The following is a 286,733-nucleotide window of genomic DNA, read 5'->3' as shown; positions in this document are numbered from 1 at the left end:
GCGCACGTTTACCAACAAGATTGGCTACTGTAGCCATGTGAGGGCACATGATAGGGCAGCCCAGCGTAGCCCTCTTATTGCGGACTAAAGGAATTTTGTCGTAGTTACCGTAGCCGAAAGCGGCTTGGGAGAGTAGTAAGTAGGTCCAAGACACAACTTTTGCTGTTCGTTTCAGTCAAGTGACGTCCACAGCTGGACAAAGTCCTCCCCTAAGGCCACTTGATCGAGTCGGTCCACCTAGTGGGAGGCCTGCCCACCCTACGTCTTCTGGCCCGTGATCGCCACTCGAGAACTTTTCTGCCCCTACGGCCATCGTCTCTACGAAATTTTATTTAGATTCCGGTGCGTATCATTTATTAGGTCATCCAAATTCCGATGCGCGTGACATTCAAGAATCGGCCCTAACTTCATCGTGATCATTTCAGCCACAGGACGTCCACTGCTGAACATACGCCTCCCCCAATGATTTCCACATCGCCCGGTTGGTAGCGACCTGCATCCAGCGCCCTCCTGCTACCTTTGTGAGGTCGTTGGTCCACCTTATGGGTGGACGTCCCACGCTACGTTTTCCGGTACGTGGCCTCCACTCCAGAACCTTGCTGCCCTAGCGGCCCTAACTTTAGGAATTTGAAATCAAAGCGAGCAAAACCGCATTGCAAGTTTAGTCTAGCCATATTTTAAGCCATCTTAAAATAAGGTTTTCCTTAGCTAATTTCAATGGTTCTTTGTTTGTTCCAGCTAAAAAATGTTGATGGATCAAGGCCTCCCCCAAGGATTTCCGCAGCGACTGGTCTTGCTCTGCCCGGTGCTTCCAGGTGCTTCCCGCATCTAGGTGCTTCCCGCATCTAGGTGCTTCCCACATCCAGGTGCTTCTCGCATCCAGGTGCTTATCGCATCTAGGTGCTTCCCACAACCAGGTGCTTCTCGTATCCAGGTGCTTCTCGTGAATTCCACCAGCCGGTCCACCAAGTGGGTCATATAAGCAACATCACCGCATCTTACGGCGCGTGTCATTCAAATTCAAATAGTTTATTCAGTACATAGGCCCCTTCCAGGGCACTTATTTATACACGTCCCTAATATAGCTTGCCCTACCACCACTTCGGGACAACATAATGGGCTGGAGCTGAGAAGAAAGTGGCGGAAGAAAGTCAGTCACCTCTATAACAAGAACTTTCTGCCCTAACTTTAGGAATCTGAAATCGTAGCGAGCAGAACCACAGCGAAAGACTATCCAGCCATATTTTAAGCCATCTTAAACAAGGTTTTCTTTAGGTAATTAGGCAAGTTTGCGTAAACGCGTTCAGGATATTGTTCTTGCAAACTCCGTGTTTCTGAAAATAACGCTGTAATTACTTACACGTTCCGTTACAAACAGAATTTAATGAGCGAAAACATGGAATATTGTAAAAGTAAATCTATTGTTCTTTGGGCTAGATTATTAAATAAGTAGCTATTTCATTGTCTATTTATCTTATTCTCGTAGATAGTAGTGAAGTCGCAAGACCACACCCAGAAATGCTCGGTTCTGTTCTTTAACCGCCTCAGTGGTCTAGTGGTAATAGACCTACTGTTTCAGGGTTCGATTTCTAGTAGAGATAACATTTTCAGCACAATAGAGTCATAGTAGAGCTTATACAAAGTCTGAGTGCAGCAATCTCAGCAATGTTAACAGAATTGTTGTGTTTTGACACTTGGAATCCCTCTATGGTTGAGGATTCTGCGTGAAGCGATCAAATACATAGTAAGACAATGTATCGTGTTACGAGTACTTAGCTACTAATAAAAAAACATGGGTGCCTGTACTGCCTGTCAGTTTCCCGTCTCATACTGAGCAGAGATTATTCTGGTGCCCTTTCTTTTTAATTAAAATTCTTCTAGCACAATATAAACCTCTTTTCTTTTTTTCTGTCTAATGTCAAGCAAAAAATTAAAATAATGGCCACTTGTAACGCAATTTTACGAGGAAAAAACCCAAATGATTTCGAAATTCGAAAAGAATTACACCACAGACAAGTTGATCGGTATTGACGGTATCTGGATGTGGGAAGTTAGACAAAATGGCGGCGTGATTGTTACTTCCTTAATGCAGGTGGTGTAGCCCAACTCTTAACATTTTGCTAACTCCAAGTTCGGGGGTGGTGTTTACACAGCACGATATAGTGACTTATTAATGATGTACTTACACAGAAGGAAGCTCAACACTCGATTTTTAAAGAGATTTTATCTAAAGCCCGGTCCGTGAGCACGTAGAATTTTGTCCAATGACCCCTAGCTACCCTAGCAGTGAGTGTGCGAGCGCGATAGCAACATAATTACGCGCGAGCGACAAGGATGGGTAGCTTGGGGTCATTGGACAAAATTCTACGTGCTCACGGACCAGGCTTTAGTTACGTTTCAAAATGTATAACAATCACAAAATACAATCTGTGAATAAAATGAGTAGAGTTTTGAACGTTGTTTTTGAAATTGGACTGTCTTGGTCATTAATTTGTTTAGTAGTGTCCCTAATTTCCTTCATTTTCTTCAAATTTTTGATGTCGTAAGTGGCATCAAATCTGCCCTCCCCGTCTTACCAGCTCTATTTACCCTGCTACCAGTTGATGATAATGAAGACTAAGTCTAAGTCTATATCTAAGAAAACCTCTACAAAAAGCAAGATAAAACTTGAACTATGATTTTTTGGAAATTATAACTAGCTTCACACGTGCATAAAAACTCCAGGCCAGGCAGTTTCTTCTATGTCCCTTTCAAGACTCAAACTTACGACCACGAACCACTACGCTAGCCGTCACTCTCCCAAGTTCCGTACCGTGTAAACACCTGAGAGAGAATTTTCCCGAAAAACTGTTGGAAAAAAGTTTCGCCCACAGCTGGGCCGCACGCATGTATAATTCGCGCTCATTTGTGGGGGAAGGGGGGTTGTTGTCCGGCAATCAGAATTACCTATACAGCTTTGGGGTTCAGTAGAACGAGATTGATTTTTAGAGCGTTTTCGACTGCGTCCGATCCGAATCCGTGAAGTAACCGGTCCGTAGTCGTAAAACTATTGTATGGTAGTTTAAATACTAGATCCGATTTCCATCATTTCTCTAAATGGGTCATTCCACAAAAATATGTCAACTCTTAGTCCGCGCCACATTTCACATGAAATATTTGTTAATATTTTATTCCAAAATTGTTAAATAACAGCTCGCAATGTGCTTTATTCATCACCCATTTATATTTTTTTAAACTAATTTTAAAACATCTTAAATTCCTTTTGAATGACCCAAAACGTCATTCCCTAGGCATGTCCGTACTCCAAAAGTTTGTGTTTTGGGACCCACATTTATAAAAACATCAACTTTATCCTTTGTTTTAATTAACGAATAATCTATTTAAATGTATATTACACAAAATTCTATTAATATTTTGCTGTTTCAATAAACAATAATTTGATTTTCTTTAGTTGAAAAAGAGTCTACAGTTTTTAGCGTCATTCCCTCGCCACGCACTGATTTTATAATTTTGCGCTTTAATATGTATTTAGAGTAAATGACATTTAGTTGAGTTTAAAGTACGATACGAAGTTATCCTCAGACCATACTGGCTTTGCAGTAGCCGTTTTTTGAATTAGTGCACACGTGCCAGTTGTTACCGAAACATGTGTTAATCCAGTCACTTCGTCAGTCCCTAGTTGAGTAGCTTTATTGATTATAATAGGAAATTGTATATACTTTAATAGTATTTACTTGTGGTTTTTTGGCTATTTTCGGCACATCGTATTAAGCATCTTATAATATAAAGTTAATCTGCATTTGTGTTAAGTTTTACTCCAAATCGTCAGTCCCTAGAGCGTCAGGCCCTAGCTTTAAACGGCACTTGGGACTAAATTACTAGTTAGGGAATGATGTTTTTTATATAGTGATAATAACAAAACAACTACATTATGTGTATTAACTTATTATCTATAAATGTCAAGGTTTTAAGTTTTATACTTTATTAGAAGTCATATAGGAGTAATGTAGTATGAAAAAATTGAAAATTACATTTTCTCCTAAAATAAAGCATAAAGTGACTGGCCCTTTTAGACATAACATAATTAATTAATAAACAATAATTTACACTAATAAAGTATTCAAAAGCATCTTAAAAAAGTTACGGACAAAATGACGTCGAAAATATACAGATTTTTATGGAATGACCCAAATAGTTTTTTTAAGTTCTTATTAAGTCGAGTATTTATTTTTAGGTCCTTTAAAGAAAAAAATTGGGACGTACACCCATAAAGTGGACCGACGACCTCATAAAAGTAGGATCAGGAAGACCCATAAGGTGGATCGACGACCGCTTAAGGCGCTGGATGCAAGCCGCTACCAACCGGGCGATGACGCGATGTGGAAATCATTGGGGGAGGCCTATGTTCGGCAGTGGACGTCCTGTGGCTGAAATAATGATGATGAAAGAAAAAATAAATGAAAGAAAATGTACCTATCACCGGATCAAAGCCCAAGCTACATGTTCATGAAACATACCATTTTATTTTCATGTTTATTTAAATCTATAAAATTTTAATATTTCATAAGTATTCAAACATTTAGTTAATAACCATAAAAAGCCATTTAAATCCAATGAGAACGTTTTCGACTTCTACGCGGACGAAGTCGCGGGCAAAAGCTAGTTTAACTAATAAGTACGGAACCCATTCGTTTCTTAGAGCCGGTCTTGGCCAGTTTAGAGTTTTTAAGTTCGTTAAAGAAGCTGGCCAATCAGCTAGCTGCCTGATTGTCGGCTCTTTGAGAGCCCAAAGGGTAAGGTGGGCATAGACCTGGTTAAAGAATAGACTTCGCTTTCTTTATTGACGTGTTGACACCACCAATCAATTGATGTACTTTTTAAAACTGTCAAAACGTAACTCTCCCATAGATTTTGTATGGCACTACAAGCAAGTGACGTCACTATTTTGTCAACTCAAACTACTTTTTTCAATAACAATGCGACCAAAAATCGTAATTTACAGGTAATTTAAAATTAGTTAAGTTTTTAAGACCAGAATAAAGTGTCTTTTTAGAAAAGTTGTGATTTCGAACTATTGGAGAATGGTGTCAAATTGTCTATTTGTTCGAAAGGGCCTATTGCCTAATTCCTCTTTGGACGAATACCTACTGTTTTTTTTGGAATCCGTTTCAGAATCTCAAATCCCATCGTGCTCTATACTCAAGCTTGATCGAAAACGCCTATTCCTACTTTAATTTCTGCGTAAAAAGTGAAGAAAAAATTAGATAATTTATTATGTTAAGTATGTAGATAAAACGGAACGCTGCCACGAAATTCTAAGACCAGCAAATCAAGCGCAAGTGGAACTGGATCGGCCACACACTCCGAAGGGACCCCGATCACATCCCCAAGCAGGCTCTGGATTGGAACCCCCAAGGAAAACGCAAACGTGGTCGCCCCGAGCAAACTTGGCAGCGCACTGTGGCAGACGAGGCGAAGAAGATCGGCAAGACTTGGAGCGAGATCAAACGCGAAGCTCGAGACCGAACGCGATGGAGGACTGTTGTGGACGCCCTCTGCCCCATCTAGGGGACATAGGACCTTAAGCCAAGTAAGTCATGTAAGTAAAACGTGTACATTAAGTAGGAAATACTCTTGAAAATTTATTTCGGTTGCTGGGGAATGCTTTACTTTGAATTTTAACCGCCTTTGTGGTCTAGTGGTAAGACCACCTGCGTCAGACGCAGAGGTCTCGGGTTTGATTCCCAGTGGGGGCAGATTTTTCTGTTTGGTTTGGTTGGTGGTAGAGCTTGTTCTAAGTCCGCCTGGCTAGCTACCACCATCTTACCTAAGTCTGTCGCCTTAACAACAATGTTAACATCATTATTGCGTTCCGGCAGTTAGAGGTAAGATAGCCAGTTCCTCCGTGGTTGAGGATTCCGGGTGAAGCTCGCTTCCACCTTCAGCCTGATCGTCACTTACCATCAGATGAGATACAGGCCAAGAGCTTCCTCGTTGTGGATAAAAAAAAGCTAAATATAGACTCTTAAAATTATTTCATATTAAATTAACCAAGTAGGTAAGTAAATTACATAGTAACAGTGAATTGTTTAATGACTACATACACGAGTCGTTAGTCGTAAATACACAAGCGCGATAAAATTAATGAATGCTAAACGAATCATGTTTATTTATAAGTATAACAAAAAATATAAGTAGGTACTTACATAACTCATTTTATTCATTCACTTGTGGAACTGAATTAATTTTACATGTCATTAAGGTTAAACACGAATTATGGTACAACAAAACTATCTATTTCGTTAAGGTAAGTAGGTAGATAACATCATTCAAAGCCACAACCCAACTTTTTAAAAATAATACTTACTTAAATACCTAGTACATACTTAATTATATGGTTTAAGATCTTTATTTCTCACAAGAATTATACGTGAGATAAAATTAAATACAATATTTTGTAACAATAGCTTTGGATATTATATACAAACTAAAAGATAACAAACTATGATATTAATATCTTTGATATCTAGATTGGTTAATAGTTAGCGAAAAAGTGACAAAAAACAAGAGCCATTTTGACAGCTCATAAAAAGTATGTCAATTGACTATTTAGTGTGTCAACTACCCTATTGGAACAGATTTTAGAACAAACATATTATGTGAAATTGGCGAAATCGTGGGTCTCAAACAAAACCAAGTCATTGCTGTGCTGAATGTAGGTGAAGATTTTTTTTCTGAATATTTTCATGGCGCGTCTTCACGTTATGGGGTCTATGACAAGACCTAACTTTTGATTCGCCATCCGCTTTTTATAACCAACAAGAAGCAATGCTAATTCCGAGTTGCTGATTATGGCGTGCAATGAAGTTACGGCTATACAAACAATGTGCTCTTTTGAAGGATTTGGTGTTATTTTAAATTGACAGTTGCGTTTATTAAATAATAAGGCTGAGTTGCACCACCTAACTTTAACGGTAACTATGACGATAACCGGTGCTTTTTGTATGGAGTTTGACAGATTTTTGACGTTTGTCAAAGTTAAAGTAAGATGGTGCAACCCAGCCTAAGTAACTTAGTAATTAAATAATGCTAGTGTTAATCAATAACTATTGGTTTATTATAATTTTCAGTTGCTTTAAGTTTGATGTTCCCTTCGGCTCTAATACCAAAGCTACTTACGAGAGAAATAATTAACTTTATACATATATTTTTTTCGTGAAAATTGCGCGTTTTTCCCCGCGCCGTGTCCACCACAGATTATACAGAACATCACTAACGAAAATACGCGCGAGCTAAACTTTGAAAAATATTAAAAATAAATACCGAATGACCGAATTTACCTACAAAACTCACCATATTTTTGGCATGTTTATTTTGCTAACAAAATATTTTATAATGAAGTACACAAACATGTCACAAACAACATGGGTTCGCTCAGTGACTCATCAAGCGAACTGATTAATGTGGATATATTCTCAAGCAATATATCAAAATTCCGTAAAGGACTAATTTTGCTGCCTTGATTGTCTTTTCTAATTTATATATTTAACGCACTATAGTATGATCATAATTTAATTTCATAAAAGTATTTTTTTTGCAAAATTATTGTAAAATTACTAATTTATTGTTATTTAACTTATTTCAATTTAAAATTTAGGTACTAATGTTCTGTGCTACGTTAATTCAATTTCTTTTGTGTAACGCCTATAATTAGCACTTAACCTATTATATAAGCATGTATAATATTGTCTAAAATGGTGTATGTCTTGTTATATAAATAAATAAATAAATAAATTATTTGATGGAATTCATATTTTTATTAATTATTACGTAAAAACTTTTGCTGGATATTAAAAAAATACTTTCAGTACAGCTGAATAAGGTTTGATACCTTTAATTAGACAAAAGTACTTATTTGTAATCCACTTTTTCTCTTTGATTAATTTTGTATTGAAAATACCACAGTAACTAGTTTTGGAGCGCACAGTTTATTAACAAAGCCGTCCTGAGTTTGACAAATAAAAAGCCTTACTTTGGGGGGAAAACCAATTAATACTGTCGCGAATGCACAGAGGAACTGAATTCGGGACAGATATAGAAAAAAAGGCGAAAGAAGGCGCGACAAATAAATACGGGAGAATAAAGCAATTTGTCTTAGCTCGGTTCACTGCGCGTGGGCACTGATGCTGTGGACTTAGGACGATTTTCAGTTAAAAAACGGGTTACTAAATTAATTGTATTGTTCAATAAAATTCAAGAAAACGAACGACAATTTTCAGGTTATTATAAAATTGAAACTTTTGTCCGCAGCTTCGCTTCGCACGCTTGATCTTTGAGCTTCAATTTTTTTTAGCACATTTCGGATCGATGGGGACTTTTCACGTTTCATTCATAATGGTGCTCCGAACAGTCATACCAATTTTCGGCTTGCGAATTATTGCAATCTTACCCCTGTTTTTGTGCCAATTTGACCGGACTAGTTATAATTAAAGATTTCATAGCGCTCGTGTCTCATCCCAAAACCCGGAATAAAAAGTATCCAGTGTTTTTCACACTGTTTCTACACATAATATTATTAACCATCTAAATCGGATCAATGGTGTAAGCGGGAAAGAAACAAATATCCATCAATTTTCAGAAACTTTCACATTTTTATGGGATAATAAGAAATTTTGTATACTTAAACAGAAATACCTACCCAAAGACTAAACATTTACAGAAACCAGTTTTCTTGAGCCGATCATGAATCAAAAAATCATGAAGTATTGTCTAGGCCTAGGCTGATAGTGGTAGTAGAACCCATAGCAGATTTTATAAAAAAAACATAAATTTACCATCGTTGCGCAAGTCCAAAGCTTTCGTAGCACCCACTACACTCGTAACAAATGATTCAAGGAGCATTGTGAAAATATTAATTAATTCCATAGCGAAAATAAGAGAAATCAACTCGCTGAGCCTCTGCTAACTCCAAAACTCCGTAATTAATATTCGACATACGGTACGGTCGCTGGCAGAATCGTTATAAAATATCTCACCATTCTAAAACTAGGTATTTTTTAGGAATGGGAGAACATGCAAAGTTTTGTCTCTATTTAAAAAAACAACTCTAGTTACAGTTGTGTGTGACTGTGGCCTAATATTGAGGCAGTTTCTCGAGATAGATTTTCTCTCTCAGCACTCTGATTTAATACGGAGATCCGCAGGAAAATCAAAGTGACCGACATAGCCAGCAGAATTGCTTAAAATCAAGTGGCAGTGGGCGGGGCACATAGCTCGTAGAGCTGATGGCCGTTGGTACAGAAAGGTTCTCGAGTGACAACCATGGGTGAAAAACATACTGTGGGCAAGCCACTAGGTAGACCGATACGAACTGGTGAGGGTCGCGGGAAGAACCTGAATGCGGGCAGCGCAGGACCGGTCATTATGCGAATCCTTGGGGAGGCCTTTGTCCAGCAGTGGACGTCATTTGGCTGAAACGTAAAATAAAATAGACATTGTGTCACTCTGTTTAAGTAATTAGTGACTTACTATCATAGAAAATTGAACTAATTAATTCACAAGCCTCGATCTATCTAAGTACCTATGCATAAAATGAGCCTCGTACTTATATAATTTAACTGACTTAATCCAAGATAATAAATAATAATCACCTAATAACTTGTCATTAAGTATGTTATTTTTAAATAATCAAAGGTACCTACACATAATTAATAAGTACCTCTTTAAAAGGTTTTGTATTTATTAATTAGCGGTGACGTAATTTTAGATAAGCATAATACCTACTTAGTATTCGTTCGTTCGTTCGTTTCAGCCGAAAGACGTCCACTGCTGGACAAAGGCCACCCCCAAGGATTTCCACAAAGACCGGTCCTGCGCCGCTTGCATCCAGGTACCTCCCGCGACCTTCACCAGATCGTCGGTCCACCTAGTGGGAGGCCTGCCCACGCTACGTCTTCCAGCTCGTGGTCGCCACTCAAGAACTTTCCTGCCCCAGCGGCCATCAGCTCAGCCTACTTAGTATAATTACTTATATTTATGTTTAAAGTTTTCTGAAAAAGTTTTTTTCAAAACCTGTGAAGTTGCAACCAAAATGGAATAATCTGCGATAGTATTATGATTTGAATAGTATAAAATGCTGAATTGCCAAAAGCCTACCTATCTATCTGCGAAATAAGAGCTACATCATTACACCCAAAGTGCAGGTCATCCGAATCACAGCTTTGCGGCGCGGCCTCGTTAGTGCAAGCGCTAAATGCACATTCGTACAAGTGCTCTACTGTGCTAAGTGCGACACTTGTGTTTAGCCACGTAAAACAGTATTAATAGGTCAGCCGATGGACATGGATTGCCGTCTAATATTCAAGTTTAACTGTGGTTTAGCACTCTTACTAAAAAGTTACACGCTTGTTGAACACTGTTTTAAAATGTCATTTCCATAAATACCTATTAAATGACAAATTAAACAGTGTTCAACGGGTGTGTAACTTTTTGTAATAGAGTTTGTGAATACAAAATTACAAATAATATTTTTATTTTTTAGTACCAAATAAATGTTTTTTCTTACTTTCTTTTAAATAAAATGGACATCTAGGTTAAGTATAAGAAGCCAGTTCGCCTGTGGTTGAGGAGTCTGGGTGAAGCTCATAAAATTACTTGCTCGTTACCCGCATTAGAATCGGTTCAGCCAAACACGAGATAATTGCGGACAATCATACAGGTTAAGATGGATTCCACAAATTGGACGGCCGACCTCATAAAGGCAGCAGGAAGGCGCTGGATGAAATAATTGGAAGAGGCCATGTGCAGCAATGGACGTCCTGTGGCTGAAATGATGATGATGATGATACAGGTCAAACTGAAAACCTCTTTTTTTATTAAGTCAGTTAAAAGAAACATTCAATTCAAACGATATCGCGAACTAAAAGTGTACAACGCCATCTCTTATCAAAACAGTGCAAACTCACTACTTTCGAGTGCCTATTCTGGTGGCTTGCACAATGGTTGTGGCAACCTTCCTTTCGTCTTCATTTTCTTTTCTCAAACGCTACAACTCGTTCAAATTCGGCATCGAGTGGTCGGAAGTAGGGTTGCCAGGTGTCCGGGTTTAGCCGGACATGTTTGGCTTTTTACGGACGAGTCCGGAAAATATTTTCTGGTCCGGCCTGTCCGTCTTTTGAAGTTTTTATGTGGGCGTGGCTGCTGCGTCAGTCGAAAGTCAAGCGTACAAGTAAGTCATATCGCGATTTTTCAATTATGATTTTTTTTAAAAAGCTATGATTAGGTATAAAATTTAAAAAGACGTAGTCCACTTAGAGCACCCGCCCAAAGAACACCTGCAATAGCACCTGGCCTAGTCCACGAAGAGCACCATATTTGTTCTCTCTTTTCGTTTGAATCCACGAATAGCGATGTCGATAAGTGCTCTTTTAAAGATAAGGTCTTTATAAAGGTAGGTTCGAAACCCACCGCCGCTCGACTATTGTGGTGAGCCCACTCGAAACATAAGCTTATTTAGCTAAACACGAGGGGCTTATGGGACTATTAGTAATTTGGGCACTACAAATTGCTAATAATCTTTTTTATTTTTCTTTTTAAAAAGGTATGTCCAGCTTTTAGGGTAAAATGTCCGGCCAAAGTAACCACTGAGTCCGGCTTTTGTGTTCAGACCTGGTAACCCTAGTCGGAAGGGCCTGGAAAATGTAATTATTGACTGACGGTCTAAAAGGCCACTTTCAAAGTGCGGTGCCACTCGACCGGGCCGCGATAAAATATTTATTAGTGTTAAATAGATCTTGGAGGGTTAAATCTTTTATTGGAGACTTCTTTTTGAGGCAGGAAATTGACGGTTTGGTTTTAATTTTGTCGTTTTATCTTCATTGATGACAATGAAGGAATACTTATCAAACCCTCATCATCTCAAAAACTTTCGCGTACTTAATAATTACAATGTTATTTTCATACTTACTTGTTTCTAATAATAGAATATTAAATACAACAACTATTAAGTTTTCATGAAGGAACAAAATCAAATTCAAATAAATGTGTGCCCATACCATGCCCCCATTGCCCATACTAAATGACTTATGACAATTTGTATGGAAAGGATTTTTAAATAATGTATTTGAACTTGGAGAATGTTGTTACATTTGATCAGTATAATCCATAGAGTTATTATATGGTATAATCCAATTCTTTTCCTTTGATCAAATGTGATAATAACACCCTGTATATTAATAGACTTAAGTTAAAACTGTCATTCATTTCAATAATTTATGTAATGTTGTAATATGGATCAACACGATATTAGGCAGCTTTGAATGCTTTTAGCGACTTCTTTTGATGTAGCAACATCAGAAGTACATAAACGGCCAGTTTTGTTTACAAAAATGTACTAAAAGTCAAGCTAACCATTGTTCGAAAAACATTTTTTTCTGATATTTAACCACTTGTCATTTGACATCTGTCAAATTTGACTATTGGTTATTTTAACTATGAATCAAAAAACTGGGCCTTACGGCCGAATACTGAAACACTACTCAAATCTGTCACTCAGCTGACGGGCTCCTAAATTTAAGTATCCTTCAATTTTAAATGGTATTCTCAAACGCCACTCAACGGATTTGAAGCCGTGATCAGCTAAGCAGCTCTCAAATGTTTACATAATGGCAACATTTACCAAAAAAAGTATGTTTTCATTTACACAAATGATAACTTTACGTCTTTTATCCGTTACACGCAGCATCGTTTGGTTATGTATTGTCTTTTATGAAAATATACTCAATCAACTTAACATAGAACAGTTTATTTTTAGTTTCTATTATATATAAATCTCGNCGTGCCCCCAAATATTTTAGTTTTTCCTTGATTCATACACCAAACACTACTTATATTCCAAATTTGAAGCTTCTAGGTCTGCTAGAAGTGCCTTAGAGTTTTGATGATCGGTGAGTCAGTCAGTGAGTGACAAAATTAAGTAACTTTGACCCGTTATAATTCTTAAACTACTGGTTCAAATTGAATGAAATTTTAAATATACCGTGTCTTTACAATGCCTGCATAGCTAATGAAAATTCAGCTTTCTAGTTTTATCCACAACGAAGTTACAGGCAGTCGAAAATGGCCTGAATTGCTTCGAGAAAAGGATGGTACGGCCGTGCCGCTTTTTTGCTCGACTTGGTGGGGGCACTGCCGTGCCCCCAGATTAATAGGTCACCCGATGGACATGGATTGCCGTCTAGTTTTTAAGTTTAACTGTGGTTTAACCCCCTTACTAAAAAAAAGTTACACGCTTGTTGAACACTATTTTAAAATGACGCCACTTTAAAACACTGTTCAACGAGTGTTTAATTGTTATTTGTAAGGCGTTAGATATGAATTTAAAATTACTAAAGTCGGCGTTGGATGAAATCATTGGGGGAGGCCTATGTTCAGCAATGGAAACGGACGTCCTGTGGCTGAAATGATGATGATAATGAATGATACAGGTCAATTTTTTTCTAATTTGAATTTATTTTATTTCCTCATTTTTTGAGACAGTTAAAAAGTAGAAACATACCAATCGCGAACTAAAAGCGTACAACGCCATCTCTTATCAAAACAATGTAAACTTAACTACTTTCGAGTGCTTATTCTGGTGGCTTACACAATGGTTGTGGAAACCTTCCTTTCGCCTTCATTTTCTTTTCTCAAACGCTACAACTCGTTCAAATTCGGCATCGAGTGGTCGGAAGTAGGGTTGCCAGGTGTCCGGGTTTAGCCGGACATGTTTGGCTTTTTACACACGCGTCCGGCAAATATTTTCTGGTCCGGCCTATCTGTATTTTGTTAAGAGGCTGCCGCGCCAGTCGAAAGTCAAGAGCACAAGTAAAGCCATATCACGATTTTTTTATATGAATTAATATTTTTCGGCCACAATAGCCGTACGGTGAAGGGGGCCGACTCGTGATCCGGGGAATGCGGGTTCGAATCCCGCTGCCGCACGACGACTATTGTGGTGAGCCCACTCGCGACACAAGCATTTTTAGCTTAGTACGAAGGGCTAATGGGACTATTAGTAATTTGTGCAATACAAATTACTAATAAATGTTTTTTTAACTAAAAAAAATTTAGAACACATTCATTACGACTTTTAAAAAGCATGATTTCCGGCTTTTAGGGTAAAATGTCCGGCAAAAGTAACCACTGAGTCCGGCTTTTGCGTTCAGACCTGGTAACCCTAGTCGGAAGGGCCTGGAAAATGTAATTATTGACTGACGGTCTAAAAGGCCACTTTCAAAGTGCGGTGCCACTCGACCGGGCCGCGATAAAATATTTATTAGTGTTAAATAGATCTTGGAGGGTTAAAAATCTTTTATTGGAGACTTCTTTTTGAGGCAGGAAATTGACGGTTTGGTTTTTATTTTGTCGTCTTATCTTCATTGACAATGAAGGAATAGGCACTTCTTACGATCAAACCCTCAAAAATTTTATTTATACACATACCTTATACCTACTGTTATTTATACTTGATGAAACAAAAGGGTCGATTGATTTTACTACTCAAATACAATACAACAACTAATAATTTACTTTTCACAGAAACAATATTAAATAATATAAGTCCCATACCACAAGCATACTAAATGACTGATTGCTGATGATAATACGTATGTAATTACAAACATATTTTGTATGGAAAGGTTTTTTTTATAACGTAAGTATTTGAACTTCGGGAATAATCCGTTTTCTTTGATCAAATAAAATAATAACACCCTGTATATTAATAGACTTAAGTTAAAACCGTCATTTATTTATTTACTTGATGAGATTTGTATTATGGATCAACACGATTTTAGCAGCTTTCAATGCTTTTAGTTTTAGCTTGTTGCATCAAAAGAAGTAGGTACCTACTTAAACGGTTAAGTAAACGGTTTTAACTAAAAAATGAAACACGATTGTTATATAAATCTACTTTATTTTCATAATATAATATCACTTAAATAGTTTTATTTCCTTAAAAATATTATACAACTCGTACCTAGTTTTTTATAGCGGCTTTTAGTAGAAGAGTAAAAAATACGTCAAAATTATGATAAACTTATATTCATTGCAAATAGAACATTCTAAATAGTGGTAAATAAATATAGATCGTTTCATCCACGAAGACGCGCCCCACCATTCTTCCGCTAATGTTTGAGTGTTATCGGTACACGCCAAATGATCCATGAGTGCACACGCACACTACAATAATGCCGCTCGGATTGCTCGGAGCAAACTCCCCGCACCCCGCGCGACCGAGACCAAAAATTGGTGGGGCGCGTCTTCTTGGATGAAACGATCTATAACTATTTAACCTTAAGGTAACTGTGTGAAATAATAACATGGCAACTATAATAAGAATGGGTTGCACCATCTTACTTTAACTTTAACAAACGTCAAAAACTGTCAAACATTATACAAAAAACACGAGTTTAGTCATGGTTAAAATAAGCTGTTGCAACTGACGCCCGAAATCACAAACATTACTATGAGGTCTCACAGTGCGCGTGGAAGCACAGGGTGACACACGAACCAATCACAGAGCTCTATTCAACGCTGTGCGTTCGATTTGCTGCTTCACTAAGCAAGCATCGTTTGTGAAAACGAGCGTCAGCCTAAGTCCTAGCATTCATAATCTAGTTAGAAATATTTTAAGAAAAACCTACTTTTGAACTACAAATTAATTAATTAAATTAGGCAAGGTTATTTTTTACTTTATACAGCTATTCAATTGAAACAAAGTTATTGAGAAGGTATAATTTTTTAACTATAACAAAATTGGGCTTACAGGTACAATCACTTCTTTGCTATTTAATAATAATAATTTACAAATAGAGCAGGTTTTCACATACTGGCAATGACAAATCTTACTTAATTCCAACCACCTTAACTATAAAAATTACACTAGCAATTTATGAAAATAACTTTAAAAAGATGTCACTTTCTTTACTAGCATAATATTCTAATGTACTACCCAAGTAACATTTTACTCCATTTAAGAGTTCAATAGTCGTTCACATGTACTCCACAAGCTGTGTATGTCAGCTGTATACGAGCTGTATAGCTTGCTATAATGCTTTTATAGAACCAGTTTGGGCACAAATTAGACAGNTTCAGTATAGTGAACGGTTTTAACTTTTAACTAAAAAAATGAAACACGATTGTTATCTAAATCTACTTTATTTTCATAATATAATATCACTTAAATAGTTTTATTTCCTTAAAAATATCATACAACTCGTACCTAGATTTTTATAGCGGCTTTTTGTAGAAGAGTATAAATATACGACAAAAATTAAGATGAACCTATACATTATACATTGTAAATAGAACATTGGTTAACAGGAGTAAAGAGTAAATATCTAACCATAAGGTAACTGTGTGAAATAATAAAATGGCAACTAATAAGGCTGGGTTGACTTGGCGCAGACCACCGGTTTTTAGTTGGCCGATAGTTGTGCCCGATTTTAAATTGTATGAAGAATCGGCCAAATCGAATCGGTGTAATGTGCGCACTTCCATACATGCCTATACTGCGATCAACTGATAATAACTAATAATCTTTTTTTTTTATTAATAAAAAAAATTAATAAAAAAAACTGCCCGACTAAATTATCGGCCGACGAAAAATCAATGGTCTGCGTCTAGGCTAACTTTAACAAACGTCAAAAGTTGTCAATCTCCATACAAAAGACATCGGTTATGGTTATAGTTACGGTTCAAATAAGCTGGTGCAACTCACGCCCGTATTCACAAACATTACTATGAGGTCTCACAGTGCACGTGGACGCACAGGGTGACACACGAACCAATCACAGAGCTCTATTCAACGCTGTGCGTTCGATTTGCTGCTTCACTTAAGCAAGCATCGTTTGTGAATACGGGCGTCAGCTTAAGTCCCTAGCATTCATTATCTAGTTACAAATATTTTAAGAAAAACCTACTTTTGAACTACTAATTAATTAATTAAATTAGGCAAGTAAGTTATTTTTTACTTTAAACAGCTATTCAATTAAGACAAGTTATTGAGGAGGTATAATTTTTTAACTATAATAAAATTGGGCTTACAGGTACAATAACTTCTTTACTATTTAATAATAATAATGTACAAATTAATCATCTATGTAGTTCCAAATAGAGTAGGTTTTCATTTCACATACTGGCAATAGTAATCTTACTTAATTCCAACCACCTTAACTATAAAAATTACACTAGCAATTTATGAAAATAACTTTAAAAAGATGTCACATTCTTTACTAGCATAATATTCTAATGTACTAGTTTTATAAGTGCAGTTAGAACTGCTATCATATAATTTTGAACAAAATAAGAATCTTATAATATACTAGCGGCCGCCCGCGACTTCGTACGCGTGGATCCCGTTTTACCCCCTTCATCTATCTTACGCGGTTTAGATTTTTTCATACAAATGTTTTTTCCCGCTAACTCCCGTTCCCGTGGGAATTTTGCAATATCCTGTTGTAACTAAGCTTTAAGTTAACTAAGGTACCTGCATGCCAAATTTCAAGTGTCTAACTTAAGCGGTTTAGATTTTTCGTACAAAAGTATTTTCCCGCTAATTCCCGTTGCCGTGGGAATTCCTAAGTATACTATAACCTGCCCAGAAGTATGAAGAATAATTGTACCAAGTTTCGTTAAAGTCCGTTAAGTAGTTTTTGTTTCTATAAGGAACATACAGACAGACAGACAGACAGAAAGACAGACAGACAGACAGACAGACAAAAATTTTACTGATTGCATTTTTGGCATCAGTATCGGTCACTAATCACCCCCTGATAGTTATTTTGAAAATATATTTCATGTACAGAATTGACCTCTCTACAGATTTATTATAAGTATAGATAAAATATATTATTTTTCTGTCTAGCACTAGTAACTAGACAAGTTATTGAATATTGTTGATCTTTTACAATAGAGTGTATCCTGGGTAAAAAAGCAAGAGTTTGAATAAGTCAGTCAACTTATCAAAAAACACCACACATATTTTTCACTTTTTCAAACTAATGAAAATTAAAAGAGATAAAGCGCGCCAAAGTTCTAAATAAGAGGCCCGTGACGTCAAGGAGTGCATAAAAGTGTAGAACTTTGTGACATCACGCGGAACATGTGACGCATCATAACTTCGTAATTAGTTGTTTGATTCACAAATAAAAAATTGTGTCCAATATTTTCTACACTAATATTATAAAGAGGAAAACTTTGTTTGTTTGGTTGTAATGAATAGGCTCAAAAACTACTGGACCGTTTTTAAAAATTCTTTCACCATTCGAAAGCTACATTATCCACGAGTAACATAGGCTAAATTTTATTTTGGAAAAAAATAGGGTTTCGTAAAATATGTAGATAATGTAGTCCACGCGTGCGAAGCCGCGGGCGGAAAGCTAGTTGGTTAATATAATTGACGGACTAAGAAGTTTCTTTTAGGAAACAAGCTAATTCATTAAACAAACCTTATTAATTTACCAAAACAGTAGACATCTTTCTAAAACTGCTTTCACTACAACTACTAATTACGTACAAACTACGGCATCATTTCAAGTTCGTGCGGCAACGGAATGTTCTTCATGACGGCGAATCTCTTGAGCGCGTCATACTTGCTGCGTAGTGCCTCAATCTCCTCACGGATCCTGGTGTTCTCTTCTTGCATTAGTTCCATGTCGTGCCATTCCTGGAATGTATTAAAAACCGACTTAAAAATAAACCGACTCCAAAAAAGTACACTAAAAAATATTATTGAAAAAATAAAAACTTAACTGCGTAAAAATGAACTAGAATGTCTGACACATACAGCTAGACAACTATAGCTGAAATGCACCACCTAACTTTAACGGTAACTATAACGATAACCGGTGTTTTTTGTATTGAGTTGGAGACAGATTTTTGACGATTGTCACAGTTAATGTAAGATGGTGCAACTTATTATTCTATGTCAGCATTGTAGATTTTTGCCCGTATTCACAAACATTACTATGAGGTCTCACAGTGCGCGTGGACGCACAGGGTGGCACACGAACCAATCACAGAGCTCTACAACGCTATACGTTCGATTTGCTGCTTCACTTAAGCAAACATTATTTGTGAACATGGGCCTTTATTAATCTATGTCAGCATTGTAGATTTTTATCTCATTAGATATAAAATTGATATTATGTTATAAGCTGCCACCTACAGTTTTTTATCTTTGGAATTTAAGTAAAAGTGAAATTAAACACAAGTTCAGCATATATGTAGCATTTGATAGTAAAGGTTTAGATTAAAGTTAATGGTAATTAAAGAAGTTTGAATAGTAATTACCTGACTTTTTTCCGTTTCCAGTTCATCCTTCTGCTCTATTCGTTTGATGCGGCACGAGGCAGCGTAGCCTCTGTTCTTGAGGGTTCTTCGACGTTGTTTCATTCTACAAAACATATTTGATGTTAAAACATTAATAATTAAAGTTAATTTTAACATAAAAAAAACTTGTAAGCTTATTCTTTTAAGGCCTATTCAGACCTAAGCTGTATTTGCTACCGTCTGGTATGTACCTCTACCCACAGCGGCAGCGAATATCGCTCAGGTTTTAATAGGCCTTAAGGCCTAGCCAAGGTTTTTTCCAAACTAGAATACATTTAGGATATGTCTTTTATAACGTTATGAGGAACATTATCGCAAAAACTTCAAGGCAATGTTACCTTCTTTTAAGGGATCCAAGTAAGTTAAAGATATCAATACGTAAAAACTTAAAAGACTACTGCGACACAAGCTATGCTTAGTGCAGAAGACGCTAGTTATAAGAATATTCTGTATCAAGATTTATTGGCAATAAACATTTTATTTATTTATGTTAAATTGTAGAAAATACCTGACAATCTGATCTCGAGTTAGACCTCTCATCTTGAGCTGCCGATTTAAGTCTCGTACTGAGATGGAGACCAGCTCGTCATCGCTGATCTCAGCACACGGCGTTGGCGATAAGGGAGCCTGAAATTCAAACAAGTTTTTTACCATATTTCTAAATAAATCTTTATTATAATGTATTCATTATGAGTGAAGACTCACCATAATTGCTTTCCTTACACCCAGCTCTTTCAAATCATGAGGCATAATAAGTTTTTAGGTCCCAAATAGAAACGGGGGCTCCCGTTAGATTTCCACTCACTGGTTCAGCCTTTCACTTGCACACAATGAATACTGGGAAACAGTTGATGATGTTTATTTCTGCACAGCAAATAAAGTAATTAATAATGATATTTTTAACAATAGTCGGGGAAATCAATATTCTAATAGAATTTCCAGAAAAATCACAAAAACGCAAATCCCATTGAAAACAAATACTATTTCCATAGACTACTAAACTTGACACTTGACAGTCGCTGTCAAACTAAAATTGGATCGGATTCGGATACACCACAGATATGGANAAAATTTATTACGTACGTACGTATTAAAAACCGACTTAAAATTAAACCGCCTCCAAAAAAGTACACTAAAAATAATTATTGAAAGAGTAAAAAACCCAACTGAGTAAAAATGAACTAGACAGACAAATAGACAACTGTGTTTCAAAAACCATAAGTAACATGTAACTTTATTATTCTATGTATGTCAGCATTGTAGATTTTTGCCCGTATTCACAAACATTACTATGTGGTCTGGACTCAGTGTGCGTGGACTCACAGTGTGCGTGGACGCACACGATGACACACAAATCGTCGCTTGCCTCTCTAACTGACGTAAATTTTCAGGCGATTAGACAGATCGATTCGTCTTGCAAAATTGATTAAGATGGTGTAGATAACTCAGTTTCGAAAAAAATGTCAGATAGGTCAGTTACAGAGGCAAGCGACGAAATCAATCACAGAGCTCTATTCAATGCTGTGCGTTCGAATTGCTGCTTCACTTAAGAAAACATTGTTTGTGAATATGGGCGTTTATTAGAGGCTTATCTATGTCAACATTGTAGATTTTAATAAAATTGATAATATTATGTTATAAGCTGCCACGTACAGTTTTTTTATCTTTGGAATTTAAATAAAATCAAAATTAAACAAGTTCAGCATATTAAAGAATGTAGCATTTGTCAGTAAAGGTTTAGATTAAGGTTAATGATAATTAAAGAAGTTTGAATAGTAATTACCTGACTCTTTTCCGTTTCCAGTTCATCCTTCTGCTCTATTCGTTTGATGCGGCACGAGGCAGCGTAGCCTCTGTTCTTGAGGGTTCTTCGACGTTGTTTCATTCTACAAACCATAATTGACTTTGAAACATATGAATTAAAAGTAAAAATTTATTTTAACATGAAATAAACTTGTAAGCTTTTTCTTTTAAGGCCTATTCAGACCTAAGCGGTATTCGCTACCGTCTGGTATGTACCTCTACCTGCAGCGGCAGCGAATATCGCTCAGGTTTGAATAGGCCTTAAAACCTAGGTTTTTTCCAAACTAGAATACATTTAGGATATGTCTTTTATAACGTTATGAGGAACATTATCGCAAAAACTTCAAGGCAATGATACCTTCTTTTAAGGGATCCAAGTAAGTTAAAGATATCAATACGTAAAAACTTAAAAGACTACTGCGACACAAGCTATGCTTAGTGCAGAAGACGCTAGTTATAAGAATATTCTGTATCAAGATTTATTGGCAATAAACATTTTATTTATTTGTGTTAATACTGTGTTAATATGTTGTAGAAAATACCTGACGATCTGATCTCGAGTTAGACCTCTCATCTTGAGCTGCCGATTTAAGTCTCGTACTGAGATGGAGACCAGCTCGTCATCGCTGATCTCAGCGCACGGCGTTGGCGATAAGGGAGCCTGGAATTCAAACAAGTTTTTCACCATAATTTCTAAATAAATCTTTATTTTACTGTGTTATTAATGAGTGAAGCCTCACCATAATTGCTTTCCTTACACCCAGCTCTTTCAAATCATGAGGCATAATAAGTTTTTAGGTCCCAAATAGAAACGGGGGCTCCCGTTAGATTTCCACTCACTGGTTCAGCCTTTCACTTGCACACAATGAATACTGGGAAACAGTTGATGATGTTTATTTCTGCACAGCAAATAAAGTAATTAATAATGATATTTTAACAATAGTCGGGGAAATCAATATCAATCAAAGAATTTCCAGAAAAATCACAAAAACGCAAATCCCATTGAAAACAAATACCATTTCCATAGACTACTAAACTTGACACTTGACAGTCGCTGTCAAACTGTGTCAAACTAAAATTGGATCGGATTCGGATACACATTAAATATTCGGTTTATAATCCTCTAGAACAGTGTTTCACAACCTGTGGTCCGCGGACCCCAGGGGCCAGGGGGTCCACGAGCATAATGTATGGGGGTCCGTAGCCTTATCTATGGACCATTTAACAATCATAAGTAAATTCCACCAAAAGTCTCGTTATCGATATTTATTTTGTTATACATACTACCTTTTTTATTATGGGGGTCCTTAAATAAAATTGTACTTGATTTCCTAAGGGGTCCGTGGACAAAAAAGGTGCATTAAAGCCCGTATTCACAAACGATACTTGCAAACTCAACAACAACTTGAACTTACAGCGTTTTATAATTTATTCTTAAACATTTTTATAATAGGTCAGGTCAGGAAAATCACAGCTGCGCGTGGTTTCGAAATTGGTACACGTTGATAATTTGCTTTGTTCATAGAAAAATACGTACACACAGTTAACTACAAAGCTTAATAGACATAATGGTAGGCTTATGCGAAAATAAGCCTTAGCCTTTAAAAATCAATCCTAAGGACCATAAATTATGGGCACCCGCGACCGCGAATCAGATTTTCAATTTTTTTTTTTGCGAAAAATACCAAGACTGTAAATAATAAAGATAAAGTTGTATTGTTAAATTGTTCTATAGAGCTTATTAAAAAAAAATGGATACTGATTACAAAATCATTCATTCATTGTTAAAACTTATTTTAGGTAAATAACATACATTTTAGTAAGCTACTTAAAAAACCCTTTATTTTGATACCCCACTTGATAGGATTCGAGAAAAAACATTTTTTTTAACACATTATGGTCCCGGCATTTTGATATTTTTAAATTTTAATATAGCCAGTGTCATTCTCACGATTAAGACAAATCTAACAACACCTTTCATGCTAAAATCGGTCAAGCCGTTTAGGCTGTAGGCCGTGCCAAAGAAATATACATACATACATTATGATACGAGGGTAGGTCAAAAAGTTCGCGGAATGGAGGGTAATGAGTAAAAAATTTCACTCAAAATTATTTTTACTTCTTAGTTCATTCTTTGTTTAGCATAATACAATAATTAAATTTTTCATTTATATAATTGATATCTTCGAAAAAAAATTTTCATAAACATTGTCAAAATAGACCGAAATTGCACACTTCACTTCAATCTCACTGGAAAATTCAGCCTTCTAAGCTTTTTCTTCATTTAAAAAAAATAGTCGTAATGGCTGAGGGTTTAATCTGGGCTATAGAGCAAATTTTTTTCCGAAGCCCACCCTTTGAACAACAGCCACCACAACTTGCACCTTGCGCACGGGCGGATCGTCGTGTAAAAACAGCACACTTTTGCTTTATTTTCCTCACTTTTTTACCCTGACAGCATCTCAAAACCTTTCTAAAAGTGAAGCGTAGTTATCTCCTGTTGTACTGATTTTTTTTATTTGTAATCAATCAGCAGGATTTCATCAGTATCCCTGAAGACAGCGGTTATGAATTTTTCAGCCGACGAGGACACCAGGATCTTCTTGATGGTGGTGTGCCATTTTGTGCCACTGTATGGAATCTTTTTTGAGTTTGAACTCATAATTATGAACCTCAATTTCATTATCAGTCTCAACCCGGTCTCTACAGAGAGTAAAAAACTGAGGACAACACTCAACTCACTTTGCTTCTGTTGTGGCGCAAGCATTCTCGGCACCCACCTTGTGGAACCTCTAATAGGCCAATATGGTCGTGAAGAATGCTAAAAATGGTCATAGTTGAGACTCAAGTTATTCTGCAAGCTGTTTCTTTTTTAAACAGCATTTTCCAATGTGATTTTTTCAAGTTTCATGGACGTCTTCTATCGTGGTTGCTTCGACAGGCCACCCCGGCTCCAACTGCGCCATAACCCTCCTTTTGGCGCAGTTGGGTAAAAAGATAAGAATTGGGTGACAATTTTGGAAAAAACTATTAAATAAATAAATAATAAATAAAATGTTTATTGCCTATAAATCTTAATACAAAATATTCTTATAACTAGCGGCTTCTGCACTAAGCATAGCTTGTATCGCAGTAGCCTTTTTAAGTTTTTACATGTATTGATATCTTTACTTTGAGGTCTGGGAACACAAATTCAGGCAATTTATTACTGTAGTTAAATTAGGATATAATATCGAAGATATTATCTTCGAAAATATGCGCTTGAGAACACAATATTATGTTCTTCATTTTTTACCCGACTGCGCCAGAAGGAGGGTTATGTTTTTCGAGTGTATGTATGTAACTATGTATTTCGCACGGCCTACAGCCTAAACGGCTTGACCGATTTTAGTATGAGAGGTGTCGTTAGATTCGTCTTAATCGTGAGAGTGATACTGACTATATTAAAATTGAAAAAAATCAAAATGGTGGATTTTAAGGGCCATAATGTATTAAACATTTTTTTTCTCGTAACCTATCGAGTGGGGTATCAAATTATTTTAACTTGTTTTTATCCATAATAACCCCTATTTCCCGAAATCAAAAAGAGCACGTTGTATATTTTTGAAGAGACAATGGTATTATTTAAAGTGGGTGCTGCGGCTACGCGACTTCAGAGGCGCGTAGGCGGGCGCGTACGTAACGCCCCTTTCTCTCTCTCTCTCTCTGTCGCTTTACGTACGAACGAAACGGCTAGGCCCATGGTATTTATCGCGCGAACTACTTCCCCCACCCGTGGGTCGCGTCGCCCACATGTCGGTGAGCGGGCTCGCGCAGCTCACGCTTCGTCTCAGTCTATTAGTGTACTTGCGCTATCAGTGAGGTGCGCACGCGCAGTTAGCTCTGTCGGGTTATACGTTCGGTCTAAGTTCAAGTTATTTTTATTGTTGTTGGCTAAGTTGGTGGAGTTTGCCGTAGTTTTCGTGAGCCACAACAAGCGACGTATCCGAATATTTAGAAAAAAAATATTCTGATTTGACACAAAAAAAAACTGTCGTTAGTCTATGATTAACTTCGCAGAAGAAAAGCAAGCGAACGTTTGGTGATATTTTTGTGTGGTTTAATTTACGTACATAGTTTCTAAGTGCTTCAAAATGGCTAAAAGGAAAAATAAACCCTTGATTGATTCTGATTCTAGCAGTGAATGTTCGGATTTAGACTCGGTAAGTGAATTTTCTTTAAATCCTAGGTTAGATGTCTGTTGACAGTGTGTACTACATTCTTTCGGTTATTCGTCTAAGTATTGAGGCCAAGATCAATGTTTCTCGGTTCTAAATCCGTTTAATGCGCAGTATTTTTGTAATAAAAACCATAACGAGCTAATTTAAGTATTTTAGAAGAAATTTTGGCAATGAATTAACAATCTAGAATGTTGTTTTCGATGGAAATGTAACGACTACTTTTCACGGGTTGAGCGAGCATGAGTCATGTAAAATGAATAAAAATTAACTTCGGGGCTTGTGTTTGTATCCCTATCCTGTTTTTCGACCTTTGTAGAAGTCATATTGTGTGTAAAGACAGCTGAAGTAGCAAATTACAACCATGTTTTTGTGTGAGTGCTTTTTCAGACTATGTATTACTGTTAGAGTCGCAAAAATTTCTATTATATAATCCAGGGTGTGTACTTTCTCTTCTGCCTAGGTTTCTCATTGCATCACAGATATTTCTAGAGGTGAAACTAGCTTTGTATTTATGAAAATATTTGTTTGTGGTATTTCTTATATTCAAGGTATTATTGTGTTGCTATTACAAAAAACAGGAGTATTTTTGTTCAATAATTTTTAGACTGTTGCTATGGGCTTAGAACATAGTAAACATGATAATTCTTGTGGTATTAATACCACAGTATCCAATCTATCTATCATTTTAGTGTTAATTTGTATTTAAAATGTTATCTAAAGTCTTTTGTATCAGGAAGTATGCATATTATCATTCTTTTCAATGTATTGTAGATAAAAATCATAAAATAAGTAACAAAAAATCTGAAACAAATAAGTAATCTTTTTTTTGCAACTAAATCTTTTTTACCATTATAATTTTTAACAAAAGATAGAATGACTCAAAAGATATTGTTTTGTCATTAGCTACATATCTATGTGAAAAGTGGTGTTTTTTTAATTTTCTTTTCTTCAGACTAATAATTATCTAATTGGTTAGCAAAAATGACTCATCTAGCCCTTTTTAAGGGTTGAGCTATTAACAACTCATTAGTGATTCTAATTATATAATTACAACCTGTAAAATAAGTGTGCAAGGTGATTAAGTAAAAGAGGAGGTAATTTTAAGGAGGTTTTTTATAGCTTTGTATGTTTTTGTTGCAGCAATTTTTGAATTTAGCAAAGAAGAAGAAAAAAAGTGATTCACCACCACCCTCGAAATCTAAAGGACAATCGTCAGACAGTGAATCAGATTGGGACGACAATGATAAAAAAGGATGTAAGTAACAAAACATTTTGTTTATAGTTTGTGACACCCAAAGTGGCCAAAAAGTCAACGCAATCTTATTCTGATTGTAATAAAGATGTGTCGCGAACTTTTTGGCTACTTTGGGTGTCACAAACTATTTGATGCTGACTGTACTGATGTCAGCACATTAGACAATACATTTTTGTTGTAATATCACTCTTATTACCACTACCTAAGATCTTATAGTGTACAGCTTGACGTTTAAAAAAACCAAAATCAATTCATTATTCACACTGGCTAGATAGGTTGATCATCAAAATTGCAATAATTTTGATTTAATTTGAATTATCAAGGAAAAATTTTTGACTTTTTGTGTATCTCTTGGTTACGTAGAACCTTTTACTTGAGGAGAGTCCCTTTTATCACTTGACCATGGAACATGCATTAAAAGTTTTTTTTCTCCTGCAAATTGGCTTTTTAAATGCGCTTTTACACATCCTAATTTTATTTTAAGAAGTAAACTAAGTATGTATTCTTCTATATGTAAGTGTGACAAAAGGTATAATTGCAATACTATTTATCTATTAATTGCAGCAAAATCATCATCATCGTCCGGTTCGGACTCGGACAGCGATGCAGGCAGCGACACTTCAAATAAAAAGGAACAGGGCCGTAACTCCAGAAAGGCGTCTACAGACCACTCGGACCATGACAGCAGAAAGAAGCCGGAACCGAAGAAAGTTGAAGTCAGAAAGAGCACCGACAGTAACAGTTCAGGGAAAAAGAAAGACACGTATAGCGAACCAGAAGAAGGTAAGGATTTTTTTACGTTCTGATAATGGTTCAATGATTTTACTTTATAACTTTGGTGTTGAAGGTATCAGATTTTTCATTTGAGCCTTTCTTTCTAGGTGAAGTATCATCACATTCTTCCGACAATGACTCCATTGATTCAGAAGAGGAATTCGATGATGGGTAATCATTTTATTTCATGTTTTATAGTTTTTCTTTCATAGTGAACATATTTGTGTATATTATTTTCATTTTATACTAGCTGACCCGGCGAACTTCGTACCGCCTTAGCATAGAGATTTTCTTAATATTTTTTTCCGTAAGAACCATCCTTGGACTTCCACAAACATTAAAAAAAAAGAATTATCGAAATCGGTTCAGCCGTTCACACGTGATGCCGTGACAACGCGAAACGGGTTTCATTTTTATATATATAGATAAGTATAGTCTGGTCTGTGAGCACGTAGAATTTTGTCCAATGATCCAAAGCTACCCATCTTTATCGCTCGCGCGTAATTATATTGCTGTCGCGACTGTGCGACGGGCGCCCGCAGTGAGTGTGCGAGCTTGGGGTCATTGGACAAAATTCTACGTGCTCACAGACCGGGCTTTATAAGTCTATTTTTTACTGCATCTAGTATTTACAGAAACTTGTACTCATCTATTATTTACAAATACAGCTTTGATTTTTACGAACTATGTGTTGCCTTTTTCTGTAACTAGTGGTTACAGTTAGAGTTTTCTAATAAGTAAGTGTTTTAAGTGACTTTTCTTCCATGCAGTTACGATGAAAATCTTATGGGTGATGAAGAGGACAGAGCTCGTTTGGCCGCCATGTCGGAAAAAGAGAGAGAACAGGAAATCTTCAAGAGAATCGAGAGGAGAGACCTCATGAAGACCAGGTAAGTTTAAAGTTTGCTACATTATGGGCAATAATTTCAAATTGAAGGAATTTTAAGAGATTTTAGACCACATGGACTAGTGATCCTTGTTAACGCAAAACAATAGAAAAGTAACACCATATTGCCGTACCACAAATGGTTTTTGCAAAGTTTTACTCTTTGCAATTACGACTTGTTTCTTACGCACTTATTGGAACAGTTATTGCAAATATGTACCATAACGAACTAGAATTTTAGGCTGGGTCAAACTCCATACAAAAAGCACTGGTTATTGTTATAGTTACGGTTAAAGTAAGATAGTGCACCTCAGTCTTAATTTTAAACTTTATCATGTACAGATGAAAATGACCCGTATTTTTCCACACGAGTCTAACCAGTGGCCTAATTCATGTATTTTAACAGTCAACATCTCGCTGACTTCAGAAGTCGTCCCATTGAAAAACAGTTCTAAACCCGTATTCACAAGGGTCATATTGATAGAATGATTACTCGATAGGATCGCAACTCACGCCCGTACCTATTCACAAACATTACTATGAGGTCTCACAGTGCGCGTGGACGCGCAGGATGGCGCATAAACCAACCACAAAGCTTTATTCAACGCTATGCGTTCGATTTCCTGCTTCACTTAAGCAAGCATCGTTTGTGAATACGGGTGTAAGTGTTTTGTTGTCGTTGAAGTTTTGTTACGTGAATTAGGCCCAGTTTTTTGATTCGTCGTTAAAATAACCAATAGTAAAATTTGACAGATGTCAAATGACAAGTGGTTAAATATCACAAAAAAAATGTTTTTCGCACAATGGTTAGTTTGACTTTTAGTACATTTTTTAACTATTAGTTTACATTTTGTTAATATTTAACCATTAGTAGCAAAATTTAACAATTAGTTATTTTAAAATTATCACTTCACGGGATTAATTGCAATAACATATTTTTAATAAATAATCAATAAATCCCGTGAAGTGATAATTTTATAGTAAAATTGCAACAATATTTTAAACTATGAATCAAGAAACTGGGCCTAAAGCTACAGGTTCTTTATGTAACCGCATGTTACTTGTAGATGGGAGATCGAGCGCAAGCTCCGCTTAGCCCGGCGTTCGGCGGCGGAGCGCGCGGCGTCGCCGGGGCAGGTGGCCCGCCGCCGGGAGGCGCGCCGCCGCCGCCGACAGCTCAAGCAGAGACACGAGGCTCGCCCGCCGCCTGCGGCAGGTCAGTCACCTTCGGAGAGTAGTGACGTAAAGTCTGGTCCGGGAGCACGTAGAATTTTGTCCAATGACCCCTAGCTACCCATCCTTATCGCTCGCGCGTAATTATATTGCTGTCGCGACTGTGCGACGGGTGCCCGCACTGAGTGTGCGAGCACAAAATTCTACGTGCTCACGGACCAGAGTATAGAATTGATTTGCAGGAGCCGCTAAATAGCTGGTTGGTGTAATGCAAGGCTACCTTTTGAAGAGTCGAGCCAAATGGTGGATTCAGTCGTTAACGACGGGCCACTTACATTTTTGACAGCTAACTTCAGAGAGGTCTTATTTATTTATTTATTNGGCATATTATTATTCCCATTCATGCTTCCTATCCATTCATCTGGCCACCCATCCTTCAATTCATCAATATTTATTAACTTTAACATTTATAATATTAGTAGAAAGGTGGCTTCTAGACATAAGCCAGTTCATACATTGTATGATTTGATACATTTTTAAAATGTGTGAATTATAAAATTTTGAAGATTAAACGTACATATTTTTAAAGAAATAAGTACATATTGAATTAACTACATAGATAATCCTTTTTTTAAGGATACTACAAATAGTTTTAACCATAATATTCATGATTGAAACTAAAAAATGTTACAAAATACATGCTGGGACAAAATTGACCCAGCGGCGCTTTTAGGGGGGTCGTAATCTTCGGCACTTCTAGTGTTAAGGAAGTTTTTTATAGCTTTGTATGTTTTTGTTGCAGCAATTTTTGAATTTAGCAAAGAAGAAGAAGAAAAGTGATTCACCACCACCCTCGAAATCTAAAGGACAATCGTCAGACAGTGAATCAGATTGGGACGACAATGATAAAAAAGGATGTAAGTAAAAAAACATTTTGTTTGATTGTACAGTCAGTGTCAATTAGTTCGTAACACCCAAAGTGGCCAAAAATTTGATAACGCAACCTTATTCCAATAGGGATGATGACTAGGTAATGAAATCGAAATTATGTTTAGTCCGTCAGACACATAATAAAAAAATATTGGACACATATTTTTTTTCATAATTAAATCATACCGTATTATATTGAGTTGTAATGTCGTGTGACGTCACTTTTGAGTAAAAAATCATTGAATTATGAAAGAAAACAAAAAATATGAGTCAAATATTTTCTAATTATCTGTCTGACGGACAAATAATTGCAATTTTGTCATGTAGCCTATTGTAATAAAGAAGTATTGCAAACTTTTTGGCTACTTTGGGTGTCACGATCTATTTGATGCTGACTGTACTGATGTCAGCACATTAGACAATACATTTTTATTGTAATATCACTCTTATTACCACTACATAAGATCTCACAGAATTTAGCTTGACATTTAAAAAAATCTAAATCAATTCTATATTCGTTTATGCGCAAATTGTCAAGCGGTTGCAATGTGCCAGATACTTACTTTGTCAAATTCGCAAATTGCCAAATTCGCAAATTGACACTGGCTAGATAGGTTGATGATTTTTACATGAATCATCTTCAGAATAGCAATAATTTTGATTTAATTTCAATTATCAAGAACAAACTTTGTGACTCTGTGTATCTCTTGGTTACGTAGAACCTTCTACTTCAGGAGTTTCTTTTATCACTTGGCCTAAAACATGCATTAAGCTGTAAACTATAATGTAAACTCATAAAAGTAATGTTATTTTTCTAAGTAAGCCTTTAAAAGCACTTAAACACGTCCCAGCGTTGACCCTGCCACTGCTTCAAGACAATAAATGGGCCAGTGCTGAGAAGAAGCAGCGCAAGAAACTCAGTCACTTGTCAGCCTAGTATTTTTCTTTATGTATAACTAGCTGTGCCTGCAACTTCGTACGCGTAAAAACTCGTTTTGAAAAATTGTTGCTCTGCTCCTATTACTCGTAGCATGATGGTATAATATAGCCTATAGCCTTCCTCGATAAATAGGCTTTCCAACACTGAAAGAATTTTTCAAATCGGACCAGTAGTTACTGAGATTAGCGCGTTCAAGTAAACAAACAAACAAACTCTTCAGCTTTAACAAATTCTATTTATTACAGCTAAATCGTCATCATCGTCCGGTTCGGACTCGGACAGCGATGCAGGCAGCGACACTTCAACTAAAAAGGAACAAGGCCGTAACTCCAGAAAGGCATCTACAGACCATTCGGACCATGACAGCAGAAAGAAGCCGGAACCGAAGAAAGTTGAAGTCAGAAAGAGCACCGACAGTAACAGTTCAGGGAAAAAGAAAGACACGTATAGCGAACCAGAAGAAGGTAAGGTTCAATGATTTTATTTTACCCTATAACTTTGGTGTTGAAGGTATCAGATTTTTCATTTGAGCCTTTCTTTCTAGGTGAAGTATCATCACATTCTTCCGACAATGACTCCATTGATTCAGAAGAGGAATTCGATGATGGGTAATCATTTTATTTCATGTTTTATAGTTTTTATTTCATAGTGAACATATTTGTGTACATTATTTTCACTTCATATAAGTAGAAGTCTATTTTTCACTGCATCTAGTATTCACAGCAGTGGGTACCTGGTTTTACTAAATGAAACTTGTACTGTATCTATTGGTTACAGCTTGATTTTTACGAACTATGTATTGCCTTTTTCTGTAACTAGTGGTTACAGTTAGAGTTTTCTAATAAGTAAGTGTTTTAAGTGACTTTTCTTCTGTGCAGTTACGATGAAAATCTTATGGGTGATGAAGAGGACAGAGCGCGTTTGGCCGCCATGTCGGAAAAAGAGAGAGAACAGGAAATCTTCAAGAGAATCGAGAGGAGAGACCTCATGAAGACCAGGTATGTTTTGCTACATTATTGCCTCTTTTTGAAATTGAAGGAATTTTAAGAACATTTTAGACGCGTGGTCTTGTGATTTATTTATTTAGTTTATCAGAAACTCAACAGCTATATTTTTTTTTATATTTTGATATTGATATTGTGATGTTGTTTCTTTATTGTTAATTTGTTTATGACAGTTTCAATATTAAAAATCAAATTGGAAATCACTCGAGTTTTACCAGACTTTTTACAAATCTAACACCTTAGTTGCAGAATAACAACTGTCTTTTATTTTTCAAGTTAAAAACTTTACGTTGACAGTTAGTTCACATAGTTATCAAAAGATGTCGCTAATACTACACTGGTCATCATAAAAATCGACCCTCCCGCGACAAGCACTTTCAAACGTATGCATCCCCACTTCCCACCAATATTACTATACTATATTACCATTTAAAAGCCTAGTTCTAAACTTCATTTAATTAAAGGAAAGGTTTTTACCCCAAAAATGTGTCTGTAGAAAAATCCAGAGTCACTTCTTCAAAAAATAGGTAGTTACCCTTGAGCCAACTTTTTTGTGGCTATAAAACTGTTAAGTTGGGATTAATCGCTATCCATCTGTTAAAGAGGACACGTGTGATCATTATTTGGTTTTATAACCATAAAATTTGGTCTAATTGATCCCAGAGGTGAGCCCAAAGTGAGGTCTTTTTTCAAGTCACATTTATTGTATGTCGCGTTTATGTTAATCGTTTATTAAGAAATTAAATGTGTTTTTTTAAGGATATTTTTTGATCTTTCAAATAATACCAATATTGTTGGGGCACCATGATTATGTCAGTAGAAACGAGTTTTCCTGTAAAACATAGGTGGGCCGATTTTTGTGATGACCGGTGTATATTGATATTTTTTCCAACACTGTAACCGCATGTTACTTGCAGATGGGAGATCGAGCGCAAGCTCCGTTTAGCCCGGCGTTCGGCGGCGGAGCGCGCGGCGTCGCCGGGGCAGGTGGCCCGCCGCCGGGAGGCGCGCCGCCGCCGCCGACAGCTCAAGCAGAGACACGAGGCGCGCCCGCCGCCTGCGGCAGGTCAGTCACCTTCGGAGAGTAGTGACGTAAAGTCTGGTCCGGGAGCACGTAGAATTTTGTCCAATGACCCCTAGCTACCCATCCTTATCGCTCGCGCGTAATTATATTGCTGTCGCGACTGTGCGACGGGTGCCCGCACTGAGTGTGCGAGCACAAAATTCTACGTGCTCACGGACCAGAGTATAGAATTGATTTGCAGGAGCCGCTAAATAGCTGGTTGGTGTAATGCAAGGCTACCTTTTGAAGAGTCGAGCCAAATGGTGGATTCAGTCGTTAACGACGGGCCACTTACATTTTTGACAGCTAACTTCAGAGAGGTCTTATTTATTTATTTATTTTATTTTATTTTATTTGGGATAACAAACAATTGCGCAATATTGCAAATACAACTGCTGAACATTAAATAAACTTATACTATTACGCAACCAGCACTATTATCCTCATAGTAATATTACAAACTTATTTTGGTACAAGCTAACCAAGCAAACAAACAGTGTTATATGTGCTTTAACTTAATGCAAAGAAGAGAAAAAACAAATACAATTAAGGTACATTCGTTAATACATCAAGGATGCACTTTCTGAACTTTGAGGGAGACACTACAAATAAATCGATATCAGTAAAATATTTGTTGTATGCATCCATTAATCGCCATAAAGGAGCTCTTTTGCCAGCGTTAGTTCGACATCGTTTAGGAGCAAAAAGTCTGTGAGTGTAAGCATCTCGTATACGCTGGGAGCGACTGGGGATGCGCAGGTAAATTTGATTAATTAGTTGGTTGCAATCGAAGCCACTTAACGTTTGTATGTACTGTGCGCGGCGGGATTTTTTAATTTGGTGCGCTTTTTTTTTTTAAACTACATTAGAGATGAAACGGATAGTTGTTTGGCCGGATACCGGATATCCGGCCAGCTGCTAGGCCGGATAGCCGGATATCCGGCGGCCGGATAGTTGGCCCATTGTCTCGTTGCATGTCGTGACGAGTTTAGCGCCGCACAGGAGCTTCGAACGCGATCAGTGGGTCTAGTACAGGGTTTCCCAATTTTTTTTTGCCAAGGAACCCTAATTGATTATACTTTTCCTAGCGGGACCCCCGTACTACTCCGTCCGCACGCCCTGCCCCTCCCTTGTGCGTAAACAAGTCGGTGCGAGCTAACAACGTCGGTCACGAAACGTGGTATAATATTTTTTACGGAACCCTTGCGGCCTTTTCACGGAACCCCAGGGTTCCGCGGACCACCATTCGGGAACCTCTGCTCTAGTGTAATGTAGTGATGATTTGCAGGTGTTCTAGAGCAGTGTTTTTCAACATTTTCCTTGACACGACCCCCCTAGTACGAAAAAATATTTTAAGACACCCGTTTGCTTTTTTTTTTCATGCATTTTTTTTTATACAAAGATGTTTGTAAGGACCGAATACTTCTATCCATACAACATTTATGCATTTGCATAATTCGATTTGGGATACATATCTATATAACTTTAATGTTTTTTTACTGAGGTAGTTTTTACGACCTCTCGGACAAAGCGTCGGTCCACCAACTGGACCAGCTCATATTACGTCTTCCAGCCATCAGCTCTCGAGCCCACTAGCAAGTTTGGCAATTCTGCATTTTATTTATTCTTTCATTGTGTCTTGATTTTGTCACTGATTTTCATATTTATTTCCTCTGTACAGAACCAGAACCAGAAAAGCCGATGGAAACTGAGACAGAAAAGGAACAACAAACACCACCGAGCCCCGGAGAGATACTGGACGACTCTAAAGACGCAGGTAAAATAGTCTTTGTTATTCATCATCATCATCATTTCAGCCTTAGCCATAGGACGTCCACTGCTGATCATAGCCAATCATTTCCACATGGTCCGGTTGATAGCGGTCTGCACCCAGCGCCTTCCTGATAGGTCTTTGGTACTATTTAATTATTTTTATTTATTCTATACACATTGCCACAATGTTGCCACTCGTTTCCGCGGGAATCCAGTAATTCAGGAGCCCGCAAAAATGAACTGTCGTGTGAATACTCATGTGTGTGTAGAAATTCTAATTACAAATTTCAACGAATTTGATTTTTGCAGGATATTGCAAACGGCATGTTCATGTGAACGTTAATATTAAAACATGAAATTTTTAAACGGGATCATACAAAAAATGGCATGTCTCCGTGGGAACAAGTCCTTACATGTATCATCTCATGTCTGTACCACAAAATTAACCACCAAATTGTATCCACCAGAATCGGCAGAGCGCTCCGCGTCACCTCTCTTCGGCGCCAAGACCGAAGGCCGAAAACGGAACGTCGATGATCGTCGACAGAACGCAATGGCCGCACTTCGAGCGCAGAGGGACGCCAAAGCTACCAGAGTGGAAAAAGACAAGCAGAAGAGAAGATTGGAAGAAGAAAAGAACAAGGATAAAGAAGAAGAGGATGTGAGTAGCTTGAGGTCAAGGATGACGTTATTTGGGTGTTCTTTTGTGTTTAAATATGGTATATGTTAACGAAGTTCAATGTTATGAGTTGGCGCCACTGTCGAACGCGTTTTTTTTTATGCAAAACAAGGCAGGTATTTGACCACAATGGCACCTTGCCATTGGTCAAGATCTATGTTAACGAGATTCAATATTATCAGTTGTCGAACGCGCTCTCTTGTTATTAATCAAGATGAAGTGTATGCTTTACGCTCAGCAGTTTGCGCCCCTGATGAGTGACAGGATTACTCGCCAGTGGCGTCAATTGGCGAGTGACGCCAACTAAATCGCGCTAGTATTTTTTTGGGTGTCATTTTGTCGTTAATGGTATTTTGTGTGATATCTTTAACTTAGCGCCCAGTTGGCGCCATCAGAAAGCGACAAGATCTTATTTGCACGTGGCGCCAACTCATGCTATTCGTTTATTGGGTGTTATTTATAAATAACCAATGTTTATGTGTGTTATTTTAACTTAACGCTCGCCATTTGACGCCATTAGCGAGTGACATCCTTACTCGCCAGTGGCGTTAACTGGCGCTCTTCGTTTTGTTGGGTGTTGTCATTAATCAAAGTTTATGTGTTCTATCATTGCTGCCGAGTGACGTAAACTGTGCAACTAAGATGGTATTCGTCATTTATTTATTTGAATTTGATAGACGCTATTAACATTCATAACTAACGCAATTACTGCTTCAAAGACCATGAGAGAGATAAACATACCAAGAGACAGTAAATACGCCAAAAGCCACTAGAAAAAAGGACAAATAGAAGAGAAACTGGAGGAAGAGAAGAATAAAGATTAGAAACTCATAAAAATTATAGTCTAGCTAAAGCCACTAGAGTGGAAAAGGACAAATAGAAGACGAGACTGGAGGTCAGCTCAAGCTCAATAAAGAGCAAATGATTTTTCATCGTGCTCATTAAGACATCATAACTAACTGGCTTTACATCATCAAGTTCATTAAAAAACTAATGGCTTTTAATATGTGTGGAAGAGTTCGAATGTGTGAGGATTCAGGATTAATGGGTATAATAAATACTATCGGTAAATCATAGTCATTCCCAAAGCAAACATCTCCTAATTCGCTGGCTCTCTTTCCCAAGGTGATGTCAGACACTTGCGTGTTTGTGCAGGATACAAATGGCTTCTAATATGTGAGAGCGCAGTTTAAGCATGGGAATATCAGTAAATACTTTCTTTTAACTAATGAGTACTTATGTCTCAATGTGATGTCAGATGTTCGCGTGTGTGTTCAAAACGCAAGTTACTTATAATTGAGGATCAAGAAAGCAAATAGCTTGTAATATGTAACATCAAATTCGTTAAAAATAAAATAGCTTTTAACATGCGAGGCTGAGGACGAGTTAAAATATGTGAGAGCGCAGTTTAAGCATAGGCATATTAATACTATGGGAAAATTATAAGTCATTCCCTAAGAAAACATGTTGTAACACGCTAGCTCTCAAGTGATATCAGACCGTCGCGTGTGTACGACACACATGGCTTGTAACATATAACATCAATGAAGGAAGCAAGTGGTTTTTAATGTGGGGACGAGTTTTAATATGTGAGAGCGCAGTTCAAGGATGGGTAATAGGTATATTAAAGCCCGGTCTGTTGTGAGCACGTAGAATTTTGACCAATGACCCCAAGCTACCCATCCTTATCGCTCGCGCGTAATTATATTTCTGTCGCGACTGTGCGACGCGCGCCCGCAGTGAGTGTGCGAGCGACATAATAGACATAACAGCAACATAATTACGCGCGAGCGATAAGGATGGGTAGCTTGGGGTCATTGGACAAAATTCTACGTGCTCCCAGACCAGACTATGGCTCTCTCAAGTGATATCAGACCCTCGCGTGTCACAAATGGCTTGTAACATATGACATCAATGAAGGAAGCAAGTGGTTTTTAATATGTGAGAGCGCAGTTCAAGCATGGGTGATAGGTATATTAGTAATTACCTTCTAACGTATAAGGTGTCTCCCAAGGTGATGTCAGACACTCCCGTGTGTGTGCAGGACGCTGATGAGCTCATCGGCGGCTCCGGCAAGCAGAGCGTCAAGCTGAAGGCGTCTGACATCTACTCCGACGACTCGGGCTCAGACTCGGAGGATAACAAGTCTACAGGTAACTATACTCTAACTTTAACCCTGGGTTACACACGTCAAAAGTCTGTCAAACTTCATACAAAAAAAAACATAGGCCTCCCTAAAGGTTGTCCATAATGACCGGTTGGTAGCGGCCTGCATCCAGCGCCTTCTTGCTACCTCCAGAGGTCGACAGTCCACCTTGTGGATGGACGTGGTTGATTTTATTATTATTTTTGACGTTCATAAGTACCAAAATATTGGTCTAAACTGAATAAATTATTTTAGATTTTCACTACATCTTCCAGCCAAGAACATTTCCGTCAAAGGAAAAGTAATTCTACGAGCTATGTTAATGTCAGTTAAGTTTAGCAAATACTCTCGCCACGGTGACGTAATGCATAGTCTAACAAGAGCATGATAGCGTATTCGATGACTTATGTTGTACTTGACTTAAAGGTCCTATGTCCCCTAGATGGGGCAGAGGGCGTCCACAACAGTCCTCCATCGCGTTCGGTCTTGAGCTTCGCGTTTGATCTCGCTCCAAGTCTTGCCGATTTTCTTCGTCTTGTCTGCTACAGTGCGCCGCCAAGTTTGCTTGGGGCGTCCACGTTTGCGTTTTCCTTGGAGGTTCCAATCCAGAGCCTGCTTCGGGATGTGGTCTGGTTCCCTTCAGAGAATGTGGCCAGTCCAGTTCCATTTGCGGCGCTTGATCTGCTGGCTTTTGCCCTGTTTTAACTCAAATAATGTGTCGCAGGTGGCCGTAGGAGCTCGTCCAGCTCGTCGTCGTCTAGCGGCGAGGAGGAGGAGAAGAAACGCGAGGAGGTCGAGGTCAAGTACGCAGACACCCGCGACCAGATCAACAAGCTCAGGCTTAGCAGGTCAGAACTCACTCACTGAAGAATTCACTCTCTAAAAAATTCATTCATTCACTCACTGAAAAACCCACACACTCACTGAATAACTCATTCACTCACTGAAGAACCCACTCACTCACTCACTGAAGAACTCACTCATTCACTGAACAAATCACTCACTCACTGAAGAACTCACTCATTCACTGAACAAATCACTCACTCACTGAACAAATCACTCACTCACTCACTCACTGAAGAACCCATTTACTCACTCAGTCACTGAAGAACTCATTCACTCACTCACTGAAGAAACGCGAGGAGGTCGAGGTCAAGTACGCAGACACCCGCGACCAGATCAACAAGCTCAGGCTTAGCAGGTCAGTTGTCATTCACTTACTCACTCATTCACTGAAGAACCCATTCACTCACTCTTTGAAGAACTCACTCAAAAGGTCATTTGTCACTCACTCACTCGCTAAATAACTCATTCATTCACTCACTCACTGAAGAACCCATTCACTCACTGACGAAACGCGAGGAGGTCGAGGCCAAGTACGCAGACACCCGCGACCAGATCAACAAGCTCAGGCTTAGCAGGTTTGTTGTCATTCACTTACTCACTCATTCACTGACTGAAGAACCCATTCACTCACTCTTTGAAGAACTCACTCACTCATAAGGTCGTTTGTCACTCACTCACTAAATAACTCATTCATTCACTCACTCACTGAAGAACTCATTCGCTCACTCACTGAAGAAACGCGAGGAGGTCGAGGTCAAGTACGCAGACACCCGCGACCAGATCAACAAGCTCAGGCTTAGCAGGTCAGTTTTCAGGTTGAAGAACTCACTCACTGAAGAACAAATTCACTCACTCACGGAATAACTCACTCACTCACTGGCGAATCTATTCACTCACTGAAGAACCTATTCACTTACTGAAGAACCCATTCACTCACTGAAGAACCCACTCACTGTCTCACTGAATAACTCATTCAATCTCTCACTGTAGAACCCATTGACTCACTGAAGAACCCATTCACTCATTGAAGAACTTACTCACTGAACAACTCGCTCACTGAAGAACCCATTCACTCACTCACTGAAGAACTCACTCACTTTTCATGCCCTAAGAAAGTCACTCACTCACTCATTTACTAACTTACTTGCCCACTATAGAAAGTTAAATAGGTAAATTTTAACTTAATTTTAAGTGATCAAATTACATCGTAACTAAATTTTCACTTAATTTTAAGTCTGTACGAACGTCAAGCTCTTGTTTCCTATGAAACTGCTTGTCAAAACGTGTCAAGTGACAAGCCCCGCCCACCAACTTACCCTAAAAATTAAGTTAAAATTTAGTTACCTATACTTATTACGTGTAAATCAGCCTTCAATGACAAAAGTCACTCATTAGAGCCATGTATTCAAAGCAACATTTGTTGATACGTTTACCATAAACACAGGTTTCTGAAACTTGGCCGTCCACACTTGCTCTCCACTCATAGCGGGGAGCACGGCAACATGTATCATAAACAATGTTTCATCACCTATGTTTATGGACTGTTAACAGAGATGATGAAGAAACATTATGAAACAGTTTATAAACAGTGTTTATCAACAAATGTTGCCTAATGTATATGTCGCAGTCGGATTGTATAATCCGCCGTTTTACATTACCACTAGGCATTTTACATTACAGCTCTGTTTTGTAATACGGCGGTTCAACGTTTAGGCGGATTGTCATTGCGATACGTTCTTCAATACGGCGGCCCACGTTTAGCCGCATCGTACTACTACATATTGTAGGGTGACCATACTTACAAAATAAAACAATGTTTAATGAAAATAAATTGTAATAAGACAGATTTTAAGAATTATTACCTTCGTTACTGTATACTAAATAATATATTTGGCTTCAGTATTTTTTTTTTACTTATATAAAAATCACAAGGGATAGCCATCTAAAAAAAAGTGACTCAAAACAATTAGACTTTTCTAAACATTTTAAGAATTAATTAGATACTTGGCTTTAGTCTTTTTTAGACATTAAAAATTATCAAAGGGAACAGGTAACTCAAAACTATAAAGTTTTAGTCATTTTTTCTGGGTTATTTTTCTTTAAGATAAAATTATTTTCACCGGCCACAGCCATGATTTCATATTTTTACACTAATAATATTGTGTAGGATTCCGCCGAACACCAGAATCCATAGCCACTTTGTCCGGCAGCGCCACGGTATTGAAAATAGGAACTAAAAACTGTCAAAGCGGCGGGTAATGACACGCTGTTTTATTTACATTACGGCTAGCCGTATTGAAGAACGTTTGGCGCCGAATACATTCCGGCGGATTTTCATTCAGCCGTATTCAATCCGGCTAAACGTTAATCCGCCGTATTACAAAACAGAGCTGTAATGCAAAATGCCTAGCTGTAATGTAAAACGGCGGATTATACAATCTGACTGCGACATATACATGGCTTAACTTACTCAATCACTCATTTGCTGATAAATTCACTCAAACGAACACACTTTCGCTATTTATTTACAATTGCATATTTTTCCTCAGGTTCAAACTGGAGCGTTTGGTTCACCTTCCGTTCTTCGCGCGCGTGGTGACGGGATGCTTCGTCAGGATCGGGATCGGGAACAACAACGGGAATCCCGTCTATAGGGTAAGTTGCCGGAAAATGGGGACAATATATTGTAACTTCCTAGTTTTTTATATTTTTAAACCGGCAGACAGTGGTGACTGAGTTTGTTGCGGCGCTTCTTTTCAGCACTTGCCAAATGTTTGTCTCGAAGCGCTGGTAGGGCAAAAAAAGAATGAGGCATGTATAGGCTCCTTAAGAGCATTTGACGATTTGCAAGTACTCATTTAATTAGTCTAAACAAATAAAGAAAATTTTGATTTTGAATGTTGCTAAGAAAACTAATGAGAGCTCAAGTGAGGTCTCAAATCTGGTGTCATACTTAGGTAATTGTGTGGGCACTGAACCATTTTGGAGTAGGCCAAGCCCTACTTAATCTAACTTATCTTTAAGCCACGATAGCCGAACGGTGAAGTGGTCGGACTGGCCGACTCGTGATCCGGGGAACGCGGGTTCGGTCCCCGCCGCCGCTCGACTATTGTGGCTCACTCGCGATACAAGCATATTTAGCTTAGTACGAGGGGCTAACGGGAATTTACTAATAATCTAAAATCTTATATTCTAAAAATAATAATCTGTAAAAAAATATTTTAAATTGGGCTGGGAACATAAAAGATACACGCGTTTGAAGTTTGTTCAATTTTAAAATCAACTAAACACGGCATTAGATTTCGTACTTTAGTATTTGTAAGTTTACACATCATTGAAAAAGAATTAATGATTTGATGCCAAAATAATTCACAAGGAAACTCATATGTATTGTTAAGATGTAAATTTTATAATACTTAATATCTTTGCGTGGTATTCTTAAAAAGGTAAATAGTTCGTTTGAATACCGCCAGGGGTTTGTTTTTGGTTCGTTGTTCGGTTGTTCTCGCCATGACTGTTTGATTTGTAATACGTTTTATTTTACTTGAAATATACGTGAGAAATCTTACTCAAGAGTTTATTTTAACCACACCTTAACATGTATTATTTTAAATGTAGCAACAATTTATACTTTTAAGTATTATTTTATGTAGCAACAAATGTGTTACATATTTATTATTATTTTTCCTTTAGGTAGCAGAAATCATAGACGTTTATGAGACGGCGAAGGTATACAACTTGGGCAACACGCGCACCAACAAGGGACTCAAGCTGAGACACGGGACTCAAGACCGAGTGTTCAGGCTTGAGTTCGTCAGCAATCAGGTGAGAAGACTGACTATAATATTTGAATTTGATGTATGTGTGGGGTAGCTTTATCGTATAACGTTAGTAGAATGGGGATGTTGCCTGGGTCAAAAAGCAAGAGTTTTAATTAGTCCGTCAGTTAACTTATCAAAAAATACTCTACACGTATTTTTCACTTTTTCAAACTAATGAAAATTTAAAGAGATAAAGCGCCCCAAAGTTCATAAGAAGAGGCCCGTGACGTCAACGCTTGCTTAAAAATGCCGCACGTTGTGACGTCGTGCGCAACTTCAACGCACCATAACTATGTAATTATTTGTTAGATTGACAAATAAAAATATACGTGTCCAATATTTTTTGATATTAAACATTACGGACTAAAAATCAAAAAGCAAGAGTTTTAATTAGTCCGTCAGTTAACTTATCAAAAAATACTCTACACGTATTTTTCACTTTTTCAAACTAATGAAAATTTAAAGAGATAAAGCGCCCCAAAGTTCATAAGAAGAGGCCCGTGACGTCAACGCTTGCTTAAAAATGCCGCACGTTGTGACGTCGTGCGCAACTTCAACGCACCATAACTATGTAATTATTTGTTAGATTGACAAATAAAAATATACGTGTCCAATATTTTTTGATATTAAACATTACGGACTAAAAAAATTTTTTTAGGCAACTAGCCTAATAGTCTATTGAATATACAGAAAAAGCCACCGTAAAAGTTAGACTTACGTTATACCATAAAATGTGATTTTTTATGTTTAACATTTGGGAAATAATTAGAAGTATTTTCCCCAACAGCTAGACAGTTTTGACAGTTCCTTGCCAGACAGTTTTACAAATCACTTCAAGGTATTTTGGACTCTATTCCCTTTGTGTAAGATTTGAGCTCAATTGAAAACATGTAGCAAAGTAACAAGGTGTTATAAGTTGCTGTATTGGTTGAATCCACGTAAAATCTATGATATAATCGCGATTCGACAGCTCGTAATTAAAACGTCAACTGATACAGTGTCAACTAGCTTATTTTCTAAAGACTTAAAAATCAGGACTCCTCAATCCAGTTGGCTACCGAGGAAGTGTTTCAAAATTTACTAATACTTCATTTGCCTCTAGTTTGAGATGCATCTCTTAATGCTAGAAATTAAATAACTAATGTTTCCTTGTTAATAAATCTGTGTTTATTTCCCTAGGAGTTCACCGACAGCGAATTCACCAAGTGGCACGCGGCCATCCGCGACGCGAACAAACGCGCTCCAACTATGGACTACGTTCGTTCCAAGATCGCTGAAGTCCGTGACGCGCTTATGTACGAGTTTAAGGTCAGACATCATAAAAACTCATTAAATAGGCTTTTAAAAAGCACTTTTACACGACCCAGTATTAACCCTGCCACTGCTTCGGGACAATAAATGTGCCAGTGCTGAGAAGAAGCAGAGCAAGAAACTCAGACACTATTGTCAGCCTCCTTTTCAAGGGTTTACAGTCTTTAAAATATATAAATTATAGTCATAAGTATTGATGCGAGCTAGGCAGTTAAACATTCCAAACATTTTTATCTACATTATCTATATATTTAACGGAACCCTATTTTTTTCCAAAATAAAAAACTTAGCCTATGTTAATCGTGGATAAAGTAGCTTTCGAATGGTGAAAGAATTTTTAAAAATATACCTAATATAATACAATGTTTTTTGAGACAATTAAGTATATGTATTCGTATCTATTTATCTAAATTAATCTTTTTTATATTCACAGGAAGAAGACATAGAAAAGATAGTAGCCGAGAAAGATAGATTCCGCTCGCATCCCACCAACTACGCCATGAAGAAGACGCAGCTCATGAAGGAGCGCGACGTCGCGCAACTCAGGCAAGTCCAGTCCCAGGTTCCGTTCCCAGCAGAGACACACAAACTTTGTTACGTTAAGGCCGTTATACACGAAAGTCTAGTTCCAGCTTCAGTTCCCAATTAGGGCCACGAGGTCTGGGGACTTTCAAATTCAAATTGTTTATTGCATATCAAGTCTACTTTAGTGCGAGCTTACAAACGTCTTCGCTACTGCGTAAAAAATGACATTAAATGTATTACGGATTGTACAGCGTGCCTAGCGGATACTTTCAAGAACTAAAATCTTCAAAATTTTTCTGACGCACTCGCTAACGACGACGTTCAATGCAAACTCGCACTAAGCATACTGTATGCCTGGCGATTGCTAGACATTTCTGTGCTGCCAACCGCCCGAAGCAGTCCCAACTGCTTGAGAATTATAATAATACTAGCTTTCTGCCCGCGGCTTCGCCCGCGTGGAATTTTGTCTGTAACAGAAAAACTTTATCACGCGCCACCCTGTTTCTAAAACCGCGATAGAAACTATCCTATGTCCTTTCCCGGGACTCAAACTATCTCTATGCCAAATTTCATCAAAATCAGTTCAGTGGTTTAGGCGTGTAAGCAAGACAGACATTCGCATTTATACTTAGTATAGATAATAATAATTATTGTGTATCTCCCACAGAGGCGACGACGAGCTAGTAATGGACCTGAACGCCAAGATCCAAGAATTGGAGGAGCGCGCCAGCCACCTCGACAAGACTCGCACCTCCAGTATTCAGAGCATCTCTTACATCAACAACAGGAACCGCAAGCTTAATGTGGAGACGGCTGAGAAGGCTATTATGGAGGAGGTAGGTTATTGCTATAGGACTTCCAGTGATCCAGATACGTCCAATGATCCAGGATGTCCACTGCTAGACTTCAAATGATCTAGATACGTCCAATGATCCAGGACGTCCACTGCTAAACATGGACTTCAATGATCCAGAATCGTCCAATGATCCAGGACGTCCACTGCTAAAACATGGACTTCCAATGATCTAGATACGTCCAATGATCCAGGACGTCCACTGCTAAAACATGGACTTCCAATGATCTAGATACGTCCAATGATCCAGGACGTCCACTGCTAAAACATGGACTTCCAATGATCTAGATACGTCCAATGATCCAGGACGTCCACTGCTAAACATAGACTTCCCATGAACCAGATACGTCCTAAGATCTAGGATGTCCACTGCTAAACATAGACTTCCAATGATCCAGGATGTCTACTGCTAAACATATACTCCAAATAATCCAGAATGTCCTCTGTTAAACATGGACTTGCAATGATCCATATACGTACAATGATCCAGGATGTCCACTGCTAATGACATAATTTCATGACACGCATTTGCATAAATTTGATTTCGGATAAATCTATCTTAAAACTTTATTGTTTATTTACTGAGGTAGTTTTTCGACCTCTGGTGACCGCCCTATAAAGGCTTCGCGACCCCCAGATTGAAAAACACGGGTCTATACAAATAAAGAAATTTTGACTTTGACTTTATTATAACATCTCTCTCACTTTCTCTTCTCAAACCGTCTAGCCAGGAGGGTGACACAGATAAATAATTAATATTAATTGTCACAGCTCTTATAAGTTTATTAATTCTGTCCCCAGGTGAAAGCGAACAAAGGCAAGAAAATCGACGACCCGTTCACGCGGCGACACACCAAGCCCGTCATGAATTTCAATAGCAAACACGGCAACAGAAGCCAGGTCAGTAAAAACCACAACTTTGTCTAGCTAGATGCTAGACAGTATTATTAATTTTTGCACTAAAAATTCCCGTTGTGTTTGGAGTACAGTGGTTTCAAGGTCTTAGTGGTTTAAACACAGATTAATTAAATCTTTTGATAGGTTGAATTTTAATACCAATCAAAAGACAGAATGTATAAATGAAATTGAGTTTTGAGTGTTAGTTTATTTGCTATATTATGTGTGAAGCCATTAGGTTACAATTGACCATTATCAACTATTCAGAAGTTTTCAGAGTAATTAAAATGTAAAGAGATAAAGCGCACCAAAGTTCATAAAAAAGGCCCTTAACGTCAAGGCGTACTTAAAAGTGTAGCACTTTGTGACTTCACGCAGAACTTCAACGCACCATAACTTCGTAATTGCTTGTTTGATTGACAAATAAAACAAAACATGTCCAATATTTTTTGATAATGCAATTGACGGCTTTTTTAAGTTTTTAAGTTGAAAAGTTGACCACAAAATTCCTGTTAATTGTTACCATAGGGGTCACTTAAAAAATAGGGATTGATGGTGAAAACGGGCGTTAAAGTTTCTTTTTTAGGAATCTAGCCTATTAAGTATATCTCTAGTAGCTTGGTTATGATTTGCCCAGGCTGATAATGTTTTAACATGATTTTTTAACAGGAATTACAAAGAAACGAAGAGGCCGCCGCCGAGGCGCAGAAGCAGAGAGATGAAGAAGAGAGGGAGGCTAAAGCCAGACAAGAGAAAGAAAGGCTCGTGGCGGTAAGTTACTCTTAGTTACTACAGCCACAGAATAATAATAAGTACTACGTACAGAAGTTTTACTTCGCGAAGGTATTTAAAAAAATCTATGCTCAATGTCATTAACAATAATGGTGTAATTTAGCCTGTCTCAAGAGTCAAACACCATTTTGTTGACAAACGTCAGTGATCGGCACTGCGCCGAAGCTATAGGGCTGACTTCGGTAAAATGATGTGACGTGAGGTGCCAAACTGCGGAAAATGACGGAGGAAATACATGATTTAGAATGTATTATCATGAATAATATTAACTACTTATTTACCTCTCAGTGTCTTGAGGCAACTTAAAAAAATACATTCTGTGTTTTTATTATTATTTAGGCAGTTAAATATTGCACAGTATTTATTACACCATTTTCTTTTTTTTCTTCCATCATACACAAGAATACGCGTGCGTGAGTCAATGCTCGCTCGTATGTGAGGCCTTGTCGAATAGTATCCTGTAGGTGGGCCATCGTGCGTGTTTTGTTTTCGATGTAAACTCGCGGAAATGAACAGGCCTGGTACAGCTATTAAGGCTTCTCCAAACAGAACGCGTACTTAGCGCGCGTTACAGCGTTAGGCTGACGTCGCACTATAGCTCCAAATGGAGAAGTTTCCAATTTTTTTCTATTAATATAACTTGAAAATAAATAAATATCCTTAGACATTTTAAACTGCGCTTCTAGTCCCAAACTAAGCAAAGCTTGTACTATGGGTACTAGACAACGGATATAAACATACTTAAATACTTTTTTTTTGTAAATACATACTTATTATACATAGAAAACACCCAGTCCAATACAAACATGTTCATGCACACAAATGTTTGCACTGTGCGGGAATCTTACCCGCTACCTCCTTAATAGTAGTCCGTTTCGAACCACTACACCAAACGGCCGACAATATAAGTAAAACCAATAATAATTGTGAAAGAATCATGTAAATATCTCTACAAATAAAGAAGTTACATGGCCCCAAAGTTGTGCATAACAAATATTTCGCGCCATTTGATCGGTGACGTCACGGTACTCATTCGGAGTACAAACAGTAGGTTATTTAAATAATTGATTTCTTGATGGATTTAAAAAAAACCGTCTTCACCGTCATTTTAGTTATGGTCTATGTTTTAATCCCATTCAGTATAACATAAGTTACAATTAATTACAAGTCGGCCGTTTGGTGCTGTTTTAGTGGTTTGAAACGGACTACTATTCCGGAGGTAGCGGGTTCGATTACCGCACAGTACAAACATTTGTGTGCATGAACACATTTGTTTGTATTGGACTGGATGTTTTCTATGTATAATAAGTATGTATTTACAAAAAAAAAAGTATTTAAGTATGTTTATATCCGTTGTCTAGTACCCATAGTACAAGCTTTGCTTAGTTTGGGACTAGAAGCGCAGTGTAAAATGTCCAAAGATATTTATTTATCATTTAATTATGATTCCAGCCGCAAGAGCCCGAGAAGCCTAAAGCCAAGCCGGCGGGCGACAACGCGAGCCTGTATTCGCTGCACGACTTCGAAATCAACATCGACCTCGACCTGCCTGTCGCCAGTGAGTATACTTAGTACTTAGCTTTATATTGATTATCCCTTTTCAACCGACTTCAAAAAAAGGAAGAGGTTCTCAATTCGACCCGTATGTTTTTTTTTCTATGTTTGTTACGCGATAACTCCGCCAATTATGAACCGATTTGAACAAATCTTTTTTCGGCGTGTAGGTAATACCTCAAGAGGGTCCCATTTAAATTTAATAATAAAAAAAACAACCCCCAAGGGTGGAAAATTGGGGATGAACTTTTTTATACGCAATATCTCCGCCGATTATAAACCAATTTGAACGATTATTTTTTTGTTGAATAGGTATTATTAAAACGGTAGTTGCATGCGAATTTGAAGAAAATATTTCACCCCCAAGGGTGGAAAATTGGGGATGAACTTTTTTATACGCAATATCTCCGCCGATTATGAACCAATTTGAACGATTATTTTTTTGTTGAATAGGTATTATTTGTGTTCACGCATTTGAAGTCGGTTTTTTTTTAAAGTTAATTATTGTTCACCTGGGTGAAGAAAGTGGAATTTGTAATCAAATCGAATCAAATATATTTATTCATAAAACATAGGTACAACAAAGGGTGATAATTATAATTACAGTGAGCTCTATGCTTAACCTATTCAGGTACATGAATTATTTTGTGACTTCCGTCAGAATACATTATTATCTTTAAAATTATTATTAATTGTCAGTTGAAATTAAATTATAGTTCGTTCGTTCGTTATTAGTCGGTCATTACATTACATTAAATTAAATAAAAAAGATACATAAATCAAAATTTAACGATTTAATAATTTAACGACAGCGCACATTGAGCGACAAAATGCATCTTCTAAAAGGTGACTGAATGACTGACATAGTGATCTATCAACGCACAGCCCTAACCACTGGACGGATCGGGCTGAACTTTGGCATGCAGGTAGATGTTATGACGTAGGCATCCACTAAGAAACGATTTTACGAAACTCCACCACTAAGGGGTAAAACGGGATCCACGCGTACGAAGTCACGGGCGGCCGCTAGTGACAAATAAAGGCCTGAAGAAATACCAGCATTAAGGCGATAGGTGAGGCAAAACTGCAAAATAGACCTCTCTTTGAATCCCTACTCCTCCTAAATGGATGATCCAAACAAGAAAAAAAAATATGTGTGAGATGTATAATATCTTAAACTAAAAAATTGTTGTTCGTTTTTTTTGTTACAACTATTAGTTTTGACAGAAAAAATTCTTAACTTTCTTCTAATTTCACCAAAGAAATTTCCTACTACTCCTAAACGGCTGAAGCGATNCCTACCGCCTCCGGCAGCGCAGAACCGCAATTTTTCAACGCAGAACAAAGTCCGGACGTCAAGTTTGACTTGGCGGGAATCTCCATCCAATCGAAGATACTTCCTTTCTGGCGCGATCATCCACGGCTATGGTTCGCGCAATACGAAGCACTAATAAACCCTATGAAGATCAGCGACGAGCAGAAATTCAGATACGTCCTAGGAGTACTACAAACTTCGGAGATACAGCAAATAAGTGACATCTTATTGAACCCACCTGAAAAACGAAAATATGACGCGCTGAAAGAACGCTTGCTCTCCGTGTACCAAGAATCTGAGACGAAACAATTCCAGAAACTGATTAGTGGGCTAGAACTGGGAGATCAAAAACCTACTCAGCTACTTCGACGAATGCGCGAACTTGGTGGCAGCTTAGTACCCGACGACGCACTAAAAGTCATGTGGATGAACCAACTACCTACCTACGTCAGAACCGTCTTGGCAATCAACAAAGAAGCTACACTTACTTACATTACGCATTTTGGATTACAACACCCAACAAAATTGATAACAACTGTCTACAGCATTTTTGCGCACGGGTTATGCATAGCTTATTTTTATTGCTTTATGACCTAGAAATAAGAATAACAACAAAAAATTGTTCTGAATTTGCTTTTATGTGTAAAAAAATGAAAAATTCATATCAATGAATGTATGAAACGTGAACATAGAGATGATTCAATTGGTTGCCAAATATATTTTTTTCTTTCTTTCTTTCATTCTTTCTAATTATTAAAACATTCCAAACATCCATTTAAGATTAATTCTCACAAGAGAAAATTTAAAATAGAGTCCAAATATTTATTAAAAATGAAAAGTTCTAATTTCCTGTCATGTTCCATAGAAGATTTTCGCATAAAAATCTAACCCTATCATGCTTTCAGTATACTGGCCTTAGTAACGTCGTCTCTCAAATCTCACTATATTTTGATGAAAGCGTGCCCCTTGTTCTTGCGAATAAGCCCCCATAATTATTTATAAATATATCCCAATGAGAATGGGCCGTGCATCTTTAGAGACATTCTCCTATGAAGATGTAAATATCAAATCGCTATAACTTCTTAAAAAGCAAATATTTTCGATTTGTAATCGCACTTTTTTATATAAATTTGCTTATATAATCAGAATATAATAAGTAAAATCCATGCGCAAAAAAAAAATTTTTTTTTTGTTGACCGGTGTTATCCCTGTTTGTTCACCTGGGTGAAAGTAGAATTTTTAGTTTCCTCATTACACCTCGGTACCATTTCACCTAGCTTTATTTTACAGGCGAATTCAGTTGACTAAATGGTCGCCTCCTTTATTCACTAAGGAGGTGAAATGAGGACACAAAAATTCCACTTTGTTCACCTGGGATTCCCTTTATATTGATCTAAATGTATGTAGACCAAATTAAAAAAAACCCAATGCAAAAATTTAAAAAGTTGTAGAAAAAGTTGAGATGGCGCTATAATGTCGTGTAATGTAATGGTATGTAAGTCAGACCCTTTATTCAGATTCACGGTACCCCGGTTTTTCAGAAGCTTTGAGACATGTCAAACTTATAACACCCTCTTTTTCCGTAGGAAGCTAAAAGTCATACTTTTCCAGGAAATAGTTTGTATCTCGATCAACTCAAATCGTATTATGGACACACTGACTATAAATTCACAAAACTTCAACAGAAGCAAAGTTCAACAAACAATAATCTAATCAGTACTAAACTTCGTTCACAGAAGCGGTGCACTCCCAACCGAAGCAAGTCACAACAAAAGTGAAAGAGACCGGTCCAAAACGGGCCCTCAACCTCGAGGAGTACAAGAAACGCCACGGACTTATATGAGTGTTGTGCAACATAGTGCGGATACAGTGTAGTGTAGTGTAGTGACGTCACGGCGTTGCGAAGATGTGGATACGCTGGTAATGATTTAATGTATTCTAGGTGAATGAACGATGCCTATTTAAGATGGCAGCGCTTTCAAATTAAGTATTTGTCATACTGGATGGTCTGCGTTCAGGTGAAATGAATGCAGCACTTGTCAGTTTGCGTTCCTTGCTCGTGCCTGCATTGTCAGATCGCATCAATACAAAATGTATGGACAATGTTGTTTATACATCATACAGGCTGTGGTCACTGCCACCGGACCGCATACAGTGTGGCAAATCCATTAATTAGCCTCAATTAGAGCATTCTGGTACTACATTCTATCCGAATCCGTGAAAATACGGTCTGAATTAGTCGTAAAACTATTTGTATTTACGGTGTTTGTCATCAGATTACTCTGGTTACTTTTCTAGATCCGTATTTTGAAGGACTCGGATCGGGCATAGTGCTAAATAGCTCTTATGGTAATGAATGATTAAAATATGATAATATTAGGTGAATTTTTGAGAGTATGGCCTATTCAAACGTGTCAACTCTTTGAATATGACAATCTGTCTACTGAATTCTCATGATCGGGAACAATTAAGGTTTTTATTCAATCGTAAAAAAATTTGTCTCTGAGAAAGAGAGCAGCAATTTTGGAGTGACAGTGACCTTATCTCAAAAATTCACCTTTATTTGCAAAATAATTAAACACATCGTGCTGTGACAGTACCATTTTGTAGGATGACTAAGTTCGGTCATCGTCAACAAATTGACGAATTTCCTCAATAGATCTGGAGTTTTATACCTTCAGCATAAGGTTTAAAATTGAGGGAATTTGTCACTTCATTATAGGTACTTACTGCACACTTCTTCAAGACGAAGTGTTTCGTTCGATATCGTGTCAGCTTATTCATATTAAGCTATTATTTAAATAATATTAGGTCCCGCAAACATAGTGATAACTATAGTATATTAGTAATTTAATATCTCGTACGGTCATTAGGGTCATTATACTATATTTTAAAGCTGTTATTTGTTCTATTTCACTTGTTATTGCAACTAGAAAAAATTACAAAATCACTATCGTCAAAATTTCATTTTATTAACGGACTGTATTTTTGCTAATACGTGAAATTCAGGCATGTTCATGAAATTTAGCTTGCTGTGATAATATTGTTTCATTTTTACAATAAAGCAATATTTATAAAGTCAGCATATAGCCGTTTCAGAAGAAATAACAATATTATTGTTAATTTGAATTTATTAAATTTAGACTGAAAGAAAAATTAATCAATTTTTATGATCAACACTGCATAGTTATGATCAAATCACAAGTCTCAAGAATACTAAAGCGAAAATATACAAAAAAATGTTCATAATATCAAAAATTAAAAGAGGAAACTGTAATCACAAACAACACTACATACATACATATTTATACACAATACATATTTATAAATGTTGTAACCATTTACAAACTTAGTGCCTTCATGATTCGTTCGGAAATGCCAATATTGTATGCATGTACTCATAGTTGATAATATATTTATAGTAGGATTAATATTAATATACATATTTAAAGTAGTGCAATTGACTATTATTTAGCTAAGTGTTGTTTGTGAATATAGTAACCCCAAAGTACCGCAAGAACTTTGATACCAAAATGGTTTAAGATTAAATGTCATACCAGTCCCATACGTCTAACTAAATACCTACAAGCAATTCTGCAACAAAAACCTATAGTATGATGTATTGTCTGTACTAGCTCGTGTTCAACGTGAATACGTGTAGCCCTTTAAAATGAAGCGATAACCTGTGAATATTATGTATTTTCAATTGCCACCTATGTAACGTTAGATTATATTATTACCACAACTCAATATCAACAACGAAGTGTTACATGAGTTTAAACAAAGTTGAATTTTAACAAAAACACACAGAACAGATATTCCTATGTCACCATTTTGTTGTCATGAGGTAGTGATACTTAAATATCGTTATATCCCTTTCTCATGCTTGAACGCTGGTATGAGTGAGATAGATGTATAGAATATGTCATAATCGTTGTTCGTAGTATGCATTAAGCTTTGAACTCGCTAGTAAAGGCTATAAATGATGAGTGTTGGTGACTCTGATAGTGAATGAAGTTTGATTATAATATTTTAACTGTTGACTTAATTTTCTTTACGAAAAATATGGCAAAATCAGCAAAACCAGTTTTACAACACTGTATTTGCAGCAAATATAGAAGTATTTCCCGATTTATGAATCAATAGCTATGCAAGGTTAACGAGCTAACATAATTTCGATATTTGTAATACTATATCGAATACAAAAAACATTTATCGAAGTTTTGCGGGAAAATTATCGCCTTATTTTGTATTTAAAAATAACTGTAGACAAAATATGTGACAAAACAAAACATTATTAATGATCGAAGACCAACAAATCATTACCTGATGTAAAATAATTCTTCTGTTTAATTATTTAGCTTTTTCTTTGTGTTTATTTTTAATGTTTTCTGAACAAAAAATAATGTTATTTTTTTACTTTTAAATAATCTATTTTTTATTATTCTTTGTGACCATAACACTGATGTTAAAGATCCTTAAAGTTTGAAACAAAATAATTAAAATCTCTTCAATTCAAAAACATGTTGTTATATAATAATACAAATAAAACCTATTTAAAAAAAATGTGAGTGATGGTAGTCCTATTTGAGTAACAAAAGGCAAAAAATGAAATAGGATCAAAAAATTTTGACGGACCCACACAAGTTAAACCCGCCTTTACATAACGTTCAATATTAATAAAATTGTAAAAATTACATTGTATTAGAATACTCTAAGTTCCTAGAAATAATTTAATTTTTGAATTGTATTACGTAAAAATAATAAACGAAAAAAAAAATATGTTCGAGAAAAGTTTTCAATTATTTTATTTAATTTTGTATTTTTTTGAAAACAACAAAATTATTAAAAAAATGTCAGTAGATACTAGTTTAAGGAGCCCTTTCTATGAAAATATTATTCAACTTTAATAATTTTTTTTATTTTGTAATATCATTTAACTATTTCACTTGAAGATTTATTCATTGAAAAATATTTTCATAGAATGGACTCTTTTTTATTTGGTAAATTGGTGATAAGAACTGTCACCAGTCACCAATACTCCAAAAGAATCGATGCCTAGCTTTTAAATAGCAATAAGTTATTGTAAGTTGAGTAAACGTACACAAAATTAAATGTGTATCCTCCCTCGGTATGAAAACCTTCATACAAAATATTTAATTGTTTGACAAATAGTTGTAAAAACCTGGGTATTCATTATTATTGACAGTTTTAAGTACTTATGTAATATAATATTTAATTATGAAAATGTTAATGATGCTTTTTATTTCTGTTTTTGAAACTTAGCAAATTAACTTCTAGTTAATCTTTAAACTAATTTATAAAATAGATTTTAAGCTTTACATCTATCTATTAACGGATAGCGTTGCCAGAAAGAACATACAATTAGTGATTCGTAAAAAAAACTTAAAAGCAATATTAAATTAATGCCATGTAGATTTAGAAATATTTTTACAAAGAAATAGTAAAAAAATATACATACAATTGATATCACATACAGACTGCCATTTTAAAAAAAATGTTATTTGATTATTCACGTCAAAAGTCGGAGCAATCACAGCGTTATTGCGAGCTTGGAATGCAAATGGTTGGTAAAAATCTGTATCAAAAACTACAGCTCATTCCGGTATTACATTAAAAAATTCAAAATTCTTATATTTCCTTGTAGCGAGGAGTGGTTTCGCTGTTTATTCGCTCGGAATTGCTTAAATAAACGATTGTTAAGCAATATTAATCGTTTTATTTACCCTTTTGAATTTACTGAAATAATTACGTCTAAAAAATTAATAGAAATTTCTCCAAAGCTTTCCATAAACTAAAAAATAGTCTCTAGAAGGTACAAAAAAAACACCAAAACTAATAATGGATAATCAGAAAGAAAACAAATATTTTTATTTAAATAACTAATATTTAATCAAATTTTTACAAACTTTCAAGAATAAAATCAGCCAAGGAGTACCGCAAGGTTTTATAATGCACCCCGTATCTCAAGTCCCTAACACCCGTATTCACAAACGATGCTTGCTTAAGTGAAGCAGCAAATCGAACGCACAGCGTTGAATAGAGCTCTGTGATTGGTTCGTGTGTCACCTTTTGCGTCCACCCGCACTGTGAGACCTCATAGTAATGTTTGTGAATACGGGCGTAAGTCTTCTATCACTTAGGCATGCACTTTCTCTGTAATATTGGTATCCCGTAAAAATCCAGGGTGTGATGAAATTTCCTCGTTTGTGTCTTTATTCGTTATCACCAGTTTTGGGTTGCTATAATACCTAATTTTAATCACTTCAGATGACATAACCGTCTTTCTTAATTGGCTCGCTTCTTGCAACGCTGTCACGTCATACCTCCAAAAGTGATGGCCGTTGAATTTCTTAGGGTAGTTACAAGCAACGTGACCGTTCAAATTCGCAGAATAATCTATTTCGGCAATCATCGTCACTTTTGTGGCCTGCAATGACGCTTTAATCGATTGTCCTGGTTCTACAGGTACTGTTGTATCCGAATCTGAACCTATGGTTATTTTCTTTACTTCCATCGCATCGTTGGCCCATTTAGACGAGAATTTGAAGTCCGGTCCAGTAACACTGCCAGAAATGAAATTGATATCGTAATGAATGGGTTCTTCGATCGTCAGCGCTCCTTCTTTGCTCCACGTGTTAGATACGATATTTTCCACATCCTGCTGCATGCCAGTGTTGAACGAAACTGTCGCGGTACTATTATTGTGCATTTCCTTTACACTCATGACGCTGTCTTCGCTGTCCACGCTAAGAATTTTGTGTCTGATTGGCCTTAATATTCTTCTGACTTGCCTCCAGCCGTACGTCTGGTACAAATCATTCCATGGGGTAGGGCTATGAAGGAATACGTCCTTTGGTCTACCACCAGAGTATTTTTCAGCTGCTGTCTTCAAGTTTTCGTCGGTAACTCCGAATGTGACGCGTTCTTTGGCGCTGATGATGTTTGAGTCGGTCCCTATGTAGTTGACCCTCGAAGTGGCATCGGAGTTGGAAGCGATGATGTTGACTGTAATGCTACAAGATACCAAGACTGGCAGCAGCAAAAGAATTAGTTTTTCCATCCTGAGAAGTAAATTAAAACTTAAGTTAAAGTTAATTGCTTTACAAAACAAACAGATGATTTCAGTTCGGAAAGGAAGGCATGTGAAGATGAGCCAGCCTAAGTCGCGAATGAAAAATAACATGTAACAAAGACAGCACCTTCTAAATACACAAAAAACAACGTCAGCGTAACGCACGTGCGAAGATAATTGAAGCCTTACAGTTAAATAAAGGTTTATTTTGCATAATAATGGGAAATGTATCACTCAAAGAGGTTAAGTAAGCAAGTTTGGTAAAAAAAACCCGATTATGTGTTACCACATCAAATTCAATGTCTGCATAGTATTACTCAGGAAAACAAAAATATGAAATACAATACAACAAGAACTCAATATTTTATGCTTCTATAACATAAAGGATATCGTCTATGATGGCATTAGGCTGTCCTCATTCATAACAGCACTTGCTATATTTTTGTTTTAAAGATAAATCACTTACCTGATTAAACCCCAGTCGGTCTAAAGGATAACTGTCGTCTACATATCATTTTTATAGAATCCGAAGATATAGGCGTATAATTGAGAATTAATGGACAATCCAATTAAGCAGTTTAACTGTTTTTGTGTTTTTAGGTCTTATGTGACTCGATTTTGTTAAGATTTTAAAGCTATTTATTACTATGAGAACTCACAGTGCGCGTGGAAGCACAGGTTCACACACGAACCAATCACAGAGCGTTATTCAACGCTGTGCGTTCGATTTGCTGCTTACGAATACGAGTGTAAATCAATATTCTTCTAAAATTCCGTCGTCTCCGATTTTTCCTCAATTTTGCTATTGCGCTTCGTCTATGTAATCTTTGGCTTACGAATGGTAACTACATATTCAAATTCGAATGCTCTTCAAAGTTCAAATTGCTTATTATTTGGATTTATTTACAATAGAGGTGTAGCTCCCATATTAAGATTAGACTCATCCAATAAAGAAGCTATAAAGATAACGCCAATACTTTAATAGAAATAGCAAATTAAGCGACGGAAATTGTTATTGTGGTTTAACAAAATATGGTTTTAATTCAAACTGTAATGACATATCGAATTATGTTTATCATATAAAGTAAGGATATAGATTTGTTCAAGATCATTATGAACGACTTAACAGAAAGGTAAGCAATTCGCAAATCGACACGAATTTTATAATATTTTATATAAACCGTCACTGTCAAAAGGGCGCTTTTAATTGGCGTAATAACCCCCATGTTGGTACCCGCTGAAAACCAGCTTCGTGTCTTGACGACTTGTGTCATGTCACGATTTTCGCTGAGCGGGCGCCTTTTCAGCATGGCTCAGTAATATTTAACCTCTGTACATGTATGCACATAAATGTTAATGCTGAATAAAGGTATTCTATTATATTCTATTCAATTTAGAATCTTAAATCTTGTAAATCAATGACAGCCACTATAAAAAATTTGAATACAAAGTTAATAATTTTATTACACTGTCATCCTGATACAAAAATTTGAACAATTGAATGATAATCCTCTATTCTATTAAGATTCCAAAGATGTGGTTCAAACTCTTACTCCTGGTGCCAGCTTTAGCGTCCGCCAAAATCAATGTCGACGTCGTCGCTACAAGCGACTCCGCCACATCCAAGGTAGAGTACTTTGGATCTAGCGTCGAGCTCATCACCGACGAAGACATCCGAACCTTCGGCCTCTCCGACTCCAAACTCAAAGACGCAGCCCAAATGTTTTCAGGCGGAAGACCCGGCGATGTCTACCTAAAAAGCCCCACTCCTTGGAACGACTTGTACAAGTCATTTGGCTGGTCCCAAGTCCAGAGAACTCTTCACCCCAAAAGCGCAAGGATCCTCGGCATTCGGAGCGAACCTGTTCTCCTTGTAACCAGTGAGTTCATCAATAACAGCTCTGTGACATCCACATACAACGCGGGCGTGACTCAGCAAGTTGAAGAAACCGTCTCTACCACATGGTCTGTTGGAGGGGAGATGAAAGTCGAGCAGGAAATTAACTACAAAGTTGATGTAGGTGTTGGAGAAATCGGTGGTGCAACACGCTTTTCTTTTTCTGCGTCATTTGGTAAAGACACTACCAAATCCAAGAGTGTGACTGTGGGATCCAGTCAAGGTGTTCAAGTGCAGCTGGCGCCTGGCCAAGCTGTAGTAGCTTCGCTGCAAGCGACTAGGGGATCGATGGAGATCCAGGTGGATTACTCGGCCAGTTTAGATGGAGACATAGCTTGCAACTACCCCGGCAAATTCAAGGGTCACTACTTCTGGAGATATGACTTAAACGCGGTCCAGAAGGCTAGTGGTATGAAGACGACGGTGGATTCCACGGAGATCATTAAAGTCGGGTTCTACTCCAATGCTCGGGTGGTGGTGTCTGACAAAGTGACTGCGAACACCCTGAATGTCTACTCAGCTGCTATTAAGAAAGAATAAGAGGCTTACACAGCTGCCCAGCCGAACTTGGATGCGCGTATGTATGGGCAAAATCAGTAAATTGGCGCGATAACCGCTTATCGTGGCATGCATCCTAGGCCTACAGGATTAGTAAAGTGCAGATTCGTTTTGGAATAAATATTTTGTGATAATCAATATTGAAATACACCTATACTTAATTTATTAACCAACTGGATGATACATACAATAAATAAACAAGCATTTCCTACCATATCCGTTCAAGACCCGATTTAAGTTCGCTCATCTGTTGAGAATTATAAAATAATATGTTAAGTATTTGATAAGAATTGTGAATCGATTTAATTTAAAACGCAGTTAAATTATCTGGCTTGCTATTAACTTGTTTGTCATATTCTGAACTAATGACACCGGGAAAACCCAAGTATTCTGAGATACTGGAACTGCTGACAGTTCATCACCATTCTTCAAACACAAGTCCCAGTTATACAATTAAGTTTTTGTTCCTTAGTTGATGCATAAAGAACCAATGACAGTCGACGATATCCAATTTTAGCCAATAGGAATGGCAGAAAGTCACACTTGAATTGTAATATTCGTTAACTTGAGAAATAAGTCAAGCAACTTCGTTATCATTATTTGTTTTGATACAGTCTTCATTAATAGCAATAATTATATCAAATAGTAAGAATTATTACTATGATCTTATTTCATTCACAAGATTCGCATCTCCGTGTGGCGTGGTTAGAATTATTTATTGTGATTTAGTTTTGGCTTTTGATAAGTAAAAATATAGTGGTGGTAGCGCTTAAAATGAAAATATTCAAGATATTTTTGTGTATTTTAATGTTAACACCAGTTGTCAGATGTGATGGTATGTAATTTATTACTGCAAATTAAAAAGTAGGTAATCCTCTAATATTATTTCAAAAATCCTGAGTATTGAGAAGTCAGTAAAACATCGACTTTAACAGTCATAAATAGTTTAGGTATAGTTTTATAGTTTTAGTGTGGGACAACTTGATTCTTTCTTTTATACATGAACAAAGCGCCTGTGAGATTACAACAGCAATTTCACTTTCAGAACCCATCAGCATTGTAATAAATGCAGGCGCAGCGAACGCAACTTTCGAATTCCATGGCAAAATCGAAAATGACATCTCGAATGAAGACAAGGATGCTTTTGATATAACTGACGACAACCTCAAACGAGGAGTCGAAGCTTTAATGGGAGCCTGGCCTAACTACGTTTCTTTAGGACACTGGCAAGATATTTATAAGCAACGAAAGTGGACGCCTGTTAAAATAACCCTTAAACCTATCAAAGGAAAAGTAATAAGAATATCCAGCGAGCCTGTGATCGTTTCAACACACACATTAAACAACCTTTTTTCAAACAAAGCTACGTTCAAGGCAGGAATATCAACGGAGGTCAGAAACTCCATCACCAGTTCCTGGTTTCAAAGTCTAAGTAAGACTGTTGGAGACCAAATTAGTTTCGGAATAAATTTCAAAGTGCCTGGAGCGAATGGCAGTGAATTGTCAGGTGGGATATCGAGTACTAACAGCATTTCTTTCACAAGCAACTGGGGGGTAAGGTCTTATAAAGAGACTTCTATTGCAGTCGGGTCTTCGTCAGAAGTTTTGGTAGATCTTGAACCAGGACAAGAAGCTGTAGCTGTCTTATCAGCTACTAAAGGATCTATTGAAGTACAGATCGATTATTTGACCAGCTTACAGGGAAATGTGGCCTGTGAGTTTTCGAAGACATACCGCGGCAGGTATTATTGGAGGCAGGATATAAATACGGTGCTCTCTGCTATTGATATGCCAATCCACATATTGTCGAGGCAGACTTTGAAGATCGGGTACTATTCTGAAGCTAAAGTCACGCTGACTGACAGAACGTCTAATAAGACGTTGTATGAAGGCCCAGGAGTGTTCAGAACATAAAAATAAATAGCTTGGCTGAGTTGCACCACCTAACTTTGAACGTAGCTATAACGATAACCGGTGTGTGTAGTTTGTATGGAGTTTGACGTTTGTCAAAGTTAAAGTAAGATGGTGCAACCCAGCCTTAGTAGATGGAAGTTGAGTAGTGTTTTATTTTTAATTGAGCTACACTATGCCTAAACATTCAGATGATGTGGTGATATTGAAGCCTTTGGTGCCTATGCAGCTAGCGCGTAGAGGCGCTAGTTACAGAACTAAATTAAAGACTTGAAGGTCTTGGGTTCTATTCTTACGGCCGTATTCACAAACGATGCTTGCTTAAGTGAAGCAGCAAATGCTATCTGTGGGGACCTATAAGTGGTTATCATAAATTTTGTAAAATAATTATGTAAACCCTGGTCTTCCTAATATAAATAAATAAAATAAATAATAACATAAATCGAACGCACAGCGTTGAATAGATCTCTGTGATTGGTTCGTGTGTCACCCTGTGCGTCCACACGCACTGTGAGACCTCATAGTAATGTTTGTGCTCTGATACGGGAGGCACAACTATATCTCTACCACATATGCACTTTCTGGTAATCGAACCCAGAATGTTTGAGACTCTAGCTACTACTCCCACTTTCCACTTACAAATGAGGCAAAAATGAGTAAATTTAGTAAAGAATGCACTTTATAAGAGTCGAACCCAGAATGCATGACACCCTACCTACTACTCCCACTTTCCACTTACTAGAATAAGTGAGACAAAAGTAGTGAAATCAGGAAAGAGTGCACTTTCTGGGAATCGAACCCAGAGTGTATGAGACCTACCTACTACTCCCACTTTCCACTTACTGGAATAAGTGAGACAAAATTAGTGAAATCAGGAAAGAATGCACTTTATGGGAATCGAACCCAGAATGTATCAGACCCTACGTACTACTCCCACTTTTCACTTACTGGAATAAGTGAGGAAAAAAGGAGTGAAATCAGGAAAGAGTGCACTTTATGGGAATCGAACCCAGAATGTATCAGACCCTACCTAATACTCCCACTTTTCACTTACTGTAATAAGTGAGACAAAAGTAGTGAAATCAGGAAAGAATACACTTTCTGGGAGTCGAACCCAGAATGTATCAGACTCTCCCTACTACTCCCACTTTCCACTTAATGGAATAGTGAGATCAGGAAAGGACTAGGAACGGGAATCAAAACTCAGACATAAGAAAATGTATAAAAACGTTTATTATTTACAAATCTAGCTATTAATCTATTCAGAAAGACATTTCCAAGAACTTGGTGCCGAGAGCTCTGTCGTGGACCACGACCTTGGAGTTGGAGTAGAATCCGATCTCCAGGACCTCGCGGGAGACCACGGCGTTGCTGATTCCGCCGCTGGACATCACTCCACGAACATCCAGCGCCCAGAAGTGGTGACCTTTGTAGGTCTTGGCGTAGTTCACGGCGTTAGCTCCATCCAAACTGGCCAAGTATTCAACCTCGACCTTCATGGAGCCTCTGGTGGCTTCGAGCTCAGCGACGACGCCTTGGCCTGGCTGGAGAAGGACTTCCATGCCTGATGATGCCCCGATGGTCACGCTCTGGGATTTCTCGGTGTTCCTGCCCCATGAGTTGGTGTATGAGTAGGATACGGCGCCTCCTCCGACGATGCCCTCGATGTTGATGCCGTAGCTGATCTCTTGACCAATAGTCAGCTGGCCACCAGTGCTCCAGGATGACGAGACAGTGTTCTGAACGGTCTGGGAGATGCCTACGTTGAAGGTGGCAGGTTTGGTGCTGTTGTTTTCGAAGAGCTGCCTCATGACGATCTGGGGTTGGGAGGAGATGGTCAGGACCTTAGCGCTGCGGGGGACCAGGGTCCTGGTGACTTGGGACCAGCCGTAGGTCTGGTAGAGATCTCCCCAGGGGGTGGGGGAGCGGAGGTAGGCGTCGTCTGGGCGCTGCCCGAAGTAGGATCGGACGGCGTCTTTCAGGGCGGAGTCGCCGATCTTGAAAGTGTTGCGTTCTTCGTCGCTGATGATGGCGACTTCATTGCCGGAGTAGTAGACCTGCATATTCTGGTTGTTAGGGTCGAACTTGCCGGCGACCTCGATGTCGATTCTGGCCAAAGCCAGCGCTGGCAGCGCGAGGAGGATGAACAGGAACGCCATGTTTCTGGAAACAAAGGAATTTATTAGAATCATGATTATGATCAGTGGGCGATGATGCTGGATGGATTAGGATGAAAATACATAAGGCATAAGTTTTTAATTTGACAAATTGATTACTTGAGTAGAGTCGGGGTCGAAAGCTAGTTACTAATATTTTAGCGTACTTTAAAACTACGTATTGCTATAAAAATAATGGACTTAGCGCAACAATGAAATATCTTCCAGTTAACAATTGATCTAATAATTAAATAGACAAAACCGCGAAACTATGTTATAGTTACTAATATTTTTTAAAAATGGGCAAAGTGGGGGCAAAAAGTAGTTTTAAAAGTGACACTTACCTAATCTTAGATCCGAATCGAGTACTCTGCAGGTATATCGATTAACGAATGATCTTTAATGTAATGGTGCGTTTTTATATGCAACAACCATGTAGCAGCAAAACTGGAAATTTGGTCAATTTTCATATTGGCTAAAAATCCCACACTACTTGTGAGAAACTCATGTGTCTGAGTCCATATACACAAAATTACGTGTTTGCTAATTGTAACTGCAATCGACATCACGTTTATAGCAAAACTAGCTTTTGTCCGCGTTAATTTTAGTTTGTCACAGATCGTCATAAATTATAGTCTATATTACTGTAAAGTTTCACCAAAATCCGTTCAGTATTTTTTGCGTGAAAGAGTAACAAACATCCAGACATCCATACAAACTTTCACATTTATAATAATTAGTAGGATAGTAGGTTAACATCTATTAAAATAACATAAAACATCCCAGATAACTGCCTAAACACTGCCCCGTTGACGGGATGGATCCACCGGGGTGGTTGGGATGGGACTATCCCGATTTTCAGTGGGTGCCTTTTATGCAGGGTTCAACAACAAAAAGAAGAAAAAAAAATGAAAACCATACCTATTCAATAAATTAATCAAATTATAAATAAATAATCATAGAGACCTATGCCCGTATTCACAAACGATGCTGACTGAAGTGAAGCAGCAAATCGAACGTACAGCGTCGAATAGAGCTCTGTGATTGGTTCATGTGTCATCCTGTACGTCCACGCGCGCTGTGAGGCCACATAGTAATGTTTATGAATAGGGGCGATAATCTTGTAATTAAATGCTGGCCCATAACTGGACATGACATTTACCAAGAAACACACTTCATTATTTTCTAGATAGCCATGACCCTGACGTCAAGTAACCGCTTTTAATTGTCCCATAGGAGGAGGACCGCTAGCGCTGCACGGCACCAGATGGTGTCATCCGTGGAGTGATCGTCAGGCCCCAGAAGGGGGAGAACTGCAACATAGTGACAAGGACGAAGAAAAATAACTTGTAGGGAGTCAAGAAGTGTGGCGCGGTGGAGTGCAATCTGCCCTAGGCAGCCGCAATTCCGCGCACACCTCCCGCGATTCGGCCAGTATAAACGCAAGGTTGGTATGGCCATGGGTGGTGGTGGGTTGTCCCATCAAGAAATCGAACCCGGACCTCACAGATCCACCTCACCAACTGCGCCACGACCAATAACAGATAGGCACACCCAGACTTTTATAAAATTGCCCGAATTCCCACAAAGCCCTGCCACCTAACTTTACCTTATAAACCTTACCTTTGAATTTTCTGAATAGCTGACTTTATAATAACTATCTTTACACAAAATATAATTTTCGCCGAAAGTAGGACTCAGAAATGCTAGCAAAGTTATTAATTGAACTTTGTAACTGCATGGATAAATGAAATTAATTACGAAACTTACAACAATATTTTTGTTACTAAGAACCAAGTTAATATTTTGTATCAAAATTGTAACTTTAAAATCAAAATCTACCCGTGGGGACCAAATACATGATGGTACTTTACACCTTACAAATATTTTAATAAAAACGAGTTTCTGGCTATGGCTTTGGTTGTATTTAAATACAATAATGTCTCTTTTCAAATCACTAACTTTTAATCAATGACCATAAACATCTAATAAAGAATTTTCAAATCGAAACACGATTGGATTGTTAATTCAAAATTAATTACTTGGTGAAATTTTCTAAAAAAAATTACCTATCCTTTCTATGTTTTTCTTATCTGAAATATTTCAGGATCTCCTTTCCTATGGTTAAAACTAAAACATTAACTCATTGAAATCAAAATTTCACAGCAATGCTTAAATAATACATTATTATATTAATCTTGCAGCAATTAACATTATAAGCAGCAACAAAACTAAAATAGATTTTGTAAAACTAAAAAATCGGTTGCCTAAGTTAGGCATTGAACCCACGCTCATTCGTTTGCCGACTGCGACCACTGAGCTATGGAGCCATTGAGTAAACTCGGGGATTCAATTCCTACCTAGGGTAATCGAGTTATTCAAGTTTTACTAATATTAGTCTGAGATGCATCCCATAAAAAATTAAAAATCCTACAAATCTCTCTTACCTACTTATTTATACACGTACGGATCACAGACGTAGCGTGGGCAGGCCTCCCACTAGGTGGACCGACGATCTGGTGAAGGTCGCGGGAAGAGCCTGGATGCGGACAGCGTAGGCCTGGTCGTTATGGAAATCCTTGGGAGAGGCCTTTGTCCAGCAGTGGACGTCACGTCATTTGACTGAAACGAACGAACGAACGAATCATTTTTACTCATAGGTACAATGGTATGAACATTTTTAGAAGAGGTCTACCCTCAGAGAGCACGACCCTCGTCATCCTCTCTGGCTCCTACTATGGAAACTAAACCCGAAGATTATAATTTCTTTCGTTCGTTCGTTTCAGACAAATGACGTCCACTGCTGGACAAAGCACTCCCCCAAGGATTTCCATAACGACCGAGCCGGAAGACGTGGTGTGGGCAGGCCCCCCACTAGGTGGACTGACGATCTGCTGAAGGTTGCTAACCTGGATGCGGGGAGCGCAGGAGGATTATTTATAAATAATCATTCAACTTTATACATAACGTAAATATCATTTGTTACCACTATCAGAAAATCTATTCAATTTGTCCAGTTTGTGTACCTCTGAAGAGAATCGAACCCTAGACCCCCGTCACGAGCCTAATACTACCACTAATCTATAGAGTTATTTAAACATAAAACTTAGTGTCATTTTTATCACTTGGTTAATGAAATACGTATTGCATTACAGCATTTTGGTATGCGTTGACAAAATTACGATTCAAAGGTTAATGTACCTATGTTAGCAATTAGCAAGAGCTTAGGCTAAGAGCTAGTGTCCAATGTAGGCCACAGTTTTATTTCTTTATTTTAAACTAAATATACCAAAAAAGTTTGTGTGATGGTTTTTTTTAGTTTGATATCAATAACCTTATTTTAACTATAGTACTGGCGTGGTACTGGCTGCGCGTCACTATTTACAAACTCTTTGGTTAACCAAAAAGGCTCTCACGCCCACGAGAGGGCGCTGCTCGTTTCGATACTACTAGAAGAAGCAAAAAGTACTTTCTTTTTATTTTATTTTTGGTGGTAAAATCATAAAAATGCATTGAGTTGCTGCTACCCGCCGCTACGTCCAGTCAATATCAATGACGCGCGCGTGCGGTTGAAAAACCGCAATAACAGTGTAAATACCCGCTGTGTTCACGAAATATGCTGTGAATTGTGTGTTGTGTGTGCAGCAAGACTCATTAAAACTATTGGATGTAAGCCCCGGGCAATCTCAAAACCCAGAACTTTGCAAGTAAGCATCGCCCGGCAGCGTTGGCCAAGTAAGTCCAAAACTTTCCTACCTGTAGCAGGCCAGTCAATCTCAGGTTCAATCTTTCTTCTTCTTTCTTCAACTAAAATTTTTAATTATGTAAAAAGTTTACATTCTTATTATAGTCCCGTGAAGTAATTTATCTAGTTTATGTTCATATACCTATTTATACTCTCTGTCCTTAAGTAAGTAAGTGATGTTCATCGTAATAAATGCTTCATTCCTTATTATTTATCAAAATGGACTATGCATAAAAATAAAATATCACATTTAACATCCTATCCCCAGGGAAATACTACTTATATTAAGAAAGAAAGTAGTGTTGATGTGGATAAAGGCTAACTAACGTTGACAGAATGTTGTCAGGCCCTTGGGCTATAAATAAAATTATAACACCAACTTAACTTCGCAGAAAGAGTAGCATTAAATACAATTATTATTCATGCAAATCGTTGTGCTTATAATATGGTAGATGTTTTTGCATTTATAGGGTAAATTTTACATTTTTAAAAATGGACCTGTTTTCTTAACTTCCCTTTTCTATTTCTAACTGTCTTCTCCCCGGATTGTCTGGAAGAGATCACTTCCTAGCGATAAGAAAGCGCCTAAATTGTGCCTTTTAAATTTTCGTATCACAATTTTCTATTTTTGTGACGTGATGTTTAATGGTTACCTACTTAAAAACGCAAAAGTTTGTATGGATTTTTGTTACTCATACACGCAAAAACTATGGAACGGATTTTGATGAAGCTTTACAGTTCATCATTTAGAATAATAGGCTGTAATTTATAACGATTTGTGACAAATCTGAATTTCTGACAAAATGAAGCTGTGGGCAAAAGCTAGTAAAGAATAAGGCTGAGTTCCACCACCAAACTTTGACCGTAACTATAACGATAACTGGTGTTTTTTGTATGCAGTTTGACAGATTTTAGACTTTGTTATAGTCAAATTAAGATGGTGCAACCCAGCCTAAGTACCCTTACCATACTGAATGGAGTGGAAAGTGATTATTTTGCTTTATTTGTGTCATCTAGAAAGTCTAGAAGACTGATAGACTCTGATATTTAGCCACTAAGTATTCCATATTATTCAATTCTCATAAAGGTAGCAGGAAGGCGCTGGATGCAGGCCGCCACCAACCGGCCATTGCGGAAATCATTGGGGGAGCCCTATGTTCAGCAGTGGACGTCTTATGGCTGGAAATGATGATGATTCCATATTATTTCGCGCCAATCTATTGTTAGAAATTTCATAAATAAAATTGACAGACTACTCGTATTTTAAAATGAAAAAAAAAAGTAAAGAAAAAATTAGTGACTTCAAAACTACCTAATTATTTTTAGTCAATACTATGAAAAGCTAAATATTAAAGTTTTGTATTTTAAAGTAATACAACAATTTTTTGAGGTCAGTGCCCGGTCTGTATAATGAAATCTACGTTTAACCGCCTCTGTGGTCTAGAGATATGACCACCTGCTTCAGATTCATTCAGGTCCCGGGTTTTTTTCCCAGTTGGGGCAAAACTTTCTGCTCGGTTTGGTTGGTGGTAGGGCTTGCTCTATGTCCCTATGGCCTACCTAAGTATGTCGCCTTAATAACAATGTTAACAGCATTGTTGTGTTCGGACAGTTGGAGGTAGCCAGTTCCTGTATGGTTGGGGATACCAAATAAAGCTCGCTTCCACCTTCGGCCTGATCATCACTTTCCATCAAATGAGATGCAGGCCAAGAGCTTCCTCGTTGTGAATTGAAAAAAACGTTTACAAGATTAACATAGGAGGTACATATCGTTCGTTCATTCGTTCGTTCGTTTCAGCCGAATGACGTCCAATGCTGGACAAATGAAAGGCCTCCCCCAAGGATTTCCACAAAGACCGGTCCTGCGCCGCTCGCATCCAGGCACATCCCGCGGCCTTCACCAGATCGTCGGTCTACCTAGTGGGAAGCCTGCCCACTAACATAGGTATACAAAAACTGAAATTTAGAAATTATTACAAGTAAATTGTTAACCTCCTTTTTTGAAGTCGGTTAAAAATTGCTTCTATTCGATTCAGGATTGACGTAAAAATAAGTAGAATCAGCAAATATAGCCGGACGCAAGGCAAATACTTATTTTTGCGATGCGCACCTTTGCTGCTGACGGTGACCTCAATAGATGTCATACAGGGTGTCTTGCCAATCTAGTTGTGATATAGTTGTTGCAATTCACGAAGGCGAGTGAGCTTTACATGTTGGTGGCGCTACTCTTCGTTTTTCAAAAGTTTTGATAAACATTGCACTATCGTTATATGCATGTACACGTACACACACAAGTATAGCTCACTCGCCTTCGTGAGTTACAAGAACTATACAAAAACAACCATGTTCTATTGTAGGTACTTATTTTACCAATATTAACAATCGAGACGAAAGTAGGTACCTACAGTACCTCTAGCACGAAATTCGAATCACCATCAAAAGATTTAGTACGAAAACTACAACAGCGCCCTTGTGAACGTCTCGTAAAGTGAACAGTATGAGAAATGGTTGCACGAAACTTATTTTGACAAACAAAATTGTCACGTTATCGTTTAGTTCGAAGGTAGTAGAGTACTTATCGAATTTTTTCGAATACGCAAACGATTCGAAGACGAAAGTTGTTCATGCTAGAGGACAGAGAGCCCTTCTAAACAAAGTAACATTAAAGTTTGCAATCGCTTAACGGAGCGATATGTTACTAGAAATAAAGACAGATCGAAACATTTTCGCAATTCAAACTGCCACGCAAGAAGTGTTGCTTTAATTTGTTTTTTTTTTTCATAATTAAGTTCAGTCGTTATTAAAGTTTCTTAGCGCATTGAGAAACTTTAATAACGAGTAAATTTTAAATAAACAACTTGAAAAAATATAATTAAGTTCTGTCATCGTCAATTTATTTTATTTCCATTTCATGGATTAATTATTACATTATTTTAAACTGTTTATTTTAACATGCAGTACATTTTTACGTTCAAAGTTACAATTCATTGTAACCCGGTATAGTGCAGAGTTCAGAAGGTATAAAACAATACGTTTTACTTCAAGAAAGTTAGTGTTCTGGACCGATTTACGACAAAAGTAAGTCTCTATTTTAATTATTTGATACTTAATTGTAATTATTTTCATTTTTTTTTTGTCTCCGTCACCAATAGTTGACTGGTAGATATAAAGTTAGATTTGTACTAGATTCAATGTTGATTCAATAGTAGATTTACTTAACTGGTAACTGATTCTCATGGCATTAAGTCCGCCAAATCTGTCGTTAGCTCTCATCAGTATTCGTTCAGCTCATTCCTTTCATAATTTATTGCAGCCCATTACTTATAAATTAGGTGTTATAAAAGCATACAGAGATCGATTATAGAACCTTTATTACTTATCCCAGTGCTAAACGTCTTAAAGTTCCAAGTTGTGTTCATAAAACTAATCATTTTTTCATCTTTCCAGACATGGCCTTCAAACTCGTCGCCCTCCTGGCGTTGGTGCCAGTCATCTACGGCAGCATCGAGGTCAACATCCTGGCTGCCGATAACCAGGCTGAGAGCTCCGTGGACATCTCTGGAGCCAACATAGACATCATCAGCGACACAGAAAGAAACACCTTCCAGCTCTCAGACAGCAACCTGAAGAACGCCGTCGGATCCTACTTCGGGCAGCGACCTGACGACGCATNAAACAAACAAATGATATCAGTTCGGAAAGGAAGGCATGTGAAGATGAGCCAGCGTAAGTCGCGAATGAAAAACACCATATAACAAAGACAGCACCTTCTAAATACACAAAAAATAACGTCAGCGTAACGCACGTGCGAACAAAATTAAAGCCTTACAGTTAAATAAAAGTTTATTTTGCATAATAATGGGAAATGTATCACTCAAAGAGGTTAAGTAAGCAAGTTTGCTAAAAAACCCGATTATATGTTACCACATCAAATTCAATGTCTGCCTACAGTATTACTCAGGAAAACAAAAATATGAAATACAATACAACAAGAACTGAATATTGTATGCTTCTATAACAAGGATATCGTCTATGATGGCATTTAGCCTGTCCTCATCCATTACAATTTACAACACTGTTTTTAAGATAAATCACTTACCTGATTAGAACCCAGTCGGTCTAAAGGATAACTGTCGTCTACAGATCATTTTTATAGAATCCGAAGATATAGGCGTATAATTGAGAATTAATGGACAATCCAATTAAGCAGTTTAACTGTTTTTGTGTTTTTAGGTCTTATGTGACTCGATTTTGTTAAGATTTTAAAGCTATTTATTACTATGAGATCTCACAGTGCGCGTGGAAGCACAGGTTCACACACGAACCAATCACAGAGCGCTATTCAACGCTGTGCGTTCGATTTGCTGCTTACGAATACGGGTGTAAATCAATATTCTTCTAAAATTCCGTCGTCTCCGATTTTTCCTCAATTTTGCTATTGCGCTATTGCTATTGCGCTTCGTCTATGTAATCTTTGGCTTACGAATGGTAACTACATATTCAAATTCGAATGCTCTTCAAAGTTCAAATGGCTTATTATTTGGATTTATTTACAATGGAGGTGTAACTCCCATATTAAGATTAGACTCATCCAATAAAGAAGCTATAAAGATAACGCCAATACTTTAATAGAAATAGCAAATTAAGCGACGGAAATTGTTATTGTGGTTTAACAAAATATGGTTTTAATTCAAACTGTAATGACATATCGAATTATGTTTATCATATAAAGTAAGGATATAGATTTGTTCAAGATCATTATGAACGACTTAACAGAAAGGTAAGCAATTTAGAATCTTAAATCTTATTAATGACAGCTACTATTAAAATGAACGGTCCTGCGCTGCCCGCATCCAGGCTCTTCCCGTGACTTTCACCAGATCATCGGTCCACCTAATAGGAGGCCTGCCCACGTTCATTGTGGAAAACCTTGGGGGAGTCCTTTGTTTTTGGCTGAAACGAATGAACTATTAAAATCCTGAAGACAAAGTTCTTCAATCTCAAAATTCATAATTTTATTATGCTTTCATCCTAATACAGGAATATAAACAATTGAACGATCCTCTATTCTATTCAGATTCCAAAGATGTGGTTCAAATTCCTACTCGTGCTGCCAGCCTTAGCCTCCGCCAAGATCAATGTCGACGTCGTCGCTACAAGCGATTCTGCCACATCCAAAGTGGAATACTTTGGATCTAGCATCGAGCTCATCACCGACGAAGACATCCGAACCTTCGGCCTTACCGACTCCAAACTCAAAGACGCAGCCCAAAAATTTTCAGGAGGAAGACCCGGCGATGTCTACCTAAAAAGCCCCACTCCTTGGAACGACTTGTACAAGTCATTTGGCTGGTCCCAAGTCCAGAGAACGCTTCACCCCAAAAGCGCAAGGATCCTCGGCATTCGGAGCGAGCCTGTTCTCCTCGTGACCAGTGAATTCATCAATAACAGCTCTGTGACATCCACATACAACGCAGGCGTGACTCAGCAAGTTGAAGAAACCGTCTCTACCACATGGTCTGTTGGAGGGGAGATGAAAGTCGAGCAGGAAATTAACTACAAAGTTGATATAGGTGTTGGAGAAATAGGTGGTGCAACACGCTTTTCTTTTTCCGCGTCTTTTGGCAAGGATACTACCAAATCAAAGAGTGTGACTGTGGGATCCAGTCAAGGTGTTCAAGTGCAGCTGGCGCCTGGCCAAGCTGTAGTAGCTTCGCTGCAAGCGACTAGGGGATCGATGGAGATCCAGGTGGATTACTCGGCCAGTTTAGATGGAGACATAGCTTGCAACTACCCCGGCAAATTCAAGGGTCACTACTTCTGGAGATATGACTTAATCGCGGTCCAGAGGGCTAGTGGTATGAAGACGACGGTGGATTCCACGGAGATAATTAAAGTCGGGTTCTACTTCAATGCTCGGGTGGTGGTCTCTGATAAAGTGACTGCGAACACCCTGAATATCTACTCAGCTGCTATTAAGAAAGAATAAGAGGCTTACTCCTACTAGGTGGACCGACGATCTCGTAAAGGTCGCGGGAAGACCCTGGATGCGGGCAGCGCAGGACCGTGCATTGTGGAAAACCTTGGAGGAGGCCTTTGTCCAGCAGTGGACGTCATTTGGCTGAAACGAACGAACGAAGAGGCTTACACAGCTGCCCAGCCGGGCTTGGATGCGCGCCGTGATATATTCTTATCGATGATTTTAAACGTCAAAATGCAAAATCGATAAAATGGCGCGCCCGCTAATTGTGGCGCGCATATATTTTGTGATAATCAATGTTTTATTGAATTCCCTACAATTAATTATTAACTGGATAATTCATACACAAATTATAATAAAAAAAAAATACTTTTTTAAAAACAAGCTTTATTTCGAAAGCTTGTATCGCCTACCTTGTATAATTTATACCTCTTTTTTCTGTTTGCGCTACAAGCTTTCGAAATAAAGCTTGTTTTTAAAAAAGTATTTTTTTTATTATAATTTTATTTTACACTTTTTAGTTGTATCTCAATCTCTGGGCCCTGATCATCATTTAGCACCAAAGTGCTCGGGAAGTCGAATTCAACGAACCCAAACTCGATAAGTTTCCGCTGTTTCGTTTAGGAGTTCCTATGGCCACCTCCTGACTCCATCATCAGACCAGCTCAATGGTACCATAACATTGCATTGTCATCGTAATTACATAAGTATACCAAATTTCAGCTCAATCGGTTGAGGAGAAGTGGTCTTAAATTCAGTCGCAAGATTTGTCCCACACATACTAACAAGTGAAGTCAATATAAAGCTTGTAATAAAGCTTGTAAAAAAATAAACAAGCATTTCCTACCCTATCCGTGCAAAATCCGATTTATTTTCGTTCATTTGTTGAGGAATTATCTTAAAATTATTTAATTTAGAACGCAGTTAAATAATCTGGCTTGCTATTAACTTGTTTGTCATATTCTGAACTAATGACACCGGGAAAACCCAAGTATTCTGAGATACTGGAACTGCTGACAGTTCATCACCATTCTTCAAACACATGTCCCAGTTATACAATTAAGTTTTTGTTCCTTAGTTGATGCATAAAGAACCAATGACAGTCGACGATATCCTATTTTAGCCAATAGGAATGGCAGAAAGTCACACTTGAATTGTAATATTCGTTAATTTGAGAAATAAGCATAGAAATAAGTCAAGCAACTTCCTTATCATTTGTTTTGATACAGTACTGTGTGTCTTCATTAATAGCAATAAATATTACAGTTATCAAATAGTAAGAATTATTAGTATGATCTTATTTCATTCACAAGATTCGCATCCTAGTGTGGCGTGGTTAGAATTATTTATTGTGATTTAGTTTTGGCTTTTGATAAGTAAAATATTGTGGCGGCAGCGCTTAAAATGAAAATATTCAAAATATTTTTGTGTTTATTGTTATTATCACCGACTGTCAGATCTGATGGTATGTAATTTATTACTTATACAAATTAAAAAGTAGGTAATCCTCTAATATTATTACAAAAATCCTGAGTGTTGAGAAGTCGGTAAAACATCCACTTTAACAATCATAAATAGTTTCTCATAAAAAGTAGGATATCTTGATTCTTTCTTTTATACATGAACAAAGCGCCTGTAAGATTACAACAGCAATTTCACTTTCAGAACCCATCAGCATTGTAATAAACGCAGGCGCAGCGAACGCAACTTTCGATTTCCATGGCAAAATCGAAAATGACATTTCAGATGAAGACAAAGATGCGTTTGATATAACTGACGACAACCTAAAACGAGGAGTTGAAGCCTTAATGGGAGCCTGGCCAAATTACGTTTCTTTAGGACACTGGCAAGATATTTATAAGCAAAGAAAGTGGACGCCTGTTAAAATAACCCTTAAACCTATCAAAGGAAAAGTAATAAAAATATCCAGCGAGCCTGTGATCGTTTCAACACACACATTAAACAATCTTTTTTCAAACAAAGCTACGTTCAAGGCAGGAATATCAACGGAGGTCAGAAACTCCATCACCAGTTCCTGGTTTCAAAGCCAAAGTAAGACGGTTGGAGACCAAATTAGTTTCGGAATAAATTTCAAAGTGCCTGGAGCGAATGGCAGTGAATTGTCAGGTGGGATATCAAGTACTAACAGCATTTCTTTCACAAGCAACTGGGGGGTAAGGTCTTATAAGGAGACTTCTATTGCTGTCGGGTCTTCGTCAGAAGTTTTGGTAGACCTTGAGCCAGGGCAAGAAGCTATAGCTGTATTGTCAGCTACTAAAGGATCTATTGAAGTACAGATCGATTATATGACCAGCTTACAGGGAAATGTGGCCTGTGAGTTTTCGAAGACGTACCGAGGCCGATATTATTGGCGGCAGGATATAAATACGGTGCTCTCTGCTATTGATATGCCAATCCACATATTGTCGAGGCAGACTTTGAAGATCGGGTACTATTCTGAAGCTAAAGTCACGCTGACTGACAGAACGTCTAATAAGACGTTGTATGAAGGCCCAGGAGTGTTTAGAACATAAAAATAAATAGATTTATTAGATGGAAGTTTAGTAGTGTTTTATTTTTAGCAGAGCTAAGTACACTACTTATGTGCTTAATTATTCAAATAATGTGAAGCTATTGAAGCCTTTGTTACCTATGTAGTTAGCGCCTAGAGACGCTGGTTAGAGAATTGATTAGTCTGATATGTAGTTAAGCGTACAGAGACGCTAATTAGAGAATTAAAGACTGAAGGTCTTGGGTTCTATTCTCAAATCTAACTCTGAGTGTAGGCTTTTTAGGTTAGTTGAAACTTAGGCCCGAGGAGTCCAGAGTATGTAGGCATGGGATTCGAACCCACCACCGACCATGCTCTGAGCCAGAAGACACAACTATTATCTCTACCACATAGTGCACTTTTTGGGAATCGAACCCAGAATGTATCAGACTACCTACTACTACCACTTTTCACTTACTGGAATAAGTGAGACAAAAGTAGTGAAATCAGGAAATAGTGCACTTCATGGGAATCGAACCCAGAATGTATGAGACCTACCTACTACTCCCACTTTCCACTTACTGGAATAAGTGAGACATAAGTAGTGAAATCAGGAAATAGTGCACTTTCTGGGAATCGAACCCAGAATGTATCAGACCCTACCTATTTCTCCCACTTTCCACTTACTGGAATAGTGTGACAAAAAGGAGTGAAATCAGGAAAGAGTGCACTTTATGGGAATCGAACCCAGAATGCATGAGACCCTACCTACTACTCCCACTTTCCACTTAATGGAATAGTGAGATCAGGAAAGAACTAGGAACGGGAATCAAAACTCAGACATAAGAAAATGTATAAAAACGTTTATTATTTACAAATCTAGCTATTAATCTATTCAGACAGACATTTCAAAGAACTTGGTGCCGAGGGCTCTGTCGTGGACCACGACCTTGGCGTTGGAGTAGAATCCGATCTCCAGGACCTCGCGGGAGACCACGGCGTTGCTGATCCCACCACTGGACATCACTCCACGAACATCCAGCGCCCAGAAGTGGTGACCTTTGTAGGTCTTGGCGTAGTTCACGGCGTTAGCTCCATCCAAACTGGCCAAGTATTCAACCTCGACCTTCATTGAGCCTCTCGTGGCTTCGAGCTCAGCGACGACGCCTTGGCCTGGCTGGAGAAGGACTTCCATGCCTGATGATGCACCGATGGTCACGCTCTGGGATTGCTCGGTGTTCCTGCCCCATGAATTGGTGTATGAGTAGGATACGGCGCCTCCTCCGACGATGCCCTCGATGTTGATGCCGTAGCTGATCTCTTGACCAATAGTCAGCTGGCCACCAGTGCTCCAGGACGACGAGACAGTGTTCTGAACGGTCTGGGAGATGCCTACGTTGAAGGTGGCAGGTTTGGTGCTGTTGTTTTCGAAGAGCTGCCTCATGACGATCTGGGGTTGGGAGGAGATGGTCAGGACCTTAGCGCTGCGGGGGACCAGGGTCCTGGTGACTTGGGACCAGCCGTAGGTCTGGTACAAATCTCCCCAGGGGGTAGGGGAGCGGAGGTAGGCGTCGTCTGGGCGCTGCCCGAAGTAGGATCGGACGGCGTCTTTCAGGGCGGAGTCGCCGATCTTGAACGTGTTGCGTTCTTCGTCGCTGATGATGGCGACTTCATTGCCGGAGTAGTAGACCTGCATATTCTGGTTGTTAGGGTCGAACTTGCCGGCGACCTCGATGTCGATTCTGGCCAAAGCCAGCGCTGGCAGCGCGAGGAGGATGAACAGGAACGCCATGTTTCTGGAAACAAAGGAATTGATTAGAATCATGTTTATCATCAGATCAGCGGTCGATGAGGTTTATCAGAGACAATAGGACCTAACACTCGTAAACTGCTGAACGGATTGGGATGAAATATACAATAGCTTGTAAGTTAAATTCTGATGTTTAACTTGATTACAGGGGAGTAGAGTCGGGGCTAGTAACTAGTATGTATTTTAAAATATTATAGCGTACTTAATATCATAACTTTACATATTGCTATGAAAATAACGGACTTATGCAGATTTTAAATATCTTCCAGTTAACAATTGATCAATAAATTTAAAAAAAAAATGGGCAAAGTCGGGGCAAAGTCTAGTTATTGAAAGTGACACTTACCTAATCTTAGATCCGAATCGAGTACTCTGCAGGTATATCGATTAACGAATGATATTTAATTTAATGGTGCGTTTTTATATGTAACAACCATGTAGCAGTGCAACTGGAAATTTAGTCAGTTTTCATATTGGCTAATATCTCCTCGTGATGTCATGACACTACGATATTGATTGATTACACGTTTTATCATCAACATCATCATTTCAACCACAGGCAATCCACTGCTGAACATAGTCGCGTCCCCCAATGATTTCCATGTGGACCATTTCCATGTTGTTGGCAAACCTTTATGAGGTCGTCGGTCCACGGTGTAGACCGTACAGGATATACGCGTTGAGTGAGAAAAAAATTAAAAACCAACCATAGGTTACCAAACCGGTAGGATAAATCAAAAAACTAACTCAATCTCCTAAGCTAAGCAAAATCGTAGAACATACATGGGGGTGATTTAGATACACCTTGATGTAAGTAATCTAAATTTTAGCTTTGAACGTCAACTCCCTGGCCAGCCTGTATAAAAAATAAACTTACTGTTAAGTTTCATCAAAATCCATTCAGTGTAGAACTCGCAGATAACAAGATAGCCAGTCCCTCTGCGGTCAGGGATTCCGGGTGAAGCTCGCTTCCACCTTCGGCCTGATCATCACTTTCCAAGGTGAGATGGAGGCCAAGAACTTGCTCGTTCTAAAGAGTTCTAAAGAGTTAAAAACATTCATACCATAGGGCCATAGCCAGCACACCCAGACTTTTATAAAAACGTCAGAATTCCCACATCGCACTGCCACCTAACTATACCTTATAATCCTTACCTTTGAATTTTCTAAATAGCTGACTTTATAATAACTATCTTTTACACAAAATATAATTTTCGACGAAAGTAGGACTCAGAAATGCTAGCAAAGTTATTAATTGAACTTTGTAACTGCATGGATAAATGAAATTAATTACGAAACTTAGAACAATATTTTTGGTACTAGGAACCTATGTTCTTCTGATTAATTTCGTTGCGGGTCCAATGACAGTTTAACATTCCCCCGGGACAAACTTGACCTTCACTGGTCAAGCTGTAGATCCTGGCGGATCCAGGTGGGAATAGTCCCGTAGGAACCTACGTTAATATTGTGTTTCAAAATTGTAACATCAAAATCAAAAAATACTTATGGGGGGACCAAATATTATATGATGACACCTTACAAATATTTTAATTAATATTAGTTTCTGCATGCGGCTTCTCTCGCATACCTAAATACAAACTGTTTATCAATTTTAAATTAATTTTCAGATCGAAACTCGATAATGATAGTAAACAAATAAAAATGATTGTTTCCCAAATAAAATCCCAAGAGATTTCCTTCTAGTATCTTCAAAACTAGACTAAACCAAATAGAATATTATTGTTTTAAATATCGCACCTCTACGGTGCAATAACTTCACTTATGCGATTTTTTCAAAAACATATTATATGTTACCAAATAACAACTACAACAGAACAAAAATTTTTGTAAAACTTAAAACATCAGTTGCTTCTGGTGGGAATTGAACCCACACTCTTACGCTTGCCGTGCGACTACTGCCACTGAGCTATGGAGACAATGAGCAAACTTAGGGTCTATTCCACTTTGATCACCTGGCTCAAGCTGCAAGCAAGCTCAAGTGGACTCCAAGTAGAGGTGGGCGCCGATATAAAATTGGTCGGCGGCGGCGCGCCGACTTTTTGACTTCGGCGGCGGCGGCGTCGGCGGCGTGACCTTGTTTGACCTTTATTTATTAGGTATTTTTAAAAAAATCGGCTTTTTTAGTATCTTTCGCCAAGACTAATCAGGTGGATTGCAGTTGGTTGGGGTTTGACACGATAGAGCCACTGCCGCAATAGTTTACTCTTGTAAATTAGCTCTTTTGATCATAGATACCTTGATATTTGATTAGCGGGCTTGGCTGAGATCAGGTTTTCGTGTATTTCCTTAAGGCCAGTGTACCAATGTGCCGATAAAAGTATCCTTAACATGTATTTTTGAACTCTTTGGAGGCACATAGTTAATGTTGGATTAGCTGACTGTCGGTCGAATATTATGTTCAGATCTGTTTTATTTATATAAATATGGTCTTTCCGTGTCATCCTACGGTCCAGGTTTTTAATGCAGGTTGATTGCAGTAATGTGTCGAGGTCTAGATTGGCCAGGGGATAAGTTTCACGTCTTAAATGATAACATGGTGAGACTTCGGGGCTTGATTACATACGCCACTTGCGTCAGTCAAGCATTAGTGGCATTTAGCTGACTTTGCAATAGTCTAGTCGCTTTAAGATCACAGTTACATTTGAGGAAGGCCGCAGCTTTCTGGTGTCTGGGCTACTTTACTAGTAAATGTTATCGAATACCGGACCAAGTATAGAGTCCTGGGGTACTCCAGCTCTGCAGCTAAAAGAGAAAATTTTGTCAAGGAGTTTGATTTAAAACTGTCTGTCACTGAGATAAGACTCCATCAGCAAGTAGTAGAAGTGTGCTGGAAGGTACTTTTTAATTTCATAGAGTAGTCATTTATGCTAAATCCAGCTGAAGCCGCAGCGAAAGCAGACGTACAGGATTCTTTCTTTTCCAAACACATTGTACACAGATATGTGCTTTTATCTCCGATCGATATCTCCCCTCTCCAGCTTACCCCAAGTAGCTCAAGGTGAACTGAGATGATGGGCCCTAGATGGGCACTGAAACCCCTGGACAGAGAGAGCCATAAACTGGGGTCACTGGTCGAAAGTTGGGCGACTGGCCCCGGGGAATTTGACACCACAAGGTAGGCATAGTTGTTCCGGGAGACCATGTCGCACATGTGTGACGCGGCGATGTCCAGAGTCAGGGCGTTGCCGCCACGCACAGCAGTGCACTTGTGGACCCAGGAGCTGGCTCGATTAAGAGAGGATTGTGTTGCAGCCAGGCGAGGCCGAAGGCGGCACAGAGACGAGTTACGGGACGCTCCGTTATACGAGGAGTACCAACAAGCAAAGAAAGAGCTTCAGGGTGCGATAGGGGCGGCTAAAAACGCCGTCTGGGAGGAGCTCCTCTCCACCCTGAATCAGGATCCATGGGGGAGACCCTATAAGCTGGTTATGAACAAGCTCCGTATACGGGCTCCCCCACTCACCACCAGCATGGATCCTACCCTTTTTGGCACAGTTGTCACAGCCCTCTTCCCTGAAGTCCCGTCTGATTTTACACCGCCNTTTAACAGCCTTCCCCATAGCTGTATAGAGAAGGCCTTAAAACATCATGGGGTTCCTCTGTACCTTCAGGCTATAATTCGTGCCTACCTAGCGGGAAGAGAAGTGACATTTCCAACGGCTAATGGCTGGGGTGGGAGGCCAGTGTCGTGCGCTGTCCCACAGGGTTCGGTCCTTGGGCCTCTCCTGTGGAACATCGGCTACCACTGGGCCATCCGCGATATTCGGCTACCCAGTGTCAAGGCCATTTGTTGTCGGATTATACGCTCGTGGTAGCAACAGACAAGACGTATCGTGAGGCCGCTATTCGAGTCACGGCGGGAGTGGCACAGGTTGTTGAAAGCTATGTGCCCCGCCTACTGCAACTTGATTTTACCGATTCTGCGGGCTATGTCAGTCACTTTGGTTCTGCGGGTAAGCGGAAACATGGCGGTCAACTCCTCAGATAGTCAGGTACAAAGATGTCCAGAAGCAGCAAATGAAAAGATGCAAAATGGGCCCTAGAATGGCGGGAGATTGTGAAGAGGCGAATCCGCGAGTTCAAGGAGCAGCGCACAACTAAACTCGACGCGAAACGCGATGATGTAAATCCCGCCCATCTGCCGCCATTCACTATAATTATGCTGGCGGCGTGTTCAGATACTCTCAATGTGCGAAGAGTTTGCCGCAAAGATCGGCTATGTAAGCCATCTTCGGACGCACCAGCGCCGCCAAGACAGCTAAGTCAAAGTGTCCATGACCGAAATCGGTCGGATGAATCATCATCATCAGCAGGTCTCAAAGACAGGCATAGTTGCAAGTCTCGGATCAAGTCCAATACTTGATCTTATTTTTGTATTGAACTGTGGATTTTTTGGATTATCCGTGTCGTCGTTAGGTTTAAATAAACCGGCTTGTCATCAGGGCCGTCTTTAACCTACTAGGGGCCCTGGGCATTTAAGAATCTTAAGGATTAAGGGGGGCCCTTATTATCATCTGGAAAATAGTCTTATTAGCAGATGGGGGCCACCTCGTTCGCGGGGCCCTGGGCACGTGCCCAAAGTGCCCAGTGGGAAAGAGAGGCCTGCTTGTCATATAGCGGTCTGAGATTTTTCTCGTCAGTTCGCACTCATGTGTATTACCGGAGTTAATAGGCGGATAACACTGAGGAAGGTACTTTGTTGCCTTCCAGAGGTTGTGGTTCTTATTTGTATTCCGAGACATATTTGCCAATCTCTGTGTGAGTTATTCGCTTAAAGTATAATCCAATAGTGTGGGTTGTCTGCCAGACGAAGGCGGCGATTTTTTTCTTGACAGCAAGAGGGACCGGCTCCTCTCGCGATCAATTATTTACTAGACCAAGCAGCAACTTGAATAATGTACTGGATTAACTGTTAATATAGATAGTATCAAGTTATTCAATCAATTTATTAGTATATCAACGGTATTAAGTTCGCCTTGTGTACCAATTTATATGGCATTAAAGAATAAAAATTAAAGTTAGTTCTGCGTTCGAAACACAAATCCAGAAAGTACAGTATAGGAGAGGAATAAATTGCAAATAGTTGATACAGTATCAGTATCGGCGCGCCGACAGCTGGTCGTCGGCGGCGGCGGCGTGAAAAAATTCGCGGCGGCGGCGGCGCGCCGGCGTGGCGCCCACCTCTAACTCCAAGCAACAATTTGGTGTCCTTTGATCACCCATGGATGAGATGACCTGGGTGATCAAAGTGGACTCCAGTTAAATTATTATTTTAGTTTTCTTTGATCACCTTTAAATAAATCACACCTCTGAATAGTCATTTTAGTGGAATAGACCAAACTTAGGTGTGTTCAATCGAGTTATTCTAGTTTTACAAATATTAGACCCGGTAAAAAATTTAAAATCCTACTAGAAAAAACTCTCTTACCTACTTATTTATTAGTAAAAAAAAATATTAGCTAAACCTGACCCACTTTTTAACCAATTATTTATTTGCTTTAAAAAACTGTTATTTTACCACTTCATAATTATTTTACTCATACAATCCGCAATAGTATCAAAATTCCTTAGAGAGATCTACCCTCAGAGAGCACGACACTCGTCGTCCTCTCTGGCTCCTATTATGGAAACTAAGCCCGAAGATTATAATTTCTTTCGTTCGTTCGTTTCAGACAAATGACGTTCACTGCTGGACAAAGGCCTCCCCCAAGGATTTCGATAACGACCGGCCTGGAAGACGTAGCGTGGGCAGGTCCCCCACTAGATGGACTGAGGATCTGGTGAAGGTCGCTAGGAAGAACCTGGATGCGGGGAGCGCAGGAGGATAATTTATAAACAATCATTCAACTTTATACGTAACGTAATTGTTACTACTGTCAGAAAATCAGTTCAATTTGTCCAGTTTGTGTACCTCTGTAGAGAATCGAACCCTAGACCCCCGTCACGAGCCTAATACTACCATTAATCCATAGTTATTTAAATATAAAACTTTGTTTTATGTTTTATTACTTGTTCAATGAAAAGCGTATTGCATTACAGCATTTTGGTATGCGTTGACAAAATTACGATTCAAAGGTTAATGTACCTATGTTAGCAAGAGCTTAGGCTAAGAGCTAGTGTCCAAAGTAGGCCACAGTTTTATATCTTTAAGTTAAACATACCAAAAAAGTTTGTGTGGTGGTTTTTAGTTTGATTTCATTATCCTTTTTGTACTATCACTATTGATTAATACTGGTTGCCATCTCTATTCCCCTATTCCAAACTCTTTGGCCAACCAAAAAAGCTGCCACGCCACGAGAGGGCGCTGCTCATTTCGAAACTACAAGTCGCGGGAAGCCTACATTTATTTTTATTTATTTAGGTGGTAAAAATGCATTAAGTTGCTACTACCCGTTACATCCAGTCAATCTCAATGGCGCGCGCGTGCGGTTGAAAAACCGCAATAACAGTGTAAAGACCCCCTGTGTTCACGAAATATGCTGTGAATTGTGTGTTGTTTGTGCAGCAAGACTCATTAAAACTATTGGATGTAAGCCCCGGGCAGTCTCAAAACCCAGGACTTTGCAAGTAAGCAACGCCCGGCAGCGTTGGCCAAGTAAGTCCAAAACTTTTCTACCTGTAGCAGGCCAGTCTATCTCGGTTCAATCTTTCTTCGACTGTGTATAAATATCGCCGAATTTTTAATTATGTAAAAAGATTACATTCTTATTGTAGTCCCCTGAATTAATTTATCTGGTTTATGTTCATATACCTACTTATACTTTATCAAAATGGACTTTGCATAAATAAAATAACACATTAAAACCCTATCCTCAGGGAAATACTACTTATGCTAAGAGATAAAGTAGTTTTGAACTGGATTCTGGATAAAGGCAGCAGTAACGTAGACAGAATGTTGTCAGGCCCTTGGGCTATAATTAAAATATCACACCAACTTGACTTCGCAAAAATAGTAGCATTAAATACAATTATTATTCATGCAAATCGTGCTTTTAATTTGGTAGATGTTTTTACATTTATAGGGTACCTTTCCAATTTTTGAAAATGGACCTGTTTTCTTACCGCCTTCCCTTTTCTATTTCAAACTGTCTTCTCCCCGGATTGTCTGGAAGAGATCACTTCCTAGCGATAAGACCGCCTAAATTGTGCCTTTTAAATTTTCGTATCACAATTTTCTATTTTTGTGACGTGATGTTTAATGGTTACCTACTTAAAAACGCGAAAGTTTGTATGGATTTTTGTTACTCATTCACGCAAAAACTATGGAACGGATTTTGATGAAATTTTACAGTTACATCAGAATATTATGCTGTAATTTATAACGATTTGTGACAAATCTGAATTTCTGACAAAATGAAGCTGTGGGCAAAAGCTAGTAAAGAATAAGGCTGATATACTTTGTTATATATAGTCAAATTGGTCAAATTAAGATGGTGCAACCCAGCCTAAGTTTCCTTACCATACTGAATGGAGTGGAAAGTGATTATTTTGCTTTATTTGTGCCATCTAGGATCCGAACCGAAATTCTAGAAGATTGATAGAAACTGATATTTAACCACTATTCCATATGCTGGATGGATGCAATCCGCCACCAACCGGCCATTGTAGAAATCATTGGGGGAGCCCTATGTTCAGCAATGGACGTCTTATGGCTGAAAATGATTATGATTCCATATTATTTCGCGTCGATCTATTGTTAGAAATTTCATAAATAAAATTGACAGACTACTCGTATTTTAAAATGAAAAAAAAAGTAAAGAAAAAATTAGTGACTTCAAAACTACCTAATTATTTTTAATCAATAACTATGAAAAGCGAAATAGGTATTAAAGTTTTGTATTTTGTAAACATACCAACAATTTTTAGGGTCAGTAGGGCCTGTATGAAATTTACGTTTAACCGCCTCTGTGGTCTAGAGATATGACCACCTGCTTCAGATTCATTCAGGTCCCGGGTTTTTTTTCCCAGTGGGGGCAAAACTTTCTGCTCGGTTTGGTTGGTGGTAGGGCTTGCTCTATGTCCCTATGGCCTACCTAAGTATGTCGCCTTAATAACAATGTTAACAGCATTGTTGTGTTCGGACAGTTGGAGGTATCCGGTTTCTGTATGGTTGGGGATACCAAATAAAACTCGCTTCCACCTTCGGCCTGATCATCACTTTCCATCAAATGAGATGCAGGCCAAGAGCTTCCTCGTTGTGAATTGTAAAAAACGTTTACAAGATTAACATAGGTACCCATCGTTCGTTCATTCGTTTCGTTCGTTTCAGCCGAATGACGTCCACTGCTGGACAAAGGCCTCCCCCAAGGATTTCCACAAAGACCGGTCCTGCGCCGCTTGCATCCAGGTACTTCCCGCGACCTTCACCAGATCGTCGGTCTACCTAGTGGGAAGCCTGCCCACTAACATAGGTATACAAAAACTGAAATTTAGAAATTATTACAAGTAAATTGTTAACCTCCTTTTTTGAAGTCGGTTAAAAATTGCTTCTATTCGATTCAGGATTGACGTAATCATAAGTAGAATCAGCAAATATAGCCGGACGCAAGGCAAATACTTATTTTTGCGATGCGCACCTTTGCTGCTGACGGTGACCTCAATAGATGTCATACAGGGTGTCTTGCCAATCTAGTTGTGATATAGTTGTTGCAATTCACGAAGGCGAGTGAGCTTTACATGTTGGTGGCGCTACTCTTCGTTTTTCAAAAGTTTTGATAAACATTGCACTATCGTTATATGCATGTACACGTACACACACAAGTATAGGTAGCTCACTCGCCTTCGTGAGTTGCAAGAACTATACAAAAACAACCATGTTCTATTGTAGGTACTTATTTTACCAATATTAACAATCGATATTGGCAGAAGTACTTAAACCTAGAAAGTTTTCGAGACGAAAGTAGGTACCTACAGTACCTCTAGCACGAAATTCGAATCGCCATCAAAAGATTTAGTACGAAAACTACAACAGCGCCCTTGTGAACGTCTCGTAAAGTGAACAGTATGAGAAATGGTTGCACGAAACTTATTTTGACAAACAAAATTGTCACGTTATCGTTTAGTTCGAAGGTAGTAGAGTACCTATCGAATTTTGTCGAATACGCAAACGATTCGAAGACGAAAGTTGTTCATGCTAGAGGACAGAGAGCCCTTCTAAACAAAGTAACATTAAAGTTTGCAATCGCTTAACGGAGCGAAATGATACTAGAAATACAGACAGATCGAAGCATTTTCGTAATTCAAACTGCCACGGAAGAAATGTTGCTTTTTTTATTTCAAAAAATTAACTTTTGTCATCGTCAATTATTTTATTTACTTTTCATACTCAATTACACCATTATGAAATATGTTTATGTTATTAAGCAGTGATTTTACATTGAAAGTTACAATTCATTGTAACCCGGTATAGTGCAGAGTTCAAAAGGTATAAAACAATACGTTTTACTTCAAGAGAGTTAGTGTTCTGGACCGATTTACGACAAAAGTAAGTGTCTATTCTAATTATTTCATACTTAATTGTAATTATTTTCATTTGTTTTTTTTTTGTTTTTGTCACCAATAATTGACTGGTAGATATAAAGTCAGATTTATACTAGATTCAATGTTTGATTCAATAGTAGATTTACTTAACTGGTAACTGATTCTCACGGCATTAAGTCCGCCAAATCTGTCGTTAGCTCTCATCATTATTCGTTCAGCTCATTCCTTTCATAATTTATTGCAGCCCATTACTTGTAAATTAGGTGTTATAAAAGCGTACAGAGATCGATTATAGAACCTTTATTACTTATTCCAGTGCTAAACGTCTTAAAATTCCAAGTTATTTCATAATACTAATCCTTCCTCCATCTTTTCAGACATGGCCTTCAAACTCGTCGCCCTCTTGGCCCTGGTGCCAGTCATCTACGGCAGCATCGAAGTCAACATCCTGGCTGCCGATAACCAGGCTGAGAGCTCCGTGGACATCTCTGGAGCCAACATAGACATCATCAGCGACACAGAAAGAAACACCTTCCAGCTCTCAGACAGCAACCTGAAGAACGCCGTCGGATCCTACTTCGGACAGCGACCTGACGACGCTTACGTACGCTCCCCCACCCCTTGGGGTGACCTCTACCAGACTTACGGCTGGCGCCAAGTCACCAGAATGCTTGCCCCTCAACGCGGTCGCATCCTCCAACTTTCGTCCCAACCAGCCATCGTGCTGACCCAAGTCTTCAAGAACAACAGCACCAAAACCGCCACATTTAAAGCTCAGATTCAACAGCAAGTCCAGAACACCGTATCTTCGACCTGGTCAACAGGCGGCTCGCTCACGGTCGGTCAGGAGATCAAATACGGCTTCGACATCGTCGTGGCCTCCGTCACTGGCAAGACATCCTTCTCCTACACTTCCAACTGGGGCAAGAGTGTGACCAAGACTGAATCAGTGACAGTCGGTTCTGAATCAGGAGTCACCATCACTTTGGAGCCAAACCAGAGCGTGATCGCTGAGTTGTACGCCACCAGGGGTTCAATGAAGATCCAGGTGGATTACGAGGCTTCTCTCTCCGGGAACACTGCTATAAACTACGCGAAAACTTACAAGGGCCACCACTTCTGGTCTCTGGACATCAATGCTGTGATGAGCGCTGGAAATATTGACCGTTCAGTCCAGTCGTCCGAGGTCATCACAGTGGGATACTACACAGACTCGCGAGTCGTCATCCGGGACGCCAACAGCAAGGATCTTTTGTACACTATACCAATGAAACTGTTTTGATTGTTGTAAATAAAGTAATTGTTAATAAACCAATTTAAAACTCAGTTGTGACTGTTTTTGTTTTGTACCTTGTTTGACTAAACTCCTCACACATTATATCATCATCACATGATGATTGAGACAGATAGGTCATACTATATCATCACAATGAGATACCTAGCTAGATACATAATACACATTACATCACACACACTCCAAGAACACAGCTCTTCAACTAATTAATAGGATTACTTAGATTCTTAATTCTTCTTATTTCAGTAGAAATTAGGTACACTTTTGGTTTATAACTATTTGGTTCTTAGACAGTATCAGCACGTATCAGTACGCTTTCTAAAGCACAATATCATCATCATCACCAAGTCATGATGAGTGAATGATGATGCCATAATGCACCTTATACCATTATACATATAACGAGGTGTCACAAGACACAATGATGGAATGGCGCAATTAAATTCAGGCGGGCTTATTGCTGCAGGCAATATCTTCCAGACAACGCCGTAATAACACGTTACAATATACGTTTTGTGAGTAGGTATTTAGCATAGTAAATCTGAGTTCATTTAGAATCGAACGTCCTAGCGGGAATCGAACCCAGTAAGACGAAGTTCAAAGCACGGAATCGGACAATGTGTAGGCTAGCTATGTCCTAACCAAAGTGGGAACTAATACACAAAGTAATTTCATTTGTTGTAACTGTGTTGTCCTACCTGGGAATCGAACCCGGTACCTGAGATTTGAGTCTCACTCTAGCACTGGACCACGGAGGCGTTTCACCCTCTAACTGTAGAAACAAGATTCTATAAGGCACAATGACAAATGAGAGTTCAAATTAATTAAAGGGGTCATATGGGGATACAACCCCATACTTATAGTGAAGCAGACTAATATTAGTCCATGCTAGTATGCACATCTCACCTAGGAATCGAACCTGTGAGTTTTCCATCTCCATATTCCATCTTCTTAGCACCAGCCCATAATATGTTGTCCCGAAGTGGTGGTAGGGCAAGCTATTTTTGGGTCGTGTATATTGTATGTTCCCTGGAAAGGGCCTATGTACTGAATAAACTATTTCATTTCATATGGGTTCTTACTACAGGTTTAAATAAATAAAAACAACTTTATAATTTAACAACACACTTGTTTTAAAAAATACAAATAACTTTTAAGACGAGCTGCGTGTGCCTACATTATTTATACAAAACAGCGCTGTTTCTAAACAAATTATACATTAATTAAATAAATAACTAGCTAAATTTAATGTTAATGAATACAGGGGCGTTTTTGTTATTTCAATTAAGGGTCTTCCGTAAGCTAAAACGTATCTGTTCTGTTTTAAAGAAACGTGATGTTAAACGAACGAACGAACGCTAGGTGAAAAAACCCACGTATGGACTAAGTCAAAGAGAAAAATTATTGAACTATATAATGTACCTATTTTGACCATTACATTTTGACTAATTTGTTTAATTATAATTTTAAAAAAAATATTTTTGAATTTACTTGAATTAGAATTCAATGCAATGAGATTAAATACGTTTGATATCTTACGAAAGACCCTTAATCAACTGTATGTGTGTTGTTTTAAATATAATAACACATAAATAATTATGTTGTTTATAAAACATAAAACAAACACTAATAAATAAATCTTAGAAAATTATATGAAATTTACAGGTACGAACTTAGGTAAAAAATAACAATGCGAATTTTCATTTTTTTAAAAGCAAAACAAAAACTGATGTTTTAGTTTTAAAAGTATGCATGCCTTTGCCTTTTCTTAAACAGAAAAAAAAAATCTTTTTAAATGGCTGGCTTAGATTGTGGCTGACATTTTTTTTTAATTTTTAAAATAAGTGCGTATGGTATTTATATTTTAACTGTGTTTATTTTAGGTACTATGCTATGAATAGGTAATATAAATCTTCAGTTATTTATTTATTTTTAATTGTTATTTTTTTGTTTGGAAATTAAATTACTTTATTTTAACTATTATAAGAGAGAGTGCAAATAACAGTAGTAACTAATGTGTGTATTTTAAAAATGCTTCTTTAAATATAAATTAAATTTAAAATGCATCACAATATTTTCGAAGCATTCAGTTTTGGCAGTTTTTCATATCTTAACTAAAAATAAATTGTTTTTTTTTATAAAATATATTGGTATTTTAGTTGGTAGACATTATAATATTTTTTGACATAGTTAAACCGGAAAATGCATCGTAGCCGGCAGTACTTCAACCAACCACAAAAATCAAAAAAATTATCTTATTCTAATGCACATAAAATTCTAAATCCACTGACGAGATTGCCTTATGTGGTAGGTTGACTTACCGCTTACTACTTTACATTATTTATAATTATGTAACCTATAAGATATGATAGATTTAGGAAGCATGTATTTAAATCACAAAATTCAGACTATACTAAAGTTTTAATTTTTACATTTTTATTTTAAGATTAGTGTATGATGTGAGTGGTATGCTTAATAACTTTATTCATACAAGAAAGGATGTTTTACAATTATTTCATTTGATTACTTAATTAAGAATAAACAAAACATGTTTGGAAATCAGACAAGTTACAAAAATCACGAACCGTACAAGAATAATAGTATTTTTATGATAAATGTATATTTTTCTATGTCTCGGTCAATAAAATTACAAAGTTATGATACGGACGAACAAAATTATGGAAATAAAACAAGTAGTTTCAACTAATAATGGGTTGTTAAAATTAATTTATGCAATACAAAACATTTATGTATTAACATCTAATAATAGCGATGATGATGAAGGAGTTTATGTTGACAGACTTTGGAATAATATCTTGTTCACACTGCCCAGTCAATTGACATACTTTTTTTATCGAATTATCAAGTTATTTTAGTTTTTTTCTTTATTAAAAAAAAAAGGTAGTTTTACTTATCAAATGAAATAATCTTAAAACATCCGTGTTCATTACGTTTGTACCTAATTAAATAAAATATAATAGGTAAGTATCTAGCTGATGACAACGCAGTGGTGTTTTAAATGCGGTGTGACTGTGTTAAATAATAAATTACAATTTGATACGATATTAAAAACTATTTACAGTATATTTAAACGTAGATTTCAAAAATTGTGAAACTAAACGAATATTCTGTTTCACAATTTTTGGCAAACTTTGGTTGGTGCACGTATAATGAGATGGGCATTTCGTTCGATTCCGTGGAGGGTAGTCAAACGGAAAGTATGGTCGATCTGTTTTAATGCTTTGAATTTATTATTTAACTAGCTTTCCGCCCGCGGCTTCGCCCGNATATGGGTGCTTACTACAGGTTTAAATAAATAAAAACAACTTTATAATTTAACAACACACTTGTTTTAAAAAATACAAATAACTTTTAAGACGAGCTGCGTGTGCCTACATTATTTATACAAAACAGCGCTGTTTCTAAACAAATTATACATTAATTAAATAAATAACTAGCTAAATTTAATGTTAATGAATACAGGGGCATTTTTGTTGTTTTCATTTAAGGGTCTTCCGTAAGTATCTGTTTTCAAGAAACGTGATGTTTTAAAGAACGCTAGGTGGAACAAACCCACGTTTGGACTAAGTAAAAGAGAAAATTTATTGAAGTACCTATTTTGACCATTACATTTTGACTAATTTATTGAATTATAATTAAAAAAAATGATTTGATTTGAATTAGAATTCAATATACCTAATGAGATTACTTTTAAAATCTAACGAAAGACCCTTAATTTAAAACAACTGTATGTGTGTTGTTTTAAATATAATAACACATAAATAATTATGTTGTTTATAAAACATAAAACAAACACTAAATAAATAAATCTTAGAAAATTCTATGAAATTTACAGGTACGAACTTAGGTAAAAAATAACAATGTGAATTTTCATTTTTTAAGAGCAAAACAAAAACGGAAGATTTAGTTGTACAAGTATGCCTTTGCCTTTTCTTGAACAGAAAAAAAAATTTAAATGGCTGGCTTAGATTGTGGCTGACATTTTTTTTTAAATAAGTGCGTATGGTATTTGTATTTTTAGCTGTGTGTTTATTTTAGGTACTATGCTATGAATAGGTAATATAAATCTTCAGTTACTTATTTCTTTTTAATAGAGTGATATTTTAACTGTCAAGTTTTTTTGTTTGGATATTAAATTACTTATATTTTAACTATTATAAGGGAGAGTGCAAATAACAGTAACTAATGTGTGTATTTTAAAAATGCTTCTTGAAATATAAATTAAATTTAAAATGCATCACAATATTTTCGAAGCATTTAGTTTTGGCAGTTTTTCATAATAATATCTTAACTAAAAATTAATTATGTTTTTTTTTATAACAAATATTATTGTATTTTAGTGGGTAGGTAGACATTATAATATTTTTGACATAGTTTAACCGGAAAATGCATCGTAGTCGGCAGTGCTTCAACCAACCACAAAAATCAAAAATTTTATCTTATTCTAATGCACATAAAATTCAAAATCCACTGACGAGATTGCCTTATGTGGTAGGTTGACTTACCGCTTACTATTTTACATTATTTATAATTATGTAACCTATAAGATATGATAGATTTAGGAAGCATGTATTTAAATCACAAAATTCAGACTATACTAAAGTTTTAATTTTTACATGTTTATTTTAAGATTAGTGAAGTATGATGTGAGTGGTCCTTAATAACTTTATTCATACAAGAAAGGATGTTTTATAATTATTTTATTTGATTACTTAATTAAGAATAAACAAAACATGTTTGGAAATCAGACAAGTTACAAAAATCACAAACTGTACAAGAATAATAGTATTTTTTTATGATAAATGTATATTTTTCTGTCTCGGTCAATAAAATTACAAAGTTATGATACCGACGAACAAAATTATGGAAATAAAACAAGTAGTTTCAACTATAAATGGGTTGTTAAAATTAATTTATGCAATACAAAACATTTATGTATTTAGTTTTAACATCTAATAATAGCGATGATGATGAAGAAGTTTATGTTGACAGACTTTGCAATAGGCTTGTTCACACTGCCCAGTCAATTGACATACTTTTTATGGCTTAGTTTTTTTTCTTTTTTGTTTAAAAAAAAGGTAGAGTTTTACTTATCACATTAAATAATCTTAAAACATCCTTGTCCATTAAATAATCTTAAAACATCCTAGCTGATGACAACGCAGTGGTGTTTTAAATGCGGTGTGACTGTGTTAAATAATAAATTACAATTTGATACGATATTAAAAACTATTTACAGTATATTTAAACGTAGATTTCAAAAATTGTGATACATAAACGAATGTAAATGCTTCACAATTTTTGATAAACTTTGGAGCACGTATGTTGAGATGGACAGCACATCAATCAAGCTTGACACTGGCATCTACATCTAATACTTTTGTAATATTGTTGTCCGGCAGAGGTAAGATAGCCAGTCCCTTTGCGGTCGGGGATTCCGGGTGAAGCTCGCTTCCACCTTCGGCCTGATCATCACTTTCCAAGGTATGATGCAGGCCAAGAACTTGCTCGTTCTGGTTAAAAAAAGCTATTGCAACAAAAATGAAGGGGTGAGTGGACAAAGGTCTTAACTAACAAAATGAGTTATGAGTGTTTGAAAATGTTAATCTGCTCATACCACATTTGAATCCTGAAATGTATCAATGCTTGTCAGATAACACCTTTGTTAAGGTTTGACACGTAACAAAATTGCGTGTTTTGAACTCATTACTCGATTTTATCATCACTTAAAACCTATGTTCATGCAAAAAAGTCGATTCTTCAGTTTTGTCAGATAACACCTTTGTCCACTCACCCCTTCAATCAAATGTCTTGTCATGGCGTTGTTACATTTCAACATACATGCATTCCGCCATTTTATATTACATCTACAGATAAGGATAAGGGGGTCACGAGTGGTGGTACTGTAGGTGTGCTAGGGGGTGCTCGTAGAGGGGGTACAGCGGCTGTGGGGGGTGGGGGGGCACGACGTGGGGCTGCGTGGGGTGCGTGGGCGCATCGCTGTCGTCGTCTGTTGAAGAGTCCAGCTGTTTGTCCCCGCCGCCGCCACTGGAAAGAAAGAAAGGTGATGATTAGTATATTTTAATAGATGACTATTTAGTTTTCTTTGGGATAATCATTTCATCTTCTTAATCTTAAGCCATACCTTTACAGAAGTCGAGTGATGTATTTAAAAAGGCATGTAGTAGATAAAACATGCATGATTTTATTCGATGGTGTTAAACATAAGGGGCCTATTGATTTTTTGTTAAAGTAACATTTACCTATTTCAATAAAATAAGAAATTTATAAAATTTTACAAAACCTATGATTCCCTGAACTCTCTGAACCCCTGAATTACATAAATAAATAAATAAATATCTTTTGACACATAGAACCCTCTTCTGTCTCACAAGATGAATGTATGTTTTATTTTTTTAATTAGTTGCTCCTCATGATTTGAAATTACAAATAACCACTAAGTTTAAAAACTAATCTATTAGATTTTATCTGTTTGTGATCTCGCCCCAAATTATCTAACAGACCAAAAACAATATTATTTTCAAAATGTTCCATAGACCGTAACGGCCGTGTACGTCAAAACAATATCCACTGAATCCATTCTATCCTTCTGAGAAGCCAGAGAACTTTCCTGTTTTATTTGGGGCTTAGTAGTCCTGTCCAATCAAGCCTGAGCGCAAAGTGACGAGCGCGACTCGACAGCTGTAACCTGACACGCCGCCATCTTGGATGTAGCTAGCCATAGACAAAGTTGAGACTGTCTGTCTGCAGTGTGAGACGTTGGGAAAATGAATAAATTGAGGAAAGTCCGATATTCGTGATGATAATTCATTTTGAAAGATTTTTAATGATTCCTTGTTTATATTATGTTCCCGTGCTTATAAGTACTTGGGCTACTTAACTACTTAGTTCAGAAATCTGCATTAAGGTTCTTTGTTTATTAACAAAAAAATTGAGTAGGTATTTAATTTAATTTATTACTTTAATTTCATTTTCTGAAGAAAGTTTCATTATTTTTCTGTCCTTCAAAAGGTAGCAAGGTCGCCGTATATCGCGGTGTTTAACTGAAGAAAACAATTGTTAGGTAGTAAATTTAAAAGCTACACTAAGTATTTTTAAATTTTATGTCTACCTACAATATCAACTATATAAAGTCCTGAAAAAAGGCGGAATACCACGTGAGTGTAACTTAATATTCAACACACGAGTGACATGACCCATCTCACGTGTGAAGGGCGACGCTCACATTGACCTATCAGGTGACATTTTGGCAAGAATCAAGAAAAAAATGCCACTAATACATTTTCCCAGGCAAAAGATCTAAGACCGGAAGAAATAAAGAAGCTAGAAAGTTTGAATTAACGACTGCCACTTATATATTCAAATTTTCATTAGTATGTTGGTTGGCCCTTTTCAACGCACATTAACACGTTCCATATAACTATAATAATATCTATAATTTGTTTGTGCTCATCACACTGTCATTTGTCCCCAGGGAGAATCAAATAACCGGCAGCCGCAACTGCAGTAGTAGCAGCAATCCAGTAACGTCAAATAGGTAAGTGTTGTGATTTATTATACAGACTAAGGCTGATTTGCACCATCTTACTCGTACTTGAGCTATAACAATCGGGACTATTCCCACCTCTCATTCCCACCGCTGCAACTCCTGTGTAGCCAGGATATACACCTTGAGCGCCAATAAAAACCCAACCAGTGAAGATCAAGTTTGTCCCGGGGAAAGTTAAACTGTCATTGGACCCGCAACGTAATTAATCAGAAGAACATTGGAGTTCGAAGTTAAGGTTCGACTTCCCCCCATTAGTAGTACTAAAATACTTTGAAAAAGTATCGTGACGTAACAATAGCAACAAACAAAGACACTAATTTCAGATGGCACCTGGCAAATGTCAGCATTGTCAGCTGTGCAGGTTCGATGACCGCCTTGGCGAGATTAAAGCTATTAGCACCATTAGCCATAATTAAATCTGCAAAATGCTTTCAGACTTGATTTATTTGAGACAACAATGTGCAGTGTATCAAACACAAAACGATAGTGATACCTATAGACGTTTATCTTGCATTCAATATCTTTCATTTTGTTTATAAAATATGATTACACAAATGCTATAAACAAATAAAAAAATATTCATGATTGGTTTACTACTCTGTTTATTGACAGTTAGGTACTTTTACGAAGAAATAATATGACAAAGTTGCACGCAAAAATAACATCCTGCTTGATACTAACTTATAAACAATCGTTCAATGGGCCTACTTATCTATTGCTGAAGGATATGAGTTGCTTCTAAATAAACTACTAATGATGTTCTACTGGTGAATCCAAACCAAATTAAGAGTTAAAAAACTTGTTTATAGTTCAAACAAGCTTTTTCAAATAGATGACATCTTAAAGTTCTTAACGAGGATCGGAAGCCGAAACGAAAATAGCAACATCAAAATGTAAAACCATCCTTAATTAAAACTACACGGTGCATTAAACTTTTTGAATGCGACCATAGACTTTTTTTTTCTTCGGTGGTGATCTTAGCATCATAAGCATTCAGCCGGCGTCTTCCACTTCATCGGCTTCGAACAGGATTTTGAGATTTAGACGTTTCTGCACATTGTGTCGAAAAAAAAACAAAAAGACGCTTTTTTGAGTCCACTTTGTAACGTAATACGGAGTTGTGTTTGTTCTGGTAGTATAATAGATAATTGTTGTTACATAAGTGCATTATTGTGGGAATTATTCGCAGACTGCTCAGAAGTAAAGATCCTTGATGTTTCAATGGGTGCACATTGCTTACTGAAATTGTGCTAAAAAGGGTCCAAAATTAAAACTTTTCAGTCATAATAAGTCAACAAAAGCTTAAAGCTTTTGTTTTCTAAGTTTCAGAAGTTAAAATGAATTAATTTCTGATTTGAAAACGATAGATCTGATATCAAAACGTCCGTTCCAATTTTAGGATCAACACTTTTATGAATCATAATTTTCGCTATCAAATCCATAAATCTGTGATACAATCATTACAAATCAATCCCGACCTGTAATTTGAACCGTATCCCATCATTATAGAGTCGAAAGCGCAATTACGCTCATTAAATTCTTGTTCGTCAAAATAAAACAGTACTTTAATAATAATATCGTCCCGAGTGCGTCCCTGCGCGCTTTTAGGCCACAGATGTGGGGGTATCGGGTTACGTAGCGCCGTCTCGCTCTAACGCGTGTGCGTTGTCTCGTTCGCGCGCGAATTGTGCTGGCCTCTTTTCAGCGCGCAATGAAAACTTGGTTAGATGCTCTGTGGACTGAACTTTTTGATGGCTGTCAAAAATTGGCGGGTAAATTTTTGTTCCCTTGCATGCCAGGACATAATATTACCATTACAGGACTTTTCGCCTATTTGTAGACGTAATTGATAATGAATAATATCAGAAAGATCCTGACCTAAGTACAGTTCAAGCAAAGATCATCATCATCATTTCAGCCACAGGACGTCCACTGCTGAACATAGGCCTCCCCCAATGACTTCCACATCGCACGGCAAGCAAAGATAATTGGTTCATTTTCAGTGTTAAAACAATAGTTAATTAATAAATTAACTATGATAGAGACGTTCATAGTCGTGAAAATGATTTTCTCAATTTATCGAAGTTAAAAATATGTTCAGTTTTTTGAATTTTTATCATTTTTTATTTATGTGTACTATATGAACCAATGTGAAATAGAATGAAGGAAAAATTATTTGCTAGTAAAAAACATGCTGTTCAAAAGAACAGCATGTTTTTTAGTAAAAACTAGTAAAAACTAGTAGTACAATATTCGGATGCGGTTTTCAACAAACTAAATTGTTTTAATTAACAACGAAGCGAAGCCACGGTATTAGACTAGTTAAATAAAACAGATATACTTTGTACACCACAGACAATAAAGGGGGAGTAGTACGTTTGCCTATCCATTTGCCGNAAAATGAATTGAGGAACGTCCGATATTCGTGATGATAACATTTTGAAAGATTTTTACTGATTCCTTGTTTAATTTTCCCAGCTTGGTGCTTCTACGTACTTGGGGTATTTAACTACTTAGTTCAGAAATCTGCATTATGGTTCTTTATTTACTAACAAAAAAATTGAGTATTTAATTTAATTTATTACTTTAATGTCATTTTCTGAAGAAAGTTTCATTATTTTTCTGTCCTTCAAAAGCTAGCAAGGTCGCCGTATATCGCGGTGTTTAACTGAAGAAAACAATTGTTTCGTAGTAAATTTAAAACCTACACTAAGTATTTTTATATGTCTACCTACAATATTAACATAAAGTCCTGAAAAAAGGCGGAATACCACGTGAGTGTAACTAATATTCAACACACGAGTGACATGACCCATCTCACGTGTGAAGGGCGACGCGACGTTCACATTGACCTATCAGGTGACATTTTGGCAAGTATCAAGAAAAAATGCCACTAATACAAAATGTGTCCAATCCAAAGCAAAACATCTAAGACCGGAAGAAATAAAGAAGCTAGAAAGTTTGAAATAATAACTGCCAAGTGCCACTCCTATATTCAATTTTTTATTAGTATGTTGGCCCTTTTCATCGTCTTAAATTATAACCATAGTATCCATAAATTGCTTGTGCTCATCACACTGTTATTTGTCCCTAGGGAGAATCAAACCGGCAACCGCAACTGCAGTGGCAGCAGCAATCCAATAACGTCAAATAGGTATGTTTTGTTATTTATTATACAAACTAAGGCTGATTTTTACCATCTTACTTGAGCTATAACAATCGGGTCTATTCCCACCTCTCATTCCCACCGCTGCAACTCCTGTGTAGCCAGGATATACAGCTTGAGCGCCAATAAAAACCCAACCAGTGAAGATCAAGTTTGTCCCTGGGAAAGTTAAACTGTCATTGGACCCGCAACGAAATTAATCAGAAGAACATAGAGTTCGAAGTTAAGGTTCGACTTTCCTCCATTAGTAGTAAAATACTTTGAAATACCTATTTAATATCATGACGTGACAATAGCAACAAACAAAGACGCTAATTTCAGATGGCACCTGGCAAATGTCAGCTGTGCAGGTTCGATGACCGCCTTGGCGAGATTNCTGAGATGATGATGATGATTGATAAGAAACTTTTACTTTTCATTTGCTAAAGGCATAGAGATAGAGATGGGTAGTGGGTAAAAACCCATTTCACCCGATCGGGTTAACACTGGGTGATTTGGGTAAAAACCCGGTTTTTACCCATTATCACCCATTCTGGTGGGTGAAAACAAAAATAGCGGTTTTTTTTAGGTGAGAAGTGGTATTTGTTGCTAAGGGGGCGTTCTAGTGTTACGTAATGCAATCTGGGGGGAGAGGAGGCCTTGAAAAACGTTACAATGCGTTACAGTGGCGGAATGGCGGTTCGATTTCAAGTTTTTAAGCAGAAGTACTTTGTAGTTGGTGTTGTTATTTGTAACTTTATACCGTAATGTCATCAAAGAGAGAGTTTGGTATCGTTGGCATTAACCGTAATACTTATTATTATTCTGTGGTAGTACTTATTATTATTCTGTGGTAGTACTTATTATTATTCTGTGGTTTAACCTCTTTTTGGGTAAAAACTATTGTCACGTCAGTCATTAACTGTAACTGTGTAATTTCAAATAACCCATTTGGAAATCAAACTTATCGAATTGTATTCTAATTTCTATGGCTTTGTCGTTACAGCTATAGAATACAAAGTCACCAACTTTATTGTGTCTTGGGCAATGATATTTATGAACACGTCAATACGTTATTAAAAAAATAACAGCGGCCCACCGGCGCCGCGGCGCGGGCGCAATTAAAATGGGCGTCGTGTGACAGAGACAGTGGGATTTATATTTTAGGGGTCTGTATTCAAAATTTATAGATCGCGACAATAGAAACTGACAATTTTGAAAATACTGTTGATGTTGTTGATGTGAAATGGAGGCTTATAGAAGGCTTATACAAACTTTATCATCATCATCAGATTTAGTCTAAGCTCCAACCTCTCCACTACAGGAAAAAATACCAGAGGCAATGGAAAATATTCCATTTTCTCAAATTACTCGATCGATACACATACTGATTATTAATTTATTTAGGCTTGTTAGAAAATAATTACTAATTCTTTTGACGGGTCTATAATAAGGCGATAAAAGTGGTGCGTTGAATTTTAACTAATAAGTATTTATTTGGACTAAAGATTCAATAAAAATCGTTCTTCTTATTTTCGTGTCGACAACAAACCTACACAGTGTCCGCCCAAAACTCCGCCACAAGAGTGGCGTTGTCAGTAGCATAGCACTCATCAAATCCTCCTGAGTGCAGTTGCTAATAATCGTTGAAATAATTTGGTGGTTAGTAAACATTGTAGAATAATTAAGTAATTCTTTTCCATATTAGTATAGTCAAGATAACCTAAGTAAAGATTTAAGGTAACTCTTTTTCTCCCAACTCTCGTGGCATAGAGCCCTTGTAAATTAATAACGTAATAAATGTATCTATCGTTCTATTGATGAACACAGCCACACATGACGAACAGGCTTATCTGAACGCTTGGTTTGGATCTTTCGGCAGCCATCTGTCCGACTTACAAAAAAGGGGTTCGTAAACACGTGTGAATGGACAATGTTTAATCTGGTAGAGATTGTTTAAAGATAAGGATATTAGTATTAAGTAAAATAATTGAGAATTCAGGAGATTATTTTTTAATTTAAGTGTTTTTGCAAGGGATGCTTCGTTCTTTTTGATCCATATTTATCGCAAGAAAAGCCAGGAGCATAAGGCCTAGTTTTAACTATAATATAAAGTCTCTACAAATACGTTAAATTCATGTACATTTGATAACTGAATTTTAATGGCATTTCAACTAATGAAAACATTAAAATTAAAAATCAGTGCTTTCTTTTAGTTTCATTAGTTCCTATAATTTGACTCTACATACTGATACTGTTGCTATACAGGTTGTTTTTAAAGTTACTAAAGTTGAAGAGAAAAAAAATATGTTGAATGTCCGAAATACACAAGCACCTCTCAATTCGTATAAATAAGAATATTGTAAAGCTTTAAAAAAGGAAGCTGATAAAGTATCACTGAGTTTCAATAGTTGTGAAAAGCTCTTAGGGCAAGCCCCTAGCCCGTATTATTGTCCCGAAGCAGTGGTAGAGTCAGCTCATAGATTTATTGGGACATATAAAAGCGCTTTTTAAATGTACCTAAATTAAAAAAATATTATACTTAATGGCTTCATTAATATTATGTCTTTTTTTTTAATTCTAATTACTTAGATGCTGTTTTGATTTTAGCAATACTAATTTGACATTAGAGACCAATTTTTCACCCTGTATGACTAAAATATTCGATTATTATGACATCGAATTCGCTTGTGCAAACCGAAAACAATTGCCATCGCTGAGTCGATACAAAAGAACACGGTCACAAACTCGAGCCGTGTCAGCGGTTTGACACGCTGACAGTGTCGGGTGTCACGCTGACATCGCAGTACTGTGATGTGGAGAGACTGTACACTTGGACTTTTTATGAAATGACCATGTACGAGTCAACTCGCACATTTTTATTATTAAGTAAGTTATTGTTAACTTGCATTTTATTCATGCACTTTGGCCAGCTACGCCTGACCTACATTTGGGACTTTGGTAGTTCTAACATTTTTATAATCAGTGCAATAAAGCATTCGGCAGCTAAAACACGTCTTTCAATAAATCCCATCAGCGGTTGATACGGCGTAGTTGTCTGACATCTTGACATCAGTCTTACTTCGACACCACATCTTACAGACCAAGATAACTATGATTGACTGACACTAACACTGAACACAATAAATAAACGCTAAGTTGTACCATAATTATTGCTTCAACTTTAACAAACGTCAAATCTATCAAACTCCATACAATCCTCCTCCATATACTCCGTAAAACACCAGTTATCGTTATAGTTAAAGTTAGGTGTTGCAACCCAGCCTTAGACTTTTTTGAAATCTCCAAGAATATTCAAGCACCTAGGCATTTTCTTGTGATTTATTTTGTTGCGGGTCCAATAGCTAAATCGTTTGCCTTTCCCCTGGGAAAAAGTGGTCGTCAAGCTGTAGAACCTAGCCACACAGGAGATCTAGGTACTGCCCTACCTACCTCTAAATGAAACTAATATCTACTCTGTTTTCCCCCCATCAGGATGTTACCACGGTGTAGAACAACTAAAGAACGATACAAAAGAACATCCCCCGAACTCAGAGGGCATATTTAGAGCATATTGTACAAGGTAAGACTTTCTTTAGTTTATAAAACATCTATTACTTATCAAACAATCAAATCTAAATTAACTGTTAACTGATAAAGCTAAGCTGGATATTTAATAATTCACTGAACCTTATTTTTGAGAGGATTTTTGAAACGCCTAGTAAATTGGCGTAGTATTATTGACATTGCTACTAGTCGACAACTGTCATCATAATTTAACTTATTCTTCAACTAAAAGTTAACTAAAGTTGAATTTGGCCTGTAAAATAACTAGCAGATACGGTACTTTTCAAGATTAGACCAACTTCATAAATAACTGCAACACGGACGAAGTGTTATTGCATTTTTTAATCAAAATAAAGCAATGTACTCGTACCTACTTTATAAGTAACTGTAAAATGTTTTAAAAATACGCAAACATGTAGATTTTTTTAAACTAGACGTGGCGTTTGGATTTGCCTGTCTACATAAAAATTACTTTATGAAACTAGGGTTAACGCCACAGATTTATGAACCAAAGATAAATCTGAATTTTGCTTGTCTTTTTGACAGAAAATTAACTATTAATGCTTATTTAACACTCACCTGTCTTTGTGTTCTGCTTGCCGATCCCTTTGCCGTCTGTTTTTGAACCAATTTGAAACCTGCAAATGTAAAACTTATATCAATTTGTTTGAAAAGTAACCATTACACCTGCTTCCTTTCACCTTTCACTAAGGAAAGAAGAACCATTTTTTAAAGCTATTTTGACCATTTTTCATCGTCAAGAAACCATAAGACCTAAAGCTAATATAAATTACTAGCTTTTGCCCGCGGCTTCACCCCCGTGCAATTTCGTTTGTCACAGATCGTCATAAATAATAGCCTATATGTTATTCTGGGCTATAAACAATAATACTGTAAATTTTCATCAAAATCCGTTCGGTAGTTTTTGCGTGAAAGAGTAACAAACATCCAGACATCCAAACTTTCGCATTTATAATATTAGTAGGACTCTCAAAACTCGATTTAAACTCAAATTAATTTCAAACTTTTGATTGGTTAATATTGAATCGATAGTTTGTTTCGTTCGTCCGTTTCAGCCAGTTGACGTCCACTGCTAGACAAAGGCCTCCCCCAAGGAATTCCACAACGATGCGTCCTGCACTCCCGCATCCAGTTAATTATGTTTACATAATAATTTTTAACTAGCGGCCGCCCGTGACTTCGTACGCGTGGATCCCGTTTTACCCCCTTAGGGGTGGAGTTTCGTAAAATCCTTTCTTAGCGGATGCCTACGTCATAACATCTACCTGCATGCCAAATTTCAGCCCGATCCGTCCAGCGGTTCGGGCTGTGCGTAGATTTCAATATTTGTTTAGAAGAGGACTCTATTTGACTTTTTATGTAACACCTAAGAATCTTAAGACATAAAGCATCTCTGAATCGGTCATTGTCAAGTCACAGTAAGCTATGTACTATGTACATATGTATGTCATCAGCAGTCGAGCAGATCTGCGGTGGACACCCGACACTGCTTCCCGGCCAGTGTCAGGTTGCGGCGAGAAAAAATATTTATCCATACTTAATTATCGAGATTCATTATTTGGAAGCTTTGGTAGGTTTTCACTTCCAAAATTGTGTAGAAACGATGTTTAGTTTAGTGAAATGTTTAACTCTACATAGTACATGTAGTACTTAAAGCTGTACTTCATCTGTCTCTTTGCGATTAGATATTTCAAACTACACAACTTTAATGTGGTTTTCATCACTAGATAGAGTGATTCAAGATTTGTGCTGGTTTAGATGTTGATTTGTGTAATTAATGGTTGAAATTATAACACCAAATTCAAAATCTACCTAATCATCTTCAGATTGATTGAACTACGTATTTTTAATATTACTATTTTTGATACGCATTTCAAATTATGTGGACAAAAAGGATGCAGTGGCCACAACCAGGGGTCTCTAGCTGTAACCCTATTACCCTACTGCTTTGATACAATTTTTTCTTTGCGCTATCTTCGCACCTTACAATTTTTTCTAATCCTTACCTTCTCTTAGGCTTTGGGCATTGTTGTAATTTATTAGTGTATTTGTAAGATGATTGTTTTCTTAAAATAAATAAACTCGCTTACCTGAACAGTAGTGAGTCCCGTAGTCTCGGCCAGTTCCCGTTTTTCCCGGGGTGAAGGATAGGGATTGTGGAGGTACCAATCTCGGAGCACAGACCGGGACTTTTCCTGGAAGAAGTTTAGAGTGAATACACTGGTTTTAATTGAAACTTGCAATACTCATAAGGCTCCCAAAAGAAACATTTGCTCATTACAATACACTAGCGATTCTAACACATTTCATGAAGTTTCAGACAAAAACTATATCGAAATCGGTTGATCTATTTGGAAACAACGATGCTACAGATTTACACATCAAACTTATAGGTTACCATTCTATAAAGGAAACCAAACGCGTTGAATAACACATCAGACTAATACATTTTTGTTTTTTTATCTTTTAAAACTTCATAAGGTGCCACAGTGAACTTGCTATTGCTATGCTGTCGCCAATACAGTTAGTTTAGCTAATTTTAAGGAAATGGCATTATTTGATTCCCACCCAACTGACCCAAGGCATTTTGAACCAGCAAAACTTCAAGTAGTATCCCTATGGGTAGTAAATGTTTACCTTAAAACAATAAGAGGTCTCCTCCCCGTCCCATATGGTCCGGGGCAGAGGGAACTTGCGCCGGACCCGGTACTTGCCGACCGCTCCTAGCGGCCGCCCGCGCAACCGCTCGGCTTCTAGGTAGTGTGCTGTGGACAAATATTACGGTAAGAGATGTTTGAAATGCAACCGTTACTGATTTATCCATATAAACTATCGAATGGATTGCGCTAAGAAACGCAGACAGTAAACAATCGGATATATCTACGCTAAGAAATAATTTCAAGGGTATGGATCCCATGGAAAAGTGGGATCATAGTTTGTATGTGTATCGAAAGCCAAACTGACTGAGCCATGTTTGGAAGCTGTTTCCAAAGATTATGTATTACCTACCGCTTGCAGATTTGATGACTTCCAGCCTTCTTAACAAGCTGGTTTCCGCTTGAGTTTAAAGCCAAAGGACATCTACTGACTGGAAAAAGGCCTCTCCCAAGGTTCTGCACAGCGACTGGTCTTGCGCTGCCTGCAAGGATTTCGACAAGCACCAGTCCTGCTCTGTCCGCATCCAGGTCGTTCCCATGACTTACACTACAATTTCGCTCCGCTAAGTGGGAGAATTACTCACATTGTTAGTCCGTAGTCTCCTCTCTGGAACTGTTCTGCCCCAACGACCCTCATTCTTCGAGCTGCCCCACTCACCCTTAAGCCACAGGCTCTGCAGCTTGGCGTGGTTGTGCGCGCTGAAGGTGTGGGACTCCAGCAGCCGGTACAGCTCCTTGAAGTTGCCGCGGTGGAAGGCCACCATGGCCTTGGCCTTCAGCACTGACTCGTGCGCGTGTAGCCGCTCGCACGCTGGCAGCGACCAGAGGACTGTTGTCCGCTTGCTTCTTGCTGAGGAATACAGACCTCTCTTACTAGAGACAGAGAGTCTTCTTTTACGAATCATCCCGCTGGCAGATTTGACGGCTTCAAGAAAGAGAGAGCCGCTCGCACGCTGGCAGCGATCAGAGGAAGATTGCTTCTTCAAGAAGGTGACAAAACTTTGTTCAAGAAATACTGACCTACGTCACACCGAGCATATGTTTACAAGCTGTTTTCGAGAGCCATTACGAATCATCCCGCTCAGATTTGAAGACTTCCAGCCTTCTAAATCTGAACAAGCCAGTTTCAAGGATTTCGACAAGAACCAGTCATGCGCTGCACTCATCTAGGTACTTTCCGTGGCCTTCACTAGATCGAATTGGAGGGCTGCCCACATTGCGTTTACCAGTCCGTAGATGCCACTCTTCAGTTCACTCATGAGTTCTTTGAGCTGGTCCGCCCTATTACAGAAAGTAAACGACTTGTTTAATGATTACCCTTAAGCCACAGGCTCTGCAGCTTGGCGTGGTTGTGCGCGCTGAAGGTGTGGGACTCCAGCAGCCGGTACAGCTCCTTGAAGTTGCCGCGGTGGAAGGCCACCATGGCCTTGGCCTTCAGCACCGACTCGTGCGCGTGTAGCCGCTCGCACGCCGGCAGCGACCAGAGGAACCGGCCGAGGCGCTCGATATTGCCGGCTTGTTGGAGGACCTGTAAGAGAACTTATTTAGACTGGGTTCTAGACTAAGAAAGTCTATGGGACTTACGAGGAGGACCTGCTTAAGTACAGGTAGGTTCTGGCTAGTAAGAATGAAAATACAACAATGGTACATCACAAAGCTAAGAGAGTAAATAATACCTATAGAAGAAAAAACGGAGAGAGAAGAAGTACCTAACAGTGAACTGAGTAGTGTTACCTACGTCATGATCAAAATTCAAATCACATGACTTCAATAGAAAAGATCTCTCCAAAACCAGGAGTTCCGGTTTGCCAGTTTGCCCGGTTTATGAAACTCATTGAAAATTCTTTCACTAGTAGAAATCTACTATGTAATCCTAAGTGACGAAGGCTATGAAATCGACGCCGGCGTGCCTCCTCTGGGTAAAAATATTATACTCCTGTTTAGCCAGGATATGCAGCTTGATTGTCGGAAGATTGTCCCGGCGGAAAGTTTAATATGTATCATTGATTGATCACATAGAGTTATTAGCCAAATGTGGTGTGGAACTTTATTATAACACAATATCTGTTTTAGTAAGCTTAGCAAAAAGCAGTCCCATGCTTGCGGTCTTATTAAGCCGAAATGAGGTCGCTGTTGACTCAGCGTATTGACTTAGGACACCGGACGCGCCGCAGACGGACATGTGCGAATCCTGCGCCAGCGCAGCCCACCAGGGCGATGCGTTTTTGTTTCTGCGCCCGCGAGTTTGCTACCTATTAGGTCAATAACATTAAGTTTGGTAGGTTTGAGGATTGCACCAGGCCTGTTCATCTCCGCGAGTTTACATCGAAAACAAAACACGCACGATGGCCCACCTACAGGACACTATTCGACAAGGCCTCACATACGAGCGAACATTGACTCACGCACGCGTATTCTTGGGTATGATGGAAGAAAATAAAGAAAATGGTGTACTAAATACTGTGCAGTATTTAACTGCCTAAATAATAATAAAAACACAGAATGTACTTTTTTAAGTTGCCTCAAGACACTGAGAGGTAAATTCATGCTAAATCATGTATTTCCTCCACCATTTTCCGCAGTTTGGCACCTCACGTCACATCATTTTACCGAAGTCAGCCCTATAGCTTCGGCGCAGTGCCGATCACTGACGTTTGTCAACAAAATGGTGATTGACTCTTGAGACAGGCTAAATTACACCATATTGTTAATGACATTGAGCATAATTTTTTTTAAATACCTTCGCGAAGTAAAACTTCTGTACGTAGTACTTATTTTATTCTGTGGTAGTACTTATTATTATTCTGTGATTGCACACTATGAAAAACTGAACTAATTTATCACTAAAAAAACGGTCCAGCGATGCGTTTTTGTTTCTGCGCCTGAAACTTTGCTACCTATAGGTTGATACACTGTGGAGTGGATTTGATGTTTACTTCTACACCATCATTAGCCATGATCATATTTTGAAGCCACGATAGGGGTCGGACTAGCCGACTCGGGATTCAAGGAACGCGGGATCGTAACACAAGCATATTTAGATTACCACGAGGGGCTAACGGGAGTATTAGTAATTTGTGCAAAAAACAAATTACTAAGTAATAAATCTTTAAGTAGGTACCTTGTGACGCGCCCCGCGACGCATCGACAGCCCTAGCACCCAGCACAGAGATTTTGACAACCCTACGGCTGCGCGGCCGTACGGTATGCACGGACCGAGCTAATATAAGAGACGGCGGCGACCGCGGGCGCCTAGCATTCGCTCGGGAGCCATTGCAACAGCCAGACGTTCGCGCGCGCGTCTATCGTTCCCTCGGCTGCATTGCACAGAGTCCCTAGCGAATAGCTATCCACATTGTTCCTTACTAACCCTAACTGTTCGACTCTGGCTTGATCCGATACCTCGTCATTAATCCGCGGCTTGCCATATAGCGTCGTGTCGAGACGTTCTATCGTTGATAGCCAACCGGTTCTCGTCCTTACCGAGTAGTGCATGAGATACTCATCCCGAACCTGCGGTAGCAATCCTGCTGCCACCCTTCCTGAACTTCACACCCCCTCACCTCGTAGGTCCAACGCCTTTCCCTAGTGGTCGTACTCACTATCGAGGCTTCGGTCTCTGGCTTGAGCTAACGAACCACATCCTGCCCCCCTAGTTATAAGTATCCAGACTAACACCTGTCACATTTGATGCGCGTGTACGATCCTTTAGGTCTACTGGCACCCATTGTAGTAAAAGGACGTGTCATGTTTCAAACGCTCTGGCGGAGCAATGTGGGATGGGACGAACAGTTACCTACGGATGTAATTAAAACGTGGCAAGACTGGTTCAATGAGCTGTTGTCTGTTGCGAATATACGCATCCCACGTTGTTACCTAGGCGTTGATGCGGTAGAACGTGAACTACACATTTTCGTTGATGCAAGCGAACTAGCCTACGCTTGCGTCGCATATTGGCGCTTTGTGTTGCCAGATGGCAGTTTTAGGCTAGCACTTATTGGAAGCAAGTCTCGGGTAACTCCTCTAAAGCCGGTTTCAATCCCGCGATTGGAGCTTCAAGCGGCCTTGATCGGCTCTCGATGGGCCGTCACAATTTCAGAGTGCCATAGGTTTAAACCGGTACGAGTGTTTTACTGGAGCGATTCGAGGACTGTGCTTTGTTGGCTTCGATCCGACGCGCGCACATTTAGGCCTTTTGTGGCCCACCGTGTCGGTGAAATCATTGAGAACACGAACGTTGATGATTGGCGGTGGGTCCCAACAGACTTAAACGTAGCCGACGATGCGACGAGGTTTCTCACTCTGGAATCCTCATCTAGGTGGTTCGTTGGCCCACAATTTTTATTACAACCATCGGATATGTGGCCAACCGAGCCGACGGAGGTAATCGCACCAGTTCTCACAGAGTTAAAGACTCACTATATGTGTGAATTGGTGGGATACACTAGAGAGCTTATGCCTACCGTAACGGCAGATCCAAGTCATTTTAGTGACTGGACGCGGCTCGTAAGAGCCACGGCGCGTGCCCATCAGGCTGCGGCAAAGTTTAGGACACTTTTGGACTCTCATGCTCAAAATTCTAAATTGCGTACTAATTCTTGTGATCAACCATCACCAAATCGTTCTCTTTCTGTTTCATGTCGCTTGGGGTCTAATTTGCTGGCGCTCACCTCAGAGATGATTAAAACGGCGGAGCAGCATATTCTGAGGCAGTGTCAGTTGGAGAGCTTTCAAGAGGAGATCCGGTGCATTAAAGCGTCGCAGAGCATCCCGAAGACAAGCCCCCTTTTGAAACTATCGCCGGCACTGGGCGACGACGACCTTTTGAGGCTGGCTGGTCGAATCCGTGCAGCCCCCGAAATCGACACAGACACGAAGAGTCCCATTTTACTGGATGGACGTCACCATGTCACACGCTTACTGGTCTTNCACCTAAACAGAACCGACCGTCGTAACGCCTATGCAATAAGTTCGAGATCAGAATTAAGTATAGTTTAGTTTAAAGTCTTAAATAATAAATTAAAAGTAAAAAAACTAAAACCCAACTACGACAAAAAACGACGCTGAAAAAGTATAAAACAAGATTTTCAGAATACTGAACTGAACAAACTTGCTAATGTANACTTCTAGCCAGACCTGAGGATTGACTAGTCAAACCTAGGAGTGCCAGAACTTTGAGGTTTGACTATAACATAGATAAGTAGGACGCTATATCGGACACTTATGCTATTAAAATGACCCCTGAAAGAAGTAGGTACTTAGGCTCTCCAAAAAACAAACAGCTTGATAAGTTTTCGTTTTTGGTAGGTTTCGTTCGTTCGTTTCAGCCAAATGACGTCCACTGCTGGACAAAAGCCGGGAGGATTCCACCACGACTGGTCCTGCGCTGCCCGCATCCAGGTACTTCCCGAGATCGTCGGTCCACCTAGTGGTAGTGGTGGTAGGGTACCTTAAACCATTATGATTGAGTCATGGCAGAGGCCAATGGCATCTAAGCCTTCCCTAACAGAATTGTAAACTAAGTTCGTAAAAGTTGTAAATCTAAAAACTCGTCGCCTGTATGTTTCTTGTGTTTACTTCGCTTCGTTAAGCGATTAAAACTAAAATTTTGATAAAAAACAGAAATAAACGCAGAGTAAAAAAAATTAACTGTCTCTTGAAATAGTGCAAATCTAATCTAAATAAACTTCAATAAAGTCTATGAAAATCTAAATATACAGTGTGAGTCACGTTAAAGTGTACATATGAAAATAGATGAAACTAAACCTATTTTTATCGACAAAAAAAAGGTCAAAAAAATTTTGAGATTTTTTTTTATTTTTTTATAGAATTTTATTTCTTTCAATTACTTATTGTAAAGAAAACGTAATAACTTTTAAACTAAGCGGTATATCCTGATAAAATAAAAACAGCAATAATGCTAAATAACAGGCGATACTAAAAAAATACATAAAATACACAAAAATGGCCAACAAATAATAAAAAATGATACTTTTTGAAAAAAATCTGCATTTAAATTCGTGTTTTTTTGGTTATTTTTTTAAATTCCCCAAAAAATGCCCCTATAACCGGTGAATTTTATTACTTTGTATTATTCGCTATCGTATTACTTTCGTAAAACCAAAAATCGCATGTCTCTATCCCTATCACAACGTTTGCAATGATCGTTTGAACTAAGCCTCTCCGGGCGCGCCATTCAACGCTTTGTTAACAACAAAACTGAAAATGGCTCTAGATTTTTAATTTTGATAAAGACAAATTAGATTTCAAGTAAAAACAAAAGATTTCGAAGAAAAATAAGCATTTTAGTGAAAATTAAAATTGTCTCTACCTGTAGCGGAGAATAATGTTGTGGCAGGCCTTTGTTCAAACGATCATAGCAAATGTTGTGATAGGGATAGAGACATGAGATTTTTGGTTTTACAAATATAATATGATAAAGAATAATACAAAGTAATAAAAACCACCTGTTATATGGGCATTTTTTGGAGAAATTTATCAAATAACCAAAAAAACACGTATTTAAAAGCAGATTTTTTTTTAAAGTATATTTTTTATTTATTTGTTGGCATTTTTTGTGTATTTTATGTATTTTTTTAGTATCGCCTGTTATTTAGCATTATTACTGTTTTTATTTTATCAGGATATACCGCTTAGTTTAAAAGTTATTACGTTTCCTTTACAATAAGTAATTGGAAGAAAAAAAATTCTATAAAAAATTAAAAAAAAATCTCAAAAAATTTTTGACCTCTTTTTTGTCGATAAAAATATGTCTAGTTTCATCTATTTTCATATGTACACTTTAACGTGACTCACACTGTATAAGACTTAAAGGTGACTGACTGACTGACTGACAGTGATATATCAACGCACAGTCTAAACCACTGGACGGATGGGGCTGAAATTTGGGCATGCAGGTAGATGTTATGACGTAGGCATCCGCTAAGAAATGATTTTACGAAACTCCACCCCTAAGGGGGTAAAACGGGATCCACGCGTACGAAGTCGCGGGCGGCCGCTAGTAGAGATAATAAAAGAAATACGATAGATAATTATATCTCCGTACCAAACACCCCCAACTCAAGAGTCGGTCACCACCAAAAGAAGTCAATCCTGTCAGCATCCCATAATACCCATTATTTTCACCCTGCACCAATTTGTAACCCACACCATGACGGTTGCAAATCCAATTTGGGAGGGATTAAGAACCATCCCAATTACAATAACAAATACGTTTTAAAATAAAGTTTGGTTCGTTTATTGAAATAATGCTTATTGTAGAGTTTTCATATTTGAACTAAAGTAAAAGCAGAACTAAATACTTATTACTATGTTTTTAAATTATTTTGGAGAGCTATTAGAATTGCACCTAACAAAATAAAAATGAAATGTAACGTGATTATTAAACCGGGTGCAGACGGTTGTAACGTGTAATGCAATGGAAATAGTTTGGACAGCATTTTACATGTAATGCTCCTAGTCCTGTCCACACATAGAATTCGTGTTACATGCTGTACCCGGCTTTATTGACATATTTGATTAGATAATGTTTGGTATAGAGATAATTTGAATCCTAGGGAAATACATAGGATAGTTTTTATCCTAGTATTTGAAAGTAGTCTTTTTGTGAAAGTATTACACAAGACAATATCTAGCTGATTATTTATTAAAATAAGTTAAAATATAAAATTAAAAATAAATGTTGAAAAACTTGAGTTTCTTGCGCTGCTTCTTCTCAGCACTGCTGCACTGGCCCATTTATTGTCCCGAAGCAGTGGAAGGTTAAAGTAATAGGCACATGAAAAGCCTATTTGGAGATAATAAATTACTTTTATGACAACACCGCGTATATTTATCTCACTTTCGAGTCAATGACTTTATTGGTTTCCACGTAGATATAGACTCTGTGGTGCGTAACCTTGACAACCAATACAAGTCGGTTGCCAACCGGATATCCGGTTACGGAGGGTGTGGTGGATGGGCAAACAACTTTGATGGTGTAAGGCGAACCATGAATTACGGGGATCTCCCAGGACAGAGTGTAATCGACACCTATTCCATACCTTACTTTAATTACTACTAATCTTATTATCTTCTCTCGCGTAAACCACTGAGTCCAAACTTTTGTCACCAACCCCTACTCTTCCCGCGGGTGTCGTCGTAAAAGGCGACTTAGGGACTACACATCAAACAGAGAACGGGCAGCAGCACTCTCTGAAAGACATCAATCTTTTAAACTGCGATTTCCAACCCGCCTGCCAAGCGTGGGGATTATGGCAAAACCCTCCACTATAGTGGAGGACTTGGAGGAGGCTCATAGTCCAGCAGTGGACTGTAAAGGGCTGTTGATGATGTTGATGAAACCACTGAGAAAAAGTGTTTGTCGGAACAGCATCGTTAGCGATACATACAAGCTTTCGAAACTATGATGCAGTGGAAAAAACATTCGCAACAGCGTTCGTCGCTACAGCGGCATTCGAAACTACTAAGGGGATCCATTGATATTATACCTAGTTTAACGGAGTCAGTTTGAAAAACAAAAGATAGTTTTTATCCCGGTTTTTTAAAGGAAAATGCGCTCACGTGAAATCTTTTTTCATATGTAAAGTCTGTGTCCATAAATTCTTTATACTTTTTATATTATTTCTCGTGAAAAATTGATTCGTCATTATTTATATTTATGACGAATTTAGGTACGAGTTTAAATGATACATACAAAAATATGACAGATTAACTTTGTGGCAAATTGATAAAACTCCACAGAGCTTGTTACCTCTGTTGTAGTAAGTATATTAAAATACCGTTATTTATAAACTACTTCATGAATAGGGTCCGGTTCCCTAATAAAGACACTAATAATCTTTTCAGCATTGGACCACATAATTGTCCCCGAAGCATAGAGAGAAGGATCATACCGTCTTTTACAAGACCACTTTTATTATCTCTATAAAACAGAACAGAACAAAAATACACGTGTCTTGTACCTTTGTTAGTTAATTCCTTGTATCATTTACATAATCATACAAGATTGAACAGTCTTTTGCTAGTCTACAGGCCCTACAGGGTGTCCCAGAATTTGCACGTCACACTGACACCAGAGGTAAATGAGCTTAAGACGCATCTAACAAGTATAATAAGTCCATTTTTAAAAATAACTAATATGAGTTTTCAAAACTCATCAAACTTATATGGAAATGAATAAATAAAATTGGTCATAGTTATCTTAAAACTTATGAAACTTTTCTATGGACATATTAAGCTTGTTCGATGCGTCTTAGACTCAGCTACCTCCAGTGTCTGTGTGACGTGCTAATTTTGGGACACCTTGTATATTGCTGGGCTATGTATTAGAAACATTGCAGACTACAAATTTTAGTCGGCCAATAGTTGGATCGGCTTTCAATTTGTATGAAGAATCGGCCGATACGAAAATCGGGGTACCTAATGTGCGCACTTCCATTCATGTTCATCTTGATTAACAGCCCGAACAACTATCGGCCGACTAAGTCTGTAGTCTAAAGGCTGTCTTACCTATGTTCACAATGTAGTTTTTTGGAGAAGGTTACAGGGACATAGTTCTTTTTGAATGAAGCACACGGTCGTCGGGTAAAATCTGGTATTTCATCAGTGATGGATGCATTTAGACGAAATTCTCACAGCAAAAAAGTTCGTCTTCTTTATACACTGAGCAGAAGAAGTATCCATCTCGGGCGACACAACATGCACCCGGATGAGATAGCAGATATCACGCTCCAAAGAATCTGGAAATTTATAGACTCAACGGGACTAAGCAGTGAACTCTAAAGACAAGGGCTGCCACAATAGATCAAACCTGGTCGAGCTGGCGCAATGAAGGCCCAAAAAAAAAACAATAATAAATTATACACTGAGGTAATCGTTTTAAAATTGCATAATCAACATTGTAAAAACCAAAAACCGTTAATGGATCCGGTCACCAAGACAACCGGATATGGATATTTACCCTCAACCTGGAGGGCATATCCGGTTACGGGGCGGGGCCTATTTGAGGGTGTGGTGGGGGTGTTACAATAGGTACAGAACAGCTTGTCAAGGTAACTGTGGCTTGTGTAGTTGGGATAAGCGCTATTTTTCAACAAAAAATGGGTAGTTTGATATGATTTTGGCTGAATATTACTCCACCTACATTGATAATATGAGAAACTAAACTAGTTTTTTTTTACAAATTAATTGCTTGGTCTGGGTTGCACCATCTTACTTTATCATTGACAAACGTCAAAAATCTGTTAAACTCCATACAAAAAGCACCGGTTATCCTTATAGTTACCGTTAGTTAGGTGGTGCAACTCAGCCATAAAGTTGGTTTATTTAAAAAATAAACTTGACAGCCAGGCTTGGTGGTTTGCGTAATCACCACTCTGTGCCAGAGGTTATAGATTCGATTATTATGTTCACGCCTGCAAGGCTGCAACATATCCTAATTATTTAATTTAGCTTTCACGGCTTCGGTATTCAATGGCGGTCAAGCTGTAGAGCCTGGCTACACAGGAGTTGCAGTGATAGGAATGAGAGGTGGAGACGTCCCAAATATTATTATCAAACCAAAGTGATTTTATGAGTTATTTAGATATCCCGTTTGTTGCAGGAACTGTTTTTTACAGGATCCCGTTTTCAGTGTCCCGAAAAAAACCATCCGATAGAATTTGGAATTCGAATTTAAAACAACACACACTTGTGTATTCACACGACAGTTCAGTTTTGAGAGATCCTGCATTACAGGATACCGCAAAACTGGATTGCCGTGGCAAAGGGCCCTTATTGGGAATCGATCTCATACACTTCTAATCGAGAACTCTAACACCCGTATTCACAAACGATGCTTGTTTAAGTGAAGCAGCAAATCGAACGCACAGCGTTTTATAGAGCTCTGTGATTGGTTCGTGTGTCACCCTGTGCATCCACGCGCACTGTGAGACCTCATAGTAATGTTTGTGAATACGTGCGTTACAACTAAACCTAGGACGCAATAACAAGGAATCTTTAGCCCGTTTTCACCATCAATCCCTAATTTTTAAGTGAACCCTATGAAAAAATTTCATATTATTTGTTACCATAGGGTTCACTTAAAAATTAGGGTTTGATGGTGAAAACGGGCATTAGTGAAATAAGTTACAACAATTAATTCAAACTGCTCATTCATACTTAATATATTCGTCCGGTCGTTGTTTACCTACTACTACAGCAGAATCCTACCCAAAATAGATTGCGATTCGAAGAATGTTTGTATCGGCAGCAATAACATTTAAAGTACCCATATTATGTAGTTAAGTGTGAAATAGCTGGGGATTCTATGAAATTAAATATTTCATTAACATTTCAATAGGCACCTAGGTATAATAATATTACGTAGCTATGTGAGTTAAAAGCTCTGGGGATTCTATGAAGTTAAATTTATTTTTGTGAAAAATGATAAAGACTTGTCTCTCGAAATCATGAGATGGCAATTGAAAAATCTTTTAGGGAAATATGTAACTTCTTATAGGACCTTTACTTTGCCTACTATACATAATAGTTTTTCAAAAATTGCATAATACCTACTCGTAGAACAATAGATATTTTCAGTGTACGTGTATAATGTTACCATAATATCCAGTATTAAGATGTTAGTACACAACTTTAAAATTAAAAATAATAATTCCTTACATTTCCGTTTCCTTAAAAAACACAATTTAAAGGAACCTGTCATCAGACCCAAACCATAAACAATAAGGCACGTCATACACATCACAGATAATCGGGCCACTCACCTCGCAGACACACGCGACTTGCTCCTGTGTGAAGCCAAAACTCGGCAGGGGGGCATCTCTAGGTGGGGTGGCCTCCCGCTGTCCCCACTCAGGGCCCCCCAGCATGTCCAAATGCTCGTCTCCAGCCACTTTGACACCACAACTTAACTGGTAACACTAAAACTTCACGCGGAAAATCGCGAGCTATTACCGCTAGTGGCACGCTTTAATTTTCGTTCCTAATTTGAATTTTCGAATTTGAACACAGAACGGAACGGTATTTAAATAATGGTAGTCTTTACGGTAAATGCGTTCGAGTTTTGTTTATTCTTTCACTGTCTTGTTTTTAAAATCCTCTTTAGAGGCAGCTAAATAAACAGCCGAAGGCAGCAGTCCCAAAATGTTTGAACAAAGGCAATCATTTAAACTTCGATTACTTATTTGCGTTCGGAATTTGAAAAGGGCCGTTTATTTTTTAAAGTAAGTTGTTTTTATGGTACACACCGACGGTTTTTACTTTTTTTGTCTTTAAAATTCACTTGAAAACACCCAGTCTCTATCTGGCAGGCCACAGACGTGATAAAGTTTAGACATAAATGCTTTTTGGATGCAATTTTAGTTTTTTATTTATGTTTTATTCTTTGTTTTCTCTTCTTTCTCATTTTAATTGAGTTTTTGGAGTGGTTGTATCTGAAACAAAAGAAAAAAGTTCAGTAAAGTTTATCAAAGGCATCTTTACACAATATTTTGCTAATGAAGTCAAAATTCTTGACTAAATTATATGTAGCAATTCTATTAATAAATTAATCGTAAATCATAATCTTCTTATTATTAAAAAGAAAAATTCTTCTTATTATTTTATTAAATTGTTATTCATTGGTGGTTAAACTCTACCTATTATTGACTGTCTAATTCTGCCATAAAAGTCGCTTCATGGCAAAACTGAGAAACTTTTCCAGCGATTTTCCAGCTATAAGTAATCTAAAATAATATTTAACTAATGTATTATAGAAATATCAATTATGAGATTGAATATTTGGAGAATCACGTCTGGACTCAAAAAAAGTAATCGATAGACTGGTAATGTCAATTACCCTATCAAAACTTAACCATAAACAAATTAAACACTGAGATCAACAATCTAAAGCTCCTCCATCTGTCACTGAGATGAATGCTTATTGTCACGTATTGTTGTCAACCCGAAAATTCTTAACACCTCGCTCGCCGCACCGATTATTTTTAGAAAAATAAACTTCGGGGACACATTAAATCAATTTCCCACAATCGCACGACGAATCTCTAAAACGGTCGCCACCATCAATTATCCATATTTTTATCACACAAAATAATGTCACGTACGTACACATTACTCAGACAAAGGCTTACAATTTCGAGAAACAATTCAAAAGTCATCGTGAAACGTTAAAACAAGGAACCACAGTTGTCCCATTCTATTCTAACGCGTTTGGTGAGGTGCGAAAGAGACGGGGCAGTCTCGTGGGGGCAAAATGTTAAACGTTTGGTGTTTTAAGTAATTTTTATCGTCGACACGATCGTGAGGACCCTGCTGATATATGGAGCTGACGGGCGCCAGTGATGTCCTGGAGTCGATATTTTTAAGGACACCATGGGAATAAAATGGATGGTTTATTTTATAGGATCATACTGTAAGCCTGTAGCATAATTATTATGTAACCTACTAGGTCAAATATACATAGACATAATGTAGGAACAACTTGTCCCACCGGTAGTTTATGGTCTTCCTCAGCCCCTTTACAACTATCCTTGACTTGGATTCCGGATTCTCTTAATAAGCATACGTATTAATTGTTCATTATCACTCATAATTATTATCCCGAGGAGTGCGAAATCGAAGAACATAATAGTTTCACTGACATTCCTAAATGTCAAAGCTAAAGACAGATGTAGAGTCGGACGAAATAAAATGAAAAGTTTAGCTAAAAGAACTTGCTCGCCTTTTTTTAATAAAAATCAAACCAAAGAGCTTGATGTTGTACAAATATTGTTGTGTAAAATAAAGCTAGCTTTATCTAAAAAATACTTTTACACGAAAATTCGGTAATAGGCTAGTTGCCTAAAAAAATTTTTTTAGTCCGTAATGTTTAATATCAAAAAATATTGGACACGTATAATTTTATTTGTCAATCTAACAAATAATTACATAGTTATGGTGCGTTGAAGTTGCGCACGACGTCACAACGTGCGGCATTTTTAAGCAAGCGTTGACGTCACGGGCCTCTTCTTATGAACTTTGGGGCGCTTTATCTCTTTAAATTTTCATTAGTTTGAAAAAGTGAAAAATACGAGTAGAGTATTTTTTGATAAGTTAACTGACGGACTAATTAAAACTCTTGCTTTTTGACCCAGGCAACATCCCNCTACTGCTTCGACCTTTTAAGATTTTTTCATAAGCCTGTTCATAAAGGAATAGATCCGTTGATCCGCGATCCGTACTTTTGACTCTACGCCGAGGCATCTAAAACAAAATGTTCAAATACTTAGTTACTTACTGAATTAAGCTAAAATGTACATATTCAGAAGGGTTTTAGAAACCTATATTAAAACATTTTAAGTAGGCATTTAGGTACTTATATCACCTTTTTATCTACTTATTTAATAAAACACATTAAGTATGTATCTAATTAATGCTTAATGCATGCAACTATGAATGAGCCTAGACTATATTTTCAGTAGGTAGGTATGCCTGTAATTGTAAAAATATAATTGTAAAAATGTAAAATAACCACGTGAATGTTTTATAATAACTTATCTTATTATAAGTATAGGTACTTTAAAACCAATTTAAAATATTATGTAGTAAGTATAAAATAAGGTTCCGGGGGTTAATTGTACCACGGGGTTGATTGTACCGCTACAATTGACCCCATGGAGACTGGTACAATTGTTCCAAGTTGGTAGTCAAGAGAACTCACCTAAAATTCAGTCATTTTCACAGTGAATGCCAATAATTCGCTGTCGATACAAAGTTTAGAGCCTAGATAAACTATTGACAACAATACTTTGGTAACAAATAGCATATTAGGCAACTTATGGGCTCATATATTTGACATAAAAACTTACTGCGGCTGGGCAAAAAACAAAAATCCTTCCTGTACACCTTCGTTTCTCAGCACAAGCGCCGCCGACTGGTGAGCGGATGGAAACACAAAAAACGCATATTCTGACGCTATGCACACAATCTAACGTCGCTTGTATGAAGAAATATCGCCGATGGTACTATTGACCCGTGGTACTATTGTACCCGGTCTCCCCTACATTTAAATAGACACCAGTCATGGACTTATCTAAAGTTCTAAATTCAAATTACATCGATATAAGCCCCATCACTAGCGCCCCACGTGGCGTCCGCGATCCTTATCGGGCAGCACCAGCTGTAAAACACAAGATTTATCGACAGATTACCACGGCGCGATACCGGTACAAATCACCTCACTATTACCGATTTGTACGCTGATACTGAGGTTGGGGAAATAAAGTAAAATCCAATATTTATTGGAACTAATAAATTGATATTGAATCATAAAACAATGGTTGGGTCAAAATGTAATTTCTAATCGGGTCAAATCAATGAAAGCAGATTTTTTTTACATCTTTTTTAGGATAAAAGTTAACCCCTCTTATGCTTAGGCTAAATGGATGCTTGGGAGTATGTTCACCAATAGTCCAGAGTCAACGGGGTTCGAAGTTCGAACTACTGAATCTCGAAGAGCCATTTTTTGCCATTTACATGCGACGCCATTGGGCTATTGTTGCCTCTTATCAATTCTTCTCCTCATTATCTCACATCATCAAAGGTATTAAATAAAACTCGAATAACGAGATATTATCGGTGGATTTGAATGAAATTTTGGACTAGTCTAGTCTTTGCTAACTCCTTAGACCTTAGAGCATTCGACCTGACGGTCCAGGATATTTTGTGTCCTGTCGTGGGGTTCCAGTTGCATCTACAATAAACAATTCCACTTTTTAATAAGCAAGGCCATAATTTAGCTGCCAGGATATGCACGAGAAAATGTTATTGGATTTATTTTGTAATATGGAAAAATAATTATGGAAATGTGTTAATGCCGCTGACTTTATTCTGCCCGCACATTTTTTTTTAATCTACAACGAGGAAGCTCTTGGTCTGTATCTCACCTGATGGTAAGTGACGATCAGGCCGAAGGTGGAAGCGAGCTTCACCCGGAATCCTCAACCACGGTGGAACTGGCTATCTAATCTAACCTCTGCCGGAACACATTTTTGTGATGTTTGAACTAAATAAACTAATTTTCTTTCTTTATTTCTTTATAAAACTATTTCAAGTGTTTTAATACCTACCTACTCAGATGATTGTTTTACAAAAAAGTGAGTTGACTCTACATAATAAATGGTCTGTAAAAGTGGCCCATTACTTTTAACGAATATTTTTTAAAAGCAATCTGTCCGTCTACATTCATCTGGTAGCGAGACACTCCATTGCCTCCAACTACGTTTGTAAACACTGTCCATGTTCATTCATTAAAAAAACTTTCAAAATTATTTCTAATTTATTATGAAAGTGGGAGTTTTGAAGATCACCAATAATTAAACTTATTTTTACTAATAACTATCTAGTTTGGATCTACCTCCAGTTGCCAGTTTCCCACAACTGCAACTCCTGTATAGTCTGGATCTACTGCTTGGCTACCAATAAAACCCATCCAGTAAAAGTTGAGTAGTTCCGGAAAATCAATAAATAAACAAATGCTGTCTTAGAATGAGCAACGAATTAATCAGAATGATTTAGGAGTTCGAAGTTTATCATCGACTTTTTCGAACGGATGCAAAACGGAAGACAGATTCTTGGTATCCTTCCGTTTGGCCAAATTACTTTTCGCCAAATTTCACTTCGCAAACAACTTATCGCCAAAGTTTCATTTCCCAAATGAACTTTTAGCAACTGTACTTTTCGCAACTAATTCATTTGGACAAATTATCATTTGGCCAAATTTTACTTGGCAAATGTTTATATAGCAAATGTTTTATTTTGCCAAATATTATATCCCAAATAATTTGTTTGGTCAAATCGACACTTCCCCACAAATCAACGTATAAGGCAGAGGCAGATGATCATGGTTTTCACAAGAATGTTATGTAAAACAAAGAGATTGCAGAAAATAGTATGGTTGCAGAAAGTAGGTATTGCAGAAAATAGTAGGTTAGGTTAGGTTAGAACAGTGACCCTTAACGCGCGAAGGCGAGCGAAGCGTGCCGCGGCAGCGGCCGCCGAGCGCTAGAATCACCTCTATTGTTAATTAATAAATTGGAAATTNGTATTTTTGAACAACTATATATTCAACAACAATAACAACAACTATATAGTTCCAAAATACTGGACTGTCCTGTCGATGACATTGACAGTGGGGCGCCACCGTCAATACCGGATCGCTGGTTCAGATTTTTGCCATGTTGGAAACCATATAGTTGAACGATGGTAGCGCCCCCCTGTCATTGAGTTTGGCGGGACAGTTCAGCGTGGGTCATCTATACGGGTCATTCCATNGTCCTCAACAGTAGGTAACAAGTAAAGCCTGACCAGGAACATAAAAACCCTCGCCATGTTGCGGAAAACTAATGGTACTAATTTCTTTTAATGGCAACAGTAACTGAAAACTTCATTGTCATGTCACCTTGCCTTGCATGTCAGTCTATTGCTGTCAAAGTGTAAACAAACTTTATTTTAAATGTTTGAATTGATTTTGTGAAGNTTCAACTACCTATTTTAAATATTTTTTTCACTTTTTAAGTGTTGAATTTTATGGAATTGGGAAAGTTTGAAGCGTTCATGAGCAAACATTGCAGTTGAATATTCAAGTTCTGATTTCGATTATTGATAAATAATAAAATTAATCCTAATTATAGCTCGATTGATGGTTTCATTTATTTAAACCAGGTTACATATAATAATATTTTTTCGTTAATTTATGAAAATATCAAATTAGCCCGTAATCCTGAATCCTGATACATAAAGTTAGCCCATTAATTTAACACAGGTACGACTGTACTCAGTGTTGCACTATCAAATGCAATTGACGCGCCTCTATGCCAGGGTTTTTATGTTCCTGGTCAGGCTATAATTGTCTTCAATATTCCAGTATATTTTTAAGATTTTAATTTAAAACGAATAGAGTTGACATCTTGCTAGCAGAGAGTATGCTGTAGAAGACAAGTAAAATCACAGATAAGTGTGATAAATGATCAACTAACATCTTTTAGTAGGTGCACTAAAAAACCTTGGTGACCGTCACAGCAAAACATCCGTGATTAAAGTGTTGTTCGGTCGTTTAAATAAAAACTACCTAATTGTCACTGTTCACAATGACATAATGAGGCAAAATATTGAAAAAAAAAACATAACATACCTACACCACACAGAACTTGGCTGTTAAAGTTCAACAGCACAACTAAATACAGGATGCAGATTAAGTCGACGATTATCCTCATCAAAACGAACAAATTTTACTATTTAAAAAAATTGTTAGTCTTAAAAAAAATATGGTTTTGAACATTATCATCGAGGTAGAGCGCTAATTTGTATAGCACGTATTCGCGAAATCAATATTTTTTTCATTCCATTAGCCTTATCATTAGCTTTACTATTAGCCATCTAGCAGGAGATACTCTGAAGAAGACGAAACAGACATTATCATAGAAATCGAAGACGTTATTTTTATTTGCTTAGAGGTTTATTTAAGACTAGGGTGTTACCAGTACAAATCATGCATCGTTTTTAATTTTAACTAACGGCTAAAAGGTGACTGATAAACTTAATATTGAAGATCATCCCTCTCAGACTGTTAAACACCATCAGGTATCAGGTATCAGGTAATCCGTGCAATATCAGTGAGGTAGAGCGTTGATTTGTGTCCAATGAAGTACCTTCTTTATGAAGTCGGTTAAAAATTATTTCGTTTTGATGAGCATAATGCCTGACTGACGTGTAAGTATGAAGAAGTCATCCATTAAAAGGTTTTTTCTTCATAAAAATATAAAATAATAAAACATCTGCAGAAATAAATACTTACTTTGGCAGAGATTTAAATCTCGGACATAAGGATAATCTCAACGTCCATAATTTGCCTAAAGCATAATGCTACACGTATCTTTATCTACCTAAATACCTACTATACTTAGCTGGAATGAACAGGATGTAACCAAAACTTAAGCGTAGGCTACACTATGTTTATAAAGAGATTGTTTAGTTTCAATGCAATTGGTCGCAGCAGCCGGCCCAAGGATTTTTATGCTTCTCAAATGTTTACGCCTGAGCATATTCAAGCAACGCAAATGAAGAGTAGGTTATATTAACTACGACTTATTTTTTATATTATTGGACAATAGGACTTAGTTTCATCGATATTTATAGATGCTTTAGTCACCTCCTTATTTACAAACAAAAACTAAAAATGTGCACTGTGCACCAAACAATTCTATATTTGTAGATATTTTGCATAAGAATAGCCACAAAGAATAATAATTTTTAAATGTGAACGCCTCTCACATACAAAATAAGAAACTTGAGTCTGTTAGGAACGTTGCGGTCTAATAGGGAAAATGGAAAGCTATACACCTTTGACGACCAAAAACAACAACTAAGTGGAAAATGTGTCATCCATTTCTTTATGTTATAAACAGAGACACGTCGGGTGAAAAAATACTCTGTTAGCTCCTGCTAACATTTTTCTAAAAAGCAAATTGCTGGCTTTATATATCTCTTAAAACGTATCAGCATTCTTCGACTTACTTTGTAGGTGCCTTATTATAACATGTTCTGTATTTAAAAACATGTCGCACCTTCGGTAGAACAAGGGCACAATTGCACTTTTTGCAATTTTACAGGAGAGCTATTTTAAGATTTTTATTGGATTTAATATGGTCTAGCTCTGATAATATTCCTGTAAAGTGGTCCTTACAGGAATATTATCAGAGCTAGACCATATTAAATCCAATAAAAATCTTAAAATAGCTCTCCTGTTAAATTGCAAAAAGTGCAATTGTGCCCTTGTTCTACCGAAGGTGCGATGTGTATTCTATTGGTCTATAAAGCTCGTGTTAACAAAGCTTTAACCCTGTCATTGCCCCTTAGTGCATTATCTTAAGGTAGAGTTTACTTTAGGTGTCGCTTAAGTCTGTTATTTGAACCTTTCCACGAAATAGAGTTTTAAATCTAATTAGAAAGCTCGTCATTCCTACTAAGATACATATCTACATAAATATTTGTCGTCATACCTTGTTAACACTTAACCAGAATCTGTTGAAACTGTATAGACATAATTTCGCGGGTGTGTGTCTACCTATTGCTTGTAAGCAATTGCAGCAGAGAAACGAATTTGTATTGGATGTATAGTCAAATATCATCTTACACGTAATATGTGATATTCGAAACTTGATTTGCATGTATTACCAAGAGATGCAGTTCAGACGCGGTTCAATGACCACGCCCGCCGCTACTTTCGCTACAGATACATAATCATCAGCTACGTAGGTATACAGTTACTCATAAAGCCTTCGGATGATTGGCGCCGATCGCCGCCGACCTCTGACTTATCCCTCCTCTTCACTCCGAGTGTTCTCTCGAATATTGCAATTCCACAGGTTGCTCCATCGGCAGACGCAATGAATCGCGCTTCGGCCATTTCATTTGCGTTTTTGTTGCTTTGGAACTCGCAAAATATCCGATGCTACAATCCGTCTATTCACTCGAAAGCTTCACTTTGTTCTTTGTGAATGAACATTTAGCAAAAGCCGTAAAAGGTTTTTACTTTAGAAGTATTGGAGCTTTAGGACTTTGTATACAGTGATTGATCCATACAAGCAAGTACCTACCTATTATCTCAATCAATACTGTAACTAGGTATTCGATTGCGGACACCAATATTAGGAGTTGCAACATCAAACGCTACTGTTTAACTAAGTTATATTCAGTTAATTGACCTTGCACTAGTTTAAAGCTTCAAAGGGCAGCATAGAAATGTGGTAACTTAATATGCCAATTGAAACAACCTTAGGTCGCATCCCGAGTCCGCAGCTCGAATCGCGATAAGTAACGTTATTAGAGTCTGCGCGCTTTGCGTCATCGGCGGATTCAAGGTGAGCCGGTCCGCTGCGCCGCGCGGATGATCCACGACTTGGTCCCATTCGTTTGCTGCAAGCGTGTGACAACCGCGCGAACGCGAACATTCGAGACCAAATTAAGCGATTGTCCAATTGCAACATCACGATTCTTCTATGACAAATAAAAACAACATCTCTAAGTACCTATCCTCTCTGCAAATACACGGATGACGGCTTTAAGTATTATAATCGAAATTCTCTGTGCTAGCAAAGCTAGCAGCCAGAGTGATTTAACTTGCGGAAAAACAGAAAACCGTAATTTACATAATTACACATGCAAAGATACATAACAAAGATATGATTTAATATTCATGTAGTCGTAGCACATTTAAGTAATTATGCCTAAGAAAATAATGTAATACTTTTTCTGAATTATAACTCACTTCAGCTTGTGCGCCAAACAAAAGTTTAGAAAGTTCCACAAATGTTCTGACTCTCTCTGCTACTTCAGTCGCACAAGGCATGATGGACAAGCCTTGGGAACAAACTTCAATTGGAAGACAGTCACAATAGATTACAAGTGATTGCACAGACTTTCGGGACCTAAAGGGCAAACTTGCCAAGCAATCAAATTATGTCTGACTAAAACTTCGCTCGTAGCGCAAAGATCTTTTGTTACAAACTACTCGTATCTGCATTTACCTAACCGCAAATGGCTAAGGATGTGAAAAATATAACATTGGAACCTCAATTTGAGGATGTTTAGGTACAGCCAAGGTTAACCATATTTAGGTACCATCGTGCAAAGAAAACAAATATTAGCTAGACGGATTTTCCAGTAGGTAGTCACGGCGAAACATTAAACCACATTAAAATTTTATAGTCTTGTAAGTGCGTTCCTTTTATATTCAACAAACGAAACAAAAGTCTGTTTCAGGTATTGAAATAAAATGAAACTGAAATAATTTAGTTAGTAAATAGGAAGGAGCCAACGAAATGTAATGCAAATAAAAAAGCTTTCACGATTCTTTATAACTTACATGTGACGTAAAACAACTCTTAAATGTCTTTCTGGATTTAACCATGAGTCATCCGTCATATAACTTTCTTTTGTCTGCCTCATTCTATTTACGGACGAAACTCTACATTTTACAATAAACATCCTACCGTATTGGAATTAACAAATTCAGTGAATAAGTATTCTGAATATCACTTACCGCCATCAACCCGTCGTTCCCGTAGGCCCGTCCTTCCAACGCCAGTTCCTTGTCCAGCATAGCGTCCAGCTGTTCCAGCTGGTGGCAGGAGGCGCGCGCGGCCACCCAGCTGGAGGCCAGGATGAACGCGCCCAGGATGAAGGAGGCAGCCACCACCGTCAGCGCCGCGATCCGGGCGATCTGGACTGAGGATGACACGCGCTGGCGGTAGGCCTGGAGGAAAACATTATAGATCATTTCACTGAAATACTTATTTTTTGGGTACGCTATGATTCTGGGAGAGAAGGACAATAAATGCGAACATCAGGCCTCCCCAACCTGTTTGACCCTTGTGGATACTTATATTATTCTGTGATAGTAGATAGTAAGTACTTCTGCCTCTTATTTTGAGAGAGTCATGCTCTGCAGTGAAAACGAAAGAGGTACTATTTTTAACACGCTTTTATTAGGTCGACTTGTAACTATGTAATTTGTACTATATTCATCATCATTTCTTAATAATATTCCCTCCTTACACATCCACCATTCGATTCCATCGGTATTCCACCGACCGAGGAATCGAACCTGGATCTCAGAATCAGAGAGCTAGTCATTTTCTAGTCTAGGTATTCATGCATGGAAACCAAATAAGTAAAGGAACAATCCTAGCAACTCTGATACGTATCAACCAACCTAAGTTAATAAACTGCATAGAACTAAGAATAGGGTAATTGATCATAATTAGCTATGAGATCTGACAAAAGAAGATAGGTACTATTGTGAGTAATAATTATTTATTCACCATTCAAAGTTAACTTATTATCTGCTCGTACTGGATTCAGTACTAAAATACCATCCATTTACCAACTCAATAGATCAAAACGAAGATTCATTTAGGTAACCTCAAAGTACCTATGATTACATAAAACTGCAAGCCATATTCAGTGGGGGCAAAGCGCAGGAGTGAAAGTGCCTCAGCGATTGCACTCGAGAAATCTTTGCATGCCGCAAACCGCCGGCGAATTCGATTTTTACGATTTGTTTTCCTAAAATGCGTACGTTATTAATCCGTTTCATTCAAGCTCAATTCAGTCGGTAGAGTCCAATTTTTGATTCACTTTCAATTTTAACTAACCGATGTTGAAATTGTTGAAAAGATTCGAAAGTGATGAAAAAGGGTCGAACAGTAATTTTATCTAATACCAATATGATGTAACCTTATTGATATACAAACATTTGATACTTTTACTGTAAAATCAGAATGTTAAGCAGAAAGACATTATCGGAAAATTTTCAGTCCCTTACCTACTACAGACATAATACGTAGTATTAATTATCTCTCTCTAATTAAATTATGTCAAAGTATCGTACACTCGGATAATGAAAATAATCTGTAAAGTAAAATAATGTCTTACACAACTTTGCAAGATTTTTATGTGTTGTAGAAATAAATGAAAACCACAATATCAAATTGCTTTGCCCAACCAGTCAATATCTTTTTAATCTGTTCTAATGCAATCCTAGAAAGTAACTTTTATGTTTTTCATTTACTTTTGTATCAGTAAATTAAATTCATGATTACCTAATGTAACCATGGCTGTTAAAGAACAATTTCCTTTTTGGAAAGTCGTTAATCTTATTCGTTACAATTGACTGCTTTTTACAAGTTACTCGTACCTCCACTGAGAGTTAACCTGACCGTGGACCAATATCATAATAATCATTATTCTTGATTCTTCATGAAAATGTAACTTCTTCATGCGCAGTAATGCGCAACGTCACAAATCGACTTAAATGCGTGTAAGTAAGCAAAGTTTTATTTAAAAAACTTATTATTATTAACAACGTTATATACTATAATACTATCAAACAGTTTTCTTCTTTTAAATAATAATTTAGGGATGTTATTGGTGGGTGATTGATGGTGCGTTACTTGTTTCGGTTTATTTGAAAACGTTATAATTATGCTCCCTTTTAATCACGATTTCAAAATCATATGTTGATTTACAAATCGCTCAGGGTTGTCTTCTTCAGACCTGAAATAAAGGCTAAATGCTTAAATGTTTTTCTTGGTAGCTCTCGACGAGATCGTGTATTACAAGTCTAAACATTAAAGTGAAATAACTCGCCTATTAAGTGAAGAATGCTAGTTGACAATAGATATTTTATATCTCTACCTAATGAGCTCTCTAACTAGTTAAGAATTATAAAAAGGCATTATTATTATGTGGATATTGAACATAGCTGTGTTGGTGGAATGACTCAGAATGATCCTATTTATATGTTTGTCGTATTGCTATTATAAATAAAAATCAATTTGGTATGCTATCAGTAGTAGTGACGTGTACTGTATATTTAATGTCTAAGGAAATGTTTATCGTACCTACTTGTACTTACATAGATTGTTGTCTGTGGTAGTGGTAATAGGTAGGTACCTACTGCATATTGCGTGCAGTTTCACATAAATGAATAGGTAATATTCAGGTAGGTATAGGTACTCATCATAGGACTCTACATCGTATTTTATTACCGCATTAGCTAAGGCACTTCCTGTGTTAATAATAGGTAATTTATTAAGAATTAACACAATGCAGTAAGTTAACCCCTAAATTGCTATGATAAAAAAGTATTGCAATTAATTTGTTTTTGAACGCACGGCAAAAACCAAAATGTTGACATGACAAAAAACCCATAAATATTATGATGACCAACAAAAGTTAACACAGCGATGTTTACGATGCGAATATGCTAATCATCGCGCCGGTTCCAGACACACGCCGGTACTGTCCACGCGACAGGCAATTAGAGCCATCGTGATTTGATCGAGTCTGCTCCGGACGCTGCAGGTAGTAGTACCTTATCTACCTACAACCACACTGACTCGTGCTGTCGTGCACTGTTTTGAACGCCCCGTGATCAAAAATATGAGGATAAGAATTTGACACCGACATTAATGGCAGTGGAAAATAAACATTTATAAAACAAATGTAGTTGACCTCTGTGCTCCTAGATTAGGTAACATTAGAAAATCGCAATGTTATGAAGGCGAATCACAAAATGGAATCCATAGCGAATACTTCTCAGACATGATATAGGCCTACTTTTGTTCTGATTATCCCGGTCATCATTTAATCGTTCCAGTGGATCTAGTCAAAATGCACTTTTTGATCGAATCGAAAATCGAATCCGTCAAAACTCCATACAAAAAAAGTGCTTTTCGACCACATTTCGACCGGTTTGCGATTATATTTTGCACTTTGTCTAGATCCACAGGACTCATCAATCAATCGTTATGTACTCTGTCCTCACTTCCCAAAGATCTCTACTTATTTTCTTTCTTCTACCTGATTCTGTAGTCGAGCGCTACATTTCTGTTGAAACAACTTGTGTTATTTGCCACGTTTGTTAACATTAATAGAATGTATCATTAATGGTTTTGTCCAAACTGAATCTTTTAATAATAATCCATATTGGTGTGATAGATCATCTTAAGTTAGATAATATCTATTCAATATTTCGCATTTGTTTGCTAGCAGCAGTCGGACGGACGTCGATTGACATGGCGCATTCGGCATGACGCAACTGCCATTGTGTCCGTTTAGTCAACGGGCCAATAACGATTTCACTCGAACTGTGTCGTTTATTGTTTATCTATTTGTACAAATTCATTGTTATGCTCTTCCTAAAGACAATGGAAGCAGAGGAAAATAGTTTTATGTCAACCATTATGTAGAGAACCGGACACTTCGTTTGCGCGTTATTCAGTATCTGAGGATCAGATTACAGGCCGCCTTAATTCGACATGTAAAAATTCTAGGTCAAAATTTGTTTATACCTACTGTCTTCAAAATCGAAATTAGACATCCATTTCGGACATTCGTCAGATTTAATTAGGTTTTACAATAGCACCTTTTACAATAAACATACTTAGGAGGGAATCTTATAGGCTATAGCACTAAACGGTGTTGCGTGACAGCTCGTAGCAGCTATGATAATAAATGACCAGGGACAATGGAACAATGAGTTTCCCACATTCATACATGTCGTAGTTCTCAGAAAAGGTATATACCTGAAGTTTATCTAAGCACTTGGTCATATTATTTCCGTAATTATGTTGTGTGGCTGTTCATCTTGCGCTTGCGCGTTCAATTAATGTGTTTCTTTTAATTAGGTTTTTTTAATTTTTCCTCTTAAAATGTAATGTAACATAACTAAACGTTTACTTTATGATTTAATTATAAAAGAACATAAACTANGATATTTTCTTCTCTAAACTTGAAGGGTTATTATCTAGGTTGATGAGAAAGAATAGAAAAAAAATAATCATTGCAGGTGACTTGAACATTGATACTATAAGCAAAACTCGACACTCGACCAGGCTAACAAATCTGTTACACACTTATAGTATGACACTTCATGTAACTGCACCTACCAGACTCAATAGATGTATAGATCACATTATTAGTAATACAAAACATGCTATATGTTCGATCCATGATTTTACCATATCAGATCACACCGCCCAACTTGTTGAGTTTAACATTAAAATGAAAAACCCGATTTCACAATGGTTTCAGACTAAAAGGGATTACAGTAGTGAGAATGTTAAAAAATTTCATAATTGTATCACATCTTTGTCATTCTCCAATATACTGGAAGAAACAAGTACTGACAAAGCATTTGACGAATTTCATTCAATATTTTCTTTATTTTATAATTTATGTTTTCCCAAAATACAGGTCAAGATAGTTAAAAAATTCAATAATGCTAGATGGATAACTAAAGGGGTTAAAAAATGCAGCAAAACTAAAAGACATTTGTATAAAAATTATCAATTTGCCAATAAAAGTGACAAACCATTGCGTAAACATGAATATAAAATGTATTCCAGAATTCTACGTCGATGCATTTCTGGTATACAAAGACAGGGGAATAAAAGAAAATTAATTAATTCCAGAAATAAATCTAAAGCAGCCTGGAGTATTATTACATCACATATATCGGACTCAATATCTAAAACAGATATTAGTGAAATTAAATATAATAACGAAACAGTAACACATCCGATTGAAATAGCAAACACTTTCAATAATTTCTTTATCGAAACCACNACTATAATGGTTTTTACTGCTGGGAACTACTAATTAACTTGATTTCTTAATTATAATAAACAATAGACGCTAATTAAATGTAATAAATAAAAACACATCTAATATTAAATCCTAGCGTGACATAAATTAGATCATACTTTTACCGTTAATGAACAAAAAAGAGCTGGTCAGTTTCAAATCTTTTACGTAACATGATGTTGACAGCCGTAGTCTGGTTTTCGCCGGCGACAGTGAGGAAATCGCGGTAAAATTCTACCTTATAGTTCACGTAATTCCGAGTGCTTGCCTAACAAATCGCCTTGGAAATGATCGGTGTGTTTGAACCTTATGGAGTGTTGGCGAGGCCCACTGTTGCTGTTTACAAACACGCTGATACGCGCCAGCGGCCGCGGCCTCAGCCGCTGCAGCCGAGAGAAAGGCACTTTCCCGCACTTACATTGCACTTAGCCGTCAACACAATTATTTCGATTCATTTTTATGATTACACTAATACCCCATGTACAAGATATCTGTCTATAAATTTCTCTACTCTCGCGCTACTTCCTTGCAAGTTGTAGAGCGATACACGACTCGTTTCAATTACTTAACTCACATCGGTAAAGAAAGTCCCTAATAGGTACCCGTAGGTATTAGAATTTATTATAAAAATAGTAAAAATTAAAGCTCCCTTTAACCATTTGCATAGGTATAAAATAGCTGTTGTTAAAAGTTAACTCATAAAATTTTAAGAACTCTTTTTATTTTACGTAGATAACTACTTTTCTTTTTAAACATAAGTCTAAATAACTCTTGAAAATATTTCAAATGTGTAAATGAAAGCTCAAGTCCTATTCTGTGGTTTCACGAAGACATTACGTGCTTAACATAAACTAAGCCGAATAACGGATAGGTATGTCATACCGGTGGCGGTTCCGATGCGCTGTACACCTCGGACGGCGGGTACTCGGGTTTCATTGTGATAGTAGCCATGGAATCTGGCTGGTGCTCCTTCTCCATCACGACCAAATTATCTTCACAAGGGACTGGAGCTTTTTTTGCGTAGCGCGCGCGATCTTTGACGGTCGAAGTAGAAGTGCGGCGAGTGAATGGTGGCTGCTAAGCAGCGTAGGCGCAGCCGTGGTGGGGCCGCCCGGGCCCGCGCCGCGGCCGGCTATTGCGTTCACTTGTTTGGAGACTCGCTGGAGGTGACAAATTCAAGGAACTCTGCATAATACACGAATCAGTAATAGATGCACATGCACAGAAGCATCACCTTCCCTTCAGGTGCTCCTTCCTCATGCTTTCTTATCTTAAAATGTAATTACATAAATAGATTGTAACAAGTTTTGAAACATACTACCTGGATCCTTGGATTAAATAATCTAAGCCTAAAGCCTCTAATGTTAGTTACAAATACGCTTCGTAACCCTACGATACCAAACCAACAGTAGTAATACTTACTACTTAAGTAGGCCTTCCTATTTTTACAATGGTAAGTGGTTATCTCAATCTGGACTACCATGAAAGCGAAGAAAATTTTGGTGGCGATATAATATTAAGAATTTTAAGATGATGCATTTTAACCTAAGGTCTAGAGTTTTATAGGATGATTCATTTGAAGGTACCTACTTTTTTCAAGTCTAAAAAAATGTAATAAAATCCAATTTGTTGGGTAATTTTTATTAGGTACCTACTATACAAAATAACGTTTCTTGACATAATATGATTTTTAAAGATTATTTCTTTCTAATGTTGATCGTAACTCCGGTTAACATAGTCCATTCTGCGGTTCCAATTTTCGATGATGCCTTCCAAATGAATTAATTTAAATTGAAACCCGTTAATTTATTGTAGGTATTTAGAGTTCTAGCTTTTAGGCTTATTTTCGGTCCTTTGATTTTAAATTTTAGTCAGAAAGTAGCTTTAAAAGTCAAAGCACGAATAATTGCAGTGTCGTTACTTTGCATTTACCTACCATTGTAGCTTTAAGCCACGATAGCCGAACGGTGAAGGGGTCGGATTGGTGGCCGACTCGTGATCCAGGGAACGCGGGTTCGGTCCCCGCCACCGATCGACTACTGTGGTGGGCTCACTCGTGACACAAGCATTTAGCTTAGTAGTACGAAGAGCTAACGAGATTATTAGTAATTTGTGCAATTACTAATTACTAATATCTTTATTTAAAAAAATGTACCCTTAGAGAATTAAACCAATATTGTACCTAAATACTAAAATTCGCATTTTTAAAAGCTTTGAAAAATCTTTGAGACTAGTGGCCCGCCCCGGCTTCACACGAGTAAATATGCCTATATAATACTATAATAATAAAATACTCGTACTAGTTATAAAACAAAAAAATTTAAAATTCGATTTTTTGAATTTTACATGTAAGTCCTACCTAGATATAAAGAATGAATATTTACTTCGACCACGACTGCTTACAAAACAGACTTAAAAAAGGAATACAAAATCAAAACGGTACAAATTAGGCGGTCTTATCGATAAAAAGCGATTTCCTCCATACAACCGAAGAAGAGGACAATTTCCCTGGGTCGCGGATAGTCCCAATTCATGGGATTTACCGGTGTAGACAGAAAGTGGCAGATCTCTTCAACTCGGGCAACCCATATAGGGCACAACAATGAGTGTGTGCACATGACAGGATAGTCACTAACCCAAAGCTTGACCCAAAGTGTATGTTTAAAAAAGCTAAACGTCAAATTCGAAATGTCAATTTTGACATCTGTCTGATCAAACGCGACGAAAAAAGTTATTGGTTAGAATTCTCACTGAGGAGTAAACTAATTTTACTAAAAATATTTTATTGTAACTAGTAGTTCAACAAATTACTCGTACAATATGGCTAATTCTGGGAAAGGAACATTTCAACCAGTAAGTTCAACAAATAAAACTCTAACGTGCTGACATAATTCAACGAATCGGAAGATTTTTTTTAGCAACCTGATACTAAAATGTACAATTTCATAAAAATACTTACTTTTCAGGATTCAGACGTACACATATCTTATGAGGATCAACAAAAAATCAATAAATTTGCTCGTCTCAATGCCAAATTAGATGATTATAAAGATGAACTTAAAGTAAGACAGAATGATATGAAAAATTTAGAAGAAGCAGTCGAAGAGTTAGGCCTTGCAGACGATTCAGAGAAAATCCCATATCTTATTGGTGAAGTCTTTATATGCCAAAACTTGGAAGACACTTTAGTAAGTTATTTAAATGGAAAAGTTTGTGCATGACTCATTTTAATGTTGTTTTAGAAATTGGCTTATAACAATAATTTATCGGTTAATGTGGGCAGATAAAACGGCTGAGTATAAGGGTGAAGCTCCATGAACTTCCATATCCTTTCTTAGTTCTTTCTTCAGATGGTTGAGTCTGTTTATCAAGTATCTTGCCCTTATCTGATTGCCACACAGTACCTTATATTTAATTATTCTATAGTTAAGCTATACTAAAATAATTTGTACATATAAAAATATTATTTTATTTCCAGAAATCTTTAGAGGATGCCAAAACTAAAAAAGAAAATGAAATAGGTGAATTGGAATCAAAGTGTGAAGAACTAAAGTCTCAAATGGGAGAATTAAAAGCTCATCTTTATGGAAAATTTGGAAGTCATATTAATTTAGAAAATGAAGAAGATTAAAACAAACAGAATGCAGTTTCAAAAATATTTAATTTAATCTAATTATGTTCTAAGATTGAAAACTATTTAGTTAACAAGTGCTAGATAGTACATAATAGCTTGATAAATATTATGGCATGCTTACATTATTACAGCCAAAACCAAAAGCTTTCTATAACACTAACTTAACTAAGTATTTATATAAGGAAAATATATGTTTAACTCTTTATTGCACACTTAACAAGATACCTAATTACAGTCAATATTTTTCAAATATTTTCAGTGTCTGGTGATAAATAAATATGATGTCAATATACCTATGTTAATAAATAAATCACTCTTCTCTGAATAATTTCAGTATTTTTATTCTGTAAATATTCAAAGTTTGTTCAGAATATTATATTATTTTTTACATGTAGGCCAACCTTATAATTTGTTTGTTTTAGCACATATTGTGTAAAATAATTTAATGTAATATGGCATGCATACCACAGGAAGCTAACTAGAAAATGATTCACAAAAATAATTTGTATCTCTATCTGGATATAAACTTATCAATCTCCAAATTGTCCAGCTGAAACATGCATGAAGAATATCATTAACACATTTACCACACAAACCTGTTTGTTGTGGTTTATCCCTATGGAAAGCAAATGCAGGTGCATTTTAAACAAATTTAAACAGAAATCACAAAAAAAAAAGATTTTTAAATACGAGTTATACACTTTAATTACCTACCTACTTAACCTTTTAGCTGCGCGTTTATGTTTTGTAATACTCCCAAAATATTTATATTTCAAACGTACTTAATTATTAACCAACCAGAAAGTTTCTGACTAAAAATTTTGCTAACACCACAATATGTTGTAGTTGTGTCAATAAAATAAAATGTCAAGTTGACCACAAGTTGACCAGATCAATACTTGGCTTCTGGAGAAAACTCAAACTATTTCATTTGCGTAAAAAAAAAAGAACAATAAAAATGGAAGAATTGGAATTTATTCCACTTTTGCGCCTCGAAAAATTCCATTGGCTCGCGCATTAGATTAAAAATAAAATAGGTACCAGCAATACAGTGGCGGCGTAAGGCGTGGGCGACGTGGGCCACCGCCTACAGCCTCGCGGTACAAGGGGCCTCGCGCATCAAAAATTTTGAAAAAATGTATACAAGGTGGAGATGACAATATCACAATACGACAATAAATTCAAACATTGACTATTAAATATAAATTCTAGATAGCTAAACAATGTAGTTAAAAATAAAAATATATTTTTTTCCAAACAAATTCAGCCATAATCAGACTCAAAATTAAGCAACAACACGGTTTTAAGTGACGAACATTATTCTTTGGCACAATATTCCTTTAAAAATAATCACTGAATCAAGAAATCAGAAACTGTCAATGAATAGACCATTGACCCGTTTTTTTTTATTATTTCATAAAATCCGTCTTCAGGTCGCCACAGAACAAGGCCTCGCGAAATCTGTCTTGCGTGGGCAAGACAGATTTCGCGAGGCCTTGTTCTGTGCCACATCAAATTTAGGTCTTGCCCCGCCACTGCAGCAATAGGCAAATTAATCACACGCTTGTTTTAGTACTTTTACCCACTTGTTCAATTTGTTCCATAAATCTAATGAATGGGCAATGAATAGAATAGGTAAAAGTGGAATAACCTTGGTATTCGCTAAATCAATTATATAATAAATTACAATTAATGCTATTAAAAAGTAGTTTCATATTCATGTAACGTGTTAAACACGTAATTTAAGAGCATAATAGGATTGCTACACGCTAAAAGTAACCATAAAAAAATTAAAATAAATAAGATAAAATTTTATTTAATAATTTTACGATTAACAATAAAACTGGATACTGCACTCGTTACATAAAACTAATACATACTTAGTAAGAAATTGAAAAATTGTATTTTAATAAAATTAAAATATTTGACAATAAAATTAAAATAGGAACTTATTATTAAGAACTATTACATACGTACATAAAACATTTAAGTAGTTACAAGTTTGATTAAGTGACTATAATAATAAAGTTATCAAACTTAAGTACAAATATCGATTGCACATAAATGTGTTTATTTTAGCTACATCACACAACCTAAACCATACAGGCGTCTAAAAACTATATTATACCATTTCTATTGCATTTTGTTAATCTTCTAGATTATATTATACTAGCTTTCCGCCCGCGGCTTCGCCCGCGTGGATTTTTGTGTCACAGAAAAACTTTATCGCGCGCGTCCCTGTTTCAAAAACCGGGATAAAAACTATCCTATGTTCTTTCCCGGGACTCAAACTATCTCTATGCCAAATTTCATCAAAATCGGTTGCGAGGTTTAAGCGGGAAAGCGTAACAGACAGACAGACAGACAGAGTTACTTTCGCATTTATAATATTAGTTGGGATTGTTCATTTTGAATTCAGTAGAATAGCTTAATTCTTTGTTATCAATTAAAAAAAAATAGTTTGTTAGTTAGCGGCCTCATTATTACTAGACAGACATCCTGTATTATGTAAGTATAGCATCTTTTAAAACAGCAGGTACTTTGGCATTAAACAACCAAAATGTCGGTAATATACTTAATAACAATCAAATTACTTATTATCACATTTCCTCTGACTAAAATCAAGAATATTTTGTATAATTTATTATACATTTAAAGTAAATAAAACACAATTTTACAAGGATAATAAAGTTTTTAGTCCAGGAATGACAAGAATTCTCAAGTCAAACAGGGTGGAGATGCCACGAGACAATAAATTTAATTATGTACCTATACATAATAGGTAGTTAGGTGCGCAGGACTATTCCCACCTCTCGTTCGATCCCACCATTGGAACTCCTGTGTAGCCAGGATCTTCAACCAGTGAAGGTCAAGTTTGTCCTGGGGGAAAGTTAAGCTGACATTGGAACAAAAGAACATAGGACTTCGAAGTTAAGGTTCGTAATACATAGGTACAGTCGACAGCACATCATTCTATACATTTTGTAGAAAAGTAGCTCTTGCAATTACGTAAGACGCCGCATTGTTTATCTTATATGGACTGTCGCCTGTATATTATATTGTAATGTCACATCCAAGCTAATTCATCGTACAATACAATACCACCAATACCAAGCTTAGGCTACAATTTTTAATATTTTCTTCCAAAATGTGGTTCTGGAAATATCTTTCAGATACTAATCAATGAATATAAGACCTTTTTGTATAAGGCATGTGTCATAAAAGCGTGTCATCTTAATTTTATAGATTGAATATTATTCGATTGTGAAACCGTTCACCAACAATCGATTGATCAATGAACTACGAACTACTCACCAACAGGATCTTTAACCCATTAACTTTTCGTCCAAAGATCACTTTTTTTTAAATTTCCTCGCCCGAACTTTTATAAAGGTATTTAATTTATTTACATTTATTTCCTTGTTGCTGACTCCACCCTGCTCATTCAATTTAAATACATAAACAATGAATATATTGTAATAGTTACGTGTAACGTTTCACTTTACGTTAGCTATGATCCACTTACATTAGCTATACACCTCTTTGTAAGCTACTACGCGAATTTGATAGTGAACTTGGTTGCAGGCTTTCTTCCTCATCTGTCTCGCGATCGTTTGTTATCCTTATAGCTTGATACCATTGGTTTGTAAGGTCGGTCATTTGGCTCTTACAGTCCTTTAATTCCTGTAATTGTTTTAATTTATTTATCAATTCAATCTTTTCATATAAACTGTACCTTTTTTTTCATGTATTGTTTATTTAAATAATAAGTTCTCTAATAAACAAAGTTACGGTGCGCGCGCACGGGTGACTTTTGTCATCATGACAGTATGCCTCTTTTATTCGTCCAAGCTCTTTTGCCACGGCAACAATGAAGTCACCCCTGAGCGCGGGCTTTTAGTGTGGGGTGCAGTAATCAGTAGAGCAAACATTTTATCTTTCAAATCTTTAATTTCTGAATATTTATTATTTTTAATGTAATAAAAACAAATGACACTAACCTGATGCGTAAATCGTCTGGTGAAGAAAGGAGTTAAATACTTCATATCCAATTTCACAAAGCCTTTTATTCTCGTTGCATGAGAATAATTTACCTGAAAATAAACGATTTTTCATAAAACCTCTGCCATGTCACCGCAGCTGAACGAAACTGCAGAATAAGGGTGAGTTTCTACCAGAGATGTGCGAGGAGCGTAGCGAGGGATATGACTAATCGCTTCATTTACCTCACCTCGGTTCGCATAGCTGAGGGCTCAGTGTGAGTCTACATCAAACGTCACTAGCGAGCGCGTTAAAAAAATATGATGATTTTAGTTCTTGAAAGATTCCACTAGGGGCGCTGTACAATCCATCATAATTTAATGTCACTTTTTTACGCAGTCGACATCGAATGCATTTGACGTGAACTCACACCACGCCCCCTGGTGGAAACGGCTTCTGTGTGCGAAGAATGTGTCCCAGTGATGTGGGCGAGGATGATGTGTATGTGTGCTCCATCAGGAGGCGAGCGATGTTATTAATCAATTGCCTGGTTACGTTTAAACAGTACACGTCTTTGCACGCAAATTCATCTGAGAATGCACATAATATACACATTCTCGTACCGCTCATCTGCGCGCCGTCTTACAGCTTCGCTACACNTACAAATATGTAGCTTTAATTCTAGTGCGTGTTGCATATCGCGCGCGAGACTATGTTGGAAACCAACAAGGAGTTTTTATACTTTTTATTAACTACTTTTTCTTCTAAACAAAATAAAATCACTTCTACTTTGACAGCTCAAGAAAGTTGTTTCATTTCATACATTTTATACATATTTTAATACATTATTCAGTAATACAATAATTAATTTATGTCATAAGCAACACTTATTTTCCTAACATATCTCTGGTCGAAACACCCACACCGTTTCACATATTCGCTATACATCCTCGCTTCACTCATTATGGTAGCAGATTTTTTGTGGAAACACAGACTTAAGCAGATGTTCCTAAGGGCCGTTCCATACTACGCGGCGACCGTTCCGGGCGCAGAGTCTGAATCTGCGTAGACACAATGTCATAGACGTATTTATCATGTGAAGACGTTTTGACGGAAACGTTAGTCCAACCACTTCCGAAAACCTGAGTCGTCTTGGTGGCCGCTCCGTTCCTGAATGGCTGTTAAATAAGGCCTTATGGCATTATATAATGTCATCCGGGCATTCAGCGTTCATAGCTGTTGCGTCACGTAAGAAAAGCGCCTGTTTCATTATCAATATAATAATATAATTTTGTGTGGGCAAGCCCCCCACCACTAGGAGACCGACGATCTAGTGAAGGCCGCGGGAGGTGCCTGGATGCGGGCGGCGCAGGACTGGTCTTTGTGGAAATCCTTGGGGGAGGCCTTTGTCCAGCAGTGGACGTCATTCGGTTGAAACGAACGAATATTATTTTAGAATAAATACCTCTAGTTCTTCCTCAGTTATCTCTGACAAATGTTCAGAATCAATAGCTTGTCCCCATTCCTTAGTTTTCGACAAACTGACTTCTTTCTGTTTGCGCAGTGATCGTGACTTCTTAGATTTTTTGTTTGCCTACAAATAAAATTTAAGTTAAGTTTATAGATGTTTCAGAANTTTCAGGATAGGTAACATTATTCAATTTAGATGCAATTTAATACATACCTGTAAGAAATTCAGTAATGGCATGGTAGATCCCCCAAAGAATAAGGTAGTAAACAGAACTATAATGAGAGTGGTTGTTATAATCACATGTCTAGTTTCATCTGAAAATCCCAGGTGCAGAGACAATGCATAGGAAATAGCTCCCCTTAAACCTGAAAGCAGTAAAATATGAATTTAAACCAAATTATTAACATTATTTATATTTTGAGTAGTAAAAAATTGGATGTATTTCCATGGTAAGAATCTAACCCAAAACTTCACTCAAATTGGGTTGGATCTTTTTCATGGATATGGTAAGTAATTGAATACTATCATTTTATGAAATTGGAACTGAACTTACCACTAAACCACATTATGAACATCATTTTTTTGGTAATTTTATGCTCTCGGAATTTATTGCATAACAATGCAAGAGGAAAGATATTGGCAGCTCTCCCGAGAAGACACATCACTATGCTCCATACAACAAGTGCCGGTTCTACACGATGTTTAAAACTGAAACAGTAAATAAAAATATATTCAGTTGACTGATATTATTTATCACAACTTATATGACTGACATAATCTGACCATATTTTCTAGTAACAGATTTCATATGCCTAGCTATATGTATAGATTTCATATGGTTTAACTAGTTAAATTATTTAAAAATTATACAAACCTGAAAATAGCCAGTCCCAAATATGCAAAAACACAAGTTTCAGCAATAAAGGCCAAGGTTCTCATTGTTTGTTGCATAGTAACTTGAGTAACTGTTGATAAGTTGAAATGAGTGTAATGAGACATTACAATCCCACAAAACAATATTGCCATTATGCCTGAAAAAAAAACCTAGAAATCATTCCTGACCATAACTATAGTATAATTTATATTCTATGCATGCACACCTTTTTTTATGTGCAATAATAATAGACTAAATGACTCACCTGATAAGTGAATGCCCTCAGCTAGAACATACGGGGCATATGTAAAAACTAACATCATTCCAAATTCCAGTGAAGGATTTTTCCGTAAGTCAACATGTTTCAGTAAAAGAGCACTGACAAGAGCAAACAGAACTCCAATCCCAGCAGATGCAAAAAACATTAGCCAAAATCTATTAATAGCTGATAAAATAGCTTCTCCTGTTGACATAATGGGATCATTGGAACCTAACACTGCAGTGGTCAGGACAATAGCCACAGCATCATTAAGAATACTCTCACCAAACACTAACATGTTCAGGACAGGGTCAACATCCAGAGCATGGAAAATGGCCACGGTAGCGACAGGGTCTACGGCTGATATTAAAGACCCAAAAGCAAATGATTCCACAAAACTTAATTTGTACACAACTTGTGCCAGGCCCAGTAAATATATTCCAGCTCCAATCACAAATGCTGATATTGCTGTGCCAACTATAGCAAATAATAATATTGATCCAATATTTTGAAAGAAATTACCCTTATGAAGATTATAGCCAGATTCAAAAATAATAGGTGGTAACAATACCAAGAAAAATGCTGTAGGGGAAAATGCTTCTTCTTTCCTCCAATTTGCTATATTTTTAATGGACATAAGATTAATAATCATACCAATAAGTGCACCTAGAAATACTATAACAACACTTTCTGGTAGATATGAGAATCCAGTTTGCAACATGAGATGAATCAGTAGTATTCCCAGGGCAAGTATGCACAGCACAAAAAATATAGACATAGAACTGTTGTGCTCATCTTCTGCTGAACTTTTTTCAGGCAAAGGCGCGGCATCAGAGGGACTAGGCATTGACGCATTCGGTGTTGCTGATGATGACGATGCATTCACTTGAACAACTGCTAATATTGATGAATCTGATGGTCCGACTTCATAGACAATATGGGAGCTTTCAGTTGTAGATGTAGATGTAGAGGAAAAGGAAGATTTTGATATTTCGGTCATTGAATTTGGTTCGCTAGAATTACTATCGCTTAGCCTTTTTGACCTTGACAGTCTTTCACCAGAAACATTGCTATCCCAAGCAACATTCTTAGGCTTTGTCTGAGATGTATCGTCTGTTAATTGCGTCGATGCAATATCTCCATACGTGAATCCCACCAAAAAGAGTAAAATAATCCATGAAAACTGTTTTTCAACATACATATTTGTGAAAGAAATAAACCCGAGGTTTACAAATGACACTGCTTGTTTGCTCTTCTAAATCGACTGTAAGATGAATCGTTAATAAATTATTTACAAACAAATAGCACTAACTAAACTATTGTAGATGGATATTTCCAATTTCATGTTTCCATTTTCGAGAAAAATACAATTGATTGATACAGAAAGAAACTGTCAAAAATAGCAGCTGTTTCCATTATTTGACAGTTCTAAGACATTATAAATATTCGATTGAGCACTAACCGATTATAGATGACCCACGCTGAACTGTCCCGCCAAACTCAATGACAGGGGGGCGCTACCATCGTTCAACTATATGGTTTCCAACATGGCAAAAATCTGAACCAGCGATCCGGTATTGACGGTGGCGCCCCACTGTCAATGTCATCGACAGGACAGTCCAGTATTTTTGAACTATATAGTTCCAAAATACTGAACTGTCCTATCGATGACATTGACAGCGGGGCGCCACCGTCAATACCGAATCGCTGGTTCCGATTTTTGCCATGTTGGAAACCATAAAGTTGAACGATAGTAGCGCCCCCCTGTCATTGAGTTTGGCGGGACAGTTCAGCGTGGGTCATCTATACCAAGTTTTTCTTCGCTTCGCCACAGATTCGCAGTCTCGCAGTGCGATCTGCGAGTACGATTCTCGCACAAGACACGTTGCACTTTTTGATCGAATCGAAAATCGAATCCGTTCATACAAAAAAAGGCCTTTCGACCATTTTTCGACTGGCTTACGATTATAATGTGCACTTTGTCTAATGCCAGGATTTATAGTCATACGATTTCAACTTGAATAAGGCTATTGCAAATAAAAATTATAACAGAAACAAAAAATAAATTAATTGTATTTTTTCCTACATCACTAATCATCTCATAGACGTCATTCAAGTTTTCCTACGTTCATGACATTTTAGATTTTTTCTCTCTTTCTTACATTGGTAGATTACAATCATTCTAAACTCTTCTAGTGCCTTTTTTACAATTGATATGTGTGGTGTTATTTGTGGTAGTACGGCTTTCTTGACTGTAAATACGCACACACACACCACACACCTTTTGCTTGTTTGCAAGAATAGGTACTTGCTCAGTTGGGAGACTTTTATTTTTAGTTAATATTTAGTACAATGGATTCAGCTTTACGTGAGCAAGTTATGATAAATCAATTCGTGTTAGCAGCAGGATGTGCTCAAGAACAAGCTAGACAGTTGTTGCAAGCTGCTCATTGGCAATTTGAGGTAGATTTCATAATATATGTAAACAAACAGTAATCATGAAATGGCTGCTTTAATTTGTGTTTTGCAATATTTGGCCTCCAGCCTTTACTGTATAGTTGGTGGTATTTATGGTGATGTTCTTCCGACATTATTTATTGCTATTGATTGTTCATAAAATAACTTCATTCTAAACCTTTATTTATTTACTTATCAACAATGCCTACAAAATACCTAACCATACATACCTACTATACAATACAGGTTATCGCGATAAATACGCAATAGTGAACATTTTGCCATAACATTTGAACATTATCATTGAGATTGTATGTTCCAAAAAATACCTATTTATGTAGTTGTCAAATTGCTGAAAATGATTTTTAAAGCATAAAGTCTAGTATTTTTTTTAGGTATTCTAACAAAATGTTAAAGACCCAGCTCTGTTTACTACATATTCATTAAAATCTCATTGTAACATTTATTTATATCGTGCTGCAGCCAGTTTCTAGTGTTTCCTGGTACTTTGTGATAGCCAATGTGGGAAACCTGTAGATAAGAAAATTTATTTATTAATCATTGTTGTTCTATTTGAAGAAGGAAATTATTCCCTCATTTTATGCTAACTTATTACAAGGCTCATAAAATCTTATCAAATTCTTTGACCCACATAAAATTTATAACTTAGTTTTGCCAAATTGTCCATTGATCTTTTACATCATTTAAAAAGTAAGACCCAAACTAATTTGTATAAAATAGTCAATAGAACACTGGCAATTTTTCAAACAAATACATTGAAATAACATTGACACTATATTTATGAATCGATTACATGTGTAGTTTAAAGAGTTAAATTTCTGCTTGGGCCAATTTTTATCATATGAAATATATTTGCAGAATTGCCATTTTCAATAGTAGGTACAATATAGTCCATTCAGCGTAAGAAAGTGATTATGACAGTTCTGTTTAGTGAGGCGCTTCTTTTAAACCTAATCGATATTTTTTAGAATCGAGAATATTTTCTCAAGAAATCTAATCGACTTTTTATTTGTTTAATTTTTCATTTTATCTACGAAAAATCAAAATTACATCTACGAATTTTAATTATCTGGATATGGAATAAATGTTGTTACACAATAAATCACAAAAAATCAAATATTATGCATTTTATTCTATTAAAACAACAAATAACAAACAACTCGTAGAGAAATCGCATAAAACATAACCGGCCATACAAGGCAAACGCACACGTACTGACTGACCTTTGACCTGCCTGAAAGAATAATTGTGATTCGATGGTGAGATAACCACCATACCGATTTTGATTGGTCGCGATTGTTCATGTCCATCCCTATGAGCAAAAGTTCCGATTAACGCATTATGCATTTCATGTAATATTTTTTCACAAATTTTAATAAATAATAAACTAATAAGTATTTGAAATTCTTGTTTAGGTTAATTGAGAAAGATTATTAATTGTTGTTTTGGAAGGATGAAAGCAACACACACACACACACACACACACACACACACACACAAACTCTTTCCCTTTCTCTCACACTCTAATAGGTAGGTATATCAAATTTAATCGTAAAGTAACAATCACTACTGTGGTCTAGTGGTAAGACCACCTATTTAGGACAGCCAATTCCTCTGTGGTTTAGGATTCCGGGTGAAGCTCGCTGATCATCCATCAGTTTCCATCAGGTCAGATGAAGGGCAAGAGCTTCCTCGTTGTGGATAAAAAAATGTTCTGTTCAGTTATTGTCTCTAAATGTGTTCTACGTAACGTAAACTTAGGGGATTGCAAACATTAGTTAGTCCTAAGAAAGTCAAAAACATGTAACGGAATCTCCGACTTACCACTTTAGTGGAGCGATCACAGAAAATAATAGCCTATTAAGTACATGTTTTTTTGTGTTATTATGAAAGTTCAGAAAACTGCGCAGTTTTTAAAATTATTTTGGAACTTTGGAAGTTCTTTTTTTTTTTAAACTTTTAAGTAGAAAATTTTAGAACGTTCTGCTAAAAGCATATTTTTTATGTTTCTAGCAAAAATTTTGTATCTTGCATCAAAGATAGGAAGGTGATTATTTTTTTCAAAAATCTGCAATTAATAGGGAATCTTTTTTTTTAGGTATTCTAACAAAATGTTAAAGACCCAGCTCTGTTTACTACATATTAATTAAAATCTCATTGTAACATTTATTTATATCGTGCTGCAGCCAGTTTCTAGTGTTTCCTGGTACTTTGTGATAGCCAATGTGGGAAACCTGTAGATAAGAAAATTTATTTATTAATCATTGTTGTTCTATTTGAAGAAGGAAATTATTCCCTCATTTTATGCTAACTTATTACAAGGCTCATAAAATCTTATCAAATTCTTTGACCCACATAAAATTTATAACTTAGTTTTGCCAAATTGTCCATTGATCTTTTACATCATTTAAAAAGTAAGACCCAAACTAATTTGTATAAAATAGTCAATAGAACACTGGCAATTTTTCAAACAAATACATTGAAATAACATTGACACTATATTTATGAATCGATTACATGTGTAGTTTAAAGAGTTAAATTTCTGCTTGGGCCAATTTTTATCATATGAAATATATTTGCAGAATTGCCATTTTCAATAGTAGGTACAATATAGTCCATTCAGCGTAAGAAAGTGATTATGACAGTTCTGTTTAGTGAGGCGCTTCTTTTAAACCTAATCGATATTTTTTAGAATCGAGAATATTTTCTCAAGAAATCTAATCGACTTTTTATTTGTTTAATTTTTCATTTTATCTACGAAAAATCAAAATTACATCTACGAATTTTAATTATCTGGATATGGAATAAATGTTGTTACACAATAAATCACAAAAAATCAAATATTATGCATTTTATTCTATTAAAACAACAAATAACAAACAACTCGTAGAGAAATCGCATAAAACATAACCGGCCATACAAGGCAAACGCACACGTACTGACTGACCTTTGACCTGCCTGAAAGAATAATTGTGATTCGATGGTGAGATAACCACCATACCGATTTTGATTGGTCGCGATTGTTCATGTCCATCCCTATGAGCAAAAGTTCCGATTAACGCATTATGCATTTCATGTAATATTTTTTCACAAATTTTAATAAATAATAAACTAATAAGTATTTGAAATTCTTGTTTAGGTTAATTGAGAAAGATTATTAATTGTTGTTTTGGAAGGATGAAAGCAACGAGATTGATTTTTATACCTCAATATTTTTATTCTTAGGAAGTTGGATTCATGAAAGTCATGAAACGTAATGTTTCAACTGTCTAAATCACCATCATAAGCTGAATGAACTATAGTAGCCACAAAATTTTATTAGCTGATGTTAAGAATAGGCAATGGTCAAGTTCTTAAGAGAAAATAGATTTTTTCTGAAATCCCAGTTATAAAAATTAACCCAGTTTTTTTGATTCCAGACGGCACTTTCAATATTCTTCCAAGAAGTTGCCATTCCTTCTGGAGCTAATGGCATTGCAGCTCCACATTATCGTCAGGTATTGTCTTAAAATTTAATTATTATGTTTGTTGCTCATTGATATAAAAGTGCATGAAAAACTTGAAACAAAATCCCCATTCTTAAGATTTTGATGCATGTCTAACAATTAAAAAAATATCCATGTATCCATCTAGTATCCTAATTTGTAACAGGGCCATCCTTACATAAGGTAAAAAAAGAAATCTCTACATTATAGGAATTTTTAGTGATTACATAGGTACTAATAATAATATTTATAGGCATAGCTGTGCATTAACTCGTTAATCCGTTAATCGTTAATTAACGAAGTTAACATTTCTATTAACGGATTAACTTTTAAGTTAACTTTAAAAAACGTTAACGGACTCGTTAACTTCCGTTAATTTATCCTAAGTCCGTTAATCGTTAATCCAGTACCTACTATTTACCAAAAAGATACAGCAGACACGCTGTAAAACGCGTTCTGACAAGTACGTTCGGGCTTCCAGAACTTCCAGAACCCAAAACAACAGTTTTTGTAACCAGATCACTGATGCAACGATATAAAAAATGCACTTTTTTGTTATTTATTTACTTACAACTGAATTTAAGACCAGTTCTCCTCAACTAATTGAGCTGAAATTTGGTATACTTATGTAAGTACGATGACAATGCAATGTTATGGTACCATTGAGCTGGTCTGATGATGGAGTCAGGAGGTGGCCATAGAAAATCCTAAATGAAACTGCGGATTCGCATCGAATTTTTGTTCGTTGGATTTGTCTTTTCGAGCACTTTAGTACTAGATGATGTCCAGGGTCCNTTTGCGTGGAACTCAAACATAGGCGGTGCCGTTCTTTTTGTATATGGCCAGGTCTGGGATATTTTAAAAAAAGGTTACAAAATTTTACTAAAAAAGAATCTTGAGTGACCCTAGCTGAAACATTAAAAACTACTAGATTAAAAAAATGGATCTGTCAATAGCACTGGATCAGGGCCCCGATTACGCTAAAAATTTTCATCTTCAACATGCCCGGACGACGAACGAACATCAGCTGTTTTGACAAATCCGTATCGCAGTGTCGTTTTGACAGCNCATTGGTTTTGTCTCATATTTGAGGAATGTATCATGAGTAGAGTCTTAGTTTAAAAGGATGGCAACGATTTAAATTTCAATAGGTAGACAAAATTCATTATCAAAAATTTAAGCTTTCTCCAGTAACACTGGTATTATTATACTGTGACTCATCAAAGTCATCATTGTCAAAAATATTGACATATCGAGAACTGTCACGGCCAAAAAACTGGCACGCGTCCGTCCTCCGTAAGCGCCACCGCGCGACTGATTGAGACAGTGTTGCCAGTCGGGTCTAGTCAGAAATTACCAGAAATATAAAAAAAAAGTAACCTTTTTGAATAAAAAGTAACCTTCATACTGGGGGGGTGCGGAGCGATGATTGTGTAAGGTTGTTCATGGATGGAAAATGAATACAATTGATCATCTAAATTCGAAAAGTGACCAGTCGTATAAAAACGTTCGCTAAAACTAATTTTTTTTAACAAATAATAAATCAAATTCAAGTTTAAATGCACTTTATGACATAATTTTTAAATTGTCACTATTAATATTTTTTACTGAATAACCTGTAAAGTTAATTCTACAATTTCTGAAAAATCACCTAAAAGTAACCTTTTCATTAGTGTAACCTAAAAGTAACCACAGCAGTTCAAAAGTAACCTAAAAGNAATGTTCTGTTCAGTTATTTTCTCTAAACGTAAACTTAGGGGATTGGAAACATTAGTTAGTTCTAAGAAAGTCGAAAACATGTAACGGAATCTCCGACTTACCACTTTAGCGGAGCGATTACAGAAAATAATGGCCTATTAAGTACATGTTTTTTTGTGTTATTATGAAAGTTCAGAAAACTGTGCAGTTTTTAAAATTATTTTGGACCTATGGAATTTCTTTTATTTTTTCAAACTTTTAAGATGAAAATTTTAGAATGTTCTGCTAAAGGCATATTTTTATGTTTCTGGCAAAAATTTTGTATCTTGCATCAAAGATAGGAAGGTGATTATTTTTTTCAAACATCTGCAATTAATAGGGAATCTGTAAAAAAAAAGAAATCTGAGAAAAGTCGTCCCAAAAAGAAGATAATTTTTTTTAAAGCCTACTAGGTCATAAAATTTGAAAATTCACAAAATTAACGATAACGTCTAAACTTCAAAAATCGTAGAACTTACATGGGGGTGAAATCGATAGGTCTAGTCCTCACCTATCACCTGCCTTCGGTTTGACACCTTACAAGAAACACCCTGTATTTGAACCTTGCATATAATTACATTTTCGTTTTATTGTCACGTGTTAACGGATTAACGATTAACGTTAACTTGCGTTAAGTCTTCCGAAATGTAACGTTTTAACCTTGCATATAATTACATTTTCGTTTTATTGTCACGTGTTAACGGATTAACGATTAACGTTAACTTGCGTTAAGTCTTCCGAAATGTAACGTTTAACGAAGTTAATTTTTTTAGTAACGGTTTAACGATTAACGAAGTTAACTATTTGATTAACGGTGCCCAGCTATGTTTATAGGTCACCTAAAATGTTTTTTGAGAGAACAGCCGGGGCCACCTCCATCATCATGGAACCCTGGGCACGTGCCCAGAGAAGGAAACAGGAGCCTATACAGGAACAAACAGCAGTTTTTATCATCGACCTGTTGCATTTATTTTATGAAATAACATCTTGATCGTGGGGTTCCTTTTAAGGAGTGGCTTGGCCCCTGATATGCCATGTCACATATCAGGGGAAAGGCCCCCCCATTTCTGCGATTAGTATCATAGCTCATGAGTTAGTCTTAGTACTATCAACTATCACTCCTCAAATCAGTAGCCCAACATCTTGGGGGGGCGCCGTGCCACCCTAGCCCGCTAAATACGCGCATAAGTGCCAGAAGGAAAGAGGAGCGTGTACCAAAGAAGTTTTTACCAGTAGCGGCGTAAGGGGGGGCGGTCCGCCCCGAGTGCCAAGCATCAGGGGGACAACAGTCGCGCAGATTAAAAATCCTGGGGGGCACAAGACCATTCTGGGGTGCCTTACCCCCCCGGCTATATGTCTACCCAACTTACATTATGGACTTACGCCTGGGGGAATCGCCCCGGGTGCCAACCCACGCTACGCCGGCACTGGTTTTTACCATCGACCTATTGCATTTCAGCAATTGATGACGCCATGCAACACACCAGCGACGCCGCCGAACTTCCCTGACGCGCTCGCCGCGTTCTCCCGGCTGTCCACGACGGGCAGCCCGGGCACGGCGGGCGGGGGCGCGGCGGGCGCGGGGGGCGCGCCGCCCGTGTCCCCGCTGGCCACGCATCCGCCGCCGTCGCACTCGCACGTGCCAGTCAACGCCTTCCCGCCCGCTCCGAACCCGCAAACGAATTACGCATCGCTTTCCTGCTCAACTGCTGTGAGTATATCCCTACCCTACAAATATTATAAATGCGAAAGTCTGCGGCGCTTTCATACCTAAACCACTAAACCGTTTTTAATGTAGATAGTTTAAGTCCCGAGAAAGGGCATAGGATTGTTTTTATCCCTGTTTTTAAAACGGCGACGCGCGCTATAAGGTTTTTCTCTGACAGACATAATTTCACGCGGGCGAAGCGAGCTTGTCTACTATATTGGCAAATATTCATTCTTACACCCCCTTGGCAGTCGTTGTACTTCACCCATGAATGTCATAAGAGGTGACTTAGAGTAGAAATATGTGAACTGGTGTTCTCCAACTCATCTGGGCAGTCAAATTGTCTATTAGCCTCTGGAAATTAGAGGGTAGTCCTCCTGCAGTGGAGGAGACTAAACGACCCGATGGTAGTCCATGTTCTCCCGAACCATGTCTCCAGGATGACTGACGGTACAAGTTTTTTTACACTTTGATTCCATTGCGAACTATATTATAGCCTAGCTGTGCGAATTAACAGAAATATGCTCTGCTAGCTAACTTAAAATCTGTTGCCCTTACTAAGTAAACATAATTCCATGGAAGATGTTAGGACGAGAAACGGTGGCTGGGGTTTTTTTATTCGTCTTCCGTGGTGCTATTACTAATTAGTTATTCTGCGGTAGTGGTGACAAAGCACTCGTTACAACTGGAAAAAATTGTGTTAAACGACACAACCGGCGATAGCCACGCAAACCACTACTGGGAGTAGACAAAGAAATGCCCATAAATTATTTTAGAGCATTCGACCTAATATCATATTTAAGAGTCCACACAAATAGATAATAAATAAATAACTTCATGTTTAGCACAGATTCGTATGCAAATGTCACCCATAAAATGATTAAACTGGTTATATTAATATAACGCTAGTAGTTAAATATTTCATGTATAAATAAAATCTTAGGTAACATCAGGAAAAAAACAAAGACAGTCACTTCATTTATAAAGCATTTTACGTCATAAAATGTATTAAACAGGTCTCAATTAAAAATTATTTATTCTTTGTTGCAGGTGTGCAGTGAACATATGCCAAGATAAATTGGAAATATTAGTTTAGGAGCATCTATAATTTATTTTTATAATGGTGCGCATTGTGAGCTGTGGAATTGTGTATGAAAATGTAAAATAATATTTCACAAACACCCCACTACAGCGACAATTAGCTGGACAATATTAGGGGTGCTGTAGTCAATCATGTTATATGTAAGTAATTAATGAAATATTGTATGTATTTAATATTTATGTATAAAACAGTGTTTTCTGAAAAAATATGCACAATTAACCTATGAAATGTGTAAGTTTTCGTTAATCAAATTTACCTGTGATTTTACTTGTAAAAAATCATATAATGAATCGGAATCATGTTATACAATCAAGTGACTGTAAATTAGATCAAACTATGTATGTATCAGAATTGACAAAAATATTTTCTTTAGCTCATAATATTATGTTGGTTGTCGTAATTCAACCATTATCAAGTTGTATAGCCATTTTTTTAGAATGCTATATTATTTATATTCAGTGTGTTTAAGTATAACGACTCTTAAAAGACAATACAATATTGTTAAAAAAATACTACATTTGATGTAAAAGTTTAACTAAAAAAAAAACAAAAATACTCGTCTCGAATTCGATTTGGTTGCGACTATTTGACGATGGGTCGGTAAAGTGTCTGTGCTCAATCCGAGTGGAGAACCTTGCGAGGTACGCACGTCCGACCCCTTGTAGAGGAAAGGGATACACCCGTTGTAAATTGTGTGTACAAAGGCAGCCATCAAATGCAAAGTTTAATTTGTGCATCAAATAAATATCACAGACCGCATCAAACTTATAGTCCTTTTATCAGATACATATTGATCGTCTTTGCAATCCACTGCTACTCGAAAGACCCTCAAATCTCGATTGATCTCTAGCAAAAATAGAGTTCTATTCAGTAAACTCTTGGGCTATAAACTTCGTTTATTCCCGATGTCCCCCACTATTTGTCGTTTTCTCCATCTGAGCTATGAAAAATATTTCTCGTTCTTCCATTTATACCTACCTAAAGTAATGTACGCAAACTGAACTAATTAGCCATTTATTTGAAAGAGCAACTGTATAAATTAACGAACACATTAAAGTACCTACGCAATCTGAAACTAAGATGCATGCATTGGAGTGTACCCTGAATATTAACATTTTCCTCATATGGATTGAATCCGAAGCCGTTGCAAAGTCATGTTAAATATAAAGAAGTAGAATAAGACTTACAATAAAAATTTAGTATGATATATCTCTTTTTTTTTCGTATCTGGAAGGGTAAAGCTAGAGAGTTAGCTTACAGTTTTATTTGTCAAACACGTAACATGTTAAAATATTAATCTTTATTTGTAACATGATTTTAAAATCTATTCTATCTCAACATGCTGCGCGCTGTAACTGCCGAAAGGATCACTCAATACACATACATATTTTGTGTATGTATGATTCTGTATTTGCTGTTGTTACTTAAGAGACGCTACGCTATCTATACGTTAATACCTGAAATGCTCTCTTATACCTACACTACAGATTATAACGGCAAGTCAAGTTGCCGTTATAAGTCGTAGTGTGCGACGGGCCTTATTTTAATCGATTTTTAAATGGCTTTAGGTGGCTTTAGACTTCACATTCGGCACTCGTGCGGTTGCCCGCGCTTTTTCAAAGTATAATTTTAACTTTGCGCATTTTTGTGATCTTACGTAAGAACTATCGATACTCCCTCCAACCCCCTTGTAAGAAAAAATGCTGTCCCTCCCCCCCTAGTCTTACGTAATAATTATATGAATGGCCCCAAAAGAATAAACACCTTTCAGTCTTTTTCTAGGGCAGTGGTTTGCATATACCTAGTACATATGATTAATTTCTTTACCTGATTATTATAATATGGTAGTAATTAATTTGATGCGCGTATTGTTAATACCAAAGTTACGAAACTAACTTTACAATACAGTGGTGCAAATATCAAACTTATCTGCGCATTTTTGTCTAATCATGTTTATGTATGGCCAATGGAATTATTTAGATGTAAATTCGCCCTAATAAGACCTCGCTAACGGTGCGTGAAAAGCTATGTTTAGCGCTCAAGTTTTGAGTGTAATAAAGCGTTATAACGAGGTATTACTCGTTTTTGGCGTTTGCATGTAAACACTTACGCCTGGTACCCCTTGCCAGGCAGAAAGCGTGTCTGGTCGTGAAATTCAAGAAACACCTGCTCTGAATTTCACAGCCATTAACTGATGGCAATCATCAATTACTTTAAAAACCATTAGGCCACGTTCATGTTAACGAGCTTTGGTGCGAAGCTCAAAGCTGGGTGTGAAACAATTCTTAGGTACCTACTTTATGATACAAATGGTCACCCAAACATGGCTGTTTATACCTCGCTTTGCGCTCCTCTAAATCTAAGCTCTCGTATCCATAAATGCCTACTTACATAGCCAAATAGATATCTAAATTAGCACCACTGTACAATTTTGGCAAATTAAATAAATAAATAAAATTGTTCTCTGACGAGTTTGTGGTCGGCACTAAAAGCTTAGCACTTCCAGCCTATCAAACCTTGTAGCTTGAGGATTTTGGGGACACAAAATCTATATTAGGTATTACAATATTTTTGAAATCTTAAAAAGTTTTAGCTAGGTAGTGCCCCAAATTCCGCAAGCGGGTAGGTTGTTCACGATTACTTTTTTGCATAATTCCTGCCGACATTTGTTCATTCATTCATTCTATTTAGTTTATTTATGTCTTGTAATATTATGTTCGAATGTAGACGTTTGAAAGCTCAACTGCATGAACATAATAAATTCTGATGTTAAAATTGTAAAAATAGGTTTATTTCGTTATTAGTGACTTTCAATATTACTGTTGTATAGAACTGTTGGGAATACTCGAAAATTAAATAAAAATTTCAGCTGCAGCCTGTAGTATTAGTTTCCAGGACTATTTGTAACGTTTTTCTACTATGGAAATGTGGCAATAGTAAACATTTGCTTTGGTTCCAGTTACTTTTATAAAACGTTGTATAGGTACTTCCTTTTAAGGTATTTGTAGTTTTGCTTTAAAATATCGTTTTTCATAGTTACTTAAAAGATGCCTTTTTAAATTAAATAATCATGTTCTTAAAGTATGTAAAAAGAAGTACCTGTCCTAAATCTTTGCAAATTTTGAATTTGGTAACTGCAATTAAGTGTTTTCGATTGCATAAACTTAAAATTTTAAATTTATACTGCATAAATAAAATGAAATATAAAAATTGTTTTATTGTATTTAATAACAATGATTTTCACACAAACAACGTTGTGATAAAATCACTCATCTCACTAGTCATCTTCTTTTTCCATATCCGTGACTTTTTGTATAAGCTGGTTTGAAGCTTCCCGATCAGCAAAGTAATTATCCTCGAGGACTTCTGCGCTTTGCACGGCACTTAAAATGTGAGACTGTTTGCTTTTCTTAAAAATTAACTGAAAACGTATTTAAGTTAATTAATATTTTTTGAACAAGAAACCGAACTGAGCACAGTACTTACCTAGATAGGTAGGTAGATAGATACCTATATCGAGTTCGAGCAGCAGAACGTAATCTGATGCTTATAATATGGAGCCACCCCGAAATAATCCTACTTATTACTCTGTCACAAACATGAAGTAATGTTATCTTATGATAATAAATTTGGCTATCGCTTGTCGTATTAAAGAAATTGCAAATTGCCTGTCTCGTTCAACAGCAGGCAGGAAAATCTGTATAAAAATTTATAGCGTTTGAAAAGGCCAGCAGAAGCCCATGGCATGGCAAGGATTGGCCTCCAACGAGACTTATTGATTTCTGCATTCACTTCTAAATCAGCTCTAATTTCTTAGAAATAAAGGAAAGGATAATTACCCACATACTTTAACACAGGTAAGCGGGACGAAATCCCAAACACGTGATCCGCTCCAGTATCGGATTATTGGAACGCGTGAAGAATAGGGGATGGGCTGCCCACGTTTACAGAATGCAATGTCCCGACCGTGGGTCCGAAGACGGCAGTCGTCGATTTGGAAGATCACAAGCAAAAGTGGTACTTAAAACGAGTGTTCTGGGGGAGTGGAGAGACGGAACCACACTAACACCTAAGTAAGTACCTACTTAGTGCCTTATTACAAAAAAGTTAAATGCGCCATGAACACTGGTTCATATTAGGACCTAATATAACCAAAAAAACTCGAAATTAACATATACCTAATAATTAGGTATATGTTAATTTCGAGTTTTTTTGTAAGAGGGGTCATAAGTATGACTGTGTATTGGATAGTGAGGAAAAAACATCTTTTTTACTCAGCTTTTTTATTAAAGCTTATTATTTGCACATTGAACAGGGCCAAATGGCTAACTTAATACCTTATGACATTCTTCTCCAGTTAACCTTAGGGTCATCATTTCTATGACCCTAAGGTTAACTGGAGTACCTACCTAGTCCGATTTAGATATTTTTAAGTTATTTGCACAAACGACGCACACAATGCCATATGAAAGTTATCCTTAGGGGCCAAAAAAAATTGGAGTGAGTACTTCATTTCAGCCAAATGACGTCCATTGCTGGACAAAGGCCTCCTCCAAGGTTTTCCACAATTAACGGTCCTGCGCTGCCCGCATCCAGGCTATTCCCGCGACCTTTACCAGATCCTCGGTCCACCATTGGGTTCACCTAGTAGGAGGCCTGCCCACGCTCCCCTATTCCACTGTAATCCATTAATGGATTAGATTCCTCTTCTGGGTACACTTTAGTCCATCGATGGACTTGTTTCCGCATCAGAGTATACCCCAATCCATCAATGGATTTGATTCCGCTTTTAAGTACACCCTAATCCAAAAAATTTTACACAACTGTTTTAAAAGTAGCAGTAGAATACCATCATCTTTTATCCATCCATTGGATTATACATTTTAATTCGTGATTTATTTTATAGAAATATAAATAATATAGATAGATATAGAAAATACGAACTCATTTATTTTTAAAAGGAAAAGCCCAGGTATATTAATTATTTAAAAATCAAAATTAAAATCATGACTTAGTTAATCACGTTGGCCTAAGTAGGCGCGCGGTCTTAATCCATATAGGTAATAGCACGGACAGCTCTTTTCTGTAATTTAAAAAATTGGCCAAGTGTGTGTCTACGTAGCACGCGCAGTGTATACCTATTTCATATTTTCTTCTGAGGAATTTTTACTGGTTTAACAAATCGTATATTACATGAGTCAAATGACTATTTTCTCTTAAAGTAAGTGATCAACCGCTATAGTTTTCCTTGAAAGTTCATGAAAAGCCAACAGTTTAGTTTTTAGAGAGGGGGGGGGACGATTCATCCCCACTTTACATGTAGGGGAGCTACCTTAAAAAAAATTTTACTCTACCGTTCTGTCGGCGTGATTAATAAACATACCTTCACAATTACAGCTCTCTAGTGCCAGTAGTTTCTAAGCAAAACCTCGGACAGACAGACATATCGAAACTATAAGGGTTCCTTGTCAGGACTACGGAACCCTAAAAAGCTATTTCAAATTACAACCCTCTCTCAACAAATAAAAAAACTTAAAGCCTTGAAACGAATAATTGACCCTTTATTATTAAAATTCTTAGTTATTTCATTTTAACTCTTCCAGAAAATGGCCCACTATTATGTACCTGGGCTTTTTCCTTTAAAAATAAATGAGTTCGTATTTTCTATATTTATAATATTATTTATATTTCAATAAAATAAATCACGAATTAAAATGTATAATCCGATGGATTGGGGTATACTCTGATGCGGAAACAAGTCCATCGATGGACTAAAGTGTACCCAGAAGAGGAATCTAATCCATTAATGGATTTGACCAATGGATTACAGTGGAATAGGGGCCCACGCTACTGCTTCCAGCGTACTTAAGAGTAGGTACTTACTTANACCTAGTAGGAGGCCTGCCCACGCTACTGCTTCCAGCGTACTTAAGTAAGAGTAGGTACTTATTGTGTTTTATTAGGCTTAAAATATCCGGAAAAAGTACCTAGGTATTTTATCTCTCGGTATTACTGGAAGGTTTGCTTTCTTTTAGGTATGCATGACTATTAATTAAATAATACCTTATAAAACCGTGGCTTTTCATAAATCCATAGGCACATAATAGACGCAATCAATATCGACAGAACAAACAGTAAGTAATTAGAAGAATATGTGTAAGCATTTGAAAACATTTCGTACCAAAAAATATTTATGTCAGTTTGCATCACAGGAAGTTTTTCCAAGAAAACGTTAAAATGTCGATCGTTCAATCATAAAATGAAAAAAGTATTATTAGGTATCATAATTAGGTATAGGCCACCTAAGTAGATACCTATCTTAATTTATTATTTTAAATCTGTGTAGGTCAATGATCTATCTATATGTATATATAAAAGAAAGTCGTGTTAGTTACTCCACTTATAACTCAAGAACGGCTGAACCGATTTAGCTGAAAATTGTCAGGGAGGTAGTTTAGAGCCAGGAGAAGGACATAGGATACTTTTTATCCCGTTCGAAATAAAAAAAAGTCTGCTTATTTATTGCCATTAAGGCGGAACAAAGTTCGCCGGGTCATCTAGTATTATATAAATACAAAATATCATTGGTGTATAAGAATCCGACTTTAGGTAGGTAAACGCTTTTGAGAAAAAAATACTAAAAATTGTTTTAACGTCTACATACCTATTAGGTAATCAATCTTTTTACATTCTTATTGACATTCTTCTCATAGAAATTCCGGTAGGCCAGTAGAATTTGATTTTAATCGGAAAACAAACAAACAAAATCTTCAGCGTTTTAGATGAACCTGTTGTTGTTGACTTTGGAGTCGAACCTTGGACCAGGTATAAGACTAGGCAACGGGTACCCTCAAGGAAGGGGGCAGCCACAGTAGATAACACAGATTCGTTCAAGAGAGTGCAAGGAAGAGGTGCAGCAAGAGCTCAGATCATAGTTCTATGATCTGAGAGCAAGAGCAACCATAGTAAAGAAATGGCTGGGATGAATATTAAGGATAGGCGATAATAGAGGCTTGACAGGGATACGCTGGTTAAGGCAGCCCTTTTCAAGGATTGACGCCAAGGTCCGCGGTATACCAGTGGCGGGGAGACCAAAGATCTGGTGGGCAAAGACCTGCGGTCGAAGGTAAAAAAGAAGAGCTTCAGGAGATGGCCCAAGAGTGCTGGAGGGGACGCTTACTTAGCCGTTAGTCGAGTCGGGCGTCGCACTGTGCAGGTACTTCTGCCTAGCGGAGTGACGCGTCGGCATGGTCGCTTAACCCTTAAATGCATAGTGTTGCCATATGTCTACGAAGTACTTTTTTAATTATAATAAGTAACACATTTTATAAGCGTTTCTGAACGTATGCTAATATCATAGAAAACATCATAATAAAAATAAAAAAAACGCAAATGAAGGTAGATTTGAAAAAAAATTAACCGATATTTGACGTAGCGATTGCGAAAGAGAAAAAATTGGTAGTGTTAAAATTTGTGGTATTTTAATTTCGGATTCAGTGAGAATTAATTGCTAAAACGATTGGAAAAAAATACATACGTGTTAGAAATAATGTAAGAATTCATTATTATAACTTATTTTTTTGGTAATCTATCCCGAATGTGCCTTCGACTTGATTTTTGTGTATGTAGCCAAATGTCTACACCATGCGTTTATGCCATAAAATTGTTCTATGGTTTGCTTATTTGGCTTTTCTTTTCAGCATGTTTGGCTCGCTATCTGAAAAGGAAATTGAGGCAGCTCTTGCTGCTTTAAATGAAAGCGCGCTCTACACTCGCTCGCGATTCTTGCTGTGAATTCACGCCGCGATTCGCGCCGTGCACTTCGCGTTTATATGTGTCTCTCCACACTCGCGAAGCCTCGCAGTCTCGTTCGCGGCCTCAATGGATGACGACGTGATTGTCGCTACTGCGGTGACGCTCTATGCTATATCGTATTACAATTACCTATGTATTAAAAATAAGACACAAATAAAAAATGTTTAATGGGTTTATATATTTCACTTGAGCTTGCCCCACTATGAGTGGAATCCTTAACTTTCTTTATATAGGTTCTATAACTGGACATAAGTGAGTCCTTTTTTTTCAATTCACCCACAGGAATATTCAAAATGTCATTTATCCGCGTCCAGGCATAGTGGGTCTTATTTTTATTTTTATGGTCCTTGTATTTGGACTGCCAAAGTATTGGTTTGGATTGAAAACACTCGATAAATTTCAACTCAAGTTCATTATTCCATGTAGTAATCATTTAAAAAAATAGAACGTTAGTAAGTACGCAATAATGCACAACCACTTGCGACGGCGTCTTCTCAGCTACTGCGAAAAACTGCGAGTGTAGTTGCGTTCGCGATCGCACGCCGTGAACCAAGCGCGAACCTTTGTCGCGGGACAAAAAACCGACAACGAACGGGGAACGGCGCGAAGCGTGAACGTGAACGCGCGAAAGTCCGCGAAACCATCTACACACGCGTTTCGCGGCTTTCGCGGCCTTATTTTTAAAATAGGTAGTTGAAACAAACCACAGCTAATTTTCATAGTGGACTGTACTATACGATAAACATGACAGTCAATTTGACAACCTTTGTCGGAAACATTATTCAATGAAAATATTGTCCGAACCCTTAGTATTTCTCTTCGACAAATACTTTAACACATTGTGAACCACTTTTCTTTCACGACTATAAAAATATTTTAGCAATTTAATTCATAAAACCAATTGCGCACATTTAAAATAAAGTTTGTTTACACTTTGACAGCAATAGACTGACATGCAAGGTGACATGTCAATGAAGTTTTCAGTTACTGTTGCCATTAAAAGAAATTAGTACCATTAGTTTTCCGCAACATGGCGAGGGTTTTTATGTTCCTGGTCAGGCTATACATTCTTATTGACATTCTTCTCATAGAAATTCCGGTAGGCCACTAGAATTTGATTTTAATCGGAAAACAAACAAACAAAATCTTCAGCGTTTTAGATGAACCTGTTGTTGTTGACTTTGGAGTCGAACCTTGGACCAGGTATAAGACTAGGCAACGGGTACCCTCAAGGAAGGGGGCAGCCACAGTAGATAACACAGATTCGTTCAAGAGAGTGCAAGGAAGAGGTGCAGCAAGAGCAACCATAGTAAAGAAATGGCTGGGATGAATATTAAGGATAGGCGATAATAGAGGCTTGACAGGGATACGCTGGTTAAGGCAGCCCTTTTCAAGGATGGACGCCAAGGTCCGCGGTATACCAGTGGCGGGGAGACCAAAGATCTGGTGGGCAAAGACCTGCACCCCGTGAGGTCGAAGGTAAAAAAGAAGAGCTTCAGGAGATGGCCCTAGAGTGCTGGAGGGGACGCTTACTTAGCCGTTAGTCGAGTCGGGCGTCGCACTGTGCAGGTACTTCTGCCTAGCGGAGTGACTGCGACGTCGGCATGGTCGCTTAACCTACCGGATGACCCAGCTACTGACTGGCCACGGGTGTTTCGGGGCCTTCCTTCATCGAATAGACCGAGAACAGGTACCAGGCTGCCATCACTGCAGCCTTGACATAGTGGATTCAGCTGAGCACACGCTCCAAGAAGCTTGATACCTATAAGTAGGCAATGACCTCTCTCTCTACCGGTCTTAGTCCACCATAAATGCTAATACTATCAGTCTAATGCCCGTTTTCACCATCAATCCCTAATTTTTAAGTGAACCCTATGGTAGCAATTAACAGGAATTTTGTTTACATAGGGGTCACTTAAAAATTAGGGCTTGATGGTGAAAACAGGCCTAAATCTTATAACTAACATTTTCAATGTATCGCTGTTGGTTTCTATAAAATAGGTAAATAAATAATAAAATAAATATGACCAATGGAGAGGAGGCGTGGCGTGGAGTTCTCACCTGTAAAGCAGTCATCTCACAAAAGGAAGCGGCAGAGAGGGAGCGGGAAGCATCGCTCGACGCACCCATTGCCCGCCGCCGACGTCATGGGCACAGGAGGAGGCTCTATGACCTGCACCTGCCCCTTCCTAATAGGTCTCGGCTATCAGATACGGGGGTGTCTGGTGGCGTCTAAAGAGGCCGCGATGGCGCAGCACGTGTCCTGCGTGCCGCTCGCAGGAGGTTGAAGGCGTAAAGACGCCTTCCTTGGTTTGAGGCTGCGCACTTCGTTCGTTCGTTTCAGCCGAAAGACGTCCACTGCTGGACAAACGCCTCCCCCAAGGATTTCCACAAAGACCGGTCCTGCGCCGCTTGCATCCAGGTACTTCCCGCGACCTTCGTGTCGTTAGTGGGAGGCCTGCCCACGCTACGTCTTCCAGCTCGTGGTCGCCACTCAAGAACTTTCCTGCCCCAGTGGCCATCAGCTCTTCGAGCTATGTGCCCCGCCCACTGCCACTTGATTTTAGCGATTCTGCGGGCTAAGCTTGCCGAATGCCGAGCAAAACGCCGATAGTGATGGCCCGCGTTCCCGACTCATATGGCTACCGAGGGCAACGTCAGGTTTTTAGTGGGTAGGCCCTGCCCTTCTGGCAGGGAGAACCCCCTAGCTGGCCCCGCGGCTGGTGGGTATACAAATCAATGTATTTTCCTGACGAAAAAAAAAAGCCCTTCAAGGATTCGACGATTGACCTCTTTCTCGAAATTGGATCTACCTCTAGCTGAATCGTTGGTTTGGCCTTTTTTGTCCGAGGTAGACATAATTGTCAACAAAGATGTATTCTGTGGTAGTTTCGTACTGATTGCAACACATGTGAGGTGCTAATTTTGGGATACATGTATAAATACTGCCGGAGATATGGCATCCGGTTTTTTCACATTGGGATAGAGGATAAAGAGATTTTAGGATACCTAGTTGCTTAATTGTAAAAAAAATAAGTACCTATGAATTTCATGTTTATTACATTCACAATAATATTATTATTTCTTCATTTTAGTACCAATTAACAAAGAACACATGTCATATTCTTATTCTAAGACTAAGTAACTTGAAAGGAATTGACATTCATAGGACAAAATTAATTGTAAAAATAAAATTTGGACCACTTTAAACTGTTATCCACATTTCGGAAAGATTAAATATACATCATTTCAGCCATTGATGACATCTTTTTGGGTATATGAACCAGTGTCTCAAAGTAACTTGCTAACTCATCAATTGTGACATCACATGGGGGATTAAGTGCTTGCTGAGAACAGGTGCCAGTTTGACTTTTATCGGGAACAGATTGTTTTGTTTGTCTTGCAAGTGATATGTCATTCTTCCACCAATTGTTTTTACTATTTACTTCTTTGGCAGTTACATTTTGTTTTTTCACATCTGAAGATATTCTTAATTGGTTACAGTTATCAACTAGTGCACACAAGTTTAAAACATCAGCGTTGATTGTTCGTGATAAAGGGTAACCTTTACTCTGTGCTATACAACCTTCCTCTAAGACACTACTGTCTTTACTACATGTTTTTATAATCTTTAACACAGGATCTCTTATAACTTTATTATGTTTCTTTTTGCAGATTGTCATATAATTTTTTTGTTGTGGGCATGTACACTTAGAATGTGATGCATAGCTTCTTGAAAAAATATTTTTTTGTTGAGACTTATTAATAAATGGATTGTCCTCTTTCATAGGCTTGTTTGTTTTTATGGGCTCTATTTCTAATTTTCCCATTTCCACTGGTAATAACAAATCTTCTTTTGCCATTATGGTAAACTGTAAAAGAAATTAATGGTACAACAACAACAATGATGGATGATTAAAGGAATAATACTGGTAACTTTGTATCTAAAATGTTGAACCTTTAATTTAACTGCCTCTGTGTTGAGTGACGTCTAGCGTCCTCTTGATTTACGAATTATTAGACCTTAGTAAACAATTATAAGAAATATTATGTAAATGTATGTTTTATTCAAACTTACCTGGTCTATACAATCCAAAAAAAATATCGTAATTTTCTCTGCGAATAATTGTGTAGAATTAAAGCTTTTAATCAAAATAAACTTAGTAATTCTAGGTAAAATTATCGTACAACAAATCATTCATCATTGCTTGATGATGACAGACAAAAAGTCAAAAGTGACAAGTCACAGACAAATACAAAAAAATAGTGTTGCTCCAGAGTCACTCAAACCGAAGTTGTATGGATGAACAAATTGCAAACGACAAAATGCACTTTTTAATCGAATCGAAAATCGAATGCGTCAAAACTCCATAAAAAAACAGTTTTTCGACCGCTTTTCGGCTTTTTCGCGATTATAATGTTGTCTAAACCCACTGGAATGCGTGTGAACACACTGTGTCGAACTGTCGATCAATCTCTTGCAGTGTGAATACGATACGATATCATTACGATGCTTACCAATTGATAGCGTGCCATGTATAGTATAGTTTATTTTTGGACTACACAAGCTGCTCTACTGCATTGGTTGCGTTCAGCCGAAAATAGCACTTGTTAGAAATTGTTAGCAAAATGGCGATCGAATGAAACTTTAGCATGTTTTCGGCCAGGAAACGTGCTGGAAGTACACTATGCGGGAAATTGGCCAAGCCGCATCAATGTGAACACAAAGCTGTAGTTGGTCCCCGTATCGGTTCCCAAGATAATGAATGACGTTTAAAAAGTGGCACGCTCGTTTTCATACTAAAAAATTTGTCATCCTGCATCTATCCATATTTGTGCTCTCTCGGGTCTAAAAAAAAAAACTCACTTACCAGCTGTCAAACTCTATGGCGGTTCCAACCNAAAAAAAAAAAAAAAAAAAAAAAACTATGGTTCCATCCACCCCCGTGCGTCACTGAAACACAGATGAGACAGGGACTGAAACGTCTCTGAAACCATCATTGACCCATTGACCATTGGAAGGAAATAACTAATCAATTTTTGTGGGTTTATTTAATTGTAATACATTTTTATCAAGTGCATAATATCAGTATTTACTCGAAAAATATAGGTATAAGTTAGGTGATCATTGGTGTTTCATGTTACAGATTAATTGTATCTGAAACCATCATTGACCCATTGACCATTGGAAGGAAATAACTAATCAATTTTTGTGGGTTTATTTAATTGTAATACATTTTTATCAAGTGCATAATATCAGTATTTACTCGAAAAATATAGGTATAAGTTAGGTGATCATTGGTGTTTCATGTTACAGATTAATTGTATTGATTTTTAGTGTTCGTCATAATAATGGAACCAAATCCTGTAATTATCGCTGCTACTGCGAAACATACAGCTTCTGTAAGTCTTCATTTAAGTATGTTATCATACAATATAGGTGGTAATAGATACTAGGTAATTGTTTGTTTTAAATTGTTTCAGCTTATATTTTTCCATGGTTTGGGCGATACCGGGTTAGTATTAATCTTTTTATATGAATACTTCGAAAATAGCTTATGAAACCCTCTAATTCCAGATTATAATAAGTCACTTACTCTAATTGTATGAGACCTGAAACATTTTCCATTTGCAGTCATGGTTGGGCTAGTACTATTGCTGCTATCAGGGGACCCCATGTAAAAGTGATATGCCCTACAGCATCTACTATGCCTGTCACTTTAAATGCAGGCTTTAGAATGCCATCGTGGTTTGATCTTCGAACTCTTGATGCAACAGCCCCAGAAGATGAAGAGGGCATTTTAAGAACAACAAAACTTGTACATGCATTGATTGCTGATGAAGTAAAGGTAGTATGTCTTTACTGTTAATTTTTTTAAATAATGTAGGTACCTACTCATTTGTGATGATTGTCTTACATCTACAGGATGACAGGGAAACTCAACCTATTCCTTGAAGGGGTAGGGTTTGCTCCCGGGAAATCCCGGTACTCATTTTTCCCGGGAATTCCCGATAATCTAATCCTTTATCTAGTTCCGGTACTGACGATGCAATTCCCGAGACTTTTCGGTACTTTCGGGACTACAATAATTTATTTTTGAATAACAATTTTTTGACTAGATGCCATCATCTTTTTACGTACACACTATCAATAAATGAAAAAATATTAAAAATGTCATTACTATCCTTTTAAGACTGATTGTTTTATCTTTTTTTTATATCCACAACGAGGAACTGATTATCTGATTGTACTTAGGTACTACTTATTATTTCTTATAATAGCGTGTTTTTTTATAAACCTAATTTAGTTAAGTTATGTTTTGTCCCTAACTCTTGTCGCTGCCAGTATTTGACATTGATAGAAAGTGAGAAAACATTTTTTAACTAAAATATACTGGTCATCACAAAAATCGGCCCACCTACGTTTTACAGGAAATCTCGTTTCTACTGACACAATCATGGTGCCCCAACAATATTGGTGTTATTTGAAAGCCCAATAAATATCCTTAAAGAAAAACACATTTAATTTCTTAATAAACGATTAACATAAACGCGATACACAATAAATGTGACTTGAAAAAAGACCTCACTTTGGGCTCACCTCTGGGATCAATTAGACCAATTTTTATGGTTATAAAACCAAATAATGATCTCACGTGTCCTCTTTAACAGATGGATAGCGATTAATCCCAAATTAACAGTTTTATAGCCATAAAAGTTGGCTCAAGCGTAACTACCTATTTTTTGAAGAAGTGACTCTGGATTCTTCTACAGACACATTTTTGGGGTAAAAACCTTTCCTTTAATGAAATGAAGTTTAGAACTCGGCTTTTAAATGGTGCCAATATTGGTGGGAAGTGGGGATGCATACGTTTGAAAGTGCTTGTCGCGGGTGGGTCGATTTTTGTGATGACCAGTGTAGGTTGATTAAACGATTATTATGATTTTTAATGAGCATTTATAACTAGTTTTATCGTGTTGTGTAACTGTTTCGACTGATTTATTATTAAGGTAACAGACCAATTAAACTGAACAGAAAAAGTTTAATATTTTTGTTAACCTATTCACATTTTTATTAAAATTACGTACAAATTAGGTAATTTGTTTTAATAACCATTCACGTGGGTACCGAAATTCCCGAATTTCCCGGTTTTCCCGGTACTGGCTTAGACCTGGTACCGGTAATTCAGTAACACTCCTTAGTACCGGGACTTGCAACTAGGGTTGCCAGGTCCAAAATCAAAAAAGCCGGACTCTGTGCTTCATTTGGCCGGACATTTTACCCTAAAAGCCGGACAAGTAGCAATTAGTGTCATTGCTCACGAGTGAGTAGTGTCATCGTCGTATCATCGGTTGCCCAACATAACATCCTTATGCGTGCGCTTCATATTATTCTATGGCTCAACTTTCGCCTGGCGTAGCAGGCCACATAAAAAGCCTAACAAAAGCCGGACAGGCCGGACAAGACAATATTAGGCCGGACAAGACCGTAAAAAGCCAAACATGTCAAACGGCTAAAGCCGGACGCCTGGCAACCCTACTTGCAACCCCTATGAAGGGGGTTATACTAGAGGCCATTAGCAATAAATTAAGTCATTCAAAATAATTTTTTTTTCAGTGATCACAAATTTTTCAGCTTTCATAAAAGTGTAAATTTTATTTTTGACATGGAGTAATTTATTAATAAAATGGTTTTTGATAAGTTTCTAAAAATGTAAGAAGTGTCATATAACTTGGTAACCTACCCCTGATAACCAACCATCAGGGTTCAAAACCACCCTAGTTCACTGGATTTAAATTGTTGCTAATGACCTCAAGTATGATAATGATATCCCCCTTCTAGGAACAGGCTGTTTCCCTTCATTCTGTATAATTAAAATCATAAGTCAAGTTTAGGAAACATGAGTGAATATCTATACTAATATTATAAATGCAAAAGTAACTCTGTCTGTCTTGCTTTCACGCCTAAACCACTGAACCGATTTTGATGTAATTTGGCATAGAGATAGTTTGAGTCCTGGGAAAGGACATAGGATAGTTTTTATCCCAATTTTTGAAACAGGGACGCGTGTGATAAAGTTTTTCTGTAACAGAGAAAATTCCACGCGGGCGAATAGCTAGAAATGAAAAATGTATGAACCATTTAAATTCATCATTCTCTCTCATGACATAAATGCATAATTATTTGTATTATGTTAGTATGGGGTCATCCATAAAGTACGTCACACGTAAAGAGGGGGGGAGGGGGTCGACAAAGTGTGACATGGTGTGACAAGGGGTGGGAGGGGTCCTAAGTTTCGTGACATCACATTTCTAGAGGTACTTACTAAGNGCCCCCCCTCCCCCTGCTACCACAGGGGGGGCTCCCGATGTCTACCGACGGAAATCTACTCAGAAGCACCCAAAGAACCACTGTTGCAAAAATGAGCCTTCTATACCAAAGTGGAGGGGTTCTTGCACTAAATTCCCTACTAGCAGATACTTTGTAAAAATTAATGCACAACCCACGACGCGGTATGCGCCCGCAGCGTGCGCGGTTGTATGCGGGTCCCGCTGCACCGATGGGCAATTAGTAGAAAAATCGCGCGGGCCGCGGTAACCGCAGCCTCTGCGGTTGGCGCCCGCACGCTCTGCGATCGATTGGCGGGCGACCATTTTGTACAAGGACTTAACTGCGTCTTGCGATTATCGCCCGCTACGTTTGTGGGCGACGATCGGCGGCTGCGTAACCGCGCAAATAACCGGTCCCGTGAGTTTTGAAATAAAACCCATAACCCAATTCCACAACCGCGGCGGCCGCGGGTGCAAATCGCACCGTGAGTTCTTAGCCTAAGTTTTTAACGCGAATAATCCACACTGGGCCTAAAGCCAACTTTTTTTAGGTATACAGGGTATTTGGCGGAAGGATAGACAAACATCATGGGTGTATAGGTAAGGTCATTTTAAGAATACAAGTTCGCCCATTTAACCCTAAGTGAGCTACTTTTTTTATACTCTTGTTTTTATAATTTTTTTCCAAAGGACAGTGCCAATCCATGTATGGAAGTTGGACCAACTGCTGCCCAGAATGAAACCATAGTGCATTTTGTTCCTCAGGCCAATACTAATTTATAAACCGGAGCGCACTGAAATCTATCCCTGGAGTTAAGAGAAAAAAAGAGTTTTGTTTTGAATTATTTACATACAAAATATCATCGATGTATACGTACTAAGCATAAGATTTCGCGATTGTGGCATTAAATAACACGCGATATGTTGAACTTAACCATACTGCATCCGTAAACCTTACTTTATTACGACTTCGACATTCTTTATATATAAGCGATCAAGCGCTATTGCAGTAGTTTGGTTACTTGACAGAAATTAATTATGTATTTCCAAAATGGAGCAAGAAGTTTTAGCTTAATAACTCCAATAATCGATTGTAATACACCAATAAATTGAATTTTTGCAATGATATAGAACTAAAACTTCTTGCTTCTTTTTTGGAAATAATGAATTTCTATCAACTTACCAAACAATTAAAACAGCGCTAGATCGTTTATAAAGAATGTCTAAATCGCACTAAAGTAACGTGTACGGATGCAGTATGGTTAAGTTCAACAAAGCGAGTGTTATTTAATGCCAAAATCGCGAAATCTTATGCGTAGTACGTATACATCGATGATATTTTGTATGTAAATAATTCAAAACAAAACTCTTTTTTCTCTTAACTCCACGGATAGATTTCAGTGCGCTCCGGTTTATAAATTAGTATTGGCCTGAGGAACAAAATGCACTATNCTTACTAAATGTTCGTACCACACGTATTACAAAAAATGGTTAAATGAAGACTTACCGTTCTATATAAAATCGCTGATTTTACTTCCTGTTACGAAAAAGTAATCCCACAAAACACACACGTTTTCACTGATTTTCGCGATAGATGTATGGCGGAGACGTCAGGCCAACAGCCATTCAGAGTGCAGCTATTGTTGTCCGTGTAAAAAAATATGGAATTGTTCAGAAACCATGGGAAAGTAGAAATAATCGTAACTAAAGAGTAAATAACGAAATAGTAAATGAGAGCGACTCATTTTGTTTTTTTGCTTTAACCTCGTAAGCCCGGATGTGCCTCAGAAGGAACTGAAACTTTGTAGTCAGTAACGCCGAGACATTTCCCGAGGTGAATTGTAAGTATCGCCGGATGTGCCATCAGAGGAACTAAAACTTTAGCGATAATTTTAAGTTCAAAAATTCGCGCCTATCGAATAAAAAGAGTGATAGTCTATGGCTTAAAGTATTCAAAATCAGGTATCCGAACTTATTAATGTAAAAAAAACAAAATGTCACTGTCAAATTATCATTTTTCTTTGACAAGGTGGTTCTTCGGAGAGGACGTGATGTACGATTAATTTTTTTTCTTCACGTAAACGTACTTTAATTGAAAAACTGACCAGTATCATTTAAGTTAAAATACTGCTAAACAAGCAAAAAAAATATTTTTACCAATTTGATGAAGTTTTGTAAGATTTTTTTTCGTTTGAAAATAAAAGTTCTTTGCAAGGAACATTCGGTCTTGATAGTAAAAGTTTTATTTTTGTATATTTTTTCTATTGAGATGGATTGAGTATTGGACTTTTAAAAGTATGATATGATTGAGAAAATTTACCATGAAAACGTTCTGATTTTTAGTTTAATAAATATTATAATTAACATGAATTTATTCACTTTACCTCTTATACATTCTAACCTATCAATATTGTATGTTATAAAACCGATAGTACTTTTAAAAGTACTAATTATGAAACATTAAATAAAATTAAAATACTTGTGCCTTTTCAGTTACATTTATTTATATCATTATTGTATCTTTATGTAGTATTAATTTATTAAGGAGGCTACATTTATGTTTTACTTTAAAGTATAAAATACAATTTATTTACTTTTTCCTTTCAAAGTCTGTAATACCGAATGTTCTTTTAAGAGACAACATTTTATTATTATTTTTTACCTAAAATAAGCTCTATGCACTATTATATAGGGTCCCTGAAAATATGGGTGCAAAAGAAAATCTCTAACATAGAAATTTTTTTACTCGAAGTGCTCGGCGTTTACGACTTCAAATTATTCGTTCTTCTGAAAGCACATTCGGCGATACTTAGAAGTCGACAAAATTTACTCTTCGGTCTTACGAGGTTAAATTGCTAATTATTATATCACCCCATAGAAAATCAATTTGATACAGAAACTGCGATTACTGTAGAACGATAATACAAAGAAATTTACAATAATTTAGTTACGTATCGCATTTTATGAAACAAAAACACATGAAAAAGCTAGGGTGGCAAACAGGTTTTTGTATGAAAGGTAAAAAAGGACTATTTTTAAAATATCGAAATATTTGGTAATAAGTAGGATTATAGCTATAATTCTTCGTTATCTTAAAGATTAATATTCATCCTTCAAAATTGTGTGTTTTTTTTTGTGTGATGATTTATAAATATAAAACTTTTGAACTGTTTCAAAGCACACTTTTTTTTTTTCAAAATGTACATTTTTTTTGAGAAATACTCATTTGCGAATTAAAAGTTTGCAATAAGTTGTTTTGCCAAATGAAAATTTGCGAAACGTTGTTTGCGATGTGATAATTTGGGAAACGTTTTTTGGCCAAACATTAGTAATCCCCCAATTCCACAACCGCGGCGGCCGCGGGTGCAAATCGCACCGTGAGTTCTTAGCCTAAGTTTTTAACGCGAATAATCCATACTGGGCCTAAAGCCAACTTTTTTTTAGGTATACAGGGTATTTGGCGGAAGGATAGACAAACATCATGGGTGTATAGGTAAGGTCATTTTAAGAATACAAGTTCGCCCATTTAACCCTAAGTGAGCTACTTTTTTTATACTCTTGTTTTTATTAATTTTTTTTTCCAAATTTTACCTGAAAACTGCTTCAATTTTTTTCTCTCATATTTTTAACCATTTTTTGATTCGATATCGATTATAATGATTAAATAGCTAGTTACGAGCCGCCAAAGTTTAACAAAAGTACAAACCAAAATAAAAATTCAACTTAGAAGTCGATTTAAAAAAAAAATAGATTGCCAATGATCTTAAAAGTAATAATGGATTGCCAATGATCTTAAAAACATGCATACAAGCAAGCAATTACTTCATCTAAAGTCACTTTTCATCTTCTTCTTAGGAATTTTTAATGGGAAATAAATTTTATAATACATGAGTCAAATGACTGTTACTCATAAACTAACTGATGTATCTTAACCGTTATGTCATTTTAAAAGACCTTTCCAACGATACCCCACACGATGGGGTAGATGATAAAAAAAAATCATCCCCACTTTACATGTAGGGGAGCTACCCTAAAAAAATTTTTTTTTTTTTTCAAAATTTTATTTTACCGTTTTGTCGAAGTTATATTAATATACATACCTCCACAAAATTACAGCTCCCTAATGCCAATAGTTTCCAAGCAAAATCTCGGACATATCGAATCTACTTTTCAGGACTACGGAACCCTAAAAAGCGGTTGAAAACACGCGAGAAAAAAAATTGAAGCAGGTTTTAGGTCAAATTTTGGAAAAATATTAATAAAAACAAAAATATTAATTAAAAAAAGAGTAGCTCACTTAGGGTCAAATGGGCGAACTTATATTCTTAAAATGACCTTACTATACACCCACGAAGTTTGTCTAACCTTCCGCTAAACACCCAGTATAGGGACAAATTGTATTTCTCATACATAAAAAAAAAGTATTTTCTTTTTTAAAGTTGTAAAACTTCAAAAGAAAGTATTTATGATATTCTACCAACTGTACTTTCCTATCTTTATTGATTAAAAAATACATAGGTATTACCTATGTAATCCTACTTAATACATATTATAAATGCGAAAGTTTGTATGGATGTCTGGATGTTTGTTACTCTTTCACGCAAAAACTACTGAACGGATTTTGATGAAACTTCACAGTATTATTGTTTATAACCCAGAATAACATAATAGGCTATAATTTATGACGATCTGTGACAAACTAAATTTCACGCGGGTGAAGCCGCGGGCAAAAGCTACTTTAAAAATAATAAATAAGTTCAGGGTTCAAAGTGCGTCACTACGACATCCGGCTGTAAAAATAATAATGGTAATCTGTCCTAGTGTTCAGGATGTTTTGTGTTTTTCAGGGTGGTATTCCAGCTAATCGTATCTTGGTTGGGGGGTTCTCTCAAGGAGGAGCGTTGGCCCTACATTCCGCCTTGACATATCCAGAGAGTTTGGCTGGTGTCATGTCATTGTCCTGTTGGTTGCCAAGACATGCTCATTTCCCAGACGGTGTGAAGGCGCCATTAGACTTACCGGTATGTAAACATTACTTAATGCTGCAAAAAAACAGAGGAGTGGGGATGAAATATGAATGAATTTCATCCCCACTCCTCTGTTTTTTTTTACTTGACTCGGCTAATTTCCGCATAGTGTAAATCCAGCATAACACTATTAACGATGTAAGCAATGAAGATAAAAGGTAACACTCATAACGCGCGAATAACCGTTATTAGTAATGGGAGTTAGGCAATACCTGCAGTGAAATAGTGTCTACCAAAAATACCGTGGAGTGCTCTACAAAATTAAATCCACATCTATACTTATTATTATTTATTATTTTATTATATTTGTTTTATTATAATATTATAAAGCTTAGAGTTTGTTTGCTTGAACGCGCTAAATGCTAAGCAACTGCTGGTCCGATTTGAAGAATTATTTTGTATTGAATAGCCCATTTGTTGAAGAAGGCTTTAGGCCTTTTACCACCCTACAGTTAATAGGGGCGGAACAATAAACAAAATATATTTTCTCGCGTACAAATTCGCGGGTACAGCAAGTTTCAAAATATAACGGAAATCTCCATGAGAGCTGTTGAGTGTATGTTACAAACTTATTCAAAAAGCACCTATTGTTTAATTTGAATACTGCATAGTAATGATTAAATGTATGAAAATGACAGGACGATAAGGACAGTGCCCTCGATTTCATTTGCATTTTTCAAGTGACATTACCAGGGGTCACATTTATTAATAGATTTCTGAAACTGACTGCCATTGTGCAAATTATAAACTACTTCACGTTTGCTAAAGAAGCGCTCGATACTATTTTTATGATAATGATAACTAATAAGAGCATCACTTGATTAGTCACCAATAAATGGCGACAAATAAAAGGTGTTCAAAGGCTAATGAGGCAAAATACGCTTGACTGCAATGAAAAAGGCTATGTAGAAAGGCCGTGTAGAACTTACATGTGCAGTAACCCTAAATACGGGAAATATGGACGATGTCCATTCTACGTCTGCTACGCTATGATGTTGATGAAATTTGGCATAGAGATAGTTAGAGTCGCGGGAAAGGACATAGGATAGTTTTTATCCCGGTTTTTGAAACAGGGACGCGCGCGATAAAGGTTTTCTGTGACTGTGATAATTCCACGCGGGCGAAGCCGCGGGCGGAAGGCTAGTTACTAATAAACCGTTAGCCCCTCGTACTAAGCTAAATATGCTTGTACCACGCATTCGTACGCAAGCTCATTAGCTTACCACAATAGTCGTGCGGGACGGAACCCGCGTTCCCCGGATCACAAGTCGGCCAGTCCGACCCCTTCACCGTTCGGCTATCGTGGCTTCGAAGTACTTGTTGTTGGTTTGAAACTGTATTAGAGATTGTTTTCTGGCCCAAAACGATTAGGTCCAAATAAGATGTTTTGTCTACATTGGCCCGGTCTAGCAATTATGTAATAAGGTTAGATAGACTAGACAATTATTTCGGCAAGTTTGGTCTAAACTTATGTCGGTTCAAAACGAACTTTGAAAAAACTATAATAATATGACTAAAGCTGGTAATTTGATAAATCCATTTTCGCTTAGTTTATTTATTAAGACATATTTTGTCGGCCGTTTGGTGTAGTGGTTCGAAACGGACTACTGTTCCGGAGGTAGCGGGTTCGATTCCCGCACAGTACAAACATTTGTATGCATGAACATATTTGTTTGTCAAGTATTGGACTGGGTGTTTTCTATGTATAATAACTATGTATTTACAAAAAAAAAGTATTTAAGTATGTTTATATCCGTTGCTAGTACCCATAGTACAAGCTGTGCTTAGTTTGGGACTAGAAGCGCAGTGTAAAATGTCTAAGGATATTTATTATATAAATATTTTAGTCTATTCTGCCTTTCTAAAAATAAAAAGTTTTATTATTTCCAGATATTTCAAGCACATGGCGATTGTGATCCAGTTGTCCCATTCAAATGGGGACAAATGACGGCTTCATTCCTCAAGACTTTTATGAAGAATATAGAATTTACAACATACCAAGGACTTACTCACAGTTCTTCAGAAGCAGAACTTAAAGATATGAGGGCCTTTATAGACAAAACTTTGCCAGCTACTAAATAATTGCATCACAAAACATTAGGTACTAAAAAGATTACCTACTTGTAGCACGATACTTTATTTTTTATCGTATTGATTACAAATGATATTGAAGTACCTATATTATTGTAACATTATGAACTTAAATATCGTCTTGGCGATTTAATATATTAATATTACATCTAATAGATTTACGTAGTTTTCGGATAAATCAAAGCTATATTTAGTTACTTATTATTTGTGCAGATTGTAACATATTTTACAGTAGAATTTAATGGGAATAAAGAGTTGAAACTTATAACTGTTTTCATTAATTAAGATGAGCCTTTTTAAACCATCATCACTTGATCCGCAAAGTTACAAAAATACCGACTTATACAGGGTGTTTGGCGGAAGGTTAGACAAACTTCGTGGGTGGATAGGTAAGGTCATAATTATTAAGAATACAAGTTCGCCCTATTGACCCTAAGTGAGCTACTTTTTTTTAATTGATTTTTTGTTATTTTTTTCCGAAATTTGACCTTAAAACTGCTTAAATTTTTTTTCTCGCGTGATTTCAACCTATTTTTTTATTTGATATTAATATCGAATATGTCTTTAATCAAATAAAATAAATTTCAAATCCAAATAATGATTGGATACCTAGTTACGAGCCGCCAAAGTTAAACAAAAGTACAAACCACGATAAAAAAATCAACTTAGAATTAGATTTAAAAAAAAAAGAATGGTGATAATGGATTGCCAATGATCTTAAAAATATATCTAGCTTCTCTTCTTTCCAACGATATATCACATGTAGTAATTAGATATTGAAATTCGTCCAAAATTCAAAGTTTATGAATGAAAATGGAATAATAATAAAAAAAATAACAAAAAACAAAAATATCAATTAAAAAAAAGTAGCTCACTTAGGGTCAAATGGGCGAACTTGTATTCTTAAAATGACCTTACCTATACACCCACGAAGTTTGTCTAACCTTCCGCCAAACACCCTGTATAATTAATTGAGAACAGGAGGTTCTCATAGAGAACTAAAACTTGCTCTATTTTAGAAATAATTTCTGTCAACTAGAACTTTCTAACCAAACTACACTGCGTCAAATAAATCGCACCTCCCGCGACAATAACTAAAAATTTTCTTCTGACACAATCATGGTGCCCCAACAATATTGGTGTTATTTGAACGCCCAATAAATAAACTTAAAGAAAAATACATTTAATTTTTTATAAACAATTAACAGGAACCATAAATGTGACTTGGGGCTCACCTCTAGGACCAATAGATAGGGATGATGACTGGGTAATGAAATCGAAATTCTATTTAGTCCGTCAGACAGATAATATAATTAGAAAATATTAGACTCATATTTTTTAATTTTTTCCATAATCGAATAATTACAGTATTATAATTAAGTTGAAACGTCGCGTGACGTCACTTTTGAGTAAAAATTCTACTCAGGCGTGACGTATCGCACCATTTCAACTCGATGTAGCACTGTTATTATTTAATTATGAAAGAAAATAAAAAATATAAGTCTAATATTTTCTAATTAGCTGTCTGACGGACAAATAATTTAAATTTTGTCATCTAGCCTATTATATTAGACCAATTTTTGTGGTTATAAAACCAAATAATAATCTCACGTGTCAGTGTCCTCTTTAACAGATGGATAGCGATTAATCCCAATTTAACAGTTTTATAGCCATAAATGTTAGCTCAAGCGTAACTACCTGTCGCTTTAAGAAGGGAATCTGGATACTTCTAAAGACACATTTTTGGGGTTTCACCTTTCCTTCAATGAATTAATGAAGTTTAGAACTAGGCTTTCAAATGGTACCAATATTGGTGGTAAGTGGATGATTACGTTTGAAAGTGATTTATTTGACGCCGACCGTCTCTGTGGTCTAGTCTTTCAGACCCGCGGGTCCCGGGTTCGATTTCCAGTGGAGTCAGATTTTGTTGGTACCAGTGCTACCACCACCAATCACCATCTTCTAGTTTCCTACCGACCTTTCCCCCACTGGGAATCGAACAACATGGCATCAAGTTCTAAATTCTTGCTCGTTTTGAGATTAACCGCATTAGTCTAGTGGTAAGACCACCTGCCTCAACAAGACCCAGAGTTCCCAGGTTCAGTTCCCAGTGGGAGCAACATTTTCTTGGTTTGGTTGGCAGCAGGACTTGTCGTAAGTCTAACAGTACCTAAGATAGCCAGTCTTCATTGTGAACAAATGCAGAGTTGATCATTTGAACTTGAGTAAGATGCTGCGCTTACCGATACCGGTATCGCGGTATAAAACCATCACAGGCAGGAGGAAACCGAACCGTGCGGTGTGAAGTGGAAGCAACTGGACACAAAAATTAACGTGCACGGGGTATTTTATGATAGTTTATGAAAATAAAACCTAATTTTTGAAATCTTTTCAGTAAGCTTTTTCTTTAATTTTTGTCTCTAAACGAGCCCCCTTAGACAAAACGCACTTTTTGATCGAATCGAAAATCGAATCCGTCAAAACTCCATACAAAAAAGGGGCTTTTCGACCACTTTTCGACTGGTTTGCGATTATAATTTGCACTTTGTCTAGACCCAGAGGTCTTTTTAAAAAAAAAATAGTCTGACATTGTCACAAAACATGATAAATTAAAAGTCAATTAAAGTCTGTTCACAGCACAGTGAAATGTAATTTGTAGAATTAAAATAAATTATAAAGTACAAGTCATGAGCAAATTCATAAGTAGAATAAAATAACCAATGGAACTTGTGATACCTTATCATCGAGATACATAAATAGTAACGCGCGGACATCGTGAACTATTGACCTTCCATTAGTTAATTCGGTAAATAGTATTGAAATAAATTAAACATGAGCACAGAAGCTATCGCATCGAAGCCAAAGACAGACGTGATATCTAAAATGAATATACCAAAGAATACCACATCAAAAACAAATGTTCATAAAGTGACAAAAACTATTGTTACATCTCCGAATATTTATAAACCAGTGGGACCATACAGGTGAATAATATAATTCGTATCTTTCGTAGGTTTTTATTCTTTGTAGGCTTTATATTTTACTAGCGACCCGCCCCTGCTTCGCACTATTATACTTAAAAACCATCCTCTTGAATCACTCTATCTAATAAAAAAAACCATCAAAATCTGTTGCATAGTTTTAAAGATAATAAGCATACTTTTAAGGACAGACAGCGGAAAGAGACTTTGTTTTATACTGTAATGATAATTATTTTAGATTTTGATTTGAAGTTGGCAAGAATATTTCCGAATTTATGAACTAATGCCAAGTATTTACCTTGTTTTATTAAACATGGTTTGCCTCTTTCTATATCGTTTCATTTATTTTTTTAGTCAAGCAATTTTAGCAGACAAGACTTTGTATGTGTCTGGTGTGCTGGGGATGGACCCTGAGGCCCAGTTGGTGTGTGGTGGTGCCGAGGCCCAGACCCGACAGGCTCTCGATAACCTCCGACATGTGCTCGAAGCGGGTGGAGCTTCACTCGAGTCCGTTGTGAAAACAACTATATTACTTGGGAATATGGACGATTTCCAAGCTGTAAACCAGGTTTACGCTGAATGTAAGTTCTACATTTTCTTTTAATACGAGGTTGCATTATTGCCTAGCCAGTCCCGATAGCTGGATGATAAGAAAATTATCAGTTGATTCTTAACCTCTGGCAGGTTGGCTTAACCAAATCGACGTTTATATCTGGGGGCACGCAGTGCCCCCACCAAGTCGAGCAAAAAAGCGGCACGGCCGTACCATCCTTTTCTCGAAGCAATTCAGGCCATTTTCGACTGCCTGTAACTTCGTTGTGGATAAAACTAGAAGGCTGAATTTTCATTAGCTATGCAGGCATTGTAAAGACACGGTATATTTAAAATTTCATTCAATTTGAACCAGTAGTTTAAGAATTATAACGGGTCAAAGTTACTTAATTTTGTCACTCACTGACTCACTGACTGACTCACTCACTGACTCACCGATCATCAAAACTCTAAGGCACTTCTAGCAGACCTAGAAGCTTCAAATTTGGAATATAAGTAGTGTTTGGTGTATGAATCAAGGAAAAACTAAAATATTTGGGGGCACGGTAGTGCAACCGCCAAGTCGAGTAAAATTTTTCAATTTCGGTCCAGTTTTCTACATACATAACTGCTGTCTATAAAATACAAAAAGAAATGAGATCCCATCAAAAACAATACTTGTCAAAAAAACTAAGTCTCGCAACTCAGTTGTTCTACGGTAAAAAGTTGTGAGATCCATGTAATACCAAGTCCAGGCCAGGAAATCTTTAACGTTTTACATAAATATATTGACTTGGCCAACGCATGAAAACACGTGTAAATTAAATTATTTAGTTACTGGCCTGGACTTGGTATTACATGGATCTCACAACTTTTTACCGTAGAACAACTGAGTTGCGAGACTTGGTTTTTTTGACAAGTATTGTTTTTGATATTGATAGATATAACTTAGGATATAACTATTGTTCAGCTTTCTCTGCCTCTAAAGACTAGTTTTTGGATTTCTATGTCATTTGACCGCAATGAGGGTTTTCGCGAATGAAAAATCCGCCAGATGGCAATACGTAGACGCGAGGTCCAAATGCTGCATGATTGGTTATTTTTGACATGACATTGACAGATATGTCAAAATCCACCAATCACGCAGCAGTCAGACCCCACATCTACGTCCCGCCATCTAGCGGATCTTTCATTCGCGAAAATCATTGAATTAAAAAATAATTCCACGATCCGATTATCTGTACCTAAATACTGACAACAGCTTATCTGACTTTACATTTTTATTTCGAATTCGCCCGTATTATAACTGAATAAGATCCCGCAGTGTTAAAAGCTTGAGCAGTATGTAGGATTGTAGGTACATAATAATCACATTCACGATCTATCACCAGAATAGGAGCATGGAACATTGTCTAAGTTACGACTGTTGAATGCCGATATACGAATTATGTTTAATCTAAGATTAGTCATTTCTAAATGCTGTTGACATGATGATTCGCAATTTGCGATTTCCAGATTTCCCTAAAGACTGCCCGGCTCGCGCCACCTATCAAGTAGGAAAGTTGCCGCTTGGCGCCGCGGTGGAGATCGAAGCAATCGCCCTAAGCGGCGACCTGGTGGTAGCAGAAGCAGGACCTTGTCCGTGCGCACGTACTTAGATAACTTTGTCCGGTGTTTTTAATGTGGAACCAACAAATTATATGCAAAAATCAATAATTCCAGAAACAAATAAGTTTGTGCCTGTCTGTAATTTTCTCAATGTATTTATATCCTCTCGTAATATACAATTTTAAAATCACATGGTTTTATTTCTCACTAACTACACCTATAGACGGCTACATACAGACATTAGCCTAATTTCCTAACAGGATGTGCAAAAATGATAATTATGTTAAAGTCGATTTAATAGATTTTTTTTCGAATTGCTTTTTTCCTTTGTTAAATGCAGAACATTGACTAATTTTAGGGTCCGTGGCCGAGTCCCCCAGTTTTCGACGCACCCGTGGTCGACGCCCCCGGTCAGTGAAATTTGATTTTAAGCAATTTTTAATTAAATGTACAGTCAGGCACAAAAATGGGCGTGGGCTTTCTACTCTCTCTACATTTAACTAACTACAAATAAAAGTTTAAATTATATAAGTTTTAAGTATTTATAACAAAAAATTAACTACAAGTACTACAACATTTTATTTTTGTAATAATAACAAAAATAACAAATTAATAGGAATTAAATCACATCTTTTACTTTTTAGTATAACAACAGTAAACATGCAAAATCATTGTTTTTTCATTAGTTTTCGTTGACTGTGCAAAAGCCGAAAAAAATATGAAATTAAATTAATTTAAATCGGGGGCGTCGACCACGTGTGCGTCGAACACTGGGGGACTCGGCCACGGACCCTAATTTTAACAAGGCGAGTAGGTAGGATACTTAGGTACATTCCTTTCAGCCGAATGACGGCCACTGCTGGAAAAAGGCCTCCCCCAAGGATTTCCACAAAGACCGGTCCTGCGCCGCCCGCTTCCAGGCACCTCCCGCGATATCGCCAGATCGTCGGTCCACCTAGTGGGAGGCCTGCCCACACTACGTCTCCCGGATCGTGGTCGTCACTCGAAAACTTTTCTGCCGTAGTAGGTATGTAGGTACTACTTAATAAAAAAAACTAGCCCTCGGGGTGGGTACGTTTTTCCCCAAATAACAAAATCTCGGAATCAAAGTATTAAAAGAAATTATTTATCACTAAGCGGTTGCTATCGGCCTTTCAACCCCCACATCAACGTAGGAACCTACCGCTTAAAGTCACGAAAACTGTCTAGCTCTCTTTATTTTCCTACAAGAGCCTTTGACCCGAAATTGGGCAGAAACTAAGATTATTTTCATTTTAACTAGGTCGTAGACCCTTGCGAACTCAATTTTTCACATTGAACGGAAAAGTGCGTGTGAGGAGCAAAAGGTGTTTGTTTAGCAGGTTGTTAGCTCTTAATTAGAATTAGATGCAATCAGTTTGTTTTCAAAACATTAAAGTGGAATAAAAGACAAATTATGTACGTTCATAAGTGTTTGTTTGTACTTGATGCAATTTAGCGAGGTAGGCATGAGTCTAAAATAAGACATTGTTTTAAACTGTGACCTAGAGCGGGTTGGGTGGTCATGAAATCCGTGAGAACAGTGGCTGGGTGGCCGCTAGGGCGGGGACGGTATAATTTATAAGGTAGGCAGTCAAGCTATTGCGTGAACTATGAACTGTTGTATTGAGAACAAAGAGCTTTCGCATGCTGTTAAGTTTGATTTAAGTATGGGTTCTGATCCACGCACAGGAACTGAACCCAATTTTATTTCTTTAGTAGGAAAGTAAACAAATGTTAGCCAATACAAATAACAAAAGAGAATACGTTTTTACTTTTTAACGTTATTAATCTTAGATAATATGGAGATTTTTTTTAAATTCACGTAAGTACTCTTGAAAATTATTATGTAGGCATGCAAACACCATGTAAGAAATTGCCTTTAAATTACGAAGATCGATGTAGACAATAGATATTAACGGCTGAACTCTTACATATTTATTTTATTAGGTATACGTGTTACATACATGTCTGGTCTATTACTTGTAAGCTTCTTTACTTACAAGTTAATAAAAACAGAACAAAACAGTTTTCATACAGGTAGGTAATAGGTACCTACTCACTCTTGACAGGCCCGATGGAAGTTGGCAGCGAGCCCAAAGTTCTGTGCAACAGCTATTTAACAACTTGCTAATCTAATTATGATCATAAATATAAATGTTGAGTACGAAATGATTGGTGAAATTAGCATTGCCGTGTTAATTAAAAGAAACATTTATATTATTATATAGCAGTACGTAGATGTGTTGTAGAACACGATTTAGAAACGTTATTAGGCGACTTTTAATTTAGATTTAGTACGATTTATTCCCATTTTCAATACTTATACCAAGTACCAACCAAAAGTATGCTTCCTTACACAACACAAAAATCCGTGAAATGGAATAAAGAAAGGTCTTACTAAAATTATGCGCGTCAGAGTAATGGAATGTACTACGTCCGTTTAATTGGAAAAACGCGATGGGGGTGCGAGGTCAGTTGAGTGGACTCCCTCCTCCACTAATAGGTAGCCACGATACGATCTCGGGCCGTCCAGTCGAGCGACGTTGGTGCGGCCGGTTGGACACTGGCTGCGGCCAACGCCTCGCTGCTTGATATCGAAAAACATTCGCGCCACAAAACTACATCATCTGCTTTCGCCTACAAAGATACAATTTAACAACAAATGGCCATTGAGTGAATTGATTCCATGCACCATGGGCTGTACCAGCAGCGCACCAAATATGACCACAACAAATCATAACGCTACAGGTATTTCTATGACACTGACATACGAACATACAAGTTCATCTCCCATATCTAGTTTTCAAGTTACAATACTCAATTAAGGGCTGATTTTTCAATCGTCAGATATTTTTTAACTGAAGAATAACCTTGTCATTTTGACATATTTCCCGTACTAAAACTGTCAATGTGCCAAACTTATTCTTCAGTTAAAAGTTATCCGACGGTTGAAAAATCAGCCCTAAGGGCAGATTTTTCAATCATCGTTTAACTTTTATCTGAAGAATAAGTTTGATACATTGACAGTTTCGGTATGGGAAATATGTCAAAATGACAAGTTTATTCTTCAGATAAAAGATATCTGACGATTGAAAAATCAGCCCTTAGTCAATTTTAATCTTATATTTTGGCTAATGATAATGGGCCAATACTTTTTATACGAATACTTAAAATCCGCAATCAACTCAGATCAAGCGATTTGGTAGCCGTTGTATGACGCGAAAACTAACTAACGACGCTTAACATAGATGTATAGGTTCGCCGTGTTCATGGTTATTGTTTTCGGGTAATTAAATACTATTTATTAAGTAGACGTTTTGAGTCAAATAAGTAACGACTCTTAAAATTACAGGCATTTGTGTCACGCACGTTAAACTACAGATTGTGTACACCTAATGTAGGTTTTATTTTTACTTGATTACTTAATTCTAAATTATACAAATTCATTTTCAGAAAAAATAATAGAGTTCAGTGATGAAGGTGAACTGCCAATAAAGGATGATGTCAATGTTATTTCCACAGACGAAGAAAATGGGAAAAATGAAATAAAGGTGCTTCCGTGTGATACTTTAGCCGATCCTATACAATTAGATAGTAATAATAAATCAATTATAGATACGTCCAAATTGGACATGGATGAAGGTACTCCTGGACCGTTAAGGAATATTTTGATACATTTCAGTGTTAATTTATTTACAGTGTATTATTTAATCACTTTATACTCACTTCAAAAGATATATAACGCAAAATTAATCAAAGCATGTATTTTTTTGCTTTCTGTGTCTGCACCGATTTAATTATATCTACGATAAAATCAACTGTGTTAAATTTTAAGCATGTTACTTTTATTCTCTATGTTAATAATTTGCATTTTGACAGCCACACCTACTTATATTTTATGTACTAAGACACAATTGAATTTAATCACCTTACCAAAGTTGCATGTTCTCGATGTGTTAGCACTTGAACTTAACTATTTTTGGAATCTGAATATAACGAAGGGTAAAAAACTAAGTAACACTAGGTAACTCGATGACTTATCTTTTTCAAAGTGAATATTGTATTTTTAAGTTTGAAAAACTTGTATTATAACAAAATTATAGGTATACCTAACCTACTTAATAAAAATGTTTGTTAAAGTAGACGAAGTTAAAGTCAACGACGCATCTATGATTAAGTATAATACTAAGTAGGCTATATTGAGTGAAGTACCTACTATGACGAGTAGAAAAAATAAAGTAAAAATATAAATTAGGCAAATAATGTTTTATTTATTTAAAAAACGATAGGTTTCCAGAAAATATAGGTACCACAGTTACGACTACAAATTAACCCTTATTCAAACGCGAGCTGGTATGCATTTTTTTTACAAAGTTGAAGTGGATTTTGGATAATTGTGGGTCACTTATTTCATATTTTTGATCAAAATTTATAAAAAAATAGGGGAAGGGGTAGTTTTTTGGGTGGTAAATAATTTACCATTATCCATTCATGACTACGAATTATTAAATGTTGGTGGTAAAATAGTTACCATTGTCCGTTTTGGTTTATTTTTGGTTCTTGACTAGTGACTTCCTCTTGGTTCTACCTATATTTTATTAAATATTTTGGGAATGAAACAAATATATTGTTTTTATATTTATTAATATTACTTATTATGCTTACAATTAGGATGCTTACCTTGAGTCTGAAACTAACAATTCACTTATTACGTAACGTTTTGACGTTACGTAAATAGATATCAAAATAACTTAAAATTTCTCCAAATATTTATTTAGTTTTTTTTGTGCACATACAAAAAACAGCAGTTTTTTTATATATCATCAAACTTTTGTCAAGACGGGATCGGACAATGGTAAACTATTTACCACTTCTTTAAAATGTCTAAATTATATGAATAAATCAATTGCAGACGTTGCCTATAAGTGAGATTATACAATAAATGTTATAGTTTAGGAATTTGAATCCAAAAAACACTTATCAGAATTTTCATTGAACAAAGTTTCAAAAATACCAAAACGAGCGCTAAAAACTTGAAATTTTTCACACCAAAACCGTTTGGTTGACTTTGACATTACCTGACAGTGACAAATGACGTTGAAAAGTTGTAAAATGGCATAGATAAGTAAAAAAATATATTTAAAAATATAAATAAGTGACCAAGATATCTTTAAGTATTACCATATCGAAAATTAGGATTCTTATTTAAAAGTAAACAAAGTGGTAATATATTTACCTTTATTTGAATAAGGGTTAAACAAAAGTCTCAACATTCTTTAACCCCCTGATGATAGCTAAACATAGTTTGCTAAATTACCTATGTGGTTAGGACGACCCTTGCTCATAAGTAATTACGTAGTTGAATTTTGTAATTATTTTCGTTCGTGTATGTTGACCGTATACATTAGAATTGAGCGTTACACTTATACCAAGGCAAGTCCGTTGAGTTCTTAACCAAAATCCCAACTAATATTATAAATGCGAAAGTAACTCTGTCTGTCTGTCTGTCTGTCTGTCTGTCTGTCTGTTACGCTTTCCCGCTTAAACCTCGCAACCGATTTTGATGAAATTTGGCATAGAGATAGTTTGAGTCCCGGGAAAGAACATAGGATAGTTTTTATCCCAGTTTTTGAAACAGGGACGCGCGCGATAAAGTTTTTCTGTGACAGACAAAATTCCACGCGGGCGAAGCCACGGGCGGAAAGCTATTCAAAATATATTTCATCATAATAAACATACATGTTGCAGAAATTTATTGTGCCTATAATAACTATGCAAATAAATTATACAGTACCCTGCATATTTGCATGACATGAGGTATGAAACAATGTAAACAAAGCTGGTCTCGAATAAAAGCTTAGTTTAAACTCAGCCCCACGGACCGTGCATAATGCCAGGAATTCTTGACAATAGTAATATTTACACCTATTTTCTACGTTTTTTATTAGTGTTATGTGTAATAATCCTTTAAATCCTCATAGTTATACTTAAAATGTGTGTTTAAGTATAATGTTGTTTTAAACATTAGTAAAATTAGTGGGAGTAATGTGTTATTTAAAAATAATTGTTTCGAAACTTACTCAAGGTTTGCCGTGAGTGCCGTGACGTGCCTTGAGATTGGAAGGTCCTCGAAAAAGGTAGGTACTCACGATCTGTCACAATTTTTAACCACAATTTGATAAATCGTCTTTAAGCGTTGAGTCAAGGTCGAAGCGATTATTTATAAATGGTTAGTTTTTTAATTAAAAGGCGGCATTTTGTCTAAACTGCAAAGGAAACAATTTAGTAGTATTTAATTATTTAAGTAGGTTGTAGGTATTTAACTATTAGGTGCGTAATTTAAACTAACTATTTATTTGCATCAGCATAATGTAACATAGGGTAGATAAGGCTTAAAGCTAAACAGGGCCCCGAATGCCCCGATTACGCTAAAAATTTTCATCTTCAACGCATTGAACTAATATTCCTGGCGTATAATTACTTCAATGCTTCAACGTGCCCGGACGATGAACGAACATCAGCTGTTTTGACAAATCCGTGAAACGAAGCATAGACGTAAACGTAAAGCTAAATATCTCATGTGACAAAGAAAATACTAGGAAGGTACATCCATTACCGTGATACCGAATTTGCACCTCATCTGGAATTAAAAACGGAGCGCAACTGGAGAAGCGCGTATGTATTGGAGATGTTAAAAATTTGCGTAATCGACAGATCATTATGGACCCTGTCAAGCACTGCAATTACAAGAGTGGAGTGGAGGATCTACTAATTAATGACAATTTAAACTATTACAAATCAAATTATATTTAATATAAAATCTATAATATAAAAATGAATCGCAAAATGTGTTGCTAAGCGTATAACTCAACAACGCCTGGACCAATTTTACCAATTCTTTTTTTTTTAATGTTTGTTGAAGTCCAAGGATGGTTTTTACAGAGAGAAAAGTTTGAATAATTTCCGGGTAAACCCTAAAAAACTCGAAACTTCACCCCTAAGGGTAAAACGGGGTCCACGCGTACGAAGTCGCGGGCGGCCGCTAGTCTATGATAAAAATGAATCGCGAAAACTCCGGGTGAAGCCGCGAGCGGAAAGCTAGTATAAAATAATAAATGATCAAGTATAAGCAGTATACGAGTAGGTAGGTGAACAAATAATTGAGAAAATTATAGATACTAACCTAATTCAAACAGTAAGTTTTGGCGAACTGATGAATACTTACCTATAAAACACGCACATGTAGTTTAGTAAAGTACCTACCTATTTCAAATGCTGACTACCTAAATTGAATGTGTGATGAAAGATTTAATAAGGGACTTTTGAGCAGCACAGATTTATGTAGGGTAAACCGTATAGCTATTGCCCACTTAAAGATTTCAAACACATTGAAATGAAAAATTTAAGAAAGTATTTTAATTATCGACCATTTATGACTTTTTTCTTATAACTCAATAAACTGTTAAACAGAATATTAACAGTTTTTAGTTAAAACTTACGTAACTTAGAAAATATTGAAATAAATTTAAAATCCTCAAAAAAGTACAGTCATTGCCCATTACTTACACTAATTGCCCACATCAAAGCACAGTAATTGCCCAGTATCTTAGAACAAAATAATCAATTTGAAAATGACAAAATAGGCTTTAAATAAACAAAACAAAACATTAAACTTAAATTCTAGTAGTACAGTCTACAAAATTTCAAAATAAATTGCGTTTGGCCTTATTAACATATTATCAAATATTTCTTGAGCTGATGTTGATGAGTCAGAATCGGCAGAGACTAAATCATCTAGGTACTTCAAAACATAGATGACGCAAAAATTTGAATTTTATATGTGTTTATTTTTTTATCTTCTTTGATATCAGTTCAAGTGGTTGCTCAGAATGTTCAATTAGCTGTTGGTTATTCTTCCCTAAAGTTGTATCTATTTCCTTAAAATTAACATTTTCACTAGTAGATTTAACGTAGGATTTTCATTTTTTGTATTTGCGTTTGAATTTTTATCAATGTTTTCAAGCCAAACCATATTTTTCAGCAATTTATCTTGTAGATAAATTGTTGGATACATCTTGTACAGCTTCGATCGCTTTTTGCAAATTTTCTATGCTATATTGAACTTTTGGAGTCTTTGGCATACTGAAAATGAAACAATAAAAGCCATTTCAATATTTATGCCTGTAAATTGCAAAACAAGTCTAGCAATGAGCAACTTAAACACTGCTACTGCATGGTGTCAACACTCTAATAATAATTGCCCTGGGCAATAACTATACATTAACATATGGCAATAACTGAAATGATGGTGGGCAATAACTAAAAATATACAGATTTACGTGCAGTGATTACCCACCGTTAAAATGACCGTTAGAAATCAAATTTTATCAGTTATTTTCATTGGTAATGGAGAAAACACTTATAATTTCATCATGACTATACACCATTAGTTGAATATTAAATAACTTGCAAAAAAATTTTAACCTCTAAGCAAGTAATTCCTTAGTAAAATTGTTAAGGTCTTTACCTGTTTGAGTAACATTTTCACCCGTCTTGACAAAATCCGCCATAACTGTTTTTTTTTAGTGTTTCCTATTGTAAATTTTAAATCTACTGTACATTGATCTCGGAGTCATCTACCTAGTAAATTCAAATCTAACTAGAGTGATTCAAAGTCAGCACCTGACAATATTATTCTTAAAGCGGGCAATCACTACCAGTGGGCAATCACTCTCTGGTTTACCCTACCTACTCACAAGATGTGTAGCATGAACCTTTTAGGTAAATTAATTCCATTCTGATAGGGGTTGGGATAGCTTGCTGGTTTCAATAATTACAATGTTTCCAGATATTCCTACAAACGGCGAGGGTGTGATAGATAATGAAACTGAAGCCAAAGAAAATGAAAATTTCGAAACGGAACAAAAATTGTCTTCTTTAGAAGATGTAGTGGAAAAAGTAGTAGAGTTACATGCAGCAAATATTTTGGAAAAAAGAACGCAAGAAGTTCCCGAAATACCTGCTGAAACAGACGTTACTATAGTTGAAAACACAAATGTTGAAGAATTCAACAAAACGCCAGAGAGAATTGTAGAATGTGAGAGTGAACCCAGTGACCAACCATTAAAGTGAGTTTTAAGTGTCACTAGATATTATTCACTTGTTTTTTTATAACCATCTGCACCGCCTAATCCGTTACTTTATGCTTGCAACAGAGAGGAACCTCCGGAAGGAGAGTCGAGTCCCAGTCAGTCAACTAGCAGTCGCGCCACGCGGTGGGAAGCCCTAGCGGACATCGCGGCAGAACTGCCTCCCTCACTTACGGTGGACCCATTAACTGGACAAATTTACGCACTGTCTAAATAAATATTCGTGCTATTGAAGCATTTTATTACTTAATTATTTATCAGTGTTTTAATATTCATGCTGACAATTTATTAAAAACAAATAAGGAAAATATCCATCAGTATTATTATTATTTATTATTAATGGACAAGTTAAAATTATTTTTGAGAAACTTATGTCAGGTCAGGCCACACACACCATTTTAAAATTAAATTAATATATTATTTAGGTAGGCGTCACACGTTACACTTCAGCTTCAGTGTACATAAGAGCTGGCGAAATCACTGTCACGAAAATAAAGGAATGAATATGAAATCAATATATTCATCTATACTTATAATAAATCTGTAGAGAGGTCAATTCTGTAGGTACATGAAATATATTTTCAAAATAACTATCAGGGGGTGATAAGTGATCGATACTGATGCCAAAAATGCAATCAGTAAAATTTTTGTCTGTCTGTCTGTCTGTATGTTCCTTATAGAAACAAAAACTACTCGACGGATTTTAACGAAACTTGGTACAATTATTCTTCATACTCCTGGGCAGGTTATAGAATACTTAGGAATTCCCACGGGAACGGGCATTAGCGGGAAAATCCTTTTGTATGAAAAATCTAAACCGCTTAAGTTAGACGCTTGAAATTTGGCATGCAGGTCCCTTAGTAAACTTAAAGCTTAGTTACAACAGGATATTGCGAAATTCCAACGGGAACGGGAGTTAGCGGGAAAAAACATTTGTATGAAAAAATCTAAACCGCGTAAGATAGATGAAGGGGGTAAAACGGGATCCACGCGTACGAAGTTGCGGGCGGCCGCTAGTTAATAATAATAACTAATCCGAGCTACTTATAGTAGCGTGCGTAGATTTGGAATTGAGAGAAATCACTTGAGGAAAGATATTGATTGATTGTACAGTTTTTTTTTTTAATTCTATATCGCGTGAAGATTATAAATTATAATCTACATAATACAGATATACGAGTAAGTCTGTTTATGTTATTAAAGCCTGTGTTATATTATTATGTATACGTTATAATTATAATAATAATGTGAAGTTTCTTCTACATTCTTATGAATCGTCAACATCTTGCAAAATTGTACAAGAGAGTAAAACAAATCAACAAAATATTTAAATTTTTATTGACATTTCGTGATTTTCTCTATGGAATAGTAACATTTTTATCTTAAGAAATAATAAACATTTTTATAAATAACCAATGAACTGGTTTCTTAAAAATACTTTGAAACTAAGGATTGGTTCTTAAATTGAAATTTTTTGGCGTGAACATGCTCATCTTCTTATAAAGTTTCATATTAAGTTAATCCTTGAGTAGCACTTGATGACCACGTTCCAAGTTTGAAATATCAATTCAGAAACCGGGAAGTAGGTACACGTTCGTAGCCGATTCTACGCAGCAGCGGCAGATTTATGTCGCCGCGACGCGACGCGACGCACTGGTTTTTATGTGTTCGCCATGAAATATTAGAAACTAATACTTTGAGCACAAAAACTTTCGAAATCATGTAGTTTCGTAATATTCCATATGTACAACCGTAGCTGCGATTTTAATTTTCATAGAAAAAAAACTATTACATACTTTAAGAAAAAGATATTCAGTGTAGTCAGTGTCGTCACGAAATATTGTCATCGGCTGCTGCTATGTGGAGTCAGCTACGAAATCAACCTTATTTTTTACTATAAATGACTTTTCACCTTTATCATTGCCACTCCGTTATCACTCAATGTTCCGCCAAACACGACAACATACATAGCGTTTTCAGGAATACTGCTCCATATCGTTTCAATCCATTTATCTACTTTCTGCATCTGGTCTGTTTCGGTATCACTATTTACTTCCAGCTTTAAGTGGGCCATAGCGAAGTTATATTCTTTGATGGCATCTACTAAGGTCGAAACAACATCTTCGACACTATCAACTGTACTCAATTTAACTTTCTTGGGTTTTCCTTTCTTCAATTGCGATATAACGCTTTCCTTTGCTTGCGTTAAATAAGAATGGTAGTCACCGGTTATATCATCACATCCAACAATTAATGATGTTTTTCTTTGCTCTATCATATGATTAAATATTGACAAAGCAAGTTCAGGAGTTTTCGAGATTTTTTTTATTATATTTTCTTTATATCCCTGCCGGTTCGTATGTACTGCATCGCCATATTCTAAACTTTTACTGAGTTTCAGTTGTACTAATTTAAGTGACGCTAGCGAATCTTCAACAGAACAATGGCCATTATTACCAGATTGAATATCTACTTTAAGAAATTCTCGCGCTAAAGTTTTTAGTTTTGGTTTTCGTGTTCTTTCTCCAGTAAAATTGAATATCAAACTAGTATCTATTATGTAAGGATGCATCATTTTTAAAGCATGTAAGTCTATATTTAACGACTGACCAACTAGAATAGCATCAGGAGGTAATATATCTTTAATTTCCTTCTGAACATCTTCCAATCGCTTAGTTACGTCGTTTAATATTGACTTTGTTATTCCTGAATACCGTGTTAAATAATCTGTAATATCATTGTAAGGTTTCACAAACGACTCATAAATTGTTTCATGTTTTTCATTAACGATAGAAACTCGAGTTAGTTCAGATCCTGCATTTGTTAGACACATCTCGCAATCCAGTCCAAACATTGGTGAATTGCTTGTGACAGGCAGATATTCATCTTTTGACATCACATAGTCACTATAAGCATTTTTCAATTTGCCTTTCAGAGGCAGAGGATAGTTTTCTTCAATCAGTTGCCAGGCCGATAATATAAGTTGAGTTCTAGGAAACGCATCTACCATTTCTACGTCTTCAGAGATGTTCTTATTCACATTATCTCCTATCGGAAAGACAGCTTTCATCATGACCATTAAATCTTTTCTAGCTTCAAGTGCCAAGTTCATACTACCATATTTTAGTATGATGCCCTCTTTATCTGTTTCTGACAATGGCACTAAAGCTAGTTCTTGTACTAGCGAACCATTATAAATGGAGGGTGTCAAAATCTCAACAACATTATTGAATCTTTTTTTTGTATTCTCCAATTCATTGTTGTTTTTTTCCCAATGTTGAATAGATATTCCCTCTAATATAAGGCACGTAGTTTGACTTATTTGGTTACATTTCTCCAGAACATACCATCGCGGTGGCTGAGACAAATTTAAATTTCCTAGCAGAGAATGTAATAACAAATGTTGCACATCCGTAAGCATTAAAGGTATCCTTTCATTACTTGGTGTTAATAAAGAGGCACTCTCACCTGTAGTCTTGAAACGAAATTTGGAGATATGTTTCTTCTTATTCTTAACAGGTTTTTCAGGTGCTTTTCGTCTCAAAGTCACTTTATCTTGGCTTGATTCTTCTTGATCTTCTAAAAATAAATGCAAAAAATTGGTTATGACTTTGCCAAATACATACCTACTTAATACCTATGATGTGTACGAATACGAATGTATATTTTAATGTTAACAAATGCTAATTTTATCTTTTGTTGGATCATTGATAAAAAAATACGTTAAAACTATACAGGGTGTGGTGGATGGTAAAGATTCAGAAGTTCAGATTTAAGCATTGATCGCCATCTGATCGCGTTGGTTTGGCTGTACCTTAACAAGCGTGTCTCGAAAGTTTTAGGATACGTTTGTTGAACAAGGTTCTTTACTAATAAATTAATCTATATATATAAAAGAAAGTCGTGTTAGTTACTCCACTTATAACTCAAGAACGGCTGAACCGATTTAGCTGAAAATTGTCAGGGAGGTAGCTTAGAGCCAGGAGAAGGACATAGGATACTTTTTATCCCGTTCGAAATTTAAAAAAAAAGTCTGCTTATTTATTGCCATTAAGGCGGAACAAAGTTCGCCGGGTCAGCTAGTAGTTAAATAAATATTCATTCATTTATATTTTTCTTGTAACTAATTTCATGTGCACTACCACCCTTGAGATGGGCGTTGTTGTTGCGAAGCTTTAGAAAGAAAAAGTAGACTATATTAATTAGTGAGTTTGCATATAATTGAGGACCGTTTCGTGTAGTGCAATGGTTCCAAAAGTGGGGGGCGCGCCCCCCAACGGAGGCGCAAAGAAGACCTTTAAAGGGGGACGCGGACCATCTGTGTCCTTAAGTATAAAAAACCTGCGACCGCTGAGAGAATGCATTCCAGACTGCTAGATACGACCAATGAATAATCTTGACTGGATCTGGACGGAATCTATAATAATATTATAAATGCGAAAGTAACTCTGTCTGTCTGTCTCTCTTTCACGCCTAAAGCCTAAACCACGGAACCGATTTTGATGAAATGGCAATGCCAGATTTTGTATGGAAAGTGGCGTCTTTTTTTTTTCGCGCGGCCATCGATCAAACTTTGTTTTTTGATTACAAAATAGTGTAATAAACCAAACTTACTATGGCATGTATACCTCTAAACTCAGTCTGAACTGAGTTACGAGCATTAGAAGTTTGATAATTTTCATACTAGATTTGCTTTTTGTGCGCAAGTTTTGTAAGAAATTGCGATTGCGAAATATTGCGCTATTTTTTTATTGCGCTGATTCTGCTCCATACTGGACATCTCCATACATACGTCTGGAGCCTTTAATGGATGATATTGTTTGTTTACACATACAATCTCACTATTTTGTTGCAATTTCTTACAAAACTTTGCGCGCAAAAAGCAAATCTAGTATGAAAATCATCAAACTTCTAATGCTCCGAATGCTCGTAACTCAGTTCAGACTGAGTTTAGAGCTCANAAATATCTGGGCCTCACGCTTGACGGGAGGTAGCATTTTATCCCGCACTTCAACGGGCTAGCGCCACGCCTTCTCAAGGCAGCCAGCGCACTGAGTGAGAGAACACAAACGAGCTGTCGTCGACTTTATGCCGGCGTTCTGAGGAGCATGGCGCCCCAGTCTGGGCGGACACACTCAACAAGAGGGAGAATGCTGCCCTACTGCGCAGACGCGTCTTTCCGTTCTATACATAGCCAGAACGCAAGGGTGTGAAACTAATCGAGTATAGTTTGGAAATGACTTTATTTACTAAGCTCCTCCAAACTATACACGACCAGTACGCATATGCTGCGTACTGCTCGCGTATACTTTGTAGTGACTTGAGGGTCGCAAGGACCTAACTCACGTTAGGGCACGCTGCGGCGTGGGAGCTAGAAGCTGGGGTCTTGTATGTCATCTGTTCTGGACGGTACGACCGCACGGGTTCCTCACGTTCCGTCTGGCGCAGGTGCTGACCGGGCATGGCTGCTTCGGTTCGTACCTGCATAGAATCGGGCGACCGGAATCCCCGTGTGCCACAAATGCGGCGCGGTGGATGACACGGTGCAGCACACCCTCGCGGTCTGCACAAGCTGGGAGGAGCAGCGCCGTGTCCTCACTGCGGTCGTGGGCCGGGATCTTTCGCTTCCGAGCCTGGTCATCGCCATGCTGGGAAGTGAAGGATGCTGGAAGGTGGTCGCCTCCTTTTGCGAAGAGGTCATCCTTCAGAAGGAGGCAGCGGAGCGCGAGCGGGAGAACGATCCTCTCGCCCCATCGCTCCGTCTCTCGCTCCATCAGAAGGCGGTTGTACGACCGTTCTACTCTGCCCCCAGGTGGCGGCCAGCAGGCCGGGGGTGCGGGGGCACCGTTGTCACCTCCGTCTGACGGGAACGGCTTGGCGTTTCGGGCATTCCCGTCGGACCCCCACAAGGGGGGCGTGTAGGGTCCGCCGTGTAGGCGAGCTGTCGCTGTAGCGTGGTGTCGCGGAAGTCTAAGGCTACGGCCGGATACTCGCGACACCACCACTCGGGCTACGACAGAACGCCGCGGAGGTTTTAGTAGGTAAAACCCGTCCTTTTCCCTTTATAGGGCACCGGGAGTCCCACACACCACCCTGTCCCCCGGCAATGGTGACGGTGCGCAAATCATATCCTCCGCGACAAAACAAAAGGGGGGCCCAAAAGGAGCTGTGCCTAGGGGCCCCGAGATGGTTAATCCGGCCCTGGCTCGTTGGTGTAGCGGGGTAAGCGGGGGGGTGGTGCGGACGGTAAAGATTCAGAGGTTCAGTTTTAAGCATTGATCGCCATCTGATCGCGTTGGTTTGGCTGTACCTTAGTTGGTTTGGCGTCACTAACTAATTTCATGTGCACTACCACCCTTGAGATGGGCGTTGTTGTTGCGAAGCTTTAGAAAGAAAAAGTAGACTATATTAATTAGTGAGTTTGCATATAATTGAGGACCGTTTCGTGTAGTGCAATGGTTCCAAAAGTGGGGGGCGCGCCCCCCAAGGGAGGCGCAAAGAAGACCTTTAAAGGGGGACGCTGGCCATCTGTGTACTTAAGTATAAAAAACCTGCGACCGCTGAGAGAATGCATTCCAGACTGCTAGATACGACCAATGAATAATCTTGACTGGATCTGGAGGGGCACGGAATCTATACTAATATTATAAATACGAAAGTAACTCTGTCTGTCTGTCTCTCTTTCACGCCTAAACCACGGAACCGATTTTGATGAAATTTGGCATAGAGATAGTTTGAGTCCCGGGAAAGGACATAGGATAGTTTTTATCCCGGTTTTTGAAACAGGCATGTGCGTGACAAAGTTTTTCTGTGACAGACAAAATTCCACGCGGGCGAAGCCGCGGGCGGAAAGCTAGTTTTTTATGTGGTCGAAAGGGGGCGCGTCTCAAATAAGTTTGGGAACCAATGGTGTAATGGTTTATACCAGACTACTTAGCCAGAGGTCGCAGGATCGATCCCCACATATTAAAAACATTTGTATGCATGTCCAATAGTTCCAAATTCAAACCCTGTTTCTAAATAATAAGCGTGAATCATAATCATTTCATTACCATTTAAAATAAGGTTACTTTTGTTAATAAAATTATAAAAAATCAAGTTTCCATAAGCTCCAAAAATATGAAAAGTTATACCTATTTAATAAAAATGGCTTCCATTCAGAGGGGTGAGCAGTGCGACTCCACTTTGTATAATTTTTTGACAATAAAATTTAACAAAGAATACAATGTGGATAAAGTAAGTATCGGAAGTTCAAACAGAAACACACTGTATAATAAATAATTTTAATTAAAATCAAAGTAGGGAAATTAATTATTGAAGTAGATTTAAAAATATTTTATGTCATTTGAAACCATTTAACAACTTATCATTGTAGCGTGACTGGTAATGAGTGAACATCATCCTTGTAAGAGATTATAATAATAATATAAGTAGGTCATTTGTAACAAAATAAAAAAAAATAAAAAAAGTTTACTTACTTTGCTTACTCAAAGTAAAGATATTTTAATTAAATTTTGAAAAATCTTAAGGAGACAAGTTTATTTACTAAACACTCATGGTGCATTTATTTGATTCATTGAAACAGTGCTCCCGTCAATCAAAAATAGTCACCTGAATTTTGTAAAAATAAAATGAAGATCTCATAAATGGATTAACTTTTGCACAATATTTGTTGCAAATGACTGAACTTTTCTTTACAAAGAAAGTTCACTTATTACCGTAACCCTGTATATCTTTTATTTACAGTACAAAATTAAAGTTTCTTAATAAAAAGGAAGAAACAAGTTTTAGTACTTATAACTTAGGTATGTACTTACTGTTTAAACGTCGCTTTTTAACATCAGGACAATCCATATTAATAAAATTCCGTCCAATCACTTCTTTATGATTAAAATTTCAAAATTTAAACAAAATTCAGCATAGATTGCAGGTTATGTTGCGAATTTCGCTCTCTCTGTCTGTCTCATGAAGCTATAGATAAAAATGGAGGCCACACTCTGAATACCTACTAGAAGCACAAACTATGTATTACTATCTCGCTCTCTGTGGGCAGGCTCTCTCTTTTTAATTAACAAAAAATATAAAAATGCTCAAATTCAATGAAACTCAATGTAAAATCTTTATTTCTTGACATAGGTATCATTAAATGATAAGTGTAAATACTGGTAAAACATATTAGGAAGAAATTACTGTAAAAAATGTGAAAAATGTTTACAATGATCCAATGTCGGAAATCACGAAATAAACACTTACACGTGGAATCTTATGTCACTTCCAGGACACCACGTACTACCGCAACCACGCACTACAAAATTTTTTGCACAATTTCTTGCGATAAAACAATGATTATTTCCTGTAAACAATCTCAAACGAAATATTCTTATCTATGAACGAAATTAACTGCATAATAAACAAAATAGTAAACAACCACCATGATGGGCCGGATTGGGCCGATGTTGCCACATGGTACCGATTCCCCAGGAATTGGGATTGTAATTCCCTGATCCGCCAACACATTAAACCTAAACGGCCGACAATTTTGTGATTTTTAATTTAAGTAGGTAATCGTAGTTCAAATATTTAATTATTTATTTATTTAACTTATGATTTGGTTAGTGAATTGGCTATTTCGAAGAATTTACTAGGAGATTTAAATCAGGAGATAGCAATACTACAGTTCACACTAAAAAGGGAGGTAGGGCCACAGAGAGCGAGATAGATATAAGTAGGTATTTGACTCAAGTTTTTGTTCCAAGTTTGCCCTCCATTTTTATCTTTAGCTTCATGTTGTCATGTACTATAGTGATGTGAAAAGACGATTAACAAAACCAATTTCGATGGTTCACAATGAATTTAATGAAATCACGATTAGTGTCAAAAAGAGTTCAATTAAAAATCACAAAATTGTCTTCCGTTTAGGCTTATGTGTTGGCGAATCAGGGAATTACAATCCCAATTCCTGGGTAATCGGTACCATGTGGGCCACATGATGTGGCAACATCGGCCCAATCCGGCCCATCATGGCGGTTGTTTACTATTTTGTTTATTATGCAGTTAATTTCGTTTGAGATTTTTTACAGGACATAATTCACAAGAAATGGTGCAAAATTTTGTAGTGCGTGGTTGCGGTAGTGCGTGGTGTCCCGGAAGTGACTTAAGATTCCACGCGTAAGTTTTTATTTCGTGATTTCCGACATTGGATCATTATAAACATTTTTCACAATTTTCATAGTAATTTCTTCCTAAAACGTTTTATAGGTGTACCAGAATCTCATGGCAAACAAAAATATTGGAAAAGTGTGTTTTTCATATGGCCATTGTCTATGGCTTTATTGTCACCTGTCAAAGTAAATCAAGAGATCTGTCAGCCGCTGCAGAAATTTTGTAATCTCTTCATGCCTATTTGTTATTTTTGTGAAAAATTCGAAAAAGCTCAAGCAAATCATATTGTTTTCAATGTGTATTGTAAAATAAGGCATAATTCAAAGTCAATCTTTGATTTTAAAGCGCGTCGTTGAGTTGACAGTAAGTTGGAGTGAAATGTTTTGATACATTTAGTTTATTACCTAACTGCGTCAGAAGGAGGGTTATGATGTTTATTTTTATATTATTCTTACCTAATAGCTGCTTTTTCGGGGTTTTCAGGTGTATTTCATACATTGGTTCAGAGGAATAGTGAAAACGTTATGACCATGTAAAGAAAATTGAAAAAGATATTATCAAGCAAGTTTGAGTAATTGAAATGCTGAAAGAGCGATTTATATTATACAGGGTGGAATTTTGTGAGCTACCACCACAATGCCACCTGGAGGGAAAGTACTCTTAATATTGTAGATAGATTTTTTTTCTCAAAGAAAACATTCCTTTATTTTTGAAAAGAAATAGAACAGCATTCAAAGATTTCCAAAAATTTGCTTGCCACACCCGGGAATCTAACCAACTAAAATCTGTTAAAAATTATATCCTGTATTTTTATTACATCGATCGTTAGGGTTAAGTATAAGGATGAAATCTCTCTAACAAACTTGATAAATCAAATGATAGGAAAACCATGAAATCTTAAATTATTTTAATAATGTTACAGAAAATTGTATGGTAGGTATAGTGGTGAATTTTCGAAAAAAATTCGAAAATCTTTGAATGTAGTTCTCTTTTTTTGTCAAAAATAAAGGAATATTTTCTTTCAGTAAAATTTTCTATCTACAGTATTAAGAGTACTTTCCCTCCAGGTGGCATTACAAAATTCCACCCTGTATAAATACCTCTTTAACTTGATCATCTATTAAAGAACAAGAAATGCAAGTGGAGTTCTTAAGAATCGTTTTCTAGTTCTGAATGAAGTGATAAGTTATAAGAATGATACATAATAAAATTATTTACAGTAATATTATACGGTTTACTTATTTTTCAAGACATGTTTCTATGTTAAAAACCCGATTTATAACAACATTCTTCATACACATATCTAAAATATAGGTAGGCATTCGTACTTCATGTTCATTAATATTAAAGTCAAATAAAAAATTAAACAGTATCAAGATCGTTTAATCCAATTTCCCCAGTATTGCACTCAACAAAGTTTATTTTCCCCATTTGCCATGAGATTCTGGTACACCTATACCAGTATTTACACTTATCATTTAATGATACCTATGTCAAAAGACATAAAGATTTTACATTGAGTTTCATTGACTTTGAGCAAATTAATATTTTTTGTTTACTTAGAAAGAGAGAGTGTGCCCACAGAGAGCGAGATAGTGATACATAGGTTGTGCTTCAAGTAGGTATTCGGAGTGTGGCTTCTATTTTTATCTATAGCTTCATGGTCTTCTTCTTCTTCTTCTTCTCCTCTATGGCTACTGTGTTTCCACGTTTGCCAATGATGTCATGTGTGTTGTTGCCACAGATAAAATGTGCAGTGGTTGTTGCCACCTGCCACTTCTTCTTTTTTGATGTTGGCAATACACGGCGAGGTCGACTTGATTTGTGCCATTTTCAAGTTATTATAAAGTGAGACGAGTTACATACAAAATGGGACGTATAGATGATACCACTTGTGGTGGTGTGTGGTGCTTTACTGTGACTTCCACCTATTACACATTAATAGTCATCTGAAACAAACAAACTTTACTGAGACTAAAAGGGCGGGAAGGAGTATCATCCTTCATTATATCATTTATTAACCCAAGCCCCATCCCACTTGGTCCCATTTTGTAACTCGTCTCACTTGAATCTTGAAAATGGCACAAATTAAGTCGGCCTCTAATTGTATTGCCAACATCAAAAAATAAGAAGAAAAAAAAAACATAACCTCAAAACTTCACATTGCTTTGACAGTTGAAGTTGATTGAAAAGATAGGCAGGATAAAACATTCATGATTTTATTGAAATTCATTCAAATTCATGAAAGTTTTGTTTCTGAAATTGGCAATTCGGAAAAATGCAGAAGCTTTTATCATTCGTGAAAACTGTGTCAACTTTCGGAACAAAGACTTTTAATATTACACCAAATATTGCCGGATCTTTTAAGAATGTACATGGGAACAACTTTCTTTCCCCATTTATCCCTATGATGAACCCAGTTTGCAACCTCAAAATCAAAGGGCGAGTGAGGCGTCGCTGCAAGTCTTGTTATTTCGTAGTTCGTGATGAACGGATGTATGTAATGTGCCATAAGTTTCCTCGACATAAACAAGCAGCTATGAAACCAAAACCAATCAACACTTGGATATTAACGCATGCAACTCAAAGCAAAGTAAGGCCTTGGTGATGTAAATAGTTTAACATAAATTTATATAGATGTTAGTTTATTTAATAAAATGTAGTTTATCCAACATTTTGTTTTAATACATCATACCTATGCTGTTAAACAATATCAATGAATAGGTACTAATATGTTAAAAGATTGATATAGCATGTAAGTTTAAACAGCAAAGCATTGTCACCACAATATTTTGAAGGTGTGAAGAAGGTACATGAAAAAAATGTCTTTGTTTCCTTCCAAGATCAGTCACATTAAAAATCGGTCTATTCCACTTTGATCACCTGGCTTTGATGATCCAGGTGATCAAAGTCCACTTCCAGCAACAATTTAGTGTCCTTTGATCACCCACGGATATGATGCCCTGGGTGATCAGAGTGGACTCCAGTTAAATTATTATTTTAGTGTCCTTTGATCACCTACATACAAATCACATCTCCTCTTATACTAAATGTACGGACAAACATTGTTCAGGTAAGTAACGCTTTAAAATATTTCATGCTGCATAAAAAATTTTGTCTATACCTATTAAGAAAATGTTTGTACTTACAACAATTGGTCATGACGTCTATTCAGAGGAGGAGGTGTGAATTGTATGTAGGTGATCAAAGGACACTAAAATAATAATTTAACTGGAGTCCACTTTGATCACCCAGGGCATCATATCCGTGGGTGATCAAAGGACACTAAATTGTCGCTGGAAGTGGACTTTGATCACCTGGGTCATCAAAGCCAGGTGATCAAAGTGGAATAGACCTAAAACATAAAGATAACTGACAGTATCATTAGAAGAACAATATTGTGCCCAGTAATTCCTAAATGAATGCTTAGCAAAATTCGTAAATGTATGTACCTAAATGTCTATTACAGCTCCTATGGAATGTATCTAATTAGGTGACCTGGAGATACGGCCGAATTATACAGGGTGGATACGATAAGTGATCTCACTCGATTATTTCTAAACTATACAAGATATCGAAAAACTAGTTACTGATTCTGAAAGTGCTTCATGAGCTCTTTCAAATGGTACCAATAATAGGTTACAGATTATGGAAGCAGATAACATTGAATTTTTTGCTTTTGTAACTTATTATTGATACCATTTGATAACAAAGCTCATGAAGCACTTTCAGGATCATTAACTAGTTTTTTGATATCTTGTATAGGTAGTAAGAAATAATCGAGTGAGATCACTTATCGTTTCCACCCTGATAATCCGGCTGTATCTCCAGCTCACCTAGATACATTCCATAGCAGCTGTAATAGACATTTAGGTAATTACATACATTTACGAATTTTGGTGATAAATAGGCATTTTGTATTATTAGTTTTTGTATAACGCCTGAACAAAAACAAAGGGTAATATATATTTTGGTGTTATACATAGATTTCGAATTTAACCCTTATTCAAATGCGAGCTGGTAGGCATTTTTTTTACAAAGTTGAAGTGGATTTTGGGTAATTGTGGGTCACTTATTTCATATTTTTGATCAAAATTTATTAAAAAATAGGGGAAGGGGTAGTTTTTTGGGTGGTAAATAATTTACCATTATCCATTCATGACTACAAATTATTCAATGTTGGTGGTAAAATAGTTACCATTGTCCGTTTTGGTTTATTTTTGGTTCTTGACTAGTGACTTCCTCTTGGTTCTACCTATATTTTATTAAATATTTTGGGAATTAAATAATATTGTTTTTATAAAAATAATATTTATTAATATTGGTCATTATGCTTACAATTATTATGCTTACCTTGAGTCTGAAACTAACAATAAATTCACTAATTACGTAATGTCAAAACGTTACGTAAACAGTTATCAAAATAACTTAAAATTTCTCCAAATATTTATTTAGTTTTATTTGTGCACATACAAAAAACAACAGTTATTTTTATATATCATCAAACTTTTGTCAAGACGGGATCGGACAGTGGTAAACTATTTACCACTTCTTTAAAATGTCTAAACTATATGAATAAATCAATTGCAGACGCTGCCTATAAGTGAGACTATACAATAAATGTTATAGTTTAGGATTTTGAATCGAAAAAACACTTATCAGAATTTTCGTTGAACAAAGTTTCAAAAATACCAAAAACGCGCGCTAAAAACTTGAAATTTTTCACACCAAAACCGTTTGGTTGACTTTGACATTACCTGACAGTGACAAATGACGTTGAAAAGTTGTAAGATGGCATAGATAAGTAAAAAAATATATTTAAAAATATAAATAAGTGACCACAATATCTTAAAGTATCACCATATCGAAAATTAGGATCCTTTTTTAAAAGTAAACGAAGTGGTAATATATCTACCTTTATTTGAATAAGGGTTAATATATAATTTAACTAAATAAGACTTGAGAGAAAACAACTTTTTCATGGCTATGCTCTATGCCTCGTACCAGTGTAAAGCCCGGTCTCTGAGCATGTAGAATTTTGTCCAATGACCCCAAAATACTTAGCTGTTGTCATTCAGTAGAAAATGTTTTTGTCCAACATGGCCAAGTGGGAATATCTCCTATTCCCGGATTACTAATGTTTGGCCAAAAAACGTTTCCCAAATTATCACATCGCAAACAACGTTTCGCAAATTTTCATTTGGCAAAACAACTTATTGCAAACTTTTAATTCGCAAATGTCGTTTTTGCCATTATTTAGAAAAATATTGTTTGGCAAAGTATGTTTTGCCAAATATTTCATTTGGCAAAATTTGTTCTAAATTAATTTTCATATTTCATTCTTTTTATCGAAATTTCCAAATGATTAATTAACAATAGAGGTGATTCTAGCGCTCGGCGGCCGCTACCGCGGCACGGCAATCTCTTTGTTTTACATAAAAATCTTGTAAGAACCATGATCATGTGCCAAGCTTTGATTTGTGGGAATTGTGGGATTTGTGGGTAACGGTGCGGTGGTGGGTAAGTATGTGAATAGTGTCAATTTGACCAAACAAATTATTTGGGATATAATATTTGGCAAAATAAAACATTTGCTATATTAAACATTTGCCAAATGATAATTTGACCAAATGAATTAGTTGCGAAAAGTACAGTTGCTAAAAGTTCATTTGGGAAATGAAACTTTTTCGATTAGTTGTATGCGAAGTGAAATTTGGCGAAAAGTAATTTGGCCAAACGGAAGGATACCGTTTTCCCCGTTTTATAATTTCCTAAAGACTTGGCTGCTCTAATCATATCTGTGCTTGGCTGTATAGCATGATGTCATTAATCAAGAAGAAATAATAAAAAAAATACATTTGACAGGCTTCATTTCTTTGACACTGACACTGACAGTTTAGTTGACAGCCTGCTGCATACAAAAGTCAAAATGCTTAAATAGTCCAAAATCCTTCACAAACTAATACTTTATAATAACGTATCTATATTTTAATGCTTCTTACGTACAGATATTATTATTTCTGCTAAGATGAATATAGATATTCAAGGTAAATAATATTTTGTAAAACAGTGAATAAATAAACTTCAGGATAAAATGGTGAAAGTATGAATGTTTATCATTACGGAGGAAATTCCTATATATTTCTAATTCAAGATTTAGTTAATATCAAGCTTGAACATAATAATACTGTTTATTATCATCGTCTGTGTAACAGACATTAAGCCTAGGCGCAGACCACCGATTTTTTGTCGGCCGATAGTTTAGTCTGGCAGTTAATCAGTATGGGCATGTATGGAAGTGCGCACATTACACCGATTGATTCTTCTTACAAATTAGAATCGGGCCCACTTTCGGTCGGTTAACCCTTAAGTAACATCCTTATTTTTGGTTACACTTTGAACACCCTGGGGCAAAAAATTACCCCAAACGGAAATTGAAAAATTTTAAGTAAATTTTTAAAATCAATTTAATTTTGTGATTTACAATGTATTAATGGACTCACTGAATTATACGATTGCTTTAAAAGAACGTCTATCTAGCGTAAAGAAACACCTTAAATCAATCATAACAAAAAACAAATAATTTGTCATTGGCAACCAATAGTCTCCACAATGGTCTTCTAGAAAAATCTTGGAAAGTTATTGTGGGAACCAAAAACTTACACTAATCGGACATTAAATAGATGTTTTAATCATATTTTAAACACAAAATGAAATAAAACGAAAATTTCTGGCTTGTTAATAAAGCAAAATAAAAAAAAATATTTTTTTATTAAATTATAAAAAAATATATAAATATTTTTTATTTATATTAGTCCTAATTATTTTTTTCAAAACACATCAGACACCCTGAATTACTACGTAATTATCACTTTTTAGCCCTATTTCTGTGTCGAATTTATGAACGCTCTGTTCTGAGGGGATGTCTTCAAAGTTCGAAAAGTATCATGTAAATCAAGCTCTAATTATCTCTCTGCATTCTAGAGACAATGTGTTACTTAATTGTCATATAAATATTTACTCATTTTGTGTCAATGTTGTAAAAACCTATTAATAACATGTTAGGTGATGATAAATTAAAGTATGCGTAACTAACACCCTGGGGTAAATTTCTGCCCCACCTACCTGTACAAGCCAAACGGATGATTTTTTTCACATCCCGCATCTACGAGTTAAAGCGCACACTTTGGATTGAGAATACACAAAACGACATTGCACTAGCTACGCTAGAAAAAAAAATGTCGATTTTTATGCGCCTGGGGTAAAAAATTACCCCACGGTGTTACTTAAGGGTTAAAAATCAGTGGTCTGCGCCTAGGCTAAACAGAGATTCAATGCGTGTCGTTGCAATAGTGTAGCTTCTCTAACTTTGATCTTTATTGGCCATTAGCTGGGTATTTGGATATTCAGTCAGATTGTACGGACTCGGCACAATTTGACCATTTCTGTAATTATAAAAAAATGTTTTTGTTGCAGAACAGGACTGTGCAGTTTGCCTGCAGAAATGTCACCACCCAACTCAACTTCCATGTGGCCATATATTTTGCTTCCTCTGTGTTAAGGTAAGGGAATCTATTAGTAATTTTCAGGGTTAATACAATATGCAACAGACACGCACATATAAATCTATAATCTTCATTGAAGTTCTAACAATTTACAATGGACTAGTTATGTACTTCCATTAAAATAAAATAAATTATCATTTGTTTAGGTTTATTGTAAAATGTATAAAAAAAGAAAAATAGTTACTTAGGTAGGTACAAAGTCCAGTAATTAGTAGCTAACTTAAACATTATAAGTATCTAGTAAGACATGGGTCTTAACTCGACGTCTGCTTGTGACCACAGCTGCAACATAGCAGCTGAAACGTCAAGCCATGAGTATATAATGTAACTCATTAATAATGTTAAGACCCGTGTCTTACTATTTTAGTTATAATGTTTAAGTTAGTTTAAACATTATACTCCACCCAATAATACAGTGGATGCAAAATTTGAAGCGCAAATAAGACTGACAGTGTAAATAGTAAAACATTAAAATTAGATTTGTACCTAACTCACTTGATACCTGGTATAATAAGAACCATGCCCAAAATAATTAAAAAAAAAATGTTATTAAGAAAACAAGAAACCCTACTGCATAAAAATTAACTAATTATTTTTGTTGTTAATGCCTCTAACTGCATTTGAACATTCAAACACTCTAGTTGCTATGTTTCTATGTTTTTAGTTCATTTTTCGCAGTCGGGTTTTTTGATTTCTTTTTACAATCTATTTATGAAATCCTTTATTTTGAAACTCTACTCGGTAGATTTTTAGAAAAAAATAAATAAGATGTGGAGCCTAAAATAAATGCTTCTTCCAATTTTGACATAGCCGGTGTCACTCTACCAGTTAAGACGAATCTAACGACATTTAAAAGATTTTAACATGTTGAAATCGAGCTGCTAAATAATGTGGTAGGTACACACTCAGTTTCGTATTTGCCTTACTGGCTAGAAATAATTTTAAGCTATCACTGTACCTGTATTTCTTTTGTTTCAGGGTGTAGCAATCCAAAATAAAAATTGCGCAATGTGCCGGGCACAAATACCTGCGGACTATTTAGATCATCCTGTATTATTAGAAAAAAATTCTCAACAGCAATCAGCTGATGAAAATGAAAGTGTTGAAAACCAGTGGTATTATGAAGGGCGAAACGGTAAAGATATAATTTGAACTTCATAAAATTATTAGAGGCAAAACAAAATACTAAACGTTTATGTAACTTTATGCAATGCCCCTGTCGAATGCTTGTACAAATATAAAAACTCAAAAGAGCGATTCAGTGACGGCCGTGAGGCCGATGTGAATTATAGTTTATAATTTCATACACGTCGCGATTCAGTATTCAATAGACTTTTAAAAGTACTATAATTTTAGATGATGTTATTCTGTGGTTTCAGGTTGGTGGAAGTATGATGAGCGTAGTAATAATGAGTTGGAATCAGCATTCAGTGCTGGTGACACTAATTGTGCGTTGCTCTTGGCTGGAGCTGTATACACGATAGATTTTCAAAGCATGATCCAGTTTCGTCGTAACGACCCGACTCGCAGGCGACGCGTGCGCAGAGATACGCCAACGTTACCTGCCAAAGGTACGACTTTATAATATGAGAGCTATGTATCATGCATGATTCAATAAACATTTATACATTTTCAATTCTAAGTTTAGGCGCTCACCTTACCACAGCTCATGGCAGCGCCATAATTTCAAACATCCAGACCTAATAGCGGAAATAAATACTGAAAAAGGGGCTAAATATCTCTGAAAGGAAGAAATGTTGGCTACTGTATCTCTTAGTATTTTTTCGTTATTTATAATTTTCAAATTAACGCTAAAAATTCAATAACTAGGTGACAATAAACATTGCCATATGAAAATCATACTTTTTAAATATTTTTTATGCCATGGGATTCTGGTAAACTTATATTTGTTTACCTAGGCCTTGGAACCTTAAACTGTGCTGTGTCTACCTCCCAGCTCTTACCTCAAATTCGCATTGCTGCAACAACAACACAGACACCACTGATACCAGACAGGTTCTACTATTTTATATTGTCTGAGATGTTCACTTTGGATTTTAATTTACAGGTGTAGCTGGAATAAAAAATATTGGAAATAGTAATTCAGAACAAATGAAAACAAATGATGAAGATAATGGTAATGATGAGGTCATAATAGTTGAAGCGCCTGAAAATGAAGTGATAATAATTGAGGATGAAGACCAAATTAATGAAAGTGACAATCTTGATGAGTCACTTGAAATTGTCCATGCTCTGAGGTAATTCAACACATTTGACATTTCTTTTACCATGTGTTTTTTTACAACATGTTGTTTGTGATAATACTAAGTCTAATTTAATCCTCTGTTTTCTTTCAGCACGATACATTTGGTGGACCCAGAGTCGCCTAGTAACGTTGGGAATGACTCGGCAGATGACACATGATAAATATCAAATTACGTACAGTAGCGTAAATGATGAATTTATACAGTAATAAAAAAGTAAACTACATAAATGAGCTCTCATAAGTTAGCCATGGATGAATAAATTTCATTATTTTATTTTTCATACAAATCAGATTTTATAAAATTTATTTTGTATGAAAATAAAAAATAAAAAAATGATGATATCAAATTTCTGACTTCACCATACCATTTATATGCCCATGTTAACATGGGCTAGTGTCAGCTCATATACCCATTTACCTAACATCCTGTATAGACTTTGTTAAATTAAAGGCTCAACCGTTAAAGGGTGTTTTCGGTTACTCCAGCTCAGACAGGTTCTAATTTCGTGGTAGTACTATGGGTAGTACCTACCTAAGACAGGCGTGGATCCAGCCCTCAAAAAGTATATTTTTTTCAAATTCATAGGCTCAATAGACTGCGAGTGTAATGTCACAAGCCTATAGTTCCAAAATACTGAACTGTCCTATCCATGACATTGATAGTGGGGCGCCAACGCCAACACCGGATCGCTGGATCCGATTTTTGTCATGTTGGAAACCATATAGTTGAACGATGGTAGCGCCCCTCTGTCATTGAGTTTGGTGAGACAGTTCAGCGTGGGTCATCTTTAACAAGGTTGTGGGCATGCCCTCTAATGAATCCGCGCCTGCGCAAAACTATCGTTAAAAAATATATGTATAGTTTAACAATAGATAAATTTTATTATAGTCACTATAAGTAATGGTAATGGTATTAAATAAATTAATAAAGTGTTTTTGACATAATTTACAGTTAAGCCTTTAATTCAATCCCGAATACTCATCCATAAGCCAAAAGACGTCCAGGTGCATTCAATCATTTAGTTATAGAAAGCTGTTTTCCAACTTCATGTAACGGGCATAGTGCAACTGAGTAGGGGACGGTGACGGTTCCCGTCTGCAGTAGTGTAACGATGCAGGAGGGGTGATGAGACTTAATAGATCTGTCACGAGACTTTTGGATGAAGTACCTAAGTACTTCATCATACATTAAGTGTAGTTATTTACAGTACGATAGCACATTATGCTGCATGCACGTACTACAACAGAACCAACTCAGTTAAGCGCCATGTACCTAAAATCGAGTTCTATTTCAAGGTCTACAGTTACGTTACCTTACTACAGCCGTCATGTCACAAGAAGAAAGAAAATAGCAGCATGAATTGGGTCTTGAAAGACCGGTTTGAGTGCGCGTAACATCCCACATGCAAAGCATTTCGCAGATGGCGCTAGTAGCGCCAGCGGTTCTGAATAGTAAGTCAAGTTGTAGCTGCTATGCGGGAAGTTGGCCAAGACGTAATTTTATTAATAGTGTGATGTGAACACCATCTCGGTTACTATCTCCTTCCTCCTCGCGGGGGTCGCCCATACTTCGGTGTGCGTACTTGCGCCGTACAATACAACCCGATCGAGTTATTTGCGCACCTCGCTGGAATGTGACTCCCTCGCACATCTCCCCGTCCGTACCAGCACCCCGATTACGGTAACTTTTAACGTCTACAATCCAGACGCGTTTCTGATTCTGCAATACGATTGGTCAAAACAGCTGACGTACGCTGTTGAACGACCAATCGTATCGCAGAATCGAGAAGCGTGTCTGGATTGTTGACGTTATAAGTTACCGTAATCGGGGCTCAGGGAGCATCAATGTGAAGTCACGGCTGCCAGGTGCGCAGTTGACTCGATTGAGCTGCAAGTACGCCTCGAGTAGCTTTTGTGCGTTCCACAGATTAAGTAGAGATACACCACCATAGTCCAGTGCGACGAGTGATGAGTTGAACGAACTACCAACCCTCGGGAAAGTGCAGTCCAAACCTATTGAACTATATTCAGGGTGGAAACTATAAGTGATTACCTACTAAATTGCTTTTCTGTCAGCCAACATTTATTATTTTAAAAACTAGCTCGCCCGCGTGTAATGAGGGCTATCGTTTTTATACTTAACAGTTGGCACCCCTGGCGATTGACAGGACCTTACTCTACAGTGGCGCCATCTTGATGAGTGCAAATGCGATAGTCCTCGTACCACTTTAGAGCTCAGAAGTTGGCGCCACTGTCTTCGCGACTAGCAAGTGACAGGACCTTACTCTACAGTGGGCGCTAAAACGATAGCCCTCATTCAGTTTGTCACAGATCGTTATGTTCTAAATTAAAGCTTTTAAATGTTCTGATTAGCTACTGTAGTTTCATCAAAATCCATTGAGTAGTTTTGGCGTGAAAGAGTAAACATAAAATTACATCCATACAAACTTTCGCATTTATAATATTAGTAGGATAAATGTTATTCAAACTGAATAATTTTGGAACTCTTTTGGGAGCTGGAGATACTGGGTCTTAAATGGAGCTTCTAGGAACAGATTACAACAATAAATTAGAATTGTGTTAGGCATAGATTAATACATCTAAGGTGTTAGGTGTTNGGTGTTTTTCTTTCAGCTACTATTGTAGTTGATGTCAAAGACCTACAAAATTAAAAGCTAGATTGCACAAAATGGCAAATTGATAAACTACTCTAAATAGATTCAGAGGAAAAAGATACACAAAAGCTGTTAATTAATACTACTTAGTGTACTGAACATTCATTTAATCCCCATTTTATATAAAATGTTTGAATTACATAAAGTAAACTGGAATGAAGTGCCAAAGGAAACTTTTATTTGATAAATTTATTTCCACTTATCTAATTGAATTAAGTAAAAACACCATGAAGTTACTTATCCCTTACTTTGATAAGATCATTAAGATCTAGAGCTACACATATTTCCTTAGACTCTGTGCGTGGATTCCTATCCAAAATTTCAGTAATAGGGTAATAATTTTCTCTGTTGTCGACATTCCATCCAGAATACTGAAACAAAATTAATGTAATTAATTACTTCATTGCATAGAAAAATATTTCTAAAATATAAAATGTAAGTTAGGTAAAAGAACCATACCACACAGGTGCACTTGTGTAAAATTTTTCCATTAGATTCCATGGGAATGAATTTCTGGAGTAATGCTTTTCCATCAATTTTCCACAAGTTTAGTTCATCCAGTTTTGATATTACTGTGTCTCCATCCCATTTAACATCAGACTTCAACAATACAAAATTTCCAGACTGGAATAAATGAAAAATGTTTTAACATTAATATTGTAATGCACACAAAAATTTTTGCAAAAAATATATTATTTTATAACTGAAACCATATATTATTGCCTATTATGCTTCTACTAATAACATACCTAATTTATTTGAATGTTATTATTTTTTCATAGGTAATAATATGACTTAAGCTTTACCTTGGTAAAGATATTGAAGTCTATTGGTGTAGTCTTCACTGTTGAATATCAGTGGCCTCAGTAGTATTATTATAATATAATAATACTACTGAGGCCACTGATATTCAACAGCATAGTATAACAATATTATTGTTATACTATGCTCTTTATAGCTGTCTTTTGTTTAATGGATAAATAAACTTACATGGAAATGCTTTGGTACATCTTTAGATTGACTGGAGTCAGATTTGTTTCCGTCTGATCCATTCTTCTCCTCGTCCGAGCCCTCCTCCTCGTCCAGCTCGCCCTCGTCGTCCTCCCCCTCCTCGTCCTCCTCTCCTTCACCTTCACTCTCCTCGGATGACTCGTCATTTTTGCGCTTCTTTTTAGAGTTGTTTAGGGATCCCTTAGATGTACGCTTCCGCCCTGCCCTAGCTGGCTGTTCATTCTGCAAACCATATTAATGTATTTTATTATTTTGAATCATAACAATGTTACAAAGTGACAACATCTGTCCACATACTAAATGTTTATTATTTTAATTTAGGGTATGCAAGACAATGAGAAAAAGCTATTAAGGTACCTAATCTAGGAATAACGCAGTACAGTACAATCACTACTTTCATAACCTCTGTGCCTACCCTTTAGGGATCATTTTGAAAAATAATTATTGATAACAAATAGCTTTATTTAACTATCCAGTTAACCATTAATAACCAATAAATCGAGAAGCAACGTATTAAAAATTCACAGAAACAAACATCAATTAGGTATTACCGAATCGGCATCCGGCGTCCAATCTTCTCCTGAATCTTGGAACTCTTCTGGTTCCACTCCTCCGTCTGATCCATCGGATTCGTCATCTTTCTTCAATGACTTACGTTTACGCATGTTTGAAACTTATAATATTCTAGTAAGATGAGATAGTGCAAAACCCACGCCGATTGTAATTACAAGGTAGGAGAATATGAAAAACAAGCCCATTCAACGAACGAGAAAAAGCAAGCAACGGATTGAGCATAGACAAAAACGAAGTCGACTGTAGACAATTGTAGCTTGACATTTAAACATGGAGTCGTATCATGATCGTATCGTTTACTAGTTTTTTTTTATCAAATATTTTGCTCTTTTACATTCTTGCCTTTTTTGGCTTTCTCTAAGTTTAACATGCACAACAAAAGAGCTAAAATATTAATGTTCTTTATCGTCCGTGTAGCTAAACAAGTAAGTGAGTAACAAAAACATTTTAGGGGGTCGCTAGCATCGCCGTGAAAAGATCTAACCACGCATTATCATATCTTTGGTACCTGCTACAAGCACGCAAGCTCATTTCCTTGCTTGCATTGTCATATCAGCTGATTGCGTCATTGGATTTATAGACAATAACGCAAAAACAAAAAAACAAGTCGCAGTATCTCCATTCTTGTGCTATTGTTCATTTTGGAAATTACCGAGTGTTTAAAATCTCAAAATGAAATTCCAATATAAAGAAGAACATTCTTTCGAGAAAAGGAAGACTGAAGGAGAGAAGATACGCAGGAAGTATCCTGACCGTGTTCCTGTCATTGTTGAGAAAGCCCCGAAGGCTAGATTGGGGGACCTCGACAAAAAGAAGTATTTGGTGCCGTCTGATCTAACTGTTGGTCAGTTTTACTTCCTGATCAGGAAGCGCATTCACTTGCGACCCGAGGACGCGCTGTTCTTTTTTGTGAACAATGTTATTCCTCCGACGTCCGCCACCATGGGATCGCTCTACCAGGAACATCATGACGAAGATTTTTTCCTTTACATAGCTTTCTCTGATGAAAACGTGTATGGATCTTTCTAATTCCACAATTTTATTACCATTATTATATCTAAAATTACTATACTAATTACCTTATGGTGACACTTTAGTTTTAAGGTTTAGTTTAATGATCGATGTATTATGTTACAATGGTGATAATTATTTTTAATTTGCAATTCCACTTACGACTTTGTAAAATCAATGATGATTAAAATTTAAAAAACAAATATGTGAAGATAATATTGCAATGTTTTAATCTCTTTGTTTGGTTTAGGAGTGTGATTATTTCTGTATTAAATAATAAACATAAAAACACATTTACTTCTTTTATTTTTTTACGTTTGTTCCTAAAATCAATGAAAATTTTGGGTGATAGGTACATTCTAAACATCTGTTTAAACAGGTACTATTAAACATTTGCTATGGCATTCTTACAGATAACAACACCTAAGTAATTAATCACACATTATTATGAACTAGGTTTATTTTTTAAATACTTATCTACTTGAACTACCAAATTATGGAAAACAACATTGTTTTCAGGTAATTAAATATTGCGCAATGTAAATAGGTAGGCAAGGATGCAAATTAAGGGTTAAAGGAAAATCTCATCAAACTACAAGCAGTATTTCTCATTATTTTCTTTTATCTACCCATACATGCTCTGTGTCTACTTAAGACTGATCCTGAAGATATAATTTTTCTTTTCATTTTATTAACGATGAGAGAGTACTATGTCTAAAGATAGTCAAAGAGTACCTACATAGAATAGAAAAGAAGGAAAACAAGTTGCTGCTTATGCAGGCGACGCAACGCTTCTTTCGTAGCCAGCAGCTACCTTGGCTTCACAGAAAAGACATGACCGAATTAACGGGTTTTATCAACCCCCTTGGGTTGATAAAACCCGTGGCACGAGGTCGCGTTTTTAACCTGCCGAGGGTTGGGCATATCAAGGGTGGCCCTTTAAAAAAAAGTAAAAAAAAAATGATTTTGAACCCTAAGCCTAGGGAATAAGGTTGCAAATGAATGTTAGAATTCACAGGTAACTGCAAATAAATGGGTGACGTGCTTGGTCTTGCCACGGGTCTTGCTGAGTACCTGCGGTCCTTCTATTATTGTTTTGCTTTGTGTAATATGCATCACCATCATGGTAACCATTGTAATTTTTTTTCTTTTCTTGACACTGCTGCTACACTCGCAAGCAGGTATCTCTATTTTCTATTGACCCACAATATTCCTTTACGACCACTGTTCCATTTCGTTCGCTCACACGATTCCTGAAGAGAGAGAAACGTAAACTGCCATTTGCATAAATAAGAGGACAAAAAAATAAGTAGGTTAGTATGAAGCTGTAAGTTACCCACCCCACGACACTACTGGCTTGGTAGTGTAGAAGGGAAAAAATATTCCCCACGACCACGACACTACTGGTAGTGTGGTGGGTCAGAAGGGTCCCAGTTTTATGAGAGACAACGATGGAAAACTATATTTCTCATGTGTGTTCTCATACTATTTACTACCTATACGCCTGGTACTTAATGTATTTTTTAAAAATAGGTACTGCTGTTCCCCTCGTGGTAAGATATATGCTTGTGTTGTGTTACGAGTGGGCTCACCACAATAGTAGAGAGGCGGTGGGATTCGAACCCGCGTTCCTCGGATCGGAGTCGGCGGCCAGTCCGACCCATTCACCGTCGGGCTATCGTTGCATTATAACGCATGATGCTGCTCCTTCCGGATTGAATCCTTTCCACAAATAGGAACATACTACCTTACTTGTATTTTGGAAATGGACGGACATAGGTACTAAAGGACTAATTAAAAAATAACGCCATTCGTTTCTAAGGATTTTTATTGTATCGTACATAAATGTAATTATTAAATGGAAATGTTTTACTTAAATACTAGGGTAAACCACCCAATCATTGGCACTCTACCAATTTATTGGCATGCTCCAGTTTTTTAAGAAAATTAAGATTCTTTGTAGCCAAACCATATATTTTTTAGTAGAAATTGAATAGTAATATCATTTATTACTCAACTGGCTACACACGTTTTTTATTTTTTCAAACATCGCGGCGCTTCAACCATTTGTTTGACAAACCGGGACCTGTGCGAAAAAAACAATCGAAATATTCGTTTTTTACTAAGGTAAGAGCTATCATAATCTTTAAAAAAAATGCAAATCTATTTTGTAGTTCTTATACATAATCATTTTGTCTTATTATTGAATATATTAACTGCCTTTTTAAAACATTATTTTATAATTTAACCGCCAACTTTTAGTTATTTGTAGTGTGCCAACATTTGGTATGCGTAAAATCTGTTTATCCATTTTATTGGCACACATGCCAATAAAAGGGTATTTAAAATAATTTAAGTTTATTAAAAATTATACCTTGTTTGTCTCAAAATTGAGTTTAAATTGCATTTAAAATATTTTCTAACGTTTTGGATATACCAATCCAATTGTTGGCCCACTGCCAATTATATAAAATCCATTTATTGGCACGGGTGTCAAACATTGGTTAAAAAGGTGCCAATAAAAAATATTATCTTTTTAGCCACTTTCAAAGCCTTTCAAAGTCTTATTCCACTAATCCCCGTTGACAATCCCTGTCAACGGGATTAGTGAACTTTTTGTTCATTAATCCCCGTTAACGCCAATGGAGTTTATAATGGTGATTAATGAACTAAAAAGTTGATTAATCCCCAGTACGTTAAAAATAAAATACTAATGTAAGAATCAGGTACCTTCTATTTATTATTGGATAAGAACTCACTTATTATTTTTATTATCAAATTAAATTAAATTTAAGACTGATTACAATACTTAAAAAAAATTAACACTTACCTGATAACCAAAAGCACTATGGATATTGAATAGTTATTCCCCATTCATAATTTAAAAGAAGATGGAAAGTATTACATACAAATTTGGCCCAAAATGTAACAAGATAAAAATGGTGTAAATTAATAGCTTTGTAATCAGGCTTAAATTTAATTTAATTTGATTATAAAAATAATCAATAAGTGCGTTGTTATCCAATAATAAATAGAAGGTACATGATTCTTACATTAGTATTTTATTTTTAACGTAGTTTTCTGAATAAAGAAAAATAAAATAAAGTAATGGGGATTAATGAACTTTTTAGTTCATTAATTCCCATTATAAGCTCCATTGACGTTAGCGGGGATTAATGAATAAAAAGTTCACTAATCCCCGTTGACGGGGATTAGTGGAATAAGCCTGTGAAAGGCTTTGAAAGTGGTGCCACGGTCTACTATAATTCAGATTGAAACATCCTGATCATCGCTCTAAGACCGGTCCGTTCACAGTTTTAACTGACGAGAAAGAACAGCTTTTTGTTGACTGGATAACATAAAAATCAGTAGCAAAAAAGGATTTCCGAAGAGAAAAGAAGATTTGATAAAAGTGGTTATGGAAAGTTTAAAACCATATTTAAATATAAGCGTTTGAACTGATATGGTATGTTCCTATACAAAAAAAATGTTACTTTTCTTTAAACAAAGGATTTTATTTTGTTTATTTCTATCATGAATCTCTTTAAAACCTCTAAATAAGACCTAGCAGCAATTTTTCAGTCTTGCGAGAACAGTGCCAATAATAGGTAATTATCACTGCCAATAAAAGGTTTGGCTATGCCAACAACTGGTATTTTGAGGTATTTTTTTAAAAGGTACACTATATTGAATAAATGATTTAATTTATTAATGATAAGTACTTTATAATATTCTGCAAAGATTAAAAGACCAATATAAATGTTTTTATGTTTGATTAAACATAATTTTACATGTAAATTTTACCGGTTTTGTGAAGTAGCTGCTTAAAGTGCCAATAATTGGGTGGTTTACCCTACTTCCTGATGCATTTTTTTATTAAACAATTTACTTAAGTTACTAACATAACATAATATTAAGACTACATGAAAATACAGCCTGGTGCAAAAAATACGTATTTCGATACACAAGGGAAAATATCGTATTTTTGAAAGTAGATTTAATAGCCGTATACGGCGAACAATTCGCCTCACTTGACCTTTCACAAAGTATAATCCAAAATTATTCGATTAATTATATTGATAATCACAAAAAAGATCTATCCAACTAAGCGACACACCTATTACTTTACCGACCGGGCTGTAAATGAATAGTAGCTTTGTCATAAAGAGATATTCAATAGTTTTATTTGATACATACATTATTAAATGTTGAAGTATTATTTTAAATGTCTAAATGAACATAATTTGGCACTAAACGCTTTGAATTAGACATATTTGAAAATTACAATAGTAAGACTATAGATAGATAATTAACTAAAATTTGTTTCATTCCTGAAGTTACAAAATTGTTTCGAAATATAAAAATAATATTGGTTGGTCACCATAAACAAGTAGTAAAATGTTGTTTTAATAACCAATTCCTTAACATAAACATGTTATGTAATTGAATAAATAAGTAATTATGTGTTTATTTAGGACTGTTAAATGAATGATACTTTAAATGCTTACACATAAACTAAATACAGTAGTTTTTCAATCTCCTAATACCACAAAATTATGTCCATCTGGATTAGAAGCAATCATACTTTTATTACGAATCATCAAAATGTATTCTCGATATATCATAATAATAGGAAAATAATATTGTTTGACATACAAAGTTAAATCTAAAACCTCATGTAATTGTGTGATCTTCGTGAAGGTCGGCCTCTAGAACGCATCCCACGGCCTCGAACGCCGCTTTCGCTGTCTGGAATTTTTAAAAAGATTGAGCATTTAATTAGTATTTCAGGTAAATTTACATCTAAAACACTGCAAACGATGCCAGTAATTAATACATCTAACAAGGCACATAAAACATAAAATTAAATAATATTATTAATTAAATTACCTACAGATGTGGCAATATTTATTTTTATATTGGTTAGGCTCTATTGTTAAGAAACTGCACGTATTTTCACTAAGAACATTTTTTACAAAGATAAAAACGTGTTTTATGTTAATGCGATCCGACCATGTCGATAATTCGCACGTACCGGATGACCTACTTGGAATAATTGCGATCTTGAAAATGTGTAAGGTTACTTTAATAATGTCTATTAGTGTTTTGTTTTGTTTAGTTGCGTGGGAAGGATGGAAACATTAGACATTTCGGATAACGTTGTTTGGTGCCGCAGTCACGAAGAGCCTAACCGCGGGCGTTATATCGGGCAGTAGGGGAGAGTCGTGAGTACGTGGGAGGCAGCGTTGCCAGACGTCCCGATTTTGGCGGGACGTCCCGATTTTTAAATCAAATTTAAATGTCCCGCGCGGGACAGGCTCTGTCCCGCTTTTCGGAGAGAGACACTCACTTCACCAGACTTTGAGATTGTTTGAAACGCCATTATTGTAAAGAATATTTTTTTTATTTCGATTTTTGTTTTTTTTATTCTAAACACGAATTTAACGATAGACTTCTCTAATCTGATTTAAAATATTATTTTTTTGGTAAAATACATTTTCTATGGCTAGTTTTGCTATCTATTGTCACGTAAACGTAATTTTAAGTCAAATAAAAGATAAATATTTGAAAAAAAAAAGCAAAAATTTTATATCATGCGATAGCCAATAATATTTGAAAAAGCTTTGATTATATACGTTTTTTTACTATGTCCCGCTTCTGACGGAAGAATCCCGGTATTTTCACGCAAAAAGTACTAAAGTTCCGACTTGGCGAAAAAAAAAACTGGCATCGCTGGTGGGAGGGTAGTTCACCTGCGGCGCGCATCCAGCGCGTGTGCGGCGCGTGCGGCGAGTGCTGCGGCGCGCGGCGCGGCGCGGCGGCGGGCGCGGGCGCGCTGGCCTCCGCCTCGCGGCCCTCCTCCGCTATCTGCAGGGACACATTCGCGTTACATATCGATGCTGAATGCGATATCGATGGTTACATACTTTAACTTCAATATGAGTTAAACCATTCGTCAACCATATCGATGATTTCATTTTGGTTGTAATTTTCGACTTGGAATTGTTGTGCACCTTGGTTTACAAAGTCCACTGAAGTGCATGAATACCTGGAGATACCAAACGTCAAAGAGGTTGTAGATAAGTCCTGTAGGGCTTACAAACAGAGACTTCAGCGTCATGAAAATGTACTTGCTGCATCCCTTCTGAATTCTGAGAACTCTACATTCAGGCTCAGGAGAAAGCGAATAGCATCCATCTGAAGAGTTATTGTAAAGGAAACGAGGTGACACATTATGGGATGTGCAGAACCTAAACTGTCATTAATGCGAATTCATCTAATCTGATAAAGGCTGATGACTGATCGCAGATAGAAAGAAAAATATATCGATGCTGAATGCGATATAGATGGTTACATACTTTAACTTCAATATGAGTTAAACCATTCGTCAACCATATCGAGGATTTCATTTTGGTTGTAATTTTCGACTTGGAATCGTCGTCACTGTATGTATTCACGTGCAAACTAGCTCGGTATGACTGTGAATAATGACATTGAGATATTATGTTCCCCCAATAATACTGACAGAGATTATTTTGTTGTTAGATAGAAAACCCCAACTGTGACGTGTGAAAAACTTATATTTGAAAACATTATTTACCTGATGAGGCGAGGATGGCTCGCTTCCCTGCGAACTGACTGCTGTAGTTTCCTCTTCACCGCGGGACTCTTCCCAGTCTCGGCCTTCTCCACCTTCGGCTCCTATGTAAAAAAAGTAAACAATGTATGGTAATATCTACTGTAGTGTCGTTTTTGTAGTCAGCTATTTAACTGTAAATATGTTGTTGAAAATAAAACATTATGCTTAGCTTAATTGCGACTAATTAAGAATATTTAGTCCCTAAATCAAATATAGACATTACATAAGCAGGAAAGTAGGTTTTCGGGTCAAGTACTAAATAGTCTACATTTATTAAGAGTATCAATATTTACTCTTATGACGATATTACCCGTATGTTAACGTAAATGTTAATTAATGTACCATGCGTTATCTCTTAATATGTAAGGTCATTATCAATGTCGCTGTGCGTCTTTAGATTTTTTATTAATGTACTTATGTAGGTACATACATATCTCCAAATATGTATGTAGGAAAGTATTATACTTATTTGTAGTGTCAACATTGTTAACCTCGTGACGGCCACAATATTTCCCCCCATACAAGTAAACTATAAACGATTAGGACGAATGATGGGGCACGTCTTCGAGGATAGCACTATCTAAAATAAATGGTGTTTTCTATGTATCTATAATATGTATGTGTTAAAAAAGTATTTAAGTATGTTTAATCCGTTGTCTAGTACCCATAGTACAAGCTTTGCTTAGTTTGGGACTAGAGAAACAGTGTAAAATGTCCAGGGCCCCTGATTGCGCTAATTTGTAATTCGTTCGTGTTTCATCTCCAGCCTACACTCCAATTTCATTCCAGCAGATGTGCAATTCGGTATTACGGTAAAGTTTACGCGTAAACAAAGACGAAACAACGGATTTATGTACTTTTTGTTAAAAGTCCGAACACCTTAATGTTGAACTAAAACACAGGAAATATTCGTGAAGCGTTTGACTTGTGAGAAAAAGTACTTTTCTGACAGCTTTTACTCAAAGGCGCAGTTGCACTCCGCTTACGTTACAGCTTCGTTTGAACTAGCTGTCAACGATACCGCGATACGGACTTGTCAAAACAGTTGAAATGTTCAACAGTTCGTCGTCCAGTCGCGTTGCAGTTGAAACTTATTACCGCAATCGGGGCGCAGGGATATAATTTATGTTGGGTTTGGGTACTTTAATTATAAATAATACAAGTGGGTCAACCAGTTCAGTAATAAATCTTGTAGTGCACACACGTGTCTCATTTAAATCCCAAAAGACTTACATAATAGTTGGGAGCTATATTTTTGTTTGTAGAAGTGTGTACTGTGTAATCAAAAATTTTAATGAAAATCATTGTACCAGGCCTGTTCATCTCCGCGAGTTTACATCGAAAACAAAACACGCACGATGGCCCACCTACAGGATACTATTCGACAAGGCCTCACATACGAGCGAACATTGACTCACGCACGCGTATTCTTGTGTATGATGGAAGAAAATAAAGAAAATGGTGTACTAAATACTGTGCAGTATTTAACTGCCTAAATAATAATAAAAACACAGAATGTACTTTTTTAAGTTGCCTCAAGAAACTGAGAGGTAAATCATCATCATCAACAGCCCTTTACAGTCCACTGCTGGACTATGAGCCTCCTCCACTATAGTGGAGGGTTTTGCCATAATCTCCACGCTAGGCAGGCGGGTTGGAGATCGCAGTTTAAAAGATTGATGTTTTTCAGAGAGCGCTGCTGCCCATTCTCTGTTTGATGTGTAGTCCCTAAGTCGCCTCTTACGACACCCGCGGGAAGAGTAGGGGTTGGTGACAAATGTATTCTACTCTGCCGTCACCACACGGCTTACATCGAAGTAAATATGTACACCAAAACGAGAGGTAAATAATTCATGCTAAATCATGTATTTCCTCCGCCATTTTCCGCAGTTTGGCACCTCACGTCACATCATTTTACCGAAGTCAGCCCTATAGCTTCGGCGCAGTGCCGATCACTGACGTTTGTCAACAAAATGGTGCTTGACTCTTGAGACAGGCTAAATTACACCATATTGTTAATGACATTGAGCATACATTTTTTTTAAATAACTTCGCGAAGTAAAACTTCTGTACGTAGTACTTTTTATTATTCTGTGATTATACTGTTGTAAGTTCTCGAGTGGCGACCACGGGCTGGAAGACGTAGCGTGGGCAGGCCTCCTACTAGGTGGACCGACGATCTGGTAAAGGTCGCGGGAAGAGCCTGGATGCGGGCAGCGCAGGACCGTTCATTGTGGAAAACCTTGGGGGAGGCCTTTGTCCAGCAGTGGACGTCATTTGGCTGAAAAGAAGAAGAAGATTATACTGACTGGACTCGGGCGGGTGCGGCACGGACGCGTGCGCGGGCGGCAGCGCGGCGGCCAGGTCGGCGTGCGTGTCGTGGTGCGACGCCGCGCCCGCCTCGCCGAACGTGAAGCGCGCGCCCGCGCCGCCGCCCGCGCCCACCGGCGACACCACCGCCTCGCCGAACCTGAGGGATGCAACACTACTCAGACACGCTCTAAACATAACTACAGTAGCCTTATTCACGTAATAAAACTTCAACGACAACAAAACACTAAGGTTGGGTTGCACCATCTTACTTTGACTTTAGTCAAAAATCTGTCAAACTCCATACAAAAACACCGGTTATCGTTAAAGTAACTGTCAAAGTTAGGTGGTGCAACTCACCCTTAGTTGTGATCCTATCGAGTAATCGTTCTATCAAAATGACCCTTGTGAATACGGATTTAGAACTGTTTTTCAATGGGATGACGTAACAAAACTTCAATGACGTTAATCGCTGAGTTGCGATCCTATCGAGTAATCGTTCTATCGAAAATGACCCTTGTGAATACGATGTGAGACTTATGAGTACAATGGGACGACTTCTGAACGTCAGCGAGATATTGACTGACAAAATACGTGAATTAGGCCACAGGTCTAGCGCTTAGGCGGTTATCACACTGCGCCGCGCTCCGCCGCGGAGCGCGGGGCGACAGATTTAATCATTGTATGCAAGTACCTCAGTTTGTATAGAAAACACGCGCGGCACTTCACACTGCCAACGCGTCCGCGCGTGTGATTTTTTATATGAAAATCACGCGCTCCGCGGCGGAGCGCGGCGCAGTGTGATAACCGCCTTAAAGCTCCAGCCACACCAACGCGTGCCGATCGCCATCGCCGGCGCGATCAAAGGCCAATGACAGGTCGCGCGACCCATGACAGTTCACGCGACCTGTCATTTTCCTATGATCGCGCCGGCAATGGCGCTGCACGCGTTGGTGTGGTTGAAGTTTAACTCAGTCAGTACCTGAGGTATAGGCGCGGCACGATGTTTTTTTAACGTCAAACGTCAGAGAGACTTCAGTACTTCTAGTNCATCCATAGCAAACATCCCTCTCTTCTTTCTATTTTGTTTTGTTTGTACTAAAACCTCTTCGTTTAGTTCTTTAGAAACACATCCTCGCACATCTCTTATACTAAATTGTGTATAAGTATTTAAATGTTTTTCTGAACTTTGTTACTTATTTGAATAGTGTAATTAGTACAATCGTTCTTTCAAAAGACAGCTCGAAATATTATAGGTCTAGCGCTTAACACGCAAACAGCGAGCCAGTGACATATGCCATAAGCTAAAGCATATAATTCTGAATTTGATGGCGATTCGAATACGCAAACGATTCGAACTCGAAAGTTTTTCGTGCTAGCCGTACTGTACCTCTAGTACGAAAAACTTTCGAGTTCGTTTCGTTGCGTATTCAAAGTGTCATCGAAAAATTTTGTATGAAAAATTAAACAGCGCCCCCTAGGGCGGCTATAATATAGGGGGCGCTGTTTAATTTTTCATACAAAATTTTTCGATGACACTTTGAATACGCAACGAAACGAACTCGAAAGTTTTTCGTACTAGAGGTACAGTACGGCTAGCACGAAAAACTTTCGAGTTCGAATCGTTTGCGTATTCGAATCGCCATCAAATTCAGAATTATATGCTTTAGCTTATGGCATATGTCACTGGCTCGCTGTTTGCGTGTTAAGCGCTAGACCTATAATATTTCGAGCTGTCTTTTGAAAGAACGATTGTACTAATTACACTATTCAAATAAGTAACAAAGTTCAGAAAAACATTTAAATACTTATACACAATTTAGTATAAGAGATGTGCGAGGATGTGTTTCTAAAGAACTAAACGAAGAGGTTTTAGTACAAACAAAACAAAATAGAAAGAAGAGAGGGATGTTTGCTATGGATGGATGCGAGTGACGTTATTTATCAGTTGACTGGTCAAATTTAAACAGTACACATGCGCAAATCATAGCACATCTTTGGTGAAAGGAAACACCCATACAGTTTTACACATCTTTGATGGAAACGCAGCCTTATATTTGCCAACTACCTTCTTGAATATTTAATAGACACTAAGGTTCTATCAACACCACGTTTTTTCAGGCGCCATCGACACGCGTTTGCCGCCGCTGCTAAATTAGATTGCTTTGCAGTTTACTGCCTACGATAAGATTGTGCACATAGCGCATTCCATTTGCATGAAATGACACGTGAACATCAATGGTGCTTACAAAAACAATTTTAGAGCGTTAATTCACGAACTTAATCCGTTATAGATAGCATTAGTACCACTGAGCTGTTAATTAAAAATGCAACTTCGTAGTTTGGCCTCAAAAAACAACAATTTTGTCTAAAGAACTCATTGTAATTTAAAGAAAGCTGATAAAACTATGAATATAGAAGTTAACAACCCAACATGTTAGGTGCGCAAGTAAACAACTTCATTATTATTCTAATCGAAACATGGCTGATAAGAAACGAATTTACATTTGAATTGAGCAGATAAATAAAGGTGGCTCACTAAAATAACAATGTAACTGTAATGTAAAAGTTTTTAGCTGTTTTGTTGCGGGAGGATTAATAATAGTTGGTTAATTAAGTTTGTTAGCAGTTCATTATCATCATCATCAACAGTCCTTTACAGTCCAATGCTGGACTTTGGGGTTGGTGACAAAAGTATTCTACTCTGCCGTCATCACAGGGCTTGCTAGCAGTTACGAAGTTGTTATTGCCTATTTCAGAATCTGCAGGTGAATAGATTTTAGGCATCACATAAAACTGCTGCTGGTATTTCCTGAACACTATAATCCGGGTCTTTTCAAGACGACAGTGAACAGGGCACTTACAGTACAGGGCAGATATGTACCATCCTAGGCTGCATCTCACTTAACACCAAGTGCGATTGCGGTCAAATACCTGCCTTGTCTTGCATAAAAAAAAACATGTTTCAGTTACCCGTCGGTCCTCCTCGGGACATAGAGCGTGGGCGTGGACGGCACGATGCTGTCGTCGCCGTCGTCGCCTCCGTTGCCGCCTATTGACAGTGCGCCGCTCGCTATAACAAAACATTTCTATCAAATTTTTGAACTAACTCACAATATAAGAAATCAACACGTTAGACATTTAGAACAAGATTAAACAACGTAAGAAGTCATTTAGATAAAGTATATTAGAATGGTTTATACCAGTTTGGATTTATTACAAAGTCAGAGGACAATGGTACATGTAAGATAGTAAAAAAGTTCATATTATACAAACAATATGTATGTATGTAACTGCATACACTGGCCTATTTTATTTATCCATTATGTAGCCAACATTAACTATATTTGCTATAGTTAATATAAAAGTATTAATAAGGTAAATGAAGGTAGAGAATCAGAATCTCTTTTCTCATTAGGTAATTTAATATGCAGTCAGCGTACAAAAACAGCGTTATCAGTCACTCTGTAAATCTACATAATCTAATCTACACACATAAATGTGAAGTTTGTTTGTAATTTCATTTAACAGTATTTTACTAAATGTAAAATGACGTTATCAGTACTTAAAATTTTTTGGTCGTCAGTATGTTTGTACCGGCCGACCCCCGGAATCCGGACTTTCACTGACATGTATTTGGTGTTAGTTAGAAGGGGTAAGTTATTACTCAACAACAATAAAGGTAGTGTGTAAAAATAACGACAGACGCAGAAGATATCATAATAGTAATCAATGAACGTTATTGTTTTCTATATTATCAACACGCGACATAATGTTATTGACATATTGAATTAATAAATACAATGCTGATAGATAAGAATGCGGGGCGTAATTAACAATATTTTTTATTGTCTTGGTAGTTTGTTTTCAAGAATAAAATTCCGCTCAAAGATGTAAGTTAACCCTTAAATTTTTTTCTTTTGTAATAGGAATAGTGTCAGTTTTAAAGATTGACCTCTCTATAATAGAAACATTGGCGGAATAATTACTATGGCAGCATAAAACTTCACCGAGATTCCTTCCTTATTCTGAGATATCAGGCTTTTTTTACGGGGAAAAAATGCATTTATTCGCATATCTACCCTGCGGGGACAAGGTAGATTATGTGGGGCTCACCAAATCAGAAGGACGAGACATACCCACTAAAAGACCCCGGTGCTCCGTCACTCGCCATAAGTGGGAGGAAGCTGTGGGTTTCCGGACAAAGCCTTCTCTTCTCTACCACAGCCCCTGGAGGTCTGCGCCTAGGCTAACTTTTCATAGGACAGGACAACGTCTGTCGGTACAGCTAGTCTAAATATACAGGGTGTCCCGTAATGTAACGTCAAGCCGGAACTAGGTGTTGAGGCAAGTTGTGCTGGTTATCAGAAAAATATAAAAAAAAATCTATGTGGCATATTTTAAAAATAATAGGCATTTAAAAAAAATCAAAAAATTCTACTCCAGGTGACGGTCCTTTTGCTCGTGTTGCCACAAATCTTCACTTTTTCCAAATTTTTTTTTTGTTATGTAACCCTGAATAAAGCTTCTCTAAATTGTTATCAAAATTACAAAACCAGCTGCTCCAGCTTGCAAACGTGCCAGTTGTTACCGAAACATGTGTTAATCCAGTCACTTCGTCAGTCCCTAGTTGAGTAGCTTTATTGATTATAATAGGAAATTGTATATAATTTAATAGCATCTTATAATATAAAGTTAATCTGCATTTGTGTTAAGTTTTACTCCAAATCGTCAGTCCCTAGAGCGTCAGGCCCTAGCTTTCAACGGCACTTGGGACTAAATTACTAGTTAGGGAATGATGTTTTTTATATAGTGATAATAACAAAACAACTACATTATGTGTATTAACTTATCTATGAATGTTAAGGTTATAAGTTTTATACTTTATTAGAAGTCATATAGGAGTAATGTAGTATGAAAAAATTGAAAATTACAATTTCTCCTAAAATAAAGCATAAAGTGACTGGCCCTTTTAGACATAACATAATTAATTAATAAACAATAATTTACACTAATAAAGTATTCAAAAGCATCTTAAAAAAGTTACGGACAAAATGACGTCGAAAATATACAGATTTTTATGGAATGACCCAAATATATAAAACTCAAAGGTGACTGACTGACATAGTGATCTATCAACGCAGATAACCCACGCTGAACTGTCCCACCAAACTCAATGACAGGGGGGCGCTACCATCGTTCAACTATATGGTTTCCAACATGGCAAAAATCGGAACCAGCGATCCCGTATTGACGGTGGCGCCCCGCTGTCAATGTCATGGATAGGACAGTTCAGTATTTTGGAACTATAGCCCAAACCACTGGACGGATCGGGCTGAAATTTGGCATGCAGGTATTGTTATGACGTAGGCATCTGCTAAGAAAGGATTTTAAGAAACTCCACCCCTAAGCGATCCTGCACACGACGCCGCCACCGCGCCGCCGCCGCGCCGTCGCCGCGCCCCTACACTCTTCATACGCGCCGAGTAAACCCGCCGCCGCGCCGCCAAAGCATAATTTCGCCATTTTCACGCGGCGCAGTGCAAAGGCGCGGCGGCGGCGTCGTGTGCAGGAGCGCTAAGGGGGTAAAACGGGATCCACGCGTACGAAGTCGCGGGCGGCCGCTCCGCTAGTCATAAATAAAATGAATCATGCATACGCTCAGTGCCGCTGCTGATGGCCTCGATCTGCTGGATGGGCGCGGGCTCGCTGTCGGCCTCGCCCGCCGCGCCCGAGCCGCCCTCGCCCGGCTCGCTCTCTTCACCTTCTTCGCCCGCCTCCGGGGACTGCGCGGGCGACTCCTAGTACAAACGTTTACTATTAAGGTCGGACCGCATTTGGGCGGCGCTGCCCAAACCCACGCCCGTATTCACAATCATTACTATGAGGTCTCACAGTGCGCGTGGAAGCATAGGGTGACACACGAACCAATCACAGTGCTCTATTCAACGCTGTGCGTTCGATTTTCTGTTTCACTTAAGCTAGCATCGTTTTTGAATACGGACGCCAAAATATTATCTCGTAAGCAACTGTCATAATGCAACATACGCCATACAAAATGACTGAGATAATAATTTGACGCATTGCGTCGCGCCGCGCAGTGCCGCACTGCGCCACGCAAATGCGCCTTTAGGCAATATGATCCACCGCGACACGCCAATTTTCCGGTACCAGGCAGTTTAAATTATGATATAAGTACCCAATTTTCACAAAATGTATATGCCTAGGTAGAAAAGGTAAAGGCTACGCTAAATAAAACGCGCTCTAGCGCCGAATTGTGTTCGTAGAATGTGGTTAGTTTCATGTCAAACACAGTGCCGACGCTAGGACACCGTCGTGACGGAGCGTCATGTACTGCTAGCTAGCCTAGATACGCGTTCTGTTTGGCGAAGCTTTTAATGTTCCGACATAATTTTCTGATTGCAAATATGATCATACTGAAGATAATGTTTGCATATTTGCTTCATCTCTGAAACAGCTGCTTTGCACGGTAGGTATTTGATACAGAGCATGTTGCATTAAGTGCTAGCTTCACTTCTGTTTGCACTGGGAAGCAGTGTAACTATACCATCCGAGGCCCGTGGCGTATGTAGGGTTTTTATAGGAATTTTTCAGGGGGAGGGAGCCAGGACCATAGGCCTGAAGCAGCCCTTCGATTAGGGTCTTGGGCCGGGGTCCCCTCGAGTCGGGGGCCCGTGGCATTTTGCCAGCCCTGCCAACCTATAGTTACGGGCTTACGGCACTGCTGGGAAGTTATACAATTGATAACTCGAGTTGTATTGTAAGCCCTTACCTGCCGGCCGGCGTTCTCACTGTCGTCGCCCTCGCCCTCCTCCTCCTCCTCGCCTCCTTCCACTTCCTGTTCTTCCTCCATGTCCTCTTCGTCTTCTTCGCCCTCCTGATGGCAATGACATTCATTCATTATTAGCATAATAACTACAAACAATAGAATATTATCTACCTCCAATTCAATCAATGATAGATTCAAGTTTCACTTTCATTTCCACTCAGTTGAATCTATTGTTAAAGTCCGGTCGCCGAGCACATAGAATTTCGTCCAATGACCCCAAGCTACCCATCCTTATCGCTCGCGCGTAATTATATTGCTGTCGCGACTGTGCCACTGGCGGCCGCAGTGAGTGTGAGAGCGCGACAGCAGCTTCCAATGAGGATCAGTACTGTTGTAGAAAATGCAATAAAACTAGTATCTACGTTAATCTTTAAGACATAAGAAAGATACATCTTTTTGAATTATCCCAATCGGACCATTACTTACGAAGATATTAAGTAATAAACATAGGCCGTTTTTGCCGCTAAAAGTCAACGTACGCAGGGCCGCGTGACGTCACTATATCCGAATCGAGCGCAGCCGGCGTACTGCGTGGATAGAAAATATTTTTTTCCAGCTAAACTATCAGTTTTAGAAAAAAACTTTTAATAACATTTATTGATCAAAATAAAGTAACCTATCGACCAGTCATTGTTAAAAGTAAAAATTGTGAAAAATAAGTATCGCTATGTCCAAAAACCACATTTTTATAGGATTCGATGGAATGCGGAGACGCGGTTGGGGTGAGTGTAACTTTATGATTGTTTGTATTGAACATAATATGAATGCTAATACCAGCGTTGCCAGTTTTTTTTTTCGCCAAGTCGGGACTTTGATACTTTTTGAGTGAAAATAGCGGGATTGTTCCGTCAGAAGCGGGACATAGTAAAAAAAACGTATATAATCAAAGGTTTTCAAATATTTATCTTTTTATTTGACTTAAAATTACGTTTACGTGACAATAGATAGCAAAAGTAGCCATAGAAAATGTTATGTTAGAATAAAAAAAGAAAAAAATTAAAAAACTTTTATTCTTTGGAATAATATGGCGTTTCAAACAATAGTCTGGTGAAGTGAGTGTCTCTCTCCGAAAAGCGGGACCGAGCCTGTCCCGCGCGGGACATTTAAATTTGATCTAAAAATCGGGACGTCCCGCCAAAATCGGGACGTCTGGCAACGCTGGCTAATACCCAGTTTCTGGCCTAGAGGGAGGGGGAGGGGGGGATAAGTCATACCCAGCTTAAAGCCTGGGGGGAGGAGCAAGCCTTACCCAGCTTCTTGCCTTGGTAAGAGGGGGGCCTGGGGGGGGGGGTTAGTCATACCCAGCTTCTGGCCTAGGGGGAGGGGCAAGCCTTACCCAGCTTCTGGCCTGGGGGGGTGGGGGAGGGGTCAAGTCATACCCAGTTTCTGGCCTGGGGGGGGGGGGTAAATCATACCCGACTTCTGGCCGAGGGGGCAGTCATGCCCAGCTTATGACCTGGGGAGAGGAGGGGCGGGGGAGTCATACCCAGCTTCTAGGCTAAGATTAAATAGATTTCCAGGAGGGGCAGCTGGCCCGCCCATGGGAACGGCTAGGTAGATAGGTAGGTACGTAGGTTTAACTTAGAAAAACTAAATAACAGGTAGGTATTGCGTGTACATCGAAATGATCTTCATAGCAATGTCTTGTAGCCTAGGCAGAGTGTATAGATGACCCAAACTGAACTGTCCCACCAAACTCAGTGACAGGGGGGCGCTACCATCGTTCAACTATATGGTTTCCAACATGGCAAAAATCGGAACCAGCGATCCGGTATTGACGGTGGCGCCCCGCTGTCAATGTCATGGATAGGACAGTTCAGTATTTTGGAACTATATCTGCCTCAGCTATACTTATTGTTAGAAGTAAATAAATTAATACCTACTTATACATTTTTATACTTTACTTGGACGAAGATATGACTCTAACAACACTTATGAACACTTTATTTGCATAAATCGCCAAATATACCACCGTGGAGACCCTAATCGCGACTCCGCGTTCCATTGAATCGTATGAGCGTCTGGATTTTTTGCGATATTTTTCACAATTTCTATTTTAAAAAATTACCTATCGATAGCTTACTTTATTCTGATGAATAAATGTCATAAGAAGTTTTTCTCTAAAACTGATAGTATGGCTAGAAAAAAATATTTTCTATCCACGCAGAACGTCGGCAGCGTTCGGATCGGATATAATGACGTCATCGGTCCCGCGCCGGGCGGTCAGTGAACTTTTTTAGTAATTTGGCCATAACTTTGTCAATTTTTGTCGTAGAACAAAAATTTTTGGACTGTATATTATGGATTTCGTAGACCTATAAATCTGCATTCACAGCTAAAAATCGAAATGATCCTCATTTTGTGTAATGAAAACAAATTATGCAGCATCAGCATCAAGCGTCACAGAGATTGATGTTAGTTTATTTACCCTGTACATGGTCCCAGTGCACCGCTCGTCGTCCTCCTCGGAATCCACGACGATGACGCCTTCGTCGTCCTGGTCGCACCGAGATGAAGTCGGCACTTGGTACTCCACTTCTACAGACCGTTCAAAGCCCTGTTCGAAGATTTGTTAGTTAGAAAATTATGTAAAATCGTTAAAATTGTATAACAAATAAAAAGTAGTTATTATAATTTCTTAACGATTAGAGTCGCTTCTCAAACTAAATTATAAATAACTTGAATTAAATAAATAGAACTGCCTAAGTGCGTCTTCAAATTAGAGCCATAAGGAAACGCTGCAGTGTCGCCACTGTGCCGCGCTTGCCGCATCACTACTAGTTTTCATTTGTCTTTGTCACACTGTTACTTTGGTAGTGGCGCTGCAACAGCGCATCTAAAATTGTATGAAAACTATGAGTGGTGACTGGTGCAGCAAGCGCGCCACAATGCTGCCACGGCAGCGCTTCCTACGCGTCTAATTTGAAGGCGCCCTAAGGCGGGAATTGAACCCACGACCTTTCGCTTGCCAGGCGACTGCTTCTCCATCTGAGCTACTCAGACACTGGATATGGACTTGACATTTTTATAACCTTACATAGTTCCAAAATCAGTACACACCTGCACTCTCGTCCTCTTGGCCGTGACGGGGCGTGCCGGCAGCCGCCTCTTGGCGGGGCGCGCGTCGGGCGGCGCGTGCGACGTGCTGACGCCCGCGGGCGGCTGCGACGTGCTGACGCCGGGCGGGGGCTGCGACGTGCTGACGCCGGGCGGCGCGTGCGACGTGCTGACACCGGCCGGCGCGTGAGATGTGCTGACGCCGGCCGGCGCGTGAGAAGTGCTGACGCCGCCCGACATCTGAGCGGCGGTGCCGACGCTCATGCTCTGCGGCGCTACGCCTGCACCTTTATTGGATAACCATACGATAATTAAAAAATATATAAATAGATGTATGATATGATTATTTCTGTTAGCCTAGGCGCAGACCACCGATTTTTAGTTGTCCGATAGTTGGGCTCGATTCTAATTTGTATGAAGAAGAATCGACCGATACCAAATGTGTAATGTGCGCACTTTCATACATCTCCATACTGATCAACAGCCCGATCTAACTATCGGCCAACTAAAAATCGGTGGTCTGCGCGTAGACTTTTATGATCAATATAATCTAGAAAATGGCACTAAAACACTTGGTTCCCTGGACAATCACACGGTTTCTGGGTGGTTCTCATTAGCGAGGCACTTAGGCGGTAACCGTGCGGTGAACAGTTTGATGTGTCGTGGTATTATCTACTGAGATGCTACGACACCATGCTGAGTGGATACCTTTTCAGTATCATTGTAAAATTACCTTCTCATTAAATAATAATAAGTATTGTAAGTGTATTGTCGATGATACTGAATAAACATTTTTTCTTTCTTTCTTTCTTTCAAATGTAAGAAGAGAACTGCAAAACCGCGCGATAATAGATGTATCTCAACCAGGCCCAAAACGTATGTTTCTTTATAAGCACTTTAAACCGTGTTACAATATTGTGTAGTGACGTACCGGGCAGCGGCTGCGCGGGCGGCGCGGGCGAGGCGCTGGGCGCGGCCACGGCCACGCTGGGCGCCGCCACGGCCACGCTGGCCGCGCTCGCCGAGCTGGCGCCGCTGGGCTGCTCGATGCGCGGCATCACCAGCGCCACAGCCTACAAGCAACGGACACAATTTATTATCTCTGTCAAGATGACGAATTTTTGATACGGGACAGTTGCCAATGAGGGCTATCGTTTTTATACTTAACAGTTGGCACCCCTGGCGATTGACAGGACCTTACTCTACAGTGGCGCCATCTTGATGAGTGCAAATGCGATAGTCTTCCTACCACTTTCGCGCTCACCAGTTGGTGCCACTGTCTTCGCTACTAGCAAGTGACAGGACCTTACTCTACAGTGGCGCTAACTGGTGAGCGCTAAAACGAAGAAGAGAAGAGCGAAATTTTAATACAAATTAAGAGTTTTTTCTTAGAGGTGTTCAATTTAAATAAAAAGTAGTACAACTCACTTGTTGTGGGGCTTGGGAATGGGATGAAGGTTGGGTGCTGCTGTCGCTGGCACCCGAGCTGCCCATGCCAGCTTCGCTTGTGTCCATATCCTAAGAAAATAAATTTATTTGGGTAGCTGTTAATGTTCACAAGTTAACGTTGTTCATGGATAGACAATATAGTATTAAAGACAGGAGGAGGTCAATAGAATCTTATCGTGATATCGGCAGATGGCTGTAGTTGAAGCCACTTTAGAGCTCTTACACACGAGCAGCACATTGACGACAGCAAAGGCGACCGCAGTCGCCGTCACTTGTCGGCAGCTAGCCGTCGACGTGCCCGCAGCAAGCTGTCGACACGTCGACGGCAGACGTCGACGAGTCGACAGCTTGCTGCGGCGACCGTGTCGGCGTACGTCTTTGTACAGGAGCCAGCCAGTTGAAAATTGATTTCATTGAAGAAACACTGTTGTTGCATTTACGTCGTCGTCGACGAAAGAGAAAGAACCGGTCATTGTGGGTTTAAGAAATGTTATTGAATAGAGAACGAGACTACACACACCGACGCCCATGCTCTATTTTTTAATGTTTTATTATGGTAGCCTTCTAAATTCGAGTTCCATATTATTTCATTGTTTTTGACAGCACTAATTTTTTAGCAATTCCGAATCAATTTGTTCGGAACTCATTAGGTGTGCGTGTAAGCTCCTGGACTACTGACAGTTGACCTTCAAAATGGCGGAGGCGGCTAGCTGTCGCCACCTGCCGGCGGCAGCCGCGAACGCGTCGACAGCACGTCGGCAGCATGTCGACAGCTAGCCGTCGCCTTCTGACGTCGACTGCAGTTACATGCGTCGACAGCAAAATGCTGTTCGTGTGTAAGAACCCTTAGTGATTGTTTTGTTGCATAAGGGAGAGTCCGCTAATTTGGACCAGTTTTTTTCAATCCCATTTTACACATAGTTTAATTTTGTTTTTGCTAATGTCCATGGTATATAATAAAAGATACATTATTCAACTTACTATTTCATAAGTATTAATTAACATGATTGTTGTATATTTAGCACAAATCAACAAAGTACGAGTTCAGAGCTTCGGTCCAATTTAGCCAACCGGTTCGATAATTTGTACCACAGGGTTACTAAATTGGATTTCAATAAATTTCAAGCCTATAAAAAAACTATGGCAAAATATTAAACGATACATTCTTAACAAATTAGAAAACGAAAAGGAACAGTAGTTAATAATATAGACAATCGATATTGTTTTACACGTTATCACGATTTTGAGTAGGTACAAGTTTTGTAATTCCAATTATCGTAACGCACACTTGTACCTAATCTACTTTGCCAGTCTTTTGCTTTCATTTATTGTTAGTCAAACATAACTAAGCTATTATAACTTCAAAATATGATTTACTAAAAAAAATTTCAAAATCCTTTGGTAAAGTTCCATACAACTTGATGTGGTATAGGCCAGTAGAATTAAACACAAAAATTGATTAAATCGGAAATAATTCCTACAAAAGATTTTTTTGCTTTAATGGCTTCATTGGTTGCCCATTAAGACTCTCCGAAGTTTTCGACTTCGACGGAGTTGTGCTTAAGTGGCGGGGGCCCCCGAAAGGGGCGTTTTTTCGGTTTTCCGGTTATACCGCGTAAATGACTTACCCTATCGAAAAGTGGTCTTCATGACGGTTAAAGGGCACTTAATCCTGCATTGAATAAGACCAAATTCATATGTTTTGGACAAACCGTTCTCACGCTAAAGTTCGTCCCTCTCCACGTCCAATGGCTTGTTACCCACATGCTTCCAAGCCTTGTAAAGGGTCGCCTTAACCAGTGTAACCCTAACATGGCTCACGAGTTTGANTTTAGGCGTCATACAAAAACTAATACAAAATGCCTATTTATCACCAAAATTGGTAAATGTATGTACCTAAATGTCTATTACAGCTGCTATGGAATGTATCTAGGTGACCTGGAGAGTGGAGATACAGCTGGATTATACAGGGTGAAAACGAGAAGTTTCAAAATCCAAAAATTCTATGTTACCAGCTTCTATAAATAATCTGTAACCTATTATTTGGTACCATTTGAAAGAGCTCGTGAAGCACTTTTAGAATTAGTAACTGGTTTTTTGATATCTTGTATAGTTTAGAAATAATCAAATGAGATCACTTATCGTTTCCACCCTGTATAATCCGGCTGTATCTCCAGGTCACCTAGATACATCCCATAGCAGCTGTAATAGACATTTAGGTACATACATTTACCAATTTTGGTGATAAATAGGCATTTTGTATTAGTTTTTGTATGACGCCTGAACAAAAACAAAGGGTAATATTTTGGTGTTATACATAGATTTCGAATATAAAAAATGTATAATTTAACTAATTAAGACATGACAAAAAAACTGAGGTATGTCTCGTTTCTGTCGGGCCTGGGTCACAGATGACCGTTCTTCTTTTTTATTTTTTTTTAAATATGCAGCATCAGCATCAAGCGTCACAGAGATTGAAGTTAGTTTATTTACCCTGTACATGGTCCCAGTGCACCTCTCGTCGTCCTCCTCGGAATCCACGACGATGACGCCTTCGTCGTCCTGGTCGCACCGAGATGAAGTTGGCACTTGGTACTCCACTTCCACGGACCGTTCAAAGCCCTGTTCGATGATTTGTTACTTAGAAATTATATGTAAAATTTTTAACATTATTATTGCAACAGATATGATCGCTATCATGAAACTAATGCAAAGGGTAGTAAATAGGTACACTAGGCGGCCAGCCGGCGTAGGATGCGCACCATGATAAAATCTTATTGACGATTTTAGACGACGAATGTATGGGCTTATTGTGAAAAATCGATAAAAGGTTATCGTGACACGCATCCTAGACCTACAGGTCACAGCGACCTAATGCCAGGCGCCTAACGCGCGGAGGCACTAATGCTAATTTGGAACATGAGAAAGTACCAAAATCAGTATAGATGACCTAAATTGAACTGTCCTAAATCAATGACAGAGGGACGCCACCATCGTCCAACTAAGGGCTCCTGCAAAGGCGCGGCGACGGCGCGGCGGCGGCGCAGTAGCGGCGTCGTGTGCAGGAGCGCTAATAGTTTCCAACATAGCAAAAATCGGAACCAGCGATCCGGTATTGACGGTGGCGCCCCGCTGTCAATGTCACGGATAGGACAGTGCAGTATTTTGGAACTATACACACCTGCACTCTCGTCCTCTTGGCCGTGACGGGACGTGCCGGCAGCCGCCTCTTGGCGGGGCGCGCGTCGGGCGGCGCGTGCGACGTGCTGACGCCCGCGGGCGGCTGCGACGTGCTGACGCCGGGCGGGGGCTGCGACGTGCTGACGCCGGGCGGCGCGTGCGACGTGCTGACACCGGCCGGCGCGTGAGATGTGCTGACGCCGGCCGGCGCGTGAGAAGTGCTGACGCCGCCCGACATCTGAGCGGCGGTGCCGACGCTCATGCTCTGCGGTGCTACGCCTGCACCTAACCATAGGATATGTAAACAATAAGATTATGCTTCACATAGTATAATCGTTCGTTTCAGCCAAATGACGTCCACTGCTGGACAAAGGCCTCCACAATGCACGGTCCTGCGCTGCCCGTACGTACGTACTACGTAGCGTGGGCAGGCCTCCTACTAGGTGGACCGACGATCTCGTAAAGGTCGCGGGAAGAGCCTGGATGCGGGCAGCACATAGTATAATTTATATTAAATTTTTGTGAAACTCCACAGCTATTTGTAGAATATCTAAAGATAAATTATGATCGTCTCTAGAAAACTGGCAATAAAACAGAAGAAAAAAAATCCGATGTGACGATTCTTATGGAACGATGTAGACCTGGGTCACTACGCCGCACGGTTTCTGGGTGGTTTTCATTGGCGAGGCACTTAGGCGGTTACCGTTCGGTTTAGCCTAGGCGCAGACCATTGATTTTTCGCCGGCCGATAGTTTAGTCGGGCAGTTGATCAGTATGGGCATGTATGGAAGTGCGCACATTACACCGATTTGATTTGGCCGATTCTTCATACAATTTATATCGGGCACAACTATCGGCCAACCAAAAATAGGTGGTCTGCGCCTAGTCTTACGGTTTGATGCAAATGTATGAGGTTTGATTACAATATTGTGTAGTATTGACATACCGGGCAGCGGCTGCGCGGGCGGCGCGGGCGAGGCGCTGGGCGCGGCCACGGCCACGCTGGGCGCCGCCACTGCCACGCTGGCCGCGCTCGCCGAGCTGGCGCCGCTGGGCTGCTCGATGCGCGGCATCACCAGCGCCACGGCCTACAGGCAACGGACACAATTTATTATCTCTGTCAAGATGACGATTTTTGATACGGGACAGTTGCCAATGAGGGCTATCGTTTTTATACTTAACAGTTGGCACCCCTGGCGATTGACAGGACCTTACTCTACAGTGGCGCCATCTTGATGAGTGCAAATGCGATAGTCTTCCTACCACTTTCGCGCTCACCAGTTGGTGCCACTGTCTTCGCTACTAGCAAGTGACAGGACCTTACTCAACAGTGGCGCTAACTGGTGAGCGCTAAAACGATAGCCTTCATTCCACACGGCCGACTATTTCGCTTAGGCTTATTTGAAGTTAACATACTTGTTAACGCCAGCGCTTTACGTAAATAAAAAACATATTGATTTTCTGTATTTACGAAATTTTAATACAAATTAAGAGTTGTTTCTTATAGGTGTTCTATTCNTTCAATTTAAATAAAAAGTAGTACAACTCACTTGTTGTGGGGCTTGGGAATGGGATGAAGGTTGGGTGCTGCTGTCGCTGGCACCCGAGCTGCCCATGCCAGCTTCGCTTGTGTCCATATCCTAAGAAAATAAATTTATTTGGGTAGCTGTTAATGTTCACAAGTTAACGTTGTTCATGGATAGACAATATAGTATTAGAGACAGGAGGAGGTCAATAGAATCTTATCGTGATATCGGCAGATGGCTGTAGTTGAAGCCACTACACCGTGAAGAAAAGTAATCCAGTCACCAGTGCATGGCCCATGAAGGTGTCATAACGCAGAATGCAAATGGATATGATATCACCTAAATGGTATTATTATAGGTTGAGTCAATTTCTTTTAAATCTATTAACCTACTGCTTAGCTAATACAGCTTATACTCTGTGACGAATGTGTTGTGCGCATGCGCGTATAAAGGGTGGAAACAATAAGTGATCTCACTTGATTATTTCTAAATTTTACAAGATTTCGAAAAACTGTTTAGTGATCCTGAAATTGCTTCACAAGCTCTTTCAAACGGTACCAATAACAGGTTACAGTATAAACTGGAACTATCTGAAAATTCAATGTTTCTTTCCTCCACAGGACAGGCAATGCCTAGTGTGGAGGTCTGTCTTTCTGTATTGTTTGATTCTGGCAATATTTTCATTTTTTTCATTTTCTGAAGAGTGACCGCAACGGTTGTGCGCCACTGATGTTGACTCAAGTTTTGGCCTCGGGCGTTTGCCACGGGAGATGGGAGTGGACTACACTCGCGAGCAAAAATATGGAATCACCCTATTTATTCCGAGCGATCATAAGAACTAAATGACTAATATAAGATCAATAAAAATGGCACCATTTTAAAGGTGATATTATAAACTTTAAATTGATACTATTATAATGGGAATAATTGAAATAAAATAACGTATTTCTGTGAAAGCCGAAGATCGAGTGTCTTTTATTTTATAATCGATAAAATATTACATAGACAAAACATTCTATAGTTTTAATATCATCTATAGTTTATTTGGTGTTCAAACTACTTTCTAACACCCCAACTACAGCAAATAAACTATAATTTCAAAAAACAAGTTTTACGGGACATAACGCTTAAGTCAGAACANCGTTTCTCTTTTGGTATGTGAACCATAACATGACTGCCAAAGATTCTAATATGGGCTAAATCTGGTTTCTTGTTTGTCCAGAGCTCATAAGGAGTTTTATTATTTAGTCCTGATGCTACAGATCTATTCTTAAGATAGACAGCGGTGTTTGTTGCCTCTGCCCAGAACTTCTTATCTAATCCTGCATCAAATAATAAACAACGGGCTCTCTCTACAATTGTTCTATTAGTTCGTTCACTCAAACCATTTTGTTCGGGAGTGTATGGATTGGTCTTTTGATGTATTATGCCACTCTTTTTTAGGAAATTCTCAAACTCATTGCTACAAAACTCTAACCCATTATCAGTTCTGAATACTTTGATTTTTCTACATTGTTGGTTCTCTACCAATTCCTTATATTCCCTGAAGTACTTGAAAACTTCTCTTTTTTCTTTGAGGAAATAGACAAACACCATTCGAGTAAAATCATCAACAAATATAAGAAAATACCTTGCTCCACCAATTGAAGTAACCTCCATGGGGCCACAGACATCAGCGTGGATAACTTCCAATGGCTCGCTGCTCCTCGTTCCCACATGGCCAAATGGTGAGCGCGACTGCTTTCCTTCACAGCACACGGTACACGAGTTTTTGTTGATCACGGAGTTATCAGTGCACGATATTCCTGTCACTGCTCCATCTTTCATCTTGTTCAGATCGTTCATATTCAGATGTCCAAGTCTCCTGTGCCACATTTCACTGCTTGCTGCTGAAGAGCTTGATGTAAACAAACACTGTTTCTTTTCTATGACCATCTTGTAGACACCATCTATCAGATTTGCTACAGCCACTAATGTGTTCTGTCTGTTGTAAACATAGCAACAATTCTCCTTAAAATCGACTTTATTCCCATTCTTGATAAGTTGACTGATGGAAATTAGGTTTGTGGTAAGGTTAGGTACACACAACACATCTTTCAGCGTCACTTCATAAAGGGAATCCGGAGTAACGGTCATGATATCGACATCCCCAGAGCATAAAACTGGCATAGCATTCTGATTTGCCGCTATAATCTCCTTAATGCTTGTAGTAAAAGATGCATTCTGTATCATGTTTATATTTGGAGTCATATGTGTACTCGCACCGCTATCCAAATAAAAGTCCTGTTTGCTGTAATTTCCACTCAAGAAAACTGCCGAAAATGCGTTTGTTTTCTTTATCTGAGGCTGATTACTCTGTTGTTTACATTGAGATTTGTAATGTCCAAACTGCTTACAACGATAACACTTGACACTTGACTTGTCTGATTTGACATTTGATGAGTCGGGCATAGACTTTCCATTTCCGCCATACGCACCGCCATGAAGTTGGTTGGAGTTGTCGAACTTGCCAGTGCTACCAACTTTCAAACTATGACGACTGTGCTGCCCTCTACTCAAGAATGCGCTTCCCGCCTCGCAGTCATTTCCTGCCAAATCTATGAGCTTCGTTTTCACTACGTCACTGGTAATGGCGATTCCCGAATGCTCGATTGCCATAATCATGGGGAAATACTTTTCAGGCAAACCAGCTAACAATAAACTCCCGATCCACTCGTCATTTACGGAGAAACCTGTTCCCGACAACTTCTGGGCCGTTTCGATGATTTGTGTAACATAACTCGTCATTGATTCGCAGCTGTCAAGGCGAATTGATATCAAATTCCTGAGTAATGTTATTCGTCTTGAGAATCCAGAATCATCAAACATGTTTCTTATTCTCTGCCACAGATCTTTGGTGCTTTTAGCTTCTTTAATGTGGACGTATAATGACGGATCTATTGTTAGGATCAGCTTGGCCATTGCTTTTCTGTCTTCTGTTGCCCTGGCTTCTGAACTTTCTTGCTTGATGCAGTCAGACATGCCCTCCAAGACCAGCAAATTTTCCGCTGCAAACGCCCATTCATGGTAATTCTCGCGACCCAATAGCTTAGGCACACTGGTTAGGAATGCGTTTGAAGACATTTTTGATGTTTCAGTTCTTGCTTCTTGTAAATAAATACGCGCCTATTCCAGATAATGCACTTATTGATAACTTTTTTGGGTTTACTGGGCCCATAACCTATTATAATGGGAATAATTGAAATAAAATAACGTATTTCTGTGAAAGCCGAAGATCGAGTGTCTTTTATTTTATAATCGATAAAATATTACATAGACAAAACATTCTATAGTTTTAATATCATCTATAGTTTATTTGGTGTTCAAACTACTTTCTAACAGATACCATAGATACATACAATACATAGTCATTCAGTTCTTAAGACCGCTCGGAACACAAAGTGGTAGAGATGAGACGTATTTACTAGAACAGATCCACACACTAGGTATTTTACAGTACTAGGCGGCACCTATTCCAATTTTTTTTTTTTTAAATACTTGATCCACCTAGTATTTTATAAATTACACGATTTCCGACCCTACCCTCAAAGTAATAGAGGTTATTATTGCGTAATCCGTAGTCGTGTATTACGCGCATCGAGTATTTCTCGCTAAGCTTATGTGCGAACGTAGAGATTCACTCATATCTTTTAAATACGTTAACTTTTATGTTGACAGTCCTAAGCCTGTTGAAGTATGAAGGGAGGAATTATTATTCAATTTCAAATTGCATTATTCATACTACGGTTGTATCTTTTCAAAGAAAATTGTGTTTTAAAGTCATATTACGTGGATTAGTCCGCACTAGTCGCGTCAAGTATGCTAAATTACTACGTACTAGGTGGAATAGGTATTTGGATCGAGTATTAATAAATACTAGGAATAGGTGCACCTAGTATCAAATTTACTTAGTATAACCCATCTCTACAAAGTGGTGATTCCATACTTTTGCTCGTAAGTATAGTTGAGGCGGTACCTGCGTGGACTCGGGCGGCGCGGTGGAGGCGGCGAGCGCGGCGCGCGGCAGCGGGCGCGAGGAGGACGCGGGCATGTACTCAGTGCTGTGCGCGTCGTGCGGCGCCGTGGGGCCCACCTGCGCCATGGGCCGGATGGACGCCAGCGGCGTCTCGCCCCCGCGCCGGCTCGCCGTCACGCTCTGCTGGGCTACGCCTGAAGGCAGACGAGTCACTCAGGCCCGTATACGCACACAATACAGGGGGCAGTGAGTTTACACATCAAACGTCTTCATTATAATAATAATAATAATAAGCCTATTATTTCCGAAACATTTTTACATTTTACATTTGACACTTTCTTCACTTAAAAAAACATTCACAAAATGTCTAAGATTTCGGTGTGCCTATTGGCAAAGGCCTCCTCCAACTCCTTCCATTGCCTTCTGTCCTCCGCCACTCTCATCCATAGAGGTCCTGCGGTCAACCTCAATTCATCCTCCCATCTTAAAGCCTTGCGACCTCGGTTTCTGGCGCTATCTCTCGGGTACCACACTGTCAACCGTTCACACCACTTCTCCTTGTTACAACGTCTTCATTAATGACCGTAAAAAGCAACATTAAATGTATGACGGATTGTACAGCGACCCTAGCGGATCAAGAACTAAAATCTTCATAGATTTTTTTGACGCGCTCACTAGTGATGACGTTTGATGTAAACTCACACTAAGCCCTCAGAAAATGAAATAAAGCGTGGATCAAACCAGCTTCTGCTTGTTTTTTTTTTCAACCATGTTGGTCTTTCGAAGGTATACAAAACATTTACAAATTCGAAATACAAAAGAGAAAGTTATGTATGTATTCGAAAAGGCCTTCAAGTAGGTGATTTTAGAAACTATTTCGACTCTCATCAGTATCGTATGCATAAAGTTTTGATAATACTTACCAGCCATCGGTTTAATGTTGGCAGTGGGTGGGTCAGTGGTAGTCTTCTCGGCGGTGGCCTGCTGCTTGGACGCCGAGGCCTGGGTGGCGGCCAGCTGCCTCTGCAGCATGCTGACTCGCTCCTGCAGCTCGCCGCGCTCCTTCTCGACCCGAGACAGACGCCCCTCGTACTGGGACTTTATAAGAGCCAATCGCACGTCTTGCTCATCTCGCGTGCTTTGCGCTACCTGCTCGATGGTTCCTACTTTGCTCCGGGATTCGTCTAATTCCCTGCTCAGTGAATTTTTCAATTCAGTTAGCTGCACTATTTTACTTTTAGCCTGTTTTAATACTTGTTTGGCCTTTTCTTCTTTGTCTAAGTTGCTGCTTCTGAGAGTTTCAAGATCCTGCTTTAGTTTTTCATTGTTGGTTTTTTCTGTTTCTAATTGCGACTGAAGCTCATTCAGTTGTTCTTCCAGTTTCTTAGTACTTTCAGCGAGTGCTGTGTCAGCAGCTACAGCTTCTCCTTCAGTTTTCTTTTTCTCTTCTTCTACAGTCTTAACTAAATCTTCATATTGACCCTTATATTTTTTGGCAATTTTTCTTATTTGCATTTCTTTATTTCTAATGTCGGTTAGAGATGCATCTTTGCTAGTCAGTTCTTCATTTAGTTTAGAGTTTGATTCGACAGACGACGCAAGTTCCGATTTAAGTTTTGTTAGTTCTTCGGTTATACGCGACACGTCGTCTTTGAGGACCTGCAGTTCCTCATTCAGTTTCTTATTCTCTTCCACTAAACTGCCTTGCTGACGTGAAAGCACTGTATATTGCTCTTCTAATTTAACCTTTTCTACTTTAATAGCACCAAGCTCTTCGTTAAGTTTTCTGACAGATTCTTTTTCGTTTGTTAGCATTTTAGCTAAAGTCTCCCGTTCATTTTGAAGTCGTTTCCAATCTTCAGGACTAGTTTTGTTAGCTCTTTCAACCAAAGCATTTACCCTAGTTCTCCATCTGGCGCAATCAGCTTTCAATGAAGTGTTCTCAGACTGCAGTGTCTCGTTTTTAGATGTGAGATCAGACAATTTCTCCTGCATTGGTGCTAATTTTTCATCCATATCCTTCACAGTCGCCGAGAGCTCCTCTACTCTGGTTGTCAATTGATCGCGTTCTTCTCTCAATATCCTGTTGCTATCTGTCAAGGCGTTTAAGGTTTCTACTTTCCTTAAAATATCAGACTGCTTATTCACTGTGACCATGGAAACCTCTGATCTTTCTCTCTCAGCAGCTAATGACAGTTTTGTGTCATCTAGTTGCTTTTCAGTGATTTCAAGCTGAGACTTTAGTCTCATCGTTTCAGCTTGCAAGATATCGAATTTAGCCATAGCGATATCCTTTTCTTTACGCAGGTATTTCACTATTTGATACAGCTGTTCTGATGATTTTCCATCTTCTTCACTCACTGACACATTGATACTCTCATTTGCGGATTCATTCATGCTCTCTGAATGCGATTTTGACGCGTGACTCACTGACAACTGTGTACCTAAAGCCTGTATTTGATCATGCAATAATGAATTTTGATCATTCAAATCTTTCAAACGCTGTGTTAATTGTTCATTTTCACTAATAAGAATTTTTTCTCTTTCATTCCAGGCCAGCTTTTCAGACTCTAGTTTTTCAAACGCACTGTTTTTCATCGCTACCAGCTCATTAAGTTGATTTTGTGCTTTAGAAAGGTCTTCCTTTACTTGTGTAAGTGTTTGTATATCAGAGGAATGCAAAATCATTTCGTGTGTATACTTTTCTTCTGCGTGTTGTACAGCTTCCGATAGTTTCGAAATTTCAGCCCGTGCGCTTTCAAGCTCTGAGCGACATTGGTCAAAACTAGCAAGCGCAGACTTCAATTCATCTTGGGCTTGCGTCAGTTCATTACGCAAAGAAGTATTACTCGCAGTATGATCACCATTAGCATGAAGCGATAATTCAGCTTCTAATTCTGAACACCTGTCTTCCAATTTTTGGACTTTTTGTGCGTAATCGGATAGTTTAATATCTGTCTCAGTCTTATATTTCTCATATTCATTACTAAGACTCTTGAGTTCCTTTTCTGCACTTTCAGATATATCACAATACTGTTTAATGTGTTCCTTTGCTGTAGTTAATTGAGTTTGAAGAGATTTGATTTCATTGTCTCTGTCACATAACTTATTTTCAAGTTCTTTTATCTTTTTAACAGTATCAAATGAGCCATCAGTATTTGGTGCAAGAGCAATTTGAAGCTTTTTCACAAGTTCCTCATTGGATTTACTTTTATCAATCAAATCTTGAGTAAGTTGAGCAATTTCTTTTCTCATCACATCAGCCGCATCTTTTTCTTCCTGCATACGTGACTTAGCCGTTTCGGTCTGACGTTCTAAATGGGATGCCAGTTCCCTAAATCTATCTTGTTCCTCTTGTAGTCGTCTTCTTAGGGCTGAACATTCCCTTGTGGCTTCATCTAATCTTGACTCTAATTTAGTGCGATTTTCAGCCTCAACACGCTCCAAACTAGCTTTAATCAATTCTAGGTTTTTCAACAGTAAAGACTGGCCTTGTCTTTCACGATTCAGTATTTCTTTTTCTGTTTGTAGACGCACTTCAGCGTCTTTAAGCAATTTACTTTCAAGCTTTATATTCTCAAGTTGAATTTCTGCTGCAGCAAGTTTACTTTGAGCATTCAGAGCTTCATCTCGCAAGTGTTGCAACGATACTTCATGTTTTGCAATAGTAGCATTATATGCCTTATTTTTTTCTTCTAAAGAAGTAATTTGCTTTTTGTATGTTGTTATATTTGTTTGCAGGATTTTCAGACGTTCATTGTTATATTCCGAAGTAGAAACGCACTTACTGTTTGCTGCAGTAAGTTTAGCTATCTCCTGTCTCATGTTGTCAATCTGTTCAAATAACATTCTTTCATTAGTAACTTTTTCTTCTTTATAGGTTTTATACTCTTCTTTGAGCAATTCCAAGTGCTTTTCAGTTTCCCTATACTTGATTTCGAAACCAGAAGTATCGACGGCAACAGGTTTAGTTTTCTCGGGTGATGATTCCATCATGAATGTATCCCCTTTATCTAAATCAGAAGACTCCAAAACAGATGAGATTTCATGGCGTTTTCCTTTCATGTGATCATGATACAATTTTTTGAACATATCTCTTTGTCTAATCAAGCCATTAACCATTTTGGTTTGTCTATCTTGGGCTTCAGTTAATTCAGTAACACGATTCTTCAAAGCTTCTATTTTACTTTGCAATTCTCCACTCTCAAACTGCTCTTTGTGGCGTTCAAACTCTTCCTGTTTCTCTGTTAACTCCCGAACCATTCTTAAGAGCTTTTGGTTGTTGGACTGAAGTTCCTGAATATCACTAAATGTTACTAAAGCTTTAGAAATGATACGAGACGAACTCATGTCTGAAGAATTGGTAGTATTTGAAGTAGTATGAGCATCATGATCACCATTCGGTAAAAGTCCTCCACGACTATGCTCAATTTCTTTTAGTAAGAAGCAAACTTGCCTTCCTAAATCAGCTAATTCTCCCTTCAATTTCGCATTTTCTCGGCTATAATGGTTAGCTATTTTCGAGGTCTCGGCGTAATCATCCCTCAGTCTATTGCATTCAATCAAGAGTGAATCTATTTGTTGAGTGAGAGCTGTGTTGCTTTCTACAGCTTCTTCATAATCAGCTTTTTGTTTCTGCAAGAGTGGTGCTTTCTCTTCCAACTCTTGTACAATGGTATTAATTGTTATATTTAGCCGTCTGTTTTCCTCTTTTTCTTGAGCTAACTCATCAGTCACTTTAACTAGCTGTGAATAGATCTGAGTCAATGACATCCCAGATTTTAAAAGTTTACTGGCAGTTGCTGCTGATGGTGCTAAATCGCTTAAAGCCATATCTAGATTTTGAGCATTGGCAGCTTTTAGTAAATCATTCGCGTGTTCTAGTTCATTTTTCAATGATGCGATTACTTCGTTTTTCTTTTCCATCAATTCTTCGTGGTCTAACTCTGCTTGTTTATATTTAGTTTCAAGTTCACCATATTTTTCAGTTGCTTCATTTAATAATCTTTGCAGTTCAGATATTCCCTCAGTCAATTCCAAGGTCTTTGCTTCAGCATCATCATGCATAGTTTTGAATAAATCCGCAAGTTTAGATTTGGCATCCAGTTCTTTTTTATAGTTCTCAGTCATTTTGTTTTCAATTTCTCTTTGTTCCATTAAACGTTGCGTAAGACTTTCAGCGCGATTATTTAGATTTTTCTTCACTTCATTGAGTTGAGAAATAGTTTCATTGGCAACATTCAATTCCTCAACTTTCTCAGCTAACTGTGTTTCTAAATTAACCAAACGACTTGTATTATTAAGTCGCATAGTTTGTAGCTCAGATGTAAGTCTATTGACCTCTTCTGTGAGGCCAGAAATTTGCGAATTTAATAATACTCTTTCTTGTTCAATCCTTTTTTCGCGATATTGCAGGGAAAGTTCTTTACTTTGAATTTCATCATTCAGTGCCAATGCTTCACATTTGGCGTCAATAGCGGCACGCAATTGTTGGGAAATTGAAACTTCGTTGGCAGTCAATCTCTCTATTTCAACGTCGCGCCTTTGTAGAATACGAGTCAAGTCATTTCTTTCGTCCACAGCAGCATCTCGTGCGCTTTTAAATGATATAGCCTCATTTTCAAGACGGCTTATTTTTTCACGGGCCTTTTCAAGTTCCAAATTCAGGTTTTCAACCTGCCTACTCAGTTCTGTTATTGTTTCATCTGATCCCTGTAACTTCTTGGCAGCATCATCATATTTTGCAGTTAGTTCAAGTATTGTTGTTTCTAAGGTGCTGATTTTATCGTCTGAAAAAGAATTATGAGACAAAGTTAGATAAAAAGGAAAATACCGGAAGTGTGTACTAAAATATGCATATAGGTACTTTAATAAACGTACATTTATAATTTTTTGTTTGTTACATAATACCTCAATATTTTTATTAGAGAACTTGTGGAATGTGTGTGAAGGTGAAGAAAACAAGGTATTTTACGTATTTTATTTGTTAAACAATGTTTCGCAAAGTGTTGGCGCAGATGGGCCACAGACCACAGCCACCGGTGCGGTGGCTGTTGCGCGTTACCGCTACATTTCTAAGAGTGTCAGAAGCGAGCGACAGCCACCGGTGTCTGGAAGCCGCCACATTTTATAACCCGCTCGTTGCTAAATATTCGAAATAGGTATTTGGATTACGTATTTTAAAATATTTGGATTAGGTGCATTAAGTAAAACAGTACCTAATCCACGCAATCCAAAATTTTTAATCCAACCCATCTCTAACGGGGGATGGAGCAGTGCGACAGTGGCGGGTGTCGGCGTTTTGTGTGGCTCGTAGTGACCACTAGTGGCGAGTCGCGGACACTACTGTAGCGAGTGGCCGCCACCGGATACACGTGTGCGGCGCGTCGCACGGACACTATTTAATATGGTTAACCGTAAATCTGATTTAAAATATGGTATTTTTATTTTTTTATTCAAATACATTTTTTTTAATTTTATTTTTCGCGATTTTTATTTTATTTTATGGCTGTTTTTACTATCAATCGTTTTTTTTTTAATTCAAATCCTAACGAAAAAAAACTATCTGGCAACGCTGATTGGCGGCAATGTCTTTTGGTTCGTAAATGTTGACGTAGATTTTTCTCACAATAAATTTTCATACCAAATTACCAATGGACGAATACGAGCGAAAACGCTAATATGAGCGTTAACATATGACACGTAACATAAAGGAGTCCTTTTAGGCCATTGGTTCCCAAAGTGGGAGGGGAGGCGCAAAGACTGTGTACTTAAGTATTTTAGTAGTAGCGGTCGCAGGTTTAAGCCCTAAAGGATTGCAGACGCAGCACACACAAGGCACGCAAGTCACAACGCATTTTAGTTTGCATTGTACGATTTCACGTAAGGGTGCGTAAATGCCGGCGTTCGGCGGCGCGGATAGTGGACGCTACTAGTGATGTGCCGATTTGGTATTCGAATTTTTTGGTATTCGTTAAAAAAAGAATCGAGTTAGGACTCGAGTCGGAAGACTCGGACAAGTATTCGAGTACTGGCACGGGTATTCGAATACTGGCTGGCACGGGTATTCGAATACTGGCTGGCACGAGTATTCGAATTGTACGGGCTGGAGTCAGTGGTTGTAAGGCACTGCTCCCGTGCCCGGGATATGCGGTCAGGTTAATAAGGTGTGATAGGAAGGAGGCTGAGCCCAGGTCGCCCAGGGCAGCAGCGTTAGGACGGCAGGTAGGCGGCGGGGACCCGCTGCCAGCCCGGCAGACTCACCGGACTGATCATAGCGACGGCTAAGGGTGTCTTGGCCGCAGCGGGGGGAAATGAGACACAACGACGGACGGTTGATATCTGTTTATTGTTGTAATTCTATTGGTATTTATACATGATTTATTTACTGTACACAATTAAACGTATTTGCTAGTGTGCCGTCGGTGTATAGTGCCGACGGTGCAGGACGCTGAGGGTTCATGGGTCGCCCGGCGGTCGATGCTGACGGTGCAGCAGGATGTACTCGTACACGAATACTTCAGTGGACTCGAGTATTTTTTGAATCGAACTTTGTAGTTTGTGTTTGACGACAATATCTAATATTTCATCACAAATCATATGAGTATTTCTCAAAAAAAATGTACGTAACGAAATAGTAGTAACGAAATAGTAAGGCCATAAGGCTTGTTATACATTGGCGAAATATTGTGAATGCTCTTCATTTATTCAATTCGAAATATTTGTAAGTATGCACCCAAATACGGGGTAATATTAAGGGGTTAGAAATAAAATAAGGGAGTAATCATTCATACTATTTTAATAAAATTATTCATACTATTTTAATAAACGTAATCTAAATGATTTGATAATTTTTTGCTGGTGGCACTTCTGTAAAGCAGATAGTATCCAATCCTTTTGTTATTAACGCTCTATATTTTTTGAAATAAATTAAGTAGTGAATATTACTTACTATGCTTAGTCAGGTAATAANAATTATACATATAATAGTATAATTGAAACTATACATAATCTACAGGGTGTTAGGTAAATGGGTATATGAGCCGACACTAGCCCATGTTAACATGGTCATATAAATGGTATGGTGAAGTCAGAAATTTGATATCATCATTTTAATTTTTTTAATTGTCATACAAAATAAATTTTATAAAATCCGATTTGTATGAAAATTAAAATAATTAAAATGAAGATATCAATTTTCTGACTTCACCATACTATTTATATGACCATGTTAACATGGGCTAGTGTCGGCTCATATACCCATATACCTAACACCCTGTATATTACCCTCATTTATTAAATGCCTCAGATCTGGAAAATAGATATTTACAACTAATCCCAATATCCCCTTATCTACACCTTTATCACACCTTTAGTGTTCAAAGTATAAAATTATTATTTGTAAGTGTATTATATTGAAACAAGGTCACTATTGTGTAACAGTATTACTCAATTTCGAAAAACTTATTTAGCTCTGATAAATTCCTCTCATCAACTAACTTGGCCACATCATGCTCACCCATAAAAGAGCAAACCATTCTCAAAGTGGTCCAAATAGTTGAGGAGCTGGTGTCTACAGAGGATGAACTTGGATGCAAACTCTTAGATTTGTATTGCTGATTCAATGCCACAAGGAAGTGCTCTGCTGCCTGTTTGTGAGCTCCTAAATTCATGCAAGTGATGCCCACATTGTACCTGGCTCTGATGAACCCGGGTTCCAAATTCAAAGCATGATGATAAGCTTCAACTGCCTCTTCAGACCTTTCACTATTAGCCAGTGTGGCTCCCAGTCTGTTCCACAACTTTGCATTATCACTGGCAACACTTAAAGCAGTTTTAAAACAGTCTACAGCTTTGTCATACTCTTGATTTATGTTGAACAACACACCCAAACCATTTTGCACATCAGGATCAATCTGATTTGGGTTTAATTGTGCTGCTTTGATGTAAAATGTCTTCACATGGTTCTCCAAGTCTTTGATATCTAAATTTTTAGGATCAATATCTAAGGGACACAGGTCACTGTATTTAGGACTAGCTTTCAACCAATCAAATAATGACATGTACGCATATTTGGACATGTTCTCATTTGTGTAAGCTGCAGCCAGAGTTAGATAGGCTTCCAATTGCCTGGGGTCTATTTCTAGAGACTTCTTCAGGGCGGTTATGGCCAGAGGATCTTGTTCATTTTCAGCTTGAGTAGTGCCGAGCAGGAACCATGCCTCAGCAGAGTCTGGAGCCTGCTGTACTGCAGCTTCAAAGCACAGCACTGCTCCTGGTATATCTCCCATTTTCAATTTCTCCTTGCCTATTTCAAGAGCACTCTTATTTTCTAACATAACATTTGCTTCAGTGAAGTTATATTCTTTACTAATGCCATTTGCTTCTTCTGATCCCCAGTAGTCAGAAACATCACTGAGCTTAGCCCATTCATCTTTATATTTTTCTGTCATTTCATCTAAAATCTCATCTTTACTAAGCTTTTTCTGGTCTTCAGTAGTTGCACCCAAGTTGAGCTCTCCTGCACTTATTTTTTTCATAAAGTTCATAAACTGATTGTAAGCAAGTTCATCATCATCCTTCACACTGTTCACATATTCTTGAGCCTTAGCTTTGACATCAGTGTTTTCTAATTCAGATTCATTCAGATATTGGATTTGAACATTAGAAGGACCTGGAGCATGAAGAAAAGGCTGGTGAGGCATTTGAAATGGCCTCATCATTGTTGGAGGCATGAAGGAAACTGATGGCCCTGCTGACCAAGGCCGGCTGGCTTGAGGTATGAAGTTCTGAACTTGATGATTTGTGTTGAGTGGTTGTGTGGTTTTAGCTTGATCCGAAACTGGCAAATTATTGAGAAGAGTGTTCATGTTGAACGTTTGTGGCACCTGAGAGTTCTGGGCCATAAATTCGTGCACAAAGCTGTCCGCCTGAGAAAGAGGTTGCGAGAAAGATGCATCTCGACCGACGATACTGGAGAGCTGTACCAATGAATTATTTCCACCGCAGTCACCTCCTACTAATTTATTGAGTGACATTTTGCTGTAGCACAGTTACGTGACACACCACTATAATTTACCAATCTAACAGTGTAATCGTAGGAATCTTTCGCTTTTATGCGTTCATGTTTATCAAAAGTGCAAAGTTCATGATGATAACGCAAACCATAGAGAAAAGTAATATAGATGACCCACGCTGAACTGTCCCGCCAAACTCAATGACAGGGGGGCGCTACCATCGTTCAACTTTATGGTTTCCAACATGGCAAAAATCGGAACCAGCGATTCGGTATTGACGGTGGCGCCCCGCTGTCAATGTCATCGATAGGACAGTTCAGTATTTTGGAACTATATTTTGGGATTGCGAAATCGAAAGAAAATAAAATGTCATGTGTCAGTAGTCCATGTTAATTTACTCTATGACTTCTATGAGTAAAATGGAAATTCAATACATTTTTATTTTGNACACTCTTTGTTTGCACTCCACTCTTTTATCTTCTAAAACATCGGTTCCCAAACTTGTTTTGTCACTTTGAGAATAAATTCTTTTTAGCGCCCCCATTTGTAGTCGAGAGTCGAGTGTCTAAGAGTCCTCCTAGTAGATAACGCCTCCCAAGCCTCTACACTACGTCCCGATTTTTTTTCTGGGTCTCTTACCACCCCCCTTTAAGCCTGCAGCGCCCACAAGGGGGCGTTATCGCCCACTTTGGGAAAGACTGTTCTAAAACATTATTAAAGTTAAAAGTTCCAATCTTCGGATTTTGTCTTGAGACCCATCCTATCACAAAGTCACTGGTTAAAAAATGCTAAAACTTAACACTAAATTCCACAATTTAACTGATAACTGACACACACAATGCTCTTTAAAGTGGAATGGGCATACAAAGTTCGACAGTTGAAGGTTGCTATTAAAGTACAGGACTTAGTGTTAAAATACCGTGAGTACTCGAAATCTGTATTCGAGTTTTGTGGATCCCAATACAGAATTTTACATACTCGAGTACGTGAGTACCTGCTAGGTATTTTAGTCAGTCTTACGCGGCACATCTCTAGACACTACACTGAAATCATGCATGTGAATTAAACTAAGGCCTAGAACGCACTATGCGTTTAGCCGGAATGCGACGCGGCGTGCCGCTGCGGTAAGCCGCACATCGATTATTACATGAAACCGCATGATAACAACGCACTATCATGCAGCTGTTTCAATACATATTTTTAACCAGACGGCTAACTGCATTCCGGCTAACCACATAGTGCGTTCTAGGCCTAACTGTTATACCAATGTAATGTATGTGTGACACCCGAAAGTGTACTTTTCATACAGTCGATCCCTGTCTGATCTCAACAGTTGTATGTATTTGATGATATTTTGCAAATTCCCTTTTTCCCATTTATTTTATAAGAATCTTAAGAAATGTTGATAGATGAAAATAAAATTTTGATTTTAGTTTTAAAAACTTCCATTACATTATTTAATTTAAATGTTAAGTTTTGGAAGAATGCATTATAATTTATCTATTTAATAATATATGTATAAACCCTTCTTAAAAATAACCCTCCTTCTGACACAGTCGGGTAAGAATTGGAAATCTACAGTGTTTTGCAAATGTGGGGTTTTAGACAATCTTTCACTTTTATTGATACTAGCTTCTGTGCTGCTATAGTCATGGTTTACAACAGGTTAACTGTTTAATAAAACTAGATATTCTCGTCATGATATATATTGCTAATTAGTTCCAACTGTTTATCTTCTACCCCCAAAAATTGTATTAGATTAGCATGTATGCCAATAATAAAATAAAATACCATAGAATTAAGATGTTCATAAAACTACATTGCACACTATTATCAAAATATTTTGCTTGAAATAAGTAATTTATAATCATGACCTTACATATTAAGTAACTTTAGGGAAATCTACAAAATATGATTTTGTGTGTGGGGGAACGCACAAAACCCCACAATAAGTAGGTAAACGCTAAGAGGGGGGTATCATGTATTATCATCAGAATGAAGACATGTCAGACAAGTCGTAAGACTAATGCGGAATCTGTAATTTATACGTTCCTAAAGGATAATCTACGCAAGCATAGTGGTTTAGAGATCCAAAGAGAGATACGTAGGTTAGAAAAATGTGTTTGTCATATCTGTTGCGTTAAATTTTTGTATCTTAGGTTCACTTTAAATTTATTGTTAATAGGAATAGATAATTAATAGCAAAATTGAATCTATTATCTCATTAATAAAACACGTTAAAATAAGAAAATGGACCGGTTTGTTGGGAGTACTTACCTATTTGAGATTTGCTGGTTTCATGGAGAGCCTTGGATGTCAGGTAGTCTTCAAATTTTTTGTCGATATACACATTAATCTTCTCCACTACGGGATTAGGTAAATTAGCAAATTCTGTTTCTGATAAAACATCTTTCAAGTGATTTTTAGCGCCGGCTTCAGCACTTGAAGCATCCATTTTTGTTTTACACAACCATAGACTAAATTAGATATTTTCAAGCGTTGCGCACACAACAGACAGAATAAAGAATGGGGGTCTTTAGCCGAAAATAGAATTTATTAGAAATTGTGAGCAAAATGGCGATCGTCATGGCAACCGCCGAAAAGTAGTATGTTTTCGGCAAGGACACGTTTGCTTAGTTTATTTATTGATGTCTTTCATACAATTTTTTAGCAGTGATAGCACTTACCGCTAAACAAAAGCCAATTTTCATAAGCGCTAACAATTCTATTTTCGGCCAAACGCCTCCAATGATTAATGCGCATGCGTGTGTTTCGTTCGCGCTTCCTATTGATCCAAAGACAAAACTAGGGAGGGGCAGGAATATATGAGCTTGTCTGTGTACCGGTTTTGGAACATGCGAGAGCTTAATCTATCTATTGATTTGATCATCTCGGTATTTTGGGATTGCGAAATCGAAAGAAAATAAAATGTCATGTGTCAGTAGTCCATGTTAATCATACTCTCTAATCTGTGATGTTAATTTACTCTATGAGTAAAATGGAAATTCAATACATTTTTATTTTGTAATTACTACAAAATATTAATTTGAATCGTAGTAATTAAACAAGCTATTCAGTTAAATGTTAATCGAAATGGAAGAAGAGCAATGTTTGCATGAATGTGAAAGTTACATCCAGAACCACAACGTCCAATTATTGTTGAAAGATTGCATAGTTCAGCTGTGTGTAAATAAACCTGAAAACCCAGTTTCTTTTTTGAGACAATATTTTCAGAAGTTAGAGCGGGTAAGTTAAGTAATTTATACTAGTTGCTTCTTTTAAAAAATCTTATTTATCTCATAAGAATGGAAACTGTAATGTATTTTATTTTAAAGAATTTTTTTAACAAGTTTACATTTAATTCACATAGAATAATATGTTCCACATAAATTACTGTTGTGTAAATCATATTTCATTTTTATGTAAAGTGAAAACTATTTTAAATACCTACCATCTGTAGGTATTTTTTGAAGTTCAGTAAAATTCCTATTTTATGACCTAGATAACAAAAATATTTTATGTTTTTACAAGGGACTTGGCTCATGATTAATATTTGATTTTGATTTATTTTTTATTAATAGGAACAAGCCAAAGCTGCTGCAGCAGCAGCTACGGCATCAGAGGGTGAAGCAGACGGAGAACTTTCGCCGCTGCCCGTGCCCGGGGTGCAACCTCCTCGCAGACGGGGAGGGATAAGTGCTGAACCTGTTACTGAAGAAGATGCAACTAGTTATGTTAAAAAGGTAAGAAACACCATGTTAAAAGTGTTCACACTTTAAAATTTTGTTGTATTCTTTAATATTTTATCGCTGCACTTGTTAAAAAAGATGTGTCCTATAAAACCATTTGAAATTGTTCACTTCTAGGTGGTGCCAAAAGATTATAAAACGATGGGTGCTTTATCCCGAGCGATAGCTTCCAATGTTCTGTTCACCCACCTTGATGAATCAGAACGTGCTGATATGTTTGACGCAATGTTCCCTGTACAGTGTCTGCCAGGTGAAACAGTTATCAGGCAAGGTGATGAAGGAGATAACTTTTACATTATTGATTCTGGTGAGGTTGAAGTAAGTACTAGTTATCATCACATTATGTATGCATTCCTCAATTGTGTTCTGCTTCCTTACTGGTGTGATTTATATCATTTACAATCACAAGTGTTTATGTTGTTCATTGCATAGATATACAATTTAACAAAAAGTTAGATAATAATGAACACAAGTTTCAAATGAGTTTAAAATGGCATTTCTTTAACTTTACTTTTTCAGTCAGTGCAGCATATTATTCTATGCATATTCTTGATGCATGTGCTGAAAACTTGATCAGATTTTTAGCAAATATGCTCTCACAAAATTTTCAGGTATTAGTTAATGGTGAACCAGTTACTACGATTGGTGAAGGTGGAAGTTTTGGAGAGTTAGCCCTAATTTATGGTACACCGCGTGCGGCGACTGTGCGTGCGCGTACTCCACTAAAGCTATGGGGTCTGGACCGTGATTCTTACCGCCGCATACTAATGGGGTCCACGATCAGGAAACGAAGGATGTACGACGAATTCCTCTCTCGCGTGTCAATTCTAGGTATGATCATAGAATTTATACCACTGTATTCTAAAAAGTGTTGCAAACAAGGTCAATCTGAGTTATTTCGAAATTACCCCAAATCTAATGTAAGGATTTACATTTAATGAAGGTTTTTTATTTCAAGTTGAATTTCATGTATGTTGTTTATTTAATGTTTCAGAAAGTTTAGAAAAATGGGAGAGACTGACTGTTGCGGATGCTTTAGAACCTGTTTCTTTCACCGATGGTGAAATAATAGTCCGCCAAGGCGAACCAGGAAATGATTTTTATATTATTGTGGAAGGTACATAATAATTACAATTAAACATCGAAAATTTTAATTGGCTAAAGAATCTTTTGTTTGTTTTCCTCATAATTCCGATCAAGCCGTATAGTATAAAAAGGCGATGGATCAGTGGTGTAGCGTGTCTAACAAATTTTGATACAGGGCCCTTCTTTTCAAGGGCCTCAAAATCGTTTGATTTTTGTTGCTTACACGTTCAGGGCCTCTGTTTTATAGTCTTGGTTACGCTCCATGGATTGTTTATTGTTTCCGCAGGGTGCGCAGTAGTGCTGCAGCAGCGCAGCGGGCAGGGCGAGGCGGTGGAGGTGGGCCGGCTGGGTCCGTCGGACTACTTCGGCGAGATCGCGCTGCTGCTGGACCGGCCGCGCGCCGCCACCGTGCGCGCTGCGGGACCGCTCAAGTGCGTCAAACTCGACCGAGCTAGGTAATAGCAATTTTTTAATGAAAATGTTTCATTCGACAAATTAAAAAAAAAAGAAAATGTAATTTGAAAATGATAAATAATTGAAAAAATCTAACTGCCTAAGCCGGGAATTGAACCCATCCTTACCCCTAGTTTGAGATGCAACTCTTAACGCTAAAAATTAAATAACTAAGGTAAATGTAATCCATTAAATTGCACCAAAATGGTTTAAATGTAAACTATATACATATGGGTCTAGCGCTTAATTCAGTTAGTGCCTGAGGTATGGGGGCGGCACGACCTATCATTTTCGGATTGCTTTTACATAATATATTCCAATACTGCGATAAATAACTAACTTACACACCATAAATTTTAACTAAACATTACTTAAAATGTCTTTTATTATTACAGATTTGAACGCGTACTGGGCTTATGTGCTGATATCTTGAAACGGAATATTGCACAATATAATAGCTTTGTGTCTTTGTCTGTCTAAGTGTGTTCATAATTAATCTTTAGACTGAGACACTTAGCCTGTTTAAGGGTCGAGTAAAATAGTAAGGTAATTCAACTGTTATGTCATGATAAGGTACAATATTTGTTTCATATGTTATCGAAAAGAACATAATATTTATATTTATTTAATTAACTTAATTAGTGTTATTCCTTTACTTTATGTTAGTCATACAAAATTTCATTTCTGTATATTATCATATAATGAAAAAGTTATTGTTTACAAGTATTAAATCATCTATCATTTTTAAACTAACTTCATTGTGCATTATTTTATGATAGATTTTTTTTAGTATCGATGTCCCTTTCCGAGAACCCTGTTTACTTCTTCCATTCAACGAGTTCTGCAATAGATAACCACGACGAACTACCACTTTACCTTACACTTGTGGTTTGTGTTACCTAATTACTTTCGATTTCCTCATTCCGAATTTTATCCCCAATGCTTCGCCTTTTCTTAGCTCGACGTGTGAGGCTGCAATACTGTCCTTATCCTCGCAAATGATGCTGTGAAAATTAAATCTTTCGACATTGTGTACCTTATGTCTGTCGCCAGTGATATAATGGGACCTTAACAAAGAGCAATTTTGAATCATTCTTATGTTCAGACATTTTTACACGATCAAAGTCCTGTAGCAGTATTGATTGATAATAATTTCCATTACAATTCGCATACGAATCTAGGGTTTCAGTTCTGTTTTATGAGATCTCATAAAACAGAATCTATAAGAAAATACTGTTTTCCATTTTATTGATCGATATTTATTCAGAAGATGGACATGATGCCATGTGGCATTCTCTCCCAGTCAAAGTTTGGGCCAAACAAAAAATATAGAAAAGTTGAGGCGACCAACACAACTATTGAATTTAATAACTGTTTATTGTTTGCATAATGAATTGGCAAAAAAAAATATTTATCACATAGGTTCATACTACAAAATGTCCAACAATGAATCGTCTCATCAACTATGACACGGTACTATGACGTAACGAAGTTAACTATTTGATTAACGGTGCCCAGCTCTGTGACGTAACTATTCAACAAGGGTTGTTCATTTTTGAATTTTGCCACTTGACGCTTGAATTTATGGCGCTGTACTTGCGCCTATAGTCCAGTCAAATTAGACGTGACCCCTGCATTAATTCGCATACAGCTGAAAATTGGTACGAATGTTCGGAGCACCATTATGAATTAACTGTGAAAAGTCCCCATCGATCCGACATGTGCTAAAAAAAATATTCTATGTCAAAGTTAAAAAATACGGGTTTTTGAGATTTTCAGCCAAACGGTAAGTTTTATCACAAAAATATGTATGACAAGGTTTAAGACCATACAATTATCTATCAAAATTGTCTATACACTTTCTCCTAAGTGTCAGCGTTTCTGAGATTTCGATGATCCGAAGAGTCAAAAAAGTGTTTTCTTCATAACGTTCTTACACATAAATCCAATGTGATATCGCCTCGTGCCTCGACTCAGCATTGTATCATGATGTGTTGTCGACGTCAAATATAAAATGATCAACCTCAATGTCGTCTGTCATCTTTAATTATCGAAAAATGGGTGCAACTTTGACGAAGGACTGCACCGTGAGTTTCTAAGATACGAAGTTTTCGTGTCTATTACGTTTAAGAGCTCTTATATGCACACGTCACTACTCTACTTGTAACTCTATGGTCACTCTTTTAGCCCAGTCAAGTCAGAAAATCCAGAGCCCCGATTACGGTAATTTTTAACGTCAACAATCCAGACACGCTTCTCGATTCTGCGATACTATTGGTCGTTCAACAGCGTACGTCAGCTGTTTTGACCAATCGTATCGCAGAATCAGAAACGCGTCTGGATTGTAGACGTTAAAAGTTACCGTAATCGGGGCTCAGGTTATAATAATTTGCATAGAGCTGAAAATTTGTGTGAATGTTGAGAACACCATCCTTAATGAAATGTCAAAAGTCCCCAACGATCCGTCATTTGAAAAAAAAATTTACGAAGTCCAAGTTTTTTGCATTTTTCCGCCAAACAGTAAACTTATCATAAGAAATGACAAGAAATAGTAGTAGATCATAAAATTATCTATTAAAATTGTCTTTGCCCCTTTTTCCTAAGAGTCACCGTTACTGTGGTAACGATGCAAAAAGTTGAAGAATTCGCATTCTGTTAACTACTCCACAAGTCCACAACTTCAACTCTATTAAAATAGTTTTGAATTGAACAGGATAACAAATACATCCTAAAAAAGGCCTACTGGGGAAACCTGGTAAAAAAATGCGCCAAATAACCATCATAGGTGTTGTGGAAACATGTGCATAATAATACAGGGTGTTTGGCGCATCGTGTGCCAAAATGATTGGGCGGATAGAATGGGTCATTTCCTATATTTTCAGCCCCCATAACACGTTCCATGTCAGGCGGCTACTTTTATATTAAGTTTTTTAGTAATTTCACCAAAATACCCAAATCGCATCATTTAATTTCGATTTAAAAAAAAACTACTAAGCGTAGCCTCAAAGTAAATATTTTGTTTTGACGTGCATTGATATAGGGTTGCATCAAATCTAAATTTACTGGCAAATATCATCTAGTTTTTTTTAAATTCAGCTTTGAACTTTTCCGAAAAGTTAAAAATGGACTGAACATTTAAGTTTACATGGCTATAAAATTTTTTTTAAAAGAGATAGCGATCTTCGGATTTTATCAAAACTTCTCTAGTCTATCCCCATTCAAACGGTATACTAATCTTGTTTAAATAATAACAACAACTTCACAAATTCCCTAAATTAGTGCATTGACTCTATTCGGACTGATTTGCGAAATTTGTGTTTATAGCCCCTTTTTGTGTGAATAACACGTTACGTCTACAATCCAGACGCGTTTCTGATTCTGCGATACGATTGGTCAAAACAGCTGACGTACGCTGTTGAACGACCAATCGTATCGCAGAATGGAGAAGCGTGTCTGGATTGTTGACGTTAAAATATACCGTAATCGGGGCTCTGGACTGTCTAACTTGGTCGGGCTAAAAGAGTGACCATAGAGTTACCAGTAGAGTAGTAACGTGTGCATATAAGAGCTCTTAAACATAATAAACACGAAAACTTCGTATCTTAGAAACACATGGCGCAGTCCTTCGTCAAAGTTGCACCCATTTTTCGATAATTAAAGATGACAGACGACATTGAGGTTGATCATTTTATATTTGACGTCGACAACACATCATGATACAATGCTGAGTCGTGACACGAGGCGATATCACATTGGATTTATGTGTAAGACCGTTATTAAAAAAACACTTTTTTGACTCTTCGGATCATCGAATCTCAGAAACGCTGACTCTTAGGAGAAAGTGTATAGACAATTTTGATAGATAATTGTATGGTCTTAAACCTTGTCATACATATTTTTGTGATAAAACTTACTGCTTAGCTGAAAATCTCAAAAACCCGTATTTTTTAAGTTTGACCTTGATTTTTTTTTTAGCACATGTCGGATCGATGGGGACTTTTCACAGTTAATTCATAATGGTGCTCCGAACATCGTACCTACCAATTTTCAGCTGTATGCGAATTAATGCAGGGGTCATGTCTAATTTGACTGGACTACTATGTGGAAAATTGTGATGAAAACCATTCGGCTATATTTTTTCCCACAGATAGTATAAACTTAAGTAGGTATCTGCTTATTTTAAAAGCTTCGGGGAATTTATCATTTTGATCTTGATGTCCAAATATCAACGGGGGCGTTTGGCTGAAAATAGAATTTTATTAGAAATTGTTAGCAAAATGGCAATCGCCGTAAAATAGCTTATTTTCGATGAGGACACGTTTGCTAACTTCAAAAGTAACGTTTTCCTATACATTTTTTAGCAGTGATAGCACTTACCGCTAAAAGGGAGGGAGGACGCTGCCGCTAACAAAGGGGGCATTTGGCGGAAAATGGCGTCCTTTTTTAGCGGTAAGTTTTGTCAATGTCAAAAAAATGTATAGATGACCCACGCTGAACTGTCCCGCCAAACTCAATGACAGAGGGGCGCTACCATCGTTCAACTATATGGTTTCCAACATGGCAAAAATCTGAACCAGCGATCCGGTATTGACGGTGGCGCCCCACTGTCAATGTCATCGACAGGACAGTCCAGTATTTTGGAACTATATCAGTAAACCGTGTCCTAGCCGAAAACATTCTAAAGTTTTCGGCGGTTGCCCTGGCAATCGGCATTTTACTACCAAATTCTAACAACGCTAATTATCGGCTGAACGCAGCCAATGCTATTTTCGGCCAAACGCCCCCTAAGACTCTTAATGCTGCCATAGATATAAGATTAGTTTAATGGTAACTGACTCGTTTAGTAAATACGTAACGGTTGCTTCTATAACACAGCGGTTTATTAGGGGAAGAAGGCTAATCTATTAAATATCGAATTTAAGAAACAAGGATTCCGGTATTTGCGATCACGTTCGATTGACAGCCCTACTTTACCATCTTCATGCAGATTCCTGTGTGAGCTGTCATTAGTGTCATATAACGAAAAATACCGACCATCTGTTTGATTAGTAAGAATTTTTGTGATTTTATAAAAAAAACAATCGTTCTAAACAAAGTAAAGACAATTTTTATAATATTTGTACTACATTGTGAGGTACGAAAGGATACCACACTGTTATTGTGTCCATTCCCTGCATATGAAATCTCAACACAAAGTAAACAAAAAGGCGCGAAAATGGATGTTGTCGAATCAATAAAAAAGGATAAAGCTTACCTCAAATGTAAGTTTATTGTGAAAAATTGGGAGAAAGAGTTTAAGGTTAAGTATTCTCGAATTCCATCTAAATTTGACATAAAAGAAGCACCATCGAAAATTAAATATGCGTACAAAAAATACTTTCAACTAAAAAGCTCCTTTCTTGAGAACTCCCTCAGTGTCTGCGACATAGATGATGAACCTTTGAGATCACCAGAATATACCCAACAGTTCGATATTACACCTGATAACAGTAATTCACTGTCTGAATCTGTATTACCTGAACTTCCTAGTGGGCAAGAACTTCATCAATTACTAAGTCAGACAGAAATACAGAAAAATCCAGCTGTTCCTAGCCCTTTTATTGAAAATTTGTCTAAAAAACTATTTCTTAATAGACAATTTTCTTTGAGAAATCCTAGGAAATTAGCATTACCCAAGCCTCAATTAAATTTTGTGGAAGATGATAAAAACTTACTACAGAGTGAGAATGAGGATGAGACAAAGACTGTAGAGTATAAAAAATCCTCGAGTGTGTTACCTACAAAGAATAATGAACAAGAAGCAGTTAATAAAAGACTATCAGCAAATTTAATCATTGACAAAGCCAGTAGTTTTATACCAGTGAGACAACTAAATAAGGCATGGATCGATAGAGCTATAGAAAATGATTCTGCCATTGACAACCAATGTTCAAACACTTCTACATTTGGATTAAGTAATATCCATTTACCTAATTTTCCAGAAAAAACTGGTGATGTTGTTGAGAATAGTGAGTCTGAAGAAGAGGATAATGGATTTAATCATCTAAAACCTGCATTAAAAAAAAGAAAAATAGGTGGGAGTAGTATTTCTACTTCTTTACAAAAAAAGTCCACTGAAATAGAAACTGTAGACAAAATTCCCAGAGAACAACTGAAAAACAGTAATAAAAAAAACAAAGCTTCTGAAAGCGCTGAAACTATTAACCCTCCTAATATTGCTGAATATTTACCATTTGGATTGGATAATGATATAAATCCACGACATAGTAATGTAACTGATATTTTAAATAAAATTGAAATTAATAAATTAGATAAAAATAATGACTTGAAGACCAGCGAAGACAAACTTTGTGATAAAATAAAAAATGGAACTTTGAATGAAAACTTTGTCAGAATCAATATTGAAAAAAAAGTTTTTGTTCGGGGAAAAAAGAGTGTTAAGTTTTCCAAGTATAAAAAACAGCAATGGAAAGATAAAAAAGCACTTCATGCTAGTATGGAGTTCCCTGAAGGTGGAAAAGTTAGCTGTTTTAAATGTGGAATGACTGGTCACATGGCCAGATATTGCACAGCACACAGAGGTGATACACTACTTCCCCTTGATAGTTATGATGACAATGATTTACCAACTTTAGATGATATGCAAAATGTTGTAGCAAATCAAAATAAAAATGTATCTAATGAAAAAGTTTTAACTATGTCAGTTATCACAGGTAGTAAAATACCAGATTCATTCTTGAAAATATTAGCTGAAAACGAAGACAATACAAGTTGTGCAAATGTGAAACCAATATATTCCAGTCCACAAAAAGAAGCAACCAAAGAATTAATGGAAGCACTAGAAAAGTTTGGTCACAATTCTTTTAGGCCCGGACAAGAGGAGGCAATTATGAGAATTTTAAGTGGCATGTCAACATTGCTAATATTATCCACTGGTGGAGGAAAATCTTTGTGTTATCAAATACCTGCATACATTTATAGTCAACATTATAAATGTATTACTTTAGTTATTTCTCCACTGGTGTCTTTGATGGAAGATCAAGTTTTAAGTATGCCAGAATTTTTAAAAGCTGGATGTTTACACACCAATCAGCCACCTACACAACGTCAGAAAATTATTAAATGCTTAAAAGATGGCGAAATAAACATCCTTTTAATTTCGCCAGAAGCTTTAATATCAGGAGATACTAATGGAATTTCAGGATTATTCAAATCCCTTCCACAGATTGCATTTGCGTGCATAGATGAAGCTCATTGTGTTTCGCAATGGAGTCATAATTTCAGACCTAGTTATCTCATGATAAGTAGAGTTTTAAGGGAAAAACTTAAAGTAAGCTGCATTCTTGGGCTAACAGCAACTGCCAGTCAGCCTACGATAAAAAGCATTATTAATCATATTAACGTCCCTGATGGATTAACTGGAGTTATAACCAATCCAACATTGCCTGACAATCTGTGTTTGTCTGTTTCTTTTGAAAAAGATAAAGATAGAGCTCTAGTTTCATACTTGATTTCGGAACGCATAAAATCTTTCAATTCCATTATCGTTTATTGCATAAGACGAGATGAGTGTGAAAGAATAGCAGCTGTACTAAGATCTTGTCTTCAAGAACCAAATAAAATTAACATGGAAAAAGTGAACAATAAACGCAAAAGAATGTCATATATTGCTGAAGCATATCATGCTGGTATGTCTGCTGCACAACGAAAAAAAATTCAGAAGAATTTTATGGATGGGACATTAAGGATTATAGTAGCAACAGTTGCTTTTGGTATGGGCATAAATAAATCAAACATACGATGCATCATACATTATAACATGCCAAGCAGCTTCGAATCCTATGTTCAAGAGGTCGGACGAGCTGGACGTGACAGTCAGAAAGCTTACTGTCATGTATTTATGAATAACAGTAATAATGATAGAAATGAACTTTTAAAACATATCCACGCAAATACTATTGATAGGTCTATTATCAGACGGCTGCTCCAAAGTGTATTCATTCCATGTGAATGTGGTTCTACATCCAATGTAAGTGACAGTCTTCCAAACAGATCTCCATGTAAAGGTCATGAAGTCGGTATTCCCATTGATGAGAAAGTTGAAGAATTAGACGTTCCATCTGAGAACATTGCCACATTACTATGCTATGTTGAACTTCACCCTAAACATTACATAAAAGTTCTAAATAATGCGTACGTAATGTGTAAAATTTCATCATATGGAGGCCCAAAAAAAATTCTTGAGGCAGCAAAAAGTTGTGCTCCACTTGCAATGGCATATTTGTTAGAAAGTAAAAAAGACCCAGATGTGGTAAATAAAACGATTTTAGAATTTAATGTCATAGAAGTGGCAGCAGCAATTGGTTGGGAAAGCGGTGTCGCAAAGTACAATTTGAAAAATTTAGAATGGATATCTGAAAATGGTTCAAATAAAAGATCTCAACTGAAAGTTGAATTTAACACTCTTGGCTTCAGAATTAAGGCTTCAGGAGATTTAAAACCGCCTGAACTTGATGCTATTTTAAATGATTTACACGAATTAGTTCTAGCACAAGAAAAAACAAGATTATATCAATTAGAAGAAATAAACACAGCTTTTGCAAAACTAGGAAATTATTCATTACAAACTAAAGATATCAGTGAAGAGCTTCTTCAGAAACAGTCTGATGAGTTGAAATCAATCATAAGATGTTATTTTCAACGGGAGGATAATTTACCCACAGATATTACATTAGAAGAAAGACCACTTGATATTGAACGAGTCACATCTGATGTTAGGGCTTTGATATCATCATATAAGGATTGTGAATTTTCTGGACGCAGTATTGCTCGAATCTTCCAAGGCATTTCTTCTCCAAACTATCCAGCTCTAGTTTGGGGAAGGTGTAAATTTTGGCGATCACATATTCATGAAGATTTTTATGGTCTTATAAAAATAGCAACGCAACAAATTCTACTCATGAAAATGTAATAAGTTCAATCAATTTTATCTTAATAAAGCATTGAGTTTAAATTAATGTTTCATTTTTATGCTCATTTAGGTAGGTAAGTAGAGCGAGTGTACATTTTATCTTTAACTCTCTTCCTTCGTTGAACCTTTCTTTCACTCTTTACTGATATGTGCATCGCCCGTGCTCGTCCAAAGGCTCGCTCGTTAGTTTGTACAATAATTGGCCAGTAGAATAATTAATTAACTCCTAAACAAAGCCCTATTTACGAGTGTATGTTCATTGTTCAGGCATAGGTACATGCTTTTTAATTGCACTGTGCAACTGGGTGGAACCGATTTTAAATCTACCGCCAAAATCAACCCGCATGAACTGCGAAGGCGCGCTACTACAGCAGCAGCGCGACGACGGCCAACAGAGAAATCTCTCGCGCGCCGTACTTTTAAATCCCGCCTGTGCCCCAATTGTGCTAATTTATATCGTCTCCAATTCATTGAAGCCAGTTTCAGTTGTAAAATTGTTTTATTTCATCGAAAATTAGACATAGGGTGTCGCGCCATTAGGGTTAGCGCCTTTCTCACGCGGTTGAAGAGCTAGCGGCTATTTTAGATTTTCACAGAAACCCATCTAATTCATAAGCCATGCCTTGCGTTTTTTGCCTTTTGAATAATGACTATGGCACTAATCACATGCCACCTCCTAACAAAAAATCGTACCTGTCCATCAAGTCGTTCCGAAGATATGGAAATCTGCGAAATGTTACCGCAGCGCCATTTGCGATTATTCAAAAACTACAGGGGGCACAAATGTCGCTGTTTAACCATGGAAAGGCACAAATTTATGCTACCTTTTGAGATACTTTAATGTGGCTAAGGCTAAAAGGTGTAAAAATAATGTCGCTGCGGTAATGTTTTCAAGCCTTACTGCAGCAGCGGAATCTTATTTTCTCCGATTACTCCTAAAACTTATTGCGCACAAATTCTAGATTCTCGGCACATTTACAGGATATAAGGCACTTAACTTTTCCATAATGCACATCTTGATCAGCGTCACCATGTTGCTGAGGCCTGAGGTTACGTACACTGTTTTATGCATGCTAACAAGCATGTAATTTTATGACCATGTTTAACTGTGCCTTTATGTCATTCTATTCACAGCAACTTAAATACCTACTTATTAGGATTCGCCGTCAGCCGATAGGTAATTTCGGTATAGGCATCATACTACGACTACGACGTGATAGGTATTTAAAATTCAGAAAGTGAAAGGCAGTCATTTATGGTATGTATTTTTTATTTTGTAGAAAATTATAACGTAGTTACAAAATATTTTATCTATTTTTATTTAGCTAATATGATATAAACACCAACATAATTTATGTATTAAACCTACTTAAAATATTAGGAATTACTAAATGAACAGACTGGCCCGGTTTCTGATTGAGATTTTCAGCTTGAGCGTAACTTATCTTCTACTCCAGGATCAATTTAAATGAAAAGTTCATACTAATTAAGAGAGCACGCTCAAATCAAAAATATCAATTCAGAAACCGCGGCGGGGCACAAAATTGTAGCGCCGGTATTTAACAATTCTAACTGCGGTACTTTGTCGAAGCGTCGAAGAGTTGTTTGTTGTACTTTAGTTAGATTGAGCGTAATTATAAACGTTTATTGTGATCTCGAATTAAAAATCCAAGATACCTAGATTTAAGTAGCTAAGTCACAAAACTAGAAAACTGGACGTATGTTATGATGATGAGAATTCTTAGGTTGCAATAGGTTTTCTTTACGGTAAGCCTATGCGCAGACCACCGATTTTTAGTTGGCCGATAGTTGTGCCCGATTTTAAATTGTATGAAGAATCGGCCAAATCAAATCGGTCGCGGTGTAATGTGCGCACTTCCATACCATACATGCCCATACTGATCAACTGCCAGACTAAATAATCGGCCGACGAAAAATCGATGGTCTGCGCCAAGCCTAGGCTAATAAGTACTATCCGTTCGCTTTAAGTTTGCCGCTGGCGATGATATGACGTCACTTGAAGGGAAGCGTCTATAACTTTAACAAACTACATATATTTAAAATATTTTTTATTTATTATTATTGATAAAAAATGTGTATTTGCGTAAAATAAGACACATTAATTGCGTTTAATCGCGGTTGGACGAGGGGACGCGCATTCCACGGACCGGCAAACTTAGCGCGAACGGGTAGTACGTTACAACTTTAACTTTTTAACTACCTACCTCCAAAACCTGTCACAACTTATTAAAAAAACATCGCCCCTCAGTTCAATTTCTAGACAGCAATTTAATTTACAGACATGTTTTATGTTCAGCATTTTTGTAAAAAGCATTACCTAATGCTTTCACTGAAATCTCTGCGGTCTCAATCCACCACACGCACATGACTCACAGTCACATGACTGTGCAAGAATATAATAGAATATACATATTTATTTGTAATAAACGTGGTAAACAACACCTATGTATGGTGTTTTAAGTTTAATTCAGCATTGCACATTTAGATGAATTTTATAGCATACAAATATTCATAATTATTGTAACGTCACACTAGTAAGTGAGTGAGTGACTATTCAGAAATTCGTCAATTATTGTAGGTATACAGGGTGGAAACGATAAGTGATCTCATTCGATTATTTCTAAACTATACAAGATATCGAAAAACTGGTTACTAATCTTGAAAGTGCTTCACAAGCTCTATCCAACGGTACCAATGTTAGGTTACAGAATTAACTGGATCTATCCCAAAATTTAATGTTTTCAGCCTCCATACTAAATGTATGCCAGCCAAACAATAATGGAAGCATTTTTTTTTATTAAACAATAAACAATTAAAATGAACTCGTAAATTGCATTCTTATTTAAAATTATTCTTGAAAAACATTGGATTTAGGCTTTACTTGCTATAATATTAACAAGACATGAGTGCCATGACTGTGGCTGTACTGAATGTATGGAAGCTGGAAACATTGAATTATCAAATGGATCCAGTTTATTTCGTAACCTATTATTGGTACCGTTGGATAGTGCTCGTGAAGCACTTTCCGGATCAGTAACCAGTTTTTGAATATCTTGTATAGTTTTTAATATTATGTGGTTTTACTAAATGTATGGAAGCTGGAAACATTAAATTTTCGGATAGATCCAGTTTATTCTGTAACTTATTATTGGTACCGTTTGATAGAGCTTGTGAAGCACTTGCAGAATCAGTAATTAATTTTTCGATATCTTATATAGTTTAGAAATAATCGAGTGAGATCACTTAACGTTTCCACCCTGTAGAAGACATTTGGTATAAGCCATTTTCGTCACATTCACATTTATTACAAATAAATATATTCTATTCTATTACAAGTAATCATAAAATGTTATAAATCTCTTTTTGGCTTATCGCGCAAATTTTTTACAATAATGTACTTAAAATACAATAACATAACAAATGTTGCCTACATAGGAATCATCTTATGTCATACTCTAACTAATCGCCCCGTGCTTTCATTAAATTTGCCTATTGATCCTTTAGGATCAGGAGATAATGAACTCCAGCCAGTAGAAGGACAGTGTTCAAACTTATGATTACCACAGAGAGGCTTAAGTTTTACATCATTAAGACTAGACGATGCAACACAAGTTCCTAAAACACTGTAAAAACTAGATGTAAGATTATCTATCCACTCTCTTAAATCTTTGTTCACTCTTTTTATATTTGAATTCGAAACCTTTTTTAGCAATAACCGTTCATTTTCGTTCGGTAGAAAATTCACAATGTTTATGTTAGAAAAGTTCTTGTAAGCACTTTGAGATCCACTGTGAATAATCGTCGCTTCGTGGTGACTAATTTCTTTTCCAGAAAATAATTCTAGAGGAGTTATAAGGAATTTAGTAAATACTATAAATTCAGAATTTTCAAATAAACCCACTTTCCAAATACCTGGAAGTAAAGGTATTTTTAAATTGGGTTTAATGAAATTCGTTAGATTATTTTCATCGACATGAAGGTGGTTGACATCGGCTATGACGCCAGCAGGATCCAACCAAAGAACCGTCAGATTTTCACCTTTTTTATCGATATCTGAAGAAAATTGATACAGCAAATTTGGCTCTGATAAAGGGCCTAATATGTTAGCAAAGTTTCTGAATGTGATTTCTTTTTGATCATATTCTGAACTAACTTTAAATGTTTTAATTATATCTACATAACGACTTTCAAAGTTAAAGTCTAATATTTGTTTCGGTTTATACCATGTCTCTAACAATATGTTATCACCATTATCTAGAATAGCTTTATGTAAAATTAGATTCCCTTTATAAGTATCTGCAAAATTGTATAAACTAATTTCAATTACTTCATCAGGTTCCAACAAACAACCTTCTTGGTTTAAAATGTTGGCGTTTTGTCTTAAGATACTAGCTGCATGAGTCAACATCAAATCATCTGTACTCGAAGTCAAGTCATCAATATTGTAAATGCTTTGCCAGTATGCCTCCAAATTTTGTAGTAGGTAGTGATCTTCAAATCCTATAAACTGTTCTACTCTAGTTATCACTTCTTGATTGATTATGGGTTCGAATTTTCTTGCGAAAAACAGTTGTCGATCTTTCGTATTTTGTATTCTAGGCCAGTCCTCGGTTTTGAAATCATTAGGAGAGCATCCACACCAATCTACAACATGTTTATACTGACATTTGCAACCCAACTTTCTTTTCCAATTGGTCACATGTAAATTATTATCAACATATGTATTACAGAATTGGGAATTCCTCAATACTGTGTGAAAAAATGACTCTGCAGGTAAAAGCGTGTGTTGAAAAATAACATCTAAACCTGCTAATAGTTCGTCATGCTCTCCAGCAACATATGCTACGAATTTAGGCGACAAAGCTATCCAGTCGCTTCCGCCATCAATCACTACTCCCCGTGGCAGCTTTCTGTCGCCAACTCGCCACATGTGGGTTTCACATTCAATAAAAGTTTTGTCTAATCCTTGTTTCTTAATAAATCTCTGAACTTCACGGCCATGTGATTTAACAAAGTTTAACCCCTTGTTTGCAGATAAAAAGTTTTCTAAATCTTCAATCGATTTGATTGGGAAATCACTTTCACTTAAATTAATCACAAAGTCCCATTCCCAATCTAAGGTTAATATGTCTCTCATAGAAGTCAACAGCATTTTTAGCAATGATGCTCCACCCCATATTGAGGAGAATCTTTTTTCCGCTAATTTTATGTTTGAAAATTTGGTCTGCAGTATAGACAGCTTACGATGCAAGTAGTCTTGGCGCTGAAAAAAAAGAGTTGAATTTATTTAATACCTACCTACAAAGGTCTTGAAGTACAAACTTTGTTTTGTATTTTTAAATCATTAAATTTTACTTTGTTGTAGTGTTAAAATTAACCAAACTATTTAATAATAAAAATGTGAATATAATCAAATTTTGTAATCCATCATCATTATTTGATTTTCAATACTTCAGGTTATGCTTTACTTGATGAACTTGAAGATATCATTAGATTCTGATTTAAACCATAATCACACACACTAGGAAGTAATGTAACTGTGGAGGTAAACCTTGACCTAAAGGTTCAGCCAAACCATCACGATCAGATGGCGATCAGATTTAAACGCATTGATCGCCATTGCTGCTCGCCGGCTGATTGCGTTGGTTTGCCTGAACTTTAACAAGAATTTACTATGGAACATAATATGGATGGAGGGATTAGCAGGAACTCTATTGTTTTGAATTTCAATTAAATATTTAAAAAGAAAGCACACTTACCTTATCCACATGGATATAAAAATAATGATTGCTCCGATAAAGTGCATTGATTAGTCTATTAACTTGTCTTACAGCTCGTCCATTCAGTGTTAAAAGGAATATTATTCTTACAGATTCTTGTTTTTGATTCACAGTTATGGGTACATGTGGCACAAATTCTGAAATTAAAAAGTAGGTAAATCTAAATATACAGATAAATTTATTTGTTCAAAACATGTTGTACCTTTGCTATGTACAAATTAAATTAATATTAAACAATAAGTATGATTACTATAGATAATATAGAAGTGAGTTGTTGGTTGATCTCTGCAGTTCTTTGAGTTTCCTCCACAAATATTTCTTATGAGAAATGAGATAAGGCAACTTTAGCATTAATTAGTACTTAATTCTTTCAACTATATTATATTATTTTCATCTAGTTCTAGGTTGAATCTATTTAAATAAATAAATATATAAAACTAACAAGACTATGTTAATAATTACTTTTGTATTCATACTTCATAAATGAGTATAAACAGCAAGCTTACTTTCTAAACCAGTTTCAAATACATTCATTGTGAAATAGCCTCCACACATTTCAGTGGGGTTTCCCGGACATTTCATATCACATAAGTGATCCTCAATTTTTGATGTTGTTAAGGGTGCAGTTTCTCCACAAAAACATTCAGTTCTGAAATATTTAAAAATAAATTATAAGAATTACATCAGAGATTAACAACACAGTATCTTCTATTATTTAGATAAAATTCTAATAGGATTAATTTTGGAGGAACCTAGAGAACCTAAGGAAGAACATAGATCTCAATGAAAGACGCCTCAAGCAAGAAACCAGTCTATAGAAAATAAGAGTTTCAAAAATAAAGAAATGTTTTGTTATCTGTTACACATTTCGGAATATAACACTCACGAGTATTGAACTCCAGCAAAAGGAAAACCAGCTTGGACACAAATATCTAAACATGAACTGTGCGAGTTGGTTGAAGCATAATTTCCATAATAACTAGATAGCAGTCTAAGTTTTTTTTCATCCTTATAGCAGCCCAAATGTTTTCCATATACTACATCTTTTCCGACACAATAGTTAGGTAAACTTTTAGGGTAATAATTTCCTCCTTGAATTAAACATGTAAGATTGACTATTTCTTGTTTACAGTTTTGTGTCTTAGCTCTATGTATTGCAGATATGGCTTCTCTGTTTTGAATTTCACAGGGGGGTTTAAAATCCAACTCTGCTAGTCTTAGATATGAAGCGGGTTTGTTAGGATTTTTCACAGTAAAATCTTCGTCGTCAATATATCTGACATCAGATTTTCTAGCTGAAACACCAGCTATTTCCTGCTTCTCGACATTTCCATGTGATTTTGTTTTTAACAAATGATCATTTTCAGTGGGGAAATAATTTATTGCAAGTAATAATTGGACAAAAAATGCGATTAACACCGTTATCACCAGGCACTTAGTGTACTTGTAGTAAAATCTTCGAAAACTACACGCCATTTCACAGTATGGTGATTATCACATACACATTCCATTTAGGCAGTAGAGATTTTACATTAGGAACATAATTTATATGAGCTTTTAATTAATTATTACAAAGATTCAGCGGCAACTTTAGCAAACGAAACACGAAGAATAGCAAGAAGAATAAAATGACAATTTAATTTTGACAGCTGAGCCGACTGCAGAACATGAAGCTACAGATAAAAATGGAGGCCACACTCCGAATACCTACTTGAAGCACAAACTAAGTATCACTATCTCGCTCTCTGTGGGCAGACTCGCTCTTTCTAAATAAACAAAAAATATAAAATTGCTCAAATTCAATGAAACCAATGTAAAATCTTTATTTCTTGACATATAGACTAAGAGCTAGTGAACGCCAGACCTACGTTATTTTATAAAGGCTGAAAGTTTGTCAGCGCATGCTCCCAACATAGCTAAGAACCATGGCCAAACATGAAGTTTGGGTCATGGTGGCTTTGGCAGACAGACGGTACTAAAGGTGTGTAAAATACCAACTTAATTACGTCAAAGTANTATTCTAGTTTTCTCGAGAGCCTGCTTCTTCAACTTCATAAGTAAAATTGGGTTATCTGCCCCCCTAGACAAAACGCACTTTTTGATCGAATCGAAAATCGAATCCGTCAAAACTCCATACAAAAAAGGAGCTTTTCGACCACTTTTCGACTGGTTTGCGATTATAATTTGCACTTTGTCTAGACCCACTGAAGAACAAAATAATTGAGAATGTATAGTTCCAAAATACTGGACTGTCCTGTCGATGACATTGACAGTGGGGCGCCACCGTCAATACCGGATCGCTGGTTCAGATTTTTGCCATGTTGGAAACCATATAGTTGAACGAAGGTAGCGCCCCCCTGTCATTGAGTTTGGTGGGACAGTTCAGCGTGGGTCATCTATACATGTCTGCAGCTTTCTCAAAGGCCCTAGAGCAATTCTAAGTATGCCATAAATAAAAACCTAATTAGAGTCATCAAACGTCTCAGTCATTAATTTAGTGCCACTAGAAACACCTTGTTGATCAAAACTGATGTCTTTTTGTATTTTTGGGTTATTATTAAAGACAACGCCCATCCAACTCCAAAACCCCGAAAGCTTTCAGCTCGAACTGCAAAATCGTTTCGAATGCCTAGGAGACTGCGGAAATGTGGACGAATACAGTGACAGGTTCGTGGAAATTGTCCAAACGACTGGGTCTAAGTTCTTTAAAACCCGTCGTTCAAAAAGAACCAAAAAGATCTCTGACCTCACCAATCAACTCATGGAAGAGAGACGGAACTTGGTTCTGCAGTCCTCTGAAGATGCTGCTCAGTATCGGCGTCTTAACAGACAGATCTCCAAGTCTTTGACTCGCGACTTACGCCAATTTAATACAGACCGTATTAAAGAGGCGATCGAGCGAAACAAGGGCTCTAAAGTGTTCGCAAGAGATCTGTCTGTTGGCCAAAGCCAACTGACCAAGCTGAAAACCGAGGATGGCAGAGCCATTTCGTCGGGGCCGGAGATATTGGAAGAGGTTGAGAAGTTCTACGGACAATTATACACGAGTGTACGCACACCTGTCACAAATCTAGCCGAAGACCCAAGAGCTAGATTGATCCGACACTATACCGAAGACATCCCGGACGTCAGTCTGTACGAGATTAGAATGGCTCTCAAACAGCTAAAGAACAACAAGGCACCGGGTGATGATGGAATCACGGCTGAGCTTTTGAAGGCAGGTGGAACGCCGATACTGAAGGCTCTTCAGAAGCTGTTCAATTCCGTCATCCTCGAAGGAAAAACGCCTACGACATGGCACAGAAGTGTGGTGATACTCTTCTTCAAAAAAGGTGACAAAACCTTGTTGAAGAACTATAGACCCATCTCACTTCTGAGCCATGTCTACAAGCTGTTTTCGAGAGTCATTACGAATCGTCTCGCTCGCAGGCTCGACGACTTCCAGCCTCCCGAACAAGCCGGTTTCCGAAAAGGCTTTGGTACCATAGACGAGGCTTGCCTGGAAATGGTGAGATGTAAGTGCAAGAAGTAGAAGAAGTGTATTATTAATAAGAAAATATATTGAAAATTTGACATGTAATTCTTATTATTCTTATTCTGAAGTAGTGCAGAAGCTGGTGCTGTCTGAAAAAAAAACAACTAAAACGGTCATAGCCGTAACCTTTGTACCTACTAAAAATATCTCCCGTACTATGATTGTGAAACCTCTTTTTCCTCACANGAGTCACAGTAGTTGTTGTGCACAGATGTTTGCCTTATGATGAGAGCGTGAATTATTGAACTCTGCCCTTGTTTTGTTCTTAATTCTTCTACATCTCGGACTTGTCCAGCCAATACCAACAACTTTCCTTTAAATACGGTTTGTGGTTGGATTTTGATATTGTAACACTCACAAACCCGGTCTTCAAAACAATACTAATTTCGATCTGAAAACGATATTTAATTTATTACTAGCGATACAGGAACATTTAATTATATTTACTGTTATATAATTAAACCGTTAAAGTAGCTATTTCTTTTTGTTTTACTGTAAAACTACAACTATAAATGAAGTAAACAAACCCTAACACAATCAAAATTCAACACAATTTTTGGACTTACCTCATTTGATTTGAATGACCAAAATTATTTCAAAACCTTTTTTCCACCCAAATCGTGGTATTCACAACAATTTATTAGTCGAAAATATTTGTTATTTTTTCATTTCGATATTTTTCACAAATATACGACCTAAATGTCAATGTGACAGAGCCCTCAAAGTTGTGGACGCTAGTTGGCGCTGTAATCGTGCACGGAGCCAATACTACAGTTCACACTAAAAAGAGAGGTAGGGCCGCAGAGAGCGAGATAGATATAAGTAGGTATTTGACTCAAGTTTTTGTTCCAACTCTGCCCTCCATTTTTATCTTTAGCTTCATGCTGCAGAACTGTCAAGGCAAGGCAAGGCATTATCTGTGGACAAGGCGTTACACTACGCTCTTTTTGCATGGGTTTTTTTACTACATGACATAATGGTGCCTGGCCTGGATGCCGGGTCACTGTGCATTATCCATATCTGTGGTGCATTACCTTAAACATGGACTGGACAGGAGATGAAATGCGAATGAATGAATGTTTCATCTCCAGTCTACACTCCAGTTACCACAGATATGGATAGATGCAGCATGTGTCAAAAATTGTATGAAGCCGAGCGTGCCACTTTTTAAACGTCATTAGTGTCATTTTAGCGAATTTTAGTGATTGCCGCAACGTAAAAGTAATCGTATCATCGTACTGCATTCGNAATTTTTAGTGATCTGGCGATTGGGACCGCGGTCTTAGTTGATTGCGGTCCCAGTTGGCGGAAACCTCGGGTCGGGTATCACTCATCCATCAGAGATTCGTAAATCTAATTAATCTATTTAATACCCACAGATAAATCATATTTTACTAACTAAATCACCTAAAAGTAACCTTTTCATTAGTGTAACCTAAAAGTAAACCAAAGCAGTTCAAAAATCAGCTAAAAGGTTACAAAAGTAACCTTCTGGCAACACTGACTGTTTCTCATTATTGCAGTCAACTGTCATCTTTTTTTTTAATACAAGTTTTACGGCTATGGATATTGGATATAGATCCTTACTTTTATTGATAATTCTAATTTAATTTCCCGTGAAGAACCACGAAGCAAAAATGAGAGAACAATTTTATTGTTCGAACTGACATTTCTTCTAACAAACCAGAAAGCCCCATTATTCCTGAACAAACACCGCTATCGCCAAATGGATTAATGCAACCACCATCACCTGTGAAAATGCACAGACACTCCGAAAATCCAACTCTAATTATTCAACACAAAGAAAGCACATCACATGTTGTTATACATCAAATGGAGAATCCCAGAGCATACAGCAATAGGTCGCCTGCTCAAAACCAACATCTTAGAGATATGCGCGGACCGTCTCCTATGGCGCAAAATCATCATCATCAAGATAAATTGGGAAGCATATCGATACTATCGATAGTATTGATAGTTTTTTATTTAAAAGCGACAATACTATCGATAGTATCGATACTATCGATAGTTTATTCTTCACGAGCAACAATACTATCGATAGTATCGATAGTATTGCACATATTCAATAGTATTGCCTCGTTTTGAGCTATCGATAGTATCGATAGTATCGACAGTATCGATACTATCGATAGGCCAATCGATAGTCTTGCGATAGTTTGACTATCGATAGACTATCGATAGACTATCGATAGTCGACTATCGATCGGCAACACTAGTCAATTCCTCACGTTAATAAAATATTTTTGCTGCTTGCTGTGCATTTAATTTTGCTCCATTTTGTATACATTTTACCAGTTTCTTCTAATAATATTTGTGCACAGTGGTTTAGATAGATATTGCAGCTTTCTTTATCTGGTGCTAAATGATTGTTATTTAAAAAGGTCGTCGATTTTACTCAAAAATGGATATCCCAGTACAAATAGCAGTAAGGCTAAAACCTCCAAGCCTAGCTGACTCGACTCAATGTATATTTAGTAATCCAGTCACTCAGATTGTAATCACGGAGAGTGGACAAACATTTCATGTAAACAGGGCTCTACCATTGGACTGTACTCAAGCCAATTTGTTTAACTCATTCATGATACCCCAAATCAATTGCTTCTTGGATGGCTGCGATACTTCTGTTGTTGTGTTTGGTCAGCCAAAGACAGGAAAAACATACACTTTATTTGGTTCAGGCAAGTAATTGAATTCAACTTTTTTTAATATGCTAAAATATATTATTATTTTCATGTTCAAATCATTACTATTTCATGGGTTTCAGGTTTTGAATGCATTCATAGTGAGAGTGATCAAGGAATCATACCAAGATTTCTCACAGAAATATTCCATAAACTCAATCACATGCCAGAAAGGGAGTATATCTTGCACATAACATGGATGCAAGTTGTAAACAATAACATCTTCGATGTTCTGGGGGCAGGGTTAGTGAGATGCTACAATGTTGAAGAAGCTTTTCAGTACCTACAGATGGGCTGGAGACAAAGGTGCCCGGGGAACAACCATACGGTGTTCACAGTTAGTGTAGAACAAAAGTGGGTGGGCACCAATGGTGTGCTTAATCACAGAATGTCAACAGCTAGTTTCTGTGACCTAGCAGCCTACCCGGAGCCGGGCCTTTTTGCTCTTGAAAATATAATTAAAGAGCTGTTGGCAGGAAATCCACCAAAACAAATTAATTATGACCAATGCATACTCACAGCGATGCTCAGAGATTCATTTGGTGGCAGAGCCTTTACATGGGTTATAGGCTGTATCAGCACAGAGCCTGAAGATTATCAGGATACTCTCAAAATATTGAACTTATGTCTATGCTGCAGAGGCATAAAAAATTTTGTGACTGTCAATCTCTTTGCTGATAACAACACTCCCGTTTACCCTGAGAAGACAATGCCTCCTCAAAATGAAAATAATTTTAACTTGCAATTTGCTACAGCTCAGTGGATAAAACTGGTTTCAAATGCTGAAGGACTTTTTAACAAAATTCTTCAATCAAAATCACTGTCTGAAGCTGATATTAACCAAGTGACTGAGTGGTTGTTTTTAAAGGCTGAATGTGATGAATGTTTAAGTACTGATGTTGGAACTGATAACAAAGATGCTGGACCCAAACAGGGATTACCTAGAATTGCTGAAGACACAGAACCAAGTGAGCCAAGTGAGACTGATGGGGAGAGTGATTCCGAAGATAGTCATTCAGAGACAGTATTCCAGGATAAACTTGAAAAATTCATGGAATATTTTAGAGAGAAGAATGATCAACTTTTTGCTGATCGCTGTGAGGAGTACTTGAATCATATTGATTCTGATGATATTACAATATCAGAGACCAGTGGCTCTCAATCTTTGCCCATCATGACATCCCAGTCCAATTCAGGACGCCGGCGAACAATACAACCTGGGGAAAGTCTATCTGGTGCAGAGTTAGAGCTATTACGAAAAGTAGCAGCAAAAGCTATTTCACCTGAATCTCAAAAGATATTAATAGAATCACACAAAAAAGATCTTGATCCAGAACCAAAGTTAATAGAGAGAGAGCTATTGAAGATGATAGATTCACCAAAGACTGACGAAATATGCAAGAAATATAAAATAACAAAAGAAAAATATACACAAAAGCAGATTTTGGCCCGTAAATTATCCAAAGAAATCAGTTGCAGTCAATCACAACTGAAGGAACTGATTAATTTGTGTATAGCCAAAGAGCGATTAATTGATGACCTTTCAAGGGCAATGTCTCACAATACACACAACAAACTAATTAATAATGTGCTAGTTGACCAAGATACCTTGAAAGAAATAAGAAGACATGAGTCAAGTTTGAAGACTTATAAAAAACAGATTGATCAAATTAAAAGACAGATAAAAAAGGATGAGAAGCGTAAAAATACCTTAGATGTAGAACTTGTAAAAGATAAATTAAAATTAGATGAACTTTCTGAAAGTTCCCTAGATGTTAAAGATAAGAAAACTAACTCATTAAAGCATTTTACAAATAGAATTACTCAGTTAGATAGTATATTGAAAGAGAAAACGAATGATTTAGAAAATTTGGAACTATCAAAAGAGAAAGAGCTGATGTTGAGAAAGGAGATTAAAAACTTGCGTAAAACTCGAGAATGTTTACATGAACAACGATGCAGTTTAGGACATAAGAGAAAAATTTATAAATCTCTTTCAGATTCAGAGGTGATAAAGATTTGATTTATTTTATACCAAAGAATACAGGAACAAGTATCATATTAACAAAAGTTGTTTTTTTAAATTTTTCAGGAGCGCAAATTATTAGAGTGTGAAGAGGCTATTGAGGCCATAGACACTGCCATAGAGTATAAGAACAATCTGATTTGTGGCAAATCACCTTCTGCTTCCCTCTCCGACACCCAGGATAACAGGGACTCGAGGACTCGCGGCGAGCAGATGTTGATGGGAAGGCTTGACAAATTGTCTCATGATGAAATGAAAACTCTTTTGTATAGGTATTTCCAGAAGGTAAAATATTTTGGTTTCTGTACTAGTAAATTCAGTGTTGTTGTTGTAAACTCCTATGTTCAGCAGTGGACGTCCTGTGGCTGAAATGATGATGATGATGATGAATAGTAAATTAACTTACTTTATTTAGGACTTTTAGTAAGTAACCCCTCCAGCTACAATTAAGTTACAGTTATGTTAGAACGAACGAACGAACGATGTTAGAACTGATTGATAGTGGTAGACCTCAAAAGTTCAGTAAACGATGGAGATCCAACTACAGACCCTAAGGCTAAAATTAACAGTATGACACTAAAATTGTTGGCTATTCTATTGTCCCCTATTTGTTAAATTGCTAATTTCCATTGGAGCAGATTATAAGCATCAACTTGGTGAATCTATAACAGTAGGTAAATAGATTAAATCTTTTAATTTCCAATCAAAGAAGTCTTTCAGTCAAGTGACTGGATCGAGTTTTGAGAGTTGTCATACACATGAACCGTGTACATAATTCTTGTCTGCGCTAGATACGAACGCGGACGCGCATTGTGTGACAAATTTTCGTAGCTAAGTCCGACGAAAGTCTTGTCTTCGGCAGACACGGTGAAATTTCTTATCGTGTACAAGAAGCTTTATAATAAAGGTGGTGGACCTGAGAGGCGCGTGCGCGGCGTTGGAAGCGGGCGTGGCGGCGGCGGCGGACGAGGCGGCTGCGTGGCGCGCCCGGGCCGCGGCCGCGTGGCGGCACGCGCAGCGCATGCGTCCTAACGCGCACACGCGGTATTTATCATCTTTAATTAACCTTATCTATAGCCTGACCAGGAACATAAAAACCCTCGCCATATTGCGGAAAACTAATGGTACTAATTTCTTTTAATGGCAACAGTAACTAAAAACTTCATTGACATGTCACCTTGCATGTCAGTCTATTGTTGTCAAAGTGTAAACAAACTTTATTTTAAATGTGCGCAATTGATTTTGTGCATGAAATTGCTAAAATCTTTTATAGTCGTGAAAGAAAAGTGGTTCACAATGTGTTAAAGTATTTGTCGGAAGAGAAATACCAAGGGTTCGGACAATATTTTCATTGAAAATGTTTCCAATAAAGGTTGTCAAATTGACTGACATGTTTATCGTATAGTACAGTCCACTATGAAAATTAGCTGTGGTTTGTTTCAACTACCTATTTTAAAGTTTTTTGTCACTTTCTAAAAGTTGAATTTTATGGAATTGGGAAAGAAGTACCGAGTTTGAAGCGTTCATGAGCAGACATTGCAGTTGAATATTCAAGTTCTGAATTTGGTTATTGATGAATAATAAAATAAATCCTACTAGTTCGATTGATGGTTTCATTTAATTTATTTAAACCAGGTTACCTATAATAATATTTTTTCGTTAATTTATGAAAATATCAAATTAGCCCATAATCCTGAATCCTGAGCTGAAACATAAAGTTAGCCTATTAATTTAACACAGGTACGACTGTACTCAGTGTTGCACTATCAAATGCAATTGAAGCGCCTCTATGCCAGGGTTTTTATGTTCCTGGTCAGGCTATACGTAAAATGTACGCCAGTAATCATACTCCACCGATCAACCAAATCAAACATGAACATGAACCATCTGGCAGTGGAAGTTTAAGCCGGATTATTTAGATATTAAAAAGATAAAATAACTCAGCTTAAGATTTCCGTCTAGTGACGCCGGATTATTTGTCTGACGCGTTGTGGTCTCGTGACGCATCAGATCGTAATCGGTTTCATACATTTCATCATTCATATTCATCATACATCATCATTATTTTTTAATTTGGTCACATTTGAATGTGCAGATTTTTTACTTTTTCCTTAAAATTTCCAGCCACTTCCACTCGGTGCATCGATACCTAGACGGTGGTAACGCGGAAAGAGCTCTGTCGCTCGGCATGACCACCGACTCGGAGACGTCAGATGACGCTATGCGGCTGGTAGACCGCATGAAACAGCTAGCGAGGTATCCTCCGGTGAGTAAACATCATCTTAGATTTCTTATTGACTTGTTAGAACTAGGTTCTCATAACAGTGATTGCGAGTTGTTTTTGTTCCACTAACACGTTGGGCGCCAAAATGTAGAATTTGGCGCCCAACTTGGGGCTATGAAAAAACATGCCATTGCTTGGATGGTGCAAGTACCGGTAAATAATTTAAAGCTACAATATAAATTGTGAATTTTATTAAATGTACAAAGTCTCTTTTCGAACTCGAAGCATACTTGATTACTATACTTACGAGCAAAAGTATACAATCACCCCTTTGTATTCCGAGCGGTCTTAAGAACTGAATGACTATGTATTGTAATTATGTATCAATGACAATTTTAAGTTTATAATATCACCTTTAAAATGGTATCATTTTTATTGATATTTTATTAGTCATTTAATTATTATAATCCCTCGGAACACATAGGGTGATTCCAAATTTTTGCTTGCGAGTGTAGTTTAGTAGTACAGATAAAGGTAAACAAAAGCATCTTATTCAGTATCTTATTAAGTGATAGTTGCGATTTTGCATTAAAAACGTATACTAATTCATGTCTAATACTTTCAGGCCCCAGTTATCCCCAGTCAGAATCTGAAGCAGCTGATGCCAGCCACGAATATACCCGTTGCCAAGGTGACCAAGGAGAAGAACAAGCTAGTCATAGTCCAACAGCAGAGTAAGCGCAACTGATATTTGCATATTACGTTGATCATGATCAACTTTAACATCATATTGTTCGTACTATTCTCGTACTTGCTGAGGCAGCTGCTTCCGTATATCATCAACTTCGCAAGCAAATACGACTCGGAGGAATAAACGGACGCGAACTTTGACTCTTATGGCTAATAATAATAAAGACGAAAAGGTTGTGATGGTTTATGTGGACAGATTTTTAAAAAAAGGTGCGTGATTTGACTTCGTTGTGAAAAGGTTGTGGTGAACTTATCTGTGGAACATTTTGGATGATCTCGAGTGTTGGGATTGAAGTATTTGTTTTGGCTGTTTTTACAATGTCCAAGTATTATGATCTCCATTGTGAAGTGTGTCGATTTTTAGTACGCAATCAAAAATGCTCTTAGTTATAAAAGTAATAATACTCTTTTAGAATACTCGTACAATAGGCTACATGGTCGTCAATGAGTTTAGATTTATGTCTAAAATGTACAAAATAATTATGTAGTATTAATGTAGTTTCTGTCATCTATTAGATAATATTTATGTATGTAATGTTATACTTCTTTCTATATGATGCGATGTGTCGATGGTTAACATTTTTGCATATTTAATATCGTAAATAATTATATATTCTTGATGATAGATAAGATATTCTAGTCTTTATATTCACTTTCATCGGTAAGCTGCTGCTCCTAGGAACTATACCTACGCTATTACAATCGTGAGCATTTTTATTATGAGATTCTATATGTAATGTAATTGAGAATGAGAGAATGTCTCCAACTTCCTCATTGGCCCTAGAGCAATTCCAAGTATACCATCAATAAAAGCCTAATTAGAGTCATCAAACCTCTCAGTCATTCAATTAGAGCCATTAGAACTTCATAACTATGAGTTGTTTTCTATGTGTAAGCTGAGGACACGTGTCTCCAGCTGACACATCTGTATCTTCGTAAATATTTATGCTACGATAATGTATTATACCTCAAAAATTACAGTCGAATCCAAATAGTAGGCTTTCCACTTTTCAAGACTTTAGCTCAAATACTGTTAAAACCACGATCAAAAAACTATGTGCGAGCTGGAGTACCGTGTCTCCAGCTTACACATCTGTATCTTCGTAAATATTTAAGCTACNTGAACCCTCAGCGTGCACCGTCGGCACTCTACACCGACGGCACACTAACAAATACCTTTAAATGTGTACAAACAATAAACCATGTATAAATAGCATAACATAATACCAATAAACCAGATATCAACCGTCCGTCGTTGTGTCTCATTTCCCCCCGCTGCGGCCAAGACA

The 286,733-nt window shown here is 37.3% G+C and overlaps 29 protein-coding genes across 46 annotated transcripts; 16 read left to right on the top strand and 13 right to left on the bottom strand.

Annotated features, from left to right (window-relative positions):
- Window positions 1-18,349: 18,349 nt before the first annotated feature.
- On the bottom strand, window positions 18,350-22,200 carry maf-S (MAF bZIP transcription factor K). 2 transcript variants are annotated; one of them, XM_028309849.1, is made up of 4 exons: window positions 21,915-22,200; window positions 21,717-21,835; window positions 21,155-21,257; window positions 18,350-18,706 (listed from the first exon to the last, which is right to left on the bottom strand). In XM_028309849.1, the coding sequence occupies exons 1-4, from the start codon at window positions 21,957-21,959 to the stop codon at window positions 18,560-18,562; spliced, it is 414 nt and encodes a 137-aa protein (XP_028165650.1). In that variant the 5' UTR covers window positions 21,960-22,200; the 3' UTR covers window positions 18,350-18,559. The 2 variants fall into 2 exon arrangements, with proteins under 2 accessions (XP_028165650.1, XP_028165649.1); XM_028309848.1 differs by lacking the exons at window positions 21,155-21,257; window positions 21,717-21,835; window positions 21,915-22,200 and adding exons at window positions 19,333-19,435; window positions 19,880-19,998; window positions 20,077-20,366.
- A 2,785-nt stretch (window positions 22,201-24,985) lies between these two features.
- Window positions 24,986-55,661, top strand: Rtf1 (RNA polymerase-associated protein Rtf1). 2 transcript variants are annotated; one of them, XM_028309781.1, is made up of 19 exons: window positions 24,986-25,376; window positions 26,535-26,649; window positions 27,214-27,432; window positions 27,531-27,594; window positions 28,194-28,313; window positions 29,377-29,525; window positions 35,101-35,196; window positions 35,660-35,853; window positions 37,886-38,024; window positions 38,742-38,865; window positions 41,413-41,518; window positions 42,557-42,688; window positions 43,864-43,992; window positions 44,429-44,541; window positions 45,188-45,356; window positions 46,175-46,273; window positions 46,940-47,041; window positions 48,515-48,620; window positions 51,668-55,661. In XM_028309781.1, the coding sequence occupies exons 1-19, from the start codon at window positions 25,308-25,310 to the stop codon at window positions 51,772-51,774; spliced, it is 2,352 nt and encodes a 783-aa protein (XP_028165582.1). In that variant the 5' UTR covers window positions 24,986-25,307; the 3' UTR covers window positions 51,775-55,661. The 2 variants fall into 2 exon arrangements, with proteins under 2 accessions (XP_028165582.1, XP_028165583.1); XM_028309782.1 differs by having other exon boundaries at window positions 24,987-25,376; window positions 37,916-38,024.
- Window positions 55,662-56,007: 346 nt separating this feature from the next.
- LOC114356570 (spherulin-2A-like) lies at window positions 56,008-57,593 on the bottom strand. Its single transcript, XM_028309783.1, has 2 exons — window positions 57,494-57,593; window positions 56,008-57,016 (listed from the first exon to the last, which is right to left on the bottom strand). The coding sequence occupies exon 2, from the start codon at window positions 57,013-57,015 to the stop codon at window positions 56,092-56,094; it is 924 nt and encodes a 307-aa protein (XP_028165584.1). The 5' UTR covers window position 57,016; window positions 57,494-57,593; the 3' UTR covers window positions 56,008-56,091.
- Window positions 57,594-58,527: 934 nt separating this feature from the next.
- LOC114356595 (spherulin-2A-like) lies at window positions 58,528-73,331 on the top strand. Its single transcript, XM_028309829.1, has 2 exons — window positions 58,528-59,467; window positions 73,287-73,331. The coding sequence occupies exon 1, from the start codon at window positions 58,529-58,531 to the stop codon at window positions 59,462-59,464; it is 936 nt and encodes a 311-aa protein (XP_028165630.1). The 5' UTR covers window position 58,528; the 3' UTR covers window positions 59,465-59,467; window positions 73,287-73,331.
- Window positions 60,147-61,452, top strand: LOC114356596 (spherulin-2A-like). Its single transcript, XM_028309831.1, has 2 exons — window positions 60,147-60,317; window positions 60,528-61,452. The coding sequence occupies exons 1-2, from the start codon at window positions 60,257-60,259 to the stop codon at window positions 61,394-61,396; spliced, it is 930 nt and encodes a 309-aa protein (XP_028165632.1). The 5' UTR covers window positions 60,147-60,256; the 3' UTR covers window positions 61,397-61,452.
- LOC114356597 (spherulin-2A-like) lies at window positions 62,642-63,919 on the bottom strand. The gene is made up of 2 exons (XM_028309832.1): window positions 63,894-63,919; window positions 62,642-63,556 (listed from the first exon to the last, which is right to left on the bottom strand). Exon 2 carries the CDS (start codon window positions 63,550-63,552, stop codon window positions 62,656-62,658), a length of 897 nt encoding a protein of 298 aa, XP_028165633.1. The 5' UTR covers window positions 63,553-63,556; window positions 63,894-63,919; the 3' UTR covers window positions 62,642-62,655.
- Window positions 72,381-73,283, top strand: LOC114356576 (spherulin-2A-like). The gene has a single exon (XM_028309790.1). The coding sequence runs from the start codon at window positions 72,381-72,383 to the stop codon at window positions 73,281-73,283; it is 903 nt and encodes a 300-aa protein (XP_028165591.1).
- A 580-nt stretch (window positions 73,332-73,911) lies between the features above and the next one.
- Window positions 73,912-75,836, top strand: LOC114356598 (spherulin-2A-like). Its single transcript, XM_028309833.1, has 2 exons — window positions 73,912-73,945; window positions 74,940-75,836. Exon 2 carries the CDS (start codon window positions 75,083-75,085, stop codon window positions 75,806-75,808), a length of 726 nt encoding a protein of 241 aa, XP_028165634.1. The 5' UTR covers window positions 73,912-73,945; window positions 74,940-75,082; the 3' UTR covers window positions 75,809-75,836.
- Window positions 75,837-76,643: 807 nt separating this feature from the next.
- On the bottom strand, window positions 76,644-78,005 carry LOC114356608 (spherulin-2A-like). The gene is made up of 2 exons (XM_028309850.1): window positions 77,922-78,005; window positions 76,644-77,561 (listed from the first exon to the last, which is right to left on the bottom strand). Exon 2 carries the CDS (start codon window positions 77,555-77,557, stop codon window positions 76,661-76,663), a length of 897 nt encoding a protein of 298 aa, XP_028165651.1. The 5' UTR covers window positions 77,558-77,561; window positions 77,922-78,005; the 3' UTR covers window positions 76,644-76,660.
- A 9,376-nt stretch (window positions 78,006-87,381) lies between these two features.
- LOC114356580 (spherulin-2A-like) lies at window positions 87,382-88,375 on the top strand. Its single transcript, XM_028309798.1, has one exon. The coding sequence runs from the start codon at window positions 87,456-87,458 to the stop codon at window positions 88,356-88,358; it is 903 nt and encodes a 300-aa protein (XP_028165599.1). The 5' UTR covers window positions 87,382-87,455; the 3' UTR covers window positions 88,359-88,375.
- A 5,584-nt stretch (window positions 88,376-93,959) lies between these two features.
- LOC114356581 (homeobox protein six1a) lies at window positions 93,960-117,778 on the bottom strand. The gene is made up of 6 exons (XM_028309799.1): window positions 117,138-117,778; window positions 106,669-106,879; window positions 105,332-105,459; window positions 104,785-104,889; window positions 103,253-103,311; window positions 93,960-94,439 (listed from the first exon to the last, which is right to left on the bottom strand). The coding sequence occupies exons 1-6, from the start codon at window positions 117,240-117,242 to the stop codon at window positions 94,280-94,282; spliced, it is 768 nt and encodes a 255-aa protein (XP_028165600.1). The 5' UTR covers window positions 117,243-117,778; the 3' UTR covers window positions 93,960-94,279.
- Window positions 117,779-127,396: 9,618 nt separating this feature from the next.
- On the bottom strand, window positions 127,397-133,676 carry Msr-110 (DUF3736 domain-containing protein Msr-110). The gene is made up of 2 exons (XM_028309789.1): window positions 133,441-133,676; window positions 127,397-127,663 (listed from the first exon to the last, which is right to left on the bottom strand). The coding sequence occupies exons 1-2, from the start codon at window positions 133,534-133,536 to the stop codon at window positions 127,397-127,399; spliced, it is 363 nt and encodes a 120-aa protein (XP_028165590.1). The 5' UTR covers window positions 133,537-133,676.
- Window positions 133,677-135,250: 1,574 nt separating this feature from the next.
- Window positions 135,251-136,811, top strand: Pfdn4 (prefoldin subunit 4). Its single transcript, XM_028309785.1, has 3 exons — window positions 135,251-135,411; window positions 135,525-135,746; window positions 136,037-136,811. The coding sequence occupies exons 1-3, from the start codon at window positions 135,379-135,381 to the stop codon at window positions 136,187-136,189; spliced, it is 408 nt and encodes a 135-aa protein (XP_028165586.1). The 5' UTR covers window positions 135,251-135,378; the 3' UTR covers window positions 136,190-136,811.
- A 1,521-nt stretch (window positions 136,812-138,332) lies between these two features.
- On the bottom strand, window positions 138,333-144,185 carry Nhe1 (Na[+]/H[+] hydrogen exchanger 1). The gene is made up of 7 exons (XM_028309784.1): window positions 142,784-144,185; window positions 142,519-142,675; window positions 142,198-142,352; window positions 141,858-142,009; window positions 141,639-141,767; window positions 140,194-140,286; window positions 138,333-139,876 (listed from the first exon to the last, which is right to left on the bottom strand). The coding sequence occupies exons 1-7, from the start codon at window positions 143,976-143,978 to the stop codon at window positions 139,724-139,726; spliced, it is 2,034 nt and encodes a 677-aa protein (XP_028165585.1). The 5' UTR covers window positions 143,979-144,185; the 3' UTR covers window positions 138,333-139,723.
- Window positions 144,186-144,975: 790 nt separating this feature from the next.
- On the top strand, window positions 144,976-156,369 carry LOC114356573 (UBA-like domain-containing protein 2). Its single transcript, XM_028309787.1, has 4 exons — window positions 144,976-145,240; window positions 148,675-148,752; window positions 151,937-152,188; window positions 153,236-156,369. The coding sequence occupies exons 1-4, from the start codon at window positions 145,130-145,132 to the stop codon at window positions 153,260-153,262; spliced, it is 468 nt and encodes a 155-aa protein (XP_028165588.1). The 5' UTR covers window positions 144,976-145,129; the 3' UTR covers window positions 153,263-156,369.
- A 7,770-nt stretch (window positions 156,370-164,139) lies between these two features.
- LOC114356609 (uncharacterized) lies at window positions 164,140-165,339 on the bottom strand. Its single transcript, XM_028309851.1, has 2 exons — window positions 165,181-165,339; window positions 164,140-164,974 (listed from the first exon to the last, which is right to left on the bottom strand). Exons 1-2 carry the CDS (start codon window positions 165,298-165,300, stop codon window positions 164,336-164,338), a joined length of 759 nt encoding a protein of 252 aa, XP_028165652.1. The 5' UTR covers window positions 165,301-165,339; the 3' UTR covers window positions 164,140-164,335.
- Window positions 165,340-166,050: 711 nt separating this feature from the next.
- Apt1 (Acyl-protein thioesterase 1) lies at window positions 166,051-176,778 on the top strand. Of its 9 annotated transcripts, none has more exons than XM_028309808.1 (7): window positions 166,080-166,160; window positions 166,250-166,314; window positions 166,441-166,505; window positions 166,587-166,618; window positions 166,738-166,951; window positions 174,281-174,454; window positions 176,351-176,778. In XM_028309808.1, exons 3-7 carry the CDS (start codon window positions 166,455-166,457, stop codon window positions 176,540-176,542), a joined length of 663 nt encoding a protein of 220 aa, XP_028165609.1. In that variant the 5' UTR covers window positions 166,080-166,160; window positions 166,250-166,314; window positions 166,441-166,454; the 3' UTR covers window positions 176,543-176,778. The 9 variants fall into 9 exon arrangements, with proteins under 9 accessions (XP_028165602.1, XP_028165604.1, XP_028165601.1 ...); XM_028309805.1 differs by having other exon boundaries at window positions 166,420-166,505; XM_028309806.1 differs by having other exon boundaries at window positions 166,127-166,144; window positions 166,420-166,505.
- Window positions 176,779-179,208: 2,430 nt separating this feature from the next.
- Window positions 179,209-181,861, top strand: UK114 (reactive intermediate imine deaminase A homolog UK114). Its single transcript, XM_028309797.1, has 3 exons — window positions 179,209-179,535; window positions 179,887-180,113; window positions 181,579-181,861. The coding sequence occupies exons 1-3, from the start codon at window positions 179,384-179,386 to the stop codon at window positions 181,719-181,721; spliced, it is 522 nt and encodes a 173-aa protein (XP_028165598.1). The 5' UTR covers window positions 179,209-179,383; the 3' UTR covers window positions 181,722-181,861.
- A 2,239-nt stretch (window positions 181,862-184,100) lies between these two features.
- Window positions 184,101-191,117, top strand: LOC114356583 (uncharacterized). The gene is made up of 4 exons (XM_028309810.1): window positions 184,101-184,440; window positions 185,146-185,334; window positions 190,541-190,820; window positions 190,908-191,117. Exons 1-4 carry the CDS (start codon window positions 184,386-184,388, stop codon window positions 191,056-191,058), a joined length of 675 nt encoding a protein of 224 aa, XP_028165611.1. The 5' UTR covers window positions 184,101-184,385; the 3' UTR covers window positions 191,059-191,117.
- Window positions 191,118-192,161: 1,044 nt separating this feature from the next.
- Rexo5 (RNA exonuclease 5) lies at window positions 192,162-198,820 on the bottom strand. The gene is made up of 2 exons (XM_028309828.1): window positions 198,659-198,820; window positions 192,162-194,420 (listed from the first exon to the last, which is right to left on the bottom strand). The coding sequence occupies exons 1-2, from the start codon at window positions 198,693-198,695 to the stop codon at window positions 192,736-192,738; spliced, it is 1,722 nt and encodes a 573-aa protein (XP_028165629.1). The 5' UTR covers window positions 198,696-198,820; the 3' UTR covers window positions 192,162-192,735.
- Window positions 198,821-205,913: 7,093 nt separating this feature from the next.
- Window positions 205,914-210,063, top strand: Rnf146 (Ring finger protein 146). 3 transcript variants are annotated; one of them, XM_028309840.1, is made up of 6 exons: window positions 205,914-206,050; window positions 207,485-207,565; window positions 208,547-208,703; window positions 208,948-209,139; window positions 209,637-209,826; window positions 209,926-210,063. In XM_028309840.1, the coding sequence occupies exons 3-6, from the start codon at window positions 208,577-208,579 to the stop codon at window positions 209,990-209,992; spliced, it is 576 nt and encodes a 191-aa protein (XP_028165641.1). In that variant the 5' UTR covers window positions 205,914-206,050; window positions 207,485-207,565; window positions 208,547-208,576; the 3' UTR covers window positions 209,993-210,063. The 3 variants fall into 3 exon arrangements, with proteins under 3 accessions (XP_028165641.1, XP_028165640.1, XP_028165642.1); XM_028309839.1 differs by having other exon boundaries at window positions 207,480-207,565; XM_028309841.1 differs by lacking the exon at window positions 205,914-206,050 and adding an exon at window positions 207,309-207,397 and having other exon boundaries at window positions 207,480-207,565.
- Window positions 210,064-212,599: 2,536 nt separating this feature from the next.
- LOC114356604 (HIV Tat-specific factor 1 homolog) lies at window positions 212,600-214,317 on the bottom strand. The gene is made up of 4 exons (XM_028309842.1): window positions 214,072-214,317; window positions 213,500-213,742; window positions 212,969-213,133; window positions 212,600-212,880 (listed from the first exon to the last, which is right to left on the bottom strand). Exons 1-4 carry the CDS (start codon window positions 214,183-214,185, stop codon window positions 212,743-212,745), a joined length of 660 nt encoding a protein of 219 aa, XP_028165643.1. The 5' UTR covers window positions 214,186-214,317; the 3' UTR covers window positions 212,600-212,742.
- A 301-nt stretch (window positions 214,318-214,618) lies between these two features.
- On the top strand, window positions 214,619-215,397 carry Atg8 (autophagy related protein Atg8). Its single transcript, XM_028309844.1, has one exon. It carries the CDS (start codon window positions 214,766-214,768, stop codon window positions 215,120-215,122), a length of 357 nt encoding a protein of 118 aa, XP_028165645.1. The 5' UTR covers window positions 214,619-214,765; the 3' UTR covers window positions 215,123-215,397.
- A 3,575-nt stretch (window positions 215,398-218,972) lies between these two features.
- On the bottom strand, window positions 218,973-256,644 carry LOC114356599 (nuclear basket protein megator). Of its 3 annotated transcripts, none has more exons than XM_028309835.1 (15): window positions 256,425-256,644; window positions 245,055-249,920; window positions 244,132-244,325; window positions 240,141-240,230; window positions 239,537-239,678; window positions 238,592-238,875; window positions 237,904-238,032; window positions 230,848-230,952; window positions 229,714-229,855; window positions 227,028-227,127; window positions 224,195-224,214; window positions 224,054-224,092; window positions 221,706-221,806; window positions 220,858-220,972; window positions 218,973-219,853 (listed from the first exon to the last, which is right to left on the bottom strand). In XM_028309835.1, exons 1-15 carry the CDS (start codon window positions 256,600-256,602, stop codon window positions 219,771-219,773), a joined length of 6,588 nt encoding a protein of 2,195 aa, XP_028165636.1. In that variant the 5' UTR covers window positions 256,603-256,644; the 3' UTR covers window positions 218,973-219,770. The 3 variants fall into 3 exon arrangements, with proteins under 3 accessions (XP_028165636.1, XP_028165637.1, XP_028165635.1); XM_028309836.1 differs by having other exon boundaries at window positions 224,054-224,095; window positions 224,198-224,214; XM_028309834.1 differs by having other exon boundaries at window positions 224,054-224,214.
- On the bottom strand, window positions 252,439-254,307 carry LOC114356600 (peroxisomal targeting signal 1 receptor-like). The gene has a single exon (XM_028309837.1). It carries the CDS (start codon window positions 254,166-254,168, stop codon window positions 252,576-252,578), a length of 1,593 nt encoding a protein of 530 aa, XP_028165638.1. The 5' UTR covers window positions 254,169-254,307; the 3' UTR covers window positions 252,439-252,575.
- Window positions 256,645-257,111: 467 nt separating the features above from the next.
- Window positions 257,112-260,188, top strand: Pka-R1 (protein kinase, cAMP-dependent, regulatory subunit type 1). The gene is made up of 7 exons (XM_028309838.1): window positions 257,112-257,393; window positions 257,729-257,890; window positions 258,014-258,214; window positions 258,508-258,727; window positions 258,891-259,013; window positions 259,269-259,437; window positions 259,831-260,188. The coding sequence occupies exons 1-7, from the start codon at window positions 257,229-257,231 to the stop codon at window positions 259,913-259,915; spliced, it is 1,125 nt and encodes a 374-aa protein (XP_028165639.1). The 5' UTR covers window positions 257,112-257,228; the 3' UTR covers window positions 259,916-260,188.
- A 4,246-nt stretch (window positions 260,189-264,434) lies between these two features.
- Window positions 264,435-268,448, top strand: RecQ4 (RecQ4 helicase). Its single transcript, XM_028309824.1, has one exon. It carries the CDS (start codon window positions 264,651-264,653, stop codon window positions 268,404-268,406), a length of 3,756 nt encoding a protein of 1,251 aa, XP_028165625.1. The 5' UTR covers window positions 264,435-264,650; the 3' UTR covers window positions 268,407-268,448.
- Window positions 268,449-271,616: 3,168 nt separating this feature from the next.
- oxt (Xylosyltransferase oxt) lies at window positions 271,617-275,856 on the bottom strand. Of its 3 annotated transcripts, XM_028309792.1 has the most exons (4): window positions 275,094-275,850; window positions 274,714-274,856; window positions 274,187-274,344; window positions 271,617-273,690 (listed from the first exon to the last, which is right to left on the bottom strand). In XM_028309792.1, the coding sequence occupies exons 1-4, from the start codon at window positions 275,681-275,683 to the stop codon at window positions 271,876-271,878; spliced, it is 2,706 nt and encodes a 901-aa protein (XP_028165593.1). In that variant the 5' UTR covers window positions 275,684-275,850; the 3' UTR covers window positions 271,617-271,875. The 3 variants fall into 3 exon arrangements, with proteins under 3 accessions (XP_028165593.1, XP_028165594.1, XP_028165597.1); XM_028309793.1 differs by lacking the exon at window positions 275,094-275,850 and having other exon boundaries at window positions 274,670-274,761; XM_028309796.1 differs by lacking the exon at window positions 271,617-273,690 and having other exon boundaries at window positions 274,256-274,344; window positions 274,670-274,856; window positions 275,094-275,856.
- A 4,152-nt stretch (window positions 275,857-280,008) lies between these two features.
- cos (kinesin-like protein costa) lies at window positions 280,009-285,786 on the top strand. Of its 2 annotated transcripts, none has more exons than XM_028309816.1 (6): window positions 280,009-280,441; window positions 280,528-282,452; window positions 282,537-282,755; window positions 283,378-283,514; window positions 284,595-284,736; window positions 285,320-285,786. In XM_028309816.1, the coding sequence occupies exons 1-6, from the start codon at window positions 280,165-280,167 to the stop codon at window positions 285,440-285,442; spliced, it is 2,823 nt and encodes a 940-aa protein (XP_028165617.1). In that variant the 5' UTR covers window positions 280,009-280,164; the 3' UTR covers window positions 285,443-285,786. The 2 variants fall into 2 exon arrangements, with proteins under 2 accessions (XP_028165617.1, XP_028165618.1); XM_028309817.1 differs by having other exon boundaries at window positions 280,320-280,403.
- Window positions 285,787-286,733: the final 947 nt, after the last annotated feature.

The sequence above is a fragment of the Ostrinia furnacalis genome, unplaced genomic scaffold (genome assembly GCF_004193835.3).
Source record: "Ostrinia furnacalis isolate ACB-3 unplaced genomic scaffold, ASM419383v2 OfSCF2833, whole genome shotgun sequence".
Taxonomy (NCBI): Eukaryota; Metazoa; Arthropoda; class Insecta; order Lepidoptera; family Crambidae; genus Ostrinia; species Ostrinia furnacalis.
This window is presented reverse-complemented; position numbering and strand designations above follow the sequence as displayed.

Coding starts and splice junctions, on each gene's coding strand:
- LOC114356570 (XM_028309783.1), bottom strand. CDS start 57,015: ATGGAAAAACTAATTCTTTTGCTGCTGCCAGTCTTGGTATCTTGTAGC.
- LOC114356598 (XM_028309833.1), top strand. CDS start 75,083: ATGGGAGCCTGGCCAAATTACGTTTCTTTAGGACACTGGCAAGATATT.
- Pfdn4 (XM_028309785.1), top strand. CDS start 135,379: ATGGCTAATTCTGGGAAAGGAACATTTCAACCA. Junction 135,412..135,524: donor GGAAAGGAACATTTCAACCA/GTAAGTTCAACA, acceptor CTTACTTTTCAG/GATTCAGACGTACACATATC. Junction 135,747..136,036: donor AAAACTTGGAAGACACTTTA/GTAAGTTATTTA, acceptor TTTTATTTCCAG/AAATCTTTAGAGGATGCCAA.
- LOC114356608 (XM_028309850.1), bottom strand. CDS start 77,557: ATGGCGTTCCTGTTCATCCTCCTCGCGCTGCCAGCGCTGGCTTTGGCC.
- Apt1 (XM_028309801.1), top strand. CDS start 166,455: ATGGAACCAAATCCTGTAATTATCGCTGCTACTGCGAAACATACAGCT. Junction 166,506..166,586: donor CTGCGAAACATACAGCTTCT/GTAAGTCTTCAT, acceptor AAATTGTTTCAG/CTTATATTTTTCCATGGTTT. Junction 166,952..174,280: donor TGATTGCTGATGAAGTAAAG/GTAGTATGTCTT, acceptor TGTGTTTTTCAG/GGTGGTATTCCAGCTAATCG.
- LOC114356573 (XM_028309787.1), top strand. CDS start 145,130: ATGGATTCAGCTTTACGTGAGCAAGTTATGATAAATCAATTCGTGTTA. Junction 148,753..151,936: donor CAGCTCCACATTATCGTCAG/GTATTGTCTTAA, acceptor ATTGCATTTCAG/CAATTGATGACGCCATGCAA. Junction 152,189..153,235: donor CGCTTTCCTGCTCAACTGCT/GTGAGTATATCC, acceptor TCTTTGTTGCAG/GTGTGCAGTGAACATATGCC.
- LOC114356597 (XM_028309832.1), bottom strand. CDS start 63,552: ATGGCGTTCCTGTTCATCCTCCTCGCGCTGCCAGCGCTGGCTTTGGCC.
- LOC114356581 (XM_028309799.1), bottom strand. CDS start 117,242: ATGCTGGGGGGCCCTGAGTGGGGACAGCGGGAGGCCACCCCACCTAGA. Junction 105,460..106,668: donor GCAGAGCCTGTGGCTTAAGG/GTAATCATTAAA, acceptor ATTTGTCCACAG/CACACTACCTAGAAGCCGAG. Junction 103,312..104,784: donor CGGGACTCACTACTGTTCAG/GTAAGCGAGTTT, acceptor TTACATTTGCAG/GTTTCAAATTGGTTCAAAAA.
- LOC114356583 (XM_028309810.1), top strand. CDS start 184,386: ATGGGCTGTACCAGCAGCGCACCAAATATGACCACAACAAATCATAAC. Junction 185,335..190,540: donor CAAATTGGACATGGATGAAG/GTACTCCTGGAC, acceptor CAATGTTTCCAG/ATATTCCTACAAACGGCGAG. Junction 190,821..190,907: donor CCCAGTGACCAACCATTAAA/GTGAGTTTTAAG, acceptor TGCTTGCAACAG/AGAGGAACCTCCGGAAGGAG.
- Rnf146 (XM_028309839.1), top strand. Junction 209,140..209,636: donor GCCAACGTTACCTGCCAAAG/GTACGACTTTAT, acceptor TTTAATTTACAG/GTGTAGCTGGAATAAAAAAT. Junction 209,827..209,925: donor GAAATTGTCCATGCTCTGAG/GTAATTCAACAC, acceptor GTTTTCTTTCAG/CACGATACATTTGGTGGACC.
- LOC114356596 (XM_028309831.1), top strand. CDS start 60,257: ATGAAAATATTCAAGATATTTTTGTGTATTTTAATGTTAACACCAGTT. Junction 60,318..60,527: donor ACCAGTTGTCAGATGTGATG/GTATGTAATTTA, acceptor TTTCACTTTCAG/AACCCATCAGCATTGTAATA.
- LOC114356609 (XM_028309851.1), bottom strand. CDS start 165,300: ATGATTTGTTGTACGATAATTTTACCTAGAATTACTAAGTTTATTTTG. Junction 164,975..165,180: donor TTTTGGATTGTATAGACCAG/GTAAGTTTGAAT, acceptor TTTCTTTTACAG/TTTACCATAATGGCAAAAGA.
- maf-S (XM_028309849.1), bottom strand. CDS start 21,959: ATGCCTCATGATTTGAAAGAGCTGGGTGTAAGGAAAGCAATTATG. Junction 21,836..21,914: donor GTGTAAGGAAAGCAATTATG/GTGAGGCTTCAC, acceptor TTTGAATTCCAG/GCTCCCTTATCGCCAACGCC. Junction 18,707..21,154: donor TGGAAACGGAAAAGAGTCAG/GTAATTACTATT, acceptor AATACATTCCAG/GAATGGCACGACATGGAACT.
- LOC114356595 (XM_028309829.1), top strand. CDS start 58,529: ATGATAATCCTCTATTCTATTAAGATTCCAAAGATGTGGTTCAAACTC.
- cos (XM_028309816.1), top strand. CDS start 280,165: ATGGATATCCCAGTACAAATAGCAGTAAGGCTAAAACCTCCAAGCCTA. Junction 282,756..283,377: donor TGTATAGGTATTTCCAGAAG/GTAAAATATTTT, acceptor TTTATAATAAAG/GTGGTGGACCTGAGAGGCGC. Junction 283,515..284,594: donor CGTCCTAACGCGCACACGCG/GTATTTATCATC, acceptor TAAAATTTCCAG/CCACTTCCACTCGGTGCATC.
- oxt (XM_028309792.1), bottom strand. CDS start 275,683: ATGGCGTGTAGTTTTCGAAGATTTTACTACAAGTACACTAAGTGCCTG. Junction 274,345..274,713: donor ATTTGAAACTGGTTTAGAAA/GTAAGCTTGCTG, acceptor TTTTAATTTCAG/AATTTGTGCCACATGTACCC. Junction 273,691..274,186: donor TTTATATCCATGTGGATAAG/GTAAGTGTGCTT, acceptor CTTTTTTTTCAG/CGCCAAGACTACTTGCATCG.
- Pka-R1 (XM_028309838.1), top strand. CDS start 257,229: ATGTTAATCGAAATGGAAGAAGAGCAATGTTTGCATGAATGTGAAAGT. Junction 257,394..257,728: donor ATTTTCAGAAGTTAGAGCGG/GTAAGTTAAGTA, acceptor TTTTATTAATAG/GAACAAGCCAAAGCTGCTGC. Junction 258,728..258,890: donor CTCTCGCGTGTCAATTCTAG/GTATGATCATAG, acceptor TTAATGTTTCAG/AAAGTTTAGAAAAATGGGAG.
- Msr-110 (XM_028309789.1), bottom strand. CDS start 133,536: ATGGAGAAGGAGCACCAGCCAGATTCCATGGCTACTATCACAATGAAA. Junction 127,664..133,440: donor GCGCATCGGAACCGCCACCG/GTATGACATACC, acceptor GTTTTCCTCCAG/GCCTACCGCCAGCGCGTGTC.
- Atg8 (XM_028309844.1), top strand. CDS start 214,766: ATGAAATTCCAATATAAAGAAGAACATTCTTTCGAGAAAAGGAAGACT.
- LOC114356600 (XM_028309837.1), bottom strand. CDS start 254,168: ATGTCACTCAATAAATTAGTAGGAGGTGACTGCGGTGGAAATAATTCA.
- UK114 (XM_028309797.1), top strand. CDS start 179,384: ATGAGCACAGAAGCTATCGCATCGAAGCCAAAGACAGACGTGATATCT. Junction 179,536..179,886: donor AAACCAGTGGGACCATACAG/GTGAATAATATA, acceptor TTATTTTTTTAG/TCAAGCAATTTTAGCAGACA. Junction 180,114..181,578: donor AAACCAGGTTTACGCTGAAT/GTAAGTTCTACA, acceptor TGCGATTTCCAG/ATTTCCCTAAAGACTGCCCG.
- Nhe1 (XM_028309784.1), bottom strand. CDS start 143,978: ATGTATGTTGAAAAACAGTTTTCATGGATTATTTTACTCTTTTTGGTG. Junction 142,676..142,783: donor TGAGGGCATTCACTTATCAG/GTGAGTCATTTA, acceptor TTTTTTTTTCAG/GCATAATGGCAATATTGTTT. Junction 141,768..141,857: donor CATTACTGAATTTCTTACAG/GTATGTATTAAA, acceptor TTTTATTTGTAG/GCAAACAAAAAATCTAAGAA.
- LOC114356576 (XM_028309790.1), top strand. CDS start 72,381: ATGTGGTTCAAATTCCTACTCGTGCTGCCAGCCTTAGCCTCCGCCAAG.
- RecQ4 (XM_028309824.1), top strand. CDS start 264,651: ATGGATGTTGTCGAATCAATAAAAAAGGATAAAGCTTACCTCAAATGT.
- LOC114356580 (XM_028309798.1), top strand. CDS start 87,456: ATGGCCTTCAAACTCGTCGCCCTCTTGGCCCTGGTGCCAGTCATCTAC.
- LOC114356599 (XM_028309834.1), bottom strand. CDS start 256,602: ATGGATGCTTCAAGTGCTGAAGCCGGCGCTAAAAATCACTTGAAAGAT. Junction 249,921..256,424: donor AACCAGCAAATCTCAAATAG/GTAAGTACTCCC, acceptor ATTCTTTTTCAG/ACGATAAAATCAGCACCTTA. Junction 224,215..227,027: donor GTCCCGAGGAGGACCGACGG/GTAACTGAAACA, acceptor TGCATCCCTCAG/GTTCGGCGAGGCGGTGGTGT.
- Rtf1 (XM_028309781.1), top strand. CDS start 25,308: ATGGCTAAAAGGAAAAATAAACCCTTGATTGATTCTGATTCTAGCAGT. Junction 42,689..43,863: donor TTGAGTTCGTCAGCAATCAG/GTGAGAAGACTG, acceptor TTATTTCCCTAG/GAGTTCACCGACAGCGAATT. Junction 47,042..48,514: donor AGAAAGAAAGGCTCGTGGCG/GTAAGTTACTCT, acceptor TTATGATTCCAG/CCGCAAGAGCCCGAGAAGCC.
- LOC114356604 (XM_028309842.1), bottom strand. CDS start 214,185: ATGCGTAAACGTAAGTCATTGAAGAAAGATGACGAATCCGATGGATCA. Junction 213,134..213,499: donor ATGTACCAAAGCATTTCCAT/GTAAGTTTATTT, acceptor CATTTATTCCAG/TCTGGAAATTTTGTATTGTT. Junction 212,881..212,968: donor TACACAAGTGCACCTGTGTG/GTATGGTTCTTT, acceptor ATTTTGTTTCAG/TATTCTGGATGGAATGTCGA.
- Rexo5 (XM_028309828.1), bottom strand. CDS start 198,695: ATGGATTGTCCTGATGTTAAAAAGCGACGTTTAAACA. Junction 194,421..198,658: donor TAAAAAGCGACGTTTAAACA/GTAAGTACATAC, acceptor ATTTATTTTTAG/AAGATCAAGAAGAATCAAGC.